This window comes from Oryctolagus cuniculus, chromosome 1 (assembly GCF_964237555.1).
Source record: "Oryctolagus cuniculus chromosome 1, mOryCun1.1, whole genome shotgun sequence".
Lineage (NCBI taxonomy): Eukaryota > Metazoa > Chordata > Mammalia > Lagomorpha > Leporidae > Oryctolagus > Oryctolagus cuniculus.
Window position 1 is genome coordinate 234485141 of NC_091432.1, and position 279413 is coordinate 234764553.

At 57.0% G+C, this 279413-nt stretch overlaps 4 protein-coding genes and 1 long non-coding RNA gene across 21 annotated transcripts in view; 3 read left to right on the forward strand and 2 right to left on the reverse strand.

The window, feature by feature from the left end:
• The first annotated feature begins 2996 nt into the window (after positions 1-2996).
• On the forward strand, positions 2997-7887 carry LOC103345295 (uncharacterized). Its single transcript, XR_007915399.2, has 2 exons — positions 2997-3203; positions 4363-7887. It is a non-coding gene; the product is annotated as an uncharacterized lncRNA (long non-coding RNA).
• A 9518-nt stretch (positions 7888-17405) lies between these two features.
• On the forward strand, positions 17406-71641 carry NTNG2 (netrin G2). Of its 5 annotated transcripts, none has more exons than XM_051835344.2 (12): positions 17406-17548; positions 22115-22240; positions 22411-23135; positions 41456-42099; positions 61246-61418; positions 63242-63268; positions 63840-63977; positions 66344-66418; positions 67525-67629; positions 68943-69110; positions 70537-70671; positions 70902-71641. In XM_051835344.2, exons 3-12 carry the CDS (start codon positions 22923-22925, stop codon positions 71129-71131), a joined length of 1908 nt encoding a protein of 635 aa, XP_051691304.2. In that variant the 5' UTR covers positions 17406-17548; positions 22115-22240; positions 22411-22922; the 3' UTR covers positions 71132-71641. The 5 variants fall into 5 exon arrangements, with proteins under 5 accessions (XP_051691304.2, XP_051691303.2, XP_069914435.1 ...); XM_051835343.2 differs by lacking the exon at positions 17406-17548 and adding an exon at positions 18138-19091; XM_051835345.2 differs by lacking the exon at positions 17406-17548 and adding an exon at positions 19619-19700.
• A 5791-nt stretch (positions 71642-77432) lies between these two features.
• Positions 77433-151496, reverse strand: SETX (senataxin). 11 transcript variants are annotated; one of them, XM_070058311.1, is made up of 27 exons: positions 151336-151496; positions 147882-147998; positions 146962-147049; positions 141732-141915; positions 137751-137961; positions 137204-137313; positions 131306-131525; positions 130510-130629; positions 126930-127101; positions 126735-126822; positions 121952-126226; positions 116825-116924; positions 109838-110011; positions 107277-107509; positions 106118-106285; positions 105450-105606; positions 98666-98767; positions 98363-98478; positions 97319-97390; positions 92014-92163; positions 90089-90196; positions 87826-88013; positions 86882-86974; positions 86046-86210; positions 81848-81946; positions 79874-79961; positions 77433-78338 (listed from the first exon to the last, which is right to left on the reverse strand). In XM_070058311.1, exons 4-27 carry the CDS (start codon positions 141906-141908, stop codon positions 77646-77648), a joined length of 8079 nt encoding a protein of 2692 aa, XP_069914412.1. In that variant the 5' UTR covers positions 141909-141915; positions 146962-147049; positions 147882-147998; positions 151336-151496; the 3' UTR covers positions 77433-77645. The 11 variants fall into 11 exon arrangements, with proteins under 11 accessions (XP_069914412.1, XP_069914413.1, XP_069914422.1 ...); XM_070058312.1 differs by lacking the exon at positions 151336-151496 and adding an exon at positions 150831-150966; XM_070058321.1 differs by lacking the exon at positions 151336-151496 and adding an exon at positions 148405-148549 and having other exon boundaries at positions 77433-78335.
• Positions 151497-165413: 13917 nt separating this feature from the next.
• Positions 165414-190527, reverse strand: TTF1 (transcription termination factor 1). 3 transcript variants are annotated; one of them, XR_011382788.1, is made up of 11 exons: positions 190450-190527; positions 186705-187811; positions 185287-185513; positions 182547-182732; positions 182014-182092; positions 179451-179581; positions 177752-177979; positions 170302-170391; positions 169226-169291; positions 166698-166783; positions 165414-165876 (listed from the first exon to the last, which is right to left on the reverse strand). XR_011382788.1 is itself a non-coding variant. In XM_002721947.5 (11 exons), the coding sequence occupies exons 2-11, from the start codon at positions 187802-187804 to the stop codon at positions 165695-165697; spliced, it is 2382 nt and encodes a 793-aa protein (XP_002721993.3). In that variant the 5' UTR covers positions 187805-187811; positions 190450-190527; the 3' UTR covers positions 165414-165694. The 3 variants fall into 3 exon arrangements, 2 of the variants coding, with proteins under 2 accessions (XP_002721993.3, XP_008247289.3); XM_002721947.5 differs by having other exon boundaries at positions 177745-177979; XM_008249067.4 differs by lacking the exons at positions 165414-165876; positions 166698-166783; positions 169226-169291; positions 170302-170391 and adding an exon at positions 175049-175180.
• Positions 190528-193890: 3363 nt separating this feature from the next.
• The window catches only part of CFAP77 (cilia and flagella associated protein 77), a 137127-nt gene continuing 51604 nt past the window's right edge, over positions 193891-279413 (forward strand). Inside the window, exons 1-3 of the mRNA XM_070058346.1 lie at positions 193891-194226; positions 274909-275008; positions 275456-275684. Of these exons, the coding sequence (XP_069914447.1) occupies positions 194032-194226; positions 274909-275008; positions 275456-275684 (524 nt within the window). The 5' untranslated portion in view covers positions 193891-194031. The remainder of the gene's footprint in view (positions 194227-274908; positions 275009-275455; positions 275685-279413) is intronic.

Below are 279413 nucleotides of genomic sequence, written 5' to 3' on the forward strand. Positions count from 1 at the left end.
CTGTTTGGGCTTCGGGCCATGTTGGCAGTGTTGGACACCAGGGGGTTGAGAACAAAACTGGTAGTTTGGGGTGGAATTTGGCAGAAACTTGGGTCTTTGGGCAGGAATTTCAGTTGCAAGTTTTCCAGGGGCACTGAGGATTGGAGGGTGTTTATTTTGGGGGCTCCCTAACCCTCCCCCACTGCCAGGGAAGCCCCTGTACTCCCACTGCCTTCTGCTACCCTCCCCTCACTTTGGGGAGTGTGTGTTTCTGCCACATTAGCAGAGCTGTGCACCCCAGTGCCCAGGGAGGGGAAGAAGCCCAGGAGGGAGGGGTGGGGTCAGTGCTGCACTGCGGCTCCTCCGGGGGCTGGTTGTCCATCGCAGCTGAAGGAGTTTGCTGAGATGGTTGTTGGGATGGCCACCCTTAGGTGTCAGCAGGACTGGACCAAGGGCACCAGAGCACCGTCACTTCCAGGTGCGTCCGTGAGGTGGCTCGAGGGAGGCTGGTGTTGTCAGGGTACCGGGTCTGTGGACCAAGTACAAAAGGTTCAGCCTCACGCCAGTGTGGAATGTGGATGGCACCACTCACTCAGCGGAGGGCCTGGCTGGAAGAAAAAGTGGGGGAGCGCTGTGGTACAACGGGTTAAGCCACCACTTGCAGTGCCAGCATCCCATATGGGAGCTGGTTCAAGACCTGGCTGCTCCTCTTCTGATCCAGCTCTCTGCTGTGGCCTGGGAAAGCAGTGGAAGATGGCCCAAGTCCTTGGGCCCCTGCACCCACATGGGAGACCTGAAGAAGCTCCTGGCTCCTGGCTTCGGATCAGCGCAGCTTTGGCCATTGGGGCCAACAAGGGAGTGAACCAGCGGATGAAAGACCTCTCTCTCTCTCTCTCTCTCTCTCTCTCTGCATCTCCACCTCTCCTTCTCTCTGTGTGTAACTCTGACTTTCAAATAAAATAAATATATATTTTAAAAAAGAAGAAGAAGAAAAGGAGGAGAAATGAGTCTCTCTCTCTCTCTCTCTCCTGGAATTGGGACACCTTTCTCCTACGCTCAGCCAGCACAGCCCAGGTTCTGCCTGTGGACTCCCCGACTTGCACTGGAGGCCCCTGGCAGCCCCATGTGAGAGCTGTGTCCCCGCGCCCCTGGGTCTCCAGCCCGTAGGTGTCTCCACCACCTCATGAGCCAGCTCCCTCAACAAATCCCCTCTCCTGGGCGTGGCCTTCCAGAAGTCCATGGAAACGTGTTACAAATAAAACTGCATGCATTTCCAAAGTTTCTGCACCAGATAAACTTATCTGTTACTTAATAATAATTTGCTTTCAAGAGAGAGAGACGCAGCTCCCATAGCCCAGTTCACTCCCCAAATGCCAAGGCCAGGAGCCTGCAGCCCCATCCAAGTTCCCCATGTGGGTGGCAGGAACTCAACCATTCGGTCAGCACCATGGAGCGCCAGAGTCCACATCAGCAGGAGGCCGAAGTCAGATGCAGAGCCAGGCACCAAACCTAAGCACTCCAGCATGGGATGGGGGTGCCTAACCACTGAGCCCACACCTATCTTTTAATCCCACTTCCCATGAAGTTTTTGAGGTCCCTGTGTGTCTCTCTGGAGAACCCTGTAATGTCCACTCCTTGGGAATCAGCTGACCCTACAAAGCCTTGTTTTCTACTCCTAGAGGAACATTGACCGATGCACCATTAAAAAGTTATCTGAGCAACAGCGGAGCCCCCATCCACTGGTAACTCCCCAAGTGCCTGTAACGGCCAGGACTGGACTGGAACAAAGCCAGGACCTGGAACCCCATCCGAGTCTCCCACATTGGGGGCAGGAGTGCAATTACTTGAGCCTTCTCAGCAGGAAGCTGGAAGTGGGAGTGAAGCTGGGATCGGAACCCAAGCCCAAGGGGACGTCTTAACTGCACCCAGCGCCCTCCCCAGGCGTGCATTTGTTTTTTTAAAGATTTATTTATTTGAAAGTTAGAGAGAGAGAGAAAGAAAGGTCTTCCATCTGCTGGCTCGCGCCCCCCCCCCCCCAGATGGCTGCAACAGCCAGGGCTGGGACAGGTTGAAATCGGGAGCCAGGAGCTTCTTCCAGGTCTCCCACATGGATGGCAGGGGCCCAAGGACTTGGGCCATCCTCCACTGCTTTCCCAGGCCATCAGTAGGAAGCTGGATCAGAAGTGGAGGAGCCGGGACTCGAACCGGCGCCCATAAGGGATGCCGGTGACTCAGGCGGCGGCTTTACTGCCATATCACTATGCTGGCCCCTCCAGCACACATCTGATTTGGGGAAATGGCTCTGGGTAGGGGTCTGAGGGCGCCGGGCTCTCCCAGAGTTGCACTTGGCAACACACGAGAGAGGAGGCCAAGGCCAGCAGTGTCCGTCGCCTACTTCCTGTTTCCTTGGCAGGTTGGGAGCTCATCCCTGGGGACCCACGTGGGGGCCTTCTCTCCACAGCCCCCTCTGCACCCACAGTGAGATGGCCGCTCCGTGGTCCTCGCTGAACCTGCCTGGGCGGCAGAGGAACAGGAGAGAGGCCAAGTGGCAGGGTCCCCCAAGGACTGGCCGCCCGCAGCTTCTCGCTTAAGCCCTTAGCCCCACCCTTGCCACGGACAGGGTCCCTCCACAGCAGCAAAGCCACACCTGTTCTCACCTGGTGAGGTTGGGAACCGAAGGTGCCAGGGGTGGCAGGAATCACACCAACCCCGGTCCTGCCACTCTCTAGGGTGACCCCTGTACCGCGAGAATAGCAGTGGGGCCTGCCTTTGACGGAGTTGGGACCCTCGGCAAGATGACACGAAAATCCATGAAGCCCGTAGGCCCAGAGCCTGGCCTTCGACGAGGGCTCCATGAATGCTCTTGGAGCCCAGATGGCGATGACCGGCCAAACCTTAGAGGGACACAGCGGGGAGGACTCTGGAGACCCTCTTGTCCCATGAGGTCACAGAGGGGCTCTGCCCAGTAAGAGGGTGGCACTGGCCAAGGCAAAGGTCCACTCGGGGCGCACAGGGCCCCCAGGCAACAGCACCAGGACAGGCAGCCCTGGGGCCGGGGGAGGGGGGCTTGAGTCACCTGACCCAGCAAGCCCTGACGCCCTCCTCGCCGCCTGGCCCTCCTGCGGGTGGGGTCTTAACTGGATGTTGATGCCTGGCACCGAGGAGCCCCAGCAGCCCGGGCGTGGTGGTGTTTCACCCCCAGGTCACTCACCTGTGCACCGCGGGTAAGAAGACAGGGGGCCACTTAACAACCACCAGCGCCGCGCCCACCCTGGGCCAGCACTGGGGCAGCCCGGTGGTAATCAGCGCCTCCCAGGGGGTTATGTCACTGGTGTCCTTAATAACAGAGAAACGAGCCAAAGCCGCGGCTCACTAGGCTAATCCTCCACCTTGCGGCGCCGGCACACCAGGTTCTAGTCCCGGTCGGGGCGCCGGATTCTGTCCCGGTTGCCCCTCTTCCAGGCCAGCTCTCTGCTGTGGCCAGGGAGTGCAGTGGAGGATGGCCCAAGTGCTTGGGCCCTGCACCCCATGGGAGACCAGGATAAGCACCTGGCTCCTGCCATCGGATCAGCGTGGTGCGCCCGCCACGGCGGCCATTGGAGGGTGAACCAACAGCAAAGGAAGACCTTTCTCTCTGTCTCTCTCTCTCTCTCACTGTCCACTCTGCCTGTCAAAACAAACAAACAAACAAACAAAACAAAACAGAGAAACGACCCAGACGGTCAGATCTGTAGGCCTTGGAGGAGAGACAGCTGTGCCAGGAGGCGGAGCCGTGAGCTCAGGCACACCTTTCCCCTCTCAGCTCTCGGGATTCCCGTCTGCCAAATGGGAACCCTGAGATTCCTCCGAGTGCCTTCCAGTGCTGGGCTGGGGAGGGCCCGGGGTGGGCTCCAGGGACGCCGACCGCTGCCGCCCCGCCCCCTCGCAGCCTGGGCGCTGCTTCCGTCCAGAGAGGGATCCAGACAGCCCCCTGTCTTGTCTCTTGGGGCCTGGAGAGGCTTTTAGCCCCCCCAACTGCTGCCAGTATCGATCGGCCTGTGCCTTAATGGGCTGCTCTGGCTTGCACCAGCCGCCCCTGCACCAGCCCCCTCCTGTGGGCCATGCACCCCAGCGGGGGAGGAGCAACGAGCCTCTCTCCCCCCGAAGGCCAGGGGCAGGGGCGCTGCTCCTGGGGTGAGCTCCCCGTCCCAGGGGCTGCCCGTGCCGGGGGAACCCTCTGCGGACTCGGCCCTCCAGGGCCTCTCGGCTGAGCCCTGGCCATGGCTGCAGGGCCTGGCGGCCCATCCTTCTTCCCTCGCAGGTCCAGGCGAGCTCGGCCCCTGGGCGCAGGTGACTGTCCCCACCCTGGTGTTGCCAACGAAACCCCAAACATGTCACTTGCAGGAAGGCCCGTTCTGAGAGCCATCCAGGGACGGGGTCGGGGGACAAGTCCTCCTCCCGAAGCCACACCTGTATCCACCCAGGACAACGTCCCCGCTGTGGAAGCCGTTGTGACCTCTCCTGTGCCGCCAGCACCCACAGTGGCCTGACCAGCCTGGAGGATGAGGACTGGGGCATGTGTCACCCCATTGAGGGGACAGCTTTGAGAAGAAGTGGGACTTGGGCCCCCTGCGGGGAGGCTGCAGGTCCCTGGCCCTGGCCAGTCTGAGAGCTGCCACGCCGGCAGGTGCACACGCCTGGGGCTTGCTTCCCGCAGCCCGTCACGGAGGTGGTGAAGACGTCACCTCCAACCTCAGCCCGGCTGAGGGCTGCCCTTGGGCCTTCATGCAAAGGTCACCAGAAAGGCTGTGAACACTCAGCTCCAAGCCACAGACCAAGGCCGCTCTCGTCCACCTCCTCCTGGACGCGCAGTCCAACAAGGACGTGATGATGGGGGGGCCAGTGTGGGTACAGAGGGTGGTGCATTGAGGCTGCGGCCATGCTGCAGGGGGACGGAGTCAGGGCTAGGAGAGGGGACAGCATGGGCAAAGGAGGTGATGGTGCAACGTGGGCTTGGGCAGTGGTGATTGGGGACGGATGACCGGTCAGTTCCAACGCGTGGTTTTCTGAGCTGTAAACCAGAAGTGACGACTGTGCTACCCGAGGGGGCTGCTCGTAGCAGGTACAGCAGGACACACAGGCAGCACAGCGGGCCCAGGCACCTGGTGTGGGAGAATGCCCGGCCAGGTATTTTTTCCCTGAAGAGGAGAGGGCTGTGGCTGCTCCCACCCCCACTGTCCCCCCACCCGGAGCCTCTCCCCGCCCCAGGTGCATGGGAGGCACCTTAAGAGGTTTGTCACACGAGCAAGTGGTCATGGTCTCTGTAGTGCCGGCTCTTTGTGGCAAGCCGCGTGGGTTTTCTGAGCTGGGAGCGACCCTGTAACTGCAGGGCTGCGGCGGAATCCCTGGGAGGACGAGCAGCCCCTTGGTTATCTATCACCCCCGTGGCGAAAGGTCGTCGGGAGACTTGTTGATTAAAAGTGCTGCGTGGGCTGGGGGCAACGCTGCCCTTCCGAGTGATTAATTAGCATCCTGCCCCTCCCTGCCGTGGGAAGGAGGCACTGAATATTAATGAGCCTTCAAAACCCTTCACGCCCAAGCACTGGGTTCTTGCTGCTGGACTCGCCCCTTCTCTCAGGGTCTGCGAAGCTGGGGTCCCACTGCTGCCCTATTCACTGCCCGCAGCCACGTGCGCCGCCCCACCCCAGCCGGGAAGCAGGCAGAATGCGCCTTTTGACAGTTTTGTTTTGCAGCTCGGTGCTTTCTGGGAGGAGGAGGACAATGCGGGACCCCCGGGGGTGAGGGCTCAGCTTTCCCTAATAAGATGGCAGCAGAGAGATGACACAGATAGAATGAAGGGGCCGCTTCAAAGAGAGAACCGAAAGAAAGCCACGCACAGGGAGGCCGAGTGCAGAGGCCCACAGGGCAGGCTCCCCGCGCGGCTCCCGCTGGGCAGCGATGACCACAGCCTGGGAAAGCGCCAATTAGAAACGCGAGCCCCATGCCGGGGCTGCGGACCCGGCGACAGCCACGCGGGAGCAGCTGCTCCAGGCTTGCAGGAAGATTGGGGGGGCGGGGGCGCGGGCTGCAGGAGACGGGGAGCGGGGTGGGGGACCTCAGTTCTGCTTGCTGCTCTGCCTGGATGGGCGGGAGCAAAACCTGCTCCCTGGAGCTTTTCCCGTTTCTTGCCCCTGTGATGGCTTTCCCTCCGCACCTGCTACTCTGAAGTGGCCACCTCCCTGCCCGACAGCTCCACGAGTGGACCTCTGGCTGCCAGGCCAGTGGTGCCCAGCACGGAGCCCGCACACCGCCGTGTCAACAGATCACAAAGGGTGATGGCATCACTCACTCCTAAGTAATCACCAGCAACCTCCGTTATCTCTGGAAATGAGGGTGGCGATGGGGGGAGGGGCCAGGCCAGCGTCCAGGGCCGTCCATCACTGCCTAACAGATGTGTTGACGGCCGGTTGACCACACAGACCGTCCTCTTCAGCTCCAGGCGTGCTGGTCACCTTTTCTCTCCAAGCATCGCTGATATGTATGACACCCGGGCACCCACCCCACCCACACTGGCCTGAGGCCTTTGATCTCTCCGACTCTGGCCTGGAGGCAGCAATGGCAGCTCCACCCCACGCGCTGTGAGCACAACATCCCCGAATTTGTCCCAGACGGTCACCCCGTCCATACCTGCACACGCACGCGCACGCACGTGCACACACACAGCCATAGCGAGCAATCAGCCTCTATCCAACAGGTGCGTGCCCCACCTGTGACCCTGACCTGAAAGCTGAGGCTCAGAGAGGTTAAGTGACTTCCTGGGGTCACACAGCTAAAAATCCGGCAGACTCTGGAAGACGGCGCATGTGCCAGGGCCGACGTACTGGCAACCGTCTGCTCCTAAGTCTGGAAGTTCATCCACGAGACCCACTCTCCAGCGGTAAGCCAGCTCTCCCTCTGGTTTGCTGCCCTGTGTCTGGCTCCCACCCGCCCAGGGACAGCAGCTGGCCGGTGCCCCGCTCTGGACCCTGACCCCCCGCAGCCCCGGCTCCAGCACAGCTCTGGGCCACCCCTCGTCTTGCCAGATGTTCTAGTCTCTCCAGACCATCAGGCTGGACTTCCCCAGCCACCTAGTGCTGTCCTCGGCCTGCTTAATTAAATCACAATTCTCTACGGGAGGCAACGGAATTACCCAATTACGCCCTCCTCACCTGATTTCTGTCATTAACAACGTGACTTGGTGACTCGGTGTTGACCGGGCTCACCCAGGGTGGGTACCTGGCTCAGGATGGTCAGCCCAGGACCCTGCCCTGTGCTGCCCGAGGCCCCCTCGGCTGCCATCCAACTTGTCCGGGTGGGCACCACACCCATCCCAGGGTCCCTGCCTCACACGGGCCCCAGGGCTCTCCGTGGCACCCCCAGTCTGCCTCTGTCATCTGCAGGTGTGTTGTGTGCATCCATCCTGCAGCTCTGTGAGCTGGCAGGGGCCCGGAGCCCGGCTTCGCCCCGACCAAGGAGGGGCCCGGCTGATTCCCCCCACCACCCCCGCCCATCTCTGTCCTGGCCCAGCCCAGACCCCCCTCAGAGAAGGGGTCATGCATATTTGTGCAAATAGGGGAGGCCATAGTGGGTTAAACTGCTGCCCACAGTGCTGGCATCCCACATGGGCACCAGTTCAAGTCCTGGCTGCTCCACTTCCAATCCAGCTCCCTGGTGATGGCCAGAGAAAGCAGTGGAAGATGGCCCAAGTGCTTGGGCCCCTGCTGCCCATGGGGGAGACCCGGATGAAGCTCCTGGCTCCTGGTTCAGTCTGGCTCAGCCCTGGCTGTTGTAGCCATTTGGGGAGTGAGCTAGTGGACGGAAGACCTCTCTGTCTCTCCCTCTCTCTCTGTAACTCTGCCTTTCAAATAAACCAATAAATCTTAAAAAGAAGCAGAAGTAGTGATAGTAGTAGTGGTGGTGGTGGTGGTGGTGGTGGTGGAGCAGCCAGGACTCGAACTGGTGCTCCATGGGATGCCGGCATCACAGGCAGTGGTGTAAGCCGCGTGCCACAACGCCGTCCCCTCCGTCGACTGGAGATCATCTGTAGATGCCTTAGGGCCCTGTGCAGAGCAAACGCTGTGTCGACGGCTGTTGCCTGCACTGTTTAGGGCATAATGACAAGGAAAAACTGCACATGTTCAACACGGATGCAACTGTCCCAAATAGTCTCCAACCACGTGGGCTGAATCCGCGGATAAAAATCTTTGGGTATGGAGGGCTGGCTGGCTAAACAGACAGACAGATAGGTGAAAGACAGATATACAGAGAAAGTAAAATAAAGAGATGAGGAGGAGAAGGACGAAGGTGATAGAGAGTAGATACAGAGATAGATGACGATGACGAAGAAAGCTAGATGACAGATGATAAATAGAGATAGATAAGAGAACGAAGAGATCAAGATAGATGATGATGATGATGGCGATAGATGGCAGACTGATTGATTGATTGATTTCCTTTAATTTGGGGCAAGTTTTAGGCTTACAGGAAAGATTTCCCAGCACGCATCACTGACACCGCCACCGCGTGCTTGCCGGGACTCAGAAACCGGCGGCGGTGACAGCTCGGGCGGCACCTGCTTCGGCTCCGGGGCCTCGCCTGGCACGCGGACTGGCCTCCGCAGCTTCTGCACACGACTGGCCGTTTTGATTCCCTCGGTGATCACGCGAGAGGACAGGAATCTGAGATCTGAGAGGGAGCCGTGGCTCGGCCGGGATCACACAGCTGGTGACGGGAGAGGCAGGACTCGAACCCCGGCAGCCAGCTGTGCCAGGTTGGTTTCCTCGCCTTCATCTGCGTCGTCAACCTCTCTCTCATCTCTCTCCAGTCCAAATAAATAAAAATGAGCTTGAATGAAATGTGAGCATTGAAAGGAGCCCGTCCTGTACTGAAGGGTGCATCCCTGAGACGCCGAATCTCTGGAGGAAATTCCTAGGAAGGCGCCGTGAACAGATTGCGTGCTGAGTATTCTCTGTGTCTCCACTTGTTCAGTACACTACCCTCCGTGGGAGGGGTCAGTGACCCCATTTCACAGATGTGAAAACCGAGTCACCGAGAGGTGCCTTGCCTCGTCCCGGGTGGAACAGTTCTTCGCCAAGCTGGGAAGTGAACTCAGCTCTCTGTCCACCTCCCCTGCCCTGGGCCACCGGCTCCACTGGCCACCGAGAATCCTGGGCAGGTCGGTCCGAGGCTGCTGGTGGTTCTGTGCCTTGGGCGGCCGGTGCCACGCTGCCACTCGGGAGCAGGATGCTCGCCCAGGCTGTGCCGTAGCGGCGGGGCCAGCTGGTGGGAGCTTCCACTTGCTCGAGGTGTGAAAGCTGTTGCCAGGGAACGCAGCCTCACACCCGGGAGCACGTGTCTTCCCCTTCCTCCGACTGCCCCCCTCTGCGCGTTCCGCTGCCCTTTTTCATCTCGGTCTTCAGGGCAAACCGGCACAGGGGCGCCAGTTTAAGCCAAGGGGGCTCGGCACCACGCCTTCCCCACTCCCTGGCGCTTCCAAGGGAGGGGGTGAGGGCATCGGAGGAGAGGACGACATGGGTTTGGTGCAACCTCGGACATCACCGCCTCCCCAGACGGCCCTGGCTTTGGTTAAAATTGGCTTAGAAAGTCCTTAAAATAAAGGGGCTTGGGACCCCAGGGGAGCTGGGGGGTCGTGGGTCAGCCTCTGACAGCTGGGTGATCTGGGTGTGGCCACCATGGGCCTCAGTTTTCACTCACAGGCAGTGGACAGCACCGTGGGCAGGGAGGGAGTTGCTACCAAGCTGGGCGCCTGCACAGACTCAACGCCCAGCGGGAGGAGGGAGCAACAGCAGTGCCTTTCTGGTCCTAGTTTTTTTTTTAAGATTTATTTATTTATTTGAAAGATAGAGATCTTACATCCACTGGTTCCCTCCCGGAACGGCTGCAATGGCTGGAGCTGTGCCGATCCAAAGCCGGGAGCCAGGAGCCCGGGGCTTCCTCTGGGATTTCCACATGGGTGCAGGGGCCCAAGGACTGAGGCCATCCTCCACTGCTTCCCCAGGCCACAGCAGAGAGCTGGACTGGAAGAGGAGCAGCCGGGACTCGCTGCGTGACAACACCAGCTCCAAGAGAAGCTATTTTTATTCCCATTTCTTGGATGTGGAGACTGAGGTCTGGATACAAGGCACACCTGACGGAGGCAGAGCCATGACTGTGTCACCCGCCCAGGAGAGCAGCGGGGGCCTCCACGTGGTCACCCGCGAGCCACACCCTCGATCTGTCTCACTCCTCCCAGCCTGGTGGGGCCCCAGGGGCTGGGCGCTGCCGCCACTGCCTGTCACCTGCCGGCCTTCCTTCCTCTCCTTCCCCCCTCCAGCAGGCGAAATCCCCAGGAAGGGCCTTGCAGGCGAGGTGAGCGAAGACCCGGGGCAGGTGTAGTGGGCCCGACGTAGGCGGTGCGTGCTGGGAGCTCTGGTGCCCGTCCATCTACCAGGAGACGCCAGGCAGAGTGCAGGAGCTCAGAGAGACGCCACAGGTGCCCCGGGCCAGGCCGAGGGGGAGACGGGCAGACAGGGAGGGAGCGGAAGGAGGCGAGCTGCCGCAGCATCCGGGCTGGGCCCGTGGACCAGCCAAAGACTCGGCGGCTGGTGCAGGTCTGTTCTGCAGGCAGCAAAGCTTTCTTGAGCACCTACTATGTGCAAGGCACAGGAGGTCTACACGGAAGCCCCCGGGCAGAGCGCTCCCAGTGCGCCGTGCGGGGAAGGAGCACGGGGGTCAGGGCCCCAGTGCAGGGTGGGCCTGCCCTCTGGGAGCCGAGGAGGGACCCCAGCAGGAGCCCCTGCTGCGTCTGCCTCCTGACCCACGACTGGACCCGGGGCTGGGGCGGGGAGCACCCGCAGGACACACTCGGTGGAGGAGCGGCCGTCACCCCTCTGCTCAGTGGCCCCCCGGGCCAGCCCTCGGCCTTGACCGCCTGCCGCGGGTCACTGCTGCATGACGAGGGGGCTCAGGGGAACTCAGCAGGGACTCCCACCAGTCCCCTCCAGGGGCCCTAGCTGTTCTAAGGCCAGGCCTCTTGCCATCAGTACCTGCTGCTGTGTGGACAGGCCAGGTGGCTGGAGGCCAGGTACGGTTCTGGCCATCCCAGGAGGCTGTGCCCCGCCCTGCCCCTGCCCCTGGCCCACGGCCACCGCGCGCCACCTGGGCTCACTTTGTCTGTCTCGCTGTGTCGGGGAGCCCCTGGGTCAGAGCCTGGCACACAGCAGGCTCTGCAGGACTCCGCCGTGCTAGGCAGCAGCGCGAGGAAGGGTTTGAGGGGGGCCAGGGACCAGGAGCGATCTGAGGAAGCATGCTGGGTGGCCTGGGGAACGGGGGGGGGGCGCCCGGGGGGGTTCAGGGCCTGGGCCCCTCACCAGCCAGTGACCGCACACAGTGTTGTCAGCGTTTCAGCCAGCGGCAGATACGGTGCCCGCGCAGGCCCAGGGCAGCAGCCTGGACTGGGGGCCCCAAGCGCTGAGAGGTTCCTTCTGGGACCACCTCATCATCACAGCTGGCAACAGCGTTCTTATGACACCCCTGGGTGCCCAGGACCCTGCAGGCACCAGGTGGGGTGTGGCCGTCTCTCTGGAGCCTGCGTGGACAGAAATTAGAGCTGCAGAGCCCAGACCGGAGCTCAGGCCTTGTCCTCGCAGCCCCCGCGGCTGCCACGCGCTTCCCGGGCCCCACCTGAGCCGTGCGCCAGGCGCGGGAATGTCAGGTTTCTGACCGGGCCGCTCGTCGCCTGCTGCTCCTCCCCCTAGGGAGGTGTCTTCCTGCAGATCATTCTGGCGAACATTTGTACTGGCCGAGCCCAGGGACCCACGTGCGGGGAGGGGGTGGGGTCATCTGACAATGCCGGCGTGGGGAGGCCCCGGTGCCGCCAGCTCCTCGCCCTCCCTGTTGTGCAGGGTGGGTGATGGAGGGGTGAGGCTGGGTGACGGGCGGTCACTTCCTGTGGCTGTGCTGTGGCCCCCGTTTGTATCTCCTGGGTTCAAAGCCAAAGGCGGAGCAAGGACTTCCTGTTCCCACCGGCCCACGGCTGCTCTGGGCAAGGGGAGGGCTGAGGACACCATCCGGGGTCAAGGGTCAGCGTGGAGCCGGCATCCCGGTCCCCTCTGAGCGCTCTGCAGAGGTGATCTCATCGGTGTCCCCGTGGCACAGAGGGGAAGCTGAGGGGCAGAGGGCTGCCCCAGGACGGAGTGAGGGGAGACACTCCAGCCCCAGGCTGCCGGGACCCGGGCCCTGGCTCCTGGGTGCCAGGCTTGCAGCACTAAGGACGCATGTGTGCACATGGGCCATCCGAACCCCTGTCTGAGCCGTCTCGGCTTGGACCACGGAGGCCACCCAAAGGCAGTGTAAGGAGCTGGGGTCAATGAGAGCCGCAGGGAGGGGTCCTGGCTGAGCCCCCGGGTCGGGTAGGGGCAGAGTGAGACAACCGTATCCCTGCTCAGTGCCGGCAGAGCTGGGTCCTGGAATTAGCAGAGCCAAGGAAGATGGCGATGGGTGGGGGGTGGAGAGTTCAGAGCCAGAGTTTCCCCCCCCATCCAAAAGAAGACCCTCCCCGGGAGGCCCCATTGGCTGTGTTGGGGGTCACGACTCTCAGGTGCCTGAAAAGCAGAGAGCGCTGGACCACACTGCCGGCCGGCCGCTCCGCACCCGCACATCTGCATGTACTCAGTGACGGTGACAAAGGCGCTGAGGGCGGGACTGCCAGCAGAGCAGGCTGCCAGGGTGAAGGGAGAGGACCCCAAGGAGTGGGAGGAGCCCTCCCAAAGTGGGGGCAGCTTGAGCTACGCGTGGACAGCCTAGAGGTCATAGGTTACAGCAAACCAACGGGGCACGGGGCCGTCTCCATCCATTGGGCCAGCACCCCGAGAGCCAAGGAGCAAGTGTGAGGGCGCCTGCCCCGCTGTGGGCATCGTCTCACTGTGGCCTCTGCCACAGTCTGCTTGGGGGGGAGTGGCGGCTTGGGGGGGCAGGGATGAAGCTGCAGGGTGTGGAATTCGGTGCTTTGGCAGAGCAGAAGTCGGTAGGCCGATGGTTGCCTGCAGCACCACGTGGGGCTGAGGCCGGGCAGGAGGCTGCCAGAGGGATGCCCTTCTGCGTCCATCTCCCGCTCACTGCCAAACTTCCAGAATCGCGGCCGCCCGCGCTCCGGGGGCTCCGGCGCCCAGCTCGCCCGCGTGCGGCAGCCACTCACGCAGGCAGGACTCGGGTCTTCTGGGCCAGCGCCTCCGTGAGGCTGTTTTCAGACTGACACCAGCGATGGAGGAGCAGGGGTGCAGTGCTGGGGAAACCACGCCGCGGTCCGGGGCGGCGGGAGGGAGAGGCCGGGGGCAGGGCAGGTGCCCCCACAACCGGGTCAGTTATTCTGTGACCAGCGCGTGTCTGAGAGGAAGACGCCACATCTGCTGTGCCGTCCTGGCCGCCCAGGTCACCTGCTCCCTCCGTAAGGAAGAAAAATGTTTTCCCTGGGGAGAGGCGTGGGTGGGAGGAAAAGCTGAGGTGCATTTTCCCTGCTGATCGCGCCTCGCCATCACCCCCAAACCGCCCTGGCACCCGGGAGCCCCCGGTCAGAAACCTGCACACCTGGCAAGCAGGTGGGAGGGCCCGGGGGAGGGCTCCATGGCCTGCTCCTCCCGCTGAGACTGGGAGCGGCAGTCCCCAAAGCACAGGGGAATGAGTGGTGGCTTTGCGGCAGGAGAGCCAGGGCTGCTGTCCCCATTAATTTCCCAGGTTCGGCAGACAGGTGAGACCCCATTACTCTTCGGGCGCATCAGTCTCCTCTGCTGGGCCAAATGAGGGCCTTGACCCTCCCCTTGTCCTGGATCTGAGGGCCTTGGCCGGGTAGACGCTGGTGAGTGACAACTGGTCAGAGCCAGCATCTATTGAGCACTTGCTGTTTACTGGACAGTCCCTCCACCACCACCACCAAGGGCAAGACCCAGTGGCCCTGTGGCCCCTGCTGTACCCCGGGCCGGGAGGTGCCAACACATGGTTGGCACTTAGCAGGTGCCCTACGATGGCCTGCATGGAAATGATGTACAGGGACCACCGCTGCTTGAGAAGAGGCCCAAGGCTCCCGTCCAGCCTATCCCCCCACCCTGAGGAATCCCCAGAGGCTCCAGAAACTATGGAACTGGGCAGCAGCTGGTCCTGCCCAGGGGGTCTTCTGCACCAGAGATTGCTGCCCACTCACCCCTGGATTTGTGCCTGGTCAGAGGCGGGGGTTCCCACTCATTCGGCAGAGCCTGCACTGACCTGCCCGGGTGCCCTCCTGCCTGCAAGAAGGGGCGGGGCCACTCGGGCCCGCTGCTGACCCGTGGAGATGGCAGCACCACTCCGTCCCAGGACAGTAGGGGACAAAGTAACCCCCGAGTCACCAGCTTAGGGTGGGCCCACCCTGAGTGACCAGGGAGCTTCCGCGCGCCGAGCCCGGGTGTGTGGTGCCAGAGCCATCTTGCGTTAGGCACTCTTTGGAAGTTTGAAGCCCCCACTCGCCACACCCTTACGCCAGGCCTGGGTGACTGCATCTCGTTATAGCCTCCATTTCCCAGGGGAGAAGACTGGGGCTTGCCACGGCGAGTCCCCGGGGTCAGGGTCACACCCAGGGCCACTTGACTTTGCGATTGCACTCACTGCTCCTTTAGGATCTGGGAGGAACTGACCTGGGATCCCACTTTGCAGCGGAAAGTTGAGTCTGGAGGAGAAGGGACGAGTCCAGTCTCAGAGCTGCTGCGGCTGGAACTGTCCCCAGGACGCCCCCAATCACCGCTCCAGTTACTGCCTACTTACTCCATGCCGGCTCCTCTGCCTTATGTGCGTCATTGCTTTTTAATTTTTACCATCACCCTAGGAAGACAGGGATGGTTATCAATTTATTTTTCATTTGGGCAAACTGAGGCAGAACAGGAAGTCGCTTGCTCAAGGTCACGTGGGTCATTGGAGGGAGAGGCAGGTGTTCGAGCTGTGGTCCAGAGCCACTGTGTGGCCCTGCCTCCCTGCAGTGTCAGCACAGCCCTGCCCACCAGCCCTGCCCGCCAGGTGCATGGGGTGTGCGGACCAGCCAGGGCCTGGCCACCAGCTGGCGAGGCAGGGGGCTGCGAGCTGTCCCACCCAGGCGTGGATCGGGCCCTGAACTGCAGCTGGCAAACCCAGCCCACCCCAAGACCATTAGCCTCCTGCCTCCGTGAAGCGAAGTTTATCCAACAAAATGCAGACAGCACAGAACCGGGCTTGCTGTATGCGCCTCTTGTTGTAGGCAGTGCACATCTTAGGAGATGTGTGGATGAAAGACGCCATATAAAATGCAATCAATTATGAATCACCATCGCTGAATTAATCACATGTATGATTAATACAGTAATAATAATTAATGGGAGTATGTCTGGAGATTAGAGCTGGGAACTGGCAGGGAGGAGCCGGAGGGCTTCTCGCAGCTTCTGCCACTATGTGGAGGTGTCACCTTGGGGGAGGCCTGGGGCTCCAGGCTGGGCCCCTCTCCCCTGCCCCTGCCTTGGCCGTAGAAGCAAGGGGCGCAAGGTGTCTTAAACCCATCCCGGGCCCGGGGCTGGTTCTCAGGCTCTTGCTGCCTGCTTTCAGCTGCATCACGACTGCTCAAGGTCGAAGGGACAGAGTTTCTTGAGGAATTCAAATCTCGGTCTGCGTGAGCAAACAGAGCGAGCAAGGCCGGGGCCGAGAGCGTGGGAGCCGACTCTGGCCCTGAAGCAGCCGGGGGAGCTCCTCCGATCTGTCCGTCCCTCCATCCGGCCCCGGCAGGATTCGCCTTCTCTGGGAAGTCCCCAGAGAGCTGGACCTCATCTGTTACGTCTCCTGGCAAAGCCCCTCGATGATTTTTGCGTGTCACTCGTGTTGTTGCCTTTTGCTCACGTTGCAAGGGAGTGGAGCAACATAGAAAGACTGTGTGTACAGGCAGGCACGCAGCCCCCGCCTCGCCTCTCCATCCATGCTGCGGTGTGGGGTCTCTGTAGTCCACATCTACAGGGAGGATTATGTGTAAATCTTTTCTTTAAAAAAAAAAATAACAGCTGGAATGAGCTGCATTGCTATATAGATGTTTTTGATAGCAGATTCCACATCCACAATTGAAATCAAGACTGCGCAGAGAAGCCCAAATGCCGCCAATGAAGAGGGCGACTGGGCTGCTTGGGAGAGGGCAGCCGATGAGGACTTGTTGGGAGATTCATTAACACTTTCCTGCCCTCTGCTCAGCTTTCTTCTCCCTGCCGGGAGGAGGTGACCGCTCGGAAGGAGCAGTAATGGAGTTTCCAAATGAACGCTCCCTCGGCCACCTGGTCCTCCGATGGCTGGAATCCTATCTGTTCCCTGTCTTGGAAAATCAGCACTTTCCTGGAAGGAAACGCCGTCTCTTGGAGCCAGGACCCCAGCGCCTCCCGGGTGCAGATGGGGAAACTGAGGCCAAGAGCAGGCAAGCAAGCTCCCCCTCCCCCCACAGGCCACGCAGCGAGGCAGGGGCCGAGCCACGGAAAGCCCGTTATCCGGGCCCTCGTCTCAGTCCTGCTGTTCTTCCCCACGATTTGCAGGGTCTGGAAATGCAGGACCCGGTCCCTGGGAAAAACCCGTCGGGGTCAGCCTGCGGCAGAGGCGGAGTGCCAGGGAGGCCAGGGCTGCTGGCCACGCCCACAGAGGCACCGCCCAGGCCGTCCTGGCAGGACACGCCCCAGGTGTGGAGGCGAGCAATACACACGATGCACCCTCCTGCAGGTCTCGTTGGCTGCTCCTGACAGCATCCAGTCCTGACATGATGGAGGAGCAGGCCGGCTCCCGGGGATTGATGGCCCAGCCCTGGGGCGACAGCAGGCGGAGGCCGGCCTGGGTCATCACTCACCCTGTGCAGGAGGCCACGCTGGGCCCTGCGCTGCTGTTTGCAGGCTGAATGTTCAAAAGTCAGATCACTGCGGTGTGTTCTCGGCCATCCTTTGAGGAGCCGCCTCCTGCTGGAGGCGTTGAGACCGGGGTGGGGAGCGGGTCACCGGGGCAGGCCTGTGTCGGCTGGCCTGGGGAGGGCGTGTCCCATGTCCTGAGAGCAGGCAGGAGCAGAGGCAGCTCCCGTACCTCCTTGGAAATGGCAGGGCTCGCTGCTTGCATGCCCAAGTAGGGAAACTGAGGCGGTACCCCAAGTTAACCAGAGAGGCGGGCGGTGGCAGAGCACCACCCAGGAGTGCGAGAGCCCTGCGCCCCGGGCCAGAGTCTGCCCTGGCTGTGGGACCTTGGGCAAGTTACCTAATGTCTCGCAGCGTCATCTTTAACTTGGGGCTTTGCTAACGGCAGTTACGTCCCCGGGGCTTGGGGACATTCCGTGAGTTGTGCACGCAGACTGAGCTGCAGGAGCCTGGCACAAAACAGGGGTTCAGTGCAGGTCAGGTTATCAACACTCGTGTGTTTTTGTAGCAGCTGACAATCTATAATTCTGCATTCTCTGCCGGCTTCCTCACAACCCTGCCAACGTACTCGGCAGCACAGCCCTCTCTCCAGGCTGAAGGGGAGCCAAGAGCCGGGAGGGGTGAAGGTGCAGGTAAGGCAGGCGGTGGGGCACCGCCCCAGGAGATGCCACATCTTGCTCTCCCATTCTCAGCACCCTCTCTGACCTTGGACCAGTGTCTCTCTCTCTCTCTCTCTGTCCTCAGGCCCTTTGTTCTGGCTGCATCCAAACGACAGTGCTGGCTGCTTGAGTGCTGAGGCGCTGAGAACCCTCCCCAAGGAGGCCAGCAGCACCTGGAACCCACACCGGCCCCCGTGAGGCTGGGGGGAGCCCTCCCCACAGCCCTGCCAGGCTCCTGGCTGCCAGCCTCCAGGAGCTTGGAGAGCCCACGGCAGCCCGGAGGTGCCAACTCCCAGCGGCCAGCAGTCCGCCCACGCCCTGCTCCCAGGCTCACCCCCAGGGAAGGCAGAGCACCCCGCACGCACTCCTGCCCCCTACTCTGCGCTTCCCCAGGCGCTGGCTTGGCTCCCTCAGATGCAGGGCCCATCAGGGGTGGAGGCGGCGGTGTGTCAGCTGGTATCCAGGCTCGGATTGTGCGCCGCGATCGCTCCCCCTCCCCATCTCCCCAAATCCACCCACCTACCCACCCCGGTACCCACTGCTCAGGGGGCCTTCTGGGTGGCAGCACTTCCCAGGGAGAGAGGAGGGGAGCAGAGCAGCCCCGAGCCCTCGGCTCGTTGGGGGTGGGGGAACCGCCTCCCCGGACCCCTCCCCGGCGGCGCGGATGGGGCAGCCCCCACACCCACGGGCGCTGGCGCCCGGGCAGGCCCCCGGGTGCTGCAAGGGGAAGCTGCCGCCCGGTCGCGCCTGACCCGAGCCCGCGGCGGAGGCTGCACTCGGCGAGCGGGGACCCGCCGGCCCCCAAGGCCGGGCGGAGATGTCCAGGAGGCGACCCCCAGGGCCGGCTCGCTCCCGCGGCCGCCTGCCCGCCGGCGCGCCCCTGCCCGGGCCGTGGCGCGCCCCCCGAGTCTCGCAGTATTTCCTCCCTGCACCTTTAAGAAGGCCGCTGCTCCGTGGTGGGATGGTGTGTGCGAGCCACACAGAGGAAGTTACGCAGCCGGGATCAGACCGAGAGATAAAAGCCCAATGGTGCTCGCGAGTGAAGGCAAAGAGGATTTGGCCTCGGCATTAACTTGGAGCGCGGCGCAGGGGGCCCGGCAGCGCCCCGCCAGCTGGCCCGAGCGCGCCGGGGGAATGCCCCCGCGCCCCGACGAGCCGCCGCGGAGCCCACCCGGGCCGGGGGCCGCCTGGCGCCCCAGAGCGGGTCCCCCCGGAGCCGCCCAGGGGCCCGCAAAAGTTTGCACTTGTTAGCGGCGACCTCCGCTCGGCCGGGCGGGCGATGCGGGCGGCGCGCGCGGCCCCCTGCCCGGGCCCGCGTCTCCCGGACGGCTGCGGGCGGCGCCCCCGGCAGCCGGAGGGCGCCCGGGCCCGGGTCTGACGGCGGCGGCGGCCGCGGCGCGGGGAAGGAGCGGCGGCCCGCGGCCTCGGGCCCTAGCCCCCAGCAGCGCCGGCCGGAGCGGGCGGCGGTCCTCGGCCTCCCGCGTCTCCGCGCTCCGGGAAGCCGCTCCGAGCCCGGGTAAGGCGGGCGGGGTGGGGCGGTGCGGGGCGCTGTTGCGGCGCGCCCGGCCGGGCTTCGGCGGCCGTGCAGGCTCTCCCGGGGCCCCCGAGCCACTTCCCGCAGCCTCGCCGAGGCTCGGGTGCAAAAGTTGTTTGCTGACGGCCGCTACTACGGAGGGCTGGCTCCGCGGGAGAGGGGCGTGTGAGCGCGCGCGGGCGGCAGCCTCTTAAAGGCGTCGCTCGCCTTCCTGGCCGGGTCCCCGCACCCCTGGTTGCTTCCCCGCCGCGTGTGTGGCTGCGTGCGGGACGCGGAGGGACGCTGCGGGGAGAGCTGGGAGGGGTGCGCGGCTGGGCGGTAACCCTCCTCCCGCGCCACTGCGCCCCGCACCCCAGTTCACCGCCAGCGGCCAGAGCCGCACGCACGCACGCACCCCAGCCCTCCCGCCGCTCCGCACGCCGGGGGACGCGTGAGTCGCACGAGAAACTCGGGTGCCGCCACCGCTGGAAACTTCTCCGCGTGGGTGGAGGGGGTCGCGGGTGGGGGGAGGGGCTCGTGGGACCCGCGGACCCGCTCCGGGGCGCAGGAAGCGTGCGGCTAGGGCAGGCGGCGGGATCGGCCGGCTCCAGAGTAAGTCGCCCGTCTCCGCGCGGGGGGTGGACGGGGAGCTCCGTGCCTTTTAATTAAGGGGCGAGGGGCGCGCGGGGCGCCGGCCCGGCCTTGGTGAACCGCGACCTTCGGGATGGCACGCGCGGCTCGCACGCAACTTATGGAAGCCAAAGAGCAGCCGCGGGCCCGCCCGGCTCGGCCCTGGGAGCCGCGCGCCGCGGACGGGATCTCGAGCCCTGGGCGTCCGCCGTGGGGTCCCTGGGCGTCCGCGGTGGGGTCCGACTCTGGGCGTCCGCGCCGCCCCAGACTCGTGCTCCGCCCCCCGCGCCCAACTTTTAGGGGCTCCCGGGCCGCTGGTGGGGGGACGGGGGCTGCAGGCAGTGCGAGGTCGGGGGCCGGGGGCACCGGGGCCGTGGGGTCCCAGACGCCGGCTGATCGGGAGGGGGCGCTGGGCATGGCTCCCCCCCCACCCCGTCCAGGGCGCGGGACCGGAAGGTGACCCGGTCCCCAGGGGCTGCCTGCACCCTCCAAGGGCGGGCTCCACGCCTCTGGCCGGGTGGGCTACGCGCCCCCTGCGTACCCCGCGGCGAGTTTCCCGCTGGGCGAGGGCGCAGCGGCCGCTCCCGGACGAGGCTGCTCCCGAGCCCGGCCGGCTCCGAGAGGCGCTAATTCAATCAGGCGGAGAAAGCCGAGTTCAGAAATCCTGATAAAATCTAATTTTCGGGCTTTCATGCCCAGGCCATCAGCCGCCCCCCCTCCCCCGCGCCCGCCCGGTTCCCGAGGACTCCGAGAAGCAAATAAGCGCGTTGGTTCATTTGATCCTGGTCTCCCCGTTCCCTAATACTCCCAGGTGAAGATTTATTTCCCAGGGAGAAACAGCGGTCCGCCCGTGCAGCCTCCACTTCGGAGCCGCCGCCGGCCGCTCCCTCCCCGCGCTCCGCCGGGCCCCTTGCGCCGCCCCCCCCCCCCCCCGCGGCTTCGCTCCTTTTTGGCAAAATAAAAGAAAATAAAATAAAATCCGCCTGTGGTGCTGGCGCGTTGGGCGCGCAATTCCCCGAGCGCGCGGCCCGCGATGCCCGGCTGATTGACAGGTGTAAACACAACCCCGCCTCGCAGGTTCTGTCGGCTGGGGGGTCGATGCCCCGCTGCCCCCCGCCACGCCGCCGCATCCCCGGGCGCGCGCTGCCTTCCCGCGAAGCGCCCCGCAGATTGGAGAGCTGCCGCGCGCGCGGCTCCCGCCTCCACGCCGTCCAGGCCCCGACCTCGCGGGCCGTGTCCGGCGCCGGGGCGTCCCCAGCGGGGGCTCCCCGGGCCCGTTAGTGGACGGTCGTGGCGCGGGGGCCGGACACGCTGTTTTCCGGGCCCGCACGCCTGCGGGGGCCGCGCGCTCTTACTTTCACTACGCGATCCCGGGCGGTGCAAACAGACGCCAGGCGCGTTCTGCCGCGCGCAGACACCACCGCAAGTGTCTCCCGAAACCCGCAGAGGAGAGGCGGGAGAACCGGGAACCCCCGCCCATCTGCGAGCCAGGAGCGCCGGCTGGGGGCTTCTCCCCCGGGGAGGTGCAGGGCCAGCCCCCGCCGGCCGCGAGCCTGTGGTCGTTTTGGCGTCTGGGCGGCTTGGGGTGTCCATGACGCACGGTGAGCTTGCAGGCAGTGGCTCTGGGAGGAAGGGGGGCGCCAGGTGAGGGCCAGGCTGCCCTGGGCGCCGCTGCCCGCTTGGTAGAGGTGTTTGCAGCCACCATGGACAGGACACCCGGAGCGGTGAAGACCACAGGCGCTTTTGCCGCGGTGACCTTTGCCCTCTCCCTGGCCAGCGTTTCTGGCGGGATCCGGCTCTGGCTGCACACAGATTCCCGCCGTGATGTCTCTGTCTGGGAACATATCACCTCCCTGGAGTCGGGCACTTCCCAGTAGAACGTCTGTATTAGTTATATCTATTTTGGCTTTTAAATAATTATCAAGGGCTTAAAATAGCGCGCGGTGATCGTCAGAGGGATGCGATGGTAGAGAGCCTCCAGGGAGGCGGCGGCAGTGTGGGCCTCTCCCGGGAACACGGCTGCACGAGGCCGTGCTGTCCCAGGGTGTGCAGAGGCCGGGCAGCGGCCATGAACCTGGCAGCCTACGGAGGGCACTGTGGTTTCAGCCTCTTTCCTGCCTGTGGCCACTTTGGACATTCTGCGTGGCCAGGGGATGTTTCAGAAAGTCTCTGATCCCTGCCCCCAGCAGGAGCACCCCGCCCCTTGATCTGACACCCCTTCAGAGATGAGACGGCTCCGTCCCCTTTGTCACAGCCATCTGCAAACGTGCAACTCGGATATCAATAAAAACAACCTCTCAGGAGACCTCCCTAATGCAGCCTCGGCTCTGCACATCTTGCCGGGAGGGCTTTGTTCTCACCCTCTCCACCCCTCCCCCTCTCTTAATTTGTTGCAGGTGCTGTCGCTAATGAGCCCGCTCCTCTCTGATGATGAAAAGACGGGCAGGCCCCAGGTACCGGGAGGGACGGGGCGCTGAGAACCCAGAAACTTCAGAATAAGTGGCCCACGGCTGCACGCCAAGGTCAGCTGCCCCCCCCCCACTTAGCGCCCGCCCCACCAAACTGCTCCCCGGCCCGGCCCCTCCGTTGCAGCCCCTGTGCTAAGAGGTCTCGTTTGTCGGTCCCAAGGAGGGCAGGCGTCTCTCCGGCTGGACTTCACACCTCCTGATTTTACTGTATCTTTGCAACGCAGGCCCGAGGGGATACTCTGCTGTCGTATGGAGCCCATCGCCCATTAAGGTCCCTTTAAAGACCTGAATTGGTTGGAAGGACAAAAATTAAAAGCAATCGGATCCGCCCCCCCTGCCGGATCCCTGTGGATTTTCCCCTTATCCCATTTCCAGCCACTGTCACAATTTGAGAGTCTTCCCGATCTGATCACATCCACCTCCGGGAGCCGTGCGGTGCCAAGGGCAGGACGACAAAGTCACGGCCGCTCGCTGACCTGCCCGTCAGCAGCCGGAGAAACGCTGGCTCTAGATTTTCCGCGGCAGGAGCCGTGGCTTCTTGGAAAACACAAGGTCCTCGTTCTCTGCAAACCTGGGCCGCCCTGGCTGTCGCCGCCCTGGCTGTCGCCGCCCGGTAGATGTGGTGTTTCCATGCTGAGGCCGCGAGCCCCGCCTGACCCCGCCGTCACCGTTGTCGTCGACGTCCACGCTGCCACTCCAGGGCCTCCGGGGCCGCGCCCCTGTGGACTGCGCAGCCATGCTGTACCTGCTGGCCCTCCTCCTGCACTGCCTCCCGCTGGCCTGTGGGAGCTATGACATCTGCAAATCCTGGGTGACCACGGATGAGGGCCCCACCTGGGAGTTCTACGCCTGCCAGCCCAAGGTGATGCGGCTGAAGGATTACGTCAAGGTGAAGGTAGAGCCCTCGGGCATCACGTGTGGAGACCCCCCGGAGAGGTTCTGCTCCCACGTAAGTCGGCCCGCTGCCGGCCCAGCAGGAGGGGGACCCTGGGGGTGGAGGGGGCGGTGAGCAGAGCGTCTTGGATTGGGACCAGGACTCTGTCCCACCATGGAAATGGGCGGCAACCTGTGCCCAGGCAAAGGGCACCCCAAGGACCCCGAGTGCATGCCATGCCGTCCTCGGCTCGGGGCCTTCTTGGCCAGCGGACGGCTTGGTGGTTAGCAGTCCCCCAGCCTCTGAGCCAGCGAGCCCTCTGACCTCCGGCTGTGGCGCAAGCACCTGGCTCTCCCAGGCAGCAGGGTGGGCGGACACATTGCACAAGCTCCAGGGGCCTCTTGGAGGAGGAGCGTGGGCCGGGGCCAGGATGGCCACTGCAGTGCACGTGCGATGACCGCAGGCGGTGGCAGGCGCTGGGCTGTGGTCACTCGAATCCCGGGTTAGAGAAGGAGGGTGTGGGCCTCAGGGGACCACGGTCCTAATAGCAGGTGTGGAAGGGAGCCACCAGGAGGGTGACAGATGTCGTCACCTCCAGCCAGGCTGATTGTGCTTGAATAATGCGGCGGAGTTGTAAGCTGTGGGCTCGGGCCGCGGGGTGTCTCTGAGCCTCTGTCTGACCGTCTGTGAAATGGGTACCCTCACGGCGTGTTGGGAGTGTTCGTGGTTTAGTGAATACTGGCAGGGTGTTCAGAATAGGCTCTGACGCAGAGGGGTTCCCGACCCATGGAAGGTGAGACGGGAACAGGTGCGGAGGGTCTGGCTCCAGAGCCCCTGAGAACACGGCTCCTGGACAGGCGTCCTCCTTCCGGGCAGCGCCCTGCGGCCCCGACCCTGGCATGGGAAGGGCTCGGTGCTATCCCCAGCCCCCACCCCGGCCTCTGAGTGTCCTCGGAGGGGGCGGGAGGCCTCTGGGCCTCTGGGTTTCGGGCAGAGCTGGCCTGGTTTCCCCATGCTGGGCTCCTGAGGGCGTCTTTGTCCCATGGGGCCGCTTCAGTCGCATCACAGAGCAGTCGGCTGGTTGGTCCCCACTCGGGCTTGTCCGTGGTGATAAGGCTGTCACTGTGGGTGGTGGCTGGGGCCAGGGCCAGCAGGGGAGGACTGGAGGAGGTGAGGGAGGAGAAGGCAGGGGCTGGACGGGCCCCGCTGCCCTGGCTCAGGGTCGGGTCATGGGCAAGGCCCCTGCTCTGGGCGCGTATCTGAGCCCAGGGCACAGCCAGCCTCTGTCTCTCGTGTTGGGTCTCAGCCGCATCTCATCTGTTAAATGTTAGCGTGGCCTTCATGTGGGCAAGGGGGGCGGGGTGTGAAATCGTAATTCAGAGGCTGCTGGCCAGGGGCCTCGGGACGGAGGAGCCCAGCAGGTGCGAGTCTGAAGCCCCCTCCTGGCTGAAGCCGGCTCGTGATGCCCCTCGTCCTGCACCTGCGCTGTCTCTCCTGGGACCCAGGACCCAGGGCAGCTGCAGGGGGGGCTCACCACCCTTCCTGACTCCCGCAGAGCCGGGGCAGCCGGCCTGGGGTCTGGAGGGCTCTCGGGGGCTGCGCCACCTGTTTGATAGGCTTACGGATCTCATGGGGGCTGCTCCGGGTCCGCCTTGAATTACAGACGTGTGGACAATGCAGATGGGGACGCAGCCTCTGCTCGGGATAAGGGGACCAGGGAGTGCTGGCTTCTGGGTTGGCGGGCAGGGGTCACCTCCAGCCTGGATCCCACCCCGACAGCACCGGCAGGTCCTGTGTGTGCCTCGTTATCTCCTAGGTGGGCGCTGTTCTGATCCCCACCATCAGGGACTACAGGGTTGCCCAGGTCCCACAGTCACATGCTTTCCCACAAGGGGGCACGGCCCCCTTCTCTGGGTGTCCCCATCTCCGAGATCCAGTTCCCTGGGGAGGCAGTGGTGCCTAGCACGTGTTCAGCCTGTTGCTGTGGCTTTTACGTCCCTGGTGGCTACCCTGGCCCTCCCTCCTCAGACTTCATGGCCTCCATGCACCTGGAGGACCCGGTTTTTTCTGTCTTCAGGGACCAGAATGCAACCCACTGCGGCCCACGCTGCTGTTGCAGATGGCCACCAGGGGGCGCCCTAACGGCAGCGAGCAGGACCACTGCCCCCTTACTGCAGTGGCCCCTTGGCTTCTGGCTCCTGCGGTCCTCGGGGCCATCCTGCGGCAGGTGCTGGGCCTGGGGGGTCTGCCTGTCCCACCCAGCATGTCAGGGTGTGACCCCGGGGGCCACCCTGAGGGTCGGAGGAGCCAAGGAGCGTCCACCCCTTTGAGACTCCGGCCGTGGTCCTTGGCGAGGCCCCCTGAGAACGGAATTGTAAATTCCAGGCTGGCGAGGAAGGGGAGGGGGTGGGAGACAAGATAAATGAATAAATAAAAACCTATTGGCTCCAGACGCACACCAGGAATTAATAGGCATGAGCTCTCGGCCGAAGGTTCTTGGGCAAGGACGAAATCTCCATGAGGGGCTGGGAGGGAGGAGGCGGCGGCGAGGGCGGTGGCTGCTCTCATACCCCTGGGGAGGGGGAGGGCACAGCTGGGCGGGGGGCAGCCCCTCACAATCCACGCGAGCCTGCTCCTGCCCGGACCCCTGGACGGGGGGGAGCCCTGTCTGTGCCTTGGAGACTGCAGTGGGCCACTTGAGACACAGCAGGGAGAGAGAGACAGGGAGAGAGAGAGGAGGGAGGGAAGGGGAGAGGAGAGGAGGGGAAGGGAAGGGAGGGGAGGAGAAGGCGGAGCCTTGCCACCCAGCTGTGGTCCCTGGGCCAGCAGCACCGCCTCACCCCAGGCCCCACCCCAGCCCTGCTGGGTCCGAATCTTCCATTTCTTTAAAAAGATGTATTTATTTATTTGAAAGGCAGAGTTACAGCGAGAGCGAGAGCGAGAGAGAGAGAGGTCTTCCATCTGCTGGTTCACTCCCCAAATGGCTGCAACAGCCAGAGCTGGGCTGATCCGAAGCCAGGAGCCCAGAGACTCATCCGGGTCCCCCACGTGGGTGCAGGGGCCCAAGCGCTTGGGCCGTCTTCTGCTGCTTTCCCAGGCACATTAGTAGGGAGCTGGATTGGAAGTGGGGCAGCCGGGCCTCAACCTGGTGCCCATGTGGGATGCTGGCGTCGCAGGTGGTGGCTTTGCCTGCTGTGCCACAGCGCCGGCCCCAGAACCCTGCATTCTGACAGGATGACCCGGGGCTGTGCCGTGTGACAAAGCTATGGCTGGGGCGCTGCCCAGGGAGAAGAGGAAGACCGGGGAGGGGCAGGGGTCCTGGGAGCTCAAGGCCCAGGCCCCCACGCAGGGCTGCCTTGCCAAGGCCAGGAAACACGCTTCGCTCTGAGCGGGACCTGGTGGAAGGTTCCAGACAGAGGCAGCCGTGAGTCCCGTCCCCGCGCTGCCGCTGTGGGCTCCGTGACCTGAGCGAGTCACTCCGACGCTCGAGCCTCGGTGTCCCCATCTGCAGAGAGGGACGTGGTCCCAGCCGCCTGCCCTGTCTCTGGTCTGAGCACTCGGCTCCTAGTGCGCTCTGTCCCAGCCAGGCCCGAATGTCACCTCCTACCCGGTGTTGATCGTCTTGGTTTTTCCACATTGAATGGATGGGACAGCGAGTGTTTCATCTAAAGAGACTGAGAGAGAGAGAGAGAGAGAGACGCTGGCACCCGGTGCTGTGTGACCTTCAGCGCCACACCTGACCTCTCTGGGCCACATTCCTCCCGCAGGGCTATCAGGAGGCACACGGGGGCCGGCGGGAGCACAGGCACTCAGTCCTTGCCGGATGCTGCGACGCCTGCAAGTGTTCGCCCCCTTGTTGGACCGTGAGCTCCTTGCCTCGCGGGTGCCTCCCTCTTGGCTCCGTCCGTGCTCGGTGAATGGTTGTTGAACGCGCAGATGGGTGGGAGGAAGGCTGGTGTGATCCAGGAAGGCTGCCCGGAGGAGGAGAGGGCTGGGCTGAATCCCAGAGGTGGCGCGCAGGCCCCTGCTTCCCAGCTGGTGACAGCTGCTCAGACTCCAAACGCCCGCCCGAGGCGGGGCCAGCCTGGGACAGGTGTTGCCTGGTGAACCCTCGCAGGGGACCAGACGGCGGGAAGATCCCAGGCCGTTCCCGGCTCTGACTCTGCCAAGGGGGTGGGTTTAGGCCCAGAGACCCAGAGGAGGGCCGCAGGCAAGCCAGAGGCTGGGGGAGGGCTTCCGGGGGCAGAGCATGGTGGAGGGAGTGATCCAGGCTCCAGCCTGCCTGGCCCCTCTCCCCGGGCCCCCACCTCCCAGGCCGTGTGGGGAGGCAGGCAGGGGACCAGCAGCCCCGCCATGCTGTGGATGAGAACTGGGGCCCTGGGCTGGGGCGGGTGGGGGCTCCGGATCCGAGTTTTCCCATCTGGAAATGGGGATGTCGCGAGACAGGACCGGGAAGGGGTGGGGCGCCCAAGGGGTGCCCGGGGTCTTTCTTCCCCTCCACAAGGTCGTGCAGGGGTCGAGAGCAGGGAGTCCCAGACCGGAGATGACCCCGTGGGCCGCGGTGGGCTCGGAGGAGAGGGGATGCCGAGGGCAGGTGTCCGTTTCCCGGAGCTGCAAGTCCTGGCCCCGCGGACGGAGACCTTCTCCCCCCACCCCCCGGCCACGGGGCTTGGCTGAGTGGATCGCTTCGTGATGCCTGGGTGCTCGCCGCACCCATCCGGGGAGTCTGGGGGACCCAGACGGATCGCAGGCGCAGGGTGGGATTCCAGCTGCGGGGCCCCGCGTGGCACTGAGCACTTGAGAGAATCCGTCACAACCTGGAGCAGATCCTTGTTGTTGCGGTAAAACACGGCCCACGTGAGGTTTGCCGCTTTGGAAGTGCTCCCGTGCACGGTCCGGCGGCACGGACGGCACTCGCAGTGTCCCGCAGCCCTCACGGCTCTCCCGACGGCAACCCGGGGCCACCGCGGCCGCTCCCCCAGCCCCCGGCCCCCTCCGGTCGGCTTCCTCTCCGGGAGCTGCCCGGTGCAGGCGTGGCTCTCTGAGTCCGTCCTTTCGCACAGCGTGGCGCTTTGGGGCTGCTGCGAGCCGTAGCTCGGGTGGGCGCCTCGCTCCTGTTCCGGGCTGCGTCGGATTCCCTCGTGTGGACAGACACCGTTTTCTTGGTCCGTTTATCGGGCGGTGGACGCTTGGCCAGCTTGTGTGCCGGAGCTTCCGTGGGTGATGTTGCAGGGAGCGGGCGAGTGCAGGGACAGGCCCTGGGGTGGAATGGTGGGGTCCCGTGGTGACGCCGTGTCGCACTTCAGGGAAACCTGAAAACTGTTTCCACAGAGGCCACGCCGTTTCATGCCTGCTCGGCAGTGCCCAGGGGTTCCGGCTTCGCCGCCTCCTGGCTGGCCCTCGTGGCTTTCCGTCTTTCTCTTTCATTCTTCTGCTCTAGATCTGATCGCCCGATGGGCAGTGATGCTGAGGTCGCCTCCTGGGCTCGCTGGATGTTCCTGTCCTCCTCGGGGACTGGGCAACCCATGGCCTTTGCCTGCTGTTGAACTGGGTTTTCTTTGTTGTTGAGTCGCAGGAGCTCTTTATATATGATGGACCCTAGGTCCTTATCCAATGGCCACCTGGGAAGGCTTCCTGCTTCCTGTGGACTCCTGTGCACTCTTTCTGTGCCCCTTGGTGCACAGGAGCTTTGGGTCTTAATCACACCCCATCTACGTTTTCTTTCATTGCCTGCGCTTTTGGCATCACACCGAAGAAATCGTTGCTAAATCCAAGGCCACGCGGTTACAGCTTCAGTTCTGGAAGTATTTAGATCTCTTAAACTTTCCATTATTCATTCATTTATTTACTTGGTGGTGGGGGGAGGGAGACAGGAAGAGCCCCATTTGCTGGTTCACTCCCCAAATGTCTACACTAGCTGAGGCCAGAGCCAGGAGCCAGCGGCTCCATCCGGGTCTCCCTGGCGTGGGTGGCGGGGACCCAGTGCTGGAGCCATCACATGCTGCGTCCCGGGGGGCGCGGTAGCAGAGAGCTGGAACCCGGAGCTCAGCCGGAAACTGACGGCAGAAACTCTGAAGTGGGACCCGGCCGTCCCAGCCAGCGTCCTGACCGCCAGCCGAGCCCCTGCCCCGGCGTTCCGGTTTTGGTCGGTTCTGAGTCATCTTTGTATGTGGAGCTGGGGGAAGCTCTTTGGCAGGGGGACTCCCAGATTTCCCAGCATGCTTTGTGGCCATTCTTTCCCCCTTAAATACTTGTGGCGCCCTCATCAAAACTCAGCCGGCCACTGGCTCAGATCTCTGCCGACTGTCCTGCAGGGGAGCAGTCACCAGCACCCTATCATGCCCATTTTACAGATGGCAAAACTGAGGCTGCAATACTGTGTGATGGGCTCCAGGCTTCAACTCAGGTCCCTGGCATTCTGTGACCGTGCCGCGGTGAGGCCGGGGGACAAGAAGTCCAAGTGCTCACCCTCCCTCCCTCCCCCGCCTCTTCCCTGCCATAGCTTCCAGGCTGGGATGCTGATTTTGTCTCTCAGAGAGGGTGACGGAGGAGGGGGGGGACACTGTGGCTTCCTCTGGTCCCCAAATATCTCTCCAGCATCCACTCCTCCCCACCCATCCCCCACCTTTGCCCTTGGTGGTAGTGCTTGCATGCAGTAGGTGCTAAATAAATGCTGACACTGTAGTCCGTCGTCTTAGCAGGACTGTGAGAGCTTGTCTGGGACCAGGAAAACCCCGACGTCTAGACCACAGTGCGCAGGGCAAGGGGGCCACTGGAGTCGGCTGCGGGTGGCCCTGAGAACCCCATCCCATCGGGGCTCCCGGGACCACAGCGTACCCCTGCTGTGGAGTCCCAACCCCTCACTTCCCGCTGGGGACACCGAGGCCCAGAGCGGTGGGGCAGCTTCCCTAAGCCACCATGCGCCATGGCAGGCGGTGGGCGCCGTGGGCCAGAGCCCGGGGACAGGAGACCCCGGCACTGCTGCCCCGGGTTGGCCCCTGCACGGCAGTGTGCGTGCGTAAGGGGCGTGGGCCGCCTGCCTGGATGCACCTGCAGCCAGCGGGGGGCCGAGCTGCTCTCGCAGGGTCTTCCTGTCCGCTCTCCGGCCTGCGTAGGTGAGCTGTCACGGACGTCGCCCTGGGGACGCAGGTGCGGCCCAGAGCTGGTTCTCATGGCCCCCCCAGGGGACACCTGCGAGCTATAGCCTCCCGGCAGAGGCGGCCCCGGGAAAGGTGGCCCCAGACACGAGGCAGGACAGGGCGGTGGTGGGGAAGTGGGCGACCGCTGCCCGTTAGCACGTGCAACTGTCCTGGGGCACCAGACAGGCCCGGGGGCCGGGTGCTGGCTGGCGAGTCCTCAGGAGGCCCAGGCGTGGTGCCGAGTGCTCGGCCTGCGTAGCTCTGTATCCTTCGACGACTCTGAGACGGGAATAGGACAGAGACTCAGAGGGGCGGAGACACGTGGCCGAGTTTGCACAGCCAAGGCTGAGAGCTGCGTCCCGGGCCTCAGCCACTGCCACCCTGCCTGCCCCGCAGCAGGGCACCGGGAGTCAGCAGGGCTGGGATCTCAGGCTGCGGCGGCCTCAGAGGGGGTCCCTGGGAAGGAGGGCTGCGGTTGAGTCCCCCCGTCTCTGGCGCCATCCAGATCTAACCCTGGTGCAGGGGATGGGGGCAGGGGGTCCGGGCCGCCCCTCGGCCTGTCTCCGTGACCGTGACCCAGCTCCTGTCTGGCTGTCTCCTCGGCCCCTATCTGCCTCCCTCTGCTGCCCAGGTCCTTTGTCCAGGCCGGCGAAGTGAAGGGAGCTGGGGGGTGAGCGGGCCCTCCCCAGGGGGCAGCAGAGGTGACGAGGAGTCCAGGATCGACGCCTCCCCCCACCCCGCCCCGGGCACCGTGCAGAGTGGACGGTGGCCCTGGGGGATGGCAGGGTTTGATGTCCCCTCCTGCCGGGGGATCAAGAGTGGCTGAAGGCAGGTGGCAGCAGCAGGGAGAGGAGCCAGCTGGCCAGAGGGCACCTTGTCCCTGCCGTCCCCACCCTGGTCCAAGCGGAAGCCCCTGGCGCCGGCTCTGTGGCTGGTGCTGTGCAGGGCCGGCTCCTGCGTGGCCTGGGGCGAGGCTCTTCCCCCTTCTGGGCTGCGGGTTTCCTAGCTGCAAAATGGCAACCTGAGCTCCTCCCTGCGAGCTTCATCCCACCTCCTCCATCAGCTCGCATGTATTGAGTGCCTACTGTATACCAAGCACTCAACTGATGCCTGCTTAAGCTTGTGTTCCTATCTGCTTCACATACAGAGCATCGGAGATTCAGAGAGGTTAAGCCACTTGCCTGAGGTCACACAGCTTCTAAGCAGAGAAGCCCGGCCGTTCTCCCGGCCCCTGAGTTCCCGGTGGCGGGGCTCTGCTCCTAAGCTGCTTTGCTGACAGCCTGGGAGGTGGGCGTGGCCGGCTCCGGCGTGTGTGTACGTGTGTGTACGTGCCGCCTGGCCCTCCCCCTCAGCCCCAGCCGGAGGGCTGGGGAGGAGGAGTGATGGCAGAGTTTCTCCACCCCCTGCCCCTTGAGACACCACGGAGTCTGCTGAGCCACTTATCTGATAATTCGCTTATTTCATGTCTGCCGGCACCAGCTCTGGGGACGGCAGCAATGGCTTTGCCTGGAGGAAGCTGATCTGTTTTTCGGGGGGGGGGGGGCAATAAGAGACCTAAAAATAGAGGGGAGCGGCAGGGGGCGGCGCTGGTGCCTGCGCCCTCACCTGCTCAGGGAACGCAGAGGCCCAGCCGGGCTGCCCTTCCTGCTGGCCCGGCCCCTCCAGCACAGAAAACCGTCCCGGCTGGGCCTCGCAGGGCAGCAGGCCCAGGGTCACGGGCGCCTCTTGGAGAGCTGTTGCCGCCCCCCGCCCGGCCCCTGCCCGGCTGCAGCAGGCTCTTGGGGAGGTGGTCCCAGCGCCAAGCCCAGGGTGAGAATTGCCCCCTCCCCGTTCCCGCCCAGCCCTAAGCATCTTAGAGGATCAGAGGGGAGAGGCCCCGCCCGCCCCCGCCCGCAGAAGCCGCCTCTGTCCTCGCGCTGCCGTCCTGGGTGCCGAGGGTGCCGGCTCCTCGCTCTCTGCCAGGCCTTTGATCTCTGGTCCTGGAAGGGGCCGCTCTGCCAGCCAGAAGCCAGGCCCTGCCTGCAGCTGCGAAATGTCACAGCTCCCTGCTCCTCACCTGCTCCCAGCCCAGCCTTGCGCATTAACCCCGTGCTCCCCGCGGCACCCTGCACCTGTGGCTGGGCCCATCTCAGGCGTCTCCTCGAAGCCAGTGCACCCAAGCCCTGGGGAGGCTTCCCGAGCGCCCAGCCAGCTCCCCCCTGGCCCCTGCTGTCCGTGCCGTTCACGGGGACCGAGCCACGAGGGACCCCACCTGTCCATGGCTAGTGCTCACCAGGTTACCAGACGGACAACCTGGGGCCCGGCTCCCTCACCTGTACAGTGGGGCGCAGACGGGGATCGGCTGCAACAGCCCCCCAAGCCACCTGCAGGGGCGGGCAGTTGGAGTTCCCTTCCCTTCCGGGTGGAGTAGATGGCTGGCCTCTGGGTGTGGGCAAGTCATCATCCCAGCCCCTCCCAGGTGTTTAGACGGGCAGCCAAGTCCAAGAGCGGCTTCTCCTGGGCTGCTTTCAGGAAGAGCTGACGAACAAGTGAATGAACCAATCGATGAACCGCTGCCAGTCCAGCCCCACCTCCTCCGCCCCCGGCCGAGAGCCCAGGTGTGCCCAGGTGTGGGGCAGACCCAGAGATGTCTTCCTAAGGAGTCTCCCAGGCACGTGGTCGGTGGCCACGGGGGATCTCCCAGAGGCAGTGCAGGCAGGCAGGGTGCACACTGGATGCTGCGGTGGGGTGGGGAGCAAGGTGCAGGGGTCTGCACTCCCCCAGGTGGGGCTTGGGACTCAGCAGGGCTGATGGATGACCAAGGGCAGGGGCGGGAGGCTCAGGGGGCTGACACCAGCAGCCACGCCAGCCCCTCGCAGAGCCCCTCCTCTGACTGAGCCCCCCACCTGCCCCAGACTCCGGGGTGCAGTCTGAGGAGGGGCAGTGCCCTGCGCCCCCCGCCCAGCCCGGCAATGAACCCGAGCCTCCCTCCCTGCATCCCTGATGCAATATTCATGCGGGCTGCGGCCGCTTCGGGAGGCCACCCGCCCGCGTCTGCCCGCGCCCGCACAGGCTTTTAAAGAGCAGGGCGCGGGCCTCTCCAGGCATCTCCTCCGATCGATACTGCACTTTGCGCGCTTCCTCTTCCTCGCCGGCTGCCCAGCCCTCTCCCTTCTTGCTGTCCTCTCTCCAGCCTCCTTCTTCCCTCATATTTACTTTTGCAAAAAGTGCTCCATAAAAACGCTGAGCTGTGTGGGGAGTGGCGTGGGCAGGAAGAGGGGGCGTCGGGCATCAGCCGGCATCAGCGTGGGGCTGGGCCAGCTGCCAGGCAGGCGGCTCCCAGGGTGAACAGGTTGAGCCTGGTGGGGGGGGGGAGGGAGAGGGGGAAGAAGACCAGGAGGAGGAGGAGAAGGGGGGAGGGGAGGGGAGAAGGGGGAGGGGGAGAGGGAGGAGGAAGGAGAGGAGGAGGCGGAGAGGGAGGGGGAGAGGGAAGGGGAGGAAGATGGGGGGGCGGGGGGGGGACGCAGCTGCCCCAGGTGCTCCCTGGCTCTGGTGGGGGAGGTTTTGAGGTCTCCAGCCTCCTGCAAGGGAGGAGGAGAGCTTAGAGCTCGGCCCGCCCAGCCTCCCTCTCTCCTGGAATCAATTAGAAACTGTTTACAGCCTCACTGGGGAGCACAGGTCGGCACCAAGACTGTACCAGTACCCCTCCCGGCTGCCTGCCGCTGCCCACCCTGCGTGGCACAGGTGTGGGGGCTGCAGCGCCCCCAGCCCCCTCGGGGGCAGCAGGGCTTGGCACCGGCGGTCCCATGGGGACAGAATTTCCCTGGGAAGCATTCCTGGAAATCTGGCTGTGGGAAGGAGCCCCATATGCCCAGGGCCAAGCAGATGCAGCCTTCTTTTTTATTTTGTTTTAATTTTTTTAAGCATTCAGTTTTAAATTCCTGGAGAGATTAACCCTTGCCTAGTCAGAGCCTTGGCAGGACCGCCGGCCGCAAGGTGGAGGCACCTCCCCCTCGTCCTCTGAGCCTGGCTCATGCCACAGCTCACCCCGAGCATCCCAGGCCCCGCAGCAGGTGTGCTGGGGAAGCCCCAGCCGGGTGAGGAGAGCTGGGGGGCTCAGGGAGCTGCCCCAGGGCATCTACCCCGCCCCAGGCTGCTCCCCAGGACCCACAGGGCCCTGGGAGCCACTGTCAAGACCCTGTGTTGCTTTGGCAATGTTTGCAAACGTCCCTTTGCAGGGGAGGGGGATCCCAAGGAGGTTGAGTCCCAGTGCTTGCCCTTCTTGAGTCGCCTGTCAATCACAGAAGGTTCTGGAAGGAGGAAAGTTGTGGGCAGGGGGGGAAGGGAAGCACCGAGAGGTCTCGGTGCTCTGTTTCCTGCCAGATCACGGTGGGCCGTGTTGCAGAGTGGAGACGGCCCTGCATACCTGCAAAGTGAGGTGCTCGCTGGAGTCGCACTCAGGCTGGGGCACGTTTGGGAGGCAGCTTGGGACGCTGTGTCAAGGGGGCCATCTACCTAGGGGATGCCCGTGAGTGTGGCCGCTGGGGTGACCGAGCCCTGGGCCCCCCGCGGACATTGGCCTTCCCCTGCCCCGGGAATTGGCTGGGGCTGGGAGGAAAATCACTCCAATGAGAGAAAAGAGAGAAAATGAAAACGCGTTCCCGAGGGGGGCGGCTGCAGCTGGAGCCGCTGCAGGAGCGAGCAGGTGACCTTGCTCCCGCCCAGGGCGTCTTCGGGAAGAGAGGGAAGGGGAGGGGCCGGGGGCCGGGAGCCGCAGGGAGAATCAGAGCGAGCTAGCGCGGAGCTGGGGAGGGGGCAGCCAGAATTAGACGCGGCTCGGAGCAGAATCTCCGTTTCCGCCCTGTTAATAATTGATGCCCACTGCAACTTTTCTTACCCATAAAGAGGAAATCATTTGTTAGGGAGAATTCCCCCGGCACCCTCACTCTCTCCCTGGAGTCCCGTTCCTCCCCAGCCGCCGGGATCCGAGGGACTTTGCGGTGTCAGTGTCGAGGGGGCGAACTCACACGTGGTGCTGGGGACGTCCCCTGGGTCCCAGCCCTCAAGGGAGGGCTATCACAGATTTTCCACCTGTCCCCAAGTCCCTAACATCCTGCAAGGTGGGGGGAGGGGAGAGGAGGCCAGCTGCCCCTCCCCCTGCTCCTCTCCCAGCCCCCAAGTGTTGGGGACCAGGAGCAGGTGCTGCCCACACACGGGTGACAACTCGGCAGACAGGTTCCCAAAAATCTGTCAGCTGCTAAGCTGCTCCCCGGGCCTGCCTGCGTGCCTCTGGGTGGTGCATGGGGCAGAGAGACAGCTGTCTGCACCCGGGGGGATCGGAGTCTGTGCAGGTGGCACGGACTGGGGACGGCCATGTCCCTTCCCCTCTGGGTGATGGGTGGTTTCAAATGGGGCTTCTGACTGCAGAAGTTGAGGTCTTTCTGACAGTCGCGTCTGTGTGCATGGATTGTGGAGGAAAAGGTCCCACCTGCCGGGAGCCCGGTCAGCGTCCTGTCCTGTGGGATGAGGTGCAGGGCAGGCTCAGAGGGTGCCGGGCTGGGTCTAGTGGCTTGCTGAAGCGGCCGGGCCCTGTGCTTGCCACGCGGTCCTCGCTGGAATCCACAGCCCGGCCCCCGGCAGCGTCAGCAGCCTCAGCTGCCCTGCAGTCCACCTGCACCATGTCCCCAGGGCCAGGCCGGCCAGGGGCTGGGGACGGAGGCAGTGGCTGCCCTCAGGGGCCGCACCCTGCCCCAGAGAAGTGGGGACACCGGACTGTCACTGCGGAGAAGTCTGGATGACAGCGGCACGGAACTGGCGGTGAAGCGGGTTTGGATGCTTCTCTGTGACTTGGGACCACAGACACTGCCTTCCTCTGGGTGCAGTGAGGGGCTCCCAACCCCCTGCGTGGGGCAAGGGCAGGGCAGGGTCCTGGAGGACACCCCCCTCCCCGCTTCTGCTGGGTCCTCCACTTCCTTCAACTTAAGCTGCTGGTGGGGGGCACCGTGTCCTGGATCCTACCAGGTTCCAAGAACACTGGGTGAGTCGCCCGGGCTGGTGGTGTGTGGCTGGTGAGGACTGGCCTGCCACGGTGCCAACCACCAGAACCCCGGATAGAGGCTCAGCTGCTAGGAGCCTGTGCCCGGCACGGTTCCGGCTGGGAGGCTGGGCCTGGCGAAGTCAGTTACTGCCCTGCCTTCCAGTTCCGGAGCCCCTGGGGAGGGGCCTGGGGGCTCACGGAGCCAGACTCCCCCCTCCGCTCCCGGCCCCGGGCACGGCCGCCTCGGTCCCTGCTGACAGTTCGCTTTCCCATTCAATTATATTTTTTTGCCTGCAGCTTGTCTACGCTGTTTACAACCTGGCCTCTGACTTACAACTGTACCTTGCGTACAGAAAATACATAAAAGAAAGCATTTAAGAGACCTTCCTGGGGTTTCAAAAGTGTGGCGTAAATGTTTCTCTGCAGAACACTGCACGCCGGGGTCTCCTGCTGGCTGTGCGGGAGGGGGGCTCGTCCCGCCCCTCCCTCCCCGGGACCTCTACAGCTGCAGGTGCCTGCTGGCCACTCCTGCCTCCACCCTTTGGGCTACACTGCCTGGCCTCCCAGGTGGCTTGCCTCTGTGTGCCTGCCTGGGGACGAGCAGGCACAAGGCGTGTGGTTTCGCGGGACGCCTCAGGTTGGGGCCCGTGGAGTCCAGGGGGTGGGTGTGTCTGCCTGTGACGAGGACGTGAGATGGCACCCACCCCCTGGCCACTGGCACGGCACTCACGGGGCAGCAGCCACCGCAGCTCCAAGCTGGCAGCGCTGGACAGCCTGGGCCTCCCCACTCACAGATGGCGGTTCTGGCCAAGAGGTCCCCAGGCCGGCGTGTGTCCAGCCGCTGGTGGGTAATGACCGCTGCCCTGGGGGATTCCGTCCACGCCCACTCACGTGACACCGGGTGAGAACCCAGAGACCAGGATGGAAGTGACTTCCTCCGGCCCACAGCCTGGAAGGATAGAGCTGGGATGGGACCAGGGCCCTCGACCCCATTTCCTTGACGGCTGCAGACTCAGATAAAGGGGTCCCGACAGGGGACACGGGCCCAGGGTCGCAGGGAGATGGTGGGAGCCGTCGTTGTCGGTTATGTTATTCTGGGGCCAACGCAAGGCACTCAGCGGGGGGCTGGCACTCAGGAAGTGCTTACGGAAGCACTCTGTTTCCAGGATGCCCAAGGTGGGCTTCGGGGCTGCCCTGGACACCCCCACTTCGCTCCCCAGGCCGGGCCCCTTCACTGTGACTGTCACGTGTCAGGCGGCCCTCCTGGAGGAGGCGTCACCCCCAGAGACCCTGGGAAGCCTCACCGGCTCTCACCGGGGCCGTCCTGGGGTCAGGGGCAAGAGGGGAAACAGGGCTTTGCATACCCAACTCCATCCTTGGGACCTCCCCCTTGGGGAGGGCGGCGGGTTCGGCCCAGATGCTGCCTGCAGCGGGGCACACACCCCGCGCCCCTCTGTGGCTCAGTCGAGCTCCAGACCTGAGGCCGGCGGGAGGGAGGTTTGCAGTAGAGAGTAGAGAAGCAAGCTTGGCCGTGGCCTGGGACTTATTCACCGAGCTCGCTGTTGGAGCCGCTCGCTCCACGGCAGGCACGGGGCTGGGCGGCACGCAGGCTGGTTCATTAGTCCTCGCCATCTGCTCTGGGCCGCCCGCGGGCCCCCGCCAGCTCTGAGGCGGCCGGGTCGGAGCCCCCGTCTCCTGGCATAGCCAGCTGTGTCAGTCTTCCCGGTGATGGGCAGCTGGGACGCAGCTGGGGCCTTCAGGGATCCCACGTGCCCCTCCCCCACCATGGGGACCACCAGGAGGACAGGCAGGTGGCAGGGGGGTAAGGGAGGGGACAAGGACAGCAGAAGGGTGACGTCGGTGACTCACAGCGGCTGAGATGGACAGGCCTCGAATTGACACTTAATACGAGATAAGGTAATATAATTATTCTGCGAAAAGGTTTTGGCTAATACAGGGATACTCCAGGAACTTCATGGAAATGTGTTGTCAGGAAAAATTGTGCAGGATTTCAAAATTTTGTTTTGCACCCATATAAACTTAGCTTTTAAAAATTTTTTATTTTAAAGATTTATTTATTTATTTGAAAGGTAGAGTTGCAGATAGGAGAGGGAGAGAGACAGAGAAAGAGGTCTTCATCCACTGGTTCACTCCCCAAACGGCCATAATGGCCGGAGCTGGGCCAACCCAAAGCCAGGAGCTTCTTCCAGGTCTCCCATGTAGGTGCAGGAGCCAAAGCACTTGGGCCATCTTCTACTGCTTTCCCAGGCCACAGCAGAGAGCTGGATCAGAAGTGGAGCAGCCGGGTCTCAAATCGGCACCCACATGGGATGCCGGCACTGCAGGCGGTGGCTTTACCCGCTACGCCACAGCGCTGGCCCCTAAACTTAGCTTTTGATTCCATTTTCCGCGCGCTCTTCGAAGCACTCGATTATGATCATGACGAGTGTGACTTAGTGAGTGGCTATGGGAGCCCTCAGTGCACAATGCCCCATGTCAGCACGCTCCCAGCTCTGTGGCTGACGCCAGGGGCACTGGATTCAAAGACTGAGCCAGGGAGGGAGGGCTGCCTGGAGGAGGTGCACGGAGTGGGGGTGGGGGTCTGCAAACCAGGAGGAGGGAGAATGACTTGGGCGGGGATGGGGGACAGGCATGTGGGGATGGACAGAGTCCCCAGCACTGGGCTGGGAGGAGCCCTCCAGAGGCAGGAAGGCAGAGGCGGCGTGACGGCCCCTGGTGTCAGCGTATGGAGAAGCCAGGCTCTTGGGAGAGGTCCCATCGGGAGCCACTGCAAAATAACCTCACAGTGCAGTGCCACCCCCTGAGCCCTTCCTCCCTCCCCGTCTCCCTTGCTGGCCTGGGATGAGGTATTGACTTAGCTCAGGCACAAACCCCAGAGACGTGTGGCCCCACAGCCCTGGAGGTGAAGGACGCTGGCCCTGACCCAGCCGCACACGGAGAATGGGGCTGGGGCACACAGTTCCATCCTGGGGAGGCAGCAGGGGCCAGAGCCGGGGACGAACCATGTGAGTACCCAGGGCACCTGCCCGGCTGCGGAGAGCTGGGGGTCCCTCTGGGCCGCACCTGTCCACTGCAGCCCCGGTGGCCTCTGCAGCCTACGGCCACCCGCAGGGAACCTCCCAGCCACCCCCATCACTGGCCAGGATGTGAGGAAGCTCAGCCCCCCACGCCTGAGCCCGGCCCCTCCACGGGGCGCCGTGGTGTGCGTGAGGAGCAGGCTCGACCTCACGAGGACCGCGCCCCTCAGGAAGGCCTGGGCCAGCCCTGCGCTGCCCTGGGCCCCGTCTGTTCAACACGTGTTGGACTCCAGGGGCAGCAGGAGCCAGTGGTTCAGGCCGGGCTCAGGGGACGCTGGCCACGGGGGATTGAGGTCAGAGCTATTTTGGTCACGGAGGGCTTTGTGCGGCCTGCTTCGGTGGACGCCAGGGCAGCTGTGCCCACTGAGGGGCCCTGGGGGGGTCTGGGGATCAAAGCCCGCGGCCTTAGGTGAGCCGCCTGGGGGGAGGCGGGCAGCAGGGAGCGGGCTCAGCCCTCAGAAGGCAGCGCGCACTCCCGCCGAGGGCGCCCTGTGGCTCGTCTGAGAGTGGGCGGCTTCAGCTCCCACGCAGGCCACTTTGTCTCCGCACACACACCTGCGGCGTTCAGCACACAGGGCTAACGTCTGTGGTGGCGTGTGGCAGTCTGTGACGGTGTTGTGCGTGTGTATGTGTGTGTATGTACGCGTGTACGTGTGTGTGCATGTGTGTACACGTGTGTGTGTGTACGTGTGTGCATGTGTGTGTCCACTCTCCTTCACAACGCTTTTAGGTTTGCACAGAGCTGAGCTGGCTCGTCGGGGGTCCGCCTGTGCTGCCCGTGCAGTGTCAGTGGCCCACAGAGCAGGGCCCCTGACCTGGGAAGGCCCCGGCCCTGCCTCTGCACCCCTCGGACCCTGGGTGTATGTGGGGGGCAGCCCCGGGTCTCTGGGCTGAGTCCCCACAACGGTCCAGACACGGGGAATGGAGCTCATAGCTGGCCACTGCTGGGCCAGGTGAGGGGGCTGCCGCCTCCCAGGTGGGGGTGGGGGCGCAGGGAGACGGGAGGGGGGGTGCTGGCAGGTGGGGTGGGAGGAGAGGCAGGAAGCGAGGGGCAGTGCCCTGCAATCCTCAGGGTGGGGGGCCTCAGGAGGCTGACTGTGGGCGAGGACTCGCTTCACGTCCGACGCTCCTGCCCTGGGTGGGTGCGGAGCCCCGGCTGAGGCTCCCGCAGAGCGACCCCTCTGATGCCAAGAGCAAGTGTGGACGGGCTGGCTGCCAGTCAGGGCTGCCGCGACCCTGCGTCAGGTTTGACCGTCTGCCGGGGCAGCTCCCCGCGTTGACCGGTTTATGGTCCAGCATGTGATGTGGGAGCTGCCACATGGAGGCGGGGCAGAGCGTGCAGGTTGGGAGGGTGCCCCCAGTTCCCCGAAGGGTTCCCCCGCCCAATGGTACCGTTTAAGGGCTCGGGGGCATCTTGGCATCGGGGGTGTCTGAAGGGTCGAGCATGTGAGTGGGGACTTCTGAGGCAGCCAAGGCCCCGAGGCGGGGACGGGCGGGGCTCACAGGGTCAGGGCTCAGCCAAGCCGAGCCCCCCAGGGGGGCTCAGCAACTGTGTCACGTGGCAGGGGCAGGGGGACCAGGGTCGGGAACCTTCCATCCCCTAGGTAATAGGGAGCTAAGGGGACTTTGTTTTTTGTTTTTGTTTCAAAGATTGATTTGAAAGAGTGACAGAGAGATCTTCCATCCACTGGTTCACTCCCCAGATGGCCACAACGGCCAGGGCCGGGCCAGGAGCCAGGAGCTAGGAGCTTCTTCCGGGTCTCCCACGTGGGTGCAGGGTCCAAGGACTTGGGCCATCCTCTACTGCTTTCCCAGGTCATAGCAGAGAGCTGGATCAGAAATGGAGCAGCCAGGACCTGAACCGGCGCCCACATGGGATGCTGGCGCTGCAGGCGGCGGCTTTGCCTGCTGTGCCACAGTGCCGGCCCCTCCCTGGGCAACTCTGGAGAAGGGATTAACGACTCGCCCTTCTGGTGGCACTCAGCACAGCTGAGAAGCTGAGTACCCCGGGGAAGGGGGCACAAAGTGCCCACGGGAGGACTCCTCCCACTGATGCCACGTGGGCTCTGTGACAGCCGGGCGGCCTCCCCGACATGGGTGGGAGCGGCCCGTGCCCACCCTGCCCTTCTCTGTCCACTGCAGGAGAACCCCTACCTGTGCAGCAACGAATGTGACGCCTCCAACCCGGACCTGGCCCACCCGCCCCGGCTCATGCTGGACAAGGAGGACGAGGGGCTGGTCACCTACTGGCAGAGCATCACATGGAGCCGCTACCCCAGCCCGCTGGAGGCCAACATCACCCTGTCCTGGAACAAGAGCGTGGAGCTCACGGACGACGTGGTGGTGACCTTCGAGTACGGCCGGCCCACGGTCATGGTGCTGGAGAAGTCGCTGGACAATGGGCGCACGTGGCAGCCCTACCAGTTCTACGCGGAGGACTGCATGGAGGCCTTCGGCATGTCGGCCCGGCGCGCCCGCGACATGTCCTCCTCCAGCGCGCACCGGGTGCTCTGCACGGAGGAGTACTCGCGCTGGGCGGGCTCCAAGAAGGAGAAGCACGTGCGCTTCGAGGTGCGGGACCGCTTCGCCATCTTCGCGGGCCCCGACCTGCGCAACATGGACAACCTCTACACGCGCCTGGAGAGCGCCAAGGGCCTCAAGGAGTTCTTCACGCTCACGGATCTGCGCATGCGGCTGCTGCGCCCGGCGCTGGGCGGCACCTACGTGCAGCGCGAGAACCTCTACAAGTACTTCTATGCCATCTCCAACATCGAGGTCATTGGCAGGTACGGGCTGGGGGCGGGAGGGGCGGGACCGGCCTGGCCCCGGGGCACCTGGGGTCGTGTGCGCATTCCTGGAGCCCTCGGGAGGCCTGGAGCGCGTGGGTGTGGCTGGACGGTGTGAGTGCAGGGCCAGGAGCGAGCCTGGCGCTGATGTGCAGGGGAGGCTGGGTAGCTGTCCGCTGACCCCCTGGGCTTGTGCACAGGACCACCCTGAGGCTCAGTCCCTCGCCCGATGTGACTCCAAGAACTCAGTGGAGCTCATGGTTTCGATCCACTGGAATGAAAAGATACCAGTGAAAACCAGCAACGGGAGCAGGTGCCTCGGGCAGCGGCCGGTGACCACACGTGTGCAGTGTCACCAAGCAGGGAGGCCCCCCGGGCCGTGGGAGCCAGGGTTTGATGTCAGAGGCGGGACCGACTGCCCGTGTGGCTGGCCTCCAAGGCTCAGGCTGCTCCCACGTGGGCCGCAGCCCCCTTTCCCGGAAGTCACGTGGTTAATATAAACTCCCCGGAGTGGCTCAAGAGCCCTGCAAACAGACTGTCCGAGCAGCCCCGAGGTCAGAGGTGGTCCCCCCGGAGCTGGGCCAGGCCACACCATTCTTTGGGCGTGGGCACCCCAGGCCTGCTGCATGGGCCTGGAGGTGACGGTTTGAGGGTTTGTGGCCAGAGACCATCATGAGGGGTGGAACCGGCCCTGGACGCCCAGCAGTGCTGAGGCTGTGGGTGACCATGGGTCGTGTGCTTCCAGCAGGGGTGGGGGCCTCGTCCCTGAGCTGGGTGGAAAGTGGGGTGGCTGCCGACCGCACCTTCCTCGTGGGTGCCGTGAGTGGGCGTCAGTGGAGCACCCAGAACAGCGCCTGGCTTGTTGTGTGCACTTACAAAGAAAAGTTAAATAAAACAGCGATGTGAGAGGGTGGGGCAGGCTGAAGCAGGGCAGAGTGAGACCCGAGGTCGCTGGGGGTCAGGGCTGGGAGCAGAGCCTTGGCAGGTGCAGGCGCCCAGAGCCGGTGGGACGGCCGGCGTGCCGGCTGCCCTGGTGGGAAAGCTCTTCAGCGTGTGGTGTGTACAGCACAGTCCTGTTCCTGTAAGAGCCGCTAGGCTTGTGTGCATGGTTTCTGCATCTCGGGTAGACGTTTGTGGAGGAGCCTCGTCTCGCCGCGGGGAGAGGTGGTGGGGCGCCTGCCGGGCAGGTGGGCAGGGCCGGCGAGGGCTCTCCTTTCCAGCTCGCGTCTGTGTTCTCCCTCACTTCCCTGTGCATGTGAACGGGTGGACAAAGGCAGCGGCGCGTTGTTCCTGGGGCGGGAGTCGGGCTCCAGGTGGCAGGTGGGGAAGGAACAGGTGCACAGACGGGAGCTGCGATTCAGACCCTGACAGAGGTGCAAGGTTTATACACACACACACACACACATGCACACACACGCACACACATGCACACACATGCACACACACACATGCACACACAGCAAGAAAGCAAGTTCCGCTGGCTGGCTCATGCCCCAGACAGCTGCAGTGGCCAGGACTGGGAGCCAGGAACTCAGTGCAGGTTTCTCACACGAGTGGCAGGAGCCCGGTCCCTGAGCTCTCACGCTTTGCCTCCCAAGGTCTGCATGGGCAGGAAGCTGCAGTCAGGAGCCAGGGCCAGCAGCTGGGCCCAGGCACTCCCGTGTCCGGTGTGAGCGTCTAAATCCCTGGGCTGAATGCCTGCCCCAGGGATAGGATATTGACACTCAGGAATATTCTGGAAAACACTGGATCTGTAGGCACGGTTGTGGAAGCCAAGGCTTTTGGCTGCTGGTCCTCCCCATGACCTCTGCCCTTGGGATGCAAGGATTTTTCTGGCCCCTGATCCAGAAAGATGAAACATAGAATGGCCATCTGACCCCGACATTGCACCCCGAGCTACATCCCCGGGAGGATGCAAAGCCAGGATCGGAACAGCTATTTGCACACCTGTGTTCATGAAACAGTGGACACAGCCCACTTGTCCACCCGCAGGCGAGTGGGCGGACAACAAGAGGCTGCCCACACAACGGAATATTGTTCAGCCTTTAAAAGGAGGGACATCCTGACACCTGTACCACACACAAACCGTGGGGCGTTGGGTTCAGCGGAGGCAGCAGGTCACCCGAGGATGCACTCTGTGTGGTCCCACGTCTGCAAGGCCCTGGAACAGGCAAGCTCAGAGACAGGCAGCGTGCTGATGACCAGGGAGCACCATGGGAAGCCGGTGACGAAAGGGGACAGGTTCTGTAGGGTGATGTGAAAGCTCTGTAGGTGGGCGTTGTGCATGGACCTGGGGTGCTGAGCTGGTCACTTAGACACGCGAGGACGGTGTCTCGCCACGCTCACAGCCACACGGACGGCCTCCACATCAGACTGTCCAGGTGCAAATCCTGGGTTAGCTGTGGCCCTGGGCATGTGTCCCCCTCCCGCCCCCAGGAGTGGAGGAACCCTGGGGTTTAAATGGGGTGATCCAGGAGGCGTGCTGAGAGCCGTGGACGGGAAGTACAGCTGCCACCATCCAGTGGAGAGAGAACCCCCGATCCCAGGCAGCCCCGAGGGCCTTCTCCCAGGGCCCCTGGTCTCCTAGGAGGGGGTATGGACCGGAAGGGCATCCCTGAAACGCAGGTGCAAGTGTGCTGAGCACCCAAGCCTCCCGACCGGCCCAGCGCACCGCCCGCTGCAGAACGTGGGGGCTCCCCCGTGGCCATGGCCGTGGGGCTGACCAGGAGGGCCGGAGACCCAAGGTCAAGGTGTTGCTGGCTGTGCAGCCTGCAGGGGAGGGGCCAGCCCAGGCCTCTGCCCCTGCTTCTGGGGGCTGCCGGCCGTCCCTGGCACTCCTTGCCTTGTAGACACCGGTGGGCTCTCTGCCCCGTCGTCCTCTGGCTGGTTGCCCTCTGGGGTCTGGGGTCTGCCTGTGTCTTTGTAGGATGATGCCAGTCATTTTGGATGAAGGCCCTGCTTGTCCCTTACCTCTGCCCACAAAGACCCTATTTCCATGTGTCTGTGGGGGGCACAGTTCAACGCCTAACAGGCACCTGCTCTGCCGCTGGGAGGGAATAAATCCATTCAATAACCAGAAAGCACGGCAGGTGCTGGGAGGAGGAACCTGGGGAACACGAGGGGAGAGCTCGCACCAACCTGAGACTGGACCCTGGCGGGGGGGAGGGCCCTCGGGGGAGCCAGGTCCGGGAGCCGGAGCAGGTGCGGAGGCCCTCAGTGGACAGGCGCCAGGTGCCTTCTGAAAAGGTCGCATGACCCGCCCTGCGGCTGGGAGGGCAGAGGAGAGCTGGCAGTGGCCGCGGGAGGGGCTGGTCCTCCTGCTCTCGGCCTGGCGACAGCCACCGCCGGACTGTGGGCAGGGAGGGGGCGGGGCATGGATGCTGAGGCTTAGAGCGCTGGGCTGCTGCGGGGCAGCTCAGGCAGGTGCTGTGAGGTGGGGGGCGGGCCTTGGGGGCAGAGGGGGCGGCAGCCATGGGGGCACAGGAGGCGTCCCGGGGCCTGCAGCTCTCCCGTGCGGGACGCTGGGTGGACAGGGGTTGTGCCTGGGTTGTACCAGGGGGCGGAGGCTTCTGAAATTTGTGCAGGTGCTTTTTCATGCTGTCAAAGGGACCTTCTGGGGTACCCATTAAGAGATCATGGAACACCCCCCCCCCACCTCCCCGAGAATGCTCTCCTGCACCCAGGCTGTCAGCAGCTACTCGGAGCTTTGTCTTTTTGGAAATGTCCTGCAAGGGACATTGATTGTCCTACAAGTGTCTCTGCCCAGCCTGTGGTCAAGGGGTGTACCTGCAGACACGGACACTCTGCGTGGCCGTGGCTGCTCACCCAGCCCCTGTTGAAGGGGGCTGGGATGGCTCCCAGGCCAGGACAATTCTGGGGACCCTGCCTTCGCTCTCCTGGGTAGAGCTCGGGTGTGACGGGCAGCTCCTACGGTAGTGGTGCGCTTTGTTGCTTTGTTCCAGGGGAAGCTGACAAACTTCTCCAGTCGGGCCGCGTCCTGCTTTGGCTCTGTGGTCGTGAGATGCCCTGGGGGCATCGGGGGCAAAGCACAGGCTCAGAAATGACAGCCGATGCTGTGAGGGGTGGCAGGGCCACCGGGAGAGCCCCGACCGTGCACAGAGTGCCAGACGCTGGGGCGAGGAGGCAGAGCGCAGGGCAGGCGGAGCCCCGGGCAGGCGGGAGCAGTGCTGTCACACAGCGGTCTCGCGTCCAGTGCTGCCCAGGGGTCCACACAGGTGGGTCCACGGCCTTGGCAACAGGCAGCTCAGACGTGACCTTGTCCGGAGCAGGTGTGGGAGAGCCCAGGGTAGATGCCATCGGAGGGTGGGTTAAGGGTAAAATCTCAACGCATGAATAAGGGGGGAGGAGGCTTCTGAAGTTTGGCTCTGAAGGGGGGCAGGGAGATGGGGCCAGAGTGCTGGCGGAGCGTTCTGACGGAACAATCTAGAAGGATTGGTGATGCTGGGGCGGGGCAGCAGGGAAGGCAGGGGAGTGGTCAGCCTGGGGTGGAGTCTGGAGCAGGCAGAGGGCTGGACACGGTGTGTGGATCAGACCAGAACCCTCGCTTCTAGCACCTTCCAGAGACCCCAGGTGCGCCCTAGCATCTCAGAGGTCTCTGTCAAGAGTCAGGGTCAGAGGGGTGCATCCTGGTGTCCAGGGGCAGCCCGCGCTGGGGCTCCGACTCTGCACTGGCCATTTTATGGCCCGGGGAAAGGCTCTTGAGGTCCCCCAGGCCTCAGTTTTCCTACCTGTCTAATGGGATCCTACTGCCCTGAGGATTATCTGAGGACCCGCGGGTGAGCTCGGGGGCTCCAGTGTGCGGCACGTGCTGCTGGCCCCTGAATGGGGGCATGGCTCGCTCAGGGGACGAGGGTCTGTGGCCCGGGGCATACTGGGGTCCTGGCTCATGTCTGGCTCTCTCCAGGAAAGACTCAAAGTGACCCCGGCCAAGGGTGGTCCCGCCAGCCGCCCAGCCCAGCCCCTGGCAGGCTTCTGAACTCCATCTGAAGCTCTGTCACTTAAGAGGCCCGTGCAGCCATGACTGGGGCTGGCAGGGCCTGGGCCGGACAGCTCGGGGGGGGGGGTGGCGCAGGAGGCAGAGCCCTCAGCAGGCCCTGGTGTTGGCTCCTGCCCCTTGGCTGGGGAGGGGCCCTGGGCCAGGCGGACCCGATTCATAGCCACTGCCTTCTGTGTCCTGCTGCGGGCTGCACACGCTCCCATAGGCTCTGGCGTCACACACCCGCAACATACTGCAGGTGCACCCCCACCCTCACCCCCCCACACACACGCCTGGGCTCCTGGGCACCGCACGCCCACTCACAAGCCAACCCCAGGCCGACAGAGGCCCCAGCAAAAACTCGGGCTCAACAGGGGTCCTGGCGCCACTGCCCTGGCCCTGGGGGCGCTCAGCGTGTCTCACCCGATCCCCTCGGCCCACTCTGAGCTTGGGCGCCTGCCGCCCCGGGACCCCTGGCTGCCTCCCCCACCTACCCCCGTGGCCTGAGCAGGGCCCTAGGAGACCCCCGTACCCTGCCCCCAGAAGACAGACTCCCGGGAGCTGACTGTCTCCCCTCCTGCCCTGCCTGCCGTGGCCCCTTCCCTAGGGAGCTTTCTCAAACCCACGGCAGCCGTGTCTGCAAGACGCCGGCCCACGCGTGCATACGTTCATGAGTGAGTGAACTACGTGAGCAAGCAAGTCTCACGCGAACTCTTTCCGGAGAAGAAAAGACAGGAGTATGGGTGCTGGCAGGCCTGCACCCCGTCACCGCCACTGTCACACCCAGCTCCTGCCTCTTGCCCTCCGTTTGGGCCTTTCCCTTAATGCTGGGGCTGGGTCGCTCTGCAGGCCTTGGCGGTCCCCACTGTGGCCCCTCTAGCGCCGGTGCCCACCTGTGCCGCCACCCCTCCCCCCCCCCACCGGCCCATGCAGCCTCCTGGCTGCTGCCTGTGCCCGGGCTAACAGGCTTTATTGGCAGAGCGGGGAGGTGATGTATGTTAAAGCACTTAGAAAGGGACTTCGTGCGGAAGCTCAAATCTGATTTCAGCCATGAACTCAATTGCTAGCCTGATTGCCTTCTGGGTGGAGCAGCAGCCGGCGCAGCCGTGTTCCCTCAGAGGGCCCCCCCCCCCCAGCTCCGAGCTCAGGTCCCCCTTGCCCGGGGTCTCAGGTCAGGCTCTGCAGCCTTTGGACCCAGCCGGTCTCAAGCCCCCAGCACCTAGGAGCCCCCTTCCCCCACCCCGTTAGTAGCAGGAAGTCCACTTCCCGCCCCGGGCTCCCCCACCGTGACCCCACGTACCCCACGTACCCTACGGCCTCTCCTGGCTATTTCCTGCTCCAGCTATGGCCACTGCTTTGTCCCAGCCAAGGCCACAGTCTGTCCTCAACCCCACAAGGAGGAGACCAGGACCCCTAGGCCTGGCTTTTCATCACAGCCGGGGTCAGCCTGGGGCGAGCGGCTGCAGGAGGCCACTGGCCGACCCCAGGGCAGAACCCACTGGCTGGGGACGGGAGGCCCTTGGGCCACCTCTCACATGACCCTCCTGCCCCCTCCACAGCCACAGCCCTCCGCGTGGTGGTGCAGGCCCAGCCCTGGATTCAGGATCCCCTCCAGAAAGAGGTGTCCATGGTGACACCAGCGTCCCCAGCCCTGCAGACCACAGCTGCCTCACGCCAGCGTCCCCGGCCCCAGGATGTGGGATGTGGGGTTTGCAACCTCCTAAACCTAGAAGCATTTTTTAAAAAGGTTTTATTTATTTGAAAGGCAGAGAGGGAGAGGGAGGGGGAGGGGGAGAAGGAGGGATCTTCCACCTGCTGGTCACTCCCCAAGTGGCCTCAACAGCCAGATCTGGGCCAAGGTGAAGCCAGGAGCCCAGAATCCCATTCTGGTTTCCCATGAAGGGTCAGGGGTCAAACACTTGAGCCATCCTCCTCTGCCTCTCCAGATGCATTAGCAGGAAGCTGGGTCGGAAGTGGAGCAGATGGGGCTCAAACCCACGCTCTGATAAGGGATGCTGACCTCAGTGCACATGTTGGTCAGCCGCTGCACCCCAGCGCCTGTCCCCAGGGACAGCCTCAACCCCAAGATGAGTGCTCGGTCCAGCAAGAGAGCTCGGACACACGGCGCTGCTTACTGCTGCTCTCTTTGACCTGCCAGGGGTCAGGACCACGGCCAGGGGTCACACACATAGGGAGCAGGTGTGAGTGACCAGCCCTGGGGAGAAGGGGACTGGTTCTGCCTGGCCCTGACCTCTGCACCCCATTTCTCAGGGGTCGCCATGAGTGCGCTGAGTCCCCCCGGGCTGGACCTCCTCCCGTCCAGCCTCACCCCTGCCGCTGCCTTACCCAGACCCAGCGCTCCCTGCCTCTCTCCCGAGGACTGGGTGACATCAGTTTCTGGCAGCCAGTAGGTGACCTACATTCCACCGGCCTCCCGTCTGGGAGACGCTCCAGACACCCTGCTCCTCTCGCAGGGAGGGGACGGGCTCGGCTCACGATTTTCGTGGTGCACCAGTGCCAGGCTTGGGCCCAGATGGTGCCCCTGCCGGCATCTCCCGGCACTGCCTGCCTCTCCCTGCAGGGCAGGGCACGCTGCAGCCTGGCTCGGGCCAGTGCCCTGCTGTCCTGCGTGTGGCTGTAGGGCCCCGGGGTGGGCCTGCCATGATTCCCATCTCCCCAAGAACCTGGGTGGTCTGGGATGGGCTCCCCCCACTCCCAGAAACGAACAGCTCATTAGGGGAGCAGGAGGGTGGCTATGGCCCCCGTCCTCAGCTTCCAGTGGGGAGATGGGGTGCCCCAGTCCAGGCTGCCACACAAGGGGTCAGGGAACCAGGGAGCCGCTCAGGTGAGCTGGGGCGCAGGTGCGGCCGCCAGGTGATATCCAGGCTGCCCAATTAAATTTCAACTTCAGATAAACAGAGAATGATTCTTTTAGTGCAAGTGTCCCAGATAGTATACTGGCTATGCCTGTACAATCACAAGTCTTTTATCTAAAGTTCAGGTGTAGCCAGGTGCTGGATCGGTCAGGACCCGGTGGGGACCTGCTCCACCGTGTCTGCGGGGGGAGCTGCTGCCGCCGGCGTGGGTGAGGGGCTGCCCTTGGGGCTGGGGGCTGGAGGCTTGGGCTAAGCTGTGCTCCTGGGAGCCCCGCCTCCTCCCTCTGCCCATCCCTGTCACTTGTTGACCAGCAGGGATAGCAGCCGTGTTACAGCCGATGATAACATGCGCGGGGGGGGGGGGGGGGCAGCTCCGCCGGCCCCTGCGCTGAGCCTCTCACTGGCGCTCGTGGGCCTTTACCTGGGCAGCCGCTTGGGCCGGCCGCAGTGCCAACCTCCCTCCCTCAGCAGACAGAGAGCCTGCTGCGTGCCAGACAGCGTGTTAGGCGCTCACAGAAAATCAACTAGCAAGGCTGAGCATCTAAGCCGTTATCCACCCTTCCGAGGTGTGAAACCGACAGGTCTGAGACCTGGAAAAGTGACTTGTTCAAGGTCACCTGGGAAATCAGCCCAGGGCCCCGGGCCAGAACTCGGCTGCTGACTCAGCTTCTCTCTCTCCCTCCCTCTCCCTCTCTGCCCCCCCCCCCCCCGCTCTGGCTGTCTCCCTCTCTCCCTCCCTCCCTCTCCCTCCCATCTGTGGAGCCACATGAAGAGTTAAAACCATGGGCTGTGATGGGCGGGGCGGGGGCCGCAGAGGTCTGAGTGCCCCGTCGTCATCGGCCGGCCTGGCACTGTCCCTCTGCTCATGACTAAATAATGCATTCTGATGGATGAGCCGAAAACTGCTGTGTAGGGGTCAGGCGGCCTGGGGGTGGCTCTCTGCTGAGATTGATGGTTCTTGAAGGTCAAATTCAGAAAACGGTTTCTTGAGAAAACTGATCCCGAGGGTGAAGGGGACGTATCCGGGAAGGAGGGCAGGGCCTGGCCAGGAGGGGCCCCCACCCAGCCTGGGCGCAGGGGCTGGCAGGAACTGGCAGGGCCTGGCACAGGGAGGTTCTTCCCGCCCCTGTGGGTGCATTTCCTCAGCCGAGGCCATGGCAGCCGGCACGCAGTGGGTCTGGCTCCATGGCCCTTCCCCGGCCTTTATTCCCCAAGTGGAGTTGGCAGGAATCAACACGGGGAGAGGTCTGGCTTCAGAGCCCGCCCCTTCCACCCTGCCCCCGGCCTGCAGGAATCTCCCCTTCTCATCTGTGAAATGGGCAGAGCTGTTTCTGGGTTTTCATGGGGGGTTGGGTAAGGTTGCACGGCGCCCGCCCAAGAGTGAGCGTCTGGTGAACCATGGACGGCTGCGGCCTGCTGGCTTATTTCGTGGACTTCATCCTGCCCAGGGCCCTCTGGGATAAGAGGAGAACGCGGGCCACAGCGGAAGGAGGGGGCCGTGGGGGTGGGGGCTGGGGGGCGGCTGTGTGCCTAGGAGGCTGGCCTGCCTGGGGAGCACCCAGAGATGACTTCATCCTGCCCAGGGCCCTCTGGGATAGGAGGAGAACGCGGGCCACAGCGGAAGGAGGGGGCCGTGTGTGGGGGGTGGGGGCTGGGGGGGCGGCTGTGTGCCTAGGAGACTGGTCTGCCTGGGGAGCACCCAGAGACGACTTCATCCTGCCCAGGGCCCTCTGGGATAGGAGGAGAACGCGGGCCACAGCGGGAGGAGGGGGCCCTGTCGGGGGGGGGGGGCTGGGGGCGGCTGTGTGCCTAGGAGACTGGCCTGCCTGGGGAGCACCCAGAGACCCCCGCGCCACTGCGTGCTGGAGACCGTTCCTGAGCCGGGCAGGGCTGAGCTGCCCTGGGCATCAGGTCCTGTGTGCAGAGCGGCCATGGGAGCAAGCTGATGTTTCTGTGGCGCTGGCGTGCGCTGAGCCCAAGCGCTCCCCGCAGCGTCTCTGTGGCTCCTTCCTGGGGGAGGCCTGTGCGCCCCATCCCTGTTCTGCAGAGACCAAAGCCCAAGGAGGCTCGGGAGCTTGGCTGGGTCACATGGAAGGGGGCGGGACGGGAAGAGGACTGCCATCTCCCAACCAGCGGGACAGGGCTCGGGCCCCAGACGGGGACGGGGTTGGGGGCAGTGGTTAACCCAGGTTGGACACCCACATCCCATATCAGAGAGCTCAAGTTCAAGTCCTGGCCCAGCTCTTAATCCCAGCTTCCTGCTCATGCACACCCTGGGAGGCAGCAGATGATGGCTCAAGCCACCCCCGCGGGAGACCTGGCCTGAGCTCTGGGCTCCTGGCTTCAGCTTGGTCCAGACCTGACTGTTGGGCATTTGGGGAGTGAAGCAGCAGATCAGCGCTCTTTCTCTCTGTCTCTCAAATAAATAAATACAGGAATAAAATGTCTTAAAAATGCAAATTGAGCCCAGCCCCACGTGGGTACAAGTGGCCTCGAAGCAGGTGCATTCTTTATGCAGCTCCATTCATCCTCCCATTTGCTCATTCATAAATGACCAGTGCCACAGATCTCCGTGACAGCCCCGGATCTCCGTGACAGCCCCAGATGTAGGTGGGACTACTGAGAAAACCCGAGACTCACATTGGTTAAGAACTGCTGCAGGGCCACCCCACTGTGTGCACCAAGACTCAGGCAGGAGCCCCGCCCCAGCTCTGCGGTCGGTCCAGGCTCTGCCCCTACCCAGCTGTGGGACATCCCTCCCCACGTCTGGCTTCCCCATCTGCAGAATGGATGTGGGAAGACGTGGCACTCCCAGGACCGCTGGGAAGGGCTTTTTCAGGTCCAATGCGGTAGGTTTACAGAAGGGGTAAGATGATGCCTGCAGGTGCGTAGGAGCGATGTGGCGGGAAAACCTGGTTCCCCACACCCCATTCATCCATTTGTGGGCTCACAGCTCCGCTGAGATGGAATTCACACACCTCCATGTAAAGTGTACGAGACAGAGGCTGCCGGTGCCTTTCTAGAGCCTGTGCCCTCCCCCACAGTCCGTCTTGGAACACCCTCCTTGGCCTTGAAAAGCAGCCCTGCCCCCCTCACCCTCACCCTCAGCGCCCACCCCATCCCTGTGTCAGCCCCTCCCTGGCAGCCGCCAGTCTGCTTTTTCTGGCAGGTTTGCCTGTTCTGGAAGCACCAGGGTTTGGTGCTTTGTGACTGGCGGATTGCACAGAGCACGTGTTCAAGTCCATCCAGCTCCTTTTTGCTGCTGTGTTGCCGTCTGGCTGGGTACCACGTTCTGCTGACCCCGTCAGCCGCACAGGACGCCGGGTGATTGTCAGCAGCTGTGACACTGCTGTGAACGGTTCTGTGTGGTCGTGTGCCATCATTGCTCTTTTTTTTTTTTTTTTTTTAAGATTTATTTATTTGAAAGACAGAGTTACAGAGAGAGGTAGAGAGAGAGAGAGAGAGGTCTTCCATCTGCTGGTTCACTCCCCAAATGGCCGCAAAGGCCAGAGCTGGGCCGATCTGAAGCCAGGAGCTTCCTCTGGGTCTCCCACGCGGGTGCAGGGCCCAAGCACTTGGCCCATCTTCTGCTGCTTTCCCAGGAGCATCAGCAGGGAGCTGGACCAGAAGTGGGGCAGCCGGGACTTGAACTGGTGCCCCTGTGGATGCCGGTATCACAGGCTTAACCCACTGCACCACAGCAGTCTTTTTTAAAAAGGTTTACTTGTTTATTTATTTGAAAGGCAGAGTTACAGAGAGAGAGCTCTTCCATGGGCTGGTCTGCTCCCCAGACGGCCGCACAGCCACGGGTGGCACCAGGCTGAATCCAGGAGCCTGGGTCCCCCACTTGGGTGGCAGGGATCCAAGCGCTTGGCCATCCTCCACCGCTTTCCCAGACGAGTTAGCGAGGAGCTGGGTCGGAAGCAGAGCAGCCGGGACTCCCGCTGGCGCTCTGCTGAGGGGCGCTGGCGTGGCAAGCAGCGGCTCACCCGCTGCCCAGGAACCCCGGCGCGTGGTCTGTCCCTGCGGCCCCTGCCGCCCTGCTGGGCGTGGAGCTGTCTCACCACGGTGGCGGGAGCAGCTTCTCCTGCACTCATGGTCGCGTGTGCATCTTCCTGGGGTAGATGTGTGTGCAGGTGCTCTTCTCGCAATTGCATTGTTCGTCCATTACCAAGTGCCGGCTCTAGGTGCACCTGCAGGGCGCTGACTACGGACAGCGCGTGCGACAGTCTTCCATTCTGTGGACTGGCGTTTCGCTTTCTTGGTGGCGCCCCCTGAAGCAAGAAATGCGGAGTTTTGATGGAGTCCGGGTTATCTGGCTTTTCCTTCTGTTGCCTGTGTTTTGGGGACCTTAATGCAGAGTCGTGAAGACAAGCCCCAAGGTTTTGTTCTAATGAGTAGTCTGGGTCTTCAGTCCTTTTTTTTCTTAAGATTTATTTTTATTTATTTGAAAGAGTTACAGAGAGAGGTAGAGACAGAGAGAGAGGTCTTCCATCCGCTGGTTCACTCCCCAGATGGCTGCAACGGCCGGAGCTGCGCCAATCCGAAACCAGGAGCCAGGAGCTTCTTTTGGGTCTCCCACATGGGTGCAGGGGCCCAAGGACTTGGGCCATCCCCCACTGCTATCCCAGGCCACAGTAGAGAGCTGGATCGGAAGAGGAGCAGGTGGGACTAGAACCGGCACCCACATGGGATGCCGGGGCTTCAGGCCAGGGCTTTAACCTGCTGCGCCACAGCGCCGGCCCCTTCAGTCCCTTTTGAGTCACTCTTGTGTGGGGCGTGAGGGTCCAGCATCACCCACTGGCATATGGCTATCTTGTTTCATTCACTCATTCACTCGTTCATCACTCACCCAGTGACTTCTCTCAATCATAGACTTCACACTTGGCCACACCTAGGGAGGAACGTTTTTGAGGTCACAGATTTGGTGAGCCTGGTGTTCAAAAGAAGTGCTGTGTTTTCAAGAACGCAAAATACCCCAGTGAGCCTTTCCACTCCTCCCCAGTCTCCTCATGGAGCCCACTCTGGGAGAGGACCCCGCTTACGATCAGCTGTGCAGAGAGGGGGCGCGGGGAGGGGCTGGTGACCCTGATATCGCCTCTGAGTGACAGCTGTGGGAGGGGGCGGAGCCTGGCAGAGGGAGCAGCATGTGCAAAGGCCCAGAGGCAAGATTAGACCCCAGGCTGGACAGACATGTGGTCCCCATCGAGACAGGGACCCCAAGAGGGCCGGTGAGGTCAAGTGAGGCAACACCAGGCAGAACCACGTGTAAAAATCACGAAGCCTGGGAGGCACCCACCAGGTCCCAGGCACCTGTGTGTCTGGCTCCCTGCCCAAGGCTGCCAGGGCCTCTCTCTCTGCCTTGGGGGAGGTGGCTCTGAGCGCCTGTGCCCAGCCAGGGGGTGGAGACCAGGATGTCTCCCTGGGTTCCTGGCCAGGGAGGAGAGGGGGCGGCGACAGGATGGGATCCGGGAGGGACACTGGATCTGGGTCAGGAGTAACGGCTGTGTGACCTTGTGCAGGCTGCACCCGCACCTGTCCCGCCCCGGCGCCCCACGGCTCCTGTTATCACCACTATGATAAGCTTCTCAGATTCAGCTGGTCTCTTACGCATTTTTAATAAGCCAAGGTCAGCGTGATCACCCAAAGTTGATGGCAGTCTTTTCTCTGTGTAGCTGATAGCTAAAAATATCCCTTCCCAGGGATGGCAGCGTGGAGTGAGTTCCTGGATCTCCACGGCCGGCCGGGCGCTCCTCTCCGGCTCGCTCAGCGGGGTGTGAAATAGGAACCCAGAGGCAATATTAAAGCCTGCCGAGGTCAGACGCATTTTGCAAACAAACTTCCCTCAGACGCGGTGGGGTTGGCTTCCTTCCTGCCGGGCTTGTCAGAGCCTTTGGTGTGCAGGGACCCTGGTGGAGGAGGCGGCGAGGGGATTCCCAGAGCATCGCCTGCTTAACACAAAGGTTTAAGCCCAGGACCTTTCCCCTGGGGTCTGGTGTTCCGCAGGGTGGGGGGTGGGGGGCTGCCCCCCGTGCCAGCAGGGTGCCCATTCCCAGGAGGTGTGGGTAGCAGAGGGTGGGAGATTCCGGAAGAAGGGTGCACGGGTGTCTTCCTGCTGTACTTATCTGAGCTCGGGGGTGAGCATCCAGGCTGGCGGGGGCAGCTGGACCTGCAATGACATGGATGTCGTTGGCCTTGGCTCTGTGTGTTGCAGCACCAAGGGCAGCACACCCTGCAGCCCCTCCCGGGCCCTGGCACTGGCATCGGCACGAGCTCACAGCCGGCCGCCTCCCCCCACCCCGGCCTGGTGTCCTGTTCATAAATGACACTCTGGAGACATGAATTTGACTTTCTCGAGCAGTCTCAGTGCGCAGCAGGACCGAGCGGAGGGTGCAGAGCCATGTGCGCAGTGCCTGCCCCCCAAGCCCTGCCCCCTGCCTGGCCCACGGTGGCTGGCCCAGAGTTCCCACGGGGGCTAGCCTCAGCGCTGGCCATGACACATGCCCTCGGGATCCACTTCCAGAAGACGACATTGTCGCTTCTCTAAAAGCCAGGCTGTGGAGAAGGCAGAAGCAGGAGGAAGGCAAAGCCGTCTCTGGTCCCTGCGGCTTCCCGGAGGCTCACGTGTGCTGCTCGGGTGCAGGTGTGTGTGTCTGGCCCCCATCCGGGCGCTCCAGGTCTTTGCCATCTCTGCTCTGTCCCCTGCTAACCTGTGGCATCAGACGTGTCCCGGTCCTGCTCCCGGTCCTGCCTGGGGGCAGCCCTGTGGCTCTGCACAAGGACTTGGCAGACAGGTGACAGCAGGAGATGGGAGGGACCCACCAGGCACGGTGCGGGCACCCTGTGTCTGCGGCCTGGCTCGTTCCCTGCGTGTTCCCGTGGACCGTCCCCACAGCTGGAGACGGTCTCAGGCAGGTGACATTCTGTCACCTGATGCGCCGCAGCTCCTAGACGTGAGGGTGAAGCCATCTCGGCCTGAGGATCTTCTACGCCAAACAACGCATTGGATGCGCTTAATGCAAGGGCAACAGCATCGCCAAGCCCAGCCGCCCTAAGCATGCCCAGACAGCCGTCTCTAACCCGGAGCCCGCCTTGGAATAACGGGTTGGCCGTCACCTGTCAGGTTTTATTTTTATTTATTTGTTTATTTGAAAGTTGGAGTTACATAGAGAGAGAAGAAGAAGAAGAAGAGAGAGAGAGAGAAAGAGAGAGAGAGAAAGGTCTTCCATCCACTGGTTCACTCCCCAAATGGCCGCAACAGCTGGAGCTGGGCCAGGCTGAAGCCAGGAATCAGGAGCCTCTTCCAGGTCTCCCACGTGGGTACAAAGCCCAAGCCCTTGGGCCATCTTCCACTGCTTTCCCAGGCACATTAGCAGGGAGCTGGATCACAAGAGGAGCAGCTGTGACTTGAACCGGTGCCCATCTGGGATGCGGTGTCACAGGCAGCGGCTTTACCCAATATGCCATGCCTCGGTCAGTTCTCGGACAGTTTGCTGAGAGAGGGAGCCAGGACAGCCGACCAGGTGCCCTTTCGCTCTGTCCTGAGAAACCCAGAGCCGCCCCCCCACCCCACCCCCCACCCGCTTCTGACACCTGAGCTGCTCTGCAGGAAGACACAGGCTAGAGAGAAGACCACAGGGAAAGGAGCCCCGGCCAGTCTGAAGCCAGCGGACCAAGGGTCTGGGAGCTGCAGGGCCCCCGGGCACAGGGCCACTCCCAACTTGGGAGACACTGGGGAGGGGGGGAGGCAGCGAGAGCCCAGTGAAGGGGCGGGACTGACGCCCAAAGGGAGGGGAGACGGAAGCTGGGGCAGATGCGTCCGGCTGGGAGGACGTGGGACGTGGCAGACGGCGGCACCGGCCCAGGTAGGCGGCTTGTGAAGCCGAGGGAAGGCAGAGGCCGGCAGGAAATGCCACCCACAGCAGGTGCAACACAGGGGTCGCAGCAGCTGCCTCCGCCGTCCCGTGACCCCCGCCCCAGCTCCTGTCCCCAGACAGCCTCCTCTGCTGGGAGCAGCCACGCGATTCCTTCCAGGGGCACTCCGGGGGCAGCTCTGGCCTCCTCCCCCCATCTCTGGGCCGCATGGTGGGCCCAGGTCCCCTCAGCCCCGGGGTCTTCCCGCATGCTCTTGCTCTTTCTAGAAGGTTCTCCCTTCTGGCCTGGCAACCCTTGGTTCTCCTTCCTGGAAACCTGTCCTCCCCCAGACTACGGTAGGACCCCCACCCCCGCCGGGGCTCCTCGGGCTCTCGCAGCAGAGGAGTGGTTGAAGTCTGTGGGTTCCCTGCATTTCCGTGAATAGGTGATCTGTTTGGAACAGTTTTAGGCGCATGGAAAATTAGACCAAGAGTAAAGGAAGTCCCTCCCCCGGCTTAGTACAGGAAGCACCCCCATGGCTTACAGCTTACTTGTCAGTAACACCCAGCGTGGCGGGGGGCACCTGTTCCTACTGAGATGCCACCTGTTGGCGTGAGGCTCGCTCAGGGCTGCGCTGAGCCTGCGTCTGCACGTGGGTCACAGGAGCTGTCTCCCAGCCCTCGACGTCTGTCCCCTGTGCCCACCGTCCTGTCTCGCTGCACCCACACGTTTGCTGGGGTGTTTTTTTAGTTCTCCCATTTATTTAAAGATTTATTTATTTATTTGAAAGGCAGAGTTACACAGAGAGAGGAGAGGCAGAGAGAGAGAGAAAGAGAGAGAGAGAGAGAGAGGTCTTCCGTCTGCTGGCTTACTCCCTAACTGGCTGCAACTGCTAGAGCTGTGCTGATCCGAAGCCAGGAGCCAGGAGCTTCTCCCAGTCTCCCATGCAGGTGCAGGGGCCCAAGGACTTGGGTCATCTTCTACTGCTTTCCCAGGCCACAGCAGAGAGCTGGATCGGAAGTGGAACAGCCAGGACTCGAACTGGTGCCCATATGGGATGCTGGTGCTGTAGGCAGTGGCTTTACCTGTTACGCCACAGCACCGGCCCCTGTTTTTTTTAAGGATTTATTTATCTTTTATTTAAAAGGCAGAGTTGACAGAGGGAGAGATCTTCCATCCGTTGGTTCACTCCCCAGATGGTGGCAGCAGCCAGCAGTGGGGCCCGGCCGCAGCCGGGAGCCAGGAACCGCATCCAGGCCTCCCATGCGAGTGGGTCTTGGGCCCTCCTCTGCTGCCTCCCCAGGTGCATTAGCAGGGAGCTGGATCGGAAGTGGAACAGCCGGGACTGGAACCAGCGCTCGGTGTGGGGCGCTGGTATCCCGAGTGGCGGCCTAGCTGGCTGTGCCACAGCGCCGGCCGCAGCTGCGGAGGTTTTCTCCTTGCCCGACTCCGAGCCGCCTCCCAGCAGGGCCCCCTCTGCTCGCGGCTCCACTCCGAGCCGGCCGCTAACAGGTGCCCTCGGAGCTCTTGTCTGCGTATTGCAGTGAGAATGGAGGCTGTCGCGCACGCTGGGCTGCGATTTGCTTTTTCCAAATATTGACAATCCGTCTTGGACATCTTCCCGTCCCAGTGTAGAGCGTGCTCGCTCTCGCTCTTTAGCTTCACTTGGGGAATTTCCAACATGGAGAAGAGGGAGCCTGCAGAACCAGCCTGCTCCCAGTGGGCCCTCCTGCCCCCTGCGCTCCCTTGCTCTGTGACCCGGAAGCAAACCCCAGTGCTGGTAAGCCCCGCCCAGCAGGGGTTAGCGTTTCTGTGCACATCTCTAAAAGATAAGGACTTTTTGTTCAAAGGTTATTTATTTGAGAGGCAGAGATAGAGAGAGAGAGCGAGAGAGAGATGCTGGTTCACTCCCCAAGTGGCCGTAACATCTGGAGTGGAGCTGATCGGAAGCCAGGGGCCAGGAGCTTCTTCCGGGTCTCTCACGTGGGTGCAGGGCCCAAGCACTTGGGCATCCTCCACTGCTTCCTCAGGCCACAGCAGAGAGCTGGATCGGAAGAGGAGCAGTGGAGACTGGAACCAGCGCCCTTATGGGATGCGACGCCACAGGCAGATGCTTAACCTACTACGTCACAGGGCCAGCCCCAAGATAAGGACTTTTATAAAAGACATAACCACAAGACCAGCATCACGTCAAACAGATACCGAGGGCCGGCGCCGCGGCTCACTAGGCTAATCCTCCGCCTAGCGGCGCCGGCACACCGGGTTCTAGTCCCGGTCGGGGCGCCGGATTCTGTCCCGGTTGCCCCTCTTCCAGGCCAGCTCTCTGCTGTGGTCAGGGAGTGCAGTGGAGGATGGCCCAGGTGCTTGGGCCCTGCACCCCATGGGAGACCAGGAAAAGCACCTGGCTCCTGGCTCCTGCCATCGGATCAGCGCGGTGCGCCGGCCGCAGCGCGCTGGCAGCGGCGGCCATTGGAGGGTGAACCAACGGCAAAGGAAGACCTTTCTCTCTGTCTCTCTCTCTCTCACTGTCCACTCTGCCTGTAAAAAAAAAAAAAAAAAAAAAAAAAAAAAAACAGATACCGACACCACCCAAGACTGAGGGTGTCCAGGGCCCAGGTGGCCCAGCAGCTTGTCTGGGGGGTGCACACAGGGCCCCAAGGAGCCGAGGTCCCCAGGAGGCCCGCCCCAGCCTCTGCGGTCTCTGCTCACTGTTCCCTCCCTGTCAGTTTCTGTTCCACGCAGTTGGTCCTTTGGGTGACCTCGCTGTAGCCTTGGGACCGCCGCAGCAGCGACCCCGGCCTTGTCTCGGGTGGCTTTCTGCTGTTTCCTGAGTGCCGGATCAGTTGGGTTTGGCGGGGTCAGGGGTGGGGGTGTGCTCTTCCATGGGATGCTCCCGTCCTGGGGCTGCACTCCGGGCCATCTGCTGCTGCCTGAGGCTGGACCCCATCACAAACACCACAGAGAAGCCCCCAGCACCCCCCCCCCCCGCATTGTTAGCACAGGCAGGAGAGATGCCTTCCAGAACAATGAGCTGCCCATGAATATTTGAGTGAATGAATGAATAATCCATGCGGGGATGAATTGCGGGGCTTTGGGGCACGGGGCTTTCTTGCTGTCGCCCTCGGGGGGCGTGGGCGCCGGGACCCCCACGGAGCTGGTGGCGGCACTTGCTACCTGTCAGCCTGCTTCAGTGCGAGCCGAGGTGATCAGAGGCCTGGGGCCAGGGAGCCCCCGCAGCCCAGCTGCAGGAAACCCTTCAACTGCCGTCAAAGGAGGGAGCAGACGACAGCCTGGCCCGGGGCAGCCTCGGGGCCAGCGACGGACTCCTCCCGGGACGGGAGTCAGGGCCGTGGATTCGGTGCCGGCTGCCCCGCCCCTTCTTCTCCCGCTGTCCCTGTCTGACGCCCCGTATCTCCCCAGGTGCAAGTGCAACCTGCACGCAAACCTGTGCTCTGTGCGCGAAGGCAGCCTGCAGTGTGAGTGTGAGCACAACACCACGGGCCCCGACTGCGGCAAGTGCAAGAAGAACTTCCGCACGCGCTCCTGGCGGGCCGGCTCCTACCTGCCGCTGCCTCACGGCTCCCCCAACGCCTGTAGGTACTGGCCGGGTCTCCCCGGCCCTTCGCCTCCCACTGGGAGCTGTGGCGCACACGCATGCACACGCGCACACGTTTGCACACACCACGCACGTGCACACCCCTAGTGACGGCTCCCAGGCCCGTAGCAAGACCCTCTGCACGCCTGTGTCCTGCTCAGTGCTGAGCCCCTCTCCAACCCCAGTGACCGCAGGGAAACCAGAGCTGGGCAGATCAACAGCTGTCCTGCTGCCCTTCCCCCTCCTGACCCTGCCTGCTTGGGGGGGGGGGGCCCTGGGCAGGGGAGGGGGCAGCGCCGCCCTGAACAGGAGCCTCCATCAGTGTGCCACGTCCCGGCGTCTCTGGCCCGGCCACTTGGTTTTGCAGAGGTGATTCCGAGGCCCCCTCTGAGCCCCCGCTGAGCCCCCTCTGCTGTTCTCTGCCCGGTCCTCCCCTCCCCCCACTCAAGGGTACCAGGGAAGTTTGTTTCTGCACAAGAACACCTAAGGGGGCCCTGCTCACTGGGGACCCCAAGCCCAGTGCACAGGGGTGCCCAAGGAAGAAGGCCCAGGCTGGCCCTGGGCGAGGCGCCCTCCACCAGCCTCTGTTGTCTGCTGAGGTCGGACGTCGTCCGGTGCTTTGTCCCCTCCTGAGATGGTGGCCGGTATGTGCGGTGCCCTGGGCAGCTGTTGGGGATGACCCCATTCTCCACCTGCACACACTGAGCCCAGAGCTCCCTGGACGGCCCTGAGGCTCTGGGCCGCTGATGAGAGCAGAAGGCTGGGAGGCCGGGCTGTGATGGGCACGGGGTGGGTGGGCGGGGCCAGCATGGGACCACTCCCACCCGCTACCTCCTCCTAGGCTCCCACTCCAGTCTCTGTGGCCTCAATCCCTTCTCCAGTGGCAGTCCTCTGCCCTCCCCCTCTCCCTCCCCACCCCTGCTCCTCCCCTCCCTCCGGAGCGCCCGCCCTGCCCCAGAGAAGATTCTCTGAGGTCTCCCGTCTGCCTGCCTCCTGGACACCCATAGACGGAGACCCTAGGGCCTGCAGGTCCCTCGCTGTCCCCACCCCAGGCTGCTCCTCCTCGCTTCCCTACAGGGCTTGGGAGCCGTCCCTGGAGCTGGCCCCGCCCCTGCCTGGCCAGCCAGTCCCAAGAGGCCAGGGGATGCTGGGGTGCTCCTGCCCCACCTTCTCCAGGGCAGCCTGGCCCTCACCTGCCCTCACTCATGTGCCCCCATCTCAGTGAGCGGCACCCACACCCAGGAGGCCAAGCTGGGGGTCACCCTGGCTGGGGCTTCCTCCCCCACGGGCATCCCCCTCCCCAGGGCTTCCCGCTGGGCTGCCCTTGGCCCCCGGGCTCACCTGCCTGGATGCCTTGATCTCCCTCATTGCTCAGGCCCTTGGGACAAGGCCGTGGTGTCCTCGTGCCCCCTTCCTCCACCCCTGCCTCTGCCGTCCTCACCCCCACCTCCCCACCCCTAGAATCGGTCCCGGGAGGGTTCCCGCCTCCGGCCTGGTTAAGCAGTTTGTCAGGAAGCGTCCCGTCCCCTTGTCCCTTGGCCGCCGGACACCAGACATACAGCCCGCTGGTCCTGCCCTGGGGAGCCCGGGCACTCACTCGTGTATCCCCAAGACTTAAGTCACAGCTCTGAGGCTCAGTTTCTCCATCTGCCAAATGGGCTGATGCAGTCGCTGCCTTTCTGGGCGCTGGCGAGGCTGATACAGGAAGTCCACCCAGCCCTGCCCTGTGGTCCCAGTGGGCAGCAGTGACTGAGTGGGCCCCCTGCCCCCCAGCCCAGGAGGAGACAGCCCCCCTGTGACAACGGACCTTCTCTCCCACAGGTGCCGCTGCCGGCTCCGCCTGGGGCAGTAAGTACACACCTGGGGCGCTGCCCCCCCCCCTGCACTTTGCATGTCTGGGGAAGGGGAGAGGAGAGGAGAGAACTGGCTTTGACGTCCTCTGGGCCTCGGCCCCTCCCCGCCCCCTCTCGCCCCTGTCTGCATCTCCATCTCCCACCCTCACATCATCGGTCATTGTCATCGTCACTGTGGCCTGTGGCCCAGCCACTAGGTCCCCAGGAGCTTCATTCCTGCTGCTTTGGAAAGCAGAGCCCCGCCCCACCCCCACCGGAGAGGTGCCTCCTAGAGTGGGTGAGGCAGGCAGGGCACCTGCCAGAGGGTTGGGGGAGGGGAGGGCCTGCACCTTGCTGGGCAGGACACTATACGCAGCCTCTCACTGTGTCCTCAGCCCCCGGCCCATGGCAGACCCCAATTCTCAGCAATGCTCTGGGTGCGCCGCCGGCCACCACCAGGACTCTGAGGCCACGGCCTGTACCCCCCCGCCCGTCTGTCTGTCACCCTGGACTGCCTCCTGTGGGGTTGCCAGAGGCGGGGTTGTAAGCGACGTCTCCACCCTCTGGCTTTTCCCATCTCTTGCCAGGCGTCGGCAGGTCCCGGAAGGAGCCTGGCCCCAAAGCCCCCGCGGCCACTGTGGCCGTGAAGAGGGGCCCCACCACTCCCGCCCCGCTCATGCCCACTGCCCGGGCCCCCTCGGCCCCTCGCACCCCACAGCCCACAGGTGGGTGCCAGGGCGTAGCCAGTCACGCCTGCTGTCCAGCTTCCTGCTTCTAGACTGAGTCCCTGCCTTCTGCCGCCGCGGGGAGAGCGGAGCTAGCTCTTGGAGTAGTGAGTGCTTGAACCTACGCTGGCCTCCAGGTCATCTGAGCCAACTTATCACCCAGCCGGTCCAGCTTCTAGAATCTTCCGCCTGCCCCTCCAAGGCGTTGCTTGTAGGTACCCTGAGACCAGCAGGGCTACCCTGACATTCAACGAAAGATGAGCCCTGGCCCCAGGCGCACTCCTGCCTCCATGGTCCCTGGAGCTGGCCCAGGCCCCGTCCCCATCTGGCCATCGGCGTGGACAAAGCAGGGCCAGCCAGGAGGGCAGGCTCCTGGGGTCAGCGAGGCAGAGGGGGCCCTGGAGCTGGGGCTTTTAGGATGCTGGGGTTTGAGGCTGAGTGTGGGCAGGGCCGGCCGGGACAGACTTCCTGTCCCCTGTCGACTGCACCCCCTCCGGTCTGCAGCTGCCGTCATGTCTGGAAGCCTGTCTGAGCCTAATCGTCTCCAGAGGTGGGATGTGTGGGTGCTGGGGCGGCCTCTGGTCTCACCTGGCGAGTCTGGCCAGGCTCCACCCACTGCAGGCCCCAGGAGCCGGACAGGACTCATCCCGACCCACGAGGCACATTCTTCCCGGTCCCAGTGGGGACGGCACCCCAGTAGCATCTCCCCTCCCCTGGAAGGGAGGTCATGGGGGATCCTGATTCCCTGGGCAGCGCCGGGCCCTCGCTCGCTCTGACGCCGTGGCCCTGCCGTGTCGTTCACTGCCCCACGGGGGAGGGACCGCTCCAGCCACTGGGCGAGGGGTCTGCCCACACCTGTGCCTTGAGGAAGGCTGTGTGCTTTGTCCCCGTGGGTGGAACCCTGTCCTCCCCCCCACACACATACAGGACGTGTGTGCAGGAGGCGGGGGCTGCAGGGAGCCAGGCTGAGACTCTGGGCTTAGGACATAAGTTGGCCCAGCTGCCTGAGCCTGTGACGGGCGGGCGTGCTGGGGGGCTGGGCCAGGCCCCGGGCGCGCTCACCGGAGGAACCTTGAATCTGTGTAGCTGCAGGAACACAGGCAGCCTGGGTAAGCTGGGAGTTAGAAGCCACAGTGAGGTTTGGAGAGGGTGCCCGGCCCGAGCGGAGCAGGCATGCAGGATGGACACTGGCGGCTCTGCATCCTGGGCCCAAGGTGGGCACGTGGCTGAAGCCCCCGCGCCAGCCCCTGGTGTTCACCGGTTGGCACGGGCGGTGCTCGGCGCCTGTGCCTCCGGCTTCCCTGCTCAGCCCCATGAGATGGAGGCTGTCGCCTTCCCAGTACCCAGAGCAAGGGGACCGAGGCTTCGGGAGAGAAGCAGCTGGATCGTGTGGTGTGGAACTAAGACCTCAGTAAAGCTGTTGTGAAAAAGGAGCAGACCCATGACCGAGACTGGAACCCTGGCCTCGTGGGCTGCAGACGCCGTGGCCGCCTCGGCACTTAGCGCGGAGGCCCGAGGCTTTGGGGCCGTCGCGGCTCCTCAGTTCCCAAGGAACAGACGGGCTTCCATCTGGTCTTGGCGCGTGGCCACACCACGAGAGCCCTCCTCCGGCACACCTGAGCGCGTCCCTGGAGACTCCGGCCCGGTGTCTCCCTCCCCAGACCTTACCCCAAGGAAGGCCCCACGTCCCTCCCCGGGGGTCTCCCACAGGGGCTTTGGGCTCTGCTGAGCTCTGCCCAGGTCCCCTCGGCGCCTGGCTGCAGAGGATGCTGGGAGACGGCCCGGAGCGGGATGCCTCCAGGGCAGGTGCTGCCGCAGCCTAATTAAGCCCTTGCTCCCTCCTTGAGTGTCAAGTTGATGTCCAGAGGCTCCCGGCTCCCAGCTGGAGCGTCTCTGGCACAAATTCTGCCCCCGCCCACCACCCACACCGCCCTCTCGGTGTGCGATCCTGGTAAGAGGCGGAGAGCACCAGCCCCTCCCTGGAAGGCAGGTCACATGGCAAAGGACACTGCTGTCCCTGGAGGGGGACCCAACCAGGGCCTTTCAGGGCCTTGGTGGACACGGGTGCCCTCTGCAGCACACACAGGCGTGGCCCAGGGTGGGACTGCAGCTGCCCCTACCCGTCAGCAGGAAGTCTGCCCACACCCCGCTGGCTTCCCGGACCGTGCGTCCACCACAGGCTGCAGTAGTGTAGACGTTGCCTCTGCGGTAGATTCGGACCCAGCTCTTCCTGCTGGTGTAGACAGAGCCTCTCCCTACAGCGCTGCTGCCTCCAGGGGCCTGCAGGGGGCGATGCCCCAGTGGGTCCCCAGGCCCCCCCGCCCCCCACCTCGCCTAACTTGCTTTCCTCTCTTCTTCCCCGCAAGAGTGGACCAGGCCCTCCACGGCTGCCCCTCTGGGGGATAGCCGCCCCTGGCCCCAGGCCACCTCGACTGCAGAAGGTACTGGGGGGGGGGGACTGCGACAGGCCTTGGGCCCTGGGTAGCCCCTTGGACCTGCCCCCTGGAGTGGAAGGAGCAGGTGTACAAGGAGGGGCCAGGTGTAGAGAGATTCTCTTTGGGACTCCGGGCCAGAGCAGTGAGGGCAGGGGTCCGGCGGCTCTGTCCCTGCAGCCTGGTTCACGGGACACTCAGGCAGGGGCAGGAGCCCAGGGAGGGCTTCCTGCAGGGGGAGGCACAGGTGACCCAGAAGGGGGTGACTGAGTAGACGAAGGGAGAAGGTGGCCCATCCCAGGTGGCAGGGCCAGGCTCCCGGGCAAGGGGAGAGCAGAGCGGGGGAGGTTGTGGGAGGCACCACCCTCAAGTTGGAGCCTTAGTCTCCTGCTGCAGTGGGTGGGGGGGTTTCCAGGGGGCTGCGTAGATGGGCACACACAGGACTCGCACAGGCCCACTCGGCCCTCCAGGGAGGGGGGCTGTCCTTGCCTGGTTCCCCTGGGTGGGCGTCCAGGTGTCCCGGCTGCACCCTGCCCCGGAGTTCAAGCCCCTCCCAGCCAAGCACCCCAGCTTTGTGTGGTGTCTGCTGGGGGAGCAGTCCTGGAGCTGGGCCCCAGGTTGGCTTCCTAAGTCAGGGCATGGACTCTGGGAAGGGAGACAGGTAGGACCAGGGCACCACAGACTCCAGAGGGAAACTGAGGCTGTGACACCCCCGGGTCGTAGGCGGCGGCAGGTGGAGCCACAGGCTGTGCGCGTCGCTTGACAGCACTTGCCAGTGGGCAGCAGGGTTGGAAGTGGCAGATGCCAGCTCTGGACTGCGAATCGGACCCTCGGGTAGCTGGGAGGAAGGGAAGTAGCAGAAGTCCCTGCTGGTGGGTGTTTCAGACGGAAGGTCTGAGCACCCTGTGGGGGTGTTTGCAGGGGTGGGGGTCGTTCGGGGGGACTGAACTGGGTATGTAAACTGTGGGGGGGGGGTGAGCCAGGGGCAGGCTTCAGCAAGGTGGGGTGGTCCCCACCCGGGGGCTGTGTGCTCTCCCTGACTTGAGGCTGAACAGGTGACAAGGCTGCCCCTCGCCCCGAGGCGGGCTCAGACCAAAGTTTCTCATTTCTGCAAGCTGCCCTGAGCCCCTCCACCGCTGCCCCTGGCCCCGCCAAGGGCTCCAGACTTTTCCAGCTCAAGCCCAAATCTCCTCACGTGATGCCCATTGAAGAATTCCCAGGTAAGAGGACGGCCCTGGCTGGGTCAGCGCGTGCTGGCGCCGCCCCTCCCTGCCTCGCCGGGAAACCACGAGGCAGGGCGCAGAACCCAGACCAGCTGGGTCAAGGTTAAACTGGCTCGCTCTTCCCTCCCGTCTCGGCCCTCCCCGGGGGAGCTGGGAGCAGGTATGAGTCAGGAGCCAACTCTGCACGGTGGACAGGCACTCGGCAGGCAGAGCAGCTGCCAGAAATAGCAGGCCCCGGCTCCCCCGGGAGGTGCAGCCCAGGGGCTGGTCCTGGGTAGAAGCGGAATCTGGGACGGCCAGGTCTCAGACGGACGCTGCTCTGGGGACACCTGGAGGGGGCCTTCCCTCCTTGTTGTGGGAGGGGTGAGCGAAGGCAGCAGGCTCAGGAGGCCCCCAGGTGGGAGCCCGCCTGCTTCCCCCGGCACAGCACACGGGCTGTTCCCAGGTCTCCCCTAACCTTGACTGCTCAGGCCTGGGCCCGTCCCGCCCTCTCCCAGCCCGAGAGGGAGGCCGGCCGCTAGGGGTGCACCTGCGGTTTCAGGAGGGCGGCCGGCGCCTCCCTCGCCCAGGGCAGCCGCATTTCGTGGTCGGTGGCAGTGGAGGTGTTGGGTCCCTCAGGACAGCCCTGGGGACGGGAAGGTGACCTCACCAGACCCTGCCCCTTTGTGGTGGTGTGGGATCCCCCTCTGAGCCCTGCCCAGCTCGGGAGGTGGACTGGAGGAGGTGCAGGACAGCACAGACGTGGGGCTCTGAAGCCCAGGACGGCAAGGAGACACCAGGGGCCCCCACCCCACCCCACCCCAGAAAGGGCTTCGCTCTCAGGGTCCCTCTGGCGCTGGCCGAGCTTGGGGATGAGGACGCTCCCGCAGGCGGCCGATTGCCCCCGATCGTCTTCCAAAGCAGCACGAGGAGGAAGCTCCTGGCCCATGCGTCTCACCTGGGGGCGGTGCATGTGTCCATCCGCCCACGGGCCCACTGGGGGCACAGTGGGGAGCACCCTGGCCCCGGACACAGCCCCTCTGAGCTCACAGTCCAGTGACCCGGCCCTGGCAGCCTCGTGTGAGCCGTGTTCTGACCTCACGCCACCCACCTGTGGGAATCCGTGGGTGGGGCCTTTACCCGTCCTCCTTTGGGCTCAAAGCCGGCTACCTACGGGAGTGTTGGAGGCACGGGGGCACCTTCTAGATCCGTTCCCAAAGACACCGCCCCCCTCACCCCGCATGTCCGGGGGCGGGCCCTTCCTCGCCCGGTGCCTCGGTTTCCCCAAGTGCTTGCTCACTATTGCTGTCTCTCCCGCTCTGCGCGCCCAGACTGTGAGTGCTACGGCCACTCCAACCGCTGCAGCTACATCGACTTCCTGAACGTGGTGACTTGTGTCAGCTGCAAACACAACACGCGCGGCCAGCACTGCCAGCACTGCCGCCTGGGCTACTACCGCAACGGCTCGGCCGAGCTGGACGACGAGAACGTGTGCATCGGTGCGCGGGCACGGGCGTGGGCTGGGCTGGGCTGCCCTGCCCTGCCAGGTGCGGGGCGGAGGAGGCGCTGGGACACACAGCTCCCGGTCTGCTCGGCAGCGTTAGTGTCAGAACCACTGGGAAAGCCGTGGACGTCCCAGCCGGAGGACAGAAGCCCCCGGGGTCTGCACTGACGGCCCCTCCCCGTGCCGTTCTCCCGGCAGGCGCCGGGATGCGGGTCAAAGGCTTCCCGAGCTTGCCTTGCTGGGTGCGTGCAGGCAGCCATTCCCCAATCCAGGCCTCTGATCAGAGATTTTTTTAAAAAGATTTATTTATTCGAAAGGCTGAGTTATGGGGGTGGGGAAGGAGACAGAGAGAGATCCTCCATCCTCTGGCTCACTCCCCAATTGGCTGCAACGGCCAGGACTTGCCTGGGCCAAAGCCAGGCGCTCCATCCTGGTCTCCCACGTGGGTGCAGGGGCCCGAACACTTGGGCATCTTCCACTGCTTTCCCAGGTGCATGAGCAGGGAGCTGGTTGGGAAGTGGAGCAGCCGGGACTTGAACCAGCATCCATATGGGATGCAGGTAGCGGCTGCCATGTCACTGGCTCCAGATCAGAGATTTTTTTTCACCTTTTCCTGCTCCAAAGGCTTTGTAAGTGGAGGTGCAGCTTTGAAGCTGCCCCCTGCCCCCATGGGCCCTGTTCTGTTCTTCAAAGCTCTGCCCAAGGCTGGCTTTAGGGTGGACAAGAAGGGACCTGGGCCCCAGGCAGGGCACAAAGGGCAAATGATCACCTGCAGCCAGCACCCCCAGCCGGCTGCCCTCAGCTGCTCCCCCTGCCCCCAGCAGGCTGCCCTCAGCTGCTCCCCCTGCCCCCTGCCCAGCCCCTCCCACAGGCAGGCCGGGGCTGCTCACAGCTGGTGCTGTCAGTCTGAATGAGGGTGGCAGCCTTCAGATAATTCCATCAGCTCTAAAGTGATCAAAGGGGAACTGTGCCGCCGCCGACACCGAGGCCAGCTTGCAGACACGGCCAGGGCTCCTGGATCCGATTAGAGAAGGTCCCGTCCCCCGCCGCCCCCCCCCCCCAGCACCCTCCTCTGGGTGCCTGTCCCTGCCCCCACCCAGGCCCAGCACCCAGGTTTCAGGAACTCCCAGGGCAGTGGATCCAAGGACACCAGCAGGGCTCGGGCAGGTGGAAGGCGGGCTCTGGGGAGGTCATACCAGTTGGGGGTGGGGAGGCATCACACGCCCAGCCCAAGGATAGAGGCTCCGGTGGGGGGGTGGACCCCACGACCACCTGTCCTAGCTCCTTGGAGCTGGGAAGGCCAGGGCACGCCCCAGGAGCCCCGAGAGGGGCCACACGGCGCCAGGGCGCTGCTGCGGGGGTTGATGCAACAGGGCGTTCGCAGGCGGCCGGAGGCGCTGACCTCCCCTGCCTTGGTGCAGAGTGCAACTGTAACCAGATCGGCTCCGTGCACGACCGCTGCAACGAGACCGGCTTCTGTGAGTGCCGCGAGGGCGCGGCGGGGCCCAAGTGTGACGACTGCCTCCCCACGCACTACTGGCGCCAGGGCTGCTTCCGTGAGTGTGCCCGGGCCGGGGGCGGGGGACAGCGAGGCCGGGCCGGGGGAGCGGCGGGCTGCGGCGGGGGACAGCGAGGCCCGGCCGGGGGCGGGGGCGGGGGCGGGGGCGGGTGGGGGGAGCGAACGGCAGGCGTCCCCTACCCCCTCTCCCCGGCTCCTCCTGCGCCTGGGCGGCCGGAGGGGACCACCGCCCGCATTCACCGCGTGTCCCCGCTCCCCGCCCCGCAGCCAACGTGTGCGACGACGACCAGCTGCTCTGCCGGAACGGCGGAACCTGCTTGCAGAACCAGCGCTGCGCCTGCCCCCGCGGCTACACCGGCGTGCGCTGCGAGCAGCCGCGCTGCGACCCGGCCGACGGCGGCCTGGACTGCGGCCGAGCGCCCGGCGCCGCCCCGCGCCCCGCCACCCTGCTCGGCTGCCTGCTGCTGCTGGGCCTGGCCGCCCGCCTGGGCTGCTGAGCCCCGGGAGCCGGCGCGCGAGGCGCGGCGGAGAGAAGGGTGCGGCCCGCGCTGCTCCCCGGTGCTACTCGGCCCGGCCCCCGCGCTGCACCTGCAGCGCCCCGCCGCCGGGCCCGCGGCCTGCGAACCTGCGCCCCTGTCTCTCCTCCTCCTCCTCTCGTTTCCTGCCTGCGGGTCGCCCCCGCCTCACTGTCGCTCCAGGACTGCTGCGGACGGGCGCACCGGGTCTCCAGCCGCCGGCTCGGTTCTCGTTGATATTCTGCGATTTCTCTGCAACCATGCAGGCCCCACGGGAGCCCTGGGGACCCAGGAACTCGCCGTCTGGGGGCGGAGGGGTGGAAAGAAGGTTTTTTTTTTTTTTTTTTTTTTTTTGGAGGGTGGCAGTTTTGTTTTGTAGAGACCTATGCCTATGGATTAACTGTCCCCCTCTGGAGGGAGGCGGGCGGGGTGGCCACCGCGGGGCGGCTGTCCTTGTGTAACCCCGGAGTAAACAGCCTCACTGCTGCCTCCCGCCGGCGTCTGTCTGTCTGGGTGGGCCCTGGGCAGGTCCCATGGGGCTTCAAGGACAACCCAGGGAACAGGTGCGGCCCGGCTGCAGGCGACCACGTGTTAGAAGCTTCCAGAAGCTAAGGGGGAAAAAATCCCAGGGCTCCCTGGCACTGGCAAGGGACAGACCGGTGCTGAGGCTGTCATGTCTCCGATGGACGGCCCAGGATGGACACCTCTTTCACACCTGGGGGGCCAGAACCCACAGGTGGGGCTGCGCCCGCCGCTGCCTGCTAGGGCGTGTGCTGGCCCAGGGAGACCCCAGGGACCGGGCAGGCCCTCCTCCTCCCATCGTGGCTGGAGGCTCCTGAGACTCAGGGTCCGACGCCTCGGGCAGCTTTGCTTGGTGGGGGTCTCCCGGGTCTCCCCAGCGTCACCCTGTTGCACTGGCTCCTGCCAGCTTTCTCCAGGTGGGGCAGCTCTAACCCGAGTGCTTCCCACCGCAAGTCGGAGCCGGGCTAAGGCTGCACTGAGCCCCGCTTGGCCTTGGGGATAACAGGCGAGTACAACACGGAAGCCCCCCTCGCCGACCCCCCAGCTCCAGCCGGCTGGTAACCACTGGTAAATAGGATGGTTGACTACCAGAGACCCAATGCTGCCCCCTACTGGCTTGCCAAGTTCCCAGCACCATGTTGCGGGGGGGCCAGCTCTGCACCCCCAGAAGTGCCTTCTGCCAGGCCTGCTTGGCTCCCCTCTGCACCCTCACTTCCTCCTGAACAGAGCCACGCGGAGGTCCCCGGAGTGCCCGGGCCCCTTGTGGGTGGGTGGGACCACGGGGCGCATCCTTGGCCAACACGCCCTGCAAGTAGGGGTGTGGGCCAGGCTTGCAGAGGGCCTTCCAAAGCCACTGGCTCGCCGTGCGCCCCACAGCCTCCGCGTTGGGCCCTCCCCATGTGTCAGCCTGTAGATGTGGGTTGGAGGCGGGGGCGGCCCCGAGCTCCAGCCGGTGCCCCTCTGGGCGGGGGCACCGGGAGAGGCAAGGTGCTCCCCTGTGGACACAGCAGAGTTGGCCTCAGGTTGCCGTGTGAGCCCCCCCCCCCCCCCGCCGCCGCGCAGACGCAGATGGCTGGGGACCCCCAGCTCCTACTACACACCCACGTCCCCTTGGGGGGAGGGGCCGGGCGCCAGCTCGGTCCTCTGCTGCGTCAGCTTCCCTGGGACCAGCTCAGCCCGAGCTGAGCGGAGGTGGGGCGTGTTGTACATCAGAGTGGCAGCCCCAGTCCCCGAGGACTGCGGGGGCCCTGACCTCGGCCGAGGGCGGAGGGAAAGTCGCCAGTGGCCATTTGGAAAGCTCTGACATCTCCCAGGCAGCCGGAGAAGGAGAAAGCAAGGGCAGCGGCGCCAGGAGCGGAGAGCCGCCTCCCGGGAAGGGTGTGCGCTGTCCCCAGGGGCTGACGGCCACGGAGGAGGCTCCCCTCTCACAGCCTGGATGCTAGGAGCCACTGCCCTTCACTGTCACCTAGGGCCAGGGTTTCAACCGTGGCAGCTCCGAAATGGGCTGGCGGGGAGGGAGGCAGGGCCCCTGCCCCGGGTGCTGGGGATGTTTGGGGGCACCTGGAGGCCAGCAACACCCCTTCCCCGGCGTGGGCACAAACTGCCCCAGGCTGAGAACTGCCTTAGGAGGGAGGGATTGTCGTGCCCATTTTACGGAGGGGTAAGTGGAGGCCAGGAGCAGGGCAGCAACCCACCTGAAGTTGTTGCTCAGAAGCAGGGGCACGGGCTGCACCCAGGGCTGCCTGGCCTGGGCCAGTGTTTAACCCGTCAGCCCAGCAGGCCAGCAGCCAGCCACGCGGGGACACGGGAACCAGCTCCCACCCACCCACCGACCTCTTCACCCTGCGGCCAGGCCAGGCTGAGCAAATAGCTCTGGGGACCAGGCTTCATGGAAGCGCCCGGCTCTGTGTCCAGGGCACTGCCCCGCGGCCCTAAATAAGCCGGCTACCGCGTTGCAGTTGTGCCAGGCCCTCCGGCTCCCAGGCTCGATGGGCGCCTGGGGAGCAGCCCTGGGGCCTGAGCAGGGGGGTGGCTCACCTCCCCCCGGCCCTCCCCACTGCCAGCAGCCCCTTCCTCCCCGGGGACCCGCCCCCCAGGCCATCCCAGCAAATCTCGGGCCAGGAAAGTTCAGAGAAAATGAGGAAATGCTCTCCGTATTCATTTTTCGCTTTTAACGCAAATTACAACTTGGAAGAAAATCGTCATTTTTAACTTCGCGTCGCCCCAGCCTTGCACTCAGAGCCAGGAACCGTTAATATTTTCTGATAGGTACATTCAGCGCTTTTCCATAAATGAAACACACAGCCAGATGTCACCAGCCCCAACCCGGCATCGCAAGGCCCTGGGCTGAGGCCTGGCCGTGAGACCAAAACCACAGCTCTGGGCCACGTCAGCAGCACAGATTATGCAGAGGGCCCCGGGACCCACAGGCACAGCTCGGGAGAGCCGGATGTGAGGAAGGAAGGAACCGTGCCGCGTGTCCCTGGCAGGGTGGGCCTGTGGCTGGAGCCCCCGCTGCTGCACAGGGCACTGCCTCACCCAGCCCAGCTCTTCAGCCAAGTCCCCAGTTCCTCCAAGGTTGAAGGATCAGAGTAAGTGGAGGAAGAGGAGCAGAGAGGGTGTGCAGTCTGCGCAGAGCCCCACCTGCAAAGGCCGGGGGCTGGGTTCTGTCCCTTTCCCTACCAGTTTAACAATGGCCTCACCCTAGACACACCCTCCTATCTATCCAGTTTAGCTCTATCCAGTTTAGCAAGGCCCAGGGGTTTGGCTCCATGGTCAAGAAGCTACTTGAGGGACTGGCGCTACGATGTAGCGGCTGCTGCCTGCAGTGCCGCCATCCCATAGGGGCACCAGTTCAAGACCCGGCTGGTCCACTTCCAATCCAGCTCTCTGCTATGGCCTGGGGAAGCAGTAGAAGGTGGCCCGAGTGCTTGGGCCCCTGCACCCACGTGGGAGACCTGGAAGACGCTCCTGGCTTCGGATCGGCGCAGCTCCAGCCGTTGCAAGCAGATGCAAGATCTCTGCCTCTAATTCTGCCTTTCAAATAAACAAATAATAAATAATTAAAAAATAAAAACGACTTCTCTGGGGTTGCAAGAACTGGGGTGGAGCTGAAGTCTTGCTCGCTCTTGGCTGCGACGTGGGAGCATGTGCCCCTGTACGCAGTTCACGATCTGTGCCCTGGGATGGTCATGGGGTGCGCACCGGGGACCTGGCAGGGACGTCAGACGATGCAGGGAACAGGCGTGTCCAGGCGCTCCTCAGACTCAACCCAGCGCGGGGCGCCATGCTTCCGCCGTCTCTGCCGGGGGCCAGAGCACACATCTCACACTGGTTGCCTTTTGGGGACCTGCCTGGATGTGGGCAGCCAGCCGTCTCCCTCCCCGCCCCCCGCTGGTGTCAGGACTTCCTGAGCAGAATGGAAGCAGAGACGCCCAGAAGGCCTCGGGACAGGGGCCTCGGCTGCCTGGGCACGTGGGGATAAAGAACCACGGCCGGCACACACAACCCTTGGGGCACCTTTCCTCCTCGCCCAGTAGAGGGGCCCCGACACTGGCCGCTTAATGGAATCACCTGGGAATAATTTTTAAGACGGGCTATGACCCAAGCTCACTGCATCAAAACTCCTGGGTGCAGCCTGGGCGTCGGAACGTTTCTGAAGCTCCCCGGCGCACCTGTACGGCTGGGAGCGGCCAGCCAGGCGCGCTGCTCGGCGGCACCGCGGAGCCCGGCTGCGGGGCCAGGCGCTCCTGCAGGAGCAGCCCCCGGGCCAGGCGACAATAACTCAGGTCTTTGCAGTTAGGGGGGGGTCCCCCGAGCGCAGGAACTGCCTCTGTAAATCGCAGAGGCTGACGCTCGGCTTCCGTTCCCTCCCTGAATTATTTATTCCTGGATGAATGGCCAGAGCCAGGAGGTGGGGCGACCGCCCGGGATGGGTCAGCGGAGTCTGTGACTAAATAATCCGTGCCCAGCTGCGGCGAACCAAGCGCTCACCAGGCACTCGGCAAAGCCTGCCCCCGCCTCCGCCCCGCCACGTCCCCTCTGCACCCAGGGGCGGGGCAGGCCCGGCTTGCATGCTCCGGGCGGCGGGAGGCACCGAGGCCGAGTGCTTTGTAACAAGCACAAGCGGGGAGCGTCCGACAACTCCCTGAAGTCTCTGCTTCCTAACACGCGTCCCGCTCGGGGCGTGGGCAGTTACACCTGCTCTTCCTCCCCGCGCCAGCCTAATGGGGGGGGGGGGCAGCTGTTTCTGCTGGGCTGACCTAACCAACACCACCGCTCGACACGTACCTCCCCACCCCAATTTCAACAGGAGGGCAGGCACACAGCAGCCAGCAGACGGACGTCAGCGCCGTAACTCAAACACAACTTGCAGCCCACGGCAGCGTTCTCGGCTCCACCTCTAATTCGGCCATTTTCTCTTAAAATCCAGGTTTTAACAAGAGGGCTGTTGCCACCCGCAGCTGCCGAGTCTGGAGCATAGACCGGTGCCGTACAGCAAAACCATCACCTCACAGCTCATTCTAGCAAACAGCACATTCTCGTTGTGAAACGCATTTACAGGACACATTCAGGTGTATCTCTCGAGTTTGCTCCTGGTAACCCACAGAAACCTTAACCGAGTGAACTGCGCACCAGGAACCCTGGGCGAATCACACACAGAGCAGCCGAAGGACACACTCAAGTGGAAAGAACTGAGCGCGCGAGCAGGCAGCGCAGGCCCCCCACCCCCGGCCCGGCCGGCACGAGCCTCGGCTCTCACCTTCGGGAAAGACGAGCACCCCGCGCCCCGCGCCCCAGCTCGATCGAGAGGCTCAGTCCACGCAGGAAACACTTTCCACAGATACGTGACCAGCGAAACGACACAGCTTCAAGTTCAATGTCTGGGCCGGCAGTAATGCTGGCAGGCACTTCTAACTCCTGCTAATGAGCACAGGGGGCTCCCCCACCCCAGGCCCCGCCCCGCCGCCCTCGGAAGTGGACTTTCTGGACGCTGACGGTGGTGACCACTGCAAGTCTGTTCAGTGGCGCGATCTCCAGGACACCAGCAGCGAGGCGCGGAGGGGGCTCCCGGAGCCCGTCCCGGGGTGGGGCTCCCTCCCGCCCCCGCCAAGGACACAGAGGCTGCCTTGGGGCACCAAGCACTCGGGAAGGCGCCCGCTTCCTGGTTCAGAGCGCCAGGCAGGCAGGTGTCCGGTGCAGGTGGGAGACACCGGCAGTGACGGCTCAGGGCGCCATCGACGCCGCCCCACACTCCATCAACACGGCTCCCCTCCCCCAGGTGGCTTCTGCCGGCTCTTCCTCGTGCTAAGCGCCTCCTCGTCATCTTTTTTCTTTCCTGCCCGAAATATTCTGCCGGGCCTGGCCCAGAGGTCTCCACGCTGCCTGGCGATGGGAGCCCTGGGGAAGCGTCTTCCCACACAGCTCCCCAGGCCCCAAGACCCGCGACGCCGTGGCCAGCGAGGCAGGAATTGCCCAGCAACCACCAGCGCTGGGGGCTCCCGCTGGATGGGAGCCCAGTGGCAGCTCCAGAAGTCACCGTCCAGCCCCTGATTCCACCTGAGGAGGAGGAGGGGGCACGTGCGCACTCCGGCCCAGAATCTGACGCCCTGAGCGAGGCCCTCTGTGGCCCCCAAGGTCCCTTTTCCTGACTGGAACCAGACGCGCCTGGCGCTGACTCGCACCTGCTTTGTACATGGAGGGTCTGTTCTCTGGAAAAGTGATTAACATTTTAAGCGGAGAAAAGAAAAAGTCCACTAGATTAAACTTTAAAAGCGTCTTGTTATTTGCTATACAAATATACATTTCAACTCTTAGAACATTCACTACAGTCTAACCTTTCTAAGGAACGAGGCGGCGCCCAAGGACACCGCGGACAGGCGCCAGGGGCCCGGGCTCCCACAGCACCGCAGCCGCTAAGGGCGAGCGGGGCGGCCTGGCGCGGAGACCCACGGCGGCGGGAGGGCGGGTGGCATCACTGCCAGAGCTGCTGCTGCTTGGAGCTGCTGTCGCCCTCCGCTCTCCACGCGTCCCAGCCCGAGTCCCGCCACACGTAACAGCGCCCCTGCCCGCCCTCGCTCAGCGCCCGGGCCTCCCACCTTCTCTTGCTCACGGCAGCGTCGGGACCAGCAGCCAGAGGCTCCCCCTGCCCGGGAGGCTGCTGGGCGCTCAGCGTGGCCAGCCTGGCCGCGGCCTGCTGCCCGGCACCGCACGCGTCCTGCGGCGCGCCAGGGCAGCCGGGCTCTCCCGCCGGAGGGGTGCATCCAGGGTGCTGGGGGCTCGGGGGCCGTGGCTCCCTCAGGACACCGCCCTGGGCGTCGGCGCGCATCCTCTTCAGTAGCCGCGGGTCCCGAGGCGGGTCCTGCACCGCCTGCCTTTCGGGCACCGTGGAAGCCACAGCGTCCTCCTTGACGTCAGAGAGCGCGTGGCACAGAGACGAAGCGAAGGACGTCCAGGCGAGCCCGCCGTCCAGCCTGTTGCTGGGCAGGCCGCCCTGGGGCCTGGCCACCTCCGGGACCGTGGTGGGGGGGTGGGCCGGGTGCCTCTGCAGCACGGGCTTCAGCTTGAGGATCTTCAGGGCGTCGTGCCTGTAGCTCTTGTCGCAGGTCTTCACGATGGCGCCGCGCTTCTGCGCGTCCTGAATCAGCTGGTTCCAGTGCTGGTTCTCCTGGGACACAGGGAAGAGGGTCACAACCAGACACGCGGTGCTGGCCAGCGCGCGGCCCAGCTCTCATTCTAACACGTGAGGACTCTCTTGGAGCCGGCGCTGTGGCATAGCGGGGAGACGCCGCCTGCAGTGCTGGCATCCCATCCGGGCGATGTCAAGACCCAGCTACTTCTGACCCAGCTCTGTGCTGTGGCCTGGGAGAGCAGTGGGAGATGCCCCAGTGCTTGGGCCCTGCGCCCGCGTGGGAGACCCGGAAGAAGCTCCCGGCTCCTGGCTCAGGATTGCTGCCGCTCTGGCCATTGTGGCCATCTGGGGAGTGAACCAGCGGATGGGAGACCTCTCTCTCTGTCTCTACATCTCTCTCTCTCTCTCTGTGCCTCCCTGTAGCTCTGCCTTTCAAATAAATACATAAATCTTTTAAAAAAAGTTAAGTAAAAGAACGAAAGAACAGGCTGGGACGCCGGATGGCGAGTGTGAGGGAGGCAGCTGGCTTCTCGTCACGGCACCGCCCTCCTCCAGCCGCGGGCAGTGGAGAGCGGCCCAGGACGGGGTGTCAGCCGTCTCCACACCAGCTCCCTGCGCCCCCTCGGGCTGTCCTGCCGCCTCACGCTCCCCCCTGCTTGCTCTCAGGCTGCACCACCAGGCACGCGACTCCTGCTGTGTGTGGAGACCCTGCCAGCAAGACCCAAGGGACCAACCTGCAGGGACGCTTTACTCTGCAAACGTAAGCGTCACCACCAATCTCTCTCGCGCTTTGCTCAACTGTGCACACAACTGTGGCACGCGAGCCCGCCTGCAAGAAACCGGATTTTCTCAACACTCAGCTCCAATGGCCACAGGAAAAATAACTTCTAAAAAATATTTTGACACAACTACAAATTTACAGGAAGTTACGCACCCTTTATAGTTTTCTCGAAGCTATGAAACAACTGCCCGTTTCCGCACCCATCTGCGCAGAGCACACGGTGAGACGGCAGAAGGGCCCCAGCCACAGCACAGACCACCCACGGACCCCGCCCCGAACAGGAGTGGAGACAATCTCAGAGACAGGAAGAGGCAGAACTGCCATCTTTCTGTCCTTCTGCTGCAGCTAAGGGCGACAACAGTCTAAAATCCATCTGTAGTGGCATTTAAACTTACGGTGACATTTTCTTGATAACTTAAAAACAGAAGTACATAAAACAAAGGCTACAGCGCTTGGACCCAGAGCAGGCACAGGGCTCCGGTGCAGGCGAGAACGTGTATTGAGCGCCCTCTGCTGGCACTAACCACCGTGGGGACGGCAGTGAGCGAGGGTTAGGCGCTCAGAGCCACTGGAGCCCTGCGCGCTGAGGGGGAGCCCCGAGCACAGCCGCACTGGGCGCCCCAAGCGAGCCAACGAGCGCCCGTCCCTCCCACGCCCCCGGGTGGTCAGCCACGCCCACTGACGCGCCCTCTCGCTCCTGTGCCCACTGACGCGCCCTCTCGCTCCGGTGCGGGGGACACAGGAAGCAGGGCACACTCTGGCGCCGCTGTGGTCCCGAGCATGTACCTACCATAAGGGTCCTCAGATGTCCAAGGATGAAGAGGCTGTACTTGGCTCGCGTAATGGTGACGTTCATTCTCTGCAAACTGGCCAGGAACCTAAGCAACGAGAGAGAGCCTCTTCTTGGTCTAGAACGGCTGAGGCAGGCGGGCGGTACTTCACACGGCTTCTCCAGCGCTCCCGCCACTGCCTTAGAAAGCACGGGGAACCCTGGCGCAGGAGCGACTCCCACCGAAGGCAGAACAGACCAAGCAGGGCGCCGTGTCTGCTTCCTATTTTGCCTGTGATACGATGCTAGAAATTTTTTTTTCTAAAATATGTCCTCATTTTATTGGACAGGCAGAGTTACAAAGAGAGGGAGAGGTAGAGGTAGAGACAGATCCTCCATCTGTTGGTTCACTCTCCAAACGGCTGCAACGGCCGGGGCCAGGCGAGGCCAAAGCCAGGAACCTGAACACCCTTCAAGCCTCGGGCTTGGGTGCAGGCCCAAGGACGTGGGCCATCCTTCCACAGCTTTCTCAGGCCATCGGCAGGGTGCTGGATCGGAGGCGGACAGCCAGGTGCTGGCACTGCAGACGGGCTTGACCCACTGCCGGCCCCAGAAATTCTACTTGAACAGTAGGACTTTAGGTTTTAGAAATAACCCCAGGGGCAGGCAATCAGCCGAGTGGTTAAGATCCTGCATCACAGCATCGGAGCACCTGGACTGGACACCCGGCTCCAGCTCCTGCTCACGAGGGCCCCAGGAGGCAGCAGCACGGCGGAGGGACTGCTTCTGCCGCCCACGCGGGAGACCTGGATTGAGCCCAGTTCCGGCTTGGCCACTCGGACCCCAGCCCAGGGCGGATGCGGCAGGCAGCAGGGGACTCCATTGGCAGATGACAGCCTGTTCTCTATCAGTCTCTGTCTCACTGTCCCTCAAAAACCTTCTCTAAGAGTACACAAGCTCATGTACTCATGAACGTAAACGCGTGTTCGTGTTGTTAGAACACTGCGAACTAGCACAGAAACAGACACACTTTCAGGAAATGGTCCTGTGGGAACCGGGCTCCGCACGGCAGGCGGCCCATCCCATCCCAGCGGAGCGGAGAGCACTTACGTTTTATTTTCTGAAGGAATAGTCAAACAGGTTGACCACCTGTACATCCTACCTGCCTTGCATGAGTGAGAACACCACCACACAGACTCCTAGAGACTAAAGGCGTTCCTGCCATCCCTGGGAGTGTCCTCAGCAAGTTAAGTGACAGCAGCTAAAGAGAACAAACCCAGGCAAAGCAGGAAAGACACCACCTCAGGACACACGCCATGAAGAGTAACATACCCATGGGGCTGGTGCTGTGGCACACGGGTAAAACCCCAGCCTCCAGTGCCGGCATCCCATATGGGCGCTGGTTCTAGTCCCGGTTGCTCCACTTCCTATCCAGCTCTCTGCTGTGGCCTAGGAAAGCAGTGGAAGATGGCCCAAGTGCTTGGGCCCCTGCACCCGCGTGGGAGACCTAGAAGAAGCTGCTGGCTCCTGGCTTCAGATCAGCTCAGCTCTGGCCTTTGCAGTCATTTGGGGAGTGAACTGGCGGAATGGATGACTTCTCTCTCTCTGGCTCTACCTCTCTCTGTAACTCTTTCAAAGTAAACAAAACAAATCTTTAAAAAAAAAAAAAAAAAAAAAAAAGAGTAGCATACCCCTGCAAAATATGCGTCACCCAATTATTTATTTCACTTATGAAAAAACTATGGATTTAAAAATATTTTTCAGCAAAATAAACATCTCCTAATTTCATTCACTCTTCCATGAACTTTGCCAAGTCCTCTCCTATGGCAGACAGCAGGGAAAGCAGAATTAACAGGTCTCCAAGTCAGACATCCTCATGCTGCTACACAAGATCTCACCAGAAAACAAAGCGAACGACGGTGTTCTGCAGCAGGATCGGCAATGATCTAGTCCTGGATGATAAACAAGTGAACAAAGCAGTGACAGGTCACTCACCCAATTGAGCCTTGCAAGGCATTTGCTCTGACACACGTGACAATGACACAGTCCTTCTGCCGGCCCTGGAACGCATCCACAGTATCTACTTCCGCCGGTCTAAACACCCAAGAGAAACACACTTACCCAAGTACAAAAGTCACTCAATGCACATGTTAGTTTAATAGTGTTTGAGAAATATTTTTCATGGTACTTTTGCCATTAGTCCCCGTTTCACCCTCACCCCAGGCTGTGAGAATCACTAACCACTCTGCTGTCTGTCTCTGAGACTTTTCTCCACTGGAAATCTCATATCAACGGAATCGTGCGATGTGTGACCTCCTGCGCTTGGCTGCCCCCATCACGACATCGCCAAGGCTCCCCCAGACCGCGCCACGCCCAAGTACTCCACTGCTCTTGGACAACAGCCTCCCCGCACGGACCCAGCACGACGCACTCACCCGCCCACCACGGACGGCTGCTTACGCTGTTCCCACTCGATCAATGCTATGACTAATGCTTACGATTAAGTATTTAAGTAGATTTTTAAGAAAAATAATCTTTTTATGTATTTGAAAGGCAGAATTAGAGAGGAGAGAGCCGACTCCCCATCTGTTGGCTCACTCCTTCAACAGCCAGGGCTGGTCCAGGTCAAAGCCAGGGTCTGGAGCTCCACCAGGTCTCCCCTGTGGGCGGCAGGGACCCAAGCAGACGTGGGCCATCTGCTGCTGAAGCAGGAAGCTGGATCACAAGTGGAGGCCTGCAACCGGAACCAGCACTCTGGTAGGAGATGGGCCGTCTCCAGCACTGGCTGAACCAGCCATGCCAACAGCGGGGCCACACTGCCTGGGCCTGCGCGGGCATTCAGTTCTTCAATTCTGGGGGTGCACCTAGGAGTGAAGTTCTAGGTCGCACGGTCAGGCTACAGCTCGTCCTTGGTTACCATTCTCACCAGCGGTGTAGAAGGGCTCCAGCCTCTCCACATCTTGCCCAACACTCGTTACCGTTTCCTAAACCGCAGGCTGCAGTGAGTGTGATGCGGAATACTGTCGTTCTGAGCTGCATTCCCCTCATCACACGTGAGGTTTATGTGCGTATGAGCCATTTCTGTCTGTCCCTTACTGGGGCCAGTACTGTGCTTAGTACATTAAGCTTCTGCCTGAGGCCCTGGCATCCCACAGGGGCACCAGTTCGAGTCCTGGCACTCTCTCTCTCTCCCCTCCCCCCACCCCGTAACTCTGCCTCCCAAATAAGTACACCAATCTCAATAAACAATCTCAGCTGTTGTTGCTGTTGGGTGTTAGATTCCCTGCATGTCCCAGAGGAGCCTCTCACACACACTCGCGAGCACTTGCTTCCATCACCTGTTCTCTTCTCACTCGCGAGTCCTCCCACACACAAAAGCTGTCCATTTTCATCAAGTCCAATTCACCCATTTTAATTTCTCTGGTTGTGTCTAAAAAACCGCTGCCTGGGGCTGGTGCTGTGGCATAGTGGGTAAAGCCACCACCTGCAGTGTCGGTATCCCATACGGGCGCCGGTTCAAGTCCCAGCTACTCTACTTCCAACCCAGCTCTCTGCTGTGGCCTGCAAAAGCAGTAGAAGATGGCCCAAGTCCTTGGGCCCCTGCATCCACACGGGAGACCTGGAAGAAGTTCCTGGTTCTTGGATTCGGATTGGCCTAGCTCCAGCCGTTGTGGCCATTTGGAGGGTGAACCAGCAGATGAAGGACCTGTCTCTCTTTGCCTGTGACTCAGCCTTTCAAATAAATAAACCTTAAAAAAAATTTGGGGGCCAGAGCTGTAGTGTAGCAGGTAAAGCCACCGCCTGCAGTGCCGGCATCCCATATGGGTGCCGGATCATGTCTCGGCTGCTCCTCTTCCGATCTAGCTCTCTGCTATGGCGTGGGGAAGCAGCAGAAGATGGCCCAAGTCCTTGGGCCCCTGCACCCCTGGGAGACCAGGAAAAAGCTCCTGGCTCCTGGCTTCGGATGGGCGCAGCTCTGGCCATTGCGGCCATTTGGGGAATGAACCAGTGGATGGAAAACCTCTCTCCCTGTCTCTGCCTCTCTCTCTGTAACTCTGTCCTTCAAATAAACCTTAAAAAAAAAAATAGTACCTTTAAAAAAAAAAGAAATTTTAAAACACATTTCCTTCAACAATGTTTTATGGTCAATGTTGAGTGTACAAGTCTTCCACTTCTTTGGTTATATCCATTTCTAAGTATTCTATCTATTCTTTTTCAAAAGATTCATTTATTTATTTGAAAGGCAGAGTGACAGAGAGATCTTTCATTCTCTAGTTTACTCCCCAAATGGTCACAACAGCCAGGGCTGGCCTGGGCTGAAGGCAGGGGCCAGGAGCTCCATCCAGGTCTCCCACATGGGGGCAGGGACCCAGGGGTTCCTGGGCCATCACCTGCTGCCTCCCCAGCCACATCAGTGAGGAGCTGGATCGGAATGGAGCAGCCAGGACCGAAGCCAGCGTGCTGAACCTGGGTGTCCCCAGCAGCAGTTTAATCCACTGTGCCACAACGGTCCTACGCATTTTATTCTTTTTACACTATCTTAAGCGGGATTGTTTTTATTTCCTTTCCTACTGTTTATTTGTAGCACACAGAAAAACAGCAGACTTCTGAACATTGATCTTGTATCTCGCAACTTTGCTGTGCTCATTAGCACTACCGGCTTCTCTGTATGGATTTGCTAGTGTGTCTGTGAATGAGACCAGGTCATTAGGAAAAATGACGGTTTCACTTCTTCCTTTCTAGTATCAAAAAAGCCTTCCGTCAGTTTCGTGCTTAACCCATCTGGCTGGAGTTCGCCCAATACAGCAGCAAGAGCGAGCCCCATCAGAGGCCCGGGGGCAGCGCCAAGCCGCCCACAGCTGGCCTGGCACGCACGTCCGTGCACGGTGCTGGGCTGTCTCACAGGCTTTCCTCTATCTACGAGGCAATCGCCTCCCCCTGCTCTCGGCGCAGCGCTGCCCCCTGGATGCCGGGACAAACTCCAGCCGGGGCTGCTGCACAGCCCTACAACGCTGAACTCTTCCGTCAGTGTGCTGTTGAGGGTTTCCGGACCTGTGCCGTGAGCGGAACTACCAAACGGAGACAGAGCGTGAGGGGGAGGGGGCCACTGCGAAGTCTTGTCTTACTATTTGGTGGACCTCACCAGTGAAGCCTGGGGCTGGGTTTTTCATTATTAGGAAGTATCCGATCACCAACTCTGTATCTCTTGGCTTGTTAGGCCTATTCAGATTTCTTATTTTCCCTAGAGTCAGCTTTGGTAGCCTGTATGTTTGTTTCTAGGTTAAGATACAGTTGAATTTATGGGTTTCCAATATCTGACTTTTAGTATTGGGTAAGGAGACGAAGGATGACTTTCAGGGGCCACTGCTGGCAACGCCACCGTCGCCTATCAGAGCGCTGGTTCAAGTCCTGGCTGTTCCACTTCTGAGCCAGCTTCTTGCTAATGCACCCGGGAAAGCAGTGAGAAATGTCCCAGTGCCTGGAGACTCAGACTGAGTTCCTGGCTCCCAACTTTGGCCTATTCCAGCCCCAGCTGTTGTGGCCATCTGGGAGTAAGTCAGTGGACAGAAGAACTCTGTCTCTCCCTCTCTGTCACAATGTCTTTCAAATAAATAAATGTAGGCCGGTGCCGTAGCTCACTAGGCTAATCCTCTGCCTGTGGCGCCGGATTCTCTCCTGGTTGCTCCTCTTCCAGACCAACTCTCTGCTGTGGCCCGGGAGGGCAGTGGAGGATGGCCCAAGTGCTTGGGCCCTGCACCCCATGGGAGACCAGGAGGAGGCACCTGGCTCCTGGCTTCAGATTGGGGCAACACGCCGGCCGTAGCAGCCCTTTTGGGGTGAACCAATAGAAAAGGAAGACCTTTCTCTCTGTCTCTCTCTCACTGTCTAACTCTGCCTGTCAAAAAATAAATAAATAAATGTAAAAAATAAAATCTTCAATTTGCACACAAAGGTATTGAAAGGGTTAAATAATCTACTCAAAGCAGAATGTGACTTCACTACTTCTGCCGCGATCAGAGTTCGGATGAACACGTCACGGGACCCTGTTCCCGCATAAGGCCGACCTCCCACGGCCGCAGGGGCACCAGCAGCCACAGGCGGCCCGCGCGTGCCCTCGCGCCCTCTGCTGCACTGCCACTTCGGGACCCTCTCCTTCCCCCCGGCCCAACACAACAGCTGCGGAGCGCCTCACCCTCTTCTGTCGAACTCTTTGTCCAGATCCTTCTGGATCATCGTCTTCTGGGCCTTGTAGTGGGTGATTATGCCGACGTTTCGAAAGGTGATGTCCCTTCTTTTGTCTTTAATAAGCTTGATTATCTCCATCACCAATTTGATTTCTTGAATATTTACATATGAGCTACATAAGACAGAGAAGAAAACACACCAAAGTTACCAGCAGTCCAACTGCCAAGTCCCACGGGTGGCTCTGCCCCCCCCAGTACAAGAGAGGCGAGCACTAAAGGCACACACGCACAGACGCAAGCCAACTGAGCAGACGCCAAGCTGCACGGAGAACAGTGTGGAGGCAACAGAATTTTCGGCAGCAACTACAGCTGCTGTACGAGGGACAGCAATAGTAAGAGCGGTACTTTAACAGTCAGCGTGGAGACACACCTGACATGAATCAAGGACTTCCTGTCTTCCACCACCGACAGTGTCTGAGCTGTGCCCCTTCCCTCAAGTGCCTGCATGGCCACGCGGGCCACGTGACAGACAGACCGTGAGCAAGGCCACCAGGGCTGAACCCTGTGACGTCACCTCCTGCCCTCAACTCCCCTCCCAGGCTACACGCTCCTCACCGCCACCCCGATCCAACACGTGACGGCACCGCGGCAAGCACTGCCCGCTCAGCACGCACCCTCCCGACTCGGAGACGAGCCGGCAGCTTCGCCCCCACCCTCCCTTAGCACTTCCCAGACTGCCTCTCAGGAGAGGCAGAGAGACGCACATGGACAATGTTCCAAGTGCAGACCTGAGCAGGAAATGATGGATTTGGGGCCACCCCCGGGGACTGAGGAGGGGACATACTCGTTATCCCGTCTTTCGGAACCATCCCCGACATCGAACACGAGGTAAGGTTGAAACGGCCAGTCTGATGAACACCGGTTGGTCTCAGTCAGTCTATAAAAAACCAGCCACCATTCCAAATGTAAGTCATCAGAGATACTGTACTATTATCACTACTGTTTTCCTCTGGGAGGAGGGAGCTGGGAAAGTTAAGAGGGGAGGAGAGACCTTCCTTTGCAGATGTGTGTCAGGGAAAGAAACAGAACACTGCATTTCTATTCTAGTGCTGGGGAGAATGACCTACGTAATTAAACTATAAAAATCTATGAATGAAAAATGACTTGTAAGTTAAAAAAGTCATAAAATAATTAAGCAGAGGGTGGTCCACTGTTTCAAAAGGACTGCGGGTGCTGGTGCTGTGGCACAGCGGGTAAAGAGCTATGGCCTGCAGTGCTGGCATCCCATATGGGCACGGGTTCGAGACCTGGCTGCTCCTTTTCCGATCCAGCTCTCTGCTATGGCCTGGGAAAGCAGCAGCAGATGGCCCAAGTCCTTGGACCTCTGCACCCGTGTGGGAGACCAAGGAAGAAGCTCCTGGCTCCGGCCTGGTGCAGTTCCAGTCATTACAGCCATCTGGGGAGTGAACCAATGGGTAGAAGACCTCTCTCTCCCTCCCACCCCCACACCCACCTCTCCTTCTCTGTGTAACTCTGCCGTTCAAATAAATAAATAAATCTTAAAAAAATAAAAAGGACTGGAAGCACATACACAAAAACGCACACAGTGACTCTCTCTGGGCTGTGTGACAAGGAGTCATCGCTCTTCCCTGGCACTTGCTGAGCCAACGTGGCTGTTCTAATCAATGGTTAAAGTCTCTGGTCAGTGCTTTCATGACAGGACGCGAGAAGGCAGAGCGACAGCTCTCCGCCGCGGGATCCGCTGGGCAGGGCGGCGAGCACACCCACCTATTTGTTCTCAAGCTCCTGTTGTACACGTAGTTGGAGGGGAAGAGGCATATGTCCGGGTGCATGCGGTACTGCACGGTGAGCTGCAGGACGGGCAGCCTGCCCACCCTGCTGCGCTCCACGGCCTCCTCCAGCAGCTTGCAGAAGCGAGCCATCATCGACTGGTCGTAGCCGTACTCCTGTGCCTTCTGCCATGAGGAGAGGAAAGGAAGAAGCTCCAGGAATTCACTTCGACTTCCCACTATCACGACGGCCAGGCTGAAGTGGCTTAAGACTACGAAAAAGTCAGACTCCGAGGAAGGAGAGGTTTCTGACCCTGACTGTCAAAAGCCATGGATCGGGGCCGGCGCCGTGGCGCACTTGGTTAATCCTCCACCTGCGGTGCCAGCATCCCATATGGGCACCGGTTCTAGTCCTGGCTGTTTCTCTTCCAGGCCAGTTCTCTGCTATGGCCTGGGAAAGCAGTAGAGGATGGCCCAAGTCCTTGGGCCCCTGCACCCACGTGGGAGACCCGGAAGAAGCTCCTGGCTTCAGACTGGCGCAACTCCGGCCGTTGCAGCCATTGGGGAGTGAACCAATGGATGGAAGACCTCTCTCTCTCTCTCTCTCTCTCTCTCTCTCTCTCACTGTAACTCTACCTCTCAAATAAATAAATGAAACAATCTTAAAAAAAAAAAAAAAAAAAAAAGAAGCCATGGATCGATCCCGTAACTTGCACTACCTCCCCGTCACTTACAGCCCACACCCTGCTTATCAGACAGGCTGCTGGGAATGCCACGCCGATGCGAACAGAAAAGAATCTGAATAGCAGTCAGAAAGAGAGAAATCTAACACAGACTTTAACAAGCTACTTCTAGTCACACCCTCGCAGCAGAAATAGTGGGCGCCGCCATCAGCAAGCCTTCTGCAGACCGTCTCTCCACCCACATCCACACAGAGCATCGGCGCCGCGGCGCACGCAGGCTCCCACCTCACAACCAAGCCCCGGGAGAAAGAGCGCCCTCACACACGGGGGAAGCTGTCCTGCACACCCCTCCGTGCTGGCAGCACGCTCACAGAGATCTTCCCTACACACCTGGAGTAAAGCGTGCTCTGAAAACAGGATGGCACCTTCACGAGTGACGCTGAGGATACTGGGTCCAGAGATGTACGTGCAAGCCTAAACAAGCCCGTTTCTCAAACTGAGAAACAAGGCCTTACTCCTCAGTCAGCGGCCGTGTGTGTGTGTGTGTGTGTGTGTGTGTGTACACGAAAGCCACAGTGACAGAGCACACAGACATCTCCCATCCATGGTTCACTCCTCAAATGGCAGCAAGAGCTGGGATGGGCAGGCTGAAGCCAGGAGCCAAGAGCTCCATCCACGTGGACGGCAGGGCCCACACTTGGGTCATCGTCCACTGCCTTCCCAGGTGCATGGGCTTCTAGGGCACAAAGCAGCCCACACTTGAGTCAGCTCTCTGACACGGGATGCAGGCGTTGCAAGCGGGGCTTAACCCGCGCGTCACAACGCAGGCCGCAGCCTGTCCTTTTCTCTTTACGGCGTTTCCCCTAATTGGCATCTGTCTGATATGAACCAGGAGGCTGGCATTCTCCGCCATGCCTGCTATGTTCTCATGTTTGTGCTGCTGGAATTAACCAGGCACAGCCCTCAGAGTGTCCGCACAGGGCCTCCCCGGGCAGGCCTGGCACGCAGGCACCTGATCCATCTACACACAACCAGCAACTAAGGGGCGTCTTCAGAGACTTACACTTACACTTATTAACACCCAAACAGCGCTGGGGCCGGTGCTGTGGCGCAGCGGGCTAACACCCTGGCCTGAAGCGCCGGCATCCCATATGGACACCGGTTCTAGTCCCAGCTGCTCCACTTCCGATTCATCTCTCTGCTATGGCCAGGGAAACCAGTAGAAGATGGCCCAAGTCCTTGGGCCCCTGCACCCGCATGGGAGACCCAGAAGAAGCTCCTGGCTCCTGGCTTTGGATCAACGCAGCTCTGGCCGTTGCAGCCTACTGGGGAGTGAACCATCGGATGGAAGACATCTCTCTCTCTCTCTGCCTCTCCTCTCTCTATGTAACTCTTTCAAATAAAAATAAATAAATCTTAAACAACAACAACAAAAAAGACCCAAACAGCGCTTCCCCTCCTTGCTGACTCCTTAGTTTTCCGTGCAGATAACAGACGAGAACCCGAGACACACACCCTCCTTCAGGACAAAGAACAAATAAAGCCCCTTGCACGTGGCAGCGAGGCATGAGAGCTCACCATGGAGATGACGGTGGGCGGCAGCTGCTTCGGGTCCCCGACCAGGATCAGCTTGTTGCAGCGATGGATGAGCGGCGTGAGGGTCTCCACTTCACAGGACTGCCCAGCCTGGCGGGGGAGGGGAGAACATGGGGGGGTTCTTCAGTACCCTGCCCGTTAACTCGGCCGCATGGGTCTATTTCACTCATTCAAGTTCTGATCAGACAGCAAAGCATCACAACTCTCCTTCTGCACCAAGTGTCAGTAAAGCAGAACAAGAACACCACAACCTCCTCCACTCGTGTAGGCACACACCAAATAGCGTGGAGTCAGCCAGCACGAGTGCCGCCACCCGGGAGCCGCCCGGAGGCTCCTCCTGTCGCGGTCCCTCCTCCGCGCCCTGGTCTGTGCTCGCTTCCCCAGCTCCTGGCCCCGCACCAGGCCTCAAGACTCAGGAGTGGCTTCAGGTCAACATTTCCCCCACGAGGTCATCACTTCCGCTGCTTCTGTTCTTTCAGGCGAGTGGACAGGTATTTCTTTTCAATTACTTTTGAGTTTTTTAAATCACCACATGGTTGCACACATTTACAGCGTATAAATACTGGAACCCGGACCTCCTGGGTTTCACTTGTCTTCTGCCCTAAATTCTAGCACAGGCAGGGGCCAGTAAGGCTTCCTCTGTGATGGAGCCAGCAGGAGAGGACGCTCCCTGGCAGCACCGTGGCGCAGGACACTGCCTCCGGGGGGGGGGAGCACCGCCGAGGGCCTGCGTTGGCGTCTCGGCTCCACCCCACGCCAGCTTCCTGCTGAGCAGCACCAGCCGAGGCAGCAGGGGATGGCTCCGGTACTCGGGTGACGGACACCTGGACTGAGTTCCCGGCTCCTGGCTCTGGCCCAGCCCAGCCCAGCCCAGCCCAGCCCAGCCCATGGCAGGCATCTGGGGAGTGATCCGTGGACTGGAAGACACTGAGTTCTCATCTCTCTCTGTCTCCCTCTCTCTAATCAAAACAAACACAGAACTGCCTCAAAGGGAACCAGAGCTATTCCTCAGAGAAGCAGGAACCATTCAGCAGGGATTCTGTCACAAGCAATCAGGTATCATTCAGACTAGAGTCCCAGCACTGCAAAAGCAACTTTAGGGCCGGTGCCGCGGCTCACTAGGCTAATCCTCCGCCTTGTGGCGCCGGCACACCGGGTTCTAGTCCCGGTCGGGGCGCCAGATTCTGTCCCGGTTGCCCCTCTTCCAGGCCAGCTCTCTGCTGTGGCCAGGGAGTGCAGTGGAGGATGGCCCAAGTGCTTGGGCCCTGCACCCCATGGGAGACCAGGATAAACACCTGGCTCCTGGCTCCAGCCATCGGATCAGCGTGGTGCGCCGGCCGCGGCGGCCATTGGAGGGTGAACCAATGGCAAAGGAAGACCTTTCTCTCTGTCTCTCTCTCTCACTGTCCACTCTGCCTGTCAAAAAAAAAAAAAAAAAAAAGCAACTTTACCAACAGCAGGTCATCAGAAGCATATTTCTTTCTCTTTTTTTAAAAAAAAATTTATTTGGAAGACAGAGTTAGAGAGCAAAGACAGAGAGGTCTTCCATCTGCTGGTTCACTCCCTAGATGGCCGCAAATGCTGGAGCTGCACCAATCCAAAGCCAGGAGCCAGGAGCCTCTTCCTGGTCTCCCATGCAGGTGCAGGGGCCCTGGACCAAGGACTTGGGCCATCTTCCACTGCTTCCCCAGGCCATAGCAGAGAGCTGGATCAAAGAGGAGCAGCCAGGACTAGAACTGGCACCCACATGGGATGCCGGTGCTTCAGGCCAGGGCGTTAACCGGCTGTGCCACAGCGCCCCCAGAAATGTATTTCAACCCAAGAACACACACGGCGTGCCATGGAAAGATCAGGTGTGCGAAACCATTGCTCTCAGCACCTCAGCAGCCGCGTTCCCACTCACTGACCTCATCAACAATGACACAGCTGAAGGGCACCCCACCCTGGCCACGGAAAGCTGACTCCAGCAGCAGGCCACCGCTGGTGCTCAGTGTGCAGCAGATGACATGCGACTCCAAGATGATGATGTTCTGTGTTTTCTGGGGGCGCCCTTGAACCTACAAGAACAAACAAAACACATTTTCACTTGCACATGAATTCCCGACAGCCACACGCACCACGTGATGCACAAATGTGTTGGTGAGAGGCGGAAACTCCAATCAGGAAGCCGGCTCAGGCTTTCAGGACAATCAGGAACCAGCAAATACTGTGCTTTGTAGTCTAAGAACACAATGTAAGTACAATAAACAATTATTTAGGTTTCAATTTTGTTAAAGTAGATTAACAGTCTTTTTGTAGGATATATACACAGCAAGGTATCTGAATGAAAATAATTTTCAGTTGTGAAGTGATTATGAGTAAAAACAGGGTCTGAACTATGCTCAAATGCATACCTTTGTCATTTTTAAGTATATTTTGTGATTTTTTTTATAAAGCTAGTACCAACAAAAACGCCTGTGAATCTGATGAGCTTTTCTATCTCCAGTGTTAACAGTCTGTTTGGCTCCCCATAGTCTACTGCAGTTGTTTAAGCCCCAAAGAGTAATGCTGATGGTTAACAGATTTTTAAAAAATATTTATTTATTTAAAAGTCAGAGTTACACAGAGAGAGAAGGAGAGGCGGGGGTGGGGTGGGGTGGGGACGGTCCTTCCATTCACTGGTTCACTCCCCAGTTGGCTGCAATGGCCGGAGATGCGCTAATCCAAAGCCAGGAGCCAGGAGCTTCTTCCAGGTCTCCCATGTGGGTGCAGGGGCCAAAGGACCTGGACCATCTTCTACTGCTTTCCCAGGCCACAGCAGAGAGCTGGATCGGAAGAGAACAGCCAGGACTGGAACCAATGCCCACATGGGATGCTGGCACTGCAGGTGCTGGCCCCGGTTAACAGACTGATGTTAGCGACTTGTGCAGTGCAGACTTGACCTGATCATGACATCTGGAGGGTGGGGCTGGAGGGAGGTCTTTTAAAAGGCAGAGACACAGGAGAGAGAGAGAGAGACAGCAAGAGCAGGCTTCCACCCACTCCACTCCCCAGATGCCCACAATGGCCTCCGGCTGGGGCCAAAGCCAGAGCCAGGATCAATCCAGGTCTCCCACATAGGTGGCAGGAACTCAACCATCTGAGCCATTACTGCTGCCCTCCAGGGTGCGCATTAGCAGGGAACTGGAGTCAGGAGCAGAGCTGGGTGCAGGAGCCAGGCTCTGTGACACGGGAGCAGGCGTCCTCACCCCCAGCGGGAGCCTTTGGGTCACCGGGGCATGCCCTTGGAGGTGGCTCTCCTGAGGGGCTGGTAACATAAGGCCACGTCTGGCACAGCTCTTCTGCCTGCGTCCCGGCTCACCATGTGATCACCCTGCCACCCTCTGGCCTCCCCAAATTCCTGACCAAGGGGCCACCTGACTGTAGGCTTAGGAACCCCCAGAACTGTAAGCTGAGTGAATTTTCTTTCTGAAAAGCCCCTCTCAGGTATCTGAGTTAAAGTTCTGAAAAGCTGACAGATACAATAAGAAAAGTCAACTTTAAAAAAAAAAAAAAACTTATTTATTTTTAAGGCAGAGCTACAGAGAGGGAGAGAGGGAGAGACAGAGAGATTTTCCATCGGCTGATTCATTCCCCAAATGGCCGCAATGGCTGGAGATGGGCTGATCTGGAGCCAGGAGCCAGGAGCTTCCTCTGGGTCTCCCACATGGGTGGAGGGCCCACGCACTTGGGCCATCCTCTACTGCTTTCCCAGGTCAGAGCAGAGAGCTAGATCGGAGGAGGAGCAGCCGGGACTAGAACCGGTGTTCACATGGGATGCTGGTGCTGCAGGCAGCGGCTTAGCCCACTACCCCCCAGCGCCAGCCCTGAAAAAGGAACTTCTATAACGTGACAGTGGTGGACCCCAATGTGAGTGACACCACACAACGTCTACACTGCCACAGTGCTCCAATTAACGAATGAACTGCTCCTCTTCTCAAAGACTCAGTTTCCCTATTCTGCTACGAAGATGCACCAGACTCCTCTCCGCACAGATCAGCTCAACCCAGGACTTGACGGCATGTGGCTGAGGTCTGGGAGCCAGGTGGCAACCGTGATCCTCCCTTGCCCGCAGGTCAAAGGTCAAAGCCACTCGGTCAGGGCTCTGCCCCCAGCCGCGAGCCGTGATGCATTCACGGCCCTGAGTGGCAGGAAGCGCAGCACCCACGAATGTGGACCTCCCCTCCGAATCTGGGAAGATTCACTCTGAGCTCAGCTTAATATTTCAATAAAAAGTTTCACAAATTTTATATGCAAACCAACAGCTAATGGAAATATGCATTAAACTGATTTAACTACACTTATTCAGCCACCTACAGCAGATGAGTAATAAATGAAAAGAAACACCTCGATTCAAAAGCACTAGGAACCGAGCTGGTGGTCACTGGCCTCACGCCTGATCTGACAGAGGCTGTGGCCTAACACCTGAGCCTCACCCACTCCGACCCCAACTGACTGGGACCTGCACACCCGTGGGACAGCGGGGACGCTGTAGGGACCTGCACACCCGCGGGACAGCGGGGACGCTGTAGGACCTGCACACCCGCGGGACAGCGGGGACGCTGTAGGGACCTGCACACCCGCGGGACAGCGGGGACGCTGTAGGGACCTGCACACCCGCGGGACAGCGGGGACGCTGTAGACAGCTCTCACAGTTCTGCATTCATGGATTCAACCAACTACTCATTGAAGATACTCGGGGGGAAAAAACCACCATCTGCACTGACCACAGAGAGACTCTCTTCTTGTCATTACAGCCTGAAAGACACACACACAAACTATCCATGTGGCACTCACACTGTACTCAGTATTAAAAGTACTCTGTGGGGGCAGCACTGAGGTGTAGCGGGTGAGGCCATTGCTCACAGCGCCACCATCCCATATGGGCGCTGGTTCTAGTCCCAGCTGCTGCACTTCCGATCCAGCTCTCTGCTGTGGCCTGGGATAGCAGTGGAGGATGGCCCAACGCCTTGGGCCCCCGCACCCACGTGGGAGACCCGGAAGAAGCTCGGTTTGGGATGGGGCAGCTCCGGCCGTTGTGGCCAACTGGAGAGTGAACTAGCAGATGGAAGAGACCTCTGTTTTTTAGCGTGTGAGAGAGGAAACAGCTCCTGTGAGATGGTTTTCCTACTACCCCCCCAGACCTAAAATAGGAAAAGATAACTCATGATCACGTCTTAGATAGCCAAGATGGTGACAAGAATCCATTCTCGGCCCAGGCTGTGGCGCCGTGGGTTCAACCACGTGCAGTGCCGGCATCCCATGCGGGCACGAGTTCAAGTTCTGGCTGCTCTACTTCCAAGCCAGCTCTGTGCTGATGTGCCTGGAAAAGTAGCGGAAGAGGGCCCAAGTCCTTCAGTCCCTGCCACCCACGTGGGAGACCTGGAGGATGTTCCTGGCTCCTGGCTTTGTCTAGCCCTGACTGATGCGGCCAGCTGACAAGAGAACCAGCAGATGGAAGATCTCTCTCTCAGTCTCCGTCTCTCCTTCTCTCTCTGTAACTCTGGCTTTAAAATAAAATAAATCTTTTTTAAAAAAATTCTTACATTAAAGCAAAAAAAAGTAATTATTCTACCATTTTCTCTACTTGCATAGTTAGATCTAATTTTTCATAATATAGCTGGACAAAAGCCATGGATTGTCTGAATTATTTCATAATTGAATTTTTAAAAGAAAATAAAAATCAGGGGCTAGGGTGGGGTGAAGTGGTAAAGTTGGTGCCGGCTACTCCCCAGCTCCCTGCTAATGTCCTGGGAGAACAGCTCAAGATGGCCCCAGTGCTTGCAGCCCTGCACCCACACAGGAGACCTGAAAGAAGCTCCTGGCTGTGCCTGGCGGAGCCCTGGCCGTCGCAGCCACTTGGGGACTGAACCAGCAGATGGAAGCTCTCTCCCTCTCTCCCTCCTCTCTCCCTCTCCCCCCTCCCCCCCTCTCCCCCTCTCCCTCTCTCTTTCTCTCTCTGTAACTAACTTCCAAATAAATCAAATAAATCCTTTTTTTTAAACCGCTGTGGCAGAATAGGTTAAGCTTCTACCTGCAGTGCCGGCATCCTGTATGGGTGCCGGCTGGAGTCCCTGCTGCTCCACTTCTAATCCAGCTCCCTGCTAACAGGCTGGGAAAGCAGTAGAAGATGGCCCAAGTGTTTGGGCCTCTGCACCCACGTGGGAGACCCAGAAGAAGCTCCTGGCTCCTGGTTTTAGATCAGGCCAGCTCTGGCCATTGCATCCACTTGGGGAGTGAACCAGTGGATGGGAGAGCTGTCTGTAATTCTGCCAATCAGATAAATAACTAAATCAAAAAAAAAAGGGAATAAAAAGTTAGACTGAGCCTTGCTGGCAGAACTTGTGCCTGGCCCTCAAGTAGAACCAGATGAGAGCAATGCTGCCTCCCAAGACTCCCTGGTTGAGGGAGGGACTTCTACACTTGAACTACTGCATCCAGAACACCCAATCGCAGCCCCCACAGTACATTTCATGACTAGCATTTGTCCCCCGATGTAGACAAGCTGGGAAGAGCACGTTTAGGTGTTTCGGGAGGTAAATGGTCCCCAGAGCCATGGACCCGCACAGTTCTGTTGTGGAGCCAACCTCTGTTAGGCTCCGTTAGCAAATGATGCAGCAGAACACCGGAAGACCATTCAAGCCCAAGCCACAGACTCCACCGACCAGGCTGTGAGCTAGAACATTTAAATCAACCTCATCATCAACTATCAAGTATGCGTCGCTCTGTCAACTTTTTTTTTTTTTTTTTTTTGCATTTAATGGACAGAATCTTAGCAACACCACAGAAGGAAAGCCCACCGTGAATGAAGGTGGCTGCCAGTCAGCTGCGGGAGTGGGTGTATTTTACTTTCATGGGATCCTGCCCCCTTGCGTGGTGATCTGACTGGTACTGGCTGAAAGCAGATAGGCAGTTCTTTAGGATGCACTCCTGGCCTGGTCTGTCTGTCTTCACACTCTGCAGATGGACAAGCTGAATGGTTTGAAGCAAAGTGAGATAAAAAAAAAAAAAAAAAACCAACTCCCACCCTCACTCAGACCGCTGCGCCTCTGCTGTCAACTGTGGATTGTTACCCCATTTTGCATGGCTTGTCTGGGAACTTCCAAAATCTCGTTTTAGTGGAATACTTTTGTTATTCTAAAAAGAGAATTAACAAAGAAAAACTCAAGAGAATCCTACAAGTGAACTACTCACCTCTTTGATTTTAGAAGCAAGCTCCTGCCTTTCCTTTGAAATGCTGACAATTTCTCGATCTAACTCCTGCCTCTGGAAGGAACCAGAATGCGCCATTAGAAGTAATCTGAGTACCGGGAAATGCTTCCCAGTACACTGAGCCTGCTCCCTCCCTGCCATGTGCCCCTGACACTCTCCGCACGACTGCGTCGTAACACCCACTTCTGCCGCGCGAACTGCGCTCTGCGCTGCTTTTCTACTTGGCCTTCCAACCCCTGCAGCACCGCGCCTCCGCTGATTGACAGGTGGTTCAAACGAGTGGTCGCTCACACCCCAGCCGTAACTCTGGCCACCGTGGGGAGCACACCACTCAGGCCTGCCTATCAAATCATGAACCACTCCTTAAAGACGTGGATTAGGCCTGCCTGCCCACCCCGGAACTAATCAGAGTCCTTGCTGGGAAGTGATGCAGGGATGCTGGGAAGAGGCCTTCCCTGGGGTCTCTAACCTGGGACGGTGGAGCCCAGGAGTGCTGGCATTTGTCTCTGGAGAAGAAAGGGCTGACACACAAATTCAGGGTTGGTGGGAAAATGCTATCAGGCAAGTGTCTGGACCCAGTCACGCCAGAGGCGATCCACTCACGGATTCCCCAGGTAGGAATCAGGGAATCCCCTGTTTAAACTAACTGGAACTGGGTTTCTTTAACTTGTAATTGAAAGATACTTAATAAATTCGGTGTAGTTTTAACGTATGGGCCAAATGTAATACACCGTCTGCTTTTGTAAATAAAGTTTTATTGGAACACAGCCACATCCATTTGTCTATATATTACTGATGGCTGCTCGCAGGCCACAGCAGAGCCACCCATATGGTCTTGGAATGCCTAAGACATTTACTACTCTGCCCTTCCCAAAAAGAAAAATGCTAATCCCTCCCGTAAGGCTGCCCCTTTAGTGCCCACCGTCCCATCAAAGCATCACATCCAATGCTCAGCGGCTGGCTTTGTGCCCACACGAGCTCTGAAGTTCTTATTTGCAGAATACTCACGGAGAAACGTTAGGATACCTGCATCTCCCGTCCTCCCCGGCACAAGGCTCGCTGGCGGGAAAGCTCATCTAGCTGACGGTCCAGGATCTCTTTTCTTCTATGCATCTCCTGAACATGAGAAGGCAAGTCTTTCTCTAATAAAAATAAAAATTTAAAAATCGCATGCAAATTCCAACAAACACACCTGCAAACTCAGCATGAAGCAAAACTAGTCCCCAGAACTGGAGTATTTCTAGGGTCTCCAAACTGCCCGCGGTATCATCTCACGTTGACCCCACAAAAACAAACAGCAAACACGACCGTGACGCATTCGGTACTTACTCATCCTGTGGTTAACTTGGCTGTCCAAACTGAACCTCAGGACCTCATTATTAATGGACTTCTCAGGACCCAGTCTCACTAAATTTATATCTCCACAGTTTCCTGTTGATAAAAACCACACGTAAAGACTGTAAGGACACTGCCAGTAAGCCTTGTCTCTCTCCAGAATGCCCATTCCTAAGCACTACATTACCCATCAGAAAGGGGCTGCACAGACCGGCTGCCGGGGCCACACAGAGCTTCCCACCCGTCATCTCAAACACTCTTCCTAGACACTGCAGCAAGCGCCATCACTTCTACCTGTACAGCACAGAGCACACTGGAGATTCTACTGTACTTCTGTTCCAAAGGACTGATTTACTTGTTTGTTTGAAAGCCAGAGAGACAGGGAAAGACAGAGAGAGATCTTCTATTCGCTGGTTCAACTCTCCAAATGCCTGCGACAGCCAGGCTGAAGCCAGGAGCCAGGAGCTGCCTGGGTCTCCCACAGAGGCGGCAGGAAGCCAAGTGCTTGGATCACCGTGCACTGCCTCCCAGGTGCATCAGCAGGGAGCCAGATGGAAGTGGAGGGCCAGGGTGGGAGCCATCACTCCGACACGTAATGCGGGTGTCTAAGTGGTGGCCTAACCCTCAGCATCCACCCCAAAACTGCTTTACCTTACCGTTTCCCAAATCTGTTTTGCCATGGTGTTCTGTGGGAAACAGAACGAGGAGTGTTCATATACTAGGGCAGGCGCTGTGGCACAGGGAGGCGCCCACATCCCTGCTGCAGTAATGGGAGCCCCAGCTCCTCCACTTCCAATCCAGCTTCCTCCTAGAACCCTGGGAAGGCAGCAGGTGACGGCTCCCGTGCCTGTGGCCTGCTGCCGACATGGGAGACCCAGATGGAGCTCCTGGCTCCTGGCCTCAGCGTGGCCCAGCCTGGCTGTGCAGGCATCTGTGAGCACAGAGACAGAAGTTCTCTCTCCGCCTTTCACATAAAATGAAAATAAACTTAAAAAAACAATAAAAGTACTTTTCTTAGCCATGGACTATTCAAAGGACTTTTACATATTAATACATATTTGAATTTCCAAAAGAGAATCTGATTTGGCCATCAAATCCTCAGCAGGGCACTCAAAGTAAGTGCCCCACGCTCCACACCACACGGGTGCTCCAGAATCTAAGGCACACAAGACGACCAGGACTCTGGGGGCAACAGTTCCTAGAATTCAACCATCGCTTCAGCTCTTTCAGTAACCATTTTCCTTTCAGGTTCCCACGCCAGCATTTCATCTCAAAGTTTTCCGCTGCATCATTAGGCTAACTTACAGCAACGGTGCCAAGTTTTATCAGCACTTACCCATCCTGCCCGTCTCTCTCCTTCCACCCAATATTGAGTCCCCTAAGAACAAGGCTTTGTTCTGGACACTGCCTGGGGCAGTGGCCGGCATGTGGCAAGTTGCGTAGGCACGGGCTGAATGCGGAGGAGCGACTTCTCTCCACAGCTGTCTGCAGCCCAGTGTGGACCCACTTCAGCCCATTCTCCTGAACCAGGAGAACCGGGGCCATCGTCTCCAACCAACATCTACTTCAGGGTTTCAAGACTGCTTAACCCACTTGTTTCCACCAGAAAAGTAGATGCGATGACCAGGCACTCACCAAGGAACCCTCCCTCAACTCTGACGGCATCCTTTACCTGGAGGGTGAGCTCGTGGGAACGGAAGAGAAATTCCTAGGGGCCGGAACGGCAGGCTGGGAACTAGGCCCGAGAGCCCCGGAGCGGCCAGAGTGTGGGGGCAGCGCTGCACGCGTCCAGGCACTCAGGTGTATGCTGTTCTTTCAATCAGCACTACTGAGGTATAATTACACTCAGCAAAATGCAGAAATTCAAAAATATTTCATTTGGGGCCAGCGTTGTGGGAAGCAGTGAAGCCACTGCCTGCAGCGCCAGCACCCCATGTGGGTGTTGGTTCAAGTCCCGGCTGCTCCACTTCTGATCCAGCTCCCTGTTAATGCGTCTGAGCAGGCAGCAGAGGATGGCCCGAGTGCTTGGGCCCTGCACCCATGTGGGAGACCTGAAGGAAGCGCCTGGCTCCTGGTTTCAAAGTCTGGTCCATGTGAGGAGTGAACTAGCACATGGAAGCTATCTCTGTCTCTCCCTCTAACCCTTTCAAATAAATAAACATTTTTAAAAATATTAAAAACCTGTAATTTTATGAGTTTTAGCACATGTATATTGGCAAAACTATAATTTCAATAACATGGAAATTCCCATTCTGAGGTCTTCAATTTTCACGTCCACTAGGAAGCACAGGGTGCTGGCAGGATCCGGAAGCATCACCTATCCCGGCCTGAGCTCTCCCGGGACTTTCCACCAACAGCACAGCGCCCCAGGCAACTTTCGGGAATAAACGCACGGGACAGGGAAGAGTGGGACCCAACCACACATACGGGTGGAGGTTTTTTCTCTTTTCAACAAGGGAGAAATCGCATTTTTTTAAAAAAAGGATTTTTATTTATTTATTCGAGAGGCAGAGAGGGAGGTCTTTTACCCTCTGGTTTACTCCCCAGATGGTTGCAAAGCCCAGAGCTGAGCTGATCAGAAGCCAGGAGCTTTGTGCAGGGACCCAAGCACTTGGGCCACCTTCCACTCCCTTCCCAGGCTATCAGCTGAGAGCTGGATCAGAACGGGAGCAGCTGGGATGTGAGCTGGAGGCCATATGGGATTCTGGCACTGCAGGCAGAGGCTTAGTCTACCACACCACAGTGCCAGTCTCTAGGTTGAGGTTTTTAACGAGACTAACAAGAACAACTTTATGCCAATATGTAATGAAAAAACATAAGGCAAACTAGAAAATTACCTTGAAAATTTTGTATTCCCAATACTGTCTCAACACTAGAAAACTCAAACAGGTTTAAAGCCATTAAAGAACTTTACACGTGGGGCCAGCGCTGTGGCTCAGTGGGTTGACACCCTGGCCTGAAGCGCCGGCATCTCATATGGGCACTGGTTCGAGTCCCAGCTGTTCCTCTTCCGATCCAGCTCTGGGAGACCTCTCTCTCTCTCTCTCTGCCTCTCCTCTCTCTGTGTAACTCTTTCAAATAAATAAATCTTTAAAAAAAAAAAAAAACAGCTTTACACTAAAAACTTACTGATTCTGTTTAAAAAAAAGAAATTTAAAATATAAAATACTAATAACAAATGAATCTTCAAAGAACAGATAAGCTTACACAAGATATTCAAATCATTTTCAAAGTCTGTGTAACTGGGGCTGGCGCTGTGGCACAGCGGGTTAAAGCCCCAGCCTGCAGTGCCGGCATCCCATATGGGCACCGGCTTGAGTCCCGGCTGCTCCATTTCCGATCCAGCTCTCTGATGTGGCCTGGGAAAGCAGTAGAGGATGGCCCAAATCGTTGGGTCCCTGTACCCACGTGGGAGACCTGGGGGAAGCTCCTGGTTCATAGCTTAGGATTGGCGCAGCTCCAGCCATTGCAGCCAATTGGGAAGTGAACTAGCAGATGGAAGATCTCTCTGTCTCTATGACTCTCTGTAACTCTTTCAAACAAATAAGTCTTTTTAAGAAATTTTTAAGAATTTTAAAAAATAAAGTCTGTGTAACTTTAATACTAAAACTAGACAAAGATCATGTAACAAGGAAGAATCATAAGCTGATGTAAAAACACTAATTCACATTAACAGATTAAAGAAAACCTTAATTATCATTTCAACAAATGCAAGAAAGATACATGCAATTAAATTCAATACTCTTACGAGAAAACCCAGAAGCCTTTCAGCAAAGGCACACACACAAACCCGGAAACAAACAGGACACTCGGTGGAGGCATCTGCAGCACTGCCTTAAAGGACACCCAAGACCACAGGAAGCATTGAAAAAAAAGTGAAAATAAAAATACTGAAAAAAGGAAAAGTACTCTCTTAAAAAAAAAGTTTATTTTATTTATTTATTTCCAAGAGAGTAAGAGATCACCAGGCCAAAGCCAGGAGCCCAGATCTCCGTCCGGGTCTCCCACGAGTGGCAGGGGAAGCGCAATCAGCCAGGCCACCAACGGCACTCAGATACGGGATGCAGGCTCATCCCGCTGCACTACAACACCTGCCAAGAGAAAGTTCTCTTTACCCTCAGACTTTGCCAACTGGAAAAAAAAAACGATGGCACCACCTAAAAAACTGAAAACATACCAATCCTCCAAACCCTACGTTTTCCCTTCTAGATTGACACATGCTGGAGGTCAGCGTTTTCGTACTAGCAAGTTTGAACTACACATACAGCATGATGCACACGTCGAGGCCCAGGGTACTCGGAACCCTGAACTACATATGGTGCACACGTCGAGGCCCAGGGTACTCGGAACCCTGAACTACATATGGTGCACACGTCGAGGCCCAGGGTACTCGGAACCCTGAACTACATATGGTGCACACGTCGAGGCCCAGGGTACTCGGAACCCTGACCTACATATGGTGCACACGTCGAGGCCCAGGGTACTCGGAACCCTGACCTACATATGGTGCACACGTCGAGGCCCAGGGTACTCGGAACCCTGACCTACATATGGTGCACACGTCGAGGCCCAGGGTACTCGGAACCCTGACCTACATATGGTGCACACGTCGAGGCCCAGGGTACTCGGAACCCTGACCTACATATGGTGCACACGTCGAGGCCCAGGGTACTCGTGCAAACCTCCCAACCGAACCAAGTGCACAAAAGCAATCACTCTCACTAACTACAGTCTCATCTCTAGCTTTCTTCTATTCTCATTTTTTGAAGTATGCACATTCTGATCTCCCAAAACGGATTTTAAAATCCACAAACTGTCACAACCCACAATTTGTAAGGCACTGCCTTAGAAAGCTGTGTTATACACAGGGGACTGTTATATAGTATTACATAATGGCAGTTCACATTTTCATATCTATACTAGAGAAGGACATACAAGTACAAGAATATTCATACAAGTACAAGAATATTCATGATACTAAAATCTGAAATAAAAATCACAGAAATCTAAACTTCTATCAGTGGACATGAATAAACTGTGCACTCACACAACAAAAATCCCACAGCCGGGGCTGCTGCTGTACTGATCCACTTCCGAACCAGGTCCCTGCCTGGGAGGCAGCTGACAACAGCCCAAGTGTCTGGGCCCTGCACCCACACCGGAGACCAGATGACGCTCCTGGCTCCCACTTCGGCCTGGCCCAGCCCTGGCTGCTGCAGCCATTTGGGGAGTGAACCAGCAGATGGAAGATCTGTCTCTGCCTCTTCCTCTCTCTGTGTAACTCTTTCAAATTAAGTAAATAAACCATAAGAAAAAAAAAGCCCACATTAGTTTGTGTCTGACCATAGCTACACAAAAAAACAAACATTACAAGCACAATGGCAAGTGGAAAAAGCTGCAACGTACTCTCAAGTTTTAAGAGCAAATGGACTCAGCCGGCACCGTGGCTCACTAGGCTAATCCCCCACCTAGCAGCACCAGCACACCGGGTTCTAGTCCCAGTCCGGGCGCCGGATTCTGTCCCGGTTGCCCCTCTTTCAGGCCAGCTCTCTGCTGTGGCCAGGGAGTGCAGTGGAGGATGGCCCAAGTGCTTGGGCCCTGCACCCGCATGGGAGACCAGGAGAAGCACCTGGCTCCGAACTTCGGATCAGTGTGGTGCGCCGGCCGTGGCGGCCATTGGAGGGTGAACCAAGGGCAAAAGGAAGACCTTTCTCTCTGTCTCTCTCTCTCACTGTCCACTCTGTCAAAAAAAAAAAAAGCAAATGGACTCTACATGTAGTAAAGGAAAAACATGTGTGATCCCTGAGGATAAAGATAACACATCCCAGGGCAGCGCTGTGGCAGAGTGGGCTAAGCCTCCGCCTGCAGTGCCAGCATCCCATGTGGGTGCTGGTTTGAGTCCCAGCTGTTCCACTTCTGATCCAGCTCTCTGCTATGTCCCGGGAAAGCAGCAGAAGGTGGCCCAAGTGCTTGGGCCCCTGCACCTATGTGGGAGACCTGGAAAAAGCTCCTGACTCCCAGCTTTGGCCTAGCTTAGCCTTGGCCACTGTGACCATTTGGAGAGTGAACCAGTGGATGGAAGACCTGTCTCTCCTCTCTCTGTTTGTAACTACCTTTCAAATAAATAAAATCTTAAAGGGAGAGGGAGAGAGAGAGAGAGAGAGAGACAGAGACAGACAGACAGACAGAGAGAGAGAGAGAGGAGACACATCCCAGATTGATTTGTAACTGGGTATGGTCACTGAGTTCAGCCAACCAGAAATAAGCGGAGGAGCTCCCGGGCAGTATCTGCGAATACTCCTGAAAACGCGGCCAGTGTATTCCCCTTGCCCCCGCTTTGTCTCTTCCTCGTGCTTGGTGAATGTGATGACTGGAGCTGCAGCGGCTGTCCCTGACCCAGGGGGTGCATTAAAGAAAACAGAGGTCATGGGGTTGGCACTGTGGTGTACTGGGTAAAGCCGCTGCCTGCAGTGCCGGCATCCCATGTGGGCGCTGGTTCTAGTCCCAGCTGCTCCACTTCCGATCCAGCTCTCTGCTGTGGCCTGGGAAAACAGTAGAAGATGGTCCAGGTCCTTGGGCCCCTGCACCCCTGCACATGGGAGACCTGGAGGAAGCTCCTGGCTTCAAATGGGCACAGCTCCAGCCAGTGTGGCCAATTGGGGAGTGAGCCAGGGGATGGAAAACCTCTCTCTCTCTCTGCCTTTCCTTCTCTCTCTGTTTAACTCTTTCAAATAAGTAATAAAATAAATCTTAGGAAAAAAGAAAGCATGCATCATACCCAAAGGATTCTTCTTGTCTTTACATTTTTCCTTGAACTCGAGGATTATCTTCTTCATAAGCTCATCAACAGCCGCATTGGAAGGCGCGCACACAAGGACGCGGTTCTGCTTGATTTTGGCATTGAAATTTTCACCTGAGTGTCCCTTCTTCTGGTTCTACAATTTGCAACACACACACACACACACACACACAGAAACACTGATGAGCTCCATCACAGGACGACTGTAAGGCTGTCCTCTATTTCCAGGTTGTTCAAAAGTTCCCATAAACAACTAAAGTTAATAAAATCGTCTACCTCTCACATCGACGTGAAAGTGAATCTGGCATAACATTCTACGACTGCTGAGCTTTACTTCACCACCTGCTTACTCAGCCAGCACTCAGCAAGCAAATGGCAGCCCGGGAGCACAGGATGGGTTCTCGGGACTGCGTGCAGCCCACAGTGAGCCCAGGACCACCCTTCCAGCCCGGAGGGTCTGCTGCACGCAAGACGTGTTTGCTGTCCTCTTAGCTCCACACAGCCCCCTTCCTCTTGTGCCACCCCTTTCTCCAGTAACAGTTACACACAGCAAGTGTGAACAGGAGAAGCACTTTAACACTTACACACCAATTAAGTCAAGGAAGACAGCGCTGCTTAACAGCACCCAGCCCCTCACGCACACCTACCTCCGTCAGCAAGCAGTACAGGAGGCCAACGATAGTTTTTGATTTTCCTGTTCCAGGTGGTCCATGAATCAGACAGATTTTGGCAACTGACGGTGAGTGTTTTACCATGCTGTAAGCAGTTTCTATTGCTTTCTTTTGGTCTTCATTGAAATCTCTCAAGTGAGCAAACTATATCAAAATAATTTTTGACAATGAGGCGTTGTTGCAGTGACACGACAAGAGAAGACAACAAAACACATTCATCTGCATTTCTTGCAGCCTGTGTCACGGACACAAGGTGTGGTTAATGCGAGCGGGCAACACCCTCCAAGATCTTTACTCCAAGAACAACCTTCACTACTGCAAAGAAGGCTAGTTATTAGCCAGCTTCAATTACTTACAAATGGCTGGCTACAGCCTGCTTACAAATCCTCCTATTTTGGTTTGTGATTCTTACAAAGATAATTACAAATAAATCACATTAATCTCTTCTTTATTCTTTTTTTCATTTTGGTCAATTCCTACCTTAGACAGTACAAGTATCCTAGGATCACGTCTTTCCTAACACAGTGTGAGACTGTGAAGAAGATGTGGGCCCCAGGGTCAGGTCTGAGAACCCCAGTTTCCCTTACAAGCTGGGTCCCCGAACTCCTAACCTCTCCCAGCTTTAGAGTCACTCACGGTACTTGGGATTCCGTAAAAGGTGAGAACTGGCTGAAATACTGCACTCCACAGCGCTCGCACAGTCAAGGCTCAAATGTTTCCTTCTGCTGCTCACTGTGTTAACTTCCTAGCACGCATACCTCTCTCTGCTGAAAAATCTATGTCCACACACGATGAAAACCGCATCTTTCCCAACAGCGTTCACACCATCAGTCAACTCAACTCTGTATCCCTCCTGAACGCAGATCCACTACTGAACATTCAATGGATGCTGAGCTAACGTTTCAAAGGTGCTCTTCCAGTGTGACTTCAAGCATTGACTGTACTGTCCTTTGTCCTGTAAGCTGATAATCTAATTATACACTTTGCAAAACTACAGTACACGTACACTGAACACCACCACGCACGCGCTGATGTGAACACGTCTGTGCTGCAGTACACCGCAGCTACAAGTATAAACTTCAACAGCCCGACACAGAGACTGCTGACTTTCTCACGCCATATGATCTCCACTCACAATTCTCTCCGATGATGTAGTCAGCCCGTCTTTTGCACAAAAGTTCATGGGCTCTGGATTCAGAACAGCTCTGGCCAGTTGGTTCCCACCACTCAACAGAGACATAGCTTTCAACTTCCTTTGTGTAGTTACAAGAGAACTGATGACAACACATCTCACAAGGTCATTTAAGTTGGCTGGCAAATTCTCTTGAGTCTGGATGGAAAGGGAACACTCAGCTTTCCCACCACGCACTGTCACCAAGGAGAAAAAGCAGGTTCAGTTACCAGGGAACAATGTCGTCCAGTTCCAAAAGTTCTTCACTTAATCTTATCCCTTGCTTTTTGTATGATGCATGATTTAAATAATTCATACAGTAAATATTTACTGAATGTTTCCTGACAGCCAGGCACGTCTGTCCTCCAGAGATTTGATTTTCTAGATGATGGAGGCAGATGACCATATGTATCAGGTGGTGTAAGTGCTGGGAAGAAAGCAGACACACAGAGCGGGTGCAAAAGTGATACGGGTGCAGGCAGACGGGCTGGCCAGGGCAGGGCTTCCTGATGAGACAATATTTGAGCAGAGACTTGAACGAAGGGGACTAAGTTATGCCTTTATCAGGGAGGAGAGAGTGCTACAGGCAGAGACTCAGCAACCGAAAGGACCATGAGGCAGAGAAGTGCCAGAAGCATTTTAGAAACAGGGAGATGGTGGAGCCGGAACTGTGGCTCAGTGGGTAAAGCTGCCACCTGCACTGCCGGCATCCCATATCGGCGCTGGTTCAGGTCCCGACTGCTCCACTTCAAATCCAGCTCTCGACTATGGCCTGGGGAAACCAGTAGAAGATGGCCCAAGGCCTTGGGTCCCTGCACTTGCATGGGAGACTCAGAAGAATCTCATGGCTCCTGGCTTCCGATCAGCCCAGCTCTGGCTGTTGCAGCCATTTGGGGAGTGAACCAGCGGATGCAAGACTTCTCTCCTTGCCTCTGCCTCTCTGTAACCTTGCCTTTCAAATAAAATAAATAAATCTTTTTAAAAAAAGAGAGAGAGAGAGAGAGAGAAATAGGGAGATGATAATGTCACTGAAGGAAAAGCAGGGAGAGTGAGATCAGAAAATAAAATAGGCTGTATTTCACAGGGCTCTGCAGAGCACCATCCCGAGTTGGGGGAGCCCCGAGGCTGCTCTGCAGAGCTCAGAACACACGTCAGCTGCAAAGCACAGGAGCAAACAGAGGCCACTGAAGGGACACAGGAGTGGAGACCGGATTTCACATCTGCTGCAAAAGTCAACAGGATTTGCTGACAGCTTAGATGTAGATCAGGTGGGAAACATCCTACATGGAGAATGAAATCCCTGGGTCTAGCCCTGCCAAGGCGACTACAGGGACTCAAAATTCAGTAAATCCACAGGGGCCAATTCTCAAGTTGATAATTCTGTATGGCCCCTGAATGATGTTATAAATAGTCTTGGCAGAAAAAGGTTCCCAACCCTTTGTGGGGTACGGGAGAGCGCGCGCCATGGATGATCCCAAGGTTTCCGGACTGGGCAGCTGATGAGCGGAGACCTCACTCATGGAGATGGCAAACACTGAGGGAGGAGCAGATGTCACACGGAAAACCAGGTCTTCCGTGTTGGGCCAGCCGGTTTAAAGCGTCTAACAGACCTCAGACGGAGACAGACAGTGCTGACGCACGAGTAGCGCAGAAGATCATCTAGACACACGTGTCTGCAAACGTCATCCACAATGGCCACCATCACAGGTAAGCCAGACGTGCCCGTTGGGAGGCTCCTGCCCTGACCACACACACCCGGGGCACCCCTGCGCTCGTGAGCCCGGGGCAGGGCTGACGAGCGTGCTGATCCATTCAAGGTGTGACGCAGGCGGAGAAAGAACAGTGAGATCGGGTTCTTCATGTAACTGACGAAGTCAAAACCAAGCTGACGTGAAGGAGAGTGGACCTCCCAGTCACACAGAAGCAGTGTTACCTTTCAGGCCGACCACTCAACGTGGTGAAGCCTTCAGGAGATCAGTGATGTCCCTGAGCTACAGCTTTCTGAGGAGCGAGCACTCACGCCTACTGCTTCAGGCCTCGGGGAGGATCACAAACCTGCACAGGCGGGACGAGCCAGCGACACACAGCAGGGCCTGTGCAGCGCAAGGGAACGGGACTTGGGTGCTGCACTACCTTCAGGAGAGAAGTCTAACACAGTGGGCAGACGTGAAGCAGCAGCGGGCTCCTCAAGCCGCCTTACCCTAAGTTTTATGCTTGGTCTTCTCAGTAGTAATTAGCCACAAAACACATGAGTTTGCACTTTTTTTTAACAAATGCAATGATCAACGAAGGAGTACACCAAAGAGGACATTTTACAAAAAGCTTCTAAAAGCAATAAAAATGGAGCCTTTTCCATGTGAGTTTAGAAAGCTAGAAAAGGAACTCTGTATGGCAAGCAAGCAACACAGAGAACGCTTATTTGCTAAGTGTACAGCACAGGCAGGGCTGGGAAGGCACAGTTCAGAGGGAAGTAAGATGAGCTTGTATCCAACAAATGTTCAATCACCTACTATTCATTTACTTACTGACTGAAGTGCGACGAAATTTATGAACATAGCCGCAATGATATTCAGAGAGATCCTGCACACGGTTTCTCTCTGCATCTCTCTTCTCTCCATTCAGTCGTTCAGGAACCAAAAACACCAAATCATTTTCCTTTGGGTGAAGCTGTTTAGCCAGTTCACATTCCTCTAGATAAACTACGAAACAAGTCAGCATTTATAAAACACTAACAGAATTATTTTAAGTAAGATTAATTTAAGAGAAATTAAACCACTGCACTAAATTCAAAAGTATACAGCCGGCCGGCGCTGCAGCTCACTAGGCTAATCCTCCACCTGCGGCGCCGGTACCCCGGGTTCTAGTCCCAGTTCGGGCACCGGTTCGGTCCCAGTTGCTCCTCTTCCAGGCCAGCTCTCTGCTGTGGCCCGGGAAGGCAGTGGAGGATGGCCCAAGTGCTTGGGGCCCTGCACCCCATGGGAGACCAGGAGAAGCACCTGGCTCCTGGCTTCGGATCGGCAGAGCGCCGGCCGTAGCAGCCATTTTGGGGAGTGAACCAATGGAAGGAAGACCTTTCTAACTCTGTCAAAAAAAAAAAAAAAAAAAAAAAAAAAAAGATGCAGCCTAGTGGACTTTATAAACACGATAACGTTGCTTGATCAAAAACTTCAACTATCAGGACATGCCTTTGGCCTAGCAGTTCAGACACCTGTGTCCCAGCTCCACACATGCGGCGTGGAGCTCCAGGCCAGCTCCCTATCCAGCTTCCTGTACATGCACCCCTTGTGGGACAGCAGGGCACAGCTCAAGTGGCTGGGTCCCTACCAACCATGTGGGAGACCTGGATTGACTTCCTGGCTCCTGGTCTTGGCCTACCCAGTTCCAACTGTTGTGGGCATTTAGGGAGTGAACCAGCAAAAAAGAGCTCATTCTGTCTCTGCCTCTCTAGCTCTCACGTTAAGATACAAGAAATGTGCCGGCGCCGCGGCTCACTAGGCTAATCCTCCGCCTTGCGGTACTGACACACCAGGTTCTAGTCCCAGTCAGGGCGCCGGATTCTGTCCCGGTTGCCCCTCTTTCAGGCCAGCTCTCTGCTGTGGCCCGGGAGTGCAGTGGAGGATGGCCCAAGTCCTTGGGCCCTGCACCCGCATGGGAGACCAGGAGAAGCACCTGGCTCCTGCCTTCGGATCAGCGCAATGCGCCAGCCACAGCGGCCATTAGAGGGTGAACCAACAGCAAAAGGAAGACCTTTCTCTCTGTCTCTCTCACTGTCCACTCTGCTTGTCAAAAAAAAAAAAAAAGATACAAGAAATGTTTTCTGGGGCCAGCACTGTGGAATAGTGGGTAAAGCCACCGCCTGCTGGGTTCATGTCCTCACAACTCTGCTTCTGATCCAGCTTCCTACTAATGGCTAAGTGGGCCCCTGCCACCCACATGGGAGACCCAGATGAATTTCCTGGTTCCTGACTTCAGCCTGGCTCAGCACTGGCTGTTGCTGCCATCTGGGGAGTGACCTAGTAGATGGAAGGTCTCTGTCCCTCTTTCTGTAACTCTCTCAAGCAAAATTATTAAAAAAAAAAAAAAGAAGAAGAAGAAGAAGAAGAAGAAGAAGAAGAAGAAGAAAAAAAGGTTTTCTTGGGGCCAGCGCTGTGGTGTAGGTTAATCCTCTGTGTGCGGCGCCAGCATCCCATATAGGCTCCGGTTCAAGTCCCAGCTGCTCCTCTTCCAACCCAGCTCTCTGCTATGGCCTGGGACAGCAGTAGAAGATGGCACAAGTCCTTGGGCCCCTGCACCCACGTGGGAGACTGGGAGGAAGCTCCTGGCTCCTGGCTTCAGATTGGCGCAGCTCTGACCATTGCAGCCATTGGGGAGTGAACCAAAGGATGGAAGACCTTTCTCTCTGTCTCTCCCTCTGTAACTCTACCTCTCAAATAAATAAATAAAAAATCTTAAAAAAAAAAAGTTTTCTTAAAATCTGCTACAAAGCCAAACAGATCAAGTTAGCAGTACTGAAGAACAGCTAATGTGTTTTCTATCCTTGAGCGTCTACTTGAGAGGCAGAGAGCGAGCAAGCTCCCATCCACTGCTCCACTCCCCACACCGGTACCTACTCCAGTCTCCCTGCGGATGACAGGAACCTCAACACGGGGCCCAGCACCGCTGGCACGCAGTCTGCATTAGCCAGAATCTGGTGGTCGCAGCCAGACAGGAATCACACCAGGCATTCTGAGGTAGGATGTCAGCAGCTCAACCACTAGGCCAAATGCCCCATTCTGGTTTTTAATCATTTTCATGGGACCAAAGCTGTAGCCTACAGTGGCAGCATCCCATATGGGCACCAGTTCAAGTCCTGGCTGCTCCACTTCCGAGCCAGCTCTCTGCTGTGGCCTGGGGAAGCAATAGAAGATGGCCAAGTGCTTGGGCCCCTGCACCCGCGTGGGAGACCTGGAGGAAGCTCCTGGCTCCGGATCGGTGCAGCTCCGGCTGTTGTGGCCAACTGGGGAATGAACCAGTGGATGGACGACCTCTCTCTCTCTCTGCCACTCCTCTGTGTAATTCTGACTTCCAAATAAATAAATAAATGTCTTAAAAAAAAAGAAATCTCAAAAAAAAGTCTGAAGTTATTACAAAATGAAGTTAATTCTTCCAACTCAAACCCAGCGCCCGAGGGATCTTCACTGCGCCTCCCCGCTGTCTCGTCCCCTCTAAAGGACCTTGGTTCCTACCACTATCCGTTCACTACATGCCTGTTCTACCTCACAACACATAAAACAAGTTAAGAATTACTGAGGCAACAACACATCTCATAAACACATCTCTGCTACCCTAGTTTTCAGAATACATCTCACTAAGGTTATACAGTCAGGGTAAGTGAGTTCTAAAAGTACTCCTGTTAGGTTCATGTGTTTCTACTGTATTTCTTTTTTTTTTTTTTTTTTTTTTTTTGACAGGCAGAGTGGACAGTGAGAGAGAGACAGAGAGAAAGGTCTTCCTTTTTGCTGTTGGTTCACCCTCTAATGGCCGCCGCGGACGCCGCACCGCGCTGATCCAATGGCAGGAGCCAGGTGCTTCTCCTGGTCTCCCATGGGGTGCTGGGCCCAAGCACCTGGGCCATCCTCCACTGTACTCCTGGGCCACAGCAGAGAGCTGGCCTGGAAGAGGGGCAACTGGGACAGAATCTGGCGCCCCGACCGGGACTAGAACCCGGTGTGTCGGCGCCGCAAGGTGGAGGATTAGCCTAGTGAGCCGCGGTACAAGCCCTTCTATTGTATTTCATTTTAAGGTCTGCATTTATTCATTGTTGATTTAATGGTTCAAATTCATACACTTGTTATAAAGAATGCTGCAGGAGCAGGCCAATTTCCCACCTGGAGTCCGTGTACCCCACTCCCAGCTCTGGCTCCCGACTCCAGTTTTCTGCTAAGGCAGATCCTGGCAGGCGATGGTAACGGCTCAAGGAACTGGGCTCCTGCAACCCACGGGCGAGGCCTGGAGGGAACTCCTGACGTCCAGCTCCCACACGGCCCAGAGCCAGCTGTTGCAGGCACTGAAGGAGTGACTTAGTGGGACTTAGCGAGCTCTCTGGCTCGCCCAATAACTAATTTTTAAAGTACATCCTAGTTCTATCAGTCTTGTCTTTGTGTATCATGTACATATGCATTCAGAACTGTCTATCTTCTATTAAACTGAAATATGAAATATTACCTTTGTAATCTCAATCATGCTTTCTGCCTTAGTGACTTTTTAGTCTGGTATTAACATGATTAAACAAGTTCTTAGCTGGCCTTGCAACTTAAAGGTTTTTTTCCAATTGTTTTCAACCTTCCTGAATTTCTGTTTAGGCATATTACTTAACAGAATATCACTATTTTTGAAATACCATCTTCAACTAAAAGATACCATGTGTTTTTTTTGTTTGTTTGTTTGGCAGGCAGAGTGGACAGTGAGAGAGAGAGAGAGAGAGAGACAGAGAGAAAGGTCTTCCTTTTGCTGTTGGTTCACCCTCTAATGGCCGCCGCGGACGCCGCACCGCGCTGATCTGATGGCAGGAGCTTCTCCTGGTCTCCCATGGGGTGCAGGGCCCAAGCACTTGGGCCATCCTCCACCGCACTCCCGGGCCACAGCAGAGAGCTGGCCTGGAAGAGGGGCAACCGGGACAGAATCCAGTGCCCCGACCGGGACTAGAACCTTGTGTGCCAGCGCCACAAGGCGGAGGGTTAGCCTAGTGAGCCATGGCGCTGGCCACCACTTTCAATCCAGCTCTCTGCTGTGGCCTGAGAAAGCAGAAGATGGCCCAAGTGCTTGGGCCCCTGCACCCACTTGGGAGATCCAGAAGAAACTCCAGGCTCCTGGCTTCGGATCAACCCAGCTCCAGCTATTATGGCCATTTGGAGAGTGAACTAGCAGACTGAAGACCTCTCTCTCTCTGCCTCATTCTCTGTAATTCTGCCTTTCAAATAAATCTTCTTTAAAAAAAAAAGTTAAAAAAAAAAAAAAAGACACATGAACTAGTGCATTTAAAAAAAATATTAAAATGAGGAACTGTGTTACAGCGTTGTGGGTTAAGCTGCTGCCTGCAGTGCTGGCATCCCACGTGAGTGATGACTGCTCCACTTCTGATCCAGCTCCCTGCTAACACACCTGGGAAAGCAGCAGAGGACAGATCAAGTGCTTGGGCCCCTGCACCCATGTGCAAGACCCAGAATAAGCTCCTGGATCTGGACCAGCCCAGTTCTGGCCATTGTGACAATTTGGGGAGTGAATCAGTAGATGGAAGCTCACTCTTTCTCTCTTTCTTTCTCTGTAACTCTTTCAAATAAGTAAATATTAAAAAAAAAAAAAAAAAAGAAGAAGAAGAAGAAGAAGAAAGAAAAAGACTGCATGATCCACTTCTGGACACAGACTCTACAAGAATACTCTCACAAAAGCACTAAGAGTGGGCCCAGCGCCATGGCTCACTTGGCTAATCCTCCGCCTGTGGCGCCGGCATGCCATATGGGTGCTGGGTTCTAGACCCAGTTGCTCCTCTTCCAGCCCAGCTCTCTGCTGTGGCCCGGGAGGGCAGTGGAGGATGGCCCCTGCACCTGCATGGGAGACCAGGAGGAAACACCTGGCTCCTGGCTTCGGATCAGCACAGCACCGGCTGTAGCGGCCATTTAGGGGGTGAACCAATGGAAGGAAGACCTTTCTCTCTCTCACTATCTGTAACTCTACCTGTCAAATAGATAAAAAAAATCTTAAAAAAAAAAAAAAAAGGCACTAAGAGATGTATAATGACCACAGCAGCATAGTTCCTAGGATCACGTGAAGAATACAGCAGACTTGCTCTCCTTGCCTGCTGGCAGGGTGGGCCATGGCTGGTGTTTGGAACTTCACATTTCCGTCAGTTCTCACTCCCTGGACGAGCGGCACACTGACTCGAGGCTGAGCCCAGGCCCTGTGCTCTTCCCGGGAGGCTGCCCTGGGTGCGGAGTCTCTGAAGGCTTTTTTTTTTTTTTTTTTTTTTAAGATTTATTTATTTATTTGGAAGTCAGAGTTATACAGAGAGGGGAGAGGCAGAGAGAGAGAGAGAGAGGTCTTCCATCTGATGGTTCACTCCCCAGTTGGCTGCAACGGCCGGAGCTGCGCCGGTCCGAAGCCAGGAGCCAGGAGCTTCCTGCCGGCTCCCACGTGGGTGCAGAGGCCCAAGGACTTGGGCCATCCTCCACTGCTTTCCCAGGCCACAGCAGAGAGCTGGACAGGAAGCGGAGCAGCCAGGTCTCGAACCCGTACCCATACGGGATGCCGCCGCTTCAGGCCAAGGTGTTAACCTGCTGCGCCACAGCGCCGGCCCCTGAAGACTGCTTGTAGCAGACAACATGCCACAGGCTATCCTAGCAACTTGCTGCTGGGAGAACCAAACGCTTCCTGAGTGTCCCCCAGGACAGGAGCCTTGCAGACTGGGCCTGATTTCTGCCAGATGCTGTCCGGGTCACTTTAGCTTTTGCTCCTTCTGCTTTCTTTCCCTGTGACAGATCACAGCGATGCTCTGACAACATGCTGGTCCTGCGAGTCCTCCCGCCAAGTCATCACTCGTGGAGGTTAGGCAGTGACGTCGGGGACTTTCTCCACCAGGGCTGGTGGAGGAGGAGGATTTGCTAGAACCACGCTGACTCAGGAAGAGGAAATACGAAGAAGGGGGGTATGACAAGCCTATTTCATAATTCTCATTAACTGTCCCAGCATTCATTCTTACTAAGACTTTAAACATACTTGATTCTTGTAAGATGCTGCAAACCTTAGCTTAGAAAACCTATGTTCTGGGGCCAGTGTTGTGGCACAGGAGGGAAGCCACCACCTGAGAGGACAGCATCCCACATGGGCACCTGCTGTGTCCCTGCTGTTCCAGCTCTGACCCAGCTCCCTGCTAACAGCCTAGGAAAAGCAACGGAAGATGGCCCAAGTGTTTGGGCCCCCGCCAGCCACTTGGGGGACCTGAAGCAGCTCTCAGCATCTGGGGAGTGAACCAGCAGATGAAAGATATCTTTCTCTCTCTCTCTGCCTCACCCTCTCTGACTCTGACTTTCCAATATATTCATCTTAAAAAAAATACCTATGTTCTGGGAAATTCAAATAACAATGACTCCTTGTAAACAGACACCCCAAATATTGTCTTGGGGCTGGTGCTGTGGCTTAGTAGGCACAGCCTCTGCCCGTGGCACCAGCATCCCATATGGGCACTGGTTTGTGTCCTGGCTGTTCTTCTTCTGATCCAGCTCTCTGCTTATGGCCTGGGAAAGCAGTGGAAGATGGCCTAAGTGCTTGGGCCTCTGGATCCACATGGGAGATCCAGATTAAACTCCTGGATCTTAGCTTCAGCCTGGCTGTTGCAGACATTTGGGATGAACCAGTGGATGGAAGACCATTCTCTCTGTCTCTCTCTCCTCTGTAGCACTGCCTTTCAAATAAATAAAATGCTTTTAAAAAATTATTGTACCATATATTCCAAGCTGCTTAAAAAAGAAAGCACTCACCCACGAACTCCCAGTATTTTTTATAATCGGCAGGAAATTTTCGCAAATGCAACTGATAGAAATTCTCTTTATTTGGAGAGTTCATCCATTCCTGTGCCACCTGTAGAAAGCAAAAAAGCAAACTGACAAAGCCAAAACAATTTGCAGAGTTATGCTAAATAGCAGTATTTTTCAAAGTTAACAAAAACAAAATGCAGAACCTAGACTCCCAGCATACAAATGATTATTCTGACAGCTTAATTAAACTGTCCAGCACTACCCTTGGTATTGCAGTTTAAGCTCTAAAATCAACAGCTGCATTGCTGCACCAGTGATACCACCAGGCCTCAACCTGACTGCGCGCGCACACCTGTGCAGGGACAGCCAGTCCCTCGCAGCCTCGATCCTCAACTTCTTCTCTAGTGCTGGAAATTTCTCCGTTTTAATTTCCATTAACTAGTGCGGCGTTTTTCCTGACCTGTATACTGGCACTTCTTTGCCAACCTACTCTATGCGTCTTTTCCACTCTATCCCCCCTGGCACTCCATGAGAGATTTGCTCTGGTTTTCTAGTTTATTTCCTTCTACCCAGGCGCTACCCACATCAGGAGCAGAGCTCTTCGCTGCAACTCGCGCACTTGCACAACCCCACCCTCCTGCGGTCTCTCCCTCCTGCTTCACTTTCCTGTGTTCTCTACCATCTCTGACCAAGACTGCAGCTTCGCTGACTGTCCCCTGATTCTGCCTCACCTGCTCTAGTTTCGTCTCTCTTCCCTTTCAGTGACTTCTCGCCAGCAGAGTGCAGCCTCCCCATCTGAACTCACACTCATCAGGGTACTAGAACAGTGGCTGGGAACGCATACCGGGGGAACAAAGGGCTAATCGACCACCACCTAGCTTTCGGAGCCAGGCTGGTGAGTAGAGGTAGGGAGGAAGTCAGGAAACAAGAACGCTTTGTCCTTGTCTCCCACGTGGCTGGCAGGAACCCAAGCCCTTGGGCTGTCATCCAGTTTTCCCAGGAACATTAGCAGGGAGCTGAATCGGAAGTGGAATAGCCAGGCTCCAACTGGCACTGTCAGGATTCTGGTGTCACTGTGCTGGCCCCCTAGTATTTGGTTTTTTAACCCTTGCATTTAACACAGAAAAGTGTGAATTAGGTAAACAGTGCATCGTTTTGGCAAGCACCTTTATTCATTTGTTTTGCACCCCTGGATGCAGCAGCCCTTTGGAGAGGGAACCAGCAGATGGAAGCTCGCTCTCTCTCTCTCTCTCTCTCTCTCTCTGTCTCTCCCTCTGTCATGCTGCCTTTCAAATAAATCAATAAATCTTGGGGAGGGGGACACAAAAGAAATATTCCTTCTACCAGCCATGTTGGTATACAAGACTCAGCATTTTGAAATCTTGAAAAGCTGAATTCGGGGCTGACACTGTAGCCTAGCGTATAAAGCCACTGCCTGCAGTACTGGCATCCCATATGGGTGCCGGTTTGAGTCCCGGCTGCTCCACTTCAATCCAGCTCTCTGCTGTGGCCTGGGAAAGCAGAAGATGCCCCAAGTTCGTGGGCCCCTGCACCTGCGTGAGAGAGCTGGAAAAAGCTCCTGGCTTTGGATCGGCACAGCTGTTGCGGCCATCTGGGGAGTGAACTAGTGGATGGAAGATCTCTCTCTGCCTCTCCTCTCTCTGCCTAACTCTGCCTCTCCAACAAATATATCTAAAAAAAAAAAAAAAAAAAAAGCCAAATTTGTTCTCATTTATCTTTCGTGCTGATGTGTGATTTCATAAAACATCGTTATATCCCACTTGTAATAATTAGCTGGATAATCAAATACTATGCTTCATGTTCTAAACAGAACCAATCAAATGTTCACAGCAGGAGTCCACACCAAGTGAACACTGAGTTGCATCAAAGCGCGTCAGAACGATGGGGATCCTTACGCAGGCAATGATCCCAGTGAGACCACCGCCTGCTAAAGACCTTGGTGTCGCACCTCTGCACGGGAACCCCCAGACCCGACTTCTTTTACTTAGCATAATCTTTCAACATTCTCTCCAGGAGGGTGGCTGAGGGGAGACTAACATTCCCTAATCCAAGCAAATAAAACGACCAAGATCAGGTCTCCAAAGAGGCTAAGACCCTCTGATATAGGGACAGCAGAAAGGACAAGGACGCCACAGGGGAAATCCAGCGCACGCTTCTGCGCCGCACTCTAGGGCGCTCCTGTGTCCCCTAGCTTCAGCCTAGCCCTCTTCCCACACGCAACTTCCAGCCAGGATACACTTCCCAGATGAAACTAGTGAGCATTCTTTGGGAAGTCTGACTTAATAAACAAGACTAGAAATACTGACATACAGGGGCCGGCGCTGTGGTGTAGCAGGTGAAGCCGCCACCTGCAGTGCCGCATCCCATATGGGCACTGGTTTGAGTCCGGCTGCTCCACTTCTGATCCAGCTCCCTGCTGTGGCCTGGGAAAGCAGTGGAAGATGGCCCAAGTCCTTGGGCCCCTGCACCCGCGTGGGAGACCTGGAGGAAGCTCCTGGCTTCAGATCAGCGCAGCTCTGGCTGTTGTGGCTATTTGAGGACTGATTCAGGGGATGGAAGACCCCCCTCCTTCTCTCTGCCTCTCCTCTCTGTAAATTTGCCTTTATTTCCAAATAAATAAATCTTAAAAAAAAAAAAAAAAAAAAAAAAAAAAAAACCAATACTGACATATGGGTAGGGGTGAGGCCCACTCTTCCATTCAGATATTCTGGTATTTTTAAAAGCTTACATATAAAACAAAATGGATTATAACTGCACCTAAGTGCAATATCTTAACATACAGAATAAAACTGGAGCCAGCGCAGTGGCGCAGCTTAATCCTCCACCTGTGGCACCGGCAATCCATGCGGGCACTGGTTCTAGTCCCAGCTGGTCCTCTTCTGATCCAGCTTTCTGCTGTGGCCTGGGAAAGCAGTAGAGGTTGGCCCAGGTGCGAGGGCCCCTGCACTCGCATGGGAGACCCGGAGGAGGATCCTGGCTTCGGATCGGCCCAGCTCTGGCCACTGTACACTTTTGGGGAATAAATTGGTGAATGGAAGAACTTTGTTTCTCCCTCTCTGTAACTCTCTACCTCTCAAATAAATAAAATATAAATTGAAAAAATAAAACTAGGCGCCGAGATTGTGGTGCAGCAGCTAAAGCCACTGCCTGCGATGCTGGCATCCCACAGGGTACCGTGTAAGTCCCATGTGAGAGACCCAGATGAAGTTCCAGGCTCCTGGCTTCAGCCTGGCCCAGCCCTAGCTGTTGCAACCATTTGGGGAGTGAACCAGTGGATGAAGATTTCTGTTTTTCCTTCTAACTCTGCCTTTCTTTAAGATTTATTTCTTTGCAAGTTAGAGTTACAGAGAGGCAGAGGCAGAGAAAGAGAGCGAGCGAGCGAGCAAGCATGCGTGAGGTCTTCTATCTGCTGGTTCACCCCCACAAAAGGCTGCAACGGCTGGAGCTGCGCTGATCCGAAGCCAGGAGCTTCTTCTGGGTCTTCCCATATGCGAGCGCAGGGGCCCAAGGACCTAGGCCACCTTCTGCTGCTTTCCCAGCCACAGCAGAGAGCTGGATCGAAAGTGGAGCAGGTGGGACTCAAAGTGGTGCCCATGTGGGATGCTGGCACTGCAGGCAGTGGCTTTACCCCCTATGCCACAGCGCCTACCCCAATCTGCCTTTCAAATAAATAAATAAATCTTCAAAATAATTTTTTAAAAAGGAAAAAAAATAAAACTAAAGTTGAAGTAGATCATGCGATGGCATCCCTCGTATCCATCTGACTCCCACGGTACAGTCACCTAGGTCGGTCGTTTCTGTAGGAATGTATTAGAATTTCATCTGTGTCCCAAGCCTCTTTCACCCTGCTGCTTCTCAAGTTGACCCTGTCAGGACACACAGGTCACAGGACACGCCAGAGTCCTACGGCTTGGTCGCCTGTGCTGGGTGACTATCACCACTACCTAACCCCACATTCCCATCCCCCCAGAACCCCACAGCCTATTATTAGCAGTCCCAACTCCCCCTCCTCCCATCCCGCCCATCCCATGGCAACTACTACTCCACTTACTGTCTATACAGATCTGTCTACTCTGGTAACACACATAAATGGAATCATGGAAAATTTGACCTTCTGTAACTGACTTGTTTTACTTAGCATAATGTTTTCAACATTCATCAATGAACATGTACCCAAACGTCACTTCTTTGTACGGCTGAGTTATATTATATGGATAGACCACATTTTGTTTATCCATTAATCCGCTGATCGACAATAGGCTGTGTTCGTATTTTGGCTACTATGAATAATGCTCCAATCCACTGTTCAGCTACCAGAAATCATCAGCCATCTGAAAAAAGGAATTAAGGAAGTATAGGGCTGGTGCTGTGGCATAGTGGGTAAAGCCACTGCCTCCAGTGCTGCCATCCCATATGGGCGCCGGTTCTAGTCCCGGCTGCTCCACTTCTGATCCAGCTCTCTGCAGTGGACTGGGAAAGCAGTGGAGGATGGCTCAAGTGCTTGGGCCCCTGCAGGAGACCCAGAAGCTCCTGGCTCCTGGCTTCGAATTGGCACAGCTCTGGCTGTTGTGGCCAACTGGGGAGTGAACCAGCGGATGGAAGACCTCCTTCTCCCTCTCTCTGCCCCTCCTGCTCTCTGTGTATAGCTATGACTTTGAAATAAATAAATAAATGTTAAGGGGAAAAAAAAGTACAGATATCAAAATGAACAGAAAAAAGGGCCGGTGCCGTGGCTCAGCAAGTTAAAGCCTCGGCCTGCAGCACTGGCATCCCATATAGGCACTGGTTCAAGTCCCAGCTACTCCACTTCCAATCCAGCTGCCTGCTACTATGCCTGGGAGAGCAGTGGAGGATGGCCCAGGAGATCGGGCCCCCGCACCCATGAGGGAGACTTGAAGAAGCTCCTGGCTGCCTTTCAAATAAATCAATCTTTAAAAAAGAAAAAAAAAAAAAGGTGTGTCACCACCATCTAGAACGGTGTGGCTGCACAAATGTCTGTTCAATATAAAATCAGAAAGGCTCATTACTCCAACTGCACCTTAACATCCATGGTCACTAAGAGCTCCACCTTGAGAAGTCTCGAGAGACAGACAAGTGAACTGTACTTACTGTTTCAAAAGTATTCAACATCACCAAAGGGAAAAACACATTAAAATAGTCTCCGCAGTCTTGAAATCTGACGGGCACGGGTCGTGAGATGGACTGACAGAGGCTTGCCGGGGGCCCACACTGATCGAAGTTCAAGAACATGTCGTATTTCCACGTTAGGACCTCTTTAACAAAGGTGTCAGACAGAGACTGTGCCGACAAGGGGGCGTTTACTGGAGAGGAAGCGGAGAAGAGAGACTTGCTTTCCCCAAACGGAAGTGTGTGCCGCTGCCTGCTGGGATTAGCTGGAGGCTGAGGAAGGACACTGCACAATCCCTTCCCTTCCCCCACCGGCTCTGGCAGTACCAGGGGCACCGGCTGTGGTCCTTTCAAAACAGACTGCGTCCCACTGGACTTGTTTTTCAGAGCTGATGTAAGTGCTGAAGCGTTCTCCAAGGACCTGGAAAAATTAGCAATTCGCGACGTGCTGCTTGAGCTAAAAACCTTAGTAGTGGAAGGTCGCAAAGGCTTGGCTGCAGAAGGAGGCAAGCCAGGCTTACGGAACACAGCTTCATCCGCAACTTCAGCTTCCGAATGGCTCGCGCAGTAGTCACCAGCGCTTTTCATGGCCTCAACACAATCCTGGTCCTTGCACTTCGTGTCACGCAAACATTTCGACTGCGGCCAACTGAGAGCAGCGTCTGCTACCTTCCCATGACCTACTTCAATTAGTTCATCGTTGTAAGTCTCCATTTGTGAACACAGATCCATATCTTCAGGGTCGTTCTGTGTTAAAAATAAGCTCTCGTCGTCTGTGTCACTGCCAGACTCAGGCCCTGCCTCAGTCAAAGCTGCCCCCTCGGCAGGACGAGCCGCGGAACCGCCTCCACCCCAAGGGAACGGGTCTTCTGAAGTGGAAGTAATTAAGTCAGTTGGTGTTCTTCCATCTAATGCCACAGAATCACTCTGGTTCAAAAGACCAGCGTCACCAGCCACTTGAGAAATAGAATTTGCTTTCATGGTTTCTGGTTCAGGTGGCACGCACTTTATTAACTGCTTCCCACGACTGTCGGCAAGTACCTCCATCCCACCCTTCTTACAATCTGACCTCCCAGACTCGGGCACAGACGCCGACGCCTGTGCCGTGCGCGGCTCTGCACTGGCAGCAGCCACAGTCTGACAATCAAAAAGCCGGTGTGCGTTCTGCCGTGATCTGGGTCTCAGCTGCCTCCGCAACTGAGCATCCTGACTTATCAGCAGCTTCTTGTTATTTCTTACGGAAAGTGTCTGAGGAGAAATTAGTTTACTCCTTTTTCGTGTATCGACGACTCCAACAGTTTTGCCGTGATCACGTAACTGAACTAAATAATCCAAGCTTCGCTGGGATAAATCAAAAGCCTTTCGAGGGGCCTTTTTCAGACCCAGCTTCTCAACTGTTGAAGTCGGCTCAGGACACTGGCGAAACTTCTTTGGTGGCACAATCGCAGGCGTCGTCCTACAACTTAGGTAATTCAGACTTTTATTCTGCCCTCTTCTGGCACTTGAAGGTGTTTTCTTAGACGTTATCGAAGGCAGGACTCTCCTGATGGGCTTTGAGTACGTGCGCAGCTTGGGGGATTTCCTGGGTGACACGGCAGCGGCTCTGTCAGCGCTGGAATCGGGAGCTACGCTTCTCTCGTCTGCACTCCCAGAAGGTTCTCTCTGGTTCTCAGGCCGGTCCTCACTGCTGACAGAAGATGAAGGCCTAGCAGGCTCTTCGGCCCCAGGCTTTTCCAATCGTTTTCTCTTCGGTCTGACTTCACCTTCACAGAGCTCCTCACAAGTACTACTGCTCTGCGGTTCCGCACGTTCTTCAGCCCCCTTGGCTACTTCCTTAGTGTTCGCATCAGGCTCACTCGTCTTCTGGTCAAAGTACCAATCAGGTGTGATGTCAGTCACAGGAGTGGGAGAGGCCTTTCCACGGGGACTGGGAGAGGGTACGTTTCCACGTGGACTGGGTGAGGGTACGTTTCCACGTGGACTGGGTGAGGGTACGTTTCCACGTGGACTGGGAGAGGGTACGTTTCCACGTGGACTGGGTGAGGGTACGTTTCCACGTGGACTGGGTGAGAGTACGTTTCCAGGTGACTTGGGCTCTGCTTTACCATCTTGCCAAGCTGAATATACTTCAGATGAGCTTTCAAACTCAAACAACTGCGACTCACTGTCTTCGGCCTCTAAGAGGGACACCATCTCCTCGTCCATTAGCTTTTTTTCCACGTTAGTATTGACGACCGAAGCTCGCTGCCCTGGACGCACTTCCCCAAGGCATTTTTTGTTCTGTTTCTTGTGTTTCTCAAAACCCAGGATTCCTTCCTCTTCATCATCAGAATCTGAAATGACAATAACCTGTCCACAGCTGAGGTCTTCAGCATTACCCTGGTTGGCTTTAGAATGCCTTTTATTATCATCTTTTGCTTTCCTTTGTAGCTGGAATGAGTTTTTCTGCACTGAATCGGATGGAAACTTGATGACACTAGCTTGAGCCATCAAGGAGAGTCTGTGGAGGTCTCGGTCTACCTGAGAATCTGTTAGAGTGTCCGAGCGGGGACTGAGGCCAGGCGCCTCTCCTCTCGCCACGTCACACAAGAGCAGACCCACGCTCTTGTTCGCAGCCTTGTCTCTAGAGTCGAGCACAGTCACAGAACCTCCAAGTGCACACGTTTCCCTCACTGAAGCACTGTTCATCTCCGCACAAGGCACCAAATCCTCACCATCAACACCACCTTCCTGTCTCTTACAGCTGCTTTTGTGGGAAGAGAAAATATCTACCTCTTCAGTTTTCAACTTTTTTTTTAGTTCTCCATTATGATCCAGAACAGCATTAGCATCTAGAGACAGACTGTGTATGAAGCCGTTCCCTTTCTGAACTCCCACCTCTTTCCTTGGACAGCAGCTCTCAGGGTGAGACACAGCCGGATTTTCCTCTAACCTGCCAGCATCAGGGACACAGGTGGTTTTCCTGTATTGCTTCCTTATGACCCGTGACAACCTGGCACAGATTTCATCTCTCTGTGCCTTGGTTTTTGGTTTTGAGGTTTTACCAAGGTCATCCTTGAGAGAGACCTCCTCGTTTGAAGAAGACACTTTTCCCAGAGAACTACTGCTACAATCAGTCAAAGCACACGCTGACGTCAGTCCTCCGTCACACCCCGTTTCGGAACCACTGCTGGCCGGGCGACTCTGCAGCGAGCGCGAGGCGCTCTCCCTCACAGACGGCTGCTGCCCTGCACCTGCTCCGCTCTCCTCTCGAGCCCTTCCAGCGAAACGGCCTTCACGGCTCTGCTCCGAGCACGCCGCGGCTGACACATTACCTCCTGGCTTCCAGCCCTTCACACAACCCTGCTGCACGTCCTCCTCCTCGGCCTGGACCAGTGCCTTCTCTTGCAGTTGGTGTGCATCAGCCTTCACGGAGTCTCTAGAAAACGCTGGACTGCAGTTTTCCAGACAATGCGTGTCATGTCTAGGTTTCTTCTCTGCTGGGTCACTTTCTTCTTTGTAGGATACAGGAGGGATTTTACAAGCAGGAGTCAGATCCACAAAAGTGCTACACGGAGGTACTTTGGATTTTATGTTCCTGATAATTTGTTTTAAACACGTTTGCAACTCATGGGTTTCTTGACTAGTCAATTGCCAACCTAGAGATAAGTTTCCCCGAAGGAACAAATTAAGCTTGTCCCAGAACCGCTTACAGTGGGCCTGCTGCCCAAGCTGATAGCCTTCTCTGAGGAGACTTCTGATCAGCTGCACACAAGCAAGCTGGACAGAGTTAGACGGCATCGAATGCAACGCCAGCGACGAGACCACGGCCGCTCCCTTGCAGCCACTTCCCGAAGACTTCTCGGAGCTCCGCGCAAACGCAGCGGTAGGGAGCTTGGCGCACTTCACGACGGCTTCCACCCACTGCTGGGAACTCACCCACAACAAATGCAAGCACTTTTTATTTCTGTGCAGTTCAATCACTGACACCAAAATTAGAAGAAAAAATTCAGTGACTTTGTCACACACAGCATCTGTTTGATTGAGGACATCTTTGACTTCAGAGTAGAGATGATGGATAACCTCCACTATGTAAGCCACACCCAAATCTTTCAGATCCATCAGGGACTGAACAAAAGGTATGAACCACAGAAACGTGCTATTATGAACACGCATGTCTTGACCAATGTCTGACTGAAGTACACTGGCTAACGTTTCCATTTCTTCATACATGTTAGGACAATAATCTGGGCAGATGGCTGATCTCCACCCTGCATCCTAAAATGAAAGAGATACCGACGTTTAGATAAACAAATAGCATTCATTATAGGTTTACCCCCAAGGTGTAAGAAAATATACTTCTCAAGCTTTTCTATTTATTTTTTGAAGTTCTTTTTAATATATCTAATTCCCAAGGGAAAAAAAGACATCTGTTGGTCTTGATGTTAAAGTCTGATGAAGGCCAAATTTACTCCACACTCACACCCTGTGGCCTTCTTTCCATCAGCTGGTTTGATTTCTCTCCATGCCACTTATCTCCTCCCTTACCCATACACTTTCCACATTTCTCCAAATGCACTCAAACTACGTTTCCCAACCGTGCAAGGTGCAGACTCCATCCCCTCGCCCCACGCCCAGCACAGCCTGTTCGTCAGAGGCCTCTCTGTAGCAGCTGATTCAGAAAAGGTACGGGGCATAAAACCAGCAGTTCAACTAACTACAGGAGACACTGTGTATACAACACAAAGGCTACAGCATCCGTGAATTTGTTTTAAGTATTTTATACCTTTTTAGTCTTCTCAGGATTATAATTGTATACAATCTGGCTACAAGTCACCATATCATCCAAATACGACTCCGGTTCTAACTTGGTCCTTAAAGTGTTAAAAACAAACAGAAATTACTGAAATGAAGGGAAAGAAAGAAAACTCCTCGTCACGTCAGGTGCGACAGTCCTCCTTTGGTCCTGACACGAACGAACCTTGCAGAGCTGTTCCGTACGTTCTGGATCTCTCTCCTGTAGCTCTCACTGTTGATGATGGTCTGAAATGCCTCGATAGGATCGATCAGCTGGCCCCAGACCTTGGAGCCAAGGCGGTCCAGAATCACCATGAAACAATGCAGTGCTGGCCAGAAAGGATCCACACTGTCATCTGGAACACAACGGAGCAACTGCTAAGTCACAAACAATCAGAAAACATGGTAATTTTGGAATTTGGTATACTTAATTCTGAAAGAATTAAAAGAAAGCAAAAATAGCAATTTATTTACGTATTTATTTTAATTTGATAGGCGGAGTTAGAGAGAGAGAGGGAGAGAAAGGTCTTCCTTCCGTTGGTTCACCCCCCAAATGGCTGCTACGGCAGGCGCTGCGCCGATCCGAAGCCAGGAGCCTCCTCCCGGTCTCCCATGTGGGTGCAGGGCCCAAGCACTTGGGCCATCCTCCACTGCCCTCCCGGGCCACAGCAGAGAGCTGGACTGGAGGAGGAGCAACCGGGACTAGAACCTGGCGCCCATATGGGATGCCAGCGCCGCAGGCAGAGGATTAACCAAGTGAGCCACGGTGCCGGCCCTCCAATAGCAAGCAATTTGCAGTAAAGGTCTGCCAAATCAGAAGTTTTTAGAAGCTGGAGAATCTTCAAAATTTTTTTTTTTCAAACAATACTATGGTGGCTTTGTAAAAGAAAACAAAAGAAAGAAAGAAAGAAAGAAAGAAAGAGAGAGAGAGAGAGAGAGAGAGAGAGAGAGAGAGAGAGAGAGAGAAAGAAAGAAAGAAAGAAAGAAAGAAAGAAAGAAAGAAAGAAAGAAAGAAAGAAAGAAAGAAAGAAAGAAGAAAGAAAGAAAGAAACGAGCTGCTAATAGGTAACACGGTCTAGGTAAACACAGCCTGAGTTCTCACCGTTTGCTATACCGAAACACGCTTCGTTACCAAGCTCTCCAGTGTGTCCCACAACTTCCATCTCCCAACAAACAACAGAAAATAAAGGCAAAAAGAAAAGACTGGAGCCCCACTGTGGCATAGGAGGCTCAGCCTCCGCCTGTGGCACCGGCATCTCATATGGGTGCTGGTTTGTGTCTAGGCTGCTCCTCTTCCCATCCAGCTCTCTACTTACGGCTTGGGAGGGCAGCGGGGGATGGCCCAGGTCCTTGGGCCCCTGCACCCACGTGGGAGACCCTGAAGAAGCTCCTGGCTCCTGGCTTCAGATTGGCCCGGCTCCTGCCATTGTAGCCATTTGGGGAGTGAACTAGCAGATGGAGGACCTTTTTCTCTGCCTCTCAAATAAATTTTAAAAGAGAGAGAGGGAGAGAAGGATCTAAGGAGGCCTCTAGCACAACAGCTAACGTCAGAGGCTCCACAGCAAGTGCGTAAGCAAGCAAGGTGCTGCAGCCGAGCACGGCATTGGCACTCGCTCTTCTTCCGAATCAGGAATCAGGTACTCGCAAGCTCACGGCTCCACCACGCCCTCCCCTCCCCGCTATCAGAGTGGCAGGACTAGACAGTGCCCGAGACCTTCCACAGCTCCTTACTGTCTTCCAAGAAAATTCAAAAGCTCAGTCAAGAACTTAGAGGACCTTGCTCTATTGTTTCTTCCCAACGTTATCATCCATACTGCCGTCATTACACACTATCCACGCCAGAAGCGGATCTCTGGTTGTTCCCACAAAGGCACCAATGCCTTCACAATTAGCTTCACTGACCAAGATCGGAGCCATCGTGAAGGGGCAGCTTAAATGCCTGCTTCTCCATTAAACATCTCCCAACCATTTACTCGCTTCCAGTTCTCTTCTAGGGCAGGTGCTGTATCTCACTTAGAAGGTATGGGGGGGGGGGGGGCTGGCACTGTGGCACGGCAGGTAAAGCCACTGCCTCCAGTGGCGGTATCCCATATGGGCACCAGTTTGTGTCCCGGATGCTCCACTTCCAATCCAACTCCGCTGTGGCCTGGAAAAGCAGAAGATGGCCCACGTCCTTGGGCCCCTGCACCTGTGTGGGAGATCAGGAAGAAGCTCCTGGCTCCTGGCTTTGGATTGGCGCAGCTCCGGCCATTGCGGCCAACTGGGGAGTGAACCATCGGACAGTAGACCTCTCTGTTTCTCTCTCTCACTGCCTGTAACTCTACCTCTCAAATAAATAAAATCTTTATATATGCGCCAAGGTCTAATAAGGTTAACCTATTTTAAGATTTATTTTACTTGAAAGTCAGAGTTACACAGAGAGAGAAAGAGAAGCAGAGAGAGAGAGAGAGAATCTTCCATACGCTGATTCAGTCCCCAATTGGCTGCAACGGCCAGAGCTGCGCCAATCCAAAGCCAGGAGCCAGGAGCTTCTTTCGAGTCTCCTATGTGGGTGCAGGGGCCTAACGACTTGGGCCATCTTCCAGTGCTTTCCCAGGCCGCAGCAGAGAGCTGGATCAGAAGTGGAGCAGCCAGGTCTCAAACCGGCGCCCACATGGGATGCGGCGCAGCAGGCGGCAGCTTTACCCACTATGCCACAGCGCTGGCCACAATCTATTTCTTCTAGAGCATCCCAGAGTCTGTATCTATAACCAGGCTGCTGGAAGGAGTGAGTGAGGGAAACAGTTACTGGCGTGCTTGGTCTGCAGCCAATCACTATTCCCACATTACAAATCTCGGTGCATGTCCTCCATGAACACCGTGACACAACCATTAGCACAAGAAGAGGGGGATCGAGTAACAGCATGACCGCAGTGTGAGGCCCCGTTTCCTGGACTTCCTAGAGCAACTCAGCCAAGAGAAATTCCTGATGAGGGACATCTCTATCTGCGCTAAGACACCCGACACATGTGGCTACGGAGCCTTGGAACACAATTAGTGCACTGAAAAAATAAATCTTTGATTAAAATACCACGTGTGGCTGGTGCAACCCAAGAAACCATGGCAGAAAGCAGCAGCAGGCCACCGGAGCCGCACCACGCCACTGCTGTGTTAACAGTCGGCTCCACGGGCTCCGGCTTTCATTCAGCTGCTCATTCCCGCAACATGAAAATGTCAACTTCCCTAGGCTTCAGTATGTTCCTCTATGAAAGGAAGGTACTGAATTCAACTCTTTTTTTGTTTACGATTTACTTATTTGTTTGAGAGGTAGAGTTACAGAGACAGCCTAACAGAGAGAGGAGTCTTCCACCTGCTGGTTCACTCCCCAGATGGCCGCAACGGCCGGAACGAGGCTGATCTGAAGCCAAGAGCCAGGAGCTTATTCTGGGTCTCCCATCTGGGTGCAGGAGCCCAAGGACTTGGGCCATCTTCCACTGCTTTCCCGGGCCACAGCAGGGATCTGGACCAGAAGAGGAGCAGCCGGGATATGAACTGGAGCCCATATGGGATGCTGGCACTGCAGGCAGAGGATTAACCTACTATGCCTCAGCACCGGCCCCTGAATTAAACTTCAATGGTTCTTTGTAAAGTCTGAATGTGTGCCCTAAGTCATTAAAAAAAATTATTTTTCTTCACACAATACACCTCAATTCCAACAGCGCCGTGAGCATTCTAAACGTGCATCCTCACAGCGCTCAAAACACACAGCAAGCAAACTTCATTACCGTCCGACTGCCCCTCCATGGTGTGAAGTATCGATCGCATAAAATCATTTTGTTTATCTGAGCCCAGCAGCAGCGAGTCCATGGCCTGCTCCTCGAGAATGGTCAGCAACATGCAAATACCTGCAAGATCATTCACAACTCCCTCAGCTCATGAAGCACACAACTGCAACGCATTCTGATTAAGGGGGCAGGAGAAAACAAGGCGGGACATGGAGCCAAACTGAATCCAGTTCCTCAAACACTGAGCTCTGAGACACTTACAAAGCTCCCAAGCAAAGGGGGGGATTCCAATGTAAAAGGGAAAGTTGACACTAGCTTGGATTATCACGTAACTTGCATTTCATCAAATCTAAGATGACTTCAGTCTTAAGATGTACTTACAAACAAGAAGTGATGGCTAACAGGACACATGACCTCAAACTGTAATCAGTTTGAAACAAGGGAGACCTATTTTGCGTCAATATAAGAAGAATTTGTAAAGGACACTAATATCTCTACTCATTGAAGAGTGGTTTTAACAATTAAACTTTACTGGCATCAACTGTCACACTACTATTTTGCTCCTTCTAACATTGTTTCAACAGAAGATTCCTGTGCCAGTGTTTCGAATGTTTCCCTTCTTCAGAAAGTTTCTAGGATAAGTCATCAGCAGGACATGTAACAGGTCAATTAATGTAACAAGAATTAAGAACTATGAAATCTTTTATTTTGAAAGTCTCAACAAATTATTCCCTTTTCAGAACACTCCTAAGAACTACAGGAAGATTCTAACTCTCAGAGTAGGAATAACACTCACCCAGCCAATAGTTTTTGTAGTTGGTTGTATCATACATGTGTGAAGGCAGGAGAATCAGTTTACCCTTTTCCAGAACAGAAGAAGTATAAATGTCTGGACTTTCTAAAAGCCCCAATTCAATGACTTTAAAAAGGCAAGTCAGGACCTCCTGTAAGTCGTAGTAATCATCTCTGTCCACTTTCCCCAAGTTTCTTGCAGTCAGGATAGCCCAACGACGAACCTAAACGTGTAAGACAGCATGTTCATTACTACATACAGCGACAGCAGGGGGAAGCGGACAGGAGTCTCTGGACATGTAACAGCCACATCAGCCAGGCAAGAACTGTGGTGCAGTAAGTACAGCTGTCGCCCGTGGTATCGGCACCTCATAAGGGCAACAGGCTCGAGTCCCACATGCTCCACTTCCAAAACAGGTCCCTGATAACGGCCTGGGAAGAGCAGAAAACGCACAAGTGCGTGGGTCACTGCCACCCCATGGGAGACCCGCATGAAGCTCCTGGCTTCAGTCTGGCTCAGCACTGGCCGTGTGACCACCTGGAGAGTGATACAGCAGATGGAAGCTCGCTCTCTAATAAATAAATCTTTAAAAAGTAAATAAATAAGACTCATAAGAGACAGTAATCAATGTGATGCACAATCTTTAATCCTGATTTGAACTAGCCCCAACAGATCGCATATGAGACAATCACTTCATTCATTTAAACACTGACAGAAGGCTGGTATTAATGTGGAATGGCTATTTTAAAGATAATGGTATCTTTTTAAGTCCTTATTGTTTAGAAACATACTGAAATAGTTTACAGATCAAATGTCTAGAATTTTCTCTAAACTACTCCAAAGGGGATTAGGTGACCATGTATTGCTAACTGATAAAGCTGACTCACAGATTTCTGGAGGTTTACTATACTACTCTCTACTTTGGAATGCTTGCAATTTTCTTTCAAGAATGTCTTTCACTTTTTTAAGATTTAATTATTTGGGGCTGGCACTGTGGCACCTCTTCCAGTCTAGCTCTCTGCTACGGCCTGGGAAAGCAGTAGAAGAGGGCCTAAGTCCTTGGGCCCTGCACCCACGCTGGAAACCCAGAAGGAACTCCTGGTTCCTGGCTTTGGATTGGCACAGCTCTGGCTACTGCAGCCTTCAGGGGAGTGAACCAGCAGATGGAGACCTTTCTCTCCCTCTCCCTTTGCCTCACTGTACCTCTGCCTTTCAAATAAATAAATACCTTTTTCTCATTTTTTTTTTAAGATTTATTCATTTGAAAGTCAGAGTTACACAGAGAGGACAGGCAGAGAGAGAGAAGTCTTCCATCCGCTGGTTCACTCTGCAACGGCCGCGGCTGTGCTGATCCGAAGCCAGGAGCCAGGAGCTTCCTCTGTGTCTCCCATGTGGGTGCAGGGGGCCAAGGACTTGGGCCATCCTCCACTGCTTTCCCAGGCCACAGCAGAGAGCTGGATCAGAAGTGGAGCAGCCAGGACTCGAACCGGTGCCCATATGGGATGCTGGCACTGCAGGCAGCGGCTTTACCTGCTACGCCACTGTGCTGTCCCCTCGCTTTATTTTTTTAAGATTTTTTACTTGAAAGGCAGAGTTAGATAGCAGGAAAGGGAGGGGGCAGAGGGAGACAGAGGTCTTCCACCCGCTGGTTCTCCCCAGGAACGGCTATAACGCCCGGAACTGGGCTGATCCAACGCCAGGAGCTTCCTCCGGGTCTCCCACGCGGGTGCAGGGGCCCAGGTACTGGAGCCGTCCTCTGCTGCTTTCCCAGGTGCATCAGCAGGGAGCTGGACTGGAAGTGAAGGAGCCGAGGCTCAAACAGGTACGGGATGTCAGCACTGCAGGTGGCAGTTTACCCTGCCACACCACAGTGCTGGCCCCTTGCTTGCAATTTTCTACAACAATGTTTAAAAAGGCAAAGAAATCATGAGGAGGAATCTCCAAGGAAATCAGTCACTTCTGAACAACAGTCGGGAGGCACAGCACGTCAGGCTGCCACCTGCAACGCTGGCTGCTCTACTTCAGGCCCAGCTTCCCACTGACACGCCCGGCAAAGCCGGGGACGACGGCCCAGGTACTTAGACCCCACCGCCCACACGGGAGGCCCAGATGGACCTGCAGGACCCCAGCCCCAGCTGTAGAGGCCATCTGGGGGTGAATCAGAGGCCAGAAGACTGATCTCTCTCTCTGCCTCTCCCTGTCTCTGTCACTGTGCCTTTCAAAGAAATAAGTGAATCTTTAAAAAATAAGTAAACAAATGACGGTATGATAGGATAAAGAAATTATTTGAAATTTCTTGGATACTATTAATTAATCAGTCTTCAAAAAACTAAATAAAATACAACTGAAAAGTACCAGAATGCAGCCTTCCTAAGTACTGTTTTGTGAGTATTACATATGCATGTGAGTATTCAATGAAAATTTTTTTACTTTAAGTTATTGTCAAAAAGTTTGAAGGGCCGGCACTGTGACACAGCGGGTTAACACCCTGGCCTGAAGCACCAGCATCCCATATGCGCACCGGTTCAAGACCCAGCTGCTCCACTTCCAATCCAGCTCTCTGCTGTGGCCTGGGGAAGCAGTAGAAGATGGCCCAAGTCCTTGGGTCCCTGCACCCACGTGGGAGACCCGGGGGAAGCTCCTGCTCCTGCATTCAGATTGGCCCAGCTCTGGCTGTTGGTACCATCTGGGGAGTGAACCAGCAGATGGAAGACCTCTCTCTTTGCCTCTGCTTCTGCATCTCTGTTACTCTGCCTTCCAAATACATAAAATCTTAAAAAAAAAAAAAAAAAAACAAACAAACAAAAAAACACCTAAAAAGAAGCATCCAGCAGAAAAAGTTGACAACACTTTGACTAGATAATCAAAACATCACTGGTGGGAGCAAAGCACTGTGCCTCTACGCATGTCACCTTGAGAACACAATGTCTCGTAGTTACACGCCTGGGCATACACAGGTGATGCCCTCATGCAGAAGTGACAGCCAACCCACAGGAGCAGCACTGTCTCTAAAAGACACAAAGACTGTTTTCTTCAGAAATCCAGTGATTGTAAAAGACAGAGAAATGTCCCAGACTAAACAGGACTAAAGCAACATGACAACCAAATGTTGAACATGGTCCTAGCCTGAAGACTGGAGGGCACTGGCTCTCCTAACAAAACCGCAAGATGGATAGCATGGCACCAATGTTCCCTGGTTATCAGAGAGAGTATCTTTACTCTTGAGAAATACACACTGAAGCATTTAGGGGTAAAGGTTCAAGGTGGAACTTCATGTAGCTTTCAAATAGCTAAGAAAAAAATCACATTTAATTGAGAGCAAGTGATACAAAATGGAACAGTGTTAGCAACTGCGACCAGGAGGGAGACCATTGTTCCCTACTGCAGTTCTTCCTGTGAGTTTCCACAAAGTTTGAACGTGGAAGTATTCCGAGTCATTTTGTAAGCAGAAGGAAGCTGAAGCCGCGATGACTACACACACCCTGCAGGTGCTATACACCAGTGTCTGGGGAACTGAGAAACATGCAAGTCTTCTGACTCCATTTCCTCAACTATCAAATATCCATACCACCTGCCACAAAATCACGCCAAGGTTTAAATTAGGTAACGTATGGACCACTCAAAATCATATCTGAAATACAGTAAGCCTGAATAAACACTATTAAAAACCTTGACACACACAGCAGCGTCACACGTGACTTAGGAAAACAACATGAACAGGCTGACAGTAACTGAGCTGTCTAGACTGCTGGCGGTGGTGAGGCATCGAGGTGGTACGAAGGGCCATCCGTCACCTCTGGACTGCCAGTGGGGGACATGTTTCTACGCCAACAGCTCTTTTCCACTAGCACGTGGGAGACATTGTCCCTCTGAGGTTCATTTTTGGGGTTTAGCCAAGTTCACTGCATCTGGTCTTACTGTAGCTAGTCTCTTCTCTGGCTCCTTTAAGACCTTTCTCACAACCTGAGGACTCCCACGAGGGTGGCAGGGACCCAGTGACTTGAGCCCCGCAGGTGCACAGCAGCAGGAACCTGGCCCCAGGAGCAGGGCCAGGAGCTGAAGGCAGACACTCCCGCATGGGAGCAGGTGCCCCGAGCAGGGCCTCCACCGCTCTGCAAACGCCCATCCTCGACACTCGTGCTTCATACGCAATCACTTCCTGCAAAACCTTCCCAACTCTGTCTTTCATATTCTTAATTTCCATCATTCCGTTTCAGTGTAGGGTTCTCTCTCTCTCTCGACATTCTGGTATGGAATCCGTAGAAGACGCAGGCTCCGTTTTTTTTTTTAAGTTCCAGGAAATTCATCAGCATGTTGCCCCACTGTTTCTCCATCTTGGTTTTAGTTTTCTTTCTGGGACTCCTCTGTGAACATTACTACTTCTACTCCTCACACTGCTTAGCTTTTCTTCACGTGTTTTCTGTCTGTCTTTTTCTAAATCAATAATTCCTCGGCTCTACTCATTGTTATTTACTCTGTCTCCTAAAGTCTCTTTTTTAAAAACATTTACTTACTTGAAAGGCAGAGTTACAGAGGGGCAGAGGCACACAGAAAGAGAGAGAGGTCCTCCATCTGCTGGTTCACCCCCAAATGGCCACAACGGCCAGAGCTGGGCAGAGCCAAAGCCAGGAGCCAGGAGCTTCTTCCAGGTCTCCCACACGGGTGCAGGGGCCCAAGGACTTGGGCCATCTTCCACTGCTTTCCCAGGCCACAGCAGAGAGCTGGATCGGAAGTGGAGCAGCCGGGACTTAAACAGGTGTCCATATGGGATGCCGGCTTTCACCTGCTGCGCCACGGCACCGGCCCCCACAGTGTCCTTCTAACTCCTGTTATTCTGCACAAGCTCAAAGTCCAGCCAGCAGCAGGCGCCCAGCTGCCACTCACTGCCGACTAGGCTTCCACTCCATCCCCGGTCCCCAGGAAGAGCTACCTTTTAAGGGTGTGCCTACACGTTCTCTCTCTTCAGTTCTATTCTATCAGTGTTCTAAGTGCGACACAGAGGAAACTGAAACTGACCACTGCCTTGATGGAATTCCCACGGCCATGTTCTTGGTCACTTCAAAAAAATGGCATTTTCTTACCTTAGAGATGCATTTTTTTAAAAAAAATCTCTCTTTTTAAAATTCGTGTTTAACTGAGGCAGAGACAGCGAGACAGAGGGAGCTCCATGTGCTGGTTCACCTTCCAAATGCACACAACGGCCAAGGCTGGAAGTCAGGAGCGTGACCCGCGTCCTCCAGGCAGGTAGCAGGTCTTCAGTTACTGGCGACCCCACCACTGCCGCCCAGGGCCTGTGCTAGCAGGACGATGAAGTGAGGAGTGGGGTGCCCCGGGGGAGCCCCTCGCCTTCCTGGAGGGGGGCAGAGCAGCTGCTCAGGGCTACTGGCTCCGCACAGCAAGCACAGCTCCGGGCCCCACGGTGCAGGGAACCTGCAGCAGAGCCGTCCGCACTGCCCGGGGAAGACCTCACTCCAGGGCCCCTTCCTGCTTCTCCGTCCTTCCGCACTCCTAGCACCTAGGGGTGCCCCAGCCCTCTCCCCCGAATCCAGGATGAAAATGTTTTCAAATATTTTATCTGCTACTCCCTAGTGAGGCAGGCAGGTAAGAAAAATCAAGAGAGAAGAGTCCTCCTTTGCCAGTTTAGCTCAAGATATTAAAAAAAATAACATTATTCCTCATGTGTCTTTCAAGCTCAAGCATCGTGTGTGAGAAAGTGTTCCCCTAGCCTTCTTCTGCAATCCCACACCACCTCCTACTTATCTAAAGTAAGAGCAGAAACACGTCAGCAAATATTAAAAAAAAAACACACACACACACACACCAAAAACCTCTAGTGAAGATGTCCATCAAAGTTACAGGTACGAAAACAACACGTGTCCTTGCACGGCCGCTCACACTCACCATTTCGTTGGGATGGACCAAAAACAGGTAGATCCCTGGATGTTTGTCAAAAACCTGAAAGGAGCAATTGGCTTGTTCCATCCGACAAAGTGCTTCAACACACAATTCATCTAAACAGAAAAAATCAGGCCGTAAATCAAATACATAAATCTAACGCTCATCAAAGATTCTTTAATCGGGCTCCACTGGTTGTTCTGCAAGTAAGTGAAAAGTGGGGGCCCCACAACAAAGAACAACCTGATCCAATACGTGCACAGTGCCAGGCTGAGAACCCTGCTGCTGACAAACCCAACAACAGAAATTAACTGCACAGATACGTGTTAAAGCCAACAGAGCAAAACACTGACAAATGCAGAATCTATGTGGCGGGTACACAGCGTTCACACTATAATGTACTCTCCTGTGTCTGAAAATCTTCATAAAAAGTAGCAGAGAAATATTAACTACTGTAGCTACATATTTAAGCAAACAAACGTTCAATATAGAGAAACCTAAACTCTCAGTGTCTACATAAGACTGAAAGCGACGCGAGCCCGGCGGTACTCACTGACGTGCGCGTGCAGAAGCAGGTAAGGGTACTTCAGTATCTCAAGGAGAGGCACGCGGAGCTTGTTTTCAAAATCCTGCCCAGTGAAGTCGGACAGCTGAGCTTCTCCACTGTCGTCTACTATATATAACTCATCATCTTCTCCAATTTCTGCCTTCATAGATTTTTCAAAATGGTTTATGAGACGTGAAGTTTCTAGTTCCCACAAAACCTGCAGAGAGAGAAGCGGGCACTGTGCTTCCACGTGCGGGAGGTGGTGGGTGCAGGGAGAGCTCCTCCCGCGCGCAGAGCGGCGCCACCACGCACAGGCACACCTCAGGTGTGCTGTGGATCTGGCTCCAGACCACGACAAGGGCACCAGGACACAGTCAGGGGCAGGTGGTATGTGGTGTGGCAGGTGAAGCTGACCCACGAATGCCCACCTCTCATCAGAGTGCACGGGATCGAGCCCCACCTGCCCTTTTAACCCAGCTCCCCACTACCATGCACCCTGGGTAGTGCAAATGACTCAAGTCCTTGGGCCCCTGCCCTCGCGTGGGAGACCCAGACTGAGTCTCCGGCCCCCGGCTCCAGCCCGGCCCAGCCCCGGCTGCTGGGGGCGTCTGGAGAGTGAACCAGCCGACGGAGCCCATCCAGCTCACCTGCCTTTCCAATACACACAAACAAGCCACGTGGTCACATCAACTTCGTGGTTTCCTGGTGCACCTAGGCTGTGTACTCTATATTGTCGTCTTTTAAGTGTGTAAAAGCATATCTTTTAAAAAATGTGCTAATACATACCTTAATTTAAAGCTACTTTCTTGACAAAATGCTAACAATCATGTGCGCCTGCCAATCCTTGGTGCTGCTGAGGGGTCTCAACCCCGCGGTGGTGGGGGCCGAGTCATCACGGTGACAACTGAGCCGACGGTGGCAGGTGGCAGTCCCGCGCAACAGTCGCACTCGCGCACTGTCTTCCTTCACGAAAAATCCCTCCAGCGTGAGATACCTCTTCATGCTGTTCTATCCATACAACTTCTTCAAAATGGGAGTCCGTGCTCCCAAATCCTGCTGTTTCATCAACCAGGTCAGCATGACGGCTGAAGCCTGTGCTGTCACTTCAGCACGGCGCACAGCATCTGCACCAGGAGATTCCCTCTCAGGAAGTCGCTTTGTTCTCCTAACAAGTAACTCCACCTCATGTCTGCAGTCTCATCACAGACTGAAGCACCAGTTGCATCTTCAGGCTCTTTTTTTTTTTTTTTTTAAGATTTATTTATTTCAAAGGAAGAGATACACTTTGCGTATCTCAGAAGCAGAGAGAGGTCTTCCATCTGCTGGTTCACTCCCCACATGGCCGCAACGGCCGGAGCTGCGCCGATCCAAGCCAGGAGCCAGGAGCTTCTTCCAGGTCTCCCATGTGGGTGCAGGGGCCCAAGGACTTGGGCCGTCCTCCGCTGCTTTCCCAGGCCACAGCAGAGAGCTAGATCAGAAGTGGAGCAGCCGGGTCTCAAACCGGCGCCCATATGGTATGCTGGCGCTTCAGGCCAGGGCTTTAACCCACTGTACCACAGCGCCGGCCCCCACAATTGTTCTTAATGCCATCTAGAATGCTGAATCGTTTCCACAAACTTTTCAACTTACTCTGTCCATAGCAATCAGAGGAATCGCCATTTATGGCCGGTTTAGCCTTCCAAGATAAGTACTTCAAAAAGTCCATGAAATCCCGGGGCAGGCACTTGGCTAACAGTGAAGATGCTGCGTCCCTCCCTGGCGCTGCTTTAAGCCCTGGCTCTGCTTCCGGCTCATGTGCACTCCCAGAGCCAGGAGGCAGCTCCCTGGTTATCAAAGCCCTCGACGGCACCTTCTTCCAACAGAAGGTTACTTCATCTCTACTGAAAACCTGATCAGCCACCGTCATGCCAGTGACCTCAGCCAGATCTTCTAGATGTACTGCAGCTCCTAAAGCAGCACTCGCTGCTCCAGTTCGTACTTCATGCTACGGGGTGTCCTCTTCCCTCAAACCTCACAAACATCCGCTAGCTTCAAACTCTCTCCTGCAGCTTTCTCACCCTCAGCCTTTATAAGAATTAAAGCGCTGGGGCTTGGACTGTGGCGCTGCGCTTAGAGCTGCCGACTGAAGCACCGGCATCCCATACGGGCACCAGTTCTAGTCCCGGCTGCTCCTCTTCCAATCCAGCTCTCTGCTGTGGCCTGGGAAAGCAGTAGAAGATGGCCCAAGTGCTTGCGTCCCTGCACCCGTGTGGGAGACCTGGAAGAAGCTCCTGGCTCCTGGCTTCGGATCGGCGCAGCTCCAGCCACTGCGGCCATCTGGGGGAGTGAGCCAGAGGATGGAAGACCTCTCTGTCTCTACCTCTCTCTGTAACTCTGTCTTAAAAAAAAAAAGAAAGAAAGAAAAAACAAAAAGAGAAGCTGGAGGTTCTTTGTTAAAGGCAAAGGTTAGGCTTTCCGTGGCTGCTCTTCCACGTTCTAACCCTGGAAACCTAACTCAGGGCATCAGTTTTGTTTTTTAAAGATTTATTTGAAAAGCAGAGATATTGGGGCTGGCGCCACGGCACAATAGGTTAATCATCCGCCTGAGGTGCCAGCATCCCATATGGCTGCCTGTTCTAGTCCCGGTTGCTCCTCTTCCAGTCCAGCTCTCTGCTGTGGCCTGGGATAGCAGAAGATGGCCCGAGTGCTTGGGCCCCTGCATCTGCATGGGAGACTTGGAAGAAGCTCCTGGCTCCTGGCTTTGGATCGGCGCAGCTCCGGCCATTGCAGCCATTTGGGGAGTGAACCAATGGAAGGAAAATCTTTCTCTCTGCCTCTCTGTCTATAACTCTACCTGTCAAATAAATAAATAAAATCTTGATAAAAGAAAAGCAGAGATAGAGAGACCTTTCATCTACTGGCTAACTCCCCAGATGGCTACTAGACTAAGGCCAAAGCCAGAAGCTTCAGTCGGGTCTCCCACGTGGAGTAGGGGCCCAAGTACTTGAGCCATCTTTGGCTGCTTTCCCAGGCCATAGCAGAGAGCTGGACTGGAAGTGGAGCAGCCGGGACTTGAACCATCAACACCCATGTGGGATACCAGAATCACAGGAAGCAACTTAACCTGCTACACCACAGCACCAGCTTTAGCACAAAGACGCTGTATAGCTTCATAATTCAAAAACTTTGTAGAATTCAAGTTTCTCAATAGATTCATAACAAATTACCCTACCATGTGTATACTGTACACATCTCTACGGTCTGTGTTCTGTTTTTCATCAGATAAATGTAACAGACCAAATACTCAAAGTCACACATTTAAAACTGTACCTGGGGCTGGCACTGTGGCATATCAAGTAAAGTTGCCACCTGCAGTGCCGGCATCCATGTGGGCGCCGGTTCAAGACCCAGCTGCTCCACTTCCAATCCAGCTCTCTGCTGTGGCCTGGGAAAGCAGTGGAGGATGCCCCAAGTCCTTGGGCCCCTGCACCCACGTGGGAGACCTGGAGGAAGCTCCTGGCTCCTGGTTTTGGATCGGTGCAGCTCCAGCCACTGCAGCCATGTGGGGAGTGAACCAGCAGATGGAAGACCTGTCTCTCCTTCTCTAACTTGTTCAAATAATAAATAAATCTTTTAAAAAAAGAAACTGGGCTTGCTGTTTAAAAAAAAAAACAACGAGCTGTCTCTCTCACTGCGGTCTTATGACTGCAAAGCATGCCTGTTCGCAGAGGCTTATACCATTTGCCCACAGAAAAGAAAGCAGCTATTGACTTACCTTCAAGAGACCCAAACCATTCACATACATGAACACAACACTGACAGAAACAAAAACCCAAATGACTCCGTTTTGCAAAATTATTTTACACCAAAAATGCTGCATCTTACAATCCTTGAGTGTGATTCCGCTCCATCAGTGAGCAATACTTGCTCAGCATGTTCTACGCACCGAGAGTTAGAACTGACTCTCCTGTTCCCCTCTGACAAGTAACGCCACCCAATGTCAGTTACCTCGTGCAAGAACGGCAACTCATCTCTCGCTCTGTGGTATTCAGCCACACACTCCAGGCAGTAGCACAGGTCCTCATCGGCTGTCTGGAAGTCGCTGGACAGGGTCTTGGATGCATAGCGCTTCAGGAAGTCGACGGTGGAAACGCCACCGGGCGTACACCAGCAGCACGTGCTCATTCTGCACCTGAACACCGAAGACAGCGCGCGAGTCAGGGAAAGCCACACTTCAGCCTGCGCTGCGGGAGGAGCGGCTCACTCTGCACTGTGACCCCATCGTCAGCGTACAAAGGGCCTCCCCAGCCAGCACGCTCTGCTGGCCACTTTATCCGTCACCAAACTCAAAAACAAAATCTTGAAAATCTTACATCTGACACACAAAAAATATTGAGAAATGAAGTCATTTCACTAGTAACAAATATCATAAGGCAATATACAGTTGTGCTACAAGGAAAACAAAACCGTGCAGAACTGATAAAAACTCAAAGACAGAGACTTATCAGCATTTTCAGAGTACGGATCCTGAAATGCTCCAGTAACGTGCTGGAGTCAAAGCAACAGACGGGGCCAGCACTGTGGCACAGCAGGAAGAGTCGCCGCCTGCAGCGCCAGCATCCTATATGGGCACCAGTTCGGGACCCAGCTATTCCATTTCCGATCCAGCTCTCTGCTATGACCTGGGAAAGTAGCAGAAGATGGCCCAAGTCCTTGGGCCCCTGCACCTGTGTGGGAGACCCAGAAGAAACTCCTGGCTCCTGGCTTCAGATCGGCACAGGTCCGGCCACTGTGGCCATCTGGGGACTGAACCAGCAGATGGAGGACTTTCTCTCTTTCTCTCTCTCTGCGTAACTCTGACTTTCAAATAAATAAATCTTAAAAAAAAAAAAAAAAAGCTAATAGACGGTTCACTGTTAGTAAACAGTTACTGTCGTTAAAAAAACAAAACCCTCCCTGGATAACTCACTAAATAAATAGGCTAGGGCAGGGAAAATGCTGGAAGGTCTTACAATGCCACAGCGTCAACCTGAAAGAGCTCCCTGTGGCTGAGGCTGAAACCATCCGCAGGAACGGCTTGAGTAACGCAGGGCAGCAGGCGGCAGCAAGGGCCAGGCCCTGCCACTCTCACCAGAGACCCAGACTGAGCTCCTGGCTCCGGCCGGCCCAGCCCCAGCCACTGCAGGCACCTGGGAAGTGAACTAGCGGATGGAGAGACACCTTTTTTCTTTTTTCTTTTTAAAGAGAGGAGAGGCAGAGAGAGAGAGGTCTTCCATCTGCTGGTTCACTCCCCAACTGGCCGCAACAGCCAGAGCTGTGCTGATCCGAAGCCAGGAGCCAGCAGCTTCTTCCAGGTCTCCCACGTGGGTACAGGGGCCCAAGCACTTGGGCCATCTTCCACTGCTTTCCCAGGCCATAGCAGAGAGCTGGATCGGAAGTGGAGCAGCCGGGTCTTGAACTGGCGCCCATATGGGATGCCCGCGCTTCAGGCCAGGGCGTTAACCCACTGTGCCACAGCGCCAGCCCCGAGACACCTCTTTAGCTCTGTCTTTCTGCCTTTCAAATCAATTAAACAAAAACTTTCTTAAAGAATAAACATAAACAGATAGTCCTTATTCCTGGCGATGTACTTCATTAATCCTAGCTCCCTCGAACACGGGCCGGTCTTAGTAAATCACCTCCAAGGAACAGAGTTAGGTAGGAGAAAAACTGCCAACTGTCCAGTGCAGGCAGAACTTTCTCAAGGAGTCCCATTAACCTGACCGGGTAAGTCCCGCCGCTGCCCCGATCGCTGTGCTGAGGAGGGAGCGTCAGTCCTGAGACACTTCCTCGAAGCCCACAGCCCCAGTCTGCTCATGAGGAACCTGACAAGTCCAGTGTTTACAGTGTGCCAGTGCACCCACGGCATGAGAAGCGCTTAGAGGGACAGCACAGGGCCTCGTCCCTGAGGAAAGCACACGCACAGTGCTCACGTGTGGTGCACAGGTGGCACGTGTGCAGGTCACACGCAAGTTCCTGGGAGGGGAATTAGGAAAAAGCCTCCTTTCAAAGCGGAAGGGACGAGCAAAGGTTAAGAGCTAAGTCGGGGCTGGTGCTGTGGCAGAGTGGGTAAAGCTGCCGCTCGCTCGCTGCCTCTCCTTCTCTGTGTAACTCTGACGTTCAAGTACAAATAAATCTTTAAAAACAAAAAAAAAATTCTAAGTCACTGGATGTCTGCATAAAACCTTGCTAGTGACAGACTTTTAAATAAGTATCACTCTAAAATTCAGGGTGCATAATCTTTGCTAATGAGATATCATTAACATTTTGAAATAAATTAATCTTTACTGCTGAGGCTTCTGCGGCATAATAATTCCTAAAATAAAATGATGTTTAACCTAATTTCTTTTTATGCCCATGATTGATTACATACTCAAGGGTGCTTCAAAAACTTCACAGATTCTTTCTCTTTCAATTAAACAAGCCAGGAGTGGGCCTCTGGGACCCACACTCCGGGTCTGTGCCCCAGCTCCTGCTAACGCACACCCCGATGGCAGCAGGTGGACTCCTGCCACCCACACAGGAGGCCCACACTGAGTTCCTGGCCCATGGCTTCAGCTGGCGTCTGGGGAGTGAACCAGCAGATGAGAGTCTCGACCTCTTCCCTTTACATAAAGCAAGCAAGCTTATGGAGAAAGGGATTAAAAGATACTGCAAGGGCCAGCTATAGCTCAGTGGGTAAAACTGCGGCCTGCAGTGCGGCGTCCCATACGGGCACCGGTCTGAGTCCCAGCTGCTCCACTTCCCATCCCGCTCCCTAGTAATGCGCCTGGGAAAGCAGCAGCAGCAGATCCAACCTCTGGACGCCTGCACCCGCGTGGGGGACCCGGAGGAAGCTCCCGGCTCCGGGCTTCAAACCGGCCCAGCTCGGCCATCACGGACATTTGGGGAGTGAACCAGCGGATGGAAGATCGCCTTCTATCTCTCCATCTCTCTAACTCTGCCTTTCAAATAAATAAATAAATCTTTAAGAAAATAAAGATAATGCAAGGTGGGTGTTTGGCCCAGGGGTTAAGACCCCCGCATAGTATTACCTTGGTTCCTAGTTCCAGCTTCCTATTAATATAGACCTTGGGAGGCGGCAGTGACGGTTGAAGTTCATGTTCAACTGCAGACGCCTGCCCTTTCTGGACACTAATTCAGCTGCATTTTACTGAGGTCTACCTTTTACAAAGGTGCTACAGATTAGGGAATACCTAAGAAATGTTTTTTCAGAACATCAAACTATTGTATTCAAAAAATTTCTTGTATGTGAAAGGCCAAACATATAATACTACAAAGTCGGGGCCAGCGTGTGGCACAGCGGGTTAAGCCACCGCCTGCACTGCGGGCACCGCATGCGGGCACCAGCCAGTAACAGCTGTTCACTTCCGATCCAGCTCTCTGCTGTGGCCTGGGAAAGCAGCAGAGGATGGCCAAGTCCTTGCGCTCCTGCACCTGCATTGGAGACCCGGAGGAAGCTCCTGGCTCCAGATCAGCCCAGCTCCAGCCGTTGTGCCCATTTAGGGAGTGAACTTGTGAATGGAAGACCTCTCTCTGCCACTCTGCCTTTTAAATAAATAAATCAATCTTAAAACAACAACACCGGATGGGGCCAGCAGTGTGGCGTAGCAGGTAAAGCCGCCAACAGCCGTGCCAGCATTCCATGTAGGCACCAGCCTGAGTCCCGGCTGCTCCACTTCTGATGGAAACTTTGTCTCTCCCTCTCTCTCTAACTCTGCCTTTCAAATAAGTAAAATAAATCTTTAAAAAATGATAGATGCGGGCCAGCACCGTGGCTCACTTGGTTAATCCTCCACCTGCGGCGCCGGCACCCCATGTCAGCGCTGGGTTCTAGTCCCGGTTGCCCCTCTTCCAGTCCAGCTCTCTGCTGTGGCCAGGGAGTGCAGTGGAGGATGGCCCAAGTGCTTGGGCCCTGCACCCCATGGGAGACCAGGAGGAAGCTCCTGGCTCCTGGCTCCGGATCGGTGCAGTGCCGGCCATGGCAGCCATTGGGGGAGTGAACCAACGGAAGGAAGACCTTTCTCTCTCTCTCTCTCTCTCTCTCTCTCTCTCTCTCTCTCTGTCTGTCTATAACTCTGTCAAATAAGTTAAAAAAAAAAAAAAATGCTGGCTGCTCCCCCAGAGGCAGTCAGGGGTTCGCCAGGGCCGTGATTTCTGTGTTAACTAGTCAGACTTCAGCGACAAGCCTCTTCTATTCTCCCCAACTACCTGTCTTCAAGAACAAATCCCCCACATCTCCCACTCTCAGCGCCTCTGCTCTCCGGCTCTACCCTTACGCAAGCCCCACTCGCGTCTTCATGGAAGTTCCTACTGAAGCGCTCTCCCCCCAGATCCTCCACAGCACAGGACGACGCTGGCCACGCTCTCCGCGGCTCCGGCGGCAGACCCTTCTCCCCCTCTTCCTCGTGTGCACCCCCGAGTTTCAGAGGCCCTCCCGACACTGCTAGCTTCCTCGTGCAGTCTCTCTCTCTGGGTCGTGGGGAATCCCACAGGAATCTGAGAAGACTTACGGATCACCACTAACCCAATAAAAACAAAGCCCAAACTGAAGCAGCTCCTGCTAAGCTGGGAGACGGAGGAGCCCGAGGCCAGGGCACCCGCAGCCTGCGGACGAGCCGTGACCGGCGCGCTCATCCCCTTCTCCCAGACACCTGCAGCTCCAACCGTAACGCCGCACACGTGCCTGGCCCTCAGCCCCGTGCGTTATGCACACATGCACGGAGCGGCAGTCAGCAAGCTCACAGTGAGAAGGCCGTGTGACTGTGCGTCCCCCCCGTGCTCCGCCGAGCTGCGTGACAGCAGGCGCCCGCGACACGGAGGCCCCAACCCACACCGGGGCGCTCCCAGCACAGCGCCAAAGCTCTTCAGACTGAGAATGCACTTCAAACTCTGAACGCCACTCCCGGGCAGGCAGGTGAGAGTACCAACAACCGGCTGTACCCCGAAGCAAGCGCTCCCCGCGAACCCTCCGGCCCTCACTCGCTCGCTGCCGGCAGGGAGCGGCCCCGGGTCCCGGCAGCAGCGCCCCGGATCACAGCCCAGTGCCTCGGACTCCCCTCAAGGCCGAAGGACACCTGCGCCGCGGGGCTGCGGACGACGGCACGTGTGCTCCAGGCTCTGGCCGTCCTCTCCCCGCCAGGGCCCGGCCGTCTCCCCCACACCGGGGCCTCTCGACAAGCGACTGGAAAAGCATTACCTGGCGAAACGGCCGCGGAGAAGAGTCCCTCAGGGCCACTACTGGCGGGGGCGCGCCGAGCTCCGCGCACAGACGCGCATTTCTGAAACTGACAGACGGACAGCGCTGAGCGCCGCGCCCCCGCCCCACGCCGGGCTCCCCCCTCCGGGCGGCCGGGCCAGGCCCCGCGCCCCGCGCCCCGCGCCCCGCAGAGGACGCGGGCCGGCGGGGCCGCCCGGGAAGCCGCCCCTCGCCGCAGCGGCCGCGGGGGCAGCCGGCGGGCGACGGCGTCCGGGGACCGGCGCTTCCCGCGGCGACGGCCCCCGCCCTCCCGCGCGGACCTGGGCAGGGGCCGCACCCTGAAGACCCGCACGAGGCCGCAGGCGGAGGCCGCGAAGGGGCCGAGGGTCCGGGCAGGAGGCACGAAGGGGCCGGCCCGGCCGCCGCGACCCTCCCCGGGCGAGGGAAGGGGCCCAGCCCGCGCCGCCCCATCCCCCACGCGCCCGGACTCACGCGCCGCGGCGGTTACTCCCAGCAGTCCCGCGCGCCCGCGCAGCGCAAGCACTCACGCAGTCCGGCCTGCAGCCTCGAGCCCGCCGCTCGGCCCACCCCGCTCGGCCCGGCGCCGCCCGCTAGCCCACCTCCATGCCCCGGCCCCAACAGCCGGCCGCAGGCGGAAATACGCGCGCCCCGACCGCGTCCTCCGCTCCCCAGGCCACGCCCCCCGCAGCCGCCGGCGCGCGCAGGCCCCGCCCCGGCCGCGGCGGTCTCGTTTGAGCGCGTCGAGGGGCGGGGCGTGGGAGGGGAGGCCGCGAGGGCGCCGCCAGGAGGCGCACACGCCGGGCGAGACGTCACTTCCGGGAGGCCGGGGCCGGCCAATCAGGAGCGCGCGTGCGGATGAACGGGGAACGACCCCGGGCCCGGGCGACTCGCGGGCTCACTTGGCCTGGGCGCCGTCCGTGCGGCCGTTTCCGCCGCGTCCTCTTCCGTGTCGACGCCTTAAGGTGTTTCAGGACGGCGGAGGAATTCGTGTTCTCTTTAAATTTCCTTCAAGAGACCTGAAACAGAATAAAGGCCTTATTTTTGGGGGGGGGGAGAATGAAACGCTTTGTATCAGAACAGGGCCATTTTTAGGAATTGTGAAGGACCCCAGGGGGCCCCCCGGTTCGGCCCTCACGATGGGGATCCCGGCTGCTCCCTCGGGGTCCAGCCTCCCCGCCGGGGTAGCCGCGCAGGCCCGGCCCTTGGGCCGCGGGAGACCCAGGTGGGGCTAACGGCCATCTGGGGAGCGGCCCAGGGGGCGGCGGCTTCTGTCCCCGCCCCCGCCCCATCGCTGTCGCTTTCCCCTTCGAAGCAACCAGCAGAGAAGCGCCGGCGCCACGGAGCACAGCGAAGGCCGCGGCCCGGGGGCGGCGGCCCTGAGGCCGAGGACGACGCGGGCGGCTCGGCCACGGACGCTCTTACCCCCGAGAGCCCCGCGCCCGGAATGAGCAGGAGCCGGGGAAGGCTGGGGGGATGACCCCGGCCCAGAAGGTTCTGCGAGGGGGCGTGGCTTGGCAGCGCCCCCGCCCCGGGGGTCGCGAGCGTGGAAGTTGGGGCTCGCGACGGCGACCGTTATTCCCCGCCCCCACTGTCCCGTCCTATTCAAATGCAGTCGTGCAACTGTCTTAGGCCTTGGTGTGTGTGTGCGCGCGGGTCCTGTCCAAAGCAAGATCTGGGTGGCTCTACTAAGAACTCTCTATTTTAATACTTTTTTTTAAAAAGAGCTAAACGAGATGGTGAAAATGACCCGGGTTTCTTTCTTTTCTTTTCTTTTTTTTTTTTTTTTTTTGCAGGAGCCAGGTGCTTCTCCTGGTCTCCCATGGGGTGCAGGGCCCAAGCACTTGGGCCATCCTCCACTGCACTCCCTGGCCACAGCAGAGAGCTGGCCTGGAAGAGGGGCAACCGGGACAGAATCTGGCGCCCGGACCGGGACTAGAACCCGGTGTGTCGGCACCGAAAGGCGGAGGATTAGCCTAGTGAGCCGCGATGCCGGCCTGAAAGTGACCCGGGTTTCTGTGCCCCGCAGATAGGGTCGACACTGGGCTGTACGCCCTCGTCGGGTGCCCTCTGCAGATTAGCCCTGTGGTCTTTGAGTTTATTAGGAGTAGCCCTGAACCAATGCAAAGTGCGAAGGCGCTGAGCGCAGTGAGAGAAACAGGAGACCCAGCCTCTGGGGAGTCCACCCCCCCCCCAACAAGTTCTAGTTTTAGAAGCACACGAAAGTGATTTAACTTAAAAAAAAAAAAGTTATGTATTTGAAACGCAGAGTGACGGAGAGAGAGAGACTGTTCCATCCCCTGGTTCACTCCCCACGTGGCCACCACACTCCATGCTGGGCCAGGCCGCAGCCAGGACCCAGGCACTCCAAGCGGGTCTCCCTCATGGGGGCGGCAGGGGGGCCCAAGCACTTGGTCCGTCTTCCACTGCTTTTCCGGGCGCATTAACAGCTGGGTCAGGAGGGGCACAGGCAAGACTCAAACTGGCGCTCCAATTTGGGATGCCGGCAACACAGGCGGCAGCTTAACCCTCGGCGACTCAATGCCAGCCTCTACTTTTTATAAAATAAGAAAAAAGGTGAGATTCGGGGTTGCAGAAAATATTCACTCTGTGAAAGGTTCTCTCAAGGTCATGATTAAGCTTGGTGGCGCTGCGTCAATTTTTCCAGCTGTCAGATTTCATTTCTCAAACTTCTGTTCCCGCATTGTGCGTGGTATTGTTGCAGGGATGGGAGGCAGAGTTTTAGGACAGCGAACAGCCTACGTTTCTGAAAGACCAGGAACGAAAGCAGGTCTCAGCTTAGACTCTAGGGGCCAGTGCTGCGGTGTAGCAGGTAAAGCCACTGCCTGCAGTGCCCACATCCCATATGGGCGCGGGTTCGAGTCCTAGCTGCTCCACTTCTGATCCAGCTCTCTGCTATGGCCTGGGAAAGCAGTGGAAGATGGCCCAAGTGCTTGGGCCCCTGCACCCACGTGGGAGACCTGGAAGAAGCTGCTGTCTTTGGATCTACCCAGCTCTGGCCGTTGTGGCGTCTGGGGATTGAACCAGCAGCTGGAACACAAGACCTCTCTCTCTCTCTCTCTCTCTCTCTCTCTCTGCCTCTCTGTAACTCTGCCTTTTGAATCAATAAATTTAAAAAAAAATTTTTAAACAAAAAGAAAAACTTGCACCCTAAGACTGACTTGGCTCAGAGCCTGTTCCCAAGGCCACAGGACAAAAGCACAGTCTGTGCGACTGTAGGAGCTGGCCACAGAGAGAGCTCAGGGCCTTGAGTTTATTTTGGAACGTTCGTTTACAGCCAAATTTGTAAAGAGGGCAGAGGGACTCCCGCCAGAGGTCCTGGGCTGGGTGACATCCTTGGGGACCCACCCAGGTTGGTTAGTTGGTTGGTTGCTTTTTAAGATTGATTCTATTTGTTTGAAAGACACAGTTGCAGAGACACAGAGATTGCCTGGTTCACTCTCCAAATGGCCGCAACAGCCAAGGCTGGGCCAGGCCGGGCCAGGAGCCAGAGCTCCACCCGGGTCTCCCACGTGGGTGGCAGGGGCCCAAGCTATCTCCTGCCTCAGTATCAAAGCACTCAAAGTTTTCTGGTGTAGTTATTGAACATAAATACTTCAGATTGGAAAGTACTTGCTCATCATAGACCTTCTCATTTTTAGATTGAGTCTTTCAAAAAACAATGAAAATTTTATGGCCTTTTTTTTCCATTTTGGATGTGTGATTCATCCATCTCCTTAATTAAGATTAGCAGGGGCCAGCCCTGTGGTGCAGTAGGGTAAGCATCTGCCTGTGGTGCCGGCATCTCATATAATAAAAAATTATTTAAAAAACACAGAGAAGAATAAAACCTTTGTGAAAATACGTATCCGGAATGGGTACCGAACTCCTGCAGCTTAATCAGGCAAATGATCCAACTCCTAAAAGGTAGCATACCAACTGCCAGGGAGCAGGCTGACCTGTGATTGGTGGGCCACGGGGACATGTGACAACCAAGAGCAGCGGTTGATTGGCAAGGCTTGGCTTCAGAGGGGGAGGGCTGTGCCTTAAGGAAGCCCAGCCCTTAGGGGCCGGGGAGGAGAAAAGAGACAAAGTTTCCTCCCTTCTTTTTCAGTGGGACTGAAACACACACCAGGCCCTGCAGGGGTGGCCGAGGGCAGTCCCCGGGGCTCAGGGTACCCGGGTTAGTCACTAATGGCAGGCTCTCATCGCGGGCCAGCCGCGAGTGAACCAGGGCATGATGTGAAGTCAGGCAGGGCCTGGAGCCGGCCACCACGGCGGTGGCAGGGCTGATGAGGGTGAGAGACGATCGAGTCAGCGTGATGGCCAGTATCGACTGGGTCCCTCGAGCATTACCAGCTGGGCCACAGCTCTCCCATGCTGGATGGGAGCCGACCGTTGTATGTGGCCATCCAAACCAGTCTCAGTGCTTCTGCTGTTTTCTGTGCCTGCTGGCACCTCGCTCACGCTGGGGCCTGGTCAGCCCAGACAGGCCGTGTGGTGGAATGAGAAGGCCATGCCAAGATGGCCACTGGCAAGCGAGCGTCAGTTACTCAGGAATGGCTTTGGAAACCCCCTGGGAACCCCCCTGGCAAAGGAGCCTGCCTGGCAACAGGCTGTGATTGGTTGGGGCATAAACCGCCCCTTGACCGGATTGGCTGCCTTGGCTATTTAAGCTGCTGTAGCAACTGAAATAAAGGAGTCGGTGGGCTGCTCGCCTCTGGCCTGCTTTCACCTGGCTCCCTGGTCTGTGTGGTGACTCCGCGCCTCTTGCCCCCACCGCACCAATCCACAGCAACAAGACCGGGGACGATGAGTGGTGCTGGCAGAGCTGGTGGCCCAGGGGGTCCTTTCTCACTCACGTGCCTACTCTCCGCGGTCAATTCCACGGTCATAGAGATCCGTGGCTGGCAAGGCGGTGACCCGGAGTGGTTCCCAGGGAGTTCTCCGCTCGGTCACTTTTGCCAAAATGGCTTCACTTACGTCAATTTATATTCACACACAAAACGGCTGCTCCTGGTGCACGCTTTGCACGGAAGGGCCGTGTCTCAGGAAGCAGCAGCCCTGCGGGGCGAGCAGGGAGCATTTCTGCGTTTTCCGGGGCCTTGGAGCCTGTGGTTGCCTGGGCTCCTGCTAGCATCAGTGTCCACTGCAGTTACCTGTGCCAGCGAGGCAGAAATTCTGCACCAGCCCGGGGGGTCCTCTGGGTGGGAGGACAGGCGCGCGCGCTCAGGAGCTCCCCGAGATAACCGGGGGTGAGGCGCCCTGTAAAAGAGGCCTCGGGAGGGAAAAACCTTTGCTGCATCTACGTGTTATTCTCTCTCCTAACACGCACGCCATTAGCTCTACGCATGCGTTATCAAAGACCTGCACCCGAGGGGCACTGCGACCCTCCAGAGTGACTGAAACTCAAAAGATGTGCCAGAGGAAGCGCTGGCAAGGCTTGTGGGGCGCGGGGAAGTCTCAGACATTGAGGATGGCAACAGAAAACGGCAAAACCATTGCTGGAAGCGAATCCTTCTCGTAAAGGTTCATTTTGTGTATCTGAAAGGCAGAGTTACAGAGGGAGAATCTTCCATCCTCTGGCTCACTCCCCAAATGGCCACCGTGGCCAGACCTGGGCCAGGCCAAGGCCGGGGGCCTGGAACTCCGTCCAGGTCTCCCGCATGCGTAGTGGGGACCCGATCACTTGGGTTGTCTTCTGCTGCTTTCCCAAGTGCATTTTCCAGGCACATTTCCCAGGCAGGGAGTGGGCTCAGAAGTAGAGCAGGGGCCAACGCTGTGGCATAGTGGGTAAAGCTGCCGCCTGCAGTGCCGGTTCGAGTCCCGGCTGCTCCACTTCTGATCCAGCTCTCTGCTATGGCCTGGGAAAAGAGTAGAAGTTGGCCCAAGTGCTTGGGCCCCTGCCCTCAAGTGGGAGACCCCGGAGAAGCGCCCAGCTCCTGGCTTTTTATGCCTCTCTGTAACTCTGCCTTTCAAACAAATGTTACATTTTAATGTTAGATAAATATTTTTAAAAAATGGAGCAAACCAGTGCTTGTAAGAGACGCAGCATCGCAGGCGGCACCTGAACCCACTGCACCACAACGCCGACACCAGTCATTTTTTACGAAGTTAAACATACACCTCCTCCATAATCCAGCCATGCCACGCGTGGATTTTTACCCAAGTTAAATGAAAGCATGTGGTAAAAGACTTCATTTATATTCATAACTGTTTCATTCATGATAGCCACAAATTTGAAATAACCCAAATACCCATCAACAGATGAGTGAAGATAAACAAAGTGTGGCATATTTATTTAATGAGAGCCAATGATAGAAGTGACCCAGCTGACACAGGCCACAGTCTGCGGCCCTCATGTGCTTTATGTTGAACGACGGCAGGCTGTAAGGAACCCGGTGAGCAGTCCCCCAGCGTTCTGCACTCGGCAGGTGAACCTGTGGTGACAGCCCAGGTCACTGGTTCTGTGGGGGACCTGCGGGGTGGGGTGGAGAAAGGGGGTCTTGGAAACGGGTCCTGGGTGTCCTCTGGGATGGAGAGAGGGTTTTCTATCTTGATTGGTATTTTTTACAAAGCATGGAGTTGCTGGAACGAGAAAGGCCGTGTCTCTGCGTGTTTGTATGCACAGTGTGCATTGATGCTATGAGGCTGATGATGTGGCAGAAGTGAGGGTGAATGATGGCAACCACTCAGTGAGTTTATACAAATCACGGCCCAAGGCCGGCGCTGCGGCTCAATAGGCTAATCCTCTGCCTAGCGGCGCCGGCACACGGGGTTCTAGTCCCGGTTGGGGCGCCAGATTCTGTCCCGGTTGCCCCTCTTCCAGGCCAGCTCTCTGCTGTGGCCAGGGAGGGCAGTGGAGGATGGCCCAGGTGCTTGGGCCCTGCACCCCATGGGAGACCAGGAGAAGCACCTGGCTCCTGCCTTCAGATCAGCGCGGTGCGCCTGTGGCCGCGGTGGCCATTGGGGGGTGAACCAACGGCAAAAGGATGACCTTTCTCTCTCTCTCACTGTCCACTTTGCCTGTCCAAAAAAAAAAAAAAAATCACGGCCCAAGGTTTTTGGATTATTGGTGTTTTTTTTTAAAGATTTATTTACTTGAGAAGCAGAGTTACAGAAAAGGGGCGGAGGGGGGGATCTTCCATCTGCTGGTTCACTTCCCAAATGGTCTCAATGGATGAAGCTGGTCTGATCTGAAGCCAGGAGCCAGGAGCTTCCTCCGGGTCTTCCCACGCGGTGCAGGGGCCCAAGGACTTGGGCCATCTTCCACTGCTTTCCCAGGCCACAGCAGAGAGCTGGATCGGAAGTGGAGCTGCCAGGTCTTGAAGCAGCGTCCATATGGGATGCCGGCACTGCAGGTGGCGGCTTGACCTGCTACAACACAGCACCAGACACCATTTTTATGTTCTTAACATTATCTTTAGTAGAAGATTTCAGCTTGAGAATTCTAATTAATCCATTCAAAGGAGCCCAGGACTAGAAGCAGGCCAGACTAACTCTATCCCACAGCTCCTTGCTAGCATGCACACACTAATCAGAACAGGATGGAAGCCCATGCTAACAAATATTTGCCAATGGACAAGATTAAGGTTTTGACCAAAAACAAATTGGCAAAGGTTCCATTATTTATTTTTATTTGAAAGGCAGAGCTACAGAGAGGCAGAGGCAGAGGCAGAGAGAGAGAGAGAGAAGAGAGGGAGAGAGAGAGAGAGAGAGGTCTCCCACTGCTTTCCCAACAAAAAGTCCAGGGAGGACTTAGCACCAAGCTTCTCAAATTTCTCCAAGAATAAGAGGAAGGAGTACTTCCTAACTCGTTTCTTTTAAAAATATTTATTTATTTATTTGAAAGGCAGAGTTAGGAGAGAGGAGGAGAGACAGAGAGATCTTCCATCCACTGGTTCACTCCCTTCACCTAGGTCTCCCGCCGGGGTGCAGAGCGGCCCAGGATTTGGCCATTTGCCACCACTTTCCCAGGCGCATCAGCACGCAGCTGGATCGGAAGCGGAGCGGCTGGGACTCAAACTGACACCCATATGGGATGCTGGTGTCGCAGGCGGTGGCTTAACCACTGTGCCACAACCCCGGGCCCTACCGAACTCATTCTCTGAGGCCACTGTTAGCTTGCTACCAAAGCCACACAGAGGTATCACAAGAAAATAAAACTATGAACCAAATAAATTAACATTCTTTATGAATATAGATGCCAATATCCTCAACAAAATGCCAGCAAAACAAATCCAACAGCATATTAAAGATTAAACCCCATGAACAGGTAGTATTTACCCCAGGACTGTAAGGGTAGTTCTATTGCCAGAGAAAAGGCCGTGGAAGCCGTGGGGTTCTTGTCTGCACCCAAGACAGAATTCAGGCATGAGACAGAGAGCGGAGTGATAAGGCTTTACTGGGAATAGGCCATTCGTCAGACCAGAAGGGACAGAGAATGTCCAGTCGCTCGGACTGGGGGAGAGCGAGGTTACCTGGTTGAGTGGAGAGAGTACACCTGGGCAGGCCAGGCGGGCGGCTCAGCAGAGAGACAGAGGGCTGAGCGTGCGCTGTTTGGACTCCCTGGGTGTTTAAGGGAGTCTGTTTACCCACCTCCCCGTCGTCCCCTCCAGGACAAAGGATGGGGAGCCCTGGGGAAGGGTTTATTGGGTGAAAAGTAGCAAATTCCTCCCCAGATTTGCTGGCAGAATCGAGGGGCTTCCCTTGCCCGTGTTATCAGGTAACCCAGTTGGTCCTGAGGAGTGAATTCTCCTCGGAGCTTTCCTCGCGGGAAGGGCTGGGACCACCTACACAGTTATCAGGATCGGGCAGGACGAATGCTGGGCTTCCGGAGCTTCCACGGTGGTGCTGGTCCTCAGCCTTCTCTCTCTCTCTCTCTCTCTCTCTCACACACACACACACAGAGGCTGGATTTCTGACTTGCTACCTAAGAATTCAACACACACAAAATCAATATTACACACATCAGTGAAAGAGAGTTGGATTTTCATTTGTCTAACTCCCCTCCCCTTTTTTTTTAGATTTGTTTACTTGAAAGACAGAGTTGCAGAGAGAGGTAGAGGCTGAGGGAGAGAGAGGTCTTCCATCCACTGCTTCACTCCCCAAATGGCTGCAACAGCCAGAGCGAGCTGATCTGAAGCCAGGAGCCAGGAGCTTCTTCTGGGTCTCCCACGTGGGTGCAGGAGCCTAAGGACCTGAGCCATCCTCTGCTGCTTTTCTCAGGTGCGTTAGCAGGGAACTGGACTGGAAACTGGGGCAGCCAGGACTCCAGGTGATATCGGAATTGACCCCCTAAAATATGATATGAAATGTGGCCCTGTTAGGTAGGAAGGCAGATATGAGCTTATGTGTGTGTGACAGGCCTAAAGAGAAGATGTCTATGCCCAGCATCTGCATCTGCATCTCAAAGTCATCCCGATAATGTTTCAGGGGCAGCCCAGTGTTCGCATCCTGCCCTGCCCCCTCCTACCCGATAACCTGCCAGGTGGGGTCCCCGCCCCTTCCCCCCCAGTCTGAGCGACTGGGCACTCTCTCTCAGGTTCTGTCTGGAGAGGTGCCCATCTGTTCTTACGGATGTCCCTTCCCTAATAAACTTTGCTATTTTACTTTTCCACTACTCTCTGTCTCACGCCTGAATTCTTTCTTGCATGAAGACAAGAACCCTGCCATTCAGCTGTAACAGCCCCATAAAGTTCCCCAAAGGTCGAGTCTGGGGTGCTACATATGTTATCAGAATTTTGGGGGTGCCATACGATGTCACCATATGCTTATTAATAAATCCCCAATATTAATAAGCCCAAGCGAGTTCATGCCTAATATTTAGAGAAGAATTCGAAATACCGGCTATTGGGCCGTCACCAAACACACCAAACACCAGAGTAAGGGAAAGGGTTTATTGGGGAAAACCCAGCAGACCGGAGGGAAGGGGCAAAGAAGGAAAGAGAGAGGAGAGCATAAGAGAGAGACAGAGAGGAGAGGAGCTAGCAAGGGGAGAAGGGAGGAGAAGGGAGGAGGAGGGAGGAGGAGGGAGGAGGAGGGAGGAGGGAGGAGGGAGGAGAGAGGAGGGGGGAGGGGGGAGGAGGGAGGAGAGGGAGGAGAGGGAGGAGGGAGGAGGGAGGAGGGAAGAGGGAGGAGGGAGGAGGGAGGAGGGCCACGTGTTCAGGAACAGGTCCTTTTAAAACTTTGCTGGAGTGGGGCAGGGAAGCAAGAGCAGCGAATCCCATTAGGGTGGGGGTGGAGCTTCACACCGGTGGGTGGGCCATGTGGCCACCTGGCTTTCAGCAATGGGGGGGGTGCCAGGGCATAGGATGTAAATCAGGGTACACATAGCGCCATAGATAAGACTGGGCCACCGATGTAAATGAACGAGGCAGCGTGGTACATTTTAGGCTTTTATTTAGTGAGAAAGATGTATAGGAGAGTGAGGGCTTTATCTATAGGAGGGGGGGTAGATCTGGGTTCGTACCGAGCACCAGGACCAGCCACGTGGAGGAGCACCTATCCCGGGCTTTTAATCCACTCTCAAAGGGGAGTGGCTAATTAACCTGATTGGCCAGTAGGCACTCAGGTGTGGCCAGGTAGGGGCACGAGGTCACACAGGGGCGTGGCGAAGGCGTGGTCTTCCAGCCACAAACCTAATCAATTTTAACCTGTGTGCCTGCCTACTTCACAAGCTGCGCCCATGTCGGATACAGGCACTGCAGCCTGGGGCTTTAACCTCTGTGCTGTGGTGCCGGCCCCATGTAACTCTCCCTTCAATTTCTTTTTTTTTTAAAGATGTATTTTTATTTATTTGAAATGAATAGTTACAGAGAGATAGAGAGGGAGAGAGAAGAGAGCTTCCATCCACTGGTTCATGCCCCGAATGGCCACAGTGGCCGGGGCTGGGCCAGGAGGAAGCCAGGAGCCTGGAGCTTCTTCTTGGTGTCTCCCCCTGGGTGCTGGGGCCCAATCACCTGGGCCATCTGCAGGGAGCTGGGTTGAAAGAGGAGCAGCCGCGACTCAAAACCGGTGCCCATGTGGGATGCCAGAATCGCAGGCAGCGGCTTTACCCGCTGCGCCACAGCGCCGGCTTTAGGTCAGATTTCTTTTTTGACTCATTGGTTGTTCTAGAGAATTAAGCAGTTGTATAATCAAGTAAGCACACTGCTTCATTTCCACATGATTTTAATTTTTGCTGTCTTCTCTCTGCTCTTGATCTCCTTGTTTGATTCTTTTGTGGTCAGAAAGTGTCTTTTTGTATCAGTTTTTTGAATATGTTGAGAACTGCATGGCCTAAGATAGGACTTAGTCCGGGGAGTGTTCCCTGTGTGCATAGGCTGCTTTTGGCAATTGGAAGGGTAAACTTTCTCCTGTCAATTCTGTTGCTTTTTGCCTTATTTTTGGAGGGGCTGTATTATTGTGTGCATATGTGTTTATCATTGTTAACCTTCTTCTTATTCTTTTTTTTTTTTTTTTTTTTTTGGACAACCAGGACCAGAACCCGGCGCCCATATGGTATGCCGGTGCCACAGGCGGAGGATTAACCAAGTGAGCCATGGCGCCGGGCCCCATTGTTACATCTTCTTAACATGAAGTACCACCTTGACAGCAGGGACTCCATTTTGGAGCACCCAAGACTCCATCCTGAGAAAGCACACCCTCCCCCGCCCTGTGAGACTCTGGTCTGAAGCTGTGAGCTGAAGCATCAGACCCCAGCAGGCCCCTGCATCCCACTTGGCGGAGCAGGAAATTCCCCAGCACGATCGCTCAAGCTTGGGAGCCGAGGGGCTGCACCTGGGTGGATGACAAACTGTCTCTGTCCCACATATGACTTAGGCCAACACCTGCATTCACGTCAAGATTATAATTGAAATTGTTAAGACTGTAAGTGGCATGGTAAGGATTCTAACTGATGTTAGTTTCGCTTCGGCTTTAGGTCAGCTTGACCCGGGAACCACGGATTCCCCTCCCGACTTTGTGGGTTTTGCCTTTATAAACCCTGCTGCTCTGGGCTTCGGGGCCGAGGGTTCCTTGGGGCAAGAGCCCACTCTCCACCTCTCCACCGGTGGCAACAGAGGACCACCAGACTTTTCGATGTGTGGTGCTCCTCTGTTTGCACTCGCTCAGGTGCAGCCGAGGGACACCTTCCTCATCACGTCACATCCCTGTGTCCCTCGTCACACTCTGTCTTACAGTCAGTTGTCTGACATTAGTGACAGGTGTGGGGGGCAAGGCTGGGAGTAGTTGCCGGCCATTCACCTCCCAGCGGAAGGGCTGTGCTTTGCAGGGAGGGGGAGAGCGAGCCAGCTTGGAGGTCTCTACGCGGCAGCAGGAGCCCGAGGTGCGAGTGCGGGCAGGGGCCTCTTCCAGATCTTGCCGCTGCCTGTGTCTAGCCAGACAGGAAGCTCTCTGGGTTGCAGCCAAGTAGTTCTGGTTCTGTGAAGAATCCCAGACGCCCTCAGAGAGAAGGAAACCGAGCAGAATGTACGTGGGGAGGGAGCTTTCCCCGGCAGCGTGACCTCTCCAGTCCTGCAAAGAACGCTGTCCTCATTGTTTTAAAGATTTATTCATTTAATTTGCAAGTCAGAGTTAAACAGAGAGAGGAGAGGCAGAGAGAGAGGGAGAGAGAGAGAGAGAGAGGTCTTCCATCCTATGGTTCACTCCCCGATTGGCCGCAACGGTGGGAACTACGCCGATCCAAAGCCAGGAGCCAGGAGCTTCTTCTGGGTCACCCATGCGGGTGCAGGGGCCCAAGCACTTGGGGCATCTTCTACTGCTTTCCCACTTGAACGCGCCCATAAGGGATGCTGGCGATTCAGGCCAGGGCGTTAACCTGCTGCGCCACAGCGCCAGCCCCCATTGTTTCACTTGCAACTATCTTCCTATGTTGTGCAAAAAAGGGACCAGGTGAGTCCAACATTGTGCAAAATCGCAGCGCCTTCCACCCACCCAGGGGACACAGCCAGCCCTGGGAGCGCCGCACACCTGCTGTGCTACACTCAGAAATGGTGCAATAGGTTTAAGCGAGCAGTACTGTGCTGCCCACAGGCCGGAGGAGTTTCTCAGTTCCACTGTCAAGGCAGGGGAGCACGACTGTCATCAGGCTGGGCCTTACTCTATTGTTTTCAAAGTGAATCCCTGGGGACGCAGCAGGTTAAACCACACCTGCAGTGCAGGCAGCACAAGGAAGTCCCGCTGCTCCACTTCTGATCCAGCTCCCTGCTAATGCGCCTGGGAAAGCAGCAGATAGGCCAACTCCTTGGGCCCCTGCACCCACGTGGGAGACCCAGATGAAGCTCCTGGCTCCCAGCTTTGGATCAGCCCTGCTCTGGCCATTACAGCCATTTGGGGAGAGGACCAACAGATGGAAGACCTCTCAAATAAATCTTTAAAAAAAAATCATGGTTTAGCAATTCCAGTGGCGTGATTTTGACACGTGGCAATCTTACAACTTAGGGAAATGTGACACTCTGAAAGATGTCCCTCTGTGTGAGTTCAGAGTGCTGCGGACCTTGGTGGTGGCCCTACTGTGTGGATTATGTTAAGTATTCCACAGCCTGCACAGGTCACAGACTCTTGGGGCTGGCGTTGGGGTGCAGCAGGTTAAACTGCCACCGGTAATGCCAGCATCCCACAGAGGTGCCGGTTCAAGTCCCAGCTGCTTCATTTCTGATCCAGCTCCCTGCCAATGTGCCTGGCAAAGCAATGGAAACGGCCTAAGCATTTGGGCCCCTGCCACCCCGGTGGGAGACCAGACGAAGTTCCTGGCTCCTGACTTCGGTCTGGCCCAGCCCTGGCCCTTGTGGCCCCTTTGGGAAATGAACTAGCAGATGGACGATCTCTCTCTTTCTAATAATGATGCCTTTCAAATAAAATAAATATATTTTTTTAAAAATCATAGACTTCTGGGGGCCGGTACCGTGGCTCACTTGGTTAGTCCTCCGCCTGCGGCGCCAGCATCCCATAAGGGCATTGGGTTCTAGTCCCGGTTGCTCCTCTTCCAGTCCAGCTCTCTGCTGTGGCCCGGGAAAGCAGTGGAGGATGGCTCAGGTCCTTGGGCCCTACACCCCATGGGAGACCAGTAAGAAGCACCTGGCTCCTGGCTTCAGATCGGCGCAGTGCCAGCCATTGCGGCCATTTTGGGGGTGAACCAACGGAAGGAAGACCTTTCTCTCTGTCTCTCTCTCTCACTGTCTGTAACTCTATCTGTCAAATAAATAAATTTTTTTTAAAAATCATAGACTTCTGAAGTACAGATCCAAAGAAGGATTTATTAATTTATGAAAGTTTGCCAAGTCAGCATTGCAGATTTTATACAATGAAATCATATTTTTTGTTGAAGTCACATATTCCCTGATGCTTTTCTGAAAGTGTCCTGTAGGGCCTTTGGGGAGGCGGCTAGGGGACGCCCACAGCCCATACTGCAGTGCCCGGTTTGAGGCCCAGCTACTCCACTTCCAGTCCAGCGTCCTTGGCAGGCAGCAGATGGTGGCTCAAGTACTTGGGTTTCTGCCATCGTGAGGGGGCTCGTGGTTGAACTCCAGGTTCCCGGCTCAGCCTGGCCCAGCTCTGGGTACAGCAGGCATTTGGGGAGTGAGCCAGTGGATGGATGATGTCTGTATCTTTCTTTCTTCCAAATAAAACAAAACAAATTTAGAATGTCATTTAAATGCCAAAACATTGTGGGTTATTTGTTTACTTGAGAGGGAGAGAGCTCCCAGCTGCTGCTTCACCCCCCAGATGCCTGCAATGGCCAGGCTGAGGCGAGGGCCCAAGTGGGGAACGGGGTACCAGTCCAAGTCTCCCACGTGGACGGCAGGAACTCAGTCATTCGAGCCAGCGCCGCTGCCTCCCAGGGTCTGCAGGAGCAGGAGGCTAGAGTCGGGAACCAGAGCTGGGATCAAACCCAGGCACTCAGATACGGCACGTGGCAACGTAACTGCTAGGCCAAATGCTCGCTGTGGCATCGCGGTGCAGCACGGGGTGCGACGGCGGCACCCAGTGTCAGCACAGGTCTGAGCCCCAGCTGCTCTGCTGTTGACCCGACTTGCTGCTAACGCACCTGGGAAGGAAGCAGGCCCCGCTCACCCATGAGAAAGACCAGGTTGGGGTTCCTGGCTCCTGGTTTTGGCCTGGCCCAGACCTGCCTGCTGTGGCCATTTAGGGAACAGACCAACGGATGGAAGCGCTCTCTCTCTCTGCTACTCTGCTTTTCAAATAAATATATAGGTAAGCCTTTAAAAAATAATGCTTGTTGCAGGTTTTTTAGATATCTTTTGTTAGGTTAAGGAGTTAGTTTCTGTTCCAACTGAATGGATTTGAAATTTGTCAAATATAGCTCATTTTCTGGCTTTGCCCCTAATTCTTCCTCTTATTAACATGGTGGATTGCATTGGTGGGGTTCCTTTCTTATCTCTTACATTTTTTCTTTTTTTCTTGTTTTCTATTGCAGCGATGTGAACACAACACAGCTGTATCCACTTTAAAGGGGACATCTGTGGAGTAGGCAGCACATTCAGTGTTGGGCAACCACTTCCTGTCTGGTTCTCACCCACAAGGAAACGTGTCAATTGAGCGACTGCTCCCTGCTCTCCCCTTCTCTCGCCCCTGGCCTACACCCACTGCTTTCTGTCTCTATAGATAGAAGATGCCCTTATTCTGGATATTTCTTTCTTTTTGTTATTTTTCTTTAGACTTATTTAATTCGAAAGGCAGAGAGAGAGACAGTGAGAGACCTTGTATCTGCTGGCTTGCTCCTCAAATGGCTGCTGGGTTGGTCCAAAGCCAGGAGCTTCTTCCAGGTCTCCCACGTGGGTGCAGGGCCCGAGCACTTGGGTCACCTTCTGCTGCTTTCCCAGGAGCATTAGCAGGGAGCTGGATGGGACTCGAGCCGGTGCCCACATGCGATGCCGGCCTCGGGCAGTGGCCGTTGCTGGCTCTGCCACAGGAGCAGACCCCAGAGTGCTCGTTTCTGTTCCAGGAGGAGCCTTCTCCCCACCTCCAGGCATCCAAGTGTGGTGCACCTCGCAGGTCTGGCCACGCTCTGGGAAGCCGTGCCTCCCGCGCCTCCACCTGCACCCCCACGGTGGCAGCAGACGGGCAGTGCGGACCAGAGTGGACCTGGCAGTGGCCCCGCGGCTCTGCTCTCCACCCCCCACCCTGTGCTGCAGCACACACCCACCCCTACCTTCCCACTCACTTCCTGAGTCCACCCTTTGCCCACTTCCTCCTGAGCGCAGGTGCGTCTCGTGTTCCTCCTCCACCCCATTCTCAGTAAAATGAGTGCCGTCTGCCGGCCCAGCGCTCATGGTCACGGGCGCACAGCTGAGGGCACCGCTGCGGGGGGGTGGGGGGGTCTGCCTCTCTCCCGCAGACTGCGTCAGCTCCCAGTGTCCCCTCAGGACCTCCCAGTGTGCACACCCCAAACACGGCACCCCACGCTGGCACAAGCTACCCTGTGTGGTGTTCTGCTGTTTTTCCAGATTCCTGGATTGCCACGTGCGAAGAGGGTGGTTGGCAAAGGGAAGCTTGGTACGCAGGGCTTTCTGGCGGGGCACGGGGTCCCCGGTGAGAACGCTCCACAGATAAGCAGCTTTCTGGGTACACGGGCAGCACAGGTGGTTGCCCACCGCCGGGCACGCGAGTGGCTGGCCTGCTCAGGGCTGCTCGGACCCGATTTCCTACTACAGTATTTACCCTCTCAGCTGACCCCAGTCCAGCGCTGGAGCTGACCCCAGCCTCCTGCCTGCTTCAGTTAGGTGTGGGCTCCTGGGAGGGTTCACGGGACAGTACCTGGGGCTCAGGCAGGAGCTACTGGAGTGGAGACTTTTTTCTTGACTGGGCCAGGCCAAAGCCAGGAGCCAGGAGCGTCCTCCGGGGGTCCCACGCGGGTGCAGGGGCTGAGGCACTCAGGCCATCCTCCACTGCTCTCCCAGACCACAGCAGACCCGGACTGCAAGCAGAGCAGCAAACTGGCGCCCGTAGGGGATGCCGGCGAGCGGACAGCGGCTCACCTGCTACGCCACAGCGCCGCCCCGGCAGGCTCTTTCCAAAGGCAGACCAACTGCTGAGCTTCGGCTCTGAGGGCGCACCCCCGGGACTAAGGGACCGTCCTGTGTGGGGGCAGACAAAATGGGCTCTGCAGAGTGATGGCCAAGAATCGGGGCAGAGCGGTGTCCCTGGCCCTCGGAGGAGCTGGACGCAGCCCCACGTTACACGAGCAGCAGCCTGCGCCTGCAGGCCTGACCTGAGCGGTGCAGTCGCAGCCCTGGCCCGTGAACGCCAGCCCCACGGCCCAGACACACTCCGCCATTCCGGGTCTGCTCCGTCATTTAACGCATCTGCGAGCGCGGTTTCCTTTTATTTATGTTTACAAAACTGGGAAAATACGCATACTCTGCTGAAATATTTCAGTTGCTATCTTTTCAGGTCAGTTAGATCTGTCATTATATTTTTAACCCTGTAAAATACTCCATTCTAGAAAACACCGTAACTCAACAAATTTCCCATTAAGAACCACTTTACATTTTAAAATACTTTTCTCTATTAAAAGGCGTAATGAGATATCTGGTTCCACTGTTTCTCCAGTGGCTGGCTGCAGCGCGTGCATCCTGCTTGGGTGCGGCCCCGAAGGACGCCCGTTCACAGGCCCATCAGCGTGGCGCCTGGGGCCCGCGGGCAGGAGGCGGCTCCAGGAGAAATGCTGCCGCAGGAGACGCGCACGGACCTCCCAGGCGGCTCCCGCCTGTCCACTGCTTGCACCCCACTGGGCCAGGTGCCGTGGACACAGCGGTCAGACCTCGCGGCACGCGTGGCTTCAGGGACAGCACTCGGGCCCCGGTGGTGGCACCGCTGTCTGGGACGCTGGTGAGCACGCTTTCCTGTCTGCGCTCCCGCGTGGTGCGGACGGCCCTGGAAGCCTGGACTCTCGCTCCGCAGGCTCCCTTGCCGCCGCGGCCCTCGGGAGGCAGGGGCTGCCGCGTCCCGTGGAGACGCAGGTCCCGCGGGGACACAGGCAGCTGCAGGGGCAGCAGCAGCTGGCGCCTGGGCAGTTTTGCTTTCCTGACGAATCCTCACTGGACAGCGCGGGGCCCGACAGAGCGAGCCCATCGCGCCCACGGCACCACGCGGCACAGCGGGCTGGGTTTTGCTTGCTGCACGGGCGAGCACCTTCTCGGTCACGTGCTGGGACAGGACGTCCTAGGCGACACACACCCACCCGTGAACACGGGTGTCACGCCGAGGAGGGTGAGACGTGTGCGCCGTGACAGGCACAGGGCACCGAGACCAGTCTGAGGGAACCGCAGGTCCACACAGTCACCGCCGCTCACCTAACACCCGCCCACACGGAAACCACCGGAAACACGAGGCAGAACGGCGCGCGGCACTGCAATGGTTAACTTTCCCATCTTTGCTGAGCTCGCTCGAACAAAACACTAAGACGTGGCTCCACCCTTCGCTGCAATCAGGCAGTTTTTGTTTTATAAAACTACGAGTTGTAATTATTTTCATACAAAATCATACAAAAATATACGCTTTTCTTTCTTTTCACACTGCAACAAACATTAGTATAAACGCTAGTAAATTTCAAAGCACCACAATGGAAGTCTCACTTCACACGTCTGACCGGTGTGCAGGGTAACCTAACACGCCAACACTGAACATCGCGGCGCTCACGCAGCACGTGCGGGAGACACGCGGCTGCGGGACCGGGAGCGGCGGCCTCTGCTCAGCCCTGCTCCTCCGGGTCTTCCCGCTCGCTGTCGTCGTCGTAGTAGAAGATGTCGCGGAACAGGAACACCTGCCTGGGTGCCGCGGGCGCCTGCACTGCTCGGCCCTTTCTCGCCAGCTTCTTCTCCAACTTTCCTTTCAGCAGGGGTAGACTGGTCTCGTAAAGGTAGTCGATGATCTCTAGGGAGAACAAAGTGAATTCTGCAGTCACCCGTCTGTGCCATGTCCCTTGTCGATGTCCAGGCTCCGAGCCCTGTGACTCCGGCCCCCAAGGCCCTGGTCTACTCGGCTTACTCGCGCCGACTTGCTCGGGTCTCGCAGCCACTGCTTTAACCCCATTTTCTAAAGGAGGACACCGCGGCACAGAGACACGAAGAGACTTGCCCCAGGTCACGGAGTTGACGGGATTCACACCGAGGCGTGCTGCCTGCTGCGCACACACAGGCGCTTTACCACGTGCCCCGGGGCCCAGCGCCACTCCAAGCCCGGCCCCGGGAGCTTCCTGCAGAACTCCAGGCCCCGGACTCGGCCCGCACGCCAGGGTTCTGTGGGTCTGGGACAAGGTGCAGGAACCCCCTCGTTTTCAGCCGTTCCCCACGCAGCTCTGATGATGGGAGTGTGGGACTTACACATCTAAACCACCCACAAATCCAGCAAAGAGGGAACCGGGCATTCCACACGCTTTCTGAAACTGTGTGTGTGTGGTCTGTGTGTGCACACGTGTGCTGTGGGTGCAAGCATGTGGCACGCGCACGGGCACACGTGTGCATGAGCTCAGGCCAGCAAGCCAGCAGCACTCACAGGCGGGCCGTGACCGTGTTTTGCGTGTCCCGTACTTCGCTGAACACGCCGGGAAGCCCAGTCGGGTGGGTACTGCAGTCCGCTAACTGCAGACTGAGCAGCCGAGGCTGCGGGGGTTAGGTCGCTCGCCCACGCGACTCCACCACCAGCGCACTGCACCAAACGCCGCGTTCCTAACTCTGCAAATGTGCAGAACTCACCTGGGAAAGTCTTGTTCTGCCAAAACGGAACACAGGTGGCCTTCAGCCTATAAAATTTAGTTTGTACGAAAGACGGAGGGACGTCACTTCAGAAAGGAAATGATACAAAGTTAGTGTCAGCTTAAAAACGCGTCATCTCCGTACTTGTGCCGTAAGCAGAAGACTCGGGCGAGCTCAACCAACAAGAACTTCTGATCCTGAACATGAAATCATCGTGCCCAAAACGTGTGTTAAAAACAGGACACACACGTGGGGCCGGTGCGGTGGCACAGTAGGTTAATCCTCTGCCTGCGGCGCCGGCATCCCATATGGGCGCCGGTTCTAGTCCTGGCGGCTCCTCTTCCTATTCAACACTCTGCTAAGGCCTGGGAAAGCAGCAGAGATGGTCCCAGTACCTGGGCCCCTGCACCTGCCTGGGAGACCCGGAAGCAGCTCCTGGTTCGACTTTGGATGGGCACAGCTCTGCCTGTTGTGGCCGTGTGGGGAGTGAACCAGCGGATGGAGGACCTTTCTCAGTCTTTCCCTCTCACTGTATGTAACTCTGCCTCCCAAATAAATAAATAAATAAATAAGATCTTTAAAAAACAAACAGGATGGACACAATGAAATGCCACTGTTCATCTGGGTAAGCACAGAGAACTGGAAGGACAGGACGGGTTCTGTTTAAACTGAGACGGTCGGCATCACCAGCTGAGAAGACAACGGGTACGGCAGGCAGGCAGGCAGCAGGTGCTGGGCCCTGCCCCGCACGCCTCGAACACAGCAACAGCGGGGCCTCACGGCAGCTCCGCCAAGAAGCTACTGCTCTCGCCCCTCACCTGGGGAGACGGGAAACCGAGGCTGTCCGTGGCAGCACAGCGGGCCTCCTGGCGGGTGGTGCGGCCCAGGTCCTACCCTCCTGACCACCACGCCTGCTGGGCACAGCTGATGTTCCACTCTGCAAGGCTCAAGACACGGATGCTAAGGATGCGCGGGTGTGTTTCAATCTACAGTGCATTTCAGTATTCAATGACCCTAACGGTAACGGTGACTCCAGGAAGGTTGTATCCGTTACTGCAGACGTGAGAGCACCAGATCCTGTCCACTGCTCTTCAGGGCGGCCGGGCACCAGGCTGGTTCCGTACAAGCGCTCCTGAGTAAGACCCGGGACTGAACGCCAGGGCACTCTGGGGCTGCTCCCTCACTTGCTCTAAGAAATGGTTCCGTAGGGCCTTCCGGGGACTGAAGCAGCAAGTGTCGGGGGAGTCTCAGCTTCTTACCAACATGAACTATTTTCTTACGTCGTCTCCCACAGACTTCTCAGGTTAGCAGGGGACAGCACTGTGGTGCAGTGGGTAAGGCCCGCCACCGTCATGCCAGCATCCCACATGGGCAGCAGTCCTAGTCCTGGCTGCCCACTTCCGATCCAGCTCCCTGCTAACGCGCTGATTCCCCCCAGTAATTAGACCGGACAAAGCGCCTGTCTGGACGACTCACTGCCTCGTCACTGAGGCAGAGTATCCACAGACCTCAACGGTCTGCCAAAGTCAGTCTGACTGAATGGCGATGCTTCCTTGTTACAACTAGTTTCCCACTGGAAAACTGGAATGGAGAGGTAGGCCCAGGTATGATGTACCTCCCAAAATCTGCTACTACAAAACATTTAGGTAAAATGATGTACAAGGCTCTGAGAGAGGAAAAAAGAAAAGGAAAAATGAAAAACGTATGCTTAGTTCCCTGAACATCTTATCTGCCTAGCAGCTCAAAGCCACCCCCTTTTTCAAAGATTTATTTTATCTGAAAGGCAGAGTTAGAGAGAGAGAGAGGGAGACACAGATCTTCCTTCGGCTGGTTCACTCCCCAAATGGCTGCAACGGCCAGGGCTGGGCTAGGATGAAGCCAGGAGATCCATCCAGGTCTCCCACACGGGTGACAGGTGCCAAGCACTTGGGCATCTTCCTCTGCTTCGCAGGTGCAGTGGCAGGGAGCTGGATTGGAAGTGGAGCAGCCGGCTTGAACCGGTGCTCACATGGGATGCCAGCGCTGCAGGGGGCAGCTTAACGCTCTGTGCTACAACGCTGGCCCCAGCTCAGAGCCTTTCACCACAGTTTGCCTTTAGTGGGCCTTTAGCCTCGCAGTTAAGATGACTGGATCTACAATGGACTATGGACTTGATTCTGGCTCCTGACTCCGACTTCCTGTTGCTGCAAACCCTGGGAGGGGAGGCAGCAGTGACGGCTCGAGCAAGTGGGCTCCTGCCACCACGTGGGAGACTGCACTGAGTTCCCGGGGCCTGGGTTTGGTCCTGCCCGGCCCCATCTCTTGTGGGCATTTGGGGAGTGGACAAGTGGATGGGAGCTCTCTCTGCCTCTGAAACACTAAATTTAAACAAATTTGGTTTTTACTGTGCTAGCAAAGTCAATGTCTTTCAGCCATCATTTAGATAAAACTTCTCTATGCAACATTAATTTCAGCCTTGCTCTTTAAAATCATTTATTAAAAGTCATCTCTACCTTTTAATTAGCTTAGTATTCAACAAATGGTCTTACCCTATGGCAGCAGCAAGATCTTCCCAGTCTATTTCATTAGAATCTTCCACATTTATTTCATACAACCTATGGAGGGAAAAATACAAATCAAATCTTCACGCAAAAATGGGCATGACGGACATCTCTGTGGACTCAGAACACAAAGAACTGGGAGGCGTCAGTGCCTTTATCCCCATTCCAGCTCCCTCACACACACACACACACACACACACACACACACACGCCGAGGTCTCAGTGAAGTGGGCGCCCCAGCCCCAGGGCAGCCCGAGGGCACTGAGCGAGAGAGCTAGACACGGGCTCCAAGCCAGCTCCTCCGTGCTGGTTTCTCGCAGCACACCCACACCTCTGCCACGGAGCAGACACGAGCAGCAGGTCCGCACTCAGCACTCGCTCTGTGCTAACAGCTGCAGGTGCACTAACACACAGCTCACGGGTGGCGAGGACCCGCCCCGTCTACGGACAAGCCGATGGAGCCCAGTCACCAGGTGCGCTACTGCTGACTGGAGGCCGCCCGTGGCCCTGCCCAGCTGTGCTGCCTTTCCCGGAGGGGAGAGGAGGTAGAGTCGGGAAGCACGCCGGGAACATACAGCTCATGACAGAGAGGAGAATGAGGTGGACACAGCGGCTGCTGCGCCTCCTGTTCTGCGACCGGGGGCCCAGGTCTGCGGGATTCCCGGGCTTCCTGAGACCCGCCCACGTCGTCCCTCCCTTGGAGGCCTCCACGGCCTGCGGGGAGGACTCTGCCAAGGCCCAGGGCCAGCGCGTGCCGGGCAGGAGGGCTCGTGTGACTCCCTCCGTCCTCAGAGATCTCTCGTCCACAGCAGGAGCTTCCAAGGCCTCCCCAGCCACTCACGGAGCACACAGAGCGGCACTTCCCGCTAGCCTCCCACTGACACGATGACTCTCGTGTGCATCAGAGATGAGGAAACCGCGACTCGGAAAGGGGGCTGCGCGCCCACAGTGACAGGCATGGAAAGTTCTGGATAACGGAGGGGAACCCCAGTCACTGCAGCGCAGACCCCGCTGCGCCAGCTGCTCTAGGGCTGCTAGGAAGGCAGGCGTTTCTGCTTCCCTACCTTTCGATGAGCTTGATCTTGGCCTGCAGGGCGTTCACGCCGCGGTAAATGTCCTGACCGTGGTTCATCCTCTTGGTTAGGATCTCGGTCCTACGTTAGAAGAAACAAAAATCGGCTTTACTTTCAGGAACACAGCTTCTGTGAAAATCTCCCAGGTTTCTGTCACCTGACACACTACTGACACAGAACTAATTTTTTTTTAAATTTTTTTAATTTTTGACAGGCAGAGTGGACAGAGAGAGAGAGAGAGACAGAGAGAGAAAGGTCTTCCTTTTTGCCGTTGGTTCACCCTCCAATGGCTGCCGCGGCTGGCACGCTGCGGCCGGCGCATCGCGCTGATCCAAAGGCAGGAGCCTGGTGCTTTTCCTGGTCTCCCATGCGGGTGCAGGGCCCAAGCACTTGGGCCATCCTCTACTGCACTCCCTAGCCACAGCAGAGAGCTGGCCTGGAAGAGGGGCAACTGGGACAGAATCTGGCGCCCCGACCAGGACTAGAACCCGGTGTGCCGGCGCCGCAAGGTGGAGGATTAGCCTATTGAGCCACGGCGCCGGCCAGAACTAATTTCTAATTTGTTAGCTCGTCTATGCAAATATTTACCAACAACAAGAATATATCTAGTTTCTTTAAAAAAAAAAATAAGTGGAGGGGCAGGCACTGCGGCACAGCAGGACAGGCTGCCACGTGGGCCTGCGTCCCACACTCGAGTGTGGGTGAGTCCTGGCTACTCCGCCCCTGCTGCAGCTCCCTGCTGATCGCCTGGGAAGTGGTCCGACAGCTCAAGCACTGCCACGCCGGTGACCGGGAGAGAGTTCCTGGCTCTTGGTTTCAGTCTAGTCTAGTCCCAACTGCTGTGGCCATCTGGGGAGAGAAAAGTCTTCCATCTGTTGGTTCACTCCCCAACCAGTGGATGAAGATTTCTGTGTCTCTCTCTTCTTTTGCCTTTCAAATAATATACAGATCTTAAATAAAAATCTTGGGGCCAGTGCTGTGGCGCACTAGGTTAATCCTCCACCTGCAGTGCTGGCATCCCATATGGGCACTGGTTCTAGTCCTGGCTGCTCCACTTCCGATCCAGCTCTCTGCCGTAGCCTGGGAAAGCAGTAGAAGATGGCCCAAGTCCTTGGGCCCCTGCACCCGCGTAGGAGACCAGAAGAAGCTGCTGGCTCCTGGCTTCAGATGGGCGCAGCTCAGGCCATTGCGGCCATCTGGGGAGTGAACCAACAGAGGGAAGACTCTCTCTGTCTCTCCCTCTCACCGTCTGTAACTCTACCTCTCAAATAAATGGATAAAATTAAAAAAAAAAAAATCTTTAGCTAATGCTAAAGGAAACCACGGGAAACGTATTTCTGACTGATCACAGGGCAGGTGGATGTCTCTCACCACGGCCAGCTCAGCTGGACGAGACGGCTCCGTAAACTGAGAGACGACTTGTGTCGCTCCCCCTCTTCGTGGAGGAGCAACACAGGACCCTGCGCTGTTCTTTCGTCTGCTCGGCCCTCCCCGGGTTTGCTGCTGGTTCTTCCCGGGTTGGCTACTATCCCCTCCACCTCCGTGGAAGGGCAGTTCCCCCTGGCCGCATTCCCCACTTCCGCAGGGGAGCGGCACACCGCCGGCCGGCTTTCTGGGGGGCTGCACGGGTTCCCTTAGCTGTTCCCCATAGATGTTCCCGGTGCATGCCGTCTCTCTCCTCCTTTATAGTCCTCCTCCGCCAATCCCAACTCGGCTGAGTACGCTGCTCTCCAATCAGGAGCAAGTCCTACAGTTAATTGGTTGAACTGGAGGCAGCTGTGCGGAAGCTGTTTACTTCTCTCCCAGCGCCATATTGTGGGAGAGCAGATGCATAGAATAAGTCCTAATTCGAGTAACTTAGTCTAGTCCGGATTGCTCCCCACAGATCCCCCTTTCTTTTTATTTTTGGCGTTGATACGCGCCTGTCTTCGGTGTCCCGCGGCACACACTCTACTCTACTTGCTAGAGTTGCCACAGGCTCTTACAAGTCCTATCAATCAGGAAAACCGAATCCGGGTCCTCTCTTCGCCATGTTGTGAGGAGGTTTTTAGGCGCTGATGCGTGCCTGTGTTCGGTGCCCTGCAGCGCATGCCCTGCTCTGCTAGAACTGCCTGCAGGTGTTTACAAAACCTATCAGGCAAACCGAATCCAAGCCTTCTCATTGCCTTATTGTGGGGGAGACTTATTAGTGTTGGTTCGTGCCTATCTTCGGTGACCTGCAGCTCATACTCTGGTCGAGCTTTGCTGGCGCTTACCGCCTTAAATCAGGCAGACCGAATCCAAGCTTAATATTGTTGTATTGTGGGGAAGCCTTACTGATGTTAATTCGTGCCTGTCTTCGGTGACCTGTGGCGCATAAGCTGCTAGCTGCCCGCAGGTGCTCATCGCCTCACTTGATTAGGCAGACCGAATCCAAGCCTTCTAATTGGCATGTTGAGGGGAGGCCTTATTTTTCTCTATTTCTCTATCTCCGGGCATTCCTACCTCTCCCATTTCACTTCTATCTTCCAGCATTCCCATTTCTCTTTTACTTCACTTCCAAACTTCTGTTTCTCTTATCCCTGCGGCTTTCCGGCACCTCGCCCCGCCGGCAGGTTCCCGGCTCTGCGCCGCTTCAGCCCGCGCGCCTCTCTCATCTGCGCAGCTTCCCGGCTTTGCGCGGCTCGGCTTTGCGCGCTCCGCGGTCTCCACGCTTAACCCTTTCGCGTCTGAACCACGGCCTACGCCAGCCCCGTTCCCTATCTACTCACGCCCCGTGCTCTCTCTGCACGCGGCGGCTTCCGCGAGTAACACAGCGTAGCTTGCGTCTCCACCACTAGCATTCAATCCAAGTTCCCCGGGCTAGCCTGGCGAATTCAACCCAGCGTACGTCTCCGCCCCACGATTTGGCTTTCCGTCCTTTGCTCCCCGGGCTAATCAGACGGATCCCAATCTGGCTTACGTCTCAGCTTCTGGTTTCAACTTTTCGCCCCCTATTCCCGGGCTAACCTGAGAACCCCAAAGTGGCTTTCGTTTCCGCCTTGGCCTGCCCCCCGCGGCTTCAATTTCCCTAACAGTTTTCTCTACCCGGTATGTTTCCCCAAGCTTTCCTCCAACGATATTCCTCCCTCATTTCTCCTGGCCTCTCCCCACAGTCCGCGTCCGAATCTGTTTGTTCTAGCTTTCACTTTCGCTTTCGACCTTAGAGATTTCTCCCAGCTTCCCCCCGTAGTCCGTATCCGAGTCTATGCCTAGGCTTTCAATAGCTTCTTCCGGCTCCTTTTTCGTCCGGCTTTTCCCTAGGCTGTTTCGAGTCTATGCCTAGGCTTTCAATAGCTTCTTCCGGCACCCTTTTCGTCCGGCTTTTCCCTAGGCTGTTTGCTAGTCTCTCTCTCCAGTAATTTCCCACTTCTTCCCGGTCTTTCCCTCCTAGGTTTCCTATCCGAGTCACGGCACCACTATGTCGCTCCCCCTCTTCGTGGAGGAGCAACACAGGACCCTGCGCTGTTCTTTCGTCTGCTCGGCCCTCCCCGGGTTTGCTGCTGGTTCTTCCCGGGTTGGCTACTATCCCCTCCACCTCCGTGGAAGGGCAGTTCCCCCTGGCCGCATTCCCCACTTCCGCAGGGGAGCGGCACACCGCCGGCCGGCTTTCTGGGGGGCTGCACGGGTTCCCTTAGCTGTTCCCCATAGATGTTCCCGGTGCATGCCGTCTCTCTCCTCCTTTATAGTCCTCCTCCGCCAATCCCAACTCGGCTGAGTACGCTGCTCTCCAATCAGGAGCAAGTCCTACAGTTAATTGGTTGAACTGGAGGCAGCTGTGCGGAAGCTGTTTACTTCTCTCCCAGCGCCATATTGTGGGAGAGCAGATGCATAGAATAAGTCCTAATTCGAGTAACTTAGTCTAGTCCGGATTGCTCCCCACAGACTTGATGATCTCTCTAGCGCCCGACGCTAATGCTGAAGGAAACGGCAGCCTGCAGTGCCCAGGGAGAGCAGCAGCGGGAGACGTTACACACGTGCTCCCCTTCAAGAGGACCCGGGCAGGCGCCGTGCCGCAGGTCAAGCTGCCGCTGCACGCCGTCTCTCGTCAGGGCGGCGGGGATGCGGCACTTCTCCACTTCCCGTCCAGTTTCCCGCTGATGCACACCCCGGGAGGCAGCATCATGGCTCAAGCACTGTGAGGTCTGTCACCCACGTGGGAGACCCAGACCGAGTTCTGGGCTCCCGGGTTTGGTCCGGCTCAGCTCTGGCTGTCGCAGGCGTTTGGGGAAGTGAACCAGGAGATGGAAAGATGGAAGATCTCTCTTTCAAATAAATTAAAAAAAATTTTTTTAAGATTGATTTATTTGAGAGGCAGAATTAGAGAGAGAGGGAGAGACAAAGAGAAAGGTCTTCCATTTATTGGTTCACTCCCTAAATGGCCGCAATGGCCAAAGCTGAGCTGATCCAAAGTCAGGAGCCAGGAGCTTCTTCCGGGTCTTCCATGCTGGGTGCAGGAGCCCAAGGGCTTGGGTCATCTTCTACTACTTTCCCAGGTCAGAGCAGCCGGACAAAAACTGGTGCCCATATGGGATGCTACTACTTAGCCACAGTGCTGGCCCAATAAAAACTTCTTAAAAAGAAAAAAGAGCAGCATCCGCCACAACGTGATTAACAAATCATCAGCTTTTGCGTGTCCGTCCATGACAGGAGGTATCTGACGCTGCCGTGTCCACGTGTCCGTCCATGACAGGAGGTATCTGACGCTGCCGTGTCCACATGTGACAGGAGGTATCTGACACTGCCGCTCTCACAGCTACTCATGTTTACGGCTTTGACAGGTATCACGTCAGCACACTTCAATGCTACTGAAGCTAAGTCCACATTCAGGGTCCCAGTCTCTTATGTTTTACTTAAATTAAAAGAGAAACCTTGCATGTTAACTTAACAGTGCTGGCTCTGAGGCAGCACCGTCCTTGGTCACGCCCCCGCCCCGCCCTGTTCCACTCCCCCAAAGGCTGCAACAGCTGAGGCTGGGCCAGGCCAACGCAGGAGCTCCAGCCTGGTTGCCCACGTGAGTGGCAGGGACCCAGACCCTTGGCCCATCCTCTGTTGCTTCCGGGTAATCAGCAGAGAGCGGGACTGGAAGTGGAACGGCCGGGACTCCGATACGGATGACAGCATCACCAGCAGCGGCTTAACCCTCGGCCCCAGAATACCAGCTCCACTCCTCCTTTTTAACACTGACACATCATCCTCCAGTTTAGGGTTGTAAACCCACTCTCTCTTTAGCCTAAAATACATGGGTAGAAAAGACTGCTTCAGGGCCAACGCTGTGGTGCAGTGGGTTAATCCTCCACCTACAGCACCGGCATCCGTTCGAGTCCCGGCTGCTCCACTTCCGATCCAGCTCTCTGCTGTGGCCTGGGAAAGCAGTGGAAGATGGCCCAAGTGCTTGGGCCCCTGCACCCGCGTGGGAGACCCAGAAGAAGCTCCTGGCTTCAGGTTGGCGCAGCCAATTAGGGAGTGAACCAACAGCTAGAAGATTTCTCTCTCTCTCTGCCTCTTTTCTCTCTGTGTATAACTCTGAATTTCAAATAAATAAAGCAATCTTTAAAAAAAAAAGACTGCTTCATGCACATTATACCCTTTTCCATCCCAAACCTGATCCATTCTTTGTAGTTTATTTCCAAGTGTGTGACTTCTATTAAAATAAGCATGGTGCAACAGGCTTGTAAGGTATGAGTGAACCAGCAGATGGGAGTTCTCTGTCTCTCCCCATCTTTCTCTGCCCCCCGCCTTCAGAAGGAATAAATCTTAATAAAGAGAGAGAGAGAGACACAGCGCGAGCTCCCTGCATCTCTGCCTCCTGGCTGATCGTGTGACCCTGACATCCCCTTGCCTCACTTGATGCCTGGACCACTGGGCCCCCGATCTTTGTGAACTGTAAAGTGAAGTAAATCTCGCCCCCTAAGTATCTTCTACTTTAGCTAACGTATCGAAGAGCTGACAAGCGCAGTGTCCTCCTGGGGCTGGAGAAGCTGCACAGGCAAGGCTCACTGGGCACGCTCAGGCCTGCACCTGTGTCCATGTGACTGCCGCGGCCTCACTTCAGACGCAGCCACGGGAACTGCTGAGCTACAGAGCTCAATGAAACGCAGAGCTGTTACTGGGCACCAGGTGTGCGAGTTCTCTTCTGAACATTAGTTTCACAATATTTTGTTAAACGCTGCAAATGTAACTCTTGTTTAACAAAAGAATTAGAGACAAAAAGTTCAAATTCTTTAAGAGGAAGCCACTCCTCAATGAGTCAGGGCGCACAAGGGTAATTTAAATCACCTGCCGACGCCCCGGGGCTGGAGGTGATCACTCCTGGCACGTACACTGTCTACGTGGCAGTTAAATTGTTTTTTATAATTTATTTATTTATTTGAAAGGCCGAGTTAGAGAGAGAGAGAGAGAGAGGTCTTCCATCTGCTGGTTCACTCCCCGGATGGCTGCAACGGCCAGAGCTGCGCCGATCCAAAGCAGGAGCCAGGCGCTTCTTCCGGGTCTCTCACGCGGGTGCAGGGCCCCAGCACTTGGGTCATCCTCTGCCACTTTTCCAGGGACAGTATTAGGGAGCTCGACTGGAAATGGAGTAGGCAGGTCTTGAACCGATGCCCACATGGGACGCTGGCATCCCAGGCAGTGGCTTTTACCCACTATGCCACAATGCCAGCCCCAGTTACACATTTTTTAAAATATCACCTTTTATTTTAACAAGAGACAGAGACACTGAAAGACAGACAGACAGAGGTCCTATCTGTTGGTTTACTCCCCAAAATGGCCAGGCTGAACCTGGGAGCCAGTGACTCAATCCAGGTTTCCCACGGGGGTGGCAGGGGCCCAACTATTTGGACAGTGCCTGATGCTTCCCAAGATCCAGATTAGCAGGAAGCTGGAATCGGGGACGGAGCTGGGACCTGAACCCACAGACTCGGACACGTGACGTGGGCATCTTAACTGTTACACCAAAGCCTGCCCCATATTCTTTCCTATGTTTGCAAAATTTATCTGAGCAGATACAGACAGAGGGAAGAGAGGGCAAGAGAAGGAGGGAGGGAGGGGGAGAGAGAGAGAGAGAGAGAGAGAAGGAAGAGTGTTTCTGGTTCACTCCCCAGATGCCCACAATGGCTGGGGCTGGGCCAGGCGGAAGCTGGGGGCAGGGAGCGCAATGCAGGTTTTCCACATGGGTGGCAGGAACCCAACTCCTTGAGCCATCACGGTGTCTCCCAGAGTCTGCACTGGCAGGAGGCTGGAATCAGGGCCTGGAGCTGGGGCCTCTGATGCGGGACACGGGCGTCCTGACCGGCATCTTGGCAGCTAGGCCAAATGCTCGCCCCCACTTCCATATTCTCAGTAGCTCCACTCCCAGACCCACGGCCAGAGCGAGACCATCCTGGTCAAATCTATGTAAGAAACCTTAAAACTTACCACTTACTTTTACACTGCATCCAATTTCTGGTTTCCACTTTAGCTTCCACTTCTACCCAAGATATGCCCTTGTAGAGCTTTTCCCGCACAATTGACAGGCGCCTTTCAGGATTTTCCTGCAGTTTAGAATCCACCTCTTCTAACTCCTGGAGAGACATTTTCTTTAAAATCACTTCTTTGACAGCCTTGATTAGTTTCTGGGTTTCCGTCTTACTCCAAGCACCATGATTTATTTCTACAGACATAAAAGGACAGTCTTGCTTTTTGCTGCCAAACACAGTATTAAAAATGATAAATCAGATACTTCCCAGATGTGCCACAGGGCAGGATCTCAACTGCACCAGCCTAAAACTGTCACACATGCTCACATGCGCAAATGAGATTGCTAAGGCAGTCATGGATTCTTAACAACCAAAGCCCAAAGCTACTAAATAGTAAACTCTTTTCTTAAATTTTTGTGACTTCAAAAAAGTTACTTTCCCTGGTTCTGGGAGCGATGTCTCTTGCATGAGGTTGTGAGGACTGCAAATATTTACTGTATTAAAAAAGAAAATAGTGGGATGACTTTTATTTCGCAAACGTGCCTTCCCCCAAGTTCCTAGGGTGACATAACCGCCCAGTAACTAACACAGTGTGTGATGATGATGGTGCCCTAGGATTTCGGAGGCCAGTCATCCACGCAGGCTGTCACAAACCTCAACGGTTCACTCACGATTTAGATGGATTAAAAAAAAAAAAAAAAAAGACTTATGTTATGTATTGGAAAGGCCATGGCTGGGCCAGGGGCTTCTTCTGGGTCTCCCATGTGGGTGCAGGGGCCCAAGCACTTGGGCCACCTTCTGCTGCTTCCCCTGGAGTGTTAGCAGGGAGCTGGATCAGAAGTGGAGCAGCCAGGACATGAGGAATGCCAGTATGCTGGCCCCAATCATCTAGATTTTGCTTCTTTGGCATTCAAAGAACTGGCTGCACTGCTCTACCTGCGTGGCCAGAATATGCAGGCCACTGTCCACACAGTAACCCCGACTGAGGGCGATTTCTTAAAGAGCGGGTGTTTTAATGTGAAGACTTGAACCAAGGCCACTGTTTATGAAAGAGGAGAAAACGAGACCAGAGGTTTGGGAAAAGGCCCTGCCTGATGGGCTAAGTGAACGGCTGGCCTCCCTCCCACATCCCCTGAGCTCCTGTGCCCACGTCCACCCACAGGGCAGCTTCCTTGGGAACCAGTCCACGGCTGTTACATTTGGTATGAAAGTGACTGGAGTGGGGGAAATCATCCTTGTCGGTGAAAGCTACATGATTTCACCAAATACACATGAGAACATGAAATGAATTAGCAGAGGGAACAGCTTAAAAAACAACAGCGAGGGGCCGGCACTGTGGCGTAGTAGGCTGAGCCTCTGCCTGTGGCACTGGCATCCCATACGGGCGTCTGTTCAATCCCAGCTGCTCCTCTTCTGATCCAGCTCTCTGCTTGCGGCCTGGGAAAGCAGTGGAAGATGGCCCTGGCTTCGGTGTGGCCTAGCACCACCTGCTGTGAACATCTGGAGAGAGAACCAGCAGATGGAAGCTCCCTCGCTGTTGCTCCCTATTATCCGCCTTTCAAATAAATAAATTTTAAAATAACCCAACACTCTCAAAGGGGCCTGGAAACTTCTGGCCACTGGAAAGTACTCCTCGACCGCGGTGGGCCTGAGGCCCCCACTTACGGCTGCTGATCTGGGAGAACTTCAGGGCCACGGACAGGCTGCTCCGGGACACCATCTCGCCAATCTTCTTCCAGTTGTTTCCGTGGAGGGTGTGGTATTTCTTCAACTTCTCGGTATCTCTTTTGCTGTACCTACGAGAAAGGGGGGCATGCTTTACAAGTCAGACCAGGAGATCAGAAACGACACAGGAGTCCCCACTACCCACACACAAGTAATCAGCACAACTACATGGACTTTTTATCATCAGAGGACAAACGCTTTAATTCTAAAAATCTCATTTCCCCACGAATTCTCACAGGTAGAAAATGGGACCTTGGCTGCCAACAGTAATTTGCCAAGAGCATTCTGTGGAGTCCCGATTCAAAGGGTGTCTCAGTGGATCTCCTGACAGGGCCTGCTCACAGCCGGGCGTCTCAGTGGATCTCCTGACAGGGCCTGCTCACAGCCGGGCGTCTCAGTGGATCTCCTGACAGGGCCTGCTCACAGCTGGGCGTCCTCAGTGGATCTCCTGACAGGGCCTGCTCACAGCCGGGCGTCTCAGTGGATCTCCTGACAGGTCCTGCTCACAACTAGGTGTCTTCAGTGGATCTCCTGACAGGGCCTGCTCACAGCCGGGCGTCTCAGTGGATCTCCTGACAGGGCCTGCTCACAGCTGGGCGTCCTCAATGGATCTCCTGACAGGGCCTGCTCACAGCTGGGTGTCTCAGTGGATCTCCTGACAGGGCCTGCTCACAGCCAGGCGTCCTCAGTGGATCTCCTGACAGGGCCTGCTCACAGCTGGGTGTCTCAGTGGATCTCCTGACAGGGCCTGCTCACAGCCGGGCGTCTCAGTGGATCTCCTGACAGGGCCTGCTCACAGCCGGGCGTCTCAGTGGATCTCCTGACAGGGCCTGCTCACAGCCAGGCGTCCTCAGTGGATCTCCTGACAGGGCCTGCTCACAGCTGGGTGTCTCAGTGGATCTCCTGACAGGGCCTGCTCACAGCTGGGCGTCTCAGTGGATCTCCTGACTGGGCCTGCTCACAGCTGGGTGTCTCAGTGGATCTCCTGACAGGTCCTGTCACAGCTGTGCAGCCATGGTGCTGGGGAGGAAGGGAGCGCAGGCCTCGGTCGGAGGGGGGAGGCTACCTTCCTCCAGGGAGACCCCTTTTGGTAGAGATTTACAGAAGCTCAGGCAGTGCCATTGCCGGAAGCCCAGGTGACACAGGTGACCGGGCTGGAGCCACACGGTGAGCAGAGTTCGGCCGATGCTACCTAGTTCACCTCTCGGCCTCTCAGAGCTCAAGCACATGGGCCGACGGTTGCTGGTCTTTTTTTTTTGGGGGGAGGGGGGTGGTTCTGGGAGGAGCTGATGACTTCCTGCTTATCCCTCTGTCCCTGAGCAGATGGGCACAGTGCTTACCTGTAGTCAACACTCGATCTATCTGTTTCTTTATTTCTTTTTTTAATTTGACAGGCAGAGAGTACTCCCACCTGCTGGTTTGCTCCCCCAAGCCCCACAGGAGCCAGAGCTGGAGCCAGGAACCAGAAACTCAATCTAGATCTCCCACATGGGTGGCAGGGACCCAGTCCTCGAGCCATCACTGCTGCCTCCCAGTCTGCCCTGGCAGGAAGCTGGAGTCAGGAGCTAGAGCTGGAAGCTGAACCCAGGCACTTGGGTGGAGGTGGCAGGCATGGTTACTGACAGTCTCAATGTCTGCCCCAGATGTTTTTAAATTTGGAATGCGGGAAACAAATGACAGGTAGGCATTCTGTTTGGGAATTAGGGCGGCAGGACTGATAACCACATCAAGCTCTCTGCACGGCACTACTGAACTGCAGTTACAGGATCAAATGCTAGTGGCTGACCTCCACCTCCCAATCTTTACCGAAGACCCGGGGAATGACGCTGAGTGTCGAGGGAACACCCTGCCGATGAGGAGTGCCTGGAGCTTACTACGCAGCAGAGCCACAGGAGCGAGCTCACAACGTAGTGGAGGCAGAGAAGATGTGAGTAACGGAGAGACAGGCGGGCTGTGGCGAAGCTAAAGGCAAAGTGTAAGAAGCAGAGGATGCAAGGAAGAGTGCACACGAAGTTCCCTGAAGAGCAGGAAGTCAGAACGGGCCTTGAAGACGCGCACCTGACCACACACGCTGGTTTCCCAAGGACTCCTTGTGCTTTTCACTTCTCATCTACAGCTGTGGATATGTCGATTTTTAAAAAAATATATTAGTTTATTTGAAAGGTAGTTGGCGGGGGGGAAGGGGGGGGACCTTCCATGCACTGATTCACTCCCCAGCATGGCCACACCAACCAGGACCAGGCCAGGCTGAAGTCATGCCTGGAACTCCATCTGGGTCTCCCACATGGGTGGTAGGAGCCCAGGCACTTGGATCACCTTCCGCTGCCTTCCTGGGCGCATTGGCAGGGAGCTGCATAGAAGTGGAGCAGCCGGGACTTGAACTGGTGCTCACATGGGACGCTGGTGTCGCAGGCGGCAGCTTAACCAGCTGCGCCGTAATGCTGCCTGAAATGTCAATTTTTTGTGTCCGCAGACTAGAGAGAAGTCCGAGGCCTTTGCTTACCTGCCTTTGTAATTGTTGACATCGAACATCTTCTTCGCTCGGTAGTACACGAGTTTCCAGGGCCGGGCGATACCCTTACCTGCCATCAGAGGAAAGCGGTCAGTGCGGCAGGAGCCACTGTCCCTTCCTACGAGGGACACAGCACAGCCCCTTAACGACACTGACTGTCCCAGGCCTCGCGCCGGGGCGGGGCGGGCATGTCACCGGCCTCGCGGGGAGCTCTCTGGGGCTGGGGAGCAGACGCACACAATCACCAGCTCCTCAGAGACTTCTGCAAACCAGACATTCCGTGCTCAGGGGCTCCAGGCCTGGTGTGCTCGCTGCATGGGGAAGACCCTTAGAAGCCAGAGTAATTTTACCATGGTTTGGATTGAGGCTCAGGAACGGTATTGTGGGGGTCCCAGGCTGCTGGTTCCCTGTGAGATGAACACACAGCTTTCCAGAGCAAGCCTCCCTCAGCCCGATGGGGCTCGCTCACACACACGCACACGCACACGCACACCAGGATGAAACAGCGCTGTTTCTCAGCTCACCGATGTGCACTCGGAACGCGTGTCTTCTCTTTAAGCTGGTGACCCTGGCCTTCTCCTCTGGGTATCTGTCTGTGTGCAGCAGTTTGTCTGCGCTCTCAATTCCCGTCAGCGACAGAAATTCCTCCACGTTTTTCTCTAACTGCTTGTTCTCCTTCGCAGAAAACTTACCAAATTTAATAGCGACACCTAGGATTCAGAGGGTTGGGGACAGAAAGTTATGTCAGTAACGCTACGGATTCTTCCACGAGAAATCAGAACCCTAGGGCCACGGGCGCACCCTGCTGGTGCACCTGACACTCCCTCTCCCCATCCACCCGGGAGACAGACCTTTCCTTCAGAGGTCAGCCCGACCACACCCTCTCGCCTCCGTCCTTCCTGGCCACCCTATTCCCCACCATCTTTCCTGCTTCATCAATGTTTTTTAAACATTTATTTATTAGAAAAATAACACACACATATATATTTATTAGAAATTCAAATAGCATTGAAAGAAAAGTCCACCAGAAACTGCCCTTGGGCATTTAGCCTGGTGATTAAAATGCCCACATCCTACGCTGGAGTACCCGGGTTCAAGTCCCGGCCGCACTTCCGATTTCAGCTTCCTGCCAATGCACATCCCGGGAGGCAGCTGGGTCCCTGTCAGCCGTTAGAGACCTGGATTAAGTTCCTGACTCCTGGCTCCAGCCTGGCCCAGTCTCGGCTGCTGCAGGTACACAGGGAGTGAACTGGGGGAGGGAACATGTTCTCTCTCTGCCTTCTCAGGGTAATAATAAAGATACAAGAAGCCCTGCTTGCTGCCCTCTGCCGGCTCCCTAAGGCTGCTGGGAGCATGCAGGCTGACATCTATCCCTCAGGCTGCGCCCTGGGGAGGGGACAGAGCTCAGGGCTCCTCCTCCTGTCCCTCCTCAGCACTCACAGCTTCCCAGAGGCAGCACGCGGCTATGCAATTACAGCACGTTCTTAACGCTTTGTTTGTTTTTTAGAATTTATTTATTTCAAAGGCAGAGTTAGAGAGGGAGATGGAAACACACACACACACACACACACACGCACAGAGAGAGAGAGAAAGAGAGAGAGAGAGAGAGAAATGATTGAGATCTTCTGTCCTCTGGTTCACTCCCCAAATGGCTGCATAGATCAGAACTGGGCCAGGCCAAAGCCAGGAGCCAGGAGCTTCTTCCGGGTCTCTCACATGGGTACAGGAACCCAAGGGTTTGGATCATCTTCCCCTGCTTTCCCAGACACATTAACAGGGAGCTAGATCAGAAAGTAGAACAGGGGCCAGCACTGTGGTGTAGTGGGTAGAGCCTCCGCCTGCAAGGCCAGCATCCCATGTGGACGCTGGTTCAATTCCCAGCTGCTCCACTTCCGATCCAGCTCTCTGCTATGGCCTGGGAAACCAGTAGAAGATGGCCCAACGCCTTGGGCCCCTGCACCCACGTGGGAGACCCGGAAGAGGCTCCTGGCTCCTGGCTTCAGATCAGAGCAGCTCCGGCCATTGTGGCCAGTTGAGGAGTGAGCCAGCAGATGGAAGACCTCTCTGCCTTCTCTCTTTGTGTAACTCTTTCAAATAAATAAATAAATCTTTAAAAAGTAGAGCAGCCAGGACTTGAACCAGCGCCCATATGGGATGCAGACGCTGCAGGTGGTGGTTTAACCAGCTGCACCACAGCACCAGCCCCTCCTAGGGCTATTTTTAAAACATTTTATAAAATGCATACTTGATAGCTTCAACCCAGAATATACCAGTACAATGGGGTCATTCGCTACCGCTCTATAGGCTGTGTGCTTTGCTTTGGCTTCATTTGCTTATTTTCCTGAACTAATCTCTTCAACCTGTTTAATTCCACAAAGCTAATGCTTCTCATTTTACTTTGAGTTTATTTTCATTTTATTTGAAAGGCAGAGACAGATGGAGAGGGAATCTCCCATTCGCTGATTCACTCCCCACACTGCCAGGGTTGGGCTCTGCTGAGGCCGGAAGCCCAGAGTTCACCCCAGGTCTCCCTCCTGGGTAACCCAAGTCGCTGAGCCATCACCTGCTGCCTCCCGCAGTGGGCAGCAGCAGGAAGCTGGGACCCAGGCACTCCAGTGCGGCCTGCGGGCACCCTCAGCGGCATCCTGATGCTGTGCCCAGGGGCTCTAGCAGGTACCGCTGCCTCCTGCTTTGCTTTTCCAAAGGCCCACACAGAGACACTCAGAATACTTGCTCATTGCAGTACACGGCCTTCAACCTGCAGCTGATTCTTAGACCCAGGGGCTTCCAGGACATTCTTGCAACACAGTGCAATCAAGGAGGCCAGGGTGGCCCCTCGAGACCACGCCCACTACAGCCAGCTCGCCCTCAGAGGAGTCTCTCGGGGAGACGCGGGGCCTCACCCAAGGTGCTGATGCTAATCTGAGATGTGTTAGTTGCACTACGGCTGTGTGCTTCCGCTTCCGTATCCTCATCCCCTGGAGTGTCTCAACTAACCTCCGTGCCTCCTCCTCTTCCAGTACTCGTCTCCTAGCCTGGGGCTTGCTGGCCCGTCTGGCCCCGTTCCTTGCCTTCTTTACTAGAAATTGGGCAAGAAGGAAAGCAGGCACTTCGTTTTGTGAATTTCAGAACTCAGACACAGCGACTGGTAGGACAGAGGAGCTGCAAGCAGCCACCGGAGGCTTCTGGGGCGTCAGTAAAACCCCAGTCATCTGCAGAAGAAAAGTCACCGACAGAGCAGCCAGCAAGGCGCCGCCAGCTCACCTTGCGCCTTAAACTCCCGGAAGCGCTCCAGGTCATCCCGGTACATGCGCTGAATGGTGGCGGCCGCCCTGCGCTGGATGTCAGGAATGAACTCCCGGAGCTGCTGCACAGCGTAGTCCAGGTCCACCTCGGGGTCCCGCGTGTCCCTCCCGGCTCCAGGCGAGCAGCTCTCGTCAGGATCAGCAGCTGGCTCCCAGGTAGCCTCCTCTTCATCTGCAGGTTCGAACCTGGGGGGTGATCGACACCCACACATCATTGGGCCCGAACAGCTTTTAAACTCTTCCTCAAACAGCTCTAAGACTGCCAGTGGTAGAGCTGGCTGGGAGCTGGGGATGGATTCAGCCGCGGTTTCCGAGCCCCGCGGTGACCCGACGGGCCCGGAGTGAAGTCAGAGGCGGCCAGAGGCCGTGCGGGCCTGTGCAGTGCTTGCTCACCTTGTTAGCTCTTTGTTAAGACCCGGAGTTCTAACGAGGGAAGCTCTCTTCTGCCCCCACCGGGCTCAGGACACATCTCCCCCAGCCTCTCGAGGAGGGCCGCTTTATACTACACTGGCTGCCAATTTAGTTGCACCAGCGTTCACCTGCTGGGACTGTGGTTAGCGATGGCCTCAGTGTTCCTCTCGCTCAGCTTCCTTGTACCCAATTCAGTTCACCCCAAAGGCTCCGTCATATCTCTACTCTCCTAGCACGTTCAAGTCTATCAGTTGACTTCTCAGATAACACTGGGTGGAAGGCACCAGCTTTCAAATGGCCCACAGCCCAGTGGAAGTTCATCACAGCCCTGGAATGCTCCTGCCTCACCATCAGTGCTCCAAAAATATTCCCAACAAGCTGGCACTAGGATGTGGCGGGCCCGCGGGCCCAGAGATGACCATCACCACCCGAGGTGGCGCCCTGCTCCCGTGACTTTTCCATGAAACAAGATACATGGAAAAGTCACTTCGTAAAAATGGGGAGAGAATCGGACTCAGACCCAGGAACTGTGAAAGTGGTTAAAAAAACAAAACAAAACAAAACAGAAAACAGTATACTCAAATGACATTTATATAAATAATGAAACCTGAATTTCTTATGTTAGGGAGAATTCCTTTTTTTTTTTTTTTGCTAGTCTGTAGCATTCTAAGTGTTACATATCGAGCCACCCCTCCAGCTGCAAGACTCCAGACAAAGGTAATTTTGTGGGTCTTTAAAACGGCTTTTAAACATGAAACTTCAGAGGGGAGTAGCTCTGGTGGAAGTCGTATCTGGTCACCCCGTTTCAAACACGAGGCGCTCACGCCGCCTGCTCGGCCCACTGTCACGCGGTGTGCTACCGTGCACAGCGACGGCCTGGCCCGTGGGTTTCTGCCACTCACTGCACCGGTGCTGACCAAGAGGCAGGGTCGGGCACACCCGGGAAGGCACGCGGCCGCGCATTACCTACGCACTGCTTCCACGTGCTTCTTTCTGGAGCGGGCCTGGGTCTTCTCCTCTCGCGGCCTGTGTTTCACACGTTCTCTGCCCGTGGCACCGTCCCCCTGCGGGGACTCAGCCGGCGCCTCCTCAGAGTCCCCGGTGGGCCGTGGAAACCTGTCGCCGGCCGCTGCCGCACCGCCCTCGGAGCTGTGCCGCTTTTTCTTCGACTTTTTCTTCCCCCTGTGGGGCGCCTGGACCCCCACAAGCGCATCACCGCTTTCCGCCGCCCCGGCCTTGCCGGCCGCTTTCTTCGGCCTTGCAGGGGACGCCTCCCCAGGAGGCGCAGGCCCGGGCGGTGCCTCCAGTTGCGGGTTCCTGCGTTTCTTCTTCTTTCTCTTCTTCGACCTGTGCGTGCTCACAGAGCCTGGCAGCTCTGCACCTTCCCCATCTGCGCTGGGGGAAAGCAGGGCCTCCTGCCCCTCTGACTCCACGTGGGGCAGCGTGAGGCTCGCGTGCCGGCTCCCCCGGCTGGCGTCGGGGGAAGCAGCTTCCCCGGGACGGTCTTTATGCTTTTTCCTCCTGACTTTGTGATGACGGGCGTGCGCCCGGGGAACTGCACGCGGCGCCTCTGCTTCCTGCTCGGACGCTGCCTGCTTTTTCCTCTTGCTCTCACCAGCGCAGCCGAAATCCACATCCCGCTCCCTGGCTGCCTGCTTTCTCCTCTTGCTCTCACCAGCGCAGCCGAAATCGCCACCCTCCCTGAAACGCCTCCCTGTGTCCCCGACCTTTTCCTTATCCGCAGGGTCCTGTGTAGCACTTGCTTCCTCGCCCGCCCCTAAAGCGCTGTTTTTTCTCCTTTTATGTTTTTTGGATCCAGGGGCGGCCTTCCCAGTCCCCTCACAGATTCTGGATTTCTTTGGAGGAGGGGAAAGGAGCTGCTCGGAATCCTGTCTCCGCTTCCTGCTCCTGGTTAGCTCGGGCTGCCCGCCCGCCAGCGCCGAGTCGCTGAGCCTCTCACGGCAACGCTTCTGATGTCCCTCCTTGGACGAGCAATGCTTTTTCTTTTTCTTTTTCTTGGCAAGAACCGGCGTGCGGATTTCAAATCTGCTTGACTCTTCCTCCATTTTATTCCTGTAGGGAAATGTGACAACAGTTTACTTTTCCATGTTAGACGTCAGCCTCAAGGGAGGGAAATCCCAGCAAAATGAAGCTGTATGAGCCTGCATCAGATTATGTTACACGACACCAATGACACCGCTTGAAGTGCACGGGAGGAGCCGGCGCTCTGGTGTAGCAGGGTAAGCCTCCACCTGCAGCGCCGGCATCCCATAAGGGCGCCAGTTCAAGTTCCCACTGCTCCATTTCCAATCCAGCGCCCTGCCAATGCATCTGGGAAAGCAGAGGAAGATGGTCCAAGTGCTTGGGCCCCTGCACCCATGTGGGAGACCTGGAAGAAGCTCCTGGCTTTGGATCAGCGCAGCTCTGGCCGTTGCAGCCAATTAGCGAGTGAACCAGCGATGGAAGACCTCTCTGTTTCTCTCCCCCTCTCTCTGTAACTCTGCCACTCAAGTAAATAAATAAATCTTAAAAAAAAAAAAAAAGAAAAAGAAACATCCCGTGGTGACAGGAATTTTCAGGTACGCGACCATCGCACAGGCCCGTCACTGACTGAAATGCCCGTGGCGCCTGACTGCAGGAGCAGAGGTGGACCTCACAAACGAGGCGGTGAAACACACGCCTTTGCAAACATCGCACTCCTCTCCTTGCTCTGTATCGCTTCTGAATTCGCGAGATTTTTACTGGACTGTGTAACATCATTCACGGTTCGACAATCAAAGCAGCCTGCTTCCTTGCCCAGCACTCACGTTCCGGTCAGCACGTGCTGTTTCCATTAACAGCAGGTCCACAGGCGCTGTCCCGGGATCTGCAGGCTGGGTCCTCCGCACGCCTGCTGCAGAGGGCAGCTCTGAGGACGCCTGGCCCGGCCTCCACAGGGCAAGTCCCTCGCCCCACTGAGCTCCGCCCCAGCCTGGCCCTGCAGGGCACCCGGCTGGGAGCTCCCACAGGAGACGCAGAGAGACGTGTGGGGACTTCGAGGTCTCTACATGGCAAGAATGAGTGCCGTAAGTTGTCTGGGTGCTCAGTGTCTAGCAGACTGTATCATGCACCCCAGACCCCGCACCTGGCCTACCACCTGGCTTGTCAGAGGAGCTTGCTGAATATTTTCTGAAAGAATTAATGTTTTCTGAGAACAGCTGGAGACAGAACTCACAACTGGACAGACGGGCACCACCGTGAACACCTGGGTCAGGCCCCACTGCGGTTGGGGGCTGGGCGCTGGACACTGCCCCGCGGCCGAACTGTATCCTGAGGTTCTGCTGGCAGACAGCAGGCGCTAGCCACACGAGGCACTGAGCACGCAAGATGTGACCAGACCAAAGCGTGCCCAAAACTCCAAGATACACACTGGAGTTTTTAAAAAGTTTTTACTAAGAGGCAGACACACACTGCCCATCCACTGGCTCACTCCTCAAATGCTGCCTGGGCTCGGCCAGGCCACAGCAGGGAGCCGGGAGCTCAGTCCAGTTCTCCCACGCGGGTGGCGGGGACTCCGGCCACCTCCCGGGCTGTGCCCTAGCAGGAAGCGGAATCAGGAGCTGAGCTGGGACCCGGGCATTCCAACACCGGGAGCTCGGAGGCGGTGAGTTAACCGCTTCGCCAAACACCCCCCCTTCACGCTGCGGGTCTTGAAGACTTAGAACAAAGCAGGAAAAATATCTGATTGATAATTTTTATATGCCGATTTAAGGTCAAAACGATAGCCTGGGCATTCCTAATTCCTGGAACGGCTCTTGAGGTGGCCACTAGCAACGCGACATGCAAGTCTTGGGCCAGCGCCGCTCCACTGCTCCGCGGTTCTTCAAACAACGGTTTACCAGCTGTATGCATTCTGCCTCCCTCTCTCACTTCCGGCAGACACGGTGGACCAGAAACCCGCTGCGCACCAGACCTGGCATCTGGGGCCCTCGTCTCCCTGCCCCCCGCCACAGAGGAAGTGGCCAAGCTTTGCCTGCAGGGGCCTTCCCTGCGCGGGCCTGCGGCGTCAGCCTCCCCTGCACGGACGCCCTCCAACCATCGCTAGTTTCTTGCACCGGGGGAGGGGCTGCAGCCGTCTTCTCATCCCGCGGTCCCACCCGGCTGTCCACCTTCCTCCCAGGCACAGCAAGGCGCTTCACGTTTTTCTAAAGGGACGGGAAGAGTGGGGAAGTGGAGGAGAGGGAGGAAGAGGGGAGAGGGGAGGGGGAGACGGGGATGGGCGAGCAGAGCGCGCGCGCGAGCGCTCCCCGGCACCTGCTCACTCCCCAGACGACCGCAAGGCCGGGCCGAGTCGGCAGCAGCCGTCCCTGCCCCGCGGCTGCCCCGGGGCCCCACGCCGACCCGGCGGCCAGAACGGTCACTCCCCGCCCGGCCGGGACCAGCCCCAGCCGGGGCCCGGACTCCCTCCCACGTCGGAGCCGCAGCTCTGTCAGCCAACGGCGGAGGGGCCAGCCACAGCGAACCTCCCATCTCCTCTCCCCACACACCCTCGCCTCGGACCCTGAGGTCGGGCCTGGGCCGGCAGCGAGGACCCCGGCGCCAGGGACCGCAGGCCAAGGGCCGGCCTCCCGGGACAGAACAGACGACGGCGCCGCTCCTTCAGTATATGCGCATTAATAAAAAGGAAAAAGAAAAAAACCTCAAACAACCAAAAACCGCGCTTTCAACGTACCATCTGAGCGAGTCGCCACCTTTCTTTCAACCCGGAAGTGCTGCGCTGGTGGAAGCGGAAGTACCTGCGTCACTTCCGTCCCCCTCGGCGTCACGCTGCCATGGCAACAAGGGTGCCACCGCGGGGGGGGGCGCCCCATGGTGACTCATGCGCAGTTGTCTGCCCAGTGTCCCGCGGGCTTTTTGGAGTGGGGTAGAGCGTGCTCCGAAAACTACGAAAATAAGACAGATCATTACATTGTTTTAGTAATTCATTCTGCTTTCAGTTTATTCAACAAGTTTTTGTTGAGCTCCATCTGTGGTCCAGGAAAGAACAAATCAACCAAGATAATTTCAGATTCTCCTATAAGGAAATCAAACAGTAATGTGATGGAGAATGATTGGAGTACTGGGTGTTGCTTTAGGTGGAAAGTAAGGCTTTAAAAAATGTATTTGAGAGAGAGAATGAGAAAGAGATTCCATCAGCAGGTTTACTCCACCATGGCTGAGGCCGGGAGCTGCATGCAAGTCTCCCACACGGGTGCAGGGGCCCAAGCACTTGGCCCATCTGCTGCTGGGAGCTGGATCAGAGGCGGGGCAGCAAGGACTCGAACTGACACCCATCTGAGACACCAGCACTGCAGGCGGTGGCTTTACCCGCTAGGCCACACCACCAACCCCCCAAGGAAGGTTTTCAGAGGTCTGAGGTTTGAACGGAGCTGTAGATGAAAAGGGCAAGCAAAAATCTAGGCAGGAGAGCGTTCCAGACAGGAAGCAAAGGCCTGAGCTGGGTGGCTGGAGGAACGGGGGGGAAGGCTAGGACAGCTGGAGCACAGGGAATGACCGGGACAGTGGTGGGGGCGAAGTCAGAGGTGTGGCAGGGCCCGATGGATGCTGAGCAGGGATAAAGTCTTTTTTAAAAAGATTTATTTTATTTATTTGAAAGACAGAGTTACAGAGAGAGGGAGAGAAGAGAGAGAGGTCTTCCATCCACTGGTTCACTCCCCAAATGGCTGCAACGGCCAGAGTTGGCCGATCAGAAAAGGAGCCAGGAGCTTCCTCCAGGTCTCCCACGTGGGTGCAGGGGCCCAAGGACTTGGGCCATCTTCTACTGCTTTCCCAGGCCACAGCAGAGCTGGATCCGAAGAGGAGCAGCTGGGACTAGAAGCGGCACCCATATGGGATGCCGGTGCTACAGCCAGGGCTTTAACCCGCTGCGCCACAGCGCTGGCCCCGGGATAAAGTGTTCAAGGGTCACAGCTCTGTGTCCGGTCCTCCCGTCTCGGCAGAGTCCTGAAGAAGCTGAGCTCATGCTTAAAGGAAGCTTTCATCAGGCCACCGAGAAGGGGCCGCTCTACCACGAGTGTCTGGTCTTTGTGCCTGGTGAACACTGCCATACCGGCGCCAAGCCTTGCCATTTAATCCCGCGACAATGCTCTGTATGGTTGTCACGTACGATTAGCCCCCTGTGGATGAGCAAACTCGTGCTTACGGCAGTTTGCCCCAGGTGACCTCCGTGACCCAGCCAGGTTCTAGCCTTTGGTCTTTCCACTTTCGCCCTATCCGTCCCTCACTGCTCCTCCCTGACTTCCACCGTACGGGCCGCTGAGGACCTGTGGTTGAGAGTGCACACCCTTTCACTCTGTGAAAGTCTGGAAGTGAAGCAGGCTGGAGACACACACAGAGACACACACACACACACACAGAGGCACACACACACAGAGACACACACACACAGACACACACACAGACGCCACGAGAGCTGCTTCGGGTCTCGGCCGAGCAGGCAGAGGTCTGTCTGGGGTGCTCTGTAGGTGTGGTGTTGGTGCCGTCCACGTTGGTACATGAGCCCGAGGCTACTTGCTTCTGTAGGAAACCCAAAGCCTTGTGTCCCTGGATATTTGCGTGTTTCATGAAGCAGCTGGTGACGGATGAATGAGCCTCAAAGGCTAGAACTTGAAGGAAGATTAGAGATCACCAGGCTAAGGGTCCCAAAACACTGCACCTGGGAAGCTTTTTAAAAACCCAGATTGGGCAGTGCTGTGGTGTAGCAGGTAAAGCCACGGCCTGTGACACCAGAATCCCATATGGGTGCAGGCTCATGTCCCGGCTGCTCTGCTTCCAATCCAGCTCTTGCTAGTGGCCTGGGAAAAGAGGCAGAAGATGGGCCAAGTGTTTGGACCCCTGCCCCTCATGTGGGAGACACAGACGGACCTTCTGACTCCTGACTTCGGACTGACGCCTCCATTATGGCCATCCAGGGAGTGAACCAGCAGGTGCATAAATAAATAAATCTTAAAAACATGGGCTGGCACCGTGGCTCACTAGGCTAATCCTCCGCCATGCGGCGCCGGCACACTGGGTTCTAGCCCCGGTCAGGGCGCCAGATTCTGTCCCGGTTGCCCCTCTTCCAGGCCAGCTCTCTGCTGTGGCCCGAGAGTGCAGTGGAGGATGGCCCAAGTGCTTGGGCCCTGCACCCCATGGGAGACCAGGAGAAATACCTAGCTCCTGCCATTCGATCAGCGCGGTGCGCGCCAGCTGCGGCGGCCATTGGAGGGTGAACCAATGGCAAAAGGAAGACCTTTCTCTCTGTCTCTCTCTCTCTCACTGTCCACTCTGCCTGTCAAAAAATTAAAAAAAAAATCTTAAAAACAAACCAAAAAAAACAGCAAGACTGGCAGCTTTGCCAATGGACTGCAGATTAGACACTATGGTTTAACACATTAAAATCAACCGTGACAACGCACTGTATTGATGTCCGAGAATGTCCTTGATACATGAAGACGTTTGTAGGGGTCAAGTCCGAGTCTGTTGGAGGTAATTTTCAAATGATTCTGCAAAGGTGGCAAGTGCGAGGGCTGGGGCCTTGATATATAAACTTTTCATGTGCTCTTTCAACTTTTCTGCAGGTCTGAATTCTTTTCAAAATCCCAAGTTGGGGTGGTGGTGGTGGTAGGGGATTTTAATTTCAACAAACGCGGAATCCCAGATGTCACTTCCAGACAGGCTGATTCAGTGGGTTGGGCGCGGTAATGTGCATTTTAGATCCTGTTGCCAAAAGCTGAGAAGTCATCCTACCACTCAACAGACGAAAGAGGAGGCTCCCAGAGTGGGCCCTCCGGCCTGGGACTCAGATTTCTAATTTATCCTGACAACTGGGTGCAGGGGTGCGGGGCCGGCAGGAGTGTGGGGGCGGGTGTCCTGGATTTGAAGATAGCCCGAGTGGCCCTGCGAGGCCCCGCGGCGTTTTAGCCCCGCGCGGTGGCGATTCTTGGGTGTTCTACTTCGACCGAAGAAACTCCAGGGTCGGTTGGCGTCCCGTCGCCAAGGAGACGGAGCGTCCCACTCTCCCCGCAGGGGTGGCCGTGACCTCGGTTCCTCGTCCAGTCCGCAGCGCGATGCCGGGAAGACGTTCCGAGGAGCCTGTGGGGCCTCTGACCGGGTTCGGGGCCCCCTGCACCGAGGGGGCGTCCCGAGGTGGGCGCAGCGCGCTGCGGGGGAGCCCCGGCCTGCGCGGCCCGCCCCGGGGTCCCGGTGGTGCGGTCCGGGGCGAGCAGTCGGCAGCCGGGACGCTGGGGCTGCGCGCTGGGGAGAGACCCTCAGGATGCCGGAGGCCGGGAGCTCCGGCCAGGACCTCATGCGATGGAAGAAGAAGAAGCCGCCGGTGCGCCGCACGGTCAGCCAGATCTGCCCGCCCCCTCGGCGGCCCCTGACGGTGGCCGACATCCGCCCGGGCATGGAGAACGAGAGGCTGGGGGTCGTACGGGACTCCATGCTTCAGAACCCGCTCATCGTCAAGGTGAGCCGCGCCCACGCGTGCCCCGGGTCCTCACCGCCCGCGCCCAGCTCGCGTCGCGTTCCTGAGCCTCAGGGTCCCCCTCCTCGAGGAGCGGTGACAGCGGCGCCCCTGGAAGGGGTGGCCGGGGTCGATCCCCTCGGGAAGCCCCGCACGGCGCGGGCTGCGGGGGGCGCCCGCCTCGCCCCCGCGCACCTGGGCCACTAACGCGCCGCAGGTGCTCCCGAGTCCCCCGAAGCGGCGCCTCACGCGTTCGTTCCTTCCCAGTCACGCTCGTGGTTAACTTCTCCAGATCACAGCCCCAAGAAGGAAAAAGGCGCGAGTCCGTGGCCCAGGGGCCCCGCCGGCAGGAGGGAGGGGGCTGCGGCTTGTGAGCGCGGGTCCCGTCCGGCGTGGCGCCCGCACCCCTCCCCGGGGCCGCAGGGCGCGCAGGGCTGCGCCTGGCGCCGCTGGAGGGCAGTGCGCCTTCAGAAATGGCTGCGTTGCCCCCGCGCGCGGGTGCTGGCGCGGGACGCGTGAGCGCGCGGAGGCTTTGGCAGGGAGTGAACTTGGGGCGTCTTAACCCTGGGTGGAGATAAGCTGAGTTCATTGGTTCGCTCCCCGTGCCCTGCGGGACTCCCTGCCCAGAGAGGAGGGAGGAGGCTGTGGGGCGGTGCCCGGCTCGGCGCCCCTCTTCCAGGTCCCCGGGGAGAACAAGGCCCCCCCCCCCCACTAACTTTCAGATGGGAAGGGCCACTCTGAGCGGGCAGAAGGGGACAGACAGCTGGGGCCACTGATTGAGGGTCAGGGACAGGGACAGGGGCCAGCGCTGTGGCATAGCGCGTAAAGCCGCCGCCTGCAGTGCCGGCATCCCATAGGGGCGCCCGTTCGACTCCCGGCTGCTCCTCTTCTGATCCAGCTCTCTGCTATGGCTTGGGAAAGCAGTGGAAGATGACCCAAGTCCTTGGGCCCCTGCATCCACGTGGGAGACCCGGAAAAAGCTCCTGGCTCCTGGCTTCGGATCGGCGCAGCTCTGACCACTGTGGCCCTCTGGGGAGTGAACCAGCGGCTGGAGACCTCTCTGTGTCTCTCCCCAGCTTTGCCTGTGCTTTGCTCTCCAGCCCCTATGGCCTGAACCTGAGCCAGCGCCTTCCCCAGAACAAAGCCAGGGACACTCTGCCGTGACATCCCCGAGGGACCGGGTGCATGCTGCCCGCCCCCAGGGTGCTTGTACACATGAATTTCACACACATGTACACACGCGTAGATGACACTGTATGTGATGTGCGTGCCTGTGTATGCAAACGTAAAGTGTTCCGGAGGTTTGCAGAAGCCGCCCCTGGCTAGCAACCTCTGGCCTCTGGATGGCACTAGCTGAACAGCTTCCGAATCCAGCTCCATCCCTGCTTCCGGTGCCACAGTTGAGGCCTGGAAAATGTGCAGGAGCTGAGTGACTGGTGGGCGAGGTGCCCGCGGCATGGCCCTGGCCGTCGCCGCCCGTGCGGGGGCCACAGGGCTTGTGTGCTGCGCTTGCGGGGGAGAATCCCTCTGATGCTCCTTCCTGGGTTCTGGAAGGCCCTGCGGCCCCCCCGCCCCCCCAGAGCAGGCAAGGTGGTGTCTGTGTTTCAATGCTGACCACCTCCTCTAAGAGTTTGTATCAGAACCGGACAACCAAGAGCTGGCAGAGAAACCGAGCACAGACAGAAAGCCAGACCGCTGCTTTTCCCAGACCCCTGTCTCCAGATGGACGCACGGAGGCCGCCGCTGCTCCCTCTGCTCTGGTCACTGATTCCTCAGCCCAGCACTTTTTTTTTTTTTTTTTTTTTTTTTTAAGATTTATTATTGGGGGCCGGCACCATGGCTCACTAGGCTAATCCTCCGCCTTGCGGCGCTGGCACACCAGGTTCTAGTCCCGGTCGGGGTGCCAGATTCTGTCCCGGTTGCCCCTCTTCCAGGCCAGCTCTCTGCTGTGGCCAGGGAGTGCAGTGGAGGATGGCCCAAGTACTTGGGCCCTGCACCCCATGGGAGACCAAGAGAAGCACCTGGCTCCTGCCATCGGATCAGCGCGGTGCGCCGGCCGCAGCGTGCTGGCCGCGGTGGCTATTGGAGGGTGAACCAACGGCAAAGGAAGACCTTTCTCTCTGTCTCTCTCTCTCACTGTGCACTCTGCCTGTCAAAAAAAAAAAAAAAGATTTATTATTGGGGGCCGGCACCATGGCTCACTTGGTTAATCCTCCGCCTGCAGCGCCGGCATCCCATATGGGCACCGGGTTCTAGTCCCGGTTGCCCCTCTTCCAGGCCAGCTCTCTGCTGTGGCCCGGGAGTGCAGTGGAGGATGGCCCAAGTGCTTGGGCCCCTGCACCCGCATCGGAGACCAGGAGAAGCACCTGGCTCCTGGCTTCAGATCGGCACAGCAGCCATTTTGGGGGTGAACCATCAGATGGAAGACATTTCTCTCTGTCTCTCTCACTGTCTAACTCTGTCAAATAAAAAAAAAATAAGATTTATTATTTGCAAAGCAGAGTTCCACAGAGAGAAGGAGAGACAGAAAGAGATACAGAGAGCTCTTCCACCTGCTGGCTCACTCCCTAGATGGCCACAACAGCCGGGGCTGAAGGGAGCCCGGAACTCCCTCCAGATCTCCCAAGGTGGAGTGGCAGGGGCCCAAGGAATTGGACGGTCAGCTGATGCTTTCCTGACCACATTAGCAGTGAGCCAGATTGGAAGTAGAGCAGCCGGGACTGGAACCTGCACGCGGGTATGGGATGCACGTGTTGTAGACGGTGGCTTAATTGGCCATGCCACAACACCAGCCCTTCAGCCCAGAAGTATTTTAACCATGCCAAAAAGGGGGGTGGAGGCTGGAATAGTGAAAAAAAAAACTTTGGGATTTTTGGCTTCCAAGAAAAGGGGAAAAGTGGAAGATTTACTATTGTTTAGCCTTTGAGCGGTTTCCGTGTGTGCCCCTGAAATTTCTGTTGTGCTTGGCCCGTGGATTTCTCCTCTGTGGCTTGTCAGTTTCAGCGGCGCGGGTGCTGAGAGGCTGTGCAGGCTGTGTGTGCCTCCTCGAGGCAGGTGGCAGGGGTCGGGAGCGCTGTCTGCCTCCCCCGTCTGCGGGAGCATGATGGGAGCCGCAGTGTATTTTGGTTTTGTCTGAGTCGCAGCCTGGAGGTGTGCCTCTCTACTGGAAGAATACAGCTCCTTCGCAATAATCATCTATTCTACCATATTGGGCGGGGGTGGTCGTGCCGATTGTTTGCTCCGGTGAACGGGATCAGCCTTTTTTCATTTAAGATGCAGAGACACTGACGGAACAAACCCAACACGGGTGTTTCACACCCATAGAATTTACCAGGACGTCTCCACATCACTTATTCAAGAACATGTCTGCAAGATGCCACTGTAACAGGTGCAAAGGGAGAAACTCAGACAGCCACGTAGGCTTTGCCTACAAACGCTCACCGGCTATTTGCCTCGCTTAAAACCACGCTAGCTGGTGATTTAATGAGACTGATGGAACCAAGTCGGTGTTCCCTGCAGCCACGAGAAGATGTATATATTCCCCTTCGGAAAGGGCTGCTGCCCTATTGTAGAAAGTGACGTGCAGTTAGCCGGTTTCCTTCAAATGTGACTCTCCGGGAAGAATAAAATTGAATAGAGAAAGGAGCAGGCTTCTTCTTGCTTGCTTCTCATTTCCCCAGGATTCTGTGACTCAACATAGAATCCTGCTACAACCGCCTTCAAGCTGCTTCACAGAACCTGTCAGGGGTGCGCCCTGCCTGCCATGGGACTCAGCTGATAGCCTGTCAATACAGTTACAGGGAGAGACTGCTGGGTTTGCGCCCCTGACAACCTCAAACCTCCTGGCGCCCTGCGGAAAGCAGCCTGTGTTCAGGGCCTGACTTTGCGGAAGCGAGCACCCTCGGAAAGTGCAAATGATCACGACGCCCGATTTCTCCATAATTTATTGCTGACTTTGTTTTTCCGTGGGCGTTTATGTCACAAATAAGAAGTGCATGCCTCTGTACGATAGAGTCATAGAATCAGCGTTTGGGGGTGCAGAGCAGCTGACGCAGACACCCAGCCCAGCCAGGGGGGAGAGGCCCGGCCTGAGGTGCTACGCTGACGTGGTGGCAGAAGCAGGGGGAGACCCAGGCGCGTGGCCTCCAGCCCCGTGATTTTTTGGACATAAAATGCAATTAGTTCATCAGTGACGACTTAGACTGGGTACATGTTGCATAGCACCCAGCCCAAGAAAGTCACAAATGAATCTGATTCCAGGATCATTTTATTCAGTGTTCCTTCCCAAGTGAGATCTACTGATGTCGCAGGGCTTGTGGACGGCCAAGAAATACTTCCTGAATGTTTTCAAGGCTCAGCGCCATCATGAGCTCTCTTGGAAGACACGGGTTTAGAATGCAGCCTTGCCCACCAGGAGTTAACGCAGATTTTCAGCTGGGGACATGAGATGAGTCTTAGTGTAGCTAGCACCTGCCTTAAAGAAAGCTCTCAGGAGATGCTAACTCCTAGTGTACATATGTGTACGTGCGTGCACACACACACATACACGCGTAATATGAAGGCAACGTCATGGGTAGGCTTTCAAGTGAACCACACTGCCCAGAGGGTTGGTGATTGAGGGGAGGGAGCCCCGGGCAGGGCTTGGTGGAGCTTTACAAAGCAGCAGACCTGGAAGCAGACTTTGAAGGGGCAAGAGGCAGAGTCAGAAGGGGGTGAGGAAGGGGGCTGGAAAGAAAGCCAGCCGTCCTTAGACATGGCCTGCATGTCTGTTGTTTTCACCCCAAACGCGAGTTCGGGTTCATGGGCCTCAGCACCTCTACTGAGATCCTTACGATGACCACCACGGGGAACCCGTCACTGAGCGCCGGTGTGCTCGGGTGGAATGAATGCCCTTGCAGAATTAGGTGACCACACCGGGCCCACAAGCAGCTTCACGTCTGCTCACAGAGACAAGGCGAAGGGGGCAGGTGGACGGAACAGGTGCACCAGTAACCAGCGTGGTCACTCTGTGTTAGGTGGACAGAACAGGTGCACCAGTAACCAGCGTGGTCACTCTGTATTAGCGTGGTCACTCTGTATTAGGTGGATGGAACAGGTGCACCAGTAACCAGCGTGGTCACTCTGTGTTAGGTGGACAGAACAGGTGCACCAGTAACCAGCGTGGTCACTCTGTGTTAGGTGGACGGAACAGGTGCACCAGTAACCAGCGTGGTCACTCTGTATTAGGTGGATGGAACAGGTGCACCAGTAACCAGCGTGGTCACTCTGTATTAGGTGGATGGAACAGGTGCACCAGTAACCAGCGTGGTCACTCTGTGTTAGGTGGACAGAACAGGTGCACCAGTAACCAGCGTGGTCACTCTGTGTTAGGTGGACGGAACAGGTGCACCAGTAACCAGCGTGGTCACTCTGTGTTAGGTGGACGGAACAGGTGCACCAGTAACCAGCATGGTTACTCTGTGTTAGGTGGACGGAACAGGTGCACCAGTAACCAGCGTGGTCACTCTGTATTAGGTGGATGGAACAGGTGCACCAGTAACCAGCGTGGTCACTCTGTGTTAGGTGGACAGAACAGGTGCACCAGTATCCCAGTGTGGTCACTCTGTATTAGGTGGATGGAACAGGTGCACCAGTAACCAGCGTGGTCACTCTGTATTCGGTGGACGGAACAGGTGCACCAGTAACCAGCGTGGTCACTCTGTGTTAGGTGGACAGAACAGGTGCACCAGTATCCCAGCGTGGTCACTCTGTGTTAGGTGGACGGAACAGGTGCACCAGTATCCCAGCGTGGTCACTCTGTGTTAGGTGGATGGAACAGGTGCACTAGTAACCAGCGTGGTCACTCTGTGTTAGGTGGACAGAACAGGTGCACCAGTAACCAGCGTGGTCACTCTGTGTTAGGTGGACGGAACAGGTGCACCAGTAACCAGCGTGGTCACTCTGTGTTAGGTGGACGGAACAGGTGCACCAGTAACCAGCGTGGTCACTCTGTGTTAGGTGGACGGAACAGGTGCACCAGTATCCCAGCGTGGTCACTCTGTGTTAGGTGGATGGAACAGGTGCACCAGTAACCAGCGTGGTCACTCTGTGTTAGGTGGATGGAACAGGTGCACCAGTAACCAGCGTGGTCACTCTGTGTTAGGTGGACGGAACAGGTGCACCAGTAACCAGCGTGGTCACTCTGTGCTAGCCTCGTGCACAATGGGAAACGGTGCAGGAGGCTTTATATGCCGACCAGAATAGCCCTCTGGTTGCTCAAATCCTTTTACGCCCAATTACAACATAACGGGATTAAGAAATGGGCTTCCCGTCCTAATGGCCTGGCCTTGGCTGGCTGGTGGGCAGGTTTCCTTTTACTGTGGGGCACGGTGGGTTTCTCTGTCCTTGCTTCTCTCTCTCTCTCTCTCTCTTGCTTTCCCTCACTCATGTGCTTTCTCTCTCCCTCCTTCTCTCCTATTTTTTCTTTTTTCCTCTTTTAAAATCAAAGCCTCCCTCTTCCTGGTGCCAGCCCATCTGTGGAGGAGGCTGAAGCAGTGAACCGAGCCCCCTGCCGGGCCCAGGGGCCAATCCAGAAAGCAGAGCTGCTTCTGCTCCCGTGGCTCCTCAGCACCGCCTGGGGGCAGCCGCCCGCCAGAGGAGCCCCGCCTCCCTCCTTGTCCCCCAGCAAAAGGGGTGCTTGGGCTTTGAAGCAGTAAAGGGAACGGGACCTCAGAATCCGGGTTCCTCCTGCCCGACACCTTCCGCCTCGGTGGCTCTCAGAAGGCTGCAGTGGTGTGGCTGGGAGGTCAGTCCTCCAGCAAGACTTCTGAAGCCTGGCCGGGCAAGTCGGCAGTGGCTTCCAGCACCTTCCAGACGGTTCCAGGCTCAAAGTTTGTTCACGCTATGATCCGGCTGCTTTTCCCCCACTTATTTGAAAGACGAGGTTGTCTCGACGTGTAACCGGCCCTGCGGACAGAGTTTCAAAACGGTTTTCTGCTGCAGAGGTTTTCAGACTAGTACGGTCTCATGAAACGAACTCAGAGTTTTTAAAGAAGCCACGTCTTTATTTTAAAAATTTTGCCACAGAGTAAATGCGATTCGACGCGCCCCACAGTGTTAGCTGTGCTTTGAGTTTGCTGATCTCGGGGCGTTAGTCCTGTGGTTGTGTTCGCAACACTGATACATGTGTCCCGGGCAGCGAAGGCTCGCACCAGAAGTGGGACATTAAGGTCGGGCAAGTGCGATGGTGCAGGGCCTGCCCTGCCGCATTCCCCGAGAACAGAGCTCTGTCTAGCTCCAGCCCCAGGACCTCTGGGGCGGCTGGGGGAAGGCACAGCAGTCGCGCTCACCCGGCCATTGGTTGGTGTGAGCTAGCGTAGGTTGCATTTGTAGAGTGGAGTGGATTGTCTCTCATCAGACCTCTCATCAGATCGCAAAAAGTTAAGAAACGCCAGCGTTCAGTGGTTTGGGGAAAGCTCAACTGGAAGTGAAATTCTCTGTTGAGTCTTTGTGCAAGCTCCTGAATCAGGGCTAACCCGGGAGGCGGGGGTGGGGGGAGACTGTTAAAACCCTTCCAGGCTGGTGCCGCAGCTCACTAGGCTAATCCTCCACCTTGCCAGGTTCTAGTCCCTGTCGGGGCTCCGGATTCTGTCCCGGTTGCCCCTCTTCCAGGCCAGCTCTCTGCTGTGGCCAGGGAGTGCAGTGGAGGATGGCCCAAGTGCTTGGGCCCTGCACCCCATGGGAGACCAGGAGAAGCACCTGGCTCCTGCCATCGGATCAGCGCGGTGCGCCGGCCGCGGCGGCCATTGGAGGGTGAACCAACGGCAAAGGAAGACCTTTCTCTCTGTCTCTCGTCTCTCTCTCTCACTGTCCACTCTGCCTGTCAAAAAACAAAACAAAACAAAACAAAACAAAACAAAACAAAACCCAAAAACTTTCCAGGATGGCTAGTGCGCAGCTCACTAGGCTAATCCTCCGCCTGCGGCGCCAGTACTCCGGGTTCTGGTCCCAGTTGGGGTGCTGGATTCTGTCCCGGTTGCCCCTCTTCCAGTCCAGCTCTCTGCTGTGGCCCGGGAAGGCAGTGGAGGATGGCCCAAGTGCTTGGGCCCCTGCACCTGCATGGGAGACAAGGAGAAGCACCTGGCTCCTGGCTTTGGATCGGCACAGCGCACCGGCCTTGGCAGCCATTTGGGGAGTGAACCAGCGGAAGGAAGACTTTTCTCTCTGTCTCTGTCTCTCACTGTCTAACTCTGCCTGTCAAAACAAACAAACAAACAAAAACCCTTCCAGGCTGCAGCTGTGACTTCCAGCCGTAGAAATACAGAAGCCTGCAGCCACCCCCACCGAGAAAAAGGCGGCGGGGGGGGGGGGGTTGCTCTGTCTCAGCCACTCCCTCTGCGTCACCTCTGAGGTCCCTTAACCCTTGGAGCCTCAGTTTGCTCACAGGAAAATGGGGTGGGGGGGTTGTGAAGAGGCAGAGGGAGGGGGCACTTCTCTGTGGTCCACCAGCCCAGCTGTGAGGGCTGTGGGTGGAAAATGTGTGTTACGAAAAAGCTCTGCGTGCACTTCAAAGGTTTTTACACCAGAATAAACTCCTTTTGTTTTTATTTCTTAACTAGAGTTTTATGTATCTTGTTTGAAAGGCAGAGAGACGAACAGAGATCTTTCTTCCACTGGTTCATTCGCCAAACGCCTGCAGTAGCTGGGACCGGGCCAGGCCAAAGCCAGGAGCCTGGAACTCCGTCCGGGTCTCCCTTGTATGTGGCAGGGACCCAAGCACTTGACCCCTCCGTCACCAGCTGCCTCCAGGTTATGCATTAGCAGCAAGCCGCCATCAGAAGGGAGCTGGGACTTAAACCCTGGCTGTCGGCTGTGAGATGCAGGCGTCCCAACAGATATCTTAACCACTGTGCCAAATGCTCACCTGAACTTGCCTTTAATTCTATTTTTCTATGAATGTTTAGAAGTACTTTTGTGTTGGTGTTCCTCTAAGCAACCTTACTGTTCAGATCACTTGACTTTAAGTCAACGTTAAAAGTCTGCAATGAGATAAATCTACCCAACTGCTTACTACCCCACCCCACCCCGCCGACCGGGCACCCGCGCCTCTCCTGTTTGCTGTGCCCTGTGCCCTGGGCGGATGGGTTTCCCTGGCTGAGGGTGGAAGCCTCCCAGTTGCTGTGCTTGCCCTTGAGGGTTCCGGGGCAAGCAGCCGAGTTTCCTTTTCGGCAGTGTGGGTCCTGACCTCGCCTGCGTCCCAGGGTTGGCAGGACGACTGCTTTAAATGAGAGGCCGTTATTCTGGAAGTAATGACGACATTCTAGGGTTAGACCTGTGGTTCTAAAATAAGGGGGGTGATCGCGCCCCGGGTCTGGAAACGTTTTTGGTTACTGCCGCTGGGGAGGGAGTCCTCCTGGCAAAAGCCGGAGATGCCAGCAACACGCCACAGCTCACAGCACAGTACCCCGGCCCGGGGACGAAGAATGGTCTGGTCCCAATGGCCAATAGTAAAGCTGAGAAGCCCTGAGAGAGACAGACTCCTGAGCTTCTGCTCCTGGCTCACCCACGGCCCCTCATTAGGTCATTTGAAAACCAAAGACAGAGCTGGCGCCACAGCTCACTAGGCTACTGCTCTGCCTGCAGCGCTGGCACCCCGGGTTCTAGTCCCAGTTGGGGCGCTGGATTCTGTCCTGGTTGCTCCTCTTCCAGTCCAGCTCTCTGCTGTGGCTCGGGAGGGCAGTGGAGGATGGCCCAAGCGCCGGCTGTAGCAGCCATATAGGGGGTGAACCAACAGAAGGAAGACCTTTCTCTCTGTCTCTCTCTCTCTCACTGTCTAACTCTGCCTGTCAAAAAAAATTTAAAAAAAAAAAAGACAGAGATTATGGGAATGAGGCAGTTGGGTGTTAATTGCTTCTCTTATCTATCCTTTGTTTCTGTTTTCCCTCCCCCCATGATTTTTTTAAAACTTATTTGATAAATAAAGTTACAGAGAGGGAGAGAGAGATCTTCCATCTGCCAGTTTGCTCCTCAAATGGCTATAATCACCAGGGCTAGGTCAGGCTGAAGCCAGGAGCCAGGAACACCATCCACGTCTCCCACATGGGTGGCAGGGACCCAAGTACTTGGGCTGTCTCCCGCTGCTTTCCCAGGGGCACTAGCAGGGAGCTGGATCGGAAGCAGAGCAGCCAGGACTCGAACCAGCATTCACACAGGATGCCCGCGTCACAGGTGGCAGGTTAACCTGCTGTGCCACAACGCTGGCCCCGCCCCCTAATTTTCAAGGCCATTTAAAATCTTTCCTTTGGGACTTATTTTCTTTCCCTCCGTGACAGAGCTGACCTAAGTTGACTTTTGTCGGCGGCTCGTCACCACGGTGTAACAGGAAAACTGAGCAGCTGTCCGGTGATCCACACGGGGTAGCTCGGCGAGTCACTGAGTAAAGGCATCGGCACAGGTGCTGGCGGGGCGAGCAGCCCCCGGCCGGTGTGCAAGTTTGGGCCCCCTGCCCCACCAGCTTCCAGGGGTTTGGTTTGTTCTTCCTTGCAGTGGGCTCATCTAAGATTCAAAGCTGAGCTGATCTGATTGATCGGAACTGAAATGCACAGCCAACCAGCGCTCCTCCCAGGCCCTGCGTTCTTGTCACGGGTAGCAAACAAAGGCCCGGTGGCCAAGAAAACATCTGTATCTTTCCACCCAATAGTGTCAAGGCCCTTCGGGATCTGGTCAGGAAACTGACAGCCCACGGGTCAGTGAGCAGAAGGGTCAACACGCATAGCACACGGGAGTGACAGTGGCCCTCAGAAAGGACTGCAGAAAATGTACAATGAGACAAAAAAGGGGTTTTTGATCTTTTCTCTGAACCGAACAACACGTGTTTGGGAGACCGATGAACTCAGAGGCGTACGGTGTGGATCAAAATCTCCAGTGTTTGTCCGGAGAAGTGAGAGCGGGGCAGCCAGGTGCCCTGGCATTTGTAACCCACAGCAGAGCACTCACGCCTCGGGGCTGCCTTGGGAGGAGAAGCCCCAGGGAGCTGGAGCTCACGCAGCAGCCTCCCCCAAAGACAGGGGCACCCACAGAACGTGGGGGGCTGGGCTTCCGGCCTTGGCATCCCCGTGGCGGGGACTTGTGCTAGCAGCTCTGACCGTCTGTTCACTGCATGAGAGGGACCGTGGCCCCGTCGTCACAGGAAAATGCCTTGGTCACGTCACGTCCTGTAGAAGTGCACCTTCACCTCCTAGGAGATCAGTAAGAAAAGAGGCGGTGGCTTTTCTTGTATTTGTTTTTGTATGCACTCGAGACCGCGAATGCATGCATCGATCAATGAGCACACATTTGTTGAAGCTGCAGTGAACACAAGACGTCTCGGAATTGTTTCTAGGGCAGCTGTGGAGACGCCACTTGGGACCCCCACCTCCCATATTGGCGTGCGGACTCAAGCAGCTGCTCTGCTTCCCCTCCGGCTTCCTGCACGTGTACAGCCTGGGGCACGGCAGGCTTGGACTTGGGTCCCTGCCACCCGCGGGGGAGACCTGGGCTGAGTTCCAAGTTCCTAGCTTTGGCCTGGCCCAGTCCTGGCTGTTACAGACATTTGAGGGGTGAACCAGCAGATGGAAGATCCTTCTCTGTCTCTCTGCCCTTTCAAATTAAAAAATGAAAGTAAGTAAGTAAGTAAATTTCTAAAAACATCTAGGGAGAAGTTTAAAAAAAAAAAGGTTTCTGAGGCGCATATAGCCTGCTTGGAGGCAGGATGAGACTTTGCGCATGGAAATCCTCAAGGCAAGTTAGTGAAACCAGAGAAGGGTGGGAGGGCGGGTGTGCTGGGGTGTGCTGGGGTGTGCTGGGGCACTCCAGGAGGATCCGGGAGCGTGTGGGGTTGGGCCGGAGCTGCAGGATGGGTGGGATTCCAGCAGGTGGACAGGAAAGGGGAGCAGCCTCTGGAGAGGGGCTGGCCAGGGCAAGGGGTCTTCAGCAAGAATGGACAGAGAGGTTCTGAGCTCTGGGAGACTGGGAGCACCACAGGGAGAGGAGGGCACCTGCGTGGGTTCGCTCTCAGTGACAGGCAGTTTTGAGGACTGGGCTGCAGACACGGTGCCGGGCACCAAGGACACAGGGCAAACCCGGCTGGACGCACAGGCTACGCTCTCGAAGAGCTCGCAAACCTCGTGCCCAGAGCTGAGGGCAGCCCCGCCTGCATGTGGGGAGGCCTGGGAGGGTCGCATAGACCAATGGGTTGCACTGAATCTTTTTATTTTTTATTTTTTTTTTTTCTGAAAGGCAGAAACTGATGCTGAGAGAGCTCCCAGCTCCCATCACTGGTTCACTCCCCAAATCCTGCACAGCCAGAACTGGCGAGGCTGAAGCTGGGAGACGGGAACCCCCTCCCAGGCCTCCCGTGTGTGTGGGTATGAGGAAGCCAAGCAGTTGAGCCATCACTTGCCTCCCTGTGCATTAGCAGGAGGCTGGAATCAGGAGCAGAGCCTGGACTTGGCGCGGGCTACAGGCATCAAGCAGTGTCTCCACTGCTGCTCCAGACACCTTCCCGCACACTAGGATAGCCAGTGTGTGTGAGGAACCCGAGGGGCGGGTGCTCAGGTGGGTCTGGGTTGTGTAGGGCCTGAGGCTTAGGTAAATTTGGATTCCTCTTTAAGGAACAGAACGCAGGGGAGGGTGTTTGGAAGACACCCGCAATCCCCTACAGGAGTGCCTGAGTTCAAGTCCCCACTCCGCTTCCCCAAGGACCACCCCAAGCCCACCCTTCACGTGCAAAGTGTTGGCTGAGGGCTCTTCTGCGCCAGGCTGTGTGCTGGGCTCCGGGCTACCTGTGTACCTGGAGCAGGCAGACAAGAAGCCCCTGGGGGCTAAGACTGCGAAGGCGCCCAGGGCGTGCAGAGCAGGCTCGGGAAGTCCCACCTGGAGGCTGCGACACCTTAAGCCAGCTTCCCCTGGGGGGAGGTGCTGTGTGTGTGTGTGTGTGTGTGTGTGTGCGTGGGACATAGGAGAAGACTGTTCCAGGCAAAATAATAAGCTTTGTGAGCAGATGCACAGCCAGACGGGATGCAGAGCGTTGGAGACAGAGGGCGAGAGCGGGGAATGCAGATGCTGCGCGGAGGCCAGGCTGGAAGTGGAAGCCAGAGGACCTGCAGGGGCCCCAGGAAGCAGGAAAAAGGGCCTGCTGTGGCGGTGCCTCCCTCCATGCGAGGGTTGGGGGCGGTGCAGGCTTAGCTGCAGGACGCTGTGGTCCCACTGCTGGAATGGACGCCTTCCTTGCACCCTGTCCACGCCCCTCCCCAGCCTGAATGTCTGGATGCGCACAGCCGCTGTGTTGGTTTGGGGTTAGCGCCTGCGATTTGTTTACTTTTTGCAAGTTAAACAAGCCCAGGTCGGGAGCTCCCAGTGTTTCGCTGTGGCGTTTGAGGGAACCGGCTGAACAGTTCCGAGGGGTCCCTTAGGGCTTGAGTGCTGGGCTTGGTGGCTGTCTCCGGAACCCTTATAAACTGTCACTGCAGAGTTCGCTCTCTCTGTAGGCGCCCAGTGGGCTTAGATTTGGAGGCTTAAGCAAGTCTTTAAAAACTCCCCTTCCAAGAGGAAAGTGCCCGGCTGGTGTTTCGGAGAGCGCCGTCTTTTCAAGGCTGCCGCCTGCTTCTCGAGCCCGATCCCCCCAGGATCCCCGCGCGGGAAGTTAGCCCGCCTCACTTCTCCCGGAGAGTGAGGGAGAGGCTGGGCCTGGAGTCTCCCGGCTGTGGACACACGTGACCAGCCGACAGCAGTGGTCTTCTGCGGAAAGGCGACCAGTGTGCGCCTGGCGCTGTGCTGGCCCTTCAGCCCGTGTGACTCTCGCTCCCGTTATACAGATGGGGAAGCTGAGTCCTCCAGGGGTTCACACGCTGTCCCCCCTCGTGTGCAGAGGACCCAGCCTTCCGGCCAGACGTGTGACTGCAAACCCAGAAGCAGCGACACCGCTGGCTGCCACGTGCAACCTCTCCAGCGCCAGAGCTTTGTTGTACATCATCTCACTGCCGCGGGGTTCTGTGCCGCGCCCAGGGCAGCTGGCCCCAGGCGTGCTCCTGGTGCGCCATGCCACATTGCGCGGGGCCCCAGCAGACTCCCGTGTCCCGATGGGAGGAAAGAATCCGGTCCCTCTGCACCTACGTCATCTCTGTTGGCTTCATCCAGGATGTCCTTGCTCTTCTGAGAGGGCGTCACCGTCTAGTGATGCACCTGCACGCACACGCGGGAGCTGACTGCCCGGGGCGCACACCCGTAGAGTCCGGCGCACACCCGTAGAGTCCAGCGCATGGCTCCGACCTCCAGGAGTGCTGAAGGGTGGGAGCCCACGGCCTGGGGTGCTCCGGAGCAGTTGGAAAGCTCAGGGGAGGAGGGAGGGGTTTCAGATGGAGGGAGAAGTTAGAGGCTGTGGGCTTGAGTCCGTTTGCAGCAAGTCTGGAGGGAGACAGTGGGAGGTCCCCGGGGCAAGGGGTGCCTGGGGTGTGGGCACCGCTCAGAGAGACCTGGCACCAAGAGGAAGGGAGCGTGGGGACTTGGTCTCCCACCCAACCGTGCACTTCAGGTCATTTGAAAGGCACAGGGAGCCGGGATGGCTGTGGTGCCTCCGCCACCCAGGTCCCCCCAGAATGGGCTCGCCCTTTCAAAGGGAAGGCGCCCTCCCTCCTCCAGGCCCCCTCCTTCTCCCTGCCTCCCTAATCAGAGAGAGCAAATTGTTATCAGATTAGCGCCAGCAATGAAAAGCACAATCTCACCCTCCCAGTTAGTTAGCATTTAGATAGACTGGGACAGGGGCCCACACAATAGGCTTCAAAGCCCCGCTCAGGGCAGCGGGAGGGATTAATTTCTTTAACCAACAGGCCTGGTCTGGCCTAACTCATTACCCTGCCTTGTCGGTGTGGATGTTCGATGCGATTGAAGATTATACCATTTAGGCCTCGCCCTTGTCTTCTGCCCAAACCCGGGCTGTTGAATCGCACATTCTCGGGCAGCCCCCCTGTCGATGCTCAGCGGCCTGAGGTTCTAATTCTGCTTCATTTAAACTTCATCAACTTTTCCAATCAAGTGGAAGGATCCGAAATAGGGTCTGTGAGCAGAAAGGCCCGGTTCCCTTTGTCAGATAATTTATTCTGTTTCTTTGCTCCCTTTCTCTCCCCAGCCTCGCTCCCCAGTCCCTTCTCTCAATGCCGTGCCCCCCTGCCTCCCCTTATCCCAATGCTGAAAATGAGATTACAGTATTTAAATGACTATGATAATCAGTCTAGGGACCTGGAGCTGAGATTGAGGTTAATTTTTCTTAGCAGAACAAAGAAGTGGGATGCCTTTGGGGACACCAAGGTGCAATCTGGGTTTCCTGCTGAGGTCCCCCCCACTCCCCGAAATGGCAGTTTTAGGAGCTTTTTCTTGTTCCTCACCAGGCACCGACTGTGATTTTTAAAGGCGGCGGCCCCCGAGAGAGCAGACATGTAGTTTTGAGCTGATCTGCAGCTAACGGGCCTTCAATCAAGTATTTTAATAGGAAAAAAAAAAAAAAGCACTTACAGGATATGAGTACGGATCTAATGAAAGGATGATCATTTACCTTATTTATTTTTAAACACGCGGAGAATAATTTCCCACTGTGTCAGAACCGGTAATTACAGCCACACGGCGCGCCCATAAACTTGGGAAGGAAGGGCCTTGTCATTCAGGCTGCCGCCCGTCGCCTCCTCCTCCTCCTCCTCCTCCTTGGAGGCTGCTGGTACTAGGAAAGTTGAGATTTTTGTCATGTTTGGGCTAATTGGAAACAGGGTCATTATATCACGGAAAAGCGACATGAAAGGGGCTCGTCCCTCGGTTACCTGGAGCCTGCCTGAGCTGGCCAGAATCTGCTGGGACCAGGCCCCCCCCCCCACTTCTCAGGGGGGCCCCCTCCAGCTTCTAAACCCGGAGAATCAAAACCAGTGTGTTTCTTTGTCCTCCTCTGCTGTCTTGTCAAGGCTGTTTTACATGCTTTATCTTTTATTTGTGTCAGGAGAAAGGATTTGATGAGTTCCGTATACAGTGTTCATTTGGCAAGGCAAATTTCTCATCGCAACTTTGAGTTCGGAAATGAAACTGTCTTTCACCCGAGCGAAAAACATCATTTTTGGACAGACTTATTATGAGACGGACGGCCGCGGAGCCTCATCTCCTTGCGGAATCTGGAAAGTCGAATATTTTTTTAAAAGTACGGCTTGGTTTCTACACACACTTTTCCTAGGGGGAAATAACGGACAATGGCAAAGTCTTCCCACGGGGGTGCCTGAAATTATGTCCCTCCCCTATAGGTTATTAAAAGGTGGCATAAATGGGTCCTCTCCTGTGTCATGATGACTTCGATTTAGATGCTACACCGTGGCTGAGTCTCTGACAACCATCCGCATTTGCACAGCAAAAAACATTTACTAACCATCACGGTGGGAGGCTGCACCCCCCACCGTCTAGCAACCCTATCCCAGAGGGGGAAGGCCTGAAGCCCCAGACCCCCTGTTGGCATAAAAAAAAAAGGCAACTATCTCCCCCCCCCCAATTCATCTGGGACAGCGGTTTATGGGGACATTTTTCTTTCTTAAAGTAAATATTGACTCGCCGCGGGGAAGTTAAGACTCCATTAGGCGCTGCTACATTGCAGAGCAGGCCGCATTGCAGCAGTCAAGCCGCTGTTAATTGGACTCCTCCTCAGCCATAATTCAGGGGGCGCGGAGGGAAGGGGGAAGAAGATGGATCCGAACCGTAAGTTCCTGGAGTGACACCCTCTGAATCAGCAAAGCTGATCACTCCGCGGATATTAATCTAAACAGAAAGCCGATGCTGCCTGGTAATCGGAGGAGTTTATCAATCCAGCTACGGCCAGGCTGGGGAAAGCACGTTTTGAAACAGGTGGGCCAGCCTGGCCACGGAGGAGCCCCGCTTCTGTGGAGCGCCAGGGGCCCCCACTCTTCCATCCCGGGGGAAGGAGGAAGGAGGGTTTCCCTTCCTGCCACGAGGGAGTGGGATGCCCCTTCAGCTGTCCACTGCCTCTTCTCACCGCCAGTGCCCCCTGTTTGCCACCCTCTGCTTCACGGGGGGACTTCCTGTCCTGCCCAGCCCAGCCCAGCCCCAGCCCCAGTCCCACCATCAAGACTCCTCCCACATTTGCTCTCTAGGGACACTGTGACAAGTCACCAAGTGGCTTCAAGGCTGGTGTAAGGGGGCAGGCATTTGGTACAGTGACTGACGCACCTGTTGGGATGCCCACATCCCATATCAGAGTGCCTGGGTTCGAGTCCTGGCTCCACTCCCGATTCCAGCTTCCTGCTAATGCACACTCTGGGAGGTAGCAGGTGCCAGCTCCCATGTGGGAGACCCAGACTGATTCCTGGCTTCATCCTGGCCTAGCCCTGGATATTGTGGGCATTTGGGGAGTGAACCAGTGGTGGGTGGGTTCTCCCTCTGTCTCTCTCCTTGTGGTTTTTTTTTTTTTTTAATTTTTTTTTATTTGACAGTTAGACAATGAGAGAGAGAGAGACAGAGAGAAAGATCTTCCTTCCATTGGTTCCCCGCCCCCCCAAATGGCCACTATGGCTGGAGTTACGCTGATCTGAAGCCAGGAGCCAGGTGCTTCCTCCTGGTCTCCTAAGTGGGTGCAGGGCCCAAGCACTTGGGCCATCCTCCACTGCCTTCCCAGGCCACAGCAGAGAGCTGCACTGGAAGAGGAGCAACCGGGACTAGAACCCAGTGCCCACGTGGGATGCCAGCACTGCAGGTGGAGGATTAACCAAGCGAGCCACGGCAGCGGCCCTTCTCTCCCTGTTATAAGGCACCGATCACGTTGGATTAGGGGCTCACCCTACTGCAGTGTTACCTCACACAAAGCTACTTTTCAAAGCTCATGGAACATGGAGTTAAAAGATAAGTTTATTTTGGTGCAAAAGAGTTTCAAAATCTATGCCTAAAGGGGCCTTCAAAAAGTTGGTGAAAAATACATTATGAAAAACTGTGCATGAGTTTTTTTTTGCACAGAAATAAATTCATCTTTCATTCTAGTTTTCCAGGAATGGTTGACATACTCTCCTATTAACTAGTTACCTTGGCGGTGACCCTGTTTTCGCATAAGGTCACATTCTAAGGTAGTGGGAGTAAGGATCTCAACATGTGAATTTTGTAGGGGGAGACGTTTGAACCCCACCACCTTCCATCGGCCCCACGGCGCTGTGCCAGGGTCCAGGGAAGCAGCACAGACAGGCCTTGGCCTCGGGGTGCTCACGTTCCAGCGAGAAGGTGGGGCGACACTGCCACTCGCTGCCACGGCTAAGTGTGTGACCGCGACCTGGGGCTGCCTCAGACTGCAAGGAGACACCCGGGTAACCGGGCAGTGGCGTTCCTTCCAGCACTGCTGGGGAGGTGCGGAAACGGAGGCTGCTCTGTTGCCTCTGTGGTTCTGAGCCCGGGGCGCACATCCGGGCCCGGAGGCCTCCAGGGCTCAGTCAGGGACCTGTTCCTTTGTGTCCATTTGCGTCTCCTGGTGAGGAGGCTGTAATGGGGATGGAGTGTCACCCTGTAATGTGGAACCCTTCCTCACACACCCAGATCGGCCAGTGTCACGCCAGGCCATCTCCAAACACTGGACTCCTTCCTGTCCAGTTTATATGTGGCTGCTCTGGACTTGGTCCTGGTCTCAGGTCCCTCGTTGTACTGGAGCACGGCAAGGTGTCAGTAGAGTTGAACTTGAGGCCTCTGTGGACATGGTGAGCTCTCAGAGCTCCATGGTCTCCTGTCCAGCATGGTGTGGACACTAGTAGGATAAACAAGCACGTGTGTGTCAGTGCCGTCCATGGTGCTTGTGCCTCGTTATTCATCCGTGACCCTCAAATGTGACTAACTTGGGTCACTAACCAGCTGTAAGACAGCCCTGGAGGGTAGATTCCACAACACTGTTTTCTTCCTCAAAGGGATTCATTTATCTATCTGTCTGTCCATCTGTCCATCCATCCATCCATCCAGCCATCCATCTGCTATTTTAGTCAACAAATACTTCATTGAATTATGTGTATTAGGCACTGGTGAGCAGAAATACACGTGCTTATCACTCTGTGGAACCTTACTGTCTAATGGGGCAGATTAATCAAAGAATCACAAGTACGTATAAAATTGCACCTGTGACGAGAGGGAAGCAGTTTATGGTGTATCTGATTGGGAGATGTCCCCTTGTTGGCAGGACAAGGAAGACTTAGAAGAAATGAAAATTGGGCCGGCGCCGCAGCTCCCTAGGCTAATCCTCCGCCTGCAGCGCCGGCACACCGGGTTCTAGTCCTGGTTGGGGCGCCGGATTCTGTCCCCGTTGCTCCTCTTCCAGTCCAGCTCTCTGCTGTGGCCCGGGAAGGCAGTGGAGGATGGCCCAAGTGCTTGGGCCCTGCACCCGCATGGGAGACCAGGAGGAAGCACCTGGCTCCTGGCTTTGGATCGGCGCAGCACCGGCCACAGCACGCCGGCCGTAGCGGCCACTTGGGGGGTGAACCAACAGAAAAAGGAAGACCTTTCTCTCTATCTTTCTCTCACTGTCTAACTCTGCCTGTCCAAAAAATAAAAATAAAAAATAAAATAAAATAAAAAATATTAAAAAAAATGAAAAATGAGCTTTTTTTCTTTAATATTTAAACTTTTGAAAGGCAGAGTGACAGAGAGGGAGAGAGAGACAGAGAGAGAGACCTTCCATCTGCTGGTTCACTCCCCAGAGGCCTACAACAGCCAATGCTGGGCCACTTCCAACCAGGAGCCCGGAACTCAATCTGGGTTTCCCACGAGGTGGCAGGGACTTAACACTCTTGAGCCATCACCTGCTGTCTCCCAGGGAGCCCATCAGCAGGAACAGAGCCAGGGCTCCAGCCAACTCCCTCCAGAATGGGAGTGGCGTCCCAAGTGGTGTCTTAACCACCATACCAAACGCCCACCCCTTTGTCTCTTTGCTGGATTGAGTAACCAGGGGAAGAACATGTGGGTGTGTGGTGGTGGAGCAGGGCAGGAGAAAGACGCCAGACACGCGCAAGTGCACAACCTGGCATCCGTAGTGACCCTCCAGCGACTCTAGGACAGAACTCGACTGGAAAATCGGGCAAGGTTTTTCACGACTTGGTCCTTGCCTGGCCCATGAGTCATTCTCCACCCTTAGGTGCTAATACTGACTGTGTACTGTTTCCACTGTGTCCTGGCCCTTCCCTCTACCTGGAGCTCCGTCTTCATCCTTTTTTTTTTTTTTTTAAGGACTTTATTTATTTGAGAGGCAGAGTTACAAACAGAGAGAGGGAGAGACAGAGAGAAAGGTCTTCCAGGGTTGGGCTGATGGGAAGCCAGGAGCCAGGAGCTTCTTTCGGGTCTCCCACAAGAGTGTAGGGGCCCAAGCACTTGGGCCATCTTGTACTGCTTTCTCGGGCCCTAGCAGAGAGCTGGATGGGAAGAGGAGCAGCCAGGACTGGAATCGGCGCGCACATGGGATGCTGGTGCTGCAGGCAGAGGATTAGCCCACTCTGCCACAGCGCCAGCCCCGAACTTATACTTAAAAAAAAAAAAAAAAAAAAAGGCCGGCGCCACGGCTCACTAGGCTAATCCTCCGCCTAGCGGCGCCGGCACACCGGGTTCTAGTCCCGGTCGGGGCGCCGGATTCTGTCCCGGTTGCCCCTCTTCCAGGCCAGCTCTCTGCTGTGGCCAGGGAGTGCAGTGGAGGATGGCCCAGGTGCTTGGGCCCTGCACCCCATGGGAGACCAGGAGAAGCACCTGGCTCCTGGCTCCTGCCATCGGATCAGCGCGGTGCGCCGGCCGGGGCGGCCATTGGAGGGTGAACCAACGGCAAAGGAAGACCTTTCTCTCTGTCTCTCTCTCTCACTGTCCACTCTGCCTGTCAAAAAAAAAAAAAAAAAAAGATTTATTTATTTATTTGAAACAGGTTACAGGTGGATGGGGGAAGGGAGGGAGGGAGGGAGGGAGGGAGAGAGAGAGAGCGAGCGCTCCTCCATCCTCTGCTTTACTCCCCAAATGGCTATAATGGTGAGGACTAGGCCAGCCTGAAACCAGGAGCCAGGAACTCCATCTGGGTCTCCCACATGGCTTGCAGGGGCCCAAGCACTTGAGCCATCAGTTGCTGCCTTCCCAGGCGCATTAGCAAGGAGCTGGATTGGAAGCAGAGCAGCCAAGACCCGAACTGGCACTCTGATATGGGACGTGGGCATCGCAAGCAACAGCCTAACCCCCTGCGCCATGACCTCAGCCCCTTCCTCCTTCTTTGCTGGGTTGGGAAATGCGGTCTTGTCCAGTGTCCCCATTCAAATATCGCCTCTTCCAGGCCACTGTCCCTGGCTCCTCCACTTGTGTTCTTTGTAGTTCTGATGTCTCCTTCACGTCCTGTAATCCCTTGTGTACTTGGAGACGGGGTTAGCTTCTTTTTATCTTTATGTGTCAAGAACCCCGTGCAGCGGCAGGCATATGATAGGTGTAGTAAGTGCTGTTGGCTGAATGACTGAACGAATGACCAGCTGTCTGACCTCACATGTATTATTTCTCTTCTCTCCTTTCAAGGTCTCACATGGATTTTTGGCTATGACTGTATTTTTAAAAACTTGGTGTGATGTCCTAAGATATCTCTTTTAAAAAAAAAAAAGATTTATTTATTTCAGAGGCAGAGTTGCAGAAAGGCAGAGGCAAAGAGAGACAAAGGTTTTCTTCCATCTGCTGGTTTGCTACCCAGATGGCGACTACAGCCAGAGCTGGACCAATCTGAAGCCAGGAGCCTGGAGCTTCTTCCGGGTCTCCCACGTGGGTGCAGGAGCCCAAGCACTTGGGCCGTCTTCCACTGCTTTCCCAGGCACATCAGGGAGCTGGATCGGAAGTGGAGTAGCTGGGATTTGAACTGGCACTCATAAGGGATGCCGGCACTGCAGGCACTAGATTTACCCACTATGCCACAGCACCAGCACCAAAAAATAAAAAAAGGGGGCCGGCGCTGTGGTGCAGCTGGTAAAGCCACTGCCTGCAGTGCTCGCATCACATATGGGAGCCAATTTGAGTCTGGCTGCTCAACTTTTTTTTTTTTTTTTTTTTTTGACAGGCAGAGTGGACAGTGAGAGAGAGAGAGACAGAGAGAAAGGTCTTCCTTTTGCCGTTGGTTCACCCTCCAATGGCTGCCGCGGCTGGCACACCGCGCTGATCCGATGGCAGGAGCAAGGAGCCAGGTGCTTTTCCTGGTCTCCCATGGGGTGCAGGGCCCAAGCACCTGGGCCATCCTCCACTGCACTCCCGGGCCACAGCAGAGGGCTGGCCTGGAAGAGGGGCAACCGGGACAGAATCCGGCGCCCCGACCGGGACTAGAACCCCGTGTGCCAGCGCCGCTAGGTGGAGGATTAGCCTAGTGAGCTGCGGCGCCGGCCCGGCTGCTCCACTTCTGATACAGCTCTCTGCTGTGGCCTGGAAAAGCAGAAGATGGCCTAAGTCCTTGGGCCCCTATACCTGCATAGGAGACTTGGAAGAAGCTTCTGGCTCCTGGCTTCAGATTGGCCCAGCTCTGGCTGTTGTGGCCATTTGGGGAGTGAATTAGTGGATAGAAGACCTCTCTCTCCGTCTCTCTCTCTCTCTGCCTCTGCTTCTCTGTAACTCTGCCTTTCAAATAAATAAATAAATCTTAAAGAAATTTGATATGATATCCTAAGATACCTCATAGGAGAATGAATTTTAATTATTTTGGATTTTTGAAAGTCTTATTATTATTGGTAGATACAGAGAAAGAAATCTTCCATCACCTGATTGACTTCCCAAATGCCTACATCAACTGGGGCTGGGCCAGGATGAAGCCGGGAGCCTGGAACTCCATCCGGGTCTCCCACGTGGGTGACAGGGCCCAAGCACTTGGGTCGTCATCTGCTGCCTTCCCAGGCGCACTAGCAGGGAGCTGGATCAGAAGTGGAGGAGTCAGGGCTTGAACCAGGCACTCCAGTGTGGTGCACCAGACACTGCCCCAGTTGCTCTCCCCAGGAGTCACAGTTTTTTTAAGCAGCCGTCTGCTGTTCACCGCATGAGCTCTGTTTCCTCAGGTGTGTTTCCCCCTTTGATTTCTCTCTTTCAAGGCGATGGTATTTCCCAGGTGTCCGACTCTTGGCTGCACACTGTGTTTCTTTCTTCCTTCCTTCCTTCCTTTTGACAGGTAGAGTGGACAGTGAGAGAGAGAGACAGAGAGAAAGGTCTTCCTTTGCCGTTGGTTCACCCTCCAATGGCCGCCGCGGCCGGCGCATTGCGCTGATCCGATGGCAGGAGCCAGGTGCTTCTCCTGGTCTCCCATGGGGTGCAGGGCCCAAGCACTTGGGCCATCCTCCACAGAGGGGCAACCGGGACTAGAACCCGGTGTGCTGGCGCCGCAAAGCGGAGGATTAGCCTAGTGAGCCGCGGCGCCGGCCTGCACACTGTGTTTCTAACCACCATTCATCTGCGGATGCTTCTCTCCACTGTGCCTGCCAGTGGCAATTGGAGAGGACAGGTGGATAGGCTGGAGACTGGGGGGAACGTGCCATTTTTTTCCCTGGGGGCCAGAGCTTAACTCTGGGGGTAAAGAGCGACCGTGGGAGAACCCGTCTCGTGTGTATGCTCACTGCTGTAGTAGGCTGCAGTTGCCACTGTTGCTGTCAGCCAGGGAGGGGAGAGGCTCACCCCAGCTGTTCGCTCCACAGCAGCCCAGGATGACCACTGCTGAGCCGACGCGGACGTGGCCTCTGTGCAGCCCCGGCTCCTCGCACACCTCTGGCAGTGCTTCCGGTTCCCTGTGGTTTTGCCTTTCTGGGTGTCTGATTTCTCTTGTTCAGAGAGATCTCCCTTGTTTGCCCACAGTACTCGAGTAGTGCGGTGCTCTGGGAGGGGACAAGGTGGACATCAGTGCTCGGTCCGGCGTTTTGACCCTGCGTTTCTCCTCCCTGAGACTTTGCAGACATTGAACTTTGTGATGAACTCTGCAAGCCGGATCATAAAGACAGCTACGAAGCGAAGGATGTTTCACTCTTCCCCAGCGATCAAAGCTGCCCCTGGAACCAGAAAGCCACCTCTTTGTTGCGATGTGGATGAAAGCCCCCATGTCCCAATCCTTCCCGCCTGGCTACAAAGGCATCACAGGAAAATCCCCACAGGATCCCTTCTCTTGTTGGAGACCTGTGGGGTCCGACAAGTTGCAGGTGGGGGCGGCACATCCAGCCGTGTTGACCTGGGCAGCGGATATGCCAAGTGAGCCGCCATCAGACCAGCCCTCCCAGGACAAGGCTGACTGGCTCCGGTTCTGGATTTCAGGTGCCCAGACTGCTTCCTGTACCTGCTCCCAAGCTGTATTCCAGGAAATGGAAAATAACACCACACCCATGCACAACACAGTTAAGTTGCTAAGGACCAAGAATATGGAGAAAAATCCTGAAATCAAGGAGGAAAATAATGCATTGCTTACAAAGGAGCAGCAATTCAAACTATCATTGATTTCTTTTGTGTGTGTAAGATTCATTGATTTAATTCTTTGAAAGTCAGATTGACAGAAGGAGAGACAGAATTTTTCCATCCATTGGTTCACTCTCCATATGGCCACAATAGCCAAAGTTGGGCCAAGCCAAAGCTTGGAGCCAGGAACTCCATCCAGGTCTCCCCACATGGCCCTGGGGCCATCTTGTGTTCCCTTCCCGGGTGCATTAGCAGGGAGCTGGGTTGGAAGCAGAGCAGTTGGAATTTGAACCGGAGCTCCGATATGGGATGCTGGCATTGGAGGGGGCTGCGTAACCCTCTGTGCCACAGTGCAGCCCCAATCACTGAATCAGAAATAAGGAGCCCTGTAATGGAGACCTTGACGTGGATTCATTCATTAGAATTTCTCATTCATTAAAAGAACATCCTGGCCAGTGCCGCGGCTCACTAGGCTAATCCTCCGCCTGCAGCGCCGGCGCACCGGGTTCTAGTCCTGGTCGGGGCGCCGGATTCTGTCCCGGTTGCCCCTCTTCCAGGCCAGCTCTCCACTGTGGCCCGGGAGGGCAGTGGAGGATGGCCCAAGTGCTTGGGCCCTGCACCCGCATGGGAAACCAGACATACCTGGCTCCTGCCTTCGGATCAGCGTGGTGCGCAGGCTGCAGTGGCCATTGGAGGGTGAACCAACGGCAAAAAGGAAGACCTTTCTCTCTGTCTCTCCCTCTTTGTCTGTAACTCTGCCTCTTGGGGTAGGACGCGACATAAGTGTGTTTGGATTTAGGGTAGGGGAGGAGATGAATGGAAGAAAAGCGTGGCTTGGGGGACGCAGTGGGGTGGGGTCCCTGTGCAACAGGGAGCAGAGTCAAGGGCTTCAGATGGGGAGGGCTAGACAGCTACACACCCACTTTTGAGAGTGTCAGCTTCAGTCACGTTGGAAGCCAGAGCCAGCATGGGCTGGGGCACGGACCACGGACGTGGACGGATCTGCGTTCCAGCCCTCCTGCTGCTGCCTGCTGCCCACCACAGCTGCGGGCAGCTTTGCCTCTCCAGGCCCCAGTCCCTGTCAATCAAAGAGAGCTGGGGTGGCAGTGCCTACCTTGTGGGGTTGTGGCAAAGATTAGATGAGATGAACGTATGCCAAGAGCTAAGTGCAGAGCTTGGGCAGGACTGAGGGCCGAGTAAATGACAGCTGCTTCGGTTATGACTGATGCAGGCGCCCCCAACCCCTGGGCGCTCAATTCCTGGTGTAAAGGGTGTGGTACTTCTCGACACCTGGGCGCATCCTCCCGCGAGCCTTAAATCCCATCTCAGGTCACCATCATACCTGGTGCAATGCCAGTGCTACGGAAATAGCTGTTCTATTATTTTGTGTAGGGAATGATAGCAAGGAAAAAAATGTCTGGGCAGGTTTCCTACTGGCACGTCCCCCCCCACCCTGATATTTTCTAGCCCTGATTGGTTGACTTCGTGGGTCTGCTCCCCCACTTTCTGTACCCCCTACCCCGACTCTGGAGAGCTGGCCACGTCCTCTTTCTCAGCGAGCACTCCTGGCCTTTGTGGACTTACGTTACTCTCACGTGCTGAGAGGGCCTGCCTGGCCCCTCTGTGGGGACAGATACCCAGGTGGCATGAACTGGCCACCCACCTGTGGGCAGGCTGGCTGGGCTGTCACTTCTCTGCCTCCCAGCACGTCCTCCTGGCCTGGTGTGCCATTTCTCCTTTGAAACCAGCTCTGTGTCCCTGCTTATGGAAGTTGTTGTTTTTTTTTATTAGATTTATTTATTTGTTTGAAAGGCAGAGTTAGAGAGAGAGAGAGAGAGAGAGAGGTCTTCCAACCACTGGTTCCCTCCCCAAATGGTTGTAAAATCTCCAGCTGGACCAATCAGGAACCAGGAGCCAGGAGCTTCCTCCAGGTCTCCCACATGGGTGCAGGGGCCCAAGCACTTGGGCCATCTTCCACTGCTTTCCCAGGCGCATTAGCAGGGAGCTGGATAGGAAATGGGGCAGTCCCTGTGCCTGCTCCGAGACGTGTTTTGGATACCCTGCTTGGCTTTGTCATTTTTGGCGTGTGCTTCTGTCGTGGCTTTGTCTGTAGACGTGGAAGGCTCTGTCCCCCTGAGTTCTTGGTGGGCAGGAACCAGGACCGGTTCGTCCCTTCATCCCCAGCGTCTGCAGTGCTTGGCATAAAGTAGATGCTCAGTTATCGCCTGTTGAGTGAGTGAAAAAACAAGCCGTTTAATGAGGACCTGGGAGACGGCTTCCCGGGAAGTAGTAACCTGGGCATCTCTTATGAACGTCTAGATTTATTTTTGATTCAAACTTAAGACGCGTTCATTTTCAGATTTAAAGACAAGCTGTCCGTGCAGGCAGGGAGCACCGTGTGCACGGTGGGTGGGAGCCGTGTATTTGCAGTCTGGCCCCCATTGAGTGGCAGAGTCCCCGGGCGCGCAGCTCGGTGTGATGCAAACACGACTCAGAGCCATGTCCAGGAGCCACGGTGACTTGGAGAGGACGCCGTGGTGGGGCCGGGGCCTGGTTCCTGGGCAGCCTTTTGATTTTAGCATTTAACAAGTAAATCCGAGTGGGGACTTTGAAATCCTGATCCTATCAGCGTGGTGTCCTGTCAGATGCACGCTCTGCCCTGGCAGCTCGGAGCACAAAAGAGAAAAAGGGACACATGGCCAGCCGCAAGCGTCCCCCTTCTGAGACGGGGTATTGAGCTGTTTGATAAAGCCCAATATTACGCTTGAATGACACGCAAATGCATAGAGAAAGAACATTGTTCCAAGACGCTGAACATGGCCTCGGTGGGTCCCTTTTCTTCCGTCGCCTGGGGGGGCCGGTGTGGGCTGTCATGATCTGGGTTTGTATTTGTAAGCTCTCGGCAGGGCGGGACGCAATGCAGGCAAGACATTTCGACCCGCTAATGAAAACAATGCTTCCGCTGCCCCCCAAGGCTAATGAGACAGCAGGAGGGCACTGATGAAAATGTCACCACCAGCCTGCCCACTTGTTTCATTTATTTACTGAATGCTGTGACTTCCATCCTGGGGTTCTGGGGAACAGAGAGAGAAGAGGGAAGAGAGAGGGAGTGGGAGAGGGAGAGGGAGAGAGAGTTGTCAAAAGTGTGCTGGAAAACTCTTATTCATTACTGCTCTGCATAGAACAGGCTATCCCTAAGCCTATTGTGGGTGATCTAACATCTTTTATTTCTAGTTGGCAATAATAATAATCACTTGGAACCCAATGAAAGGGAAAGGAATCCAAATCCCTACCCCCCTTTGTTTTAAAGATTTGTTTTAATGATTTGAAATGCGGAGTTACAGAGAGCGAGCAAGCAGGAGAGAGAGGTCTTCCATCCACTGGTTCACTTCCCACATGGCCGCAACGGCCAGAGCTGGGCCAGACAGAAGCCAGGAGCCAGGAGCTTCCTCCGAGTCTCCCACATGCGTGCAGGGGCCCAGACACTTGGGCCATCCTCTGCTGCTTTCCCAGGTGCCTGAGCAGATATGGATCAGAGGCAGAGCAGCTGGGACTGGAACTGGCCAGTATCTCAAGTGGTGGCTCAATGCACCATACCACAGTGCTGGAAAAACATACAACTTCTTTTTTTGTTTAAAATTTATTTTATTTTATTTGAAAGACTGAGCGACAGAGAGAAAGAGGGAAAGAGAGAGAAAGAGATCTTCCATTTGCTGGTTCATTCTCCAGATGGCCACATTGCTAGCACTGGGTCAGGCCAAAGCCAGGAGCCTGGCACTCTACCCAGGTCCCCCATGTGGATGGCAGGGACCCAAGCACTTGGGCCATCTTCCACTGCTTTCCCAAGGATATTAGCAGGGAGCTGGATCAGAAGAGGAGCAGCGGGACTCAAACCAGCACTCTGATATGAGATGCTGGTGTCGCAGGTGGTGACTTAACCCACTCTGCTACAAGGCTGACCCTAAATACCACTTTTAAAAGACACCCCTTATAACCCTTCCACCATTGTACACTTGAACCTGGAGATGCTGCCGCCACAGCAATCGAAAGTGATCATTATGAACACTTAGGCAAAGGGGAAAATGCTCTCGGCTCATCGATTGGTTGGGTGTGGGGCAGAACACAGAATGATGCCTGTAGCATAGCCGTGGTTTTGTAAGAGCTGTTGTTGTCCAGGCAAGGGCCTGGAAGGGAACCCTGACAAGTGGAGAGGGTGACAATTATGCACAGGGATTGGGTCGCCCAGGTGTGTTCTCCCCTTCCCTCTTTAAAATTTTCTGGGCCTGCATTGTGGTGTCCCAGGTTAAGCTGATGCCTGCGATGCCAGCATCCCATATGGGTGCTGGTTCAAGTCCCAGCTGTTCCCTTCTGATCCAGCTCCCTGCTAATGTGCCTGGAGAAGCAGCAGAAGGTGGTTCAAATGCTTGGGCCTCTGAACTCATCTGGGAGACCAAATGCAGTTCCAGGCTCCTGGCTTTGGCCTGGCCTAGCTGTAGCCATTGTGGCCATTTGGGGAGTGAACCAGTGGCTGGAGGATCTCTCTCTGTTTCTCCCTTTCTCTGTAACTCTGCCTTTCAAAGAAATAATAAACAATTCTTTAAAAAAAAAAATCCCATTAGGGTAAGAGAAAGCTGCAACAGAGGCTAACTGAAATAGCACCTGGGGGTCAGGAAGAAGAGGGAGGGGGGCTCTTGAGTTTGTACCTCCAGTAGCTTCTGGATGGGTGGCAGGGACCCAAGTACTTGCGTCATCACCTCTGCCCCCAGCGATGCACGTGAGCAGGGAGCTGGGATCACGAGCAGAGCTGGGACTCGAACCCAGGGACTCCAGTCGGGAACGTGGGCTTCCTAAGTGACGTCTTAACCATCGAGTCGAATACCAGCCCCAGTCTGCATAATCTAATTTTAAATATATCCGTGTTTAACAGTCAGCTTGCAAAATTCTGCATACTGAGCTGGTTACTACGACCTGGTTTGGTGCACCGTTGGTTTCCACTGTGTCTCAAGAGTATATATTTTTAGAAGACAGTCATAGTTACCATACATTCAGATCTCAAGAATAAGAGGATCCTCAAGTTCTCCTTTATTTTGGGATGGGAGAACATGATCAACATTCTTCCATAAAGGCCCAGGAAGAAACTGAATGTGACATTGCCCTGTGCACTGTGCCCAGCCCTGGCTCCCAGGGAATGGCACCTGGGACACGCGGATGGAAGCTGCTAAGCCAGCAAACACTTCCCTGGCTGGGACATGGAGGCCCAGGGTTCCTGGTTCCTGCACCTGCCTACATCACTGGCTGTGATGCCCCTCCTCCAGGAAGCTTCATGATTAAGTCAACCAGGGCCGCTGAAGCATTTGCCCCGTCCCTCCTGTCTCTGAGTTCTGGGCTGAGAAATCTGGCTCCCTTGGTCTGATTCAGTGTCCCCAGTTGTCTTTTGTCAACCAGCTGCTATTGTAGCTTCAGCTCTTGCTGTTGGTGAGATGCTCTAATCCACATGTGCAGAGCTGGCGTCTCTCTTATTTCTTGGGCCTGTGGTTCAGTGATCTAGATGGCCCCTCAGGGAGGAGAGGGGAATATCACTGTCGTCACTGTCTTCGACATTGACATCCTCACCATCCGTGTCGACATCATCATCACCCATGTCAATACATAACATCATCATCCGTGTCGATATCATCGCCCATGTCAATATCATAACATCATCATCCGTGTCGATATCATCACCCATGTCAATACATAACATCACCATCCATGTCGATATCATCATCACCCATGTCAATATCATAACATCATCACCGTCTATGTCGATATCATCATCAGTATCAACATCATCATCACCCATGTCAATACATAACATCATCATCCGTGTCGATATCATCATTGTCATCCATGTCAGTTTCATCATTGCCATCTGTGTCCGTGCCATCTTCATCATCACCCATGCCAATGTCGTCATCATCGATATTATAATGATCATCCACGTTCATATCATCAAAATCATATTATCACCATCCATGTTAATATCATCAACATCAGAACATCATCACCCATGTGAATATTATTATTGATATCATAACATCATTGTCACCCATGTCAATATCATCAATATGACATCATCCATGTCAATACATCATCAATATCAAATCATCATCACCCAATCATACCATCATTGTCACCCGTATCAATATCAATATCATGACATCGTCATCCATGTCAATGTCATCAATATGATGACATCATCGTCCATGTCGATGTTGCCATCATATCATTGTCATCTGTGTGAGTCATCATCATCATGCATGCCAATGTCACCATCAATATCATCTCATCACCGTCCATGTTCATATCAGCACCATCATTGTTATCCATGTCAATAGCGTGACCATCCATGTTAATACAGTCAACAATGTAACATCGGTATCACCATCCACGTTGTTGAGATCATCAACAACTTAGAGCGTCATCTCTCTGCTCCTCATCAACACCACCTTTATCGTGGTGGGCGGCAGCAGCAGCGGTGACGGTAATCACCCGTCACCGTGAGTGGGCCAGGCCCTGGCTTCCGAGAGCATTCTCTCGTCAAGTCCTCCAACAACCTGACGAGGGAGGGCACTCTTCTCCCCATGTGACAGTTGGGAAAACCGGGCGCAGAGAGGAACAGACGCTTGCCTGAAGTCATCCTGCTAGTGCGTGGTGGAGCCGAGATTTGAGCCTCGCTCCGGCTGACACCGAGCTCCGAGACCATGCCATTGGCCAGCTGTTGGCAGGGAATGACTGACACCTAGTTCGAATACCCTCGTATTCATCGTCTCATTGGCTGCCACCCTGTGAGGCCCAGGAATGTCCCAGACGAGCAAGTGGAGGAGGCTTGGGATGAGAAGGGACTTCAAGATCCCACTAACATCAGACTTATGTATTGGAAAGTCAGAGTTATACAGAGGCAGAGGCAGAGAGAGAGAGTGAGAGCGAGCGCGAGCTTCCACCTGCTGTTTCTTTTTTTTTTTTTTTTTTGACAGGCAGAGTGGACAGTGAGAGAGAGAGAGACAGAGAGGAAGGTCTTCCTTTGCCGTTGGTTCACCCTCCAATGGCCGCCGTGGCCGGCGCGCTGCGGCCGGTGCACCGCACTGATCGAAGGCAGGAGCCAGGAGCCAGGTGCTTATCCTGGTCTCCCATGGGGTGCAGGGCCCAAGCACTTGGGCCATCCTCCACTGCACTCCCTGCCCACAGCAGAGAGCTGGCCTGGAAGAGGGGCAACCGGGACAGAATCCGGCGCCCCAACCGGGACTAGAACCCGGTGTGCCGGCGCCGCTAGGCGGAGGATTAGCCTAGTGAGCCGTGGCACCGGCCTCCACCTGCTGTTTCACTCCCCAAATGAACACAACTGCCAGCGCTGGACCCGGGCAAAGCCAGGAGCCAGGAGCTCCATCAGGTCTCCCAAACACAGGTGCAGGGGCCCGAGCATTTGGGCCACCTTCCACTGCTTTCCCAGGCACATTAGCAGAGAGCTGGATAGTAAGTGTAGCAGCCAGGACTTGAACCAGTGCCCATATGGGACGCTGGCATTGCAGGCGGTGGCTTTACCAGCCCTGTAGCGGGTCTTGAACCTGGGTCTTAATCCTGCAGGCTGTGTGGGCTACCTCATTTTGCATAGACACCTTCTGGGGCCTGGGCAATATGCTCCCTGCAGGGCACTTTCTGAGCAACCCCTGTGTTCCCCAGACAGCTGCGGAGTGACAGCACGGGGGACCCCTGCTTCTGGCCCCCTCCCCGTTCTCTGCTTGCCCCCGCCCCCTCCATCGCCTCTCCATGGCTGGTGGGAGGTTCTCCAGCCTTTGTTTCCAAGCACAGCGTGGGGAAGGAAGCTCACCCCACGGATCTGTCGTTTGCATCCCGTTTCTTCGGGAGCAGGGAGGGAACGCAGGCTGCGGGCCAGGTGCTTTCTTGCCGTTCTCATTATTCACACAGACAAGGAGATATTTCAGTAAAACTGTCCTCAGCTCTGAGTGACAAGGCATCTGTCTGCAGCGCGAGGTTCAGGGGAGCCGCGGCGAGGTTGGCAGCTTCTTAACGTACAGCTGCTGTTCCGCTGAAATACGGCGTGTTTTTATTTGGAAAGTACAAGATGACCTGTTTATTAGCTGTGATTCAAACCGAGCTTACTCACTTGGAAGCACAAAGGGAGAGGAGCTGCGTATTTCTTTTGGGGGCCACACGCTCCCTCTTCCCCACCCTCCCGCCACACGCAAGAAAGCATGGAAAACCAAGCACACCGGGTTGGAGTGGACGCATTTCCCTTGAAATGACAGTCGACCTTGGAATCATGGGAAAAAGTTGCCAATTACCTTAATCATCCTCCTCAGGGTAACAACAAGGAAGCACTCAGGCTGTCTCCGCGCGGGGAGGCGGAGGGAGCAGGGGGTGCTGGCGGGGCGGGCCACGGCTCTGCACACCAGGACCCTGAGCTTTTGTTTCAGGGGCAAGGTCAGGGCGTGGGGGGCGTGGGGGGTGCAGGGCACCTGGGCCCTTCCTCCTGCGGGTGTGGCTGGTGCGGCAGGGTGTTGTGGAAGTGCACAGTCTCAGCCCCAATGGAGTTACAAGTTCGAGGAATCTCTGTTGAAATGTGGCCCAGCCGAGATGCCTGGGCTGGCCAGAGAAGCCTCCTCCCTTAGACTAGCCTCCTCCCTTAGACTAGCTCAGGTGAAGCTTGGTTGCCAGTAGCCATTCGCTGATCCGGCACCTGCTCTGCGGGGGAGCCCATCTGGGCCCCGGGAATCCTGGGCTCAGCCCGAGTCCTGCCCTGCTTTGAGGAGTTGGCAAGCCAGCAGGGAAGCTGGCCACCCACAAGGAGTCGCAGGGGTGGGGGATGGATTAGGAGGGTGTTCTCACTGGACCAGATGGCATTGGCATGGGGGTGGGGGGGCAGTTGTAATTGGCAAAATTTATCCAGCAGAACAAAAAAATCACGTGTGTCGTATTTCACGCTGCATCCTTTTATGTTGTCTCCTAAATGTTTTCTTAGAGGTTGTTTTGTACTTGGAGACAAGCCTGTGTGTTTCTGCATTGAGGCAGCATTCGCCGAGCACACGGCGAAGTTTCAGAGCGCAGTGCTGTGCCACCAGCACCCTGTTTTCAAACTTTCCCGTCAGCCCAGAAGAACGCTCCCGGGGGCCGCGTTGTGGCACAGCAGGTTAAACTGCCGCCTACGATGTTGGAATCCCATATGAGCGCTGGTTTTTGAGTCCCGGCTGCTCCACTTCCCATCCAGCTCCCTGCTAATGCACCTGGGAAAGCAGCAGAGGACGGCCCAAGTGTTTGGCCCCCAGATGGAATTCCAGACCCGACCCAGCCCTGGCTGTTGCAGCCATCTGAGGAGTGAACCAGGGGATGGAAGGTTCTCTCTCTGTTTTTCAAATAAATAAAATAAATCTTGTATTTTTTTAAAGAGCACTCCTGCACGCTAAGGATGGCTGACAGTCCCCTCTCCCTGGTCCCCTGGTGACCACCAGTCCGTCGCTTGTCTCTGTGGATTTGCCTTTCTGGATGCTCCATACGAAAGGAACCCTACGACATGTGACGTTTCACACTGCGGCTCTTTGCCAGCGTATACGACATGTGACGTTTCACACTGCGGCTCTTTGCCAGCATAGTGTTTGAGGTTTATCCGTGTTGTAGCATGTATCCATACCTCATTCCTTTTCTTTAAGATTTATTTTTTATTTGAAATGCAGAGTTACATAGAGGCAGAGGCAGAGAGAGTCTTCCATCCACTGGTTCACTTATCAAATGACCACAATGGTTAGAGCTGAGCCAATCTAAAGCCAAGAGCCAGGAGCTTCTTCCGGGTCACCCATGCAGGTGCAGGGGCCCAAGGACTTGGGCCATCTTCTACGGCTTTCCCAGGCCACAGCAGAGAGCTGGATCAGAAGTGGAACAGCTGAGACTGGAACCGGCACCCATATGGGATGCCCGCACTGCAGGCAGCAGCTTTACCCACTATGCCACAGTGCTGGCCCTACCTAATTCTTTTTTGTAGCTTAATAATATCCCATTGTCTAGACAGCACAATTTATTTATCCATTCATTTGTTGATAGACAGTCATACCAGCTTTAAAAATTATTTTAATTAATTAATGTATTTTTAACTTTAAATTTCTCTTTTATATAAGTGTCCTCCAATGTCTTAATCCAAAAAAGTAAAAGTTAAATAAAATCTCAGAATTTAAGATCCTGTAACAAGCTAAACCATGCACATCTTATTTTTTTTAATTTATTTGAGAGCTAGAGTTACAGAGGGAGAGATGAGAGATCTTCCATCCATTGGTTCACTCCCCAAATGGCTGCAATGGCCAGATTTGGACCAATCTGAATCCAGGAGCCTGGGGGCTTTTTCCAGGTCTCCCACATGGGTGCAGGGGCCCATGCACTTGGGCCATCCTCTGCTGCTTTCCCAGGCCACAGCAGAGAGAGCTGGATCGGAAGAGGAGCAGCGGGGACTTGAACTGGCGCCCGTATGGGATGGCGACGCTTTACCTGTGCTACAGCACTGGCCGCAATCATGGACATCTTGATTAAGAAGCCGATATTGGACTATTATCCAAATAATGGATAGGCACATGCTGTTACCGCATTTCCTGTACTGGAGAGGAGGCGTCAAGCACTCGTGTCATCAGTGCATTGACAGACACATCTAGTCTGCCATGAGTTCAAGGGTTTGGCCCGGTTTTGAAGGAGACTGCGCCTCTCTCCATGGATGCCCTAGCACCTGCTCACCTCTTACGCAGTTGCTGGCGTCCTATGAGGAAATGCGCAGCAAGTCCAGACCCACAATACGAGGTCGTTGTTATTGGCAACCTCCACTTCTCTTCCACGGGAAACGGCAGGCTCACCCCTGGGCCCTCCTCGTCCTGGCTCCCATGGACCTCGGAGGTTGTGAGCGTCCCCCACCCCCGCCCCCAACTCTGCCCCGACCTGGCGCTGCTGGGAGAAGACACGCGGCACCACACTGCACCTTGCTTTTTTTCCTGACCTCATTTCCCCCAGGGCAGGGACCAAAAGGGAACGTTGGGAACCAAATTCTTCCCACCTGAAACAGGCCCGTGTCTACATGTGTGAGGCTCCCTCCTGGGGAGCTGGCGCTTGGTGAAGCCGCCGCACTCGGTGTGGGTGATTATCTAAATGTCAGCCTTGTCACTCGGGTCCAGGCGGTCTTCACAAAGCTTGTGGGAGGTGAGTCTTCTCTCTCGCTGTCTCTGCCCCCTTTCCCAAGGCCCCTCTTGTGTGTGTCGCCCGAGATGTAGCCGGAGCTCTTTCGTGGGGTTGATCACCGTGGGTGACAAAGCTCCACTCAGAGCCTTGCGGTGACAGGACGCCTCCAGGCACACACACAGGGCCTGCACATGCACCTGAGGGGCAGACGTTGGCACCTCAAAACCACTTGTTTGGCTGTGCAAGGCGTGCGCTTTGCAACCACCCTGCTGCATGGCGTCGGCGGCAGTGCTGGGCCGCTTTCCCGTTTTGTTCGTTGACCCTTGAGCTCACCGGACAGTCACTCACCGAATGTCGGCTCTGCACTCCTGGGCTCTGAACTGTGGACAGTGGCCTTCAGAGGCCTCGGGTCAGCTGCTTGCACCCTCTTGGGCTGAGAGCCAAGCGGCCCCTGGGGGGCTCCCTGTGTGGACTCTGAACCCCTTCCCCCCACTCCGCAGCTCCGTGGGAAGTGAGCCTGCAAATGGAAGCCCTGGGCACCCACAGGAGCACGGAAGCCAGTGTTTGTGAGGATCAGCCTCCCAGCCAAGCAGACACAGAGCCACCTGCAGCCTTGCCAGGACACACGTGCCGCATCTGGAGAGAGCTGCCTGATCCGCAGCTTGTCATCTGGGCAGGAAGTGTTCTCCGTCCTGCGAGACTCTGCCTAATTATGGGCTGGATCCATGCCAGGAGAGAGGAGTGAGAGAGAAATGAAGCAGCAGCTCACACAAGCGTGCACACGCGTGAGATACCGCCAGGCCCCGGCTTGTCCTCTGCGGTCATGGTCTGCCTTCGCGGCACCACGATGCCAGCAGGTGCTGCGGTCAGACTCAGGAGAGACGGACCAGGCAAGGCAGGAGCGCAGCGAACAGGGTCTTGGCTCTGCATTCCCAAAACCCTGCCGTGTTTGGAGCCGCTGTGCGGGGTGTTGCCAGCCATTTGTCACCGCTGCGGAAACACCGACTTCTGCCTGTCACAGATCTTTTCTTCTTCTTTTTTAAATTTTAAAAACTTGATGAAATCACGTATATCATAAAATTTGCCATTCTCACCATCTCTAAGGATGCAGTTCAGTGGCATCAAATATGAGCAGAAAATGGAATTAAAAGATGATTTATTTTGGCACCAAAAATTTGTGAAATTTATGTATAGTTTTTTTTTCTTTTTTTTTCTTTCTTTCTTTTCTTTTTTTTCTTTTTTATTTTTTTATTGACAGGCAGAGCGGACAGTGAGAGAGACAGAGAGAAAGGTCTTCCTTTGCCGTTGGTTCACCCTCCAATGGCCGCCGCGGCCGGCGCGCTGCGGCCGGCACACCGCGCTGATCCGATGGCAGGAGCCAGGAGCCAGGAGCCAGGTGCTTCTCCTGGTCTCCCATGGGGTGCAGGGCCCAAGCACTTGGGCCATCCTCCACTGCCCTCCCGGGCCACAGCAGAGGGCTGGATCGGAAGTGGAGCAGCCGGGACTTGAACCGGCGCCCATGTGGGATGCCGGCATCTCAGGTGGTGACTTTACTGGCTACACCACAGTGCCCGCCCCGAGGCTCTTTGTCACATCACATTTTCTTTATCCCTTCAGCTGCTGTCAAGGCACATCGTTTGCTTCCCTATCTTGGCTATCGCGGTAATTTTGCAGTGAGGGAAGACGCGCTGGCTTCATCTCTGGGTACACCCCAGATGCGGGATCGCTGGGTCACGGGTGCTTCCAGGTTCAACTGTGGCAGGAACCTCCATCTGGCCTTCCCTGACTGCTGCACCAGGATTGCAGAGTTAGCAAGCCGTTTCTCCTTTCTTTCGTCCGTTCTCTCTGTTCCTTCATTTCTGCGGTACCGTTGGCATGGAAGCCTGCTCAGGAAACCCCGAAAGCTGGGCCACTTATTACCACGTTGTCACTCAGGAGCTCAGCCTCATCACAAACTAGCTTCGGGGGAATCTGAAGTCTCTGTGTGTGCAGTAGCCACGTGAACACGGCTGCCTCATTCCTTTCTCGTGGAACTGCACAACAGAGATGACGGGCGGGGGGGTGATGGCGGTGCCAGTCCACCAGGCGGCATGCTAAGTGATGTGTCCGCGTCATCTCATCCAAGCGAGTCCTTGCAGCAGCCCTGTGAGCGAGGGGTTAGTGCTCCCATTATACAGAGAGGAAGACCAAGGCTGCGGAAGCCCAGACGACTGGCCCCAGCATCCCAAAGCCTGCAGAGCAGGGGAGCCCGGGGGGTTCAAGCCCGAGCTGCCCTCTCCCCAGCCTCCACGCTCTGCCGCTGCTTCTGCAGTCCGTGTTTTTCTGCCTTAAAACATCAACTAATGAGCACAACCTGCTGCAGAGTGCAGCTGGAGGTGACCTGCTCCCATCTGTCCGTTAGCACCTGCCTCCTTTTTGGGCTGCAGAGAGTGAACTAGGTCAAATCCATTGATCATTTCCACCAAGGGGGAAAGACGCCGTATTGTTCTGATTCAGTTTCACTTCCAACCTGGCAAAATAATGGGCCCCGAGATGTCTACACCAGCCACCCGGGATGTGAGCCTTGCTGCAGTAGCCAGGCGTGTGGCCTTTCCCCGGGGTGTCCCTCCCCGCCCGTCAGCATGCCGGACACCCTGGGTGCCCTCCATGTGCCCCAGCCCAGCAGTCCTCTCCAGGCTACACCAAGCCACCCATGGCGGCCAACACAGGGACCTCAAGCACCCAGCAGTATGTGCAGAGTGGGAGAGGGATTCCCAGGACGCCAGAAGGCAGAACCTGCCGGGAAACTGGGTTGATTAAGACTGACCTGCTACTTCCTCTCCATACCCAGTCCTGGAACATGTCTTCTTCTTCTACTGTTTTTTTTTTTTTAAGACATTTATTTATTTGAAAGGCAGAGTTATAGAGAGGGAGAGGCAGAGAGAGAGAGAGAGAGAGAGAGAGAGAGAGAGGTCTTCCATCTGCTGGTTCACTGCCCAAATGGCCACAACAGCCAGAGCTGAGCTGATCCAAAGCCGGGAGCCAGGAGCTTCTTCCGGGTCTCCCAGGCAGGTGCAGGGGCCCAGGTACTGGGCCAGATCCCATGTGGGTGCCAGTCTGTGTCCTGGCTGCTCTGCTTTCAACCCAGCTCCCTGCTAATGGCCTGGGAAAGCAGCAGAAGATGGCCCGAGTGCTTGAGGCCCTGTTCCCCAAGTGGGAGACCCAGAAGATGCCCCTGGCTCCTCGCTTCAGCTTAGCTCAGCCCTGGCCGTTGTGGTCACCTGGAGAGTGAACCAGCAGATGGAAGCTCGCTCTGTCTCTGTGTCTCTCCCTTTCTAATACATAATGTCTTTACAAAAAAATATAAATAAAGCCACCCAATGCTCAGCAGATATCCACGGGGAGAAGAAAACCCACCTTGGGGTGGGGTTCACTCGGCAGTGGTGTCGCGTGTCCTACAGGGAGCCACTGTGTTGGGCAGCCATTGTCGATGTGGTGACCTAGTAGGTGCTTTGTCTGGGCATGTGGATTAATAAGACAACAACCTGGAGGTGCTGGCTGCTTGTCAGCTAACGCTGGTCTCCTGGGCAGCAGGCTGATTAAACTGTTGGGTTTAGTTCAGAAATGGGGAGGAGGAACCAGCTCAAGCGGTAGTGGATTGAGAACACACACACACGCACACATTTGCCCTGCATATCCACCTGTCACAAAGCTTTGGTGGCACCAGCCCAGGAAGGACTGTGGCCTCCGATGGGGCAGAAGGATGGATTGGCTCCCACAGGCAGCTGGAGTCAGTACAACACCTCACTCCTGGGGGCCCACTACCAGGGCTGGCCCACCCCAAAGCCAGAAATCCAGGTTTTAATCCACGTGACCCACGTGTGTGGCAGGAACCCAAGTACCGGAGGCATCACCTGCTGCCTCCCTGTGCGCCTGTTAGCAGGAAGCTGGATCAGAAGCAGAGCCGGGACTTGAACCCAGCACTCTAGTTACTCTAGTATGGGATGGGGGCTCCCAAGCGGCCTCTGAACCCCTAACGTGTGCTTTCCCATGCAGCCATCGTAAGCACGAGTTTGGGGAATCTGGTGGTCGTGTGCAATCACGTGACCTCCATCCCAGTCCAACACGGAAGAGTTCCCTCACCCTGAGAAGCTCCCGTTGCTCTCGCGAGCTGGGTCGTGCTGGGTCACTAGGGTTTTGTCTCTCCTAGAACTTCACGTACGTGGAGTCCAGAGCGCTCTGTGCCTTTGCTGTTTCCCTTTCACTAGCACGATGCACGGGGTAGCGCGTGTCAGCAGTTTTCCGACTCATGGGTGCTCTGTGTGTGCTCACCCGCCTGTCCGTGGATGGACATCTGGGTTGCTGCCAGTTTGGGGCTACTGTGCATGAAGCGGCCATGTGAGCTTCCACACAGACATTTCTGGGGGCTTATACTTTGATTTCTCTTGGGTAAGTACCCAGGAGGGGGATTTCTGGGTTGCACACCAAATGTGTGACTCGGCAAGATTGCGCCGTGCCGTTCTGCGCTCCCCCTAGCAGCTCCGCGTTCTCACCAACGCTTGGCGTTGTCAGTCTTTTTAACTCTGATGTTGAGTTTTGGATGATTAGGAGCCCGGTGGGCAAATGAGGTAGGGAGGAAGTTCCAGCCAAGGAAGAGGCAGGGAGAGGGAAGCAGGAGGCCCCATGGGCGAGCAGCCGCGCGGTCAGTGTCGCTGGGGCCAGGACGGGACCTGGGAGTGGGGAAGTTGGGAGTTGACCTCAAGACGTGGCGGAGGCTGGGCAAGGCCGGGACACTGAATAGTAAAAGCAGTGACTCCTGAGACAGGTGCTCCCGCCACCCCGTCTGCAGATGAGAAAACGGAGGCATGGCTCGCTACGATGCCTACGGACGTGTGGTGGGTCAACGGGAGAGCGGAGAGTGGAACGCGGCCCACCTGGAGACCGTGGGCTGCTTGGGTACGGCAGCAGCAGAGGGGGAGGGGGGGTCTGATTGAGTGGGGAGGGGGGAGGGAAACAGGCCGACTGCCAGGATTTCGGCCTGAGCAGCTGAGCCAAGGGTGGTACCTCTGTCCAGGACAGGAAACTCCAGAATGGGAGCAGGTGTCGGGAAGCACCGGCGTCGAGTTTGGACAGTGGGTCTGCCACGAGCGGTGATCTTTCGGTGCTGGTACTTTCAGCGCTCCACCAAGGGGGCCCCCTGGCCTGTGACACTTGCTGATTTATGTTTCTGAAGGAACATGGCTTTGAGTTTTCTGCACTGTGGTGTGTGTGTGTGTGTGTGTGTGTGTGTGTGTGGTAGGAGTCACTCAAACTAGGGAATGTGCCTGGTCAGCCACCCAGCATCCATACTGCCACCCTACTCCCTAAGTCCCTCCACCTCCTCCTCATTGTATGACACCCTTGAGGACCCTTGCCCCTCCCTCTATCCCTTCCCCCTTCCCCCAAGCTCAAAGCTATCATGATTTGCTCCCCCAGCTTAACCATAGTCCCCTCTCTCTTTTTTTTTTAAGACATTTGGGGCCAGCGCTGTGGTGTAGTAGGTAAAGCCATATCCCACATGGGCACCTGTTTGTGTTCCAATTGCTCCTCTTCTGATATGGCTCTCTGCTGTGGCCTGGGAAAGCAGTGGAAGATGGCCCAAGTGCTTGGGCCCCTGCACCCATGTGGGAGACCTAGAAGAAGCTCCAGGCTCCTGGCTCCAGACTGGCTCAGCTCCAGCCATTGCGGCCATTTGGGGAGTGAACCAGTGGATGGAAGAACTTTCTGTATCTCCCTCTTTGTGTCTGTAACTGTACCTCTCAAACAAACAAATAAATCTTTTTAAAAAAGATTTCTTTATTTGAAAGAGTTAGAGAGGGGGAGAGACAGGGAGATCTTCCATCCGCTGGTTCACTCCCCAACTGGCTGCCAGGCAGAAGCCAGGAGCTAGGAGCATCATCTGGGTCTCGCATGGGAGCAGGGGCCCAAGCACGTGGGCCATTCTCCGCCACTTTTTCCAGGTGCCTTAGCAGGGAGCTGGATTGAAAGTAGAGCAGCCAGAACATGAACTGGCATCCGTATGAGATGCCGGCATTGCAGGTGGCAACTTGACCTGATAAGCCACAGCCCTGGCCCCTCACAATCACTTGTCTGGCATCACCCCACCTATCTGGGGCCCCTAAGTCCTCACACTGAGTCAAAGGGTTCTTTACTCAAAAGTGATCCATCCCCACCACTCCCACACCTCCAGCCACCTGCAGGGCTGGTCACCTGCGTGTGTCTCCTGCAGGTTGCCTGGAGCTTGCACAGTACAGAGAGCTCTGGGACATCACCAGTTTTGCCCCGCCTTGGGAGTCTAAGGGAAGAGCAAACCTGTTGCTAGAGAGAATCCTACAGAGGCCTCTACATGCTGGTCTGGGCACTGACACTGGGGTAGGCAGGGCTCATTCCCCACAACCCACTCCACCCAGAACTCCTGGGCTCAGCTCTGGGCCCCTGGCACACTGCGGACCCAAGAGGAGGGGCGGGTTGCGGGAGCAGCCTAGAAGTCAGAGAGGGACCCACGGAAGGAGAAGAAAAAGCCTGGGTTGAATGGAGTCACCAGTTTCAAGTCTTTAAAGATGGCAGCTTTACTGATTGGATCCACAGAGAACTGTGTTCCTGCCCTCAACTTGGAGTCCCTGTCTGGGGACTCAGATCCGCCCCCAGGGAGGTGGACACCACAGGGACAAGACGTCCAAGAGGGTGTGGTGCCTGTCCCGGGAGCAGCGAGAGCTAAGCTCCAGCCTGCAGCCTCCCGACTCCACAACGGAGCCCTCTCCGTGGCCCTGTCTGCCTCTCACAGCTCCATCCCCAGTGGGAACACGTCTGAGGAGCACATGGCAGGGCTGTGTCTCTGCCAGCGCTGGGCTGTTCCCCAGCCAAGTGTCAAGGCGGTGAAACTGGTGGCCCTGGGGCCGTCGCTGGGACACAGCCCAGAGCCCCTCAGGGGTGCCCCCAGCGAGTCTCAGAGTCCCGGTCTGAAGACGGAGGGGGGTCGCTCGGTGAGTCTGAGATCCTCCCCAGATGTAGCACTCAGTTTCCAAAAAGCCGATGTCATTTGTGTCTCGGAGAAGGGAATGCATCCCAGTTAGTTGAAGTTACAGCGTAAAGACTTGTTTTTTTTTGAAAAATGACGGAAGCATCTTGTCCCGTCAAAAAGGACTTCAGTGGAGGAGGTGGGCCCTGCCCCTTGTAGCACTGCCTGGGTCCTGGGGTCAGGTTCAGGAAGCCTGGTTCTACCCAGTGGTGTCGTGGCTTTTCTTTGTCGTTGGGTCTCTCACTTCTGCGTGCGTAAGCATCGTTTGCTGTTCTAATTTACAATACTTTCCTTCATAACGTTGTCCCTTCTTGATTCAGAGAAAGGGGGAACATTTGTTTTAATAGATTTGAATTTTATCAGCCTGCGAATTTGCACCCAGGCATAATAATAATAAATTACCATCCTAACGAGTAGGATGCCCCGAAGGATGGCGCTGGCACCCCCAATAATTGATGTTCATTCTTGGGAATTCAGGGGTGTCATAATTTATCGGGGTTCATTTTTTTCTATCCAATTTGAGGAAAGGCAGCTGTGTTTTGTAAGCAATAAACTCTGCTGTTGTATTTCTTGGCTAAGCAGAGAAAAGCATTATTATTTTTTGCCTATTTCCTAGTTATTACTGAATCTCTAGTAGCTTCTTTATGGGAGAGAGTTTATCAATATTTCAATTACAAACTCCAGTTTCCAGGAGGTCTGTAGCTCGTATATTTAAAAATCAGATCAGGCTGAAGACACAGTCAGGGAGTAGCTTGTCATCCCACGAAGTGGAGCGCTTGCTGGAATATTGAACAATCAGTGTAAGTCCGTTTGCTTTCTTCCAACTTTTAGGGTGAAACTTTGGTTTTCCTTCCCAACATAAAGAAAGTGGAATGAAGTTTCTTCTGCCATCAAGAGCGTGCAGAGGTTTCTGGGGCTTCTGTCTGCTCGGAGGGAGCAGGTGCGGGAGTTGGGTCTCGGGCCTTGTTCAGCCCAAGGTGCGCTTGGAAAAGCCGTTACAAGTCATAGTGGCTTTTATTTTTTTTTTAACCAGTTGAGTGATAGTTTGATGCATTATCCTTTTGAAAGGAGCTGCCTGTTGAACCCTTCCCTAGACGCGAGGAAAGCAAATAAGCACACTCCCTTGTCATGCGACTGGTCTATCGGCCTGTAAGAAAGTGACTTGGGCCCCGGTGTTGTGGCACTGTGGGTTAAGCTGGCACCTGCAACCTGGCATCCTGCACTGGAGTGCATGTTCAAGTCCCAGCTGCTCCATTTCGGATCCAGCTCCCTGCTAATATGCCTGGGAAAGCAGTGGAAGACGTTCCAAGTGATTGGACCCCTGCCACCAAAGTAGGACACCTGGATGGAGTGCCAGGCTCCTGCCTTTGGCCCGGCTGTTGTGGCCATTTGGGGGAGTGAACCAGTGGGTGGAAGATCTCTCTTTCTCTCTCTGCAACTCTGCCTTTTAAAGAAATAAGTAATAATTTTAAATAATAAAATAATTTTATTTATTTGAAAGGCAGAGTTATAGAGACAGAGACAGAGGGAGAGGGAGAGAGAGAGATCTTGCATCCATTGGTTCACTCCTCAAATGGCTGCTAGGCCAGGGCTGGGCCAGGCTGAAAGCTTGAGCCAGGAGCTTCATCCTGGTCTCCTGCAAGGGTGCAGGAGCCCAGGCACTTGGGCCATCCTCTGTTGCTTTCCCAGGTGCATTAGCAGAGAGCTGGAAGGGAAGTGGAGCAGCTGGAACTCAAAACCAGCACCTAGATTGGATGCCAGCGTTGCAGGCGGTGGCTTAAGCTGTTAATGCCACAACGCCAGCCCCGATAAACATTTTTTTTTTTTAAAGAAAGTGAGTTACCTGTAAGTATAGCCAAAGGCCATCGGAACATTGACACTGTGTGGACAGGGATGGGCTGGCTGTCTGGTGGTGATATCTGGTGGACGTCAGGTGCTGGGGGGGGGGTGGTCTGTTGACGTCATCCATCCCTGACTTGAACCCGTGCTCCCCACCGAAGTCCCATGCTCAGGCTCTGTCTTCAAAATCCCTTTGCATCAGAAGTGAGTGATCATTTTGGGCACCCGCAGCGAGGACATTACAAAATGTCCTATCCCCCACAAGCAAATGACCCCCCTGCTCCGCCCGGTGTGGCCTCTGTGTTATGGGGTTGGCCTTTAAAAGAGAAGTGAATAAGTGAGTGTGTGTGCAGAGCCGCAGTCCGTGCCGAGGCTTAGCGTGTCCCGGGCCGGAGCAGGTGCGTCTGTTCTGGTTGCAGGTTCTGTCTGGACAGGTGTCAGGGCCTCAGGGAGCAGCCTTGCTCCTGGCCGTGGCGTTCGACATTTGCAGCCAAGCCCACGAGTGCTTTGCTGTGTGTGTGGGCCCTTGCCGTGGAAGCAATGCAATGGCCTGTGAGGAGCCCCGAGTTCTCACGTGAGGATCTGAGGAGGCCACGGCGGTGGCCACGTGTGGGCTTGGAGGCCCCCAGGCCCAAGTTCTCATCCGGCCTCAACCACTTACTGCCTGTGTAACCTGAGCGAGTTACTATCACCACGCTGCTTTCCCATCTGGGAAATGGGTCAGTCACACGTGGCCTGGAGCGTTGCTGTGATTACAGGAGGAAGCACAAGCGATGCACCTGGCACATGCTTGCTCGTTCATGATTCCTCACAAGCACCTGCCTGGTGCCAGCTCCTGGGACCAGGCGTCCAGGAGCTGGGAAAGTGTTGTGGACGGCACAGATGTGGTCCTCGTCTGGTGCTGATGCCCTAGTGGGGAAAGACAAGAAAGAAGTGACCAAGAAATAATGTTTCTTTGTTTTTAAGGGAAGGTTGACTTATTTAGTTGAGAAGTAGCTACAGGGTGGGGGAGGGGAGATCATCTGCTGATTTGCTCCTCAGATGGCTCCTGTGGCCAGGGCTGGGCCAAGCCGGGAGCTCCGTCCTGGTCGCCCATGTGGCCCAAGCACTTGGGCCAGCTTCCACTGCTTGCCCAGGCCACAGCAGGGAGCTGGGTTGGAAGTGGAACTGCTGGGACTGGAACCAGTGCCCACATGGGATGCCAGTGCTGCAGGCAGCGGCTAAACCCACTGCACCACGACGCCGGCTCTGCCCTGACAGTTTTCACGGTGAGTGGCGGGAGGGCCGCTCCATGCAGGTGACCAGAGAGGGATTCCGGCCCTGGTGGCTCATGAGTGCCTTTACATCCAGAGCTACTTCAGAGGCCACCCCCTTCGGGAAGCCTGGCCTGTGTCGCCTGCTCTGAGCACCCCGTGCCTCTCTGTGTAGCGCTTCTTGTTCCTCCCCTGTCCTCACCTGGCCCCTGTAGGTCAGGGCTGACCCCCCCTCCTGATGGTGCCTGAGAACCTGCTTGCTGCTGCCTGAAGCCTCCACTCAAGACTCCAGACATGTATTCCGTGGAACCTTCTAGAAAAAAAACCCCAGTGGGTGCAAGGAGCCCTGGCCGCTGCATGGTCTCTGAGGTCCACGTGCACAGGGTCTCATTAAGATTCCCGGCAGCGCGCCCTTCTCAGAGAGCCCCGTGCAGCTCACCCTGCCCCCGGCCTGCAGTTCCTGGAACAGGAGCAGGTAAAGAAACCCCTTAGTTTAGGTCACAGGAGCCCACAGAACCAGCTGGCGATTTTTTAAAAAGATCCTGGGTGGGTTTATTTATTTAGTTGAAGGGCAGGGCGATGGACAGACAGAGGCCTCCCAGCGGCTGTTCACTCCCCAAATGGCCCAGGGATGGAAGGACCTGTCAACTCGCTGCTGCCTCCAAGAGTCTGCGTTAGCAGGAAGCTGGAGCAGGGAGACTCAAACCCAGGCACTCGGCTGCGGGACACGGGTGTCTGAACTGCTACCCCAAATGCCTAGCGACCCCTTCCACCAGCAGATCTTGGAAAAGACCCTTCAGCGTCCAGCGCTGCGCCATGGCAGGTGAAGCCTCCCCTTGCGACACCCGCATCCCGTACCGGTGCTGGGTCACGACCCAGCTGCTCCACTTCTGATCCAGATCCCTGCTAATGCCATCTGGGAAAGCAGCTGAAGATGGTCCAAGTCCTTGGGCCCCTGCCCCCGTGTGGGAGACCAGAAGAAGCTCCTGGCTCCTAGCTTTGACCTGGCTCAGCTCCAGCCATTGCGGCCATTCGGGGAGTGAGTCAGCGGATGGAAGACTCTCTCTCTCTCTCTCTCTCTCTCTCTCATCCTGTCTCTGTAACTCTGCCTTTCAAATAAATAAAAAATAAATCTTTTTTTAAAAAGGAAAAAGACCCCTCACCAGCCTCCCAGTGACAGCAGCTCAGGGCAATCCCCCTTAAGTTCTCAGGAGCCAACCGAGCCCCCCAGCCCCCAGACAGGTCCCCTGCCCCCTACTCCCAATTAAGGTGAGGGAGAGGAGGCTGAGGCTGAGGCTCCCGGTGGCAAAGCCCTCCCCCCGCCAGACGCCTGGGAGCAGTAGTAACTGACAGGAGGGCTGCATCTTGGAGGGGGGGGGAGGATTAAAACCAAGATTCTGCTATTATTTCTCTCTGATAAAAGTACAGCGAGGAATAGCTCGGCGGTGTCACCGCCTAGTTTTTCATTTGTGTTTTTGTTTCATGCTTCAATATCTTCCTCCAGCTGCTCGTGTCTGCTTTTCTTTCCTCCTCACTTTGTTCTATTCGTTCTCCCCAGAAATGGGGTTTATAAATCATCGTAATGCAGCCTTGGGAAAGATGGTGCTTAGTGCAGGGAGAAATACATCGCCGCTAACAGCCCCGGCAGGGAGAAGAGCGGGCGCCTTGTTGCTGGGTCCCGGCGACAGGTTACTGATGGTGTTTGCTTTTTATGTCTGTGCGCGCGCCGCCGGGGCAGGGCCGTGGGGAGCGCTCCGCGCGCCACCTGTGCAATATTTCAAGGCTCCTCCAGTCGTCCGAAAACAAACTGCTCCCGCCCGTTCTCGGGGAGGCAGGTGGAGAGAGGGAAGACGCGCGAGGGTAGGGACGGAGCATAAAGAGGCGAGGCGGGCACGGACCGCAAACTGCGAACGTCCCTTTCCTGCCTGAAGCCGGTGCGCGCGCCCCTGCTTTCGGGTTCGACTGCGTTCCTCCGGTCCTCTGGACGGACGCGGGGGGCCGAGTCCCCCAGGCGCAGTCAGGGGCCTCCCGCCCGCCCGCCCGCCTCCCTCCCTCTGTCCCTCCCTCCATCCCTCCTCGTAGTTTATGGTCCCATTTTCTCTGCAGTGAGACCAGCAGGAAAGCGCTGGGCTGGAGGCACCAGGCTCCCGACTCACGGCGGCCTCGCCGTGCTCCTGCGATCCAGAGCCAGGCAATGAAAATCCCGCCAGGCCTTAAATCAGAACAGAAACATCCCGGGGTCACGCACAAGCGCCGCTGCCAGCAGCAGCCGCAAGCTGTCCACTGCTGTCCCGCCCACATGCCTCTCCACCTGCGCCCACCTGGCGGGTGCCTACCCAGCAGGTGCTGTGGGAGGCCCCGCTGACCCCACCCACCGCGTCGGGAACTGTGGCTTCATCTCCCTGCACTCGGCCAGCCGGGTCTCGCCTGTGAAAGCTGATCTTAGCTCGGCAAACAGGACGTTCACTTCCCCTCGGGGGTCAGGGCTACGCGGGCAGAGGCACTTGGAGGAATTGGTGTCGTGTAGCTCAGCCCTGTCCGGTGGAACTTTCTGGATGGACGCGTCCTGCCCTTGCTCTGACCAGGAAGGACACCATGAGGCTCACGGGGATCCTGAGTGTCAGACCCGGCCAGTGGGACAGAAAGCTCCATTTCTAGGGCAGGGGAGGCAGCAGACTCGGGAGGCAGGCTCTGGGGAGGGGCGCGAGCAGAGGCCCCTTCTGGGCTGCATCTGCGGTCGTCCCTGCCGCTGCTCTGTCGCCCAGGCCAGCGCTGGACACCGGAGGTGTGCACAAGCAGGTGAAAGTGTGGGAACATCATGACGCGGCCGAGCTCCTTAGAAGGCCCACTCTTTCCCCGAGTGTGGGGGGGTGAGGATGCACGTGGATTTGATATCCAGGCTGGCTCCCGGAAGAGCACCTCCCGTGCAGTAGAAGTGAGAAGGCCGTCCAGGTGCACGGGGGCTGCTTTCCTGCGAGGAGCTCAGTGGTGACCCTGGGATTGTCCCATTTGTCCCTGTGCACGCGGTGCAGCCTGGACGGATAGGGGTGTGTGTGTGTGCATGTATGTGTGTTAGATTATGTGTGTGCGTGTTAGAGTGTGTGCATGTATGTTAGAATACGTAGCATGTGTGTGAGTGCGTTAGAGTGTGTATATGTGGGCCGGCGCCGCGGCTCACTAGGCTAATCCTCCGCCTTGCGGCGCTGGCACACCAGATTCTAGTCCCGGTTGGGGCGCCGGATTCTGTCCCGGTTGCCCCTCTTCCAGGCCAGCTCTCTGCTGTGGCCAGGGAGTGCAGCGGAGGATGGCCCAGGTGCTTGGGCCCTGCACCCCATGGGAGACCAGGAGAAGCACCTGGCTCCTGGCTCCTGCCATCGGATCAGCGCGGTTTGCCGGCCGCAGCGCGCTGGCCGCGGCGGCCATTGGAGGGTGAACCAATGGCAAAGGAAGACCTTTCTCTCTGTCTCTCTCTCTCACTGTCCACTCTGCCTGTCAAAAAAAAAAAAAAAGTGTGTATATGTGTGTTGGAGTATATGAGTGTGTATGTATGTATATGTGTTAGATTTATGTACATGTGTTAGATTGTGTAAGTGTGTATGTGTGTGCTAGATTACACACGCGAATGTGCATGAGTGTGTTAGAGGATGTGTGTGTTCTGTGTGTGTTAGATTGTATGTATTTGTGTGTGTGTGAGTGTGCATGTGTTTCTGTGTGTGTGAGTGTGTCTGAATGTGCTTCTGGTGAGTGCACATGTGTTTGTGTGTGAGTTTGGACGAGTGCGTGTGTGCTTGTTCAAGACCTTCAAGAAGCCTCTTTTTTTTTTTTTAAGGTTTATTTATTTATTTGAAAGGCAGAGTTACAGAGAGGCAGAGAGAGAGAGGTCTTCCATCTGCTGGTTCACTCCCCAAATGACCACGACAGTAGGAGCTGGGCCAGTCCAAAACCAGGTGCCTGGAGCTTCTTCCAAGTCTCCCATGCTGGTGTAGGGATCCAGGGACTTGGGCCATCTTCTCCTGGTTTCCCAGGTCACAGCAGAGAGCTGGGTTAGCAGTAGAGCAGCCAGGTCTCGAACCAGTGCCCATGTGGGACGCTGGCACTGCAGGGGGCAGCTTTACCGGCTACACCACGGCGCTGGCCCTGGCTCTTCTTCTCTGGGTTGTCCACACCCTCCCAGACAGGACACCTGCACGCAGGGCTTCCTAAGCTGGCAGCCCCCTAAAATCCACTACAGAGCTTTTCTGGATGATTCAGGAGGAGTGGGGTGGAACAGTCCCCGCCCCCGCCCTCATTTCCTGTGGGTGCTGCTCCCTCTCTGCCTTTGCCCATCCCCCCATACACCCCTCCCCCAGTTCCTGGGCAGCTGGGAGGTCCAACAGCTGGGCCACACCCACTGCCTCTACTCGGTGTGTCCCGGGGCCTTGGGCAGGGGACCCGCCTTCTCAAAGCCCCCATTTCCACCTCTGGGGGACGGACTGGTCACAGCATCTGCTTGAGCTGCGACGGAGGAGGGACAGTTACACCCGAAAGTGGCCGTGTGCACCATGCAGCATTACCCGGCTGTAAGAAGAAAGGCACTTCTGATCCATGCTGTAGCCCAGGTGGACCCGGAAAACACCACGCTGGGCGCTGGAACCAGATGTGGAAAGCCACACGTGCGATGATTCTGCTTACAGGAAACATGTAGAATCAGCGAATCCACAGAGACGGAGACAGATGGTTCTAGGACTGGGGAGCTGGAGGAGGGAATGACACGTGACCGCTGGACGTGCGTGGGGTAGAAAAGTTTTGGCATCCATTGGCAGTGCTGGGTGCACAGCACTGCGAATGTCCTGTCACCAAATTGCTCACTTTAAAACAGGAAATTTTGTATTACGTGATTTTTCACCTGAAAATAAAATCAGTTAAAAAAATGCACGAGTGTTCATGGACCCAAAGCTGCCACCGCAGTGCCTGGCGCATGGTCAGTGCTGACCAGTGCCTGGCTCCCAAAACAGCGGCTGTGAACCTTCACTTCTGCCCACTGTGGTCTTGAGCAGGCTGCAGGTGCACCAGGAAGTGTTGGCGAGGGGCCCCCTGTTTCCGGATCAGACAGAATGCACACATGGGGACGAGGTGTGTGGCCAGGGACAAGCAGGGTTCAGGGCACGGCTTCCGCCTGTCTCCTCCCTACCCCAACCCTCTCCACAGCACAGCCCAGTGCCACCAACTACAGCTTGGCCCCTGTGTTAGCCCACCTTCCGGCTCGGGGAGCCGGCTTCCAGTGGCAGCGATGGCGGCAGCAGCTTGATTCCTGGAGCCCGAGGAAGCCATAAATCTAGAACTTTAATCATGTCTTCATGATCATTCAGCAAAGAGCGCGCAGGATTTATTCTCCCGGGCCGGCAAAGGGAAGGCTGCGGGGGGTTGTCGTGCCGGGGGTTGGTTTAGCGCAGGCAGAGCTGCTCCCCGGGGCCCTTCCCGGCACTGGCCGATGAACGATGACACCGATGGCCGTAACAAGGCAATTACTGGTGTGTGCGGGCGGCGCTGCAGCGCGGCGCCCCGGGACAGCCTTTGTGCCGCCGCTTCCCCGGGCGGCACCGAGCGGCGGCGGCGGCCGCTTCTCCCTGGCTCTGCGCCCTTGAGAACGCGGAGAGCATTTTTTAAATGCCCTGTGGTGCTTCCCAGTCTCCTCTGCAAAGGTTAAGCAAGAAGACACATGGATGAAGCCTGGAGAGGCCTCGGCGTTCCACAGCTCGCAACAGTCTGTGTATCCAGACTCTCGCTGCTCCTTCATTTCAGAGAGGCAGCCGTGGGCGCCGGTCCCCTGGCTGAGCCGGCTGCTTCAGCCAGCGGCCTCGTTCAGTACAGGCGCCAGGCAGAGGGGCGCGCGCCCCCCGGACACAGCAGGAACCCAGCCCCAGCCCCGGCTCCTGCGCGGATCTGACTCCAGAACTTGAAGCACATGCCGCTGTCCCTATCTTTCTGTTTCTTGTATCTTTTCCAGATGTGGGATCGAATGAGGGGGCTTTAAGGAGTTCGTGGAAGGGAAGGGGGGCGGGCAGTTGTGCTGTGCAGGGTTTGGCCGGCTGTATACCTGGGGCCCTGGGTTTGAGTCCCACCTCCATTTCCAGTCCAGCTCCCTGCTAACCTGCGGCCTGGAAAGCAGCTCAATGAGTTCCCGTTTTCCTGCGGGCTCCTGTCTTTGGTCTGGCCCCGCCCCAGCTGTTGTGGGTATTGGAGGAATGAACCAGCAAATCCAGCAGATGGGAGATATTCTCTCTCTCTCTCTCTCTCTCTCTCTCTCTCCTCTCTCCTCTCTCCTCTCTCCTCTCTCCTCTCTCCTCTCTCCTCTCTCCTCTCTTCCTCCCCCAATAAATAAATAAAATTTAAGAAAATTCAAGGAAATGGAATTAAGAGGTATTGCAGGGGTGGATGCTCATCCTAGCAGTTAGGTTGCCCCAAGGTTGGCTTCTTATTTACTAACCGTGAACAAAATCGACGTTGCCCAGGACATAGTACCAAAATTGTCACAAGCACCTTGTGTTGGAAGGCAACATGCTGGTTTGCTGATTGACAGGCAGCATCTTGGGAGCCACAGTGAGCTGGGTGCCTGCCCGGCCGGCCTTTGGGCTGAACCTACGCAGGCTCCTCCCAGGAGCATGCCCTGCGTCCTTCCTTCTCCACCTGAAAACAGGCTGGAAGAGGCGAAGTGACTTGTCTCATTATAAAACAGCACCAGGGACCAGCGCTGTGACGTAGCGGGTAAAGCTGCTGTCTGCAGTGCTGGTGTCCCATGTGGGCGCTGATTCGAGTCCCGGCTGCTCCTCTTCCGATCCAGCTCTCTGGAATGGTCTGGGAAAGCAGTGGAAGATGCCCAAGTCCTTGGGCCCCTGCACCCGTGTGGGAGACCTGGAGGAAGCTCCTGGCTCCTGCTCAGCTCTGGCTGTTGTGGACATTTGAGGAGTGAACCGGTGGATGGAAGACTTCTCTATCTCTTTCTCTGCCTCTGCCTCTCTGTAACTCTGCCTTTCAAATAAATTAATTAATTAAAAAAAAAAAAAAAACAGCACCAGGCAGAGCTTAGGGGCTCAGCCCAGATGTGCCTGTCTTCAAATACAGCCTGTGTCCTGCATGCCCCCACAGCTGCAATGTCCATCTCTAGAGCTGCTGGGTGAGGACAAAACCAGCAAACGCCACATGTGAGGACGCAGGCATGAGTTCATGGACCGTGCAGCTACAAGATACGTCTGGGTTGGGTGTTTGGTCTGGTGGTTGAGCCACCAACTTGGGATGCCAGCAACCCCTATCTGAGCCCCTGACTTCAAGTCTTTGCTCCACTTCTCATTCCAGCTTCCTGCTAATGTGCACCCTGGGAGGCAGGGTGATGGTTCCGGTTCTTGGGTCCCTGCTACCCGTGTGGGAGACCTGGATTGAGCTTCCAGCTTCAGTTCACGTATTTACGGGGGTTGGGTGGGGTGGTGAACCAGTGGATGGCAGCATTCTCCCTCTCCCTCAAATAAAAGTAACCTGTTTAAAAATGTAAGTTTATTTCAATGCAAAAAAAATTTTGAAAGCCATGCATACCAGAGGTCTTCAAAAAGTTCCTGGAAATGCATATTATGAAAAGATGATGCCTGAATTTCAAAATTTCTTGCACCAAAATAAACTTATTGGCTGGCGCTGTGGCTCACTAGGCTAATCCTCCACCTTGAGGCGCCAGCACACCAGGTTCTAGTCCCGGTCGGGGCGCAGGATTCTGTCCCGGTTGCCCCTCTTCCAGGCCAGCTCTCTGCTGTGGCCCGGGAGTGCAGTGGAGGATGGCCCAAGTGCCTGGGCCCTGCACCCCATGGGAGACCAGGAGAAGCACCTGGCTCCTGCCTTCGGATCAGCGCAATGCGCTGGCCGCAGCGCACCAGCCGCGGTGGCCATTGGAGGGTGAACCAATGGCAAAAAGGAAGACCTTTCTCTCTGTCTCTCTCACTGTCCACTCTGCCTTTAAAAAAAAAAACTTACAAGTTTATATTATTTTTTAACTTTTATTTAGTAAATATAAATTTCCAAAGTACAGTTTATGGATTACAATGGCTGTCCCCCCCGTAACTTCCCTCCCACTTGCACCCCTCCCATCTCCCGCTCCCTCTCCCATTCCATTCACATCAAGATTCATTTTCAATTATCTTTATATACAGAAGATTGATTTAGTATATATTAAGTAAAGATTTATATTATTTTTAAAAATGTATTTGAGAAGCAGAGCAAAGTGCAAGATAGAGAGACAGACAGAGAGCTCTCATCTGCCTGTTCACTTCCCAAATGCCAGTGGTGGCTGGGGCTGCGGAGTGCCAGAGCTGGGAGCTAGGACACAATTCGGGTTCCCCACGTGGGTGGCAGGAACCTGATTACTTGAGCCATCGCCACTGTCCCCCAGGGTCTGCAGTAGGAAGCTGGAGTCAGAACAGAGCCAGGAACTGAACGTGGTCGCTCCAGTGTGGGTTGAGGGCGTCTGAGCTGCTACGCTAAGTGCCTGTTCCCTAAATGTATCTTTCAATCCCATGTCCCATAAACTTCTCATTGTGCTTACAGTTTTCGGGGAGCTGGCTACGTAGCCCAGTGTCATCTGTGTCACCCCATATCGGAACGCTTGTCTGAGTTCCTGCTGCTCTGCTTCCGATCCAGCTCTCTGCTGAATGCCCCTGGGTAGCAGCGGATAACGACCCAGGTGCTCGGTCCCCTGCACCCACGTGGGAGACCCAGATGGAGCTCCTGGCTCCTGGCTGCGGCCCAGCCCTGGCGGTGGGGAGTGACACAGCAGATGTCCTACCTAGATGGCAGGAACTCAAGTACCTGGATCATCATCTGCTGCCCAGGCACAATAGCAGGAGGCTGGACGGGAGGCAGAGCTGCTGGGACACGAACTGGACTCCAGTTCAGGGGGTGGATGCCCCGAGCGGCCGCTGAGTCACAGCACCAGCCCCAGAACTGCCTTCCTTTTCAAGGCCAAGTGCCACTCCGAGGTATGGGCGTGTTCCGCTTTGCTTATCCACTCTTCCCTTGATGGTCTTGGATGGACCTTTCGACTTTTGAGAAATAATAATGCAAATAATAATGCTGCCAAGAACACGGGGTGCAGCTACCCCTTCGAGTCTCAGCTTCCGTTCCTTCTGGACACCTACCCGGCGGCCCTGCTGGGTCACGTGGCCATTCGGTGTTCAGTTCTTGGAGCAACCACCGGGCTGCTCTCCCCGCTGGCTGCCCCCTACGTTCCCACCAGCGGTGCACAAGGGCTTTATTTCTCCCAAGCCCTGCCAACCCTTGCTATTTTTTTTTAAAGATTTATTTATGTATTTGAAAGACAGTTACAGACAGAGAGGGAGAGATAAAAAGGGGGAGAGAGAGATCTTCCATCTCCGGTTCACTCGCCAAATGGCTGCAGCAGCTGGAGCTGCGCCAGACCAAAGCCAGGAGCCTCTCCCAGCACTGCCACGGGGTAGCTAAACGCTTTGTCCTGCGGCTTCTGTCTTCGCTGCTAGAATCTAAGTGTCACGTGACAAGGGGCGACGGCGTCCCCTTCGCTTGCTGCTCCATCCCCAGTTCCTTTCTCACAGTAGTTTGGATATAATAAGTGAGTGAACACAAATTCACGCTTGTCAAGGAGCACACACGCATGCACACGGGCACACACATGCGTACATACAGACAGCACGCGTGTGTTGAGGTTTAGCTCTCTGCCTGTGTGCACAAACCAGGGCAGCCCTTTTCCAGTAGAAGAGGCAAAACATCCATTAAATAAAAATATCTACAACGTGTCATTTTTAAAAAGATTATTTATTTATTTTAAAGGCAGAGTTACAGAGAGGCAGAGGCAGAGAGAGAGAGAGAGGTCCTCCATCTGCTGGTTCACTACAATCTGATGGCTACAACGGCCAGAGCTGCGCCGACCCAAAGCCAGGAGCCAGGAGCTTCCTCCGGGGCTCCCACGCGGTGCAGGGGCCCAGGGACTCAGGCGTCCTCCACTGCTTTCCCAGGCCACAGCAGAGAGCGGGATCGGACGAGGAGCAGACGAGGAGCAGCCGGGACATGAAGGCACCGCCCCTGGGAAGCTCTACCACACGCAGCGCTGGGCCCTGAGAAGCTGTTTTTTTTTTTTTTTTTTTAATAAATGACGCTCTCTTGTTGGCCCAAGAAGTGGAGGGGGGATCAGCCCCGGCCAGACAGAGGTGGCTGTGAGGGGCTGGAGGGCGGGGCTGCAGCCGTGGAGGGCCGGGGCGTGTGCCAGCACCAAGATGGTTCCCCCCCGGTGCCCTGCGCGAGGAGGTGAGGGCGAGACGAGCACATCTTCCATTCCCTGCTAATTTGTAGTTTTCTGGTGTTAGCCAGGCTTACAAGACACATGCTCCCAATTAGCTGCTCCTCTTAATTTAAATGCTTCATAAATTATCTCCTGCGCGCGCGGATTATCACTTCATCATGCGAGTTAGCATTTAAATAAATAGCTGCGGTGTAGGAAATTAGAGAGGTTTACTTCCGAGGCACTGGCATAATGAAGGAAAATACCGCGGCAGCTGAACAGGGCCAGGGGCGGGGGGGGGGGGGGGAGGGCACCTCCGGCTTCCAGAAAAGCCCCTCGTTGCCTTCGGCATGCTCTTGCAGGAAGGATATTCCACTTGCCCATTAAAAATTTGTTTTTCTAAGTTTTGAAATAACCACAGGTTTAGAAAAAGTGGTGGAAATGGCACAGGGCGGTCCCAGGTACATTCCCCAGCCACTGCCTCGGTCACTCTCACAAAACTGCAGATCCCGGACCACACGGGTCCATCCCCAGGCCCTGTTCAGATCCTGCCAATTGCTCCATCATTTTTAAAAAAGATGTATTTATGGCCGGCGCCGTGGCTCAATAGGCTAATCCTCCGGTCGGGGCACCGGATTCTGTCCCGGTTGCCCCTCTTCCAGGCCAGCTCTCTGTTATGGCCAGGGAGTGCAGTGGAGGATGGCCCAGGTGCTTGGGCCCTGCACCCCATGGGAGACCAGGAAAAGCACCTGGATCCTGGCTCCTGCCATCGGATCAGCGCGGTGCGCCGGCTGCAGCGGCGGCCATTGGAGGGTGAACCAACGGCAAAGGAAGACCTTTCTCTCTGTCTCTCTCTCTCACTGTCCACTCTGCCTGTCAAAAATAAAAAAAAAATAATAAAAAAAGATGTATTTATTTATTTGAAAGGCAGAGCTAGAGAGAGAGAGAGAGAGAGAGAGAGATCCTCCATCTGCTGGTTCATTCCCAAATGGCCGCCACAGCTGGGGCTGGGCCAGGCCGAAGCCAGGAGCCTGGGGCCCCATCCCAGGACTCAGGCCATCTCCCGCTGCTTTCCCAGGCACATTAGCAAGGAGCTGGTTCGGAAGTGGAACAGCCGGGACTCGAACCGGTGCTCCCATGGGATGCCTGCCTCTCAGGCAGCGGCTTAACCCACGGAGCCACAACGCCGGCCCCTCTGGCAGTTTTTTTCAAGTGGGCACTCCAAAGACATGGCAGTGTGCCACGGTGCCAGCATGCAGCCGAGCCCAGGCGCTCAGGGGCCAGGGTCGCACAGTGACGAGCCAGCCCTCAGCTGGAAGCACCGTCCCTGCCCCTGCCTCGCCGACGAGGGAGATGAGGCTGCAGGTCGCCCTTTTTTTCAGGTTCCCCAGCTGCCAAACGGTGGGGGCCGGGAGGGAACCGTAGCTACAAGGATTGCTGTGCCGGCGCTGCCCCTCCCCCAGCCGCCGTGGTGTCCTCGTGGTGGGACAGTGGCCCGGCCTGCTTGCCTCTGTACTGTGTGGCGCCTCCTGGGCAGGACAGCCCTGGAATCCGGAGGCTGATTCTTTTTACATTTTCATTTATGTATTTACTTTCATTTTATTTGAAAGATAGAGGAAGAGAGAGAGAGAGAGAGCGAGCGAGCGTTTCTATCCGATAGCTCACTCCCCAGTGGCCAGGGCTGGGCCAGGCCGAAGCCAGGAGCCTGGAGCTCCATCCAGGCCTCCCATGTGGGTGGCAGGGGCCCAGCGCTCATTCTGTCACCCTTGCCTCCCAGGTTGCATCGGCAGGAATCGGGGTTGGAAGCAGGGGACCCGAGACTTGGAGCAGACACTCTGATGCGCGATGCAGCTGTCACAAGGGGCCTCTTAGCCCTTGTGCGAATGCCTCCCCGAGCCTTATTCCTTTGTGAGAGGAGCGTGAGCAGCTCCCTGGGAGAGCCGAGTGCTTAGAGCGTTTGCCGAATCCAGGTGACGCGCACCCGAGCTGGGCCAACCCCGAGTCCGCCTGGTCACCGGCTCCAGGCCCTTTCGCTTCCATGAGCCCATTAAACACATTAGAAATGGTATTATCGCTTCTCTTTCCACTCGGACAAGAAATCAACACATTTCCGTGGACTCCTAGAAGTACCACGGGCCCACGCCTGGGGGTGAGTCAGTCTCACACGGAGGCAGGTGATCAGAAGTCCCAGGAGACCATTAGAGCGATGTGATAGGCTAGGGAAGCCAGAGGCCTTAAAGGATTTGTGACCTAAAGCCCAGCAGGAGGTGGCTGCGGACCCACTCCCGGAACTCCCCGGCGGGCAGAGCCTGCAACGGAAGCCACCAGTGCCACCCCACAGAGCCCCTGCCTGCCCACAGCGAGGCCACTTGCTTCCTCCTGTTGCTGTGTGGACGCCCACACGCACCCCCCCATGCATACCAGGACAACAGCCGCACCCTCAGGTCCTGCACAGACTCATAAAGCCCCTCCTTGGCGTTTCTCGTCTCTCGCCCTGGGGATGCTTTTACACTAGGCTTTAAATCAGGTAGGCTGGTGATGGGAGACGCAGCCGGCCACAGGCAGCCCAGCTAACGTGAGCTCTGTCTGTCTCCAGGGGGGTGTAACTTCCCCCCCCCCCCATCACTTGATAATGTGCCGGGTCATTGCTTGATTCGGAATCATTTCTGAAGAGGGTGACAGCAGCCGTAGGAGCCCCACTGAGGATGGACTGGGATTCCCTCTGGTGGCCCCCGCCTGGCTGGGATTGCCAGATAAAATGCAGGACGTCCAATTAAGTTCAAATCTCGGGTAAACCATGAATAATAAGTTATGTTCTCTGCAGTATTTGGGGCACACTTGGATGACACCGTGAGTCCTTGCCTATGGGAAATTTGAATTTTCCTGGGCATCCTGCATTTTTGTTGGCTAAATCTGGTGACAGTGCCAGCGCCCACTGCCTGCAGCTTCCATCACTCTGTCAGTGACCATGTGCTGCTTTCTTTCTCTCTTTTGGAAAATGACAAGCTGTGGGGACCTGGTGTCATGTGACTTGCTTCAAAAGACTAGTTGTATCTTTGTCTTCAATACATTGCATTGTTTTGAACCCTATGGACTTGCTGCTGTTTCTCCGGTTTGGACCCACACTGGAGTCTCAGAAAATGTGACTACTTGGTGTCCCATTTCAAGGCACAGAGGGGCAGTGTAACTCGGCCGAGCTTGTCCAGCTGGGGAGTCCCAGAGCCTGGATTTCAGCCCAGGCGGTTGTAGCCGCTGAGCCTGAGAACTGACTGACAATTCACCCATCAGGGTAGCTGCCTGTGTCTGCAGCGGCAGGTGTCAAGGCACACTGGACGCGTGGAAACCAGCGCTTCCCCTGGCGCAGGGAGGGAGGGTGGGAGGGAGGGAGAGGCTGACTTTCCATCCACTGGTTCACTCTTCAAATGGCCACAACGGCCAGGGCTGGGCCGGGCTGAAGCCAGGAGCCTGGAGCTCCATCCGGGTCTCCCACGTGGGTGCAGGGCCCAAGCACTGGGGCCATCAACCACTACCTACCCAGCAGCATCAGCAGGGAGCTGGATGGGAAGCAGAGCAGCCAGGGCTCAAGCCGGTGCCCTGATGCGGGATGCCATCTTAGCAGGGGCAGCTGAGCCTGCTACGCCACAGCACTGGCCCAGGTGTATCCAAGAAACTCAGTCATCGGCATCAGAGGCAGCTCACAGAGAAAGCTGCTGGGGTGGGACACGGGGAGACGCCGATGGGTGTTGGCGGCAGGTGCCTGGGGCACCCAGGGCTGAGGGCTCAGACGAAGGCCAGCCAGGTGGCACGGGACCCAGGGCAGGCCGGACGGGGGTCGGGGGCATCAGGAAAGGCCAAGGAAGTTTTCTCTGAAATGGTCAGACCTGGCTGTGATTGCTCATGCCTCTCCCACTGATCTACTAATCATAGTTCTTCAAATTTTATATCCGTGACCCTTGTAAAAGGATTGCATTGAAGGCGTGTTTTAAGCTGCATTTTAATAAGTCAATAAGAAAGCTCAAAATTATTTAAAGCTTCTTAAAGAGGATTATATTTGATTTCTTGTGGGAATTCTGGGGCGTAGAAGAGTGAGGAGACTTGGTCCTTCTGAGGTTGTTTTACATTAAGGAAATACATCATTTCAGACCCAAACTTTTAACCATTTTGTTGTTGGAATAGAGATGATTCCAACCAGAAGGCTTTTGTTACCTGCTGGAGCTCAAGGCCTGAAGCTTCCAAGCAAACATGAGGCTGTCCTTTGCCCTTTACTGGGAAAAGATTTATTATTATTTTTATTTATTTGAAAGAATTACAGAGAGACGAGGAGAGATGGAGAGAGAAGTCTTTGATCCACTGCTGTTTCACTCCCAAAATGGCTTCAATGGCTGGAGCTGGGCAAGGTTGAAGCTGGGAGCCAGGAGCTTCCTCCGGGTCTCCCACATGGGTGCAGGGGCCCAAGCACTTGGGCCATTCTCTGCCGCTTTCCCAGGTGCATTAGCAGGGAGCTGGATCAGAAGTGGAGCAGCCTGGACTCGAACCCATATGGGATGCCTACGCTGCAGGCGGCTTAACCTGCTACGTCACAACGCCGGCCCCGCCCTCTGCACTGTATTCCCTCACCTTCCAGTCAAGCTTTTGTGAGATGCAGAGGAGGCAGAGCGCCAGGCTCCCCATCATCACATCACACATCGCGAGGAAGAAGTGAATCCAGGCCAGAGCAGACGTTTAGTTCTTGTGGGCTTTATTTTATTATTTGATCTTATTTGTTGGAAACGGAGAGAGAGCTCTCATCTACTAGTTCACGCCCCTAATGCTCACAATGGCCAGGAGACTGAAGGCTGAGAATGAAGCCAGGAGCCGGGAGTCGGGAATTCAAGTCGGGTCTCCCACGCGGGCGGCAGGGACCCAAGCACTCGAGCCATCACTGCTGCCCCCCAGAGTCTGCATTGGCAGGAAGCTGGGGTCAGGAGCCAGAGTCGGGGTCAAACCCAGGCGCCCTGCTGCGGGGTGCAGGTGTCAACTTCACAGCCAAACACTGCTGCCTCCCTTCTCCACGGGCCCCTTTGCTGCGGCTGGTCTGCACCGAGTGCCATCAGCACCCAGGTGGCAGCAGCCGGACGCCTGGGAGGGGAGGAAACCCTCTCTGGCACTGGCATTGGCCCTCGCTGAGTTTCCTAGTGCCCGCCAGGCTCTAGTGTGCCGGTCCAGGGAGAGTGGAAGGCAGCGAGGCAGGGAGGAGGGGGCTCGGGCCGGCGCAGGGGTGCAGAGGCACCGCTGGAGACACTCCAGTATCCTGAGTATCACTCCGCCTACTACAGAGTGCAGAGCCAGCCCACGCCGCCCCCACCCCCACCCCGCACGCCCACCTGCAGCTCCGTCTTCTTGGCCCCTTGTGCTGACCACCAGTCCTTCCTGAGCTACAGCACCGATCATACCGTGACCCCTGCCGGCAACCGCCCACGGCTCCCTACCGCCTGTCAAAGCCACGGCCTGGTTGGGGCTAGCCCCACAGCTCATCTTCCCGCCATCGGCCGGGCCAGCTGCAACACCTGTGCTCCCCTCAGCCCCTGACACGGGCACCTGCTGTGATGCCCCACGTAGCCCGATGCTCCGCCTCTGTGTCCTCCTCAGAGGTCGCCACTGCCCGAAGCTCTGCCCAGAGTCTGCTCCTGCTTCCCCCTCGTGGCACTCAGGGTCTCTGCACAGATGCCCTGCGCATGGACCCAGGATCCATCCAACTCAGCCCTCACCCCTGCCTCTCCTGTCTCATCCCACGGGATCCCCACCTGCTGGGGGGCTGGAAGTGAGCTCTTCCCGCCCCTGTGACTTCAAGCTCTGATCTCCCCTGTCCCCGTCAGCTGCCACAAGGGACACCCACCTGGACTTGACGTCAGTCCCAGCAGATGTGTCTGGTCCCCTGGATGTGGCACTGGGCTGTGCCCACTCCGTACGGTTTGGACTATGTGGTGTGCTGATCTCTGCCCTGTGTGCTTGTCATCGTGGGAGGTGGGGACACGTCATAATGCCATGTTAGAGGATGAATCGCGTCCCCCACAGGGGGTCTTCAGAAAGTTCATGGAAAACACAGATGATGAAAAGCTAAGTATGAGGTTCAGCGTTGCACTGAAATAAACTTGCCTTGTAACTCCATTTTCATGAACTTTGTGAAGGGCTCTCAACCCAGTCGCTGGGGTCCGTTATAAGAGAAAGGAGAGGGAGATTTGAGACACAGCCCCATCGGGACAGGCCAGGTGAAAACAGGCAGAGAATGGGGTGAGGCAGCCGCTAGCCAGGGGACCCCAAGGAGCACTGGGTGCCACCAGAGGTGAGGAGAGGAGCCCCAGAAGGGACCAGCGCTGCCCACGCCTCGACATCAGGTTTCTGGCTCTGGGCAGTAAGAGAATAGGCTTCCCTGGGCTTGGTGACCTGCTGCACGGCCACAGGACGTGGACACAGTGGCTGGGGCCAGGGGTTGGAGGCCAGGACGAGGGCTTTCCAGCCACGCTGGCTGTGACATCAATTCCCACGGCCCCCTGGGAATTCCCATGGCCTGAGCCTTTGTGTTTGCCTCGGTGACCTGTGTCAGGTTTCTCTGTGCCAGGAAGATGGCAGTGTTGGAAGGTGCCAGCCGGCGGCAGCCCAGAGGCCGGCACCCCCGCTCTGGAGGCGCTGCCTCTGGCCATTGGCTGGCTGACCCTGGGCACAAAGTAGCCCCTCCAAGCAGGAATCTATATATAAAGTGAAGACCAGAGTCAACCTGCTTCACGGGCCATGACAAGGAGTCATTCATTCATTCAACAAAGATTTACTGAGCAACTATTATATGCTGAGCACTATGCTAGGTGGAGACAGGGCAGTGAACAGGACACAGATGACGGTGCCTGCCCCACAAGGCTTACGGCACAGGAGGAAGAGAGAGGCGATGACCAGGACGCATTAGTAGAACACATGGGGAGTTGATGACGGGCGCCATGGAGAGACTCAAAGCTGGGAAGAGGACAAGGTCAGCTAGGGGCTGCACGTTTACATGGGGAGAAACCAAGGGGTCCGGGAGTGCCCGGGCACTGCACGCACAGAGGCTGCCAGTGCACGTCAGCTGCTTGCACTCAGGGCCGAGGGAGCCGACCCCCACCCTGCCCTCTCCCGCTACAGGAAGTGCCAAGCTGCCTGGTGTGGGTCCCTCCTCCCGGACGCCTCTCTGGGCGTTGTAAGTGCTCAGGGCGAACACCTGGGAGAGGAGGGAGCCGGGTCAAACGCAGATGCAAACTCAGGCCTGGGGCAGGCACCTGATCCTTCCCACTGACCACAGAGGGGGAGCCGACACCCGCTCTTTCAGGCCCCAAACTCGTTCCTGTTTGGAAAATGACAAAGCCAATTTTTTTTAAAAAGTGTTATTTATTTGAAAGACAGAGTGATAGAGGGAAAGGGGAAAGAGACAGAGGCTCTTCCATCTGCTGATTCACCCTGTAAATGGCCGCCACGAGCGGGGCCGGGCCAGTCTGCAGCCAGGCGCCTGGAACTCCATCCAGGCCTCCCGAGTGGGTGGCAGGGGTGCGAGCACTCGGGCCATGGTGTGCTGCTGCCTCCCAGTTGCACCAGCAGGCAGCAAGATCGGAAGTGGAGGTGGGACCCCCGCCCCAGGCTCTCAGACGTGGGAGGGGGCAGCCCCAGCAGTGGCTTAACCTGCTGTGCTGCGAGGCCCACTGCCCGCCCCAAAGTCCAGTTTCTTAAAAAGCAAAGAATGAAATGCCAAGATGGGAAATGCGGCATCCACGGGAAGGAACTTTTTTTTTTCTCTTATTTGCTCCCTGACCTACGCAGGTCTGGCAGTCACCGGCGGCGACTGGCAGGAGCAAATCAGCCGCGGCACAGCCAGGGGTGAACTCAGCAGGCCTGGGTTGTCCACGCCCTGCACGGTCCAGAGGAAAGACCGGCCCTGTCCCAGTCGGGAGGTGACCTCTAACCCCCGAGCCTGGGCGATGTTTTGCCTGGTTAGAGGGTCTTCATCTCTCTGGGGGTCCTTGGTCACACGGTGTCAGTTCACCCCTGCAGGGGCTGGACGACGACGTCCATGTAAAAACCCTAGCCTGCAAGGCCCGGTCAGCTTCCCTGGCAGCCAGGAATGCTCTAGGTGTGTGGTCTCAGGTCATCAACGATGACGTCATCGTCATCCTCGTAATCACCCCGGGACTCCCCCGAGAGGGGCACGTGGTGTCTCCTGGACCCCACCCCAGGCGCTCATCCCTCAGCTGCTCATAGTCCGTACCCTTAGCTGTAACCCACCATAAGCCCAGCGGCCCTGAGTTCTGGGGGCCCCTCTAGCAAATTACTGGAGCAGAGAGTGGTCTTGGGGACCCCTGGAGGGCTCACACCTGCGTCTGAGTTTGGGGCGAGTCGACACAGAGACTCCCTGGGTCAGATGCCCGAGCCTGTGACCCGGCGGGAAAGCTGGGCTCCTCAGCCTCAAGCCTCTAGACAGGCTGCCCCCCAGGGAAACCGAGGCACGGGATCGATCCCGCCGTTGCTGCCAGTGCCGACGGCGCTGGTGTTTTCAGCCCTGCAGACTTGCGAAAGCACGTTCTCAGGGAAAAGGAGCCAAATCCTCCAGTGAGCACCCCCCCACACCCCCCGTGGCTTTTCATACTTTGGGCAAAATCAGATTTGCACCCAACAGTCCTGTCGGTGGCACGCGGTGTCCTGTCAAACAAAACAAAACAAACAGCATGATGGGTAAGGCAAGTGCGAGGCAGAGGGGGCCCAGTGTGGCCCCAGGGTGAGCCAAGAGGACTTGCACAGAGCAGGCCTCTCCTCCGCCTGGCCCTTTAAAACCAAAATGCTGGAGTTCATTTGCATTTAGATCTCTTTGGCTCCCGCTTTTCATCTGAAGACAAATCCTCACAAAAGGCTGCTTAATTAGACCAAATTAGATTTCCGCTCAGCAGCTTGTCATTCAGTACAAAACGCCGTTCTCTTTCTATTTTGGTAATTACAGGCTGGTCTGTACCGGTTTGCATGCGCTCACGGCAGCCGTGGCGCGTCTGACCGGCATTCCTGATTTTGTGCAGAGAAGAGGAAAATTATTCGGCCGCACCAGATCTGTCTGTCTTGTAAGTTGGTTCAGGAGCATCAGCGGAGCCCTCTCACCATGGGGTGTTCTCACTTTTAATTCTTTAACGATCCACTGTAGGCGTAGGCGCAGCGTGGAGCTTGGTCACTTCCCAGACGGAGAGCCGAGCGCACACGGCTCACAGGCAGCCATGACGGCCATACAGCCCCGTCCCCTTCTCGGCACCTGCCTCAGCCGCCTTCCGGGAGCTCAGATCTATTTCTTAATATTTTTTATTGGTATAAGGTGAACACGTTCCACGTATGTCATAGGTACAGGCTTCACAGTGTAGTGATGCTTCCCCCCACCCTCCCTCCGTGCACGGTCCCACCCTCCCTGGCGCTCAGCTCTCTCCTGTACGCACGCTCCCCTCCCGACCACAGGGCCACAGCAGTTCCCGCTTCCAGGCCCGCAGACAGGAGGTTGCACAGAGGAGGGCCTCGCGGGCTGCTGTGTGCGTGTTGGTTGGTCAAGGCCTTGATTAGGGCGTTCCTCAAATATTCCCATTCCTGGTACCCTGAGCTCAGCCTCCTGAGGACCACACACCCACCCACCCACACACCCCGACCCCCGGATGCTTCCCCCAGGGGTCGACAGGGTGTGCAGGAGGGCCCAGCGGGTTCTCTCTGGTTGTTCTGGTTGAAAGCGTGTGGACAAGTGGACAGGAGCTGGTCTCTAGGGGATGGGGTGGGTGGAGGTGGGACAGGTGACGTCAACTCTAGCAACAGTTGCCACTCATTCTTGCCAAAGATATTGGTGTGGCCTACTGTGCCAGGGCCACCGAGGATTCTTACCTGACACCAACCCAGGAATTGGCTGGTGAGGTCCTCGCCCAAAGTCACACGGCTAACAAGCGGGTGGGTTGACATGGGAGCCCAGATCAGACATACTCCAAAGCCGTCTTGCTGTGTGGCTCTGCTTTCCTGAGCCAAAGCAGGTGACCGAGTGGATTGAGAAGTGGGGGATCCAGATGAGCCAGATTGGGATGACGGGGACCGGGATAACATGGATTGAGATGATGCGGATCCGGATGACACGGACCGAGAAGTCGGGGATCCAGATGACATGGATTGAGGTGTTAGGGAGCTGGACGTGCCCCAGAAAGAGAACACCAGGGCCGGAAGGGGCCCTTGGGGTCAGTTGCCTCAGCCCTCTGGGGCAGGTAGGAGCTGTGAGGCCAGAGAATAGGTGAGGGAGCCTCTTCCGGGCTGCCCCCCTGGACTGTCCTCCCCATTAGCCTCCAGTCTTCCACCCCCGAGGCTGCTGGCACCTGCCGTAGTCACGAGGCAGGAAGTCGCCTGGTTCTGCTGCTCCTGCTCCATCCAACCTTCCTTGGGGCCCACGGTGGACAGGGCTTTCCCGGGAGAACCTGGGAACAGATTCCAGACTTGGTTCTAGAGCAGCTGCCCTGGGTGGCGCAGGCCTGGGAGGGAGCCACAGACCACTGCTGTGTGGGAAGGGGGCTTTTTACCACCCGCTGAGAGCTTAACCCAACAGCTCAGGCTCCAAATCTTTACATATCCAATTGCTTTAAGAAAACAGCCCAAGGGACCGGCGCTGCGGCACAGAGGGTTAAGCTGATGCCTGCGCCGCCGCCATCCCATACGCCTCTGGTTGAAGACCCGGTTGCTCCACTTCCGATCGAGCTCCCTGCTAATGTGCCAGGAAAAGAATCGGAAGGTGGCCCAAGTGCTTGGACCCCTGCCACCCATGTGGGAGACTCAGAAGAAGCTCTGGGCTCCTGGCATAGCCCCAGCCACCTAGCACAGCCCCAGCCATTGTAACCGTTTGGGGAATGAACCAGCGAATGAAGATCAATCTCTCTTTCTCCGTAAGTCTGCCTTTCAAAAATAAATAAATAAATAAAGTCATTAACAACAACAGCCCAAAAAAGCAGATTTTCAGCCATTCAGGACCCGCTTGTTTTGCGTACCTCACAAAACTTTGCCACTCTTGGCTGCATGAACAGGACGGAGACCTAGCACTGCCAGACCCACACGGCCACAGCTCTGGCAGCTCCCTGGCCTGGCCCGGTCTCCCCCAGGGTGCCCTCGTCCCCCCTCTCTGGACAGTGCCCCCTCTCCTGCCACGTTGTCCGAATTCCCCCCAATCCAGCCAGCTGTGTGTTTGCATCTTGTGTCTTGATGTGCCCCCAAATCCTTGAACCCCTCCCTCTGCCCCTCCCGCCCCTCTCTATTCAAGGCACCGACAGGCGCCTGTCACTGGCTGCTGCCGCCTCCACTGCCACTGGGGGAGGGGAAGCCTGCTGAGGTTCCCCCAAAATGTCACCGCTGAGCTCCAGCCCTCCCAGCTTGGAGCTGGCATCCGCAGCCCCTGGCTCCTGTCCCCAGTGGACCCCGGGCCTTATTAAGACGCCTCCTTCTAAAGCCACTTCCTGCTCCTCTACACCCCTGCTAGGCGCTGACAGGTCAGCCGCCATTTTGTGTTAAACTCCTACTCATTTATTACAATACCACTTTTTTTTATTGACATGGAAATAAAACACAATCAATGAGAGATTATGAAATACACATCAAAACAGAAGTCCCTGGAGCTGGCGTTTTCATCTGCTCTCGGGAAGGAACAAGGCTCTGCGGGGGTGGGGGGACACGGAACATTTTTCTTCCCGATTACACGATGCGACTCTCAATGAATCCATCAAGAAAAGGAAAACATAAATAGAGCAACCAAACAGCGCGGTCCTGCGGCTGTCAAAACTTAAAACAGTTCAGCTTCCCTTTGATTTCTGTTTTAAGTTTTGACAAAGTACACAGATCATTCTCGGCGTCTCCCTTTCTTTCTTCCTGCTTTGTTTGTCTTTCCCCTTCCCTTTTCATAGGGAGGCCTCCTTCTGAAATCGGCTCACCCTGGGGGCCGCTGGCTGTGGCCCTTGGCGGCTGAACCGACTGAGTGACCGGGTGGCTGTGGCGTTTGTCCCTCACGCCGCCGGCCCGCCGTGGGGGTGGGGTGGGGTATCGGGGTGGGGGGCTCTTTTTCACTGCCCGCTCCTCGCCACATCAAAGCGGGCTGCAAGTTGCCGCCTCCTTGGCTGAAGCGGCGCCAGGCTGGAGGGGGCTGGCGGGAGGGACCCTCACCCTGGCCCCTGGCCTCCGACGTCCAGTCTCAATCCTGTGGCCACGAGACTCATTCTCTTCAAGACACAGAAGCCGCTCCTCACCATTGTCTGACTGGGAGACACTCCTCCCCCCAGGACAGCACACACCGCAGGGGGCCCAGGCTGGGTGAGGGACCCCTGGGTGAGGTCGCAGTGCTCCGTGGGGGCCCCTGGGACGGGCAGGGTGAGGCACAGGGGGCGGGGCGCTCGGTTGCCCACACCAGCCACCCAGCAAGGCTGCCCGAAGCCAGGGCCCCTCACACACGCCCCCACCAGCTTCCACCGTCCGAGCAGCGAGCAGCGTGCCCTGGGCGAGATGACCTTCAGACTCCGGCCCAGCCCAAGTCTCACTTCCTCCTGAGCTGCTGTCCTGCTGCTGGAACCTCAGGTCCCTCATGTCACGGGCTTCCCCACCTCCCAGCCATAAGACAGAGGAGCGGGAGCCACCGTGTATCCCTCCAATGGTGACATTCACACGGGACGAGCCGCCAGCCCTTGCTAAGAGGACAGCTCAGTGGCACGCACTGTGTTCCCATGCCCCCTTTCCCGGTCTCAGGACACCCCCGCCAAGGGACACACCCTTCCCCGGTGGCCCCCGCCTGCCTGCTTTCTCCCTCTGCACGGCCCCCATTCTGGGCTTGGTGTAGCCAAGGATTCGGCGCCACCTGTGGCCTTGCGCGTCTGCCTGGCTTCTTTCCCTTAGCGTGTTTTAGGGTCCACCCATGTGGTAACAGGGGTCAACACCTTATTCCTCCCTGAAGAACGTTCTCTTGTGTGGACAGAACACGTTCTCCTCCTCCTCCTTGTGGTCGTTGTGAGTGATACTGCCGTGAACACACACATGTACGTATTTGTCTGAACACCTGTTTTCAGTTCTTTCGGTGTGTAGCTAGCAGCAGAATTGCTGGGTCGTAGGGGGAGCCTCTCCGTTAAAGATTTGCTTGTTGGGGCCGGCGCTGTAGCGTAGCAGGTAAAGCCGCCGCCTGCAGGGCCGGCATCCCGAATGCACACTGGTTCAAGTCCCGGCTGTTCCACTTCTGATCCAGCTCTCTGCTATGGCCTGGGAAGGCAGTGGAAGATGGCCCAAGTGCTTGGGCCCCTGCACCCGCGTGGGAGACCCGGAAGAAGCTCCTGCTTCCTGGCTTCAGACCAGCGCAAATTTGCTTATTTATTTGAAAGTGAGAGCTATAGAGAGAAGGAGAGAAAGAGAGAGAGAGAGAGAAAGAGAGAGAGAGAGATCTTCTATCCACTGGTTCCCTCCCCAGATGGCCGCAACAGCCAGGGTTGGACCAGGCTAAAGCCAGGAGCCAGGAGCTTCATCCCGGTCACCCGTGTGAGTGGCAGGCAGCACTTGGAGCATTTCAGGCCACTAGCAGGGAGCTGGATCAGAGGTGCAGCAGTCAGGACACAAACTGGTGCCCCTGTGGGAGGCTGGCGTTGGAGGAGGCAGCTTCGCCCAGTGCACCGCACCGCTGGCCCTGGGAGGTTAACTCTGGGACTGTCAAACAGACGTGTTAGCTGTGCAACGGGTCCTCTGTGCATGCAGACAGAACTGCTGCTCATTCGGAGCTGGGGGAGTCTGGTGACAGCCCCTGGCTCCTGTGACTGCTTTTTGTTACGACCCCTCCAGGCCCTCTGCGAGATGAATGGCTCCACCAGCCCTCTGCGCTGGGCACCCTCGTCACACCCATTCTATAGGTGGGGAAACTGAGGCTCGGGTGTTGAGTAACTTGCTGAAGGCACGGATCTGAGCGGCCGGAATCCCAGCTCCGACTTGGCCGTGGCTCCCATTTCTTAATCACTCAGCTGTTGTGCCCGGGAGCAAATGGTTCCATTCGGATCTGGAATGTGGCAGGGGGTAGGCTGGCAGTGGCTGATCTCCGCTCCTCACCCTGCCAGGCTCCGGCCCTCCAGCACTCCCTGGCTGCGCACAGCAGGGGCCGGAATGCAACCCGGCCTGGTGGCGCCCCCAGCGGACGTCTATGGGATGCCAGGGGTGGTGCAGAGCAGGGCCCTGAGTGGCGGTACGCCCGGGGCTCGCTTACGGCTCCTGCTTACCGGGCACTCGGTCTGTGGCCACCTCAGTCACAGATCTCAGCGGGGGGCACCGCGTCCCCATTTTACAAAACAAGGAACTTGGTATTCAGATGGTCTGAGCGGCCAGGTCAGGCCCTCGCAGGCGTCACTGGCAGAGCCGGTACTCGCTGGACGGTCAGCGGGAGCCTGGCTGCAGAGGATGCGCCGCCTCTGCTGGGAACTCATGTGTCTGCACCGGAGGAGAAGTGACTTGGGGCGCTTCCTACTCTCGGGGACTCCGGCCAGCTTTTATTGCTTTTCACAAAAGACACCCAGAGCAGGGCATGGCTTCCCGGCTTGCCTTTCTGCAGGGCGCTGTGGTTCCCCTCATCCACCTGAACAGAGCTGCTGAGTTACCGGCCCCCAGAGGCCGCGGCTCCGCGTGGATGCATCCGTGCACTTTGCCGCCCGCCGCCGCCTTCTCCGAGTGTAATCAAACATCAAGCTAAGTAGCAAATAAATCTCTCGATCTCATAAGCTGCACAGCGAGATCATGTAAATGCAAATGAAGGAGCTGACTTCAAGCTGTCGAGGGGGAGGGGCGGGAACGCTAGGGGCCCTGTCGCCATGACCGCGACAGCGAGGGCCATACATCAGCGGCGAGATCCAAGCCGGCAGCCACAGGAAGGCAGACCCGGCTGCCCCAAGGAACAGGGAAGAACCAGGCAGGCAGCAAAACCCAGGCAGCCCCGGGCCGTGGGAACCAGGACCAAACACAGAGGCAGGACAGGCCCGAGAGGGGCCGGAGAAAGTCCCCTTTGTCCAGGTGGCCCTGGACCCTGAGCTGCAGAGCCACGCTACTGAGGCCGGCAGGGGCCACAGCAGGGACAGAAGCCACCCGGTCCTGAGTGTGCCTTGCAGGCCGGGTGCCAGGAATTACCCTACATGCAGCCTTGCGAGCTTGGACAAGTGGGAAAAGGGTCCAGAGAAGACAAGTGACCTGCCCAAGATCACTCGGCGGGGTGGTGGTGGGGGGTGGGGGTGGTGGCCGAGCTCGGATGGGAGCTCGGTTCCACGTGACGAAATTCCCAGGCCGTGACCCGTCTCCTCCCTGTGGGCCCGCAGCTGCCCCCTCCAGGCCGCCTCTCCCCACACAGTTCATGGAAAGTGGAATTTAAAGTTGATTTTGCCGCAGACACTTTGGATCCACCCTCAGAAGCTCACATGGGGGCTGGCGCTGTGGTACAGCCGGCTAAGCCCCCTCTTGGGACGCTGACATTCCATATTGGAGCGCCTGTTCCCGTCGGGCTGCTCTGCTTCCCATCCAGCTCCCTGCTAACGCGCCTGGAAGTCAGCAGATGTTGGCTCAAGTGCTTGGGCCCCTGCACCCATGTGGGAGGCACAGGTGGAGTTCCCGGCTCCTGGCTCAGCCCTGCCGTGTGGCCATGTGGGGGTGAACCAGCAGATGGAAGATCTCTCTCTCTCTCTCTCTCTCTGGCACTCTGCTTTCTAAATAAATAAATAAATTTTTTAAAAGTTTATGGAAATGCATATTATGAAAAGATTACACGTGGATTAAAAAAGCTGTTGCACTAAAGCAAACATCGTTTAATTGCATTTCCCACAGGCCTTTAAAAAAAGAACAGATGTATTTGAAAGGCAGAGTTACAGAGAGGGGGGACAGAGAGAGGTCTTCCGTCTGTTGTTTCACTCTCCAAATGGCTGCAACGACCGGGGCAAAGCCAGGAGCTTCTTCCAGGTCTCCCACGTGGGTGCAGGGGCCCAAACACTGGGCCGTCCTCCGCTGCTTTCCCAGGTGCGTTAGCAGGGAGCCCGATCGGAAGTGGAGCAGCCGGGACATGAACTGGCGCCCCCATGGGATGCCGGTGTCGGTGTCGCGGGCGGTGGCTGTACCTGACTCCCCACAGCGCCTGCACTGCCTCCCTCCCCAGGCCTTTTGAAGTGCTCCTGCAAACTCACAGGACTCACAGTGGCACAGAAGAGCCTTCTGGGGACTTCTGAAAACAGGAAATGAAAGTGAATCATTTAACCCGGCTCTGTGCCTTTTTTCCCGCTGGAAAGTGAAAATCTTGGTACCCAAAGGAAGGCGCCGCCTGTCTCCAACCACACACCCTCTACCGTGCTGTCACGTGGCTGGGTTTCCTTCAGCACGTTTAGCATTGCATTAAAAAAGAAAACCCAAAACAAAACGAAACAACCAACCAAAGACAAACAGCCTGGCCATAACAGCGGTCATGCTGTGGATTCTTGCACTTGACTTTATCTTACACACCTTTGATCACATTCGGATGTGGCCCTCTCACCGGGGGCGTTTTAGTATCATTATTCGGTGTTCAGCTGCCACTCAGACAGCGAGGTTGGTTCAAAGGAGCCGGCTGCCGAGCGGCGCCCGCGTCCGCTGATGCATAATACACCTTATTTTACACGATTGTTTATCTGAGGCTCTCATTATGGAAATAAATAAATATCCTCTCTGCTAATAACGATCACAATTTGCATTTATATTGTGCTTTTCATTCGAGGATCTTAAGTTGTTTTACAATAATGATCTCCCCCTCCCTGAGCGCCGTGGTCCGGGTGCGCCCGCGGCTGGCTGCGTGGCTGCAGCCGTGTCCTCGGTATTTATTTAATAACTACCAAGCAATAACCGTGGGATTTCCCGTAACTGTGCTTTGATCGAATGCGGGAAAGCAAGTGGTGGCTTTTCAACTGTGGAACTTTAAACGTTCACTTAATTCAGATGTAGGGCCTGAGGGTTAATGAGCTAAGCTGTGTGTGGTTACGGGCAAGTGGGGAGTGACAGATTCCGCCGAGGAGCTGGCTGGCGAGGGAGTGAACGGGTAAGAAAAGCCTAGAACCTGGGCACGGAGCTCCCCGGCAGGAAACTGGCCCTTCTAGAAAGGACCGTCGGGGTTGTCCAGCGTGAGAGCCAGTGCGGGCCGCCCAAGCACCTGTTCTCACCTCTGTAGTGCAGAACGGGGGCCGCTTAAGAGGGGAAAAAAAGTGTGCATTGGGTGGGGAATGATCAGACTTGAGCCAGGAGGCTGGGTCACTTGTCTGGAAGGAGTTGTCCGTGGAGACGGGGTGCGGGCAGGTGGTAGGACCAGGGACCTTGGTTCCCAGGGCCCAGGAGGGAACGCTGCTGGTCCCTGCCCCCGCCCCCGGAAGCTCTCGTGGTTCTCACACTGGGGTCTGGCTGCTCTGCGGGGGCCCTCCAGGCCCCGGGTATGGTTCCAGGGCCCGGCCCTTCCTGGTGGGGAGTGGAGGGAGCTGCCGCTGCTGCGGGAGAGCCCGGAGGAGCCGAGACCCCCTGGGACGGGGCGAGAGAGGGTTGTAATTAGAGTTGAGAGATGGGGAATCAGGCGGAGAGGGCTGACATCTTAATGAGGTTTAATGAAGCTGTCTGCTGATGGGGACAGCTGTCACCCTGCGCCGTGTTCCAGCCAAGCCCCTCGGTGACAGGGGAGAGTCGGGGGAAGGCAGGGGAGGGCGGGCGGGCGGGTTCCAGCTAGGGTTTTGCTCCCACATCCGCCTCTGGATTCTGACGCCTCGGCCACGGGCTTCTGGCTGCTGGGCCGGGTCTGAACGGCTCCCAGGAGTCCACGGTTCCCTGCTGTGCCTCTGAAAAGCCCCTGGGAATTCTGCCCAAGACGTCTCAAAACTTCAGCCGTGAGAAGTGAGAAACGCAAGGATTTTGAGGGCCCACGAGGGCTCCTGGGTCCCTTCCCTTTCTGAGCCCCGATTTCCCACCCACGCAATGGGGACAACGTGGCCTGCCTGAGCGGTGTTGACATGAGAGGTGAGGGACCGCCGTGGGCTCAGTGCAGGGTAGGGGTGCCTGAGAGGTTGAGCTGAGCCCCTGCTCTCCCGCTTACCGCCAGGGTGGGTCGGGGCAAGTGCGGAGTTCTTTCCGCTTCTGCCTTCTTATCTGTAGACTGAGAAACCTGCCGCACGGAGGGGCAGTAAAGACAGCATGGCAGTGCTAAGGGATGGATGCCCACACGGGGAAGGTGCTCTACGCTCCACGTGGCCCAGCATCTGGTGCCTGCCATCTGCCCCAGGGCCTTTGCACATTCCAGCCTTGACGAGTGTCTATCATGGGCTGGCGGGGGCTGGGAGCTGCCTGGGGACCTGGATGTCCCACCGAATCCGAGGTTTGTGCCTGAGTCTCACCTGTCGATGTCAGCATGAGGTTCCCACGGGCTGCTGCAATGTCACACCTGCGACTGAGCAGTCTGCGAAGGACAGAAACGTGCTTCTGCCAGCTCTGGGGCCTGGGAGTCCAGGACCATGGCTCCACTGGCCTGTCTGTCAGGTGGGGCCAGGGCTCCGCGTCCAGGACGGTGCGTGCTGCTGTGTCCGCAGTGGGAAACGAAGGCCATGTCCTCATGTGGTGGGAGGCTCATGGGCAAGAAGGGGGCAGACTCCCTCCTTCCAGCCTGTTTACAAAGACCCCGAGCCCGCGCCCGCTCACAGAGGCGGGCCCTGCTGTCACGATGCAGCCCCCTACCCTAACGGCCACACCCTGTCCGACCGTGGCACAGGGGTGGCGTTTCCCACAAACGTGAAGGCGACACTCGAGCCACAGCCCCGTGGAAAAGCCCGTGACCGCCAGGCCCCCGCTCCCTGGCACTCTGGTGGCAGCTGGTCTCGGGTAGTTCCTATGCATGCCTCACCTGCCCCCTCCCCGACAAGTTGGGGGAGGGGCTGGGGTCAGTGCCCCCCGTGAGTTCCCCCACACCCCTGGCTCTCCTGCCCTCCCTGGCTGCCCCTCTGTAATCTCTGTGGTTTGGCTCCTCCCACGGCGCCAGCCCCGGGTCTGTGTTACCCCTTCTTTTTCCCTTACTTTGCCCAGACCCAGCCGAGACTTAGTGGTCCTGTGTCCCGGCCATTTCGGTTCTAGAATGTTCTCTGGTGCCGACTCTTTCCTATACCCTGCTTCATGTCCAACAGCAGCGTTTGCCGGGGGTTATCCTGGTGTGGGGTGCTGTGCTGGGTCCTAGAGGGAGCATGAAGACCCCCACACACAGCTGTAGGAGATCTGTGCACACGGGGCTGGCATTGTGGTGCGGTATCCTACACAGGAGCGCTAGTTCATGTCCCAGCTGCTCCACTTCCCAGCCAGCTCCCTGCCATGTGCCTAGGAAAGCAGTGGAAGATGGCCCAAGTGCTTGGGCCCCTGCCACCCGCACAGGACAATCGGATGGAGTTCCTGGGTCCTGGGTCCTGGCTTTGGCCTGGCCCATCCCTGGCTGTTGCAGCCATTTGAGGAGTGAACCAGTGGATGGAAGATCTCTCTCTGTTTCTCTCCTTCTCTCTCACTCTGCTTTTTTTTTTTTTTTTTTTTTTTTTTTTTTTTTTTTTTGACAGGCGGAGTGGACAGTGAGAGAGAGAGAGAGAGAAAGGTCTTCCTTTTTGCCATTGGTTCACCCTCCGATGGCCGCCGCAGCCGGTGCGCTATGACCGGTGCACCGCGCTGATCCGAAGGCAGGAGCCAGGTGCTTCTCCTGGTCTCCCATGGGGTGCAGGGCCCAAGTACTTGGGCCATCCTCCACTGCACTCCCGGGCCATAGCAGAGAGCTGGCCTAGAAGGGGTGCAACCGGGACAGAATCTGGGGCCCCAACCGGGACTAGAACCCAGTGTGCCAGCGCCGCTAGACGGAGGATTAGCCTGTTGAGCCGCGGTGGCAGCCCACTCTGCTTTTTAAATAAACAAAATTACTCTTAAAAATTATTTGTGGGACCAGTGCTGCGGTGCAGTGGGTTAAAGCCCTGGCCTGAAGCGCCAGCATCCCATATGGGCATCGTTTCTAGTCCTGGCTGCTCCTCTTCTGATCCAGCTCTCTGCTGTGGCCTGGGAAAGCAGTGGAGGATGGCCCAAGTCCTTGGGCCCCTGCACCTGCATGGGAGACCCGGAAGAAGCTCCTGGCTCCTGGCTCCGGATCGGAACAGCTCCGGCTGTTGCAGCCATCTGGGGAGTGAACCAATGGAAGGAAGACCTCTCTCTCTGCCTCTACCTCTCTCTGTAACTCTGTCTTTCAAATAAATAAAATAAATCCTCAAAAAAAATTATTTGTGCGCAGGAAGACGATGAACAATCTCAGGTAGTTTATGCAAAACCATCAGCAGTAGGGCTGGCACTGTGGCAAAGCAGGCTAAGCCTCCACCTGCAGTGCAGGCATCCCATATGGGGCGCTGGTTCGAGTCCCAGCTGCTCTGCTTCCAATCCAGCTCCTTACTAATGGCCTAGGAAAACCATGGAGGATGGCCCAAATGCTTGGGCCCCAAATGCTTGGCCATCTTCCACTGCTTTCCTAGGCACATTGGCAGGGAGCTGGGTGGGAAGTGGAGCAGCTGGGACATGAACTGGCGCTCCTGTGTAGGATACCGCACCACAATGCCAGCCCCGTGTGCACAGATCTTCTCCTACAGCTGTGTGTGGGGGTCTTCATGCAGGAGACCTGGAAGAAGCTCCTGGCTTCATCCTGGCATAGCCCTGGCCGTTGAGGCCATTTAGGAGTGAACCAGTGGTTGGAAGATCTCTGTTGCTCTCTGTAACTCTGCCTTTCAAATAAATAAGTAAATCTTAAAAACAAACAGTAATGAAGAGGCCCGGACCGGGTAGAATTAGACATGGGTTCAAATCCTGCCTTGGCCACTCACCAGCTTTTTTTTTTTTTTTTTTTTTTTTGGCTTTGAAGGGCAGAGAGCAGGCTTCCTTCCACTGGTTCACTCCCCAAATGGCTGCATCAGAAGTGGAGCAGCCAGGACTCAAACTGCACCCATATGGGATTCCGGTATCGTAGGCGGCTGCTTTACCCGCTGTGCACGACCCCAAGCGCTCCAGGCCTCCTCAGCTGTCAGACAGGCACGCTAGTAACCCTCTTTGTAGGGCCGTCTGAAGCCCGGGCAGCAGCGGGCGGGCCCAGCACATGGGCGCTATGGTCGGCCTGGCAGCAAATGTGGGTGGCGTGGTCCGGCTGGTCCCTCTCACTGTGTGGCTGGGCTGGCCGTGGTCCAGCTGGTCCCTCTCACTGTGTGGGTGGGCTGGCCGTGGTCCAGCTGGTCCCTCTCACTGTGTGGGTGGGCTGGCCATGGTCCGGCTGGTGCCTCTCACTGTGTGGCTGGGCTGGCCGTGGTCCAGCTGGTGCCTCTCACTGTGTGGGTGGGCTGGCCATGGTCCGGCTGGTCCCTCTCACTGTGTGGCTGGGCTGGCCGTGGTCCAGCTGGTGCCTCTCACTGTGTGGCTGGGCTGGCCGTGGTCCGGCTGGTGCCTCTCACTGTGTGGCTGGGCTGGCCGTGGTCCGGCTGGTGCCTCTCACTGTGTGGCTGGGCTGGCCGTGGTCCGGCTGGTGCCTCTCACTGTGTGGCTGGGCTGGCCATGACTGACGCTGCTGCCCCTCTAGGGCACTCACCTATGACCCAAGGGGCTCGAGATATACCTAAGCCTAAAGAACTCGGGGCCAGTGGCCGCGCTGGCGTATCCGGGGACAGGTGGAAGCCAGCAGCAGGTAACGGAGGATTCCCGGAGCTGCACCGGGGACAGCCCCGGGATCCCTGGGGCTTCTGAAAGGCAGCCTCTGTGATACCTTTGAGTGTCAGGCTCAGGAGTAGGCAGGGCTTCTCGGATCGCCCAACCTGCTTCCTGGCTGACTTCTGCTGGGGGTGTCGGCTCCGTGCCCCGAGGCGACACACTGGAGGGAGGGACGAGGCACCCTTGTGTTCCGCGGGCTCTCAGGATGTGACTCCCTAGCTCAGAAGCTCAGCCCAGAGAATGCTCTGGGAAGTTAAAAACCGGTTGCTGTGGCTGGGGTACCGTTGGTCCGTTGCTTATGCTTACCCAGTTCCCGCAGGCAGCTGGTCTCCCCCACAGGGGCCGTGGGCCCATTGCTCCCTCCGTGTGTGCACAGGGCAGGATGACCGCCGTCCTCTGCGGGAGGGCAGGGGCAGGACGCCAGTGCCATGCAAAGGCCCCCTGGTCAGGTCGGCGAGCACCATGGCCGGTGCCCCTGGAGCCCGGGCAGTGCCTCCAGTCCCCACCCCGCCCAAGAGAAGCCACGCCCCCGGCTTCTGAACCCAGAGATGGGCTACACTGGGCCTGAACCTCCCCCGTGTTTGTTACCCATGTGAGGACGCTCGCGCCATTGCCTCGGGAGTGGTTCATTTATTCTCAGGGCTTCATGGTCTCCGTGGGCACTGTGGGCATCCATGGCTCTTGGTTGTGCGTGTATGCTTCTGGTGGGGGGGGGGAGCAGCCTCTTCCCACTGGAGAGAGAGGAGCACAGTCGCCCAACCTGCAGCCACCAAAACTGTGCAGGCATGGCCGTGGGTCTCCCCCCATGGGGGATAGAACTGCCTGTGGTTGGAGAGCACCATGAGTCTGAATATGACAGCTCTTCTCCACCTGTCATGGCTGTTTCCAGTTCTGGGCTGACTTGAGTGAGCTGCTGCGAGCATTCTTGGGGTGTTTCTGGGTGGATGCTGGCATCATCTCGAGGGAATGGTTGGGTTACAGGCAAGGCAGGTGTTCGGCTCCCATAGGCACTGCCACCTCCTCACAGCGGTTGTGTCCAGTCACACCCCCACACATTCATGAATCTTCCGGTCACTCCGCGTCCTCACCAACAGCAAGAGCTCTGACTTCGGGCTTCCCAGAGACCGAGCACCATGACACCAGGCTCTCGGTCGTTTGGACTTCCTCTTAATGAAATGCCTGTTCAAGTCTTTCGCTCATTTCCTATAAGACTGTGTACCTTTTTCTTACTGATTTGTAGCAGCTCTTTATATAGGATAGGTACAAATCATTTGTCAGATACACGTTTTGCAAATACCTTCTTTCTCTGTGTGGATTCACAGATTTTTAGAGCTAGGGGCACTCCGTACTTCCGTCATCACACCCCCAGTTCACTTGACTGTCTCCTTGACTGTCCTTTTTGCAAGATAATAGATCTTATGAAGGGCAGGGCCTGTGTCTGCTTCATTTACCTTAGAACTGCGTGGTGCAGCGTAGGTACAAAGTAAATAGTTGTGAAATGCAAACGGGAGCACAACTCTCAGGGAACAATCTTTGCAATCGAAGGCTCTGGCAGTCACTGATTCAAAAGCCCAGAGACTGAGGTGCCTGCCCACTCCCTCCCCCGCAGCCTGAGGGTGGCAGCCAGCTCCCGAGTCTGTCTGTCCGTCCGCTGCCAGCTGGGTGTCTGCCCAGCTGCACCTGCCCTGAACAAGGCTCGCCCAGCAGTCACCAGAGAGGCCGGATCATTGTCATGAACAAATGAGGCCAGACTCTGTGCAGCCCAGAGTGAGTGGCGTGGCAGGAATGCGAAGCAAGCATCCAGCACAGGCCCCAGGCCCTGCTCCAAGCCTGGGGTTAGCGATGGGAACGGAGAGGAAGAGACACTTGGCTGCTGTGAGACAGGAAGCAGGACAGTCTCCCAGCAGGCCGCAGGGGCTGCACGTGTGTGTTCCCCAGAAGGCACGTGGTGAGGGGCTGGGGTTAAGCCACTGCCTTGTGAGTGCCAGTTTGGGTCCTGGCTGCTCCATTTCCCATCCACGTCTCTGCCAATGCTCTCTGGAAGGCAGCAGAAGATGGCCCAAGAGCTTGGGCCCCTGTACCCACGTGGGAGACCCAGATGGAGGTCTGGCCCAGCCCTGGCTGTTGTGGCCATTTGGGGAGTGAACACAGTGAATGTGTTTTCCCAGGCGCATTAGCAGGGACCTGGATCAGAAGTGGAGCAGCCAGGACTCAAGCTGGCACCCATATGGGATGCCGGTGCTGCAGGTGGAGGCTTAACCAGCTGTGCCACAGCGCTGGCTGACTTGGTGAGCTGCTTTCTGAGGCAAGGCTCTGGACGGGGGGGACCAAGAGCTCCAGCCCACAGGCCACTCCCACATGGTGTCCTGCCCCATCCCTTAGGAGCTGCAGCCATATGTCTGCTGCTCAAAGTCTCAGTTTTCCACATCTGCAGAATGGGAGGTTCATGTGGGAGGTAATAAAGCTGGTTTGCTCACACAGACCCCTTCTGGGGAGGCAAGGAGGGATTCCCCAGAGACCCAGAGGGCGGAGCAGGTGCCCAGCCGACGAGGGGGTGACAGTCAGTGCTGTCACCAGGTCTCCGCCCTGCAGGGGCGAATCAGTGTCCCCCTGGGCTCCAGAGACCACGGTTGGAGCTGGCTGTGGCAGGAAGCAAGTCAGGTGGGAAAGACGCCTCCTCCCCGACGATGCTTCCAGCTCAAGCCAGGCAGGGCTCTGCTCGGCGCTCAGCCCGTTCCTTACATGATGCCGCCTGGTTCTCCTGGCCCAGCCGTCCTCAAGCACAGGGCCTGGGGCAAAGGAGGCGGGGGCGCCTCCCTGCTGGCTGGGCCTCAGCTCTGCCTTTGTCCTCCCCGCAGGCTGAGCTGGGCAAGCCCCGGGAAAGAAGCTGCAGTCTGCCCGGCGTCAATTTCAACTATGGGCTCTACGTCCGGGGCCTGGACGGCGGGGTGCCGGAAGGTGAGCGAGCGAGCTCAGAGCTCGAGGGGGCTGAGGCGTGCACGGGAGGCTGTCGGGGGCCAGAGAAGACCCCCGGGTGGAAGCCACCAGCCGGGTCAGCTGACTGTAAAACCCTAGGCTCGGCCACAGCGGGGAACTCAGCAGGGTGGGTGGGCTGGCTAGACTGTGCCATCCAGCCAGGATCAGAGGAGGCCCCGCTCGCCCAGAGCGTGTCAAAAGCCAGGGGACCCTGGCCCCATGGAAGGTTCCCCAGGCAGCCTCTGGAATTCCTGGGAACCCCAGTTCTGCCCTCCAGGCCACAGAACTTTGCAGGGGCTGGGCAGGGCTGCTCCCCCACACCCCATTGCAGGCTGCAGGTTTGGGGAGCCCTGTGTCTTCCCAGTCATGCCGTGGGGGACTTCCCTCCCAGGCTGCCCACGGCCCCAGTTCTGTCTCCTCTTCCCTCAGCCATCGGCCACTGGGATGTGTTTAAGCAGCAGCCCACCTGCCCCCACGAGCTGACCCGCAACTACGTGGCCATGAACCGCGGGGCGGTGAAGGCCGGCCTGGTGACCGCCCGCGAGAACTTCCTGTACCGGCAGCTCAACGACATCCGCATCAGCGACCAGGACGACCGGCGCCTGAAGAAGGAGCCGCCCTCCCTGCCTCCGAACATGACATTCGGGATCCGGGCACGGTAAGGCACAGGTGGGCGGGGGATGAGGTGGAGACAGTGCCCTGCTGGCCGCACCCCGGGGCTGCGCACTGGCCACCACTTCCTGTCATCTCTAAGCATTTGCGGGGACTCCTCTGTGTCCTCGGCACCTGTGCTGTCCCGGGTACGGAAGGCCAGCGCTTGCCCGGTGACTCTGCAGCCGGGGCTGACCCGGCCTCTGGCACAGCTTCTGCATCCGTAGAGTGGGGACAATGACGGGACCTGCTTCACGGTGGTGCCGAGATCTCAGTGACGTGGTGCACACAAAAGCCACAGCACAGGGCTTGGGACATAGGCAGTGACTGATGCGTGTTAACATTTTTTAAAGTTTATTATTATTATTATTGAGGTTTAATACATGGTAAAGTGTACAAACTGTGAAATGTTCAGGCTTCTCGTGAAATTTTGCAATCGTAAACACTTGTGTGACTGCCGATCTGATAACGCCTCGGAAGACGGAGGTACTTCCCGGAGTTCCCGGGTCCTGAGGTTAGAGAACACACTGGGGTGGGCGCGGGCGCTGTGGATAAGGTTCCCTTGGGATCCCCTACCCCATCTGAAAGGTTCCGGTTCCAGTCCCCACTCCTCACTCCTCCCACCCAGCTCCCTGCTGACGCATCCTGGGAGGCAGCAGGTGGTGGCCCAGTCCCTGGGTCCCCGTCCCTCACCGGGAGGCCCAGCTGGAGCCCCTGGCTCTGGCCTTCAGCCTGGCCTAGCACAGACTCGCAGACAGCTGGGGGCGAACCAGCAGATGAAGGAGTGTGTGTGTCTCTGTCCCTTTCACTCTGCCTCGCAAATAAATACATAAATAATTTTTTTAAAAAAGATGTTTATTTTGGAGCCAAAAATATTGAAGTGCATACACACAAGGCGTTTTCAAAAAGTTCAGGGAAAATGCATGTTATGCAAAGACTATGCATTGATTTCAACATTTTTTGGCACCAAAATAAATGTATCTTCTTTTTGTTTTTCTTTTTTTTTCTTTTTCTTTTTTTTTCTTTTTTCTTTTTTGACAGGCAGAGTTAGACAGTGAGAGAGAGAGAGACGGAGAGAAAGGTCTTCCTTTTCCGTTGGTTCACCCCCCAAATGGCCACTACAGCCGGTGCTACGCCAATCCGAAGCCAGGAGCCAGGTGCCTCTCCTGGTCTCCCATGGGGTGCAGGGCCCAAGCACTTGGGCCATCCTCCACTGCTCTCCCGGGCCACAGCAGAGAGCTGGCCTGGAAGAGGAGCAACCGGTACAGAATCTGACGCCCCAACCGGGACTAGAACCTGGGGTGCCGGCGCCACAAGGTGGAGGATTAGCCTAGTGAGCCAAGGCACCGGGTGCCTCTTTTTGTTTTTCACAAGCAGCGAATATATTGTTTATTGAGGGCTGGCACTGTGGCATAGAAGCTTAAGCCTCCGCCTGCAGTGCCAGCATCCCATCTGGGTGCCGGTTCAAGTCCCAGCTGCTCCACTTCTCATCCAGCTCCCTGATAATGGTTGGGAAAGCAGTGGAAGCTGCCCCAGATGCTTGGCCCTTGAGCCCACGTGGGAGACCCGGAAGAGTCTCCTGGCTCCTGGCTTCAGCCTGACCCAGTCCTGACTTTTGGAAGATCTCTCTCTCTCTCTCTCTCTCTCTCTCTTTCTTTCAAATAAATAAAATAAATCTTAAAAAAAAAAAAAAAAAGCAGATGTATGCAGGAGCTTGGAACTCAGTGTAGTGGAGAGAGTGTACGTTCACCAACCAAACTGCGTTGGGAACTGAGGCAAAAACTCAAACCCCACTTCTTAATTGCCTGGGTGCCTTTCTGTGAACATTTTTTAAAGATTTCTTTTATTTATTTGAAAGCAGAGTTGCAGGGAGAGTGAGACAGAGAGAGGTCTCCATCTGCTGGTTCTCTCCCCAGATGGCAGCAATGCCGGGGCTGGGCCAAGCAGAAGGCAGAAGCCAGGAAGTCCATCCAGGTCTCCCGAGTGGGTGCAGGGGCCCAAGCACTTGGGCCATCCTCTGCTGTTTTCCCAGGTGCATTAGCAGGGAGCTGGATCAGAAGTGGAGCAGCCGGGACTCAAACCAGTGCCCGTGTGGGATGATGGCATTGGGGGCGGTGGTTTAACCAGCCACACCACAGCTCCGGCTCCTCCATAAACTTTTGCATGTGCCTTTGTCTGCCTGGCACCCAGAGGGCTCCTGTTCTGAGTGGTCCTGGCTTTCAGCCACCACAGGGGGCATGGGTCTGTGTCTCCCCCGCCGACCTCCATGCCGTGAGCCTAGCAGGGCGGACACGAGGAGCCCAGGCCCGGGCGGTTGGTTACTGCTGCTGCAGCCCCACAGCTCCTCAAACTGGCAGGGCAGGGCAGCACCGGCACGGACTCGGAGAGCTGTGTTCCCCCGTCCATGCCCCAGGTCCTCCTGCCTGAGTCTCTGCCCGGACCCGCTAACCACTCTCCCTCTTCCAGAACTGGCACCAGCCATGCCACTAGCGGATTCACATCCCTGATGCCCAGGTTAAGTCAGATGGACCCCAGCCGACAGCTGTGCAGTTAGGGACATGCTCCCGTGGCCTGCCCCACGCAGGGCGCCCTCCTCCTGGAGGCCAACACGTGACCCAGGCCGGGCCATCCTGAGTCAGGCCTGGCACCCGTGTCCCACCCCCGGCGTGCGTGACGAATGTGACTGCCTGCTCTCAAAAGCCGTCTCCAGCTGCCCAAACATTTCTAGAGGGGAATTCACTGGCTCACCTGTTGGAAAAACCCAAAGGAGAGCTTCAGGCACAGCTGGGTCCAGGCAGCCGGTGATGTCCTCGGCATCTCCAGGTCTTGGCTGTGCGTGCCGGCGTGGGCTTCGTTCTCTCACAAGCTTCTCCCTCGTCTGGCAGAATGGTCGAAGCCGTTGCCTCCTAATTCTCTCTGTGACTCAAGGGACTGCAAATGCCCTCCCTGTGAGATCCTTTGGTCCAGCTGGGGGTCAAGTCCCTGTGCCTGACCAACCCCTGTGGCTAAGGTTTGTGAAATACACTGACTGGCCAGGCCTGGGTCACACGTCTGCCTCTGAGCCAAGTGCTGAGGCCAGGGGAATCTACGCCGTCTGATTGGCCAGGCCCGAGTCTGGCTCCTCCCCGAAGTCAGGGGTGAAATCAACCCCCACGGTTCACAGGGGCTGCTGGCGGTCGGGGTGCACGCAGAGACCCTGGTTCTGTTCCCAGGAGGGTCCTGATACTGCATGCCAGCAGGGAGAAACAGCAAAAGCCATGGCGACAGGGCTTCCTGACCTGCCACGTCACAGCACAAACTGATCATTGTAAAAGTGACCTTGAGTGCCCTCCGGCGGCTCAGCCATCGGTGTGGCTGCTCTGCCCTCCTCCAGAGCCACAGGAGCCCACGTGTGTGTGTGTGTGACCTGTCCTCCAACGCCCCTGTGCCTGGACCCGCCCCGTGCCTGGACCCTCCCCTGTGCCTGGACCCTCCCCTGTGCCTGGACCCGCCCCGTGCCTGGACCCGCCTCATGCCTGGACCCGCCCCATGCCTGGACCCTCCCCATACCTGGACCCTCCCCCGTGTCTGGACCCTCCCTGTACCTGGACCCGCCCCATGCCTGGACCCTCCCCCGTGTCTGGACCCTCCCCGTGCCTGGACCCTCCCCATACCTGGACCCTCCCCCGTGTCTGGACCCTCCCCATGCCTGGACCCGCCCCGTGCCTGGACCCTCCCCATACCTGGACCCTCCCCC

Excerpts from the sequence above, each read along its gene's own strand:
- NTNG2 (XM_051835344.2), top strand. The coding sequence starts at position 22,923 with ATGCTGTACCTGCTGGCCCTCCTCCTGCACTGCCTCCCGCTGGCCTGT. Across the intron at positions 42,100-61,245 it reads AACATCGAGGTCATTGGCAG|GTGCAAGTGCAACCTGCACG; the intron begins GTACGGGCTGGG and ends GTATCTCCCCAG. Across the intron at positions 61,419-63,241 it reads TCACGGCTCCCCCAACGCCT|GTGCCGCTGCCGGCTCCGCC; the intron begins GTAGGTACTGGC and ends TCTCTCCCACAG.
- TTF1 (XM_002721947.5), bottom strand. The coding sequence starts at position 187,804 with ATGGAGGAAGAGTCAAGCAGATTTGAAATCCGCACGCCGGTTCTTGCC. Across the intron at positions 182,733-185,286 it reads CCGGGAGTTTAAGGCGCAAG|GTGTCGCTATTAAATTTGGT; the intron begins GTGAGCTGGCGG and ends TCTGAATCCTAG. Across the intron at positions 179,582-182,013 it reads GTCAACAATTACAAAGGCAG|GTACAGCAAAAGAGATACCG; the intron begins GTAAGCAAAGGC and ends CCTTTCTCGTAG.
- SETX (XM_070058311.1), bottom strand. The coding sequence starts at position 141,908 with ATGAGCACGTGCTGCTGGTGTACGCCCGGTGGCGTTTCCACCGTCGAC. Across the intron at positions 126,823-126,929 it reads GTACGGAACAGCTCTGCAAG|GACCAAGTTAGAACCGGAGT; the intron begins GTTCGTTCGTGT and ends TAACACTTTAAG. Across the intron at positions 98,768-105,449 it reads AGACAAGAAGAATCCTTTGG|GAAACTGTGGAGATATAAAT; the intron begins GTATGATGCATG and ends TTTTATCAACAG.